The sequence below is a fragment of the Vidua macroura genome, chromosome 3, assembly GCF_024509145.1.
Source record: "Vidua macroura isolate BioBank_ID:100142 chromosome 3, ASM2450914v1, whole genome shotgun sequence".
In the NCBI taxonomy this organism is placed as follows: domain Eukaryota; kingdom Metazoa; phylum Chordata; class Aves; order Passeriformes; family Viduidae; genus Vidua; species Vidua macroura.
In genome coordinates this window covers 28,258,616-28,546,973 of record NC_071573.1, presented here as the reverse complement: position 1 = coordinate 28,546,973, position 288,358 = coordinate 28,258,616, and the positions used below count along the sequence as shown (strand labels likewise).

Genomic DNA, 288,358 nt, shown 5'->3' with positions numbered 1-288,358 from the left:
TTAAGGTTCTTTGCAACCCAAACCATCCTATGATTCTATGACTCCTGCACTCCAAGAGCTTGAGACACACAGGCTGCTTGTGAATAAAGTCTTTCTCAACTACACAAGTGTTTGAGTTGAATTGCTATAAACAATTGCTGATCTTGTCCCGGATCTTTAATTTGGGTTAAAAAGATAATATCTGTGTACCTCAATATTTAATTAATCTATAAAAGAACATCTGTTATAAAAATTATAAAGAAAAAAAAAAAAAAAACAAGAATAGAGCCCTAGAAAGAAGTATAATATTTGCCATAACATAATAAAGTGATGCTAAAGTTATTTCTAGAGTCTCATATTTGTCAGGTAATGTTGGACCTTAAATGTAAAGGAAATTAAAAGAATGGTGGGAGAAAGATGTGCCTACTTGCAGAAGGATTAAAGGCATTAAAAAAATATACCTTATATTGTCTTCACTTGCTCTCTATTATTTAAATATATTTTCTTCTTGTTCATTTTTCTAGAAGTAATTACCAGAACAATATTGAAAAGATTCGGGACAAGATCAGAATGGACATTCACAACTAGTCCTCAGTGACAGCAGCTCTTTACTTGATGAATTTTCTTAAAATGAAAGCTGAGGACAAAGAAAAGCCTCCCAACATTACACAAAATGCACAGTAATGTCTATCTTGTTGTAGAAAGGTGTATTTCAAAACATGTCCCTTTTGCCTGAAGCAAAAATATATTTTAGGGAAAGAAAAAGTAAACAAACAAATCCTAATTTTCTGCCTTATCCCAAAGAAACAATCAAAACGAGTAGCTCTCCTCCCTCCCTTCCGACAAAAAAAAAAAAAAAAAAAAAAAAAAAATCCAGCACACACCTTCACTTTTGAAAGAAAAAAAAAAAAAAAACAAGTCTAACCACCAAATTAGAGTTTAAACATTTTTAAAAATTTAAAAAAAATTAAAGCACCTTCCATGATGACACCAAATCAAGTTTTGGTTACTTTCCTTATAACAGCAACATGATGACTTTGGCAATATATGTTGATTCTAAACTAAGCATACATTGGAATTCTGCACCAAAACAAATCAGAAGCTTAATTTAAGAAAAAACTCAAGCTTAATTTAAGAAAATATCTTACAATACAGAAGAGAAGGAAGCTGTCTGTCTTCCATTTCAATACTATCCTGTCTGGTTTATAGTTTCTGGCTTTCTTTTTTTTTTTTTTTTTTTAATGTAATAATTTACTGAAAAGCAAAGTTATTGCAAAAAACTACGAATAAACCTCTGCATTCTTTTAAAACAGGTACATATGAAATTGTGATTTAACAAAATATTAGGTCATAAATCTCCTCTTAACCAAATAAAATCTATGGCATCTATTTAGTCTAATTTATTCTTCCACTTAAATGGGTGTTGGAAGAGAAACAGGTTCATCTTTTTATGTTATTATTCTGTTGACCTGAAAGTTGGAAGCTAATTGTGCAAAGTGTTGCAGTAATTACTTAGGATTAACAGAGGCTTCAATCCATCTGAGATTCATTATGAAATACTTGAATTGGCTTTAAAAATCAGAAATTTTATTGCCTTAACACTCCTAAGAAACCTTCAAACAGAAATGTAAATTTTAAAATGCTTTTTAAAAAGACAGTGTCACATCAAACAAAATTTAAGTAGACAGGCTTCAAAAGGACAAAGCTGCAGAGGAGCTCTGCCACATTAGACAACTTTAAACCCACAGCATGTATTTGCAATTCCTGCTTAATTTTTATATTTGAGGTTGTTTCTCAGAAAGGCAGCAGTACAGCAGCGGAGAAGCAGAAAACAAAAATCTGGCAGAACCTCCAGCATTGAATTGGCAACCAAAACAGGATGCAACAATGCAAGAGTAGCCCTGAAACCACAGCAGCTTCTGAAGCACCACCAGTTGCTTGGTTGGCTTGTGTCTCCTCAATGGAAAGATTCTCTCTTTTTTCTACCCTGTTTTCCTAGTATCTATAAAATTAATATGTTACCCACACAGCACAAGCCAGTGTACTAAACTGAGGGGTTCCAGATGACTTAAAGAAAAGATAATGGTTCATAAATGGTATGTCTTGGCAGGTCTGTTAGGCAATATCTTGGTTAAAGTTCACCACTTCAAGCACTTCATAGGAAGTAAAGACACTTGGCAGAAGTTTAATATAAATACTAACAGACTTGAAGAGACTTTTAAAACTCAATGAATTAAATATTGGTAGAACACTACCGGTGCTACAGTAGTTAAAAAAGTTTTAAAGTTAAAAAAAAAAGGAAATAAAAAAAACATAAACCACCACAAACAAAAAAACAAAACAAAAAAATCGTTTAAACAAACTTTTAGTAATTAAAAAAAAAAAATAGAATTAGAAAAGAGGAAATAATTCAACACTAAACCTCTCCCCTTACAGGAGAATGTGTTAGAGCATTTTACAGTCTCAAAATGAGCCTGAACACAAAAGCCAAATTTTGATTTCACACACCCTGTGCTGCAGGCAGAATTGATCCTGTTATCAAAGTAAATTTTAGAGTTTACATGATCCAATATAGCAGAAAAGTTTTTAATATGCATTAGAGAACAATCTCATCATCTAAACAAAAGGGATTTACATAACTGGACACTGAAGTTTACAGCCTGATTATCCATTTATTGACCTAAAATACACACACAGTTGCATTACAAATTTGCAATTATTTGGAAGTCCTTCTGGCATCTAAAAAGAAGTAACAAGGGGACATCCTCAGTCATTGCTGCTTACAGAGCAAATGTGCTTTTGGCACAGAAGTTACATGGCTGCAGGAGCAACTTCCACCTCACTGCTGGCATTCAGTTATCAAAACCTCCAGAAGGCATGGAGATAGAATGAAATCTCAGTTATCTCCCAGAGTTGTTTACAACCACTTGAAAATAAAAGGCTTTGCTGATGCAATCTATAGCACACAGCTGTGTCAGGACAGCTGAAGGGATAACAAGTCATCACATTGTGGGAAGAACTCCTCAATCAACCTATCCCAGACATAACATCCCTAGTCATGCTCAGTTGTGGGAAATTTTTATATTATCATTAATTATTTCAGAGATTAATTTTAAAGCATAACACTGAACCTCTTTTTTTTTTTAGTTTTACTCCTTATCTGAAGGCAATATCAAATTTGTTTGGCCCCTAGAAGAGCAATTTTTGCATTTCTGCAAAGCTTAAGATTTCATTAAATATACCAAGTTTTGCTAAGCTTGTCAGGCCAAAGATGATATGATACCTTTACTAAACTGCCTTACCAAAATTATGAGCAGGCCTATTTATTACCTCAGTACCTTTTTAATGCAGAAGTGGAATCCCAAGTGTCAAACACCACTTTCTACCTCAAAACTATGCAATTTATTAGGAAGCATAATACCACAGTAGGCTATGGCCAAACACAGCGTTTCCATTCTTTTTAGTCTGCTCCTTAATAAAAAGCAACAATTTTATCCTAAGCAAAAACAGAGATACCCATTAGAGTCTTGTTTGCCCTTCTCTGGACATGCTCCAGCATCTCAACATCTTTCCTAAGCAGAGAGGCTCAGAAGTGGACACAGCATTCAAAGCACGGCCTCCCCAGTGCCGAGAACAGAGGAAGAATGTCTTCCCTGGTTCTGCTGGTTACACTATTCCTGGTAAAGGCCAGGATGCCATCAGCCTTCTTGGCCACCTGGGCACAGACTGGCTCATGTTCAGCCATATGATCCATGTACAAAAATGCCAATAAGGTTATTGAGAAGCAAGAACCAAAGTATTCATGTGAAACCTGCAGCACTGGGCTGAAGGAGTCAGGTGCAATGTGGGACAATATTCAGGGGGACGTTATCCAGCATGCAGCTCTCTACTGCCATGGATGGTACAGTCCCATTCAATTCAGGTGTCTGTAAGTAGACTCCATCAGGAATAAAACAGCAGACCTCCTATTTTGATATGAATGAAAATATACAATAGGCAAATTACTGAAAAACCTCAAGACACTGGATATTGACACTATTTGAAGCACCCCAAGCTTTTATTGTTTAACAAAACCAAGTGGGGGAAAAGGACAAGGGGAGACAGCCATCCTGGCTCCAGCTGGAAGTGATGATAATTTCAAGGCTCCACATGTTCATGCAAATGATTTGCAACTCAGTCTGCCATTCCAAACTGTCATATCACAGATGATAATATGAGTAAGATGCCTTTCTCTTCTATATCTACAATTAACAGCAAAGCCAGCTGTGCCCTAGTGCCCTCAGTTGTTTGAAGAGGGCAGATTATAGGGTTATGTTACAATTAACACTGCTGAATCTGAGTAAGAGAAGGCAGTTGCAAATGTTTAAAAAAAATGTTACTTGGCTGTTCTTGCAGGAAACATACTGAGGAGATATGAGACTAAGTCATTCAAACTTTTGCACATTTAAAAGATCACCAGCTCTTTAGTACAACTTGGTTTTCTTTCACTGAGCATACAGACACATCTCTGCTGATTTCCAGATCTGATCTTTCACAGCCAGAGATGCAGTGCTGCTGCTGAGGCTCAACAGGCTATGTGAGTGTACTAGAGGCACAGTAGACAGTAATGCTAACAGCAGATCCAGAAATGGCCAACCTAGACAAAATTGGAGAAAAGCCTACCCAGCTCCTATGCTGGCAAACTGAAACCATCCAGTTTTTTGTTTGTCAGGGATGGGGAGTTCTGACTCGAGTGTCAGGCTCTTGCTCTAAGCTAGAAAGGGGCTGTTCAGTACTTGAATTTTGTGAGGTCACATATTATCAAAGCTAGTGTCTGCATCACACAGCTTTGGACCGTTTCTAAAGGCTTAAGCATTGACGTTCCATGCAGGTAACACCAATGGTTAGTCATATTTGGACACTCAGACATAAAGAACATCAGAACCTTTTACTTTCTTTGATGTGTCTCCCATTCTATGAGAACTACCAATCCAGTCTCTCAGTGCAGAAGCATCAAATATCAGAGCTGATGTAGATGCATGTTGTATAACCACATACATCCATCCACGTTCAAGAGGCAAAATGGGAGTGAAAAGAAGTTTCAGTTATTTCATTCCTCCCAACAGGTACTTCAGTAAGCAGAAAACTTTTTCCCTCCTCAGATATCTTCTAGGATCAAAGCAAGCTACTCAGGTCAAGAGGCTTAAATTTGGGAGGCATCTGTAATTTGAACCCCTGTCTTCATCTACCCATGAAATACTTAAGATGCTTGAAAGATGGTAAGAATGCTGAAGAGCTTGGTAAGAATATAATACAGGGTTGTGTTTTCTTGAAATAAATAATCCAGGAGCTGTGGGAAGGAAATGAAGGGGACCATAAGTGCAATAGGAAATAAGAAAAGTTACAATGCAGAAAGTGCAAGAGGTTTTTTTCAGTAACAAGCACCATTGCTAAAGCAAAACTTGGAGGAAGGTGAACTAAGGAACTGTGTGGAATGCTCAGCCTGAGGAGGAAAATTTACAATGGTTTTTCAAACTGAACTATGCATTTTTCTCTTCTCAAATTATACCACAAGCATCTTGTAAATAGTAAATTAATGTGAGAGTAATTATATTTGTCCTGGAAGGTTTCTTTTGCACTCTTAGCTCTGTAGTTAGGAGGCAATTTTATACTCACTGCATTTACACCACAACTTTGACTGGACATACGATACTGCCTCTGCTGCTGTTCTCAATTAAGTGAGTTATAAAGCATACTGTGCTCTATGGGTTAATGCCACTATCATAGAAATTGTCTAAGAGAATATTAGTTGAAGATATGAGTAACTCTAGCATGGTCTGAAATATCTCTGAGCAGCTACTGGCTGAATCACAACTCTATGCAGCAGTCCACACTCCCAGCATTTTGCAGTAAGCTTCTGAGGGCCCTATTTGATATATCAGATGTGAATAAGTTACACTGTGTGTAATTAGCTACATTCCCTTTAATGCAGCCAATCTATGAGAAATAAGTTACTCTTTACAAATCATAGTACAGTTTTATTCTCCGAGTCTGCCTATAAAAAAAAAATGTATAAATCTCTGGCCCAGATGAGCATACACCCTTAACTCATAATTTGAAGTACATTTTTTTATGCCTAGACTGCTATTCAGTTAAGAAGTTTAAATACATCTTCTTGCCTCCAGCTCCCAGCTAAACAAGTAGCCAAATCAATGCTACCAAGCAAGAGGCTGAAGAGCCAGAAGTACAGAAAAGGGCATTGCTCAGAGAGGAGCTCTCTTGACCTTGCAGAAGCAACTCCAGTGAGCCACTATGAAAATATTTGTAGAGAGAGATGGCTGTGTTTTCAAAACAAAACAATAGTGCAGTGCAAATATATATATAAGATATATATATATATATATATATATCTTGTATATATATATATATATCTTTTATATATATATATAAGATATATATATATATATATATGCTATAAAAGTAAGCAGTGAGAACACTTAAGATAGCATTTAACTAACACTGCTCCATCCGAACTTAACCCTTACAAAGAACATTCTCTTCCCCTTAGACACAGCCACAGTGAGCTTCCTCCATTATTTGAGTCTTTTACACCAGTTTCAATCATGGCAGGCACAATCAAGCCAAAATTAGGTAAGATTTAGAGCAGAATATAACAATCACTAAGTTTCTATTAAAGAAACAACTGCCACTTTTCGTCACATAGATAAAAACCAAGGTATAAAATTAATGTAAAGTCAGTGCTAGCATTATCCAGCAGTCCAGTTGTGAGGGGAATAAGCCAGCTGGAGAATGATAATTTCAAAGTTATTTACATCTGCTACCTTTTGAACAAATTTATTATTGAGATAAAAAGGTTATTTTTCTTTTCTTGTTGCAATTACATACAGCAAAATCACAATCCAAAACAATTACAATAACAAAATGAAATTGTCTGTTTGATTTGCAAATAACTACAGCCTTTGTGGAGTCAGCAAGTGTAACTTAAATGGATTGGTGTTTTAGATATTTCTTGATCTTTTTATTTTTAAATACAAACTAAAGCTTTTGAAATATGAGTAAAATCTCCCAGAAAGGCTATACAAAAGCTAAATACAATACTGGGCAGAGACACATCTAAACAGAGAAACCCTTCAAAAATATTTAGAAAAGGATGAAAGCAACATTGTAGTTCTACTTTATTTGGTGAAGTTACTGCTGAAGCAAATTTAGTTGAAGCCAACAATTATATTAACAAGTGGCATGGCTAAAGTTTTTAAGATATGACCTTAGTGCAGCATCGTTAGCTTGACCAGCTTGAGATCAGTTGTACTACATGGTTCTTTTAAGTATAATAATGGTGATTTTAATAGCAATGTACTATTAAACAAAAAAGTAGGGAAGAAGGATAATTTCTTCAACCATCCCTTTCTGAGAAGTCAAAATCAATTTGATTCATCCAGCTAACAGTTAACTAACCCAGTATTCATGGCACTGAGTACTTATCTAGTGTGGGCACCTGGAAGTCCCCCAGACATGGATTAAGCAGCTAACATTAGCAATATGGATTTAGAGACTGTTTTCTGCAAAACTGTTTAGCAACACAGTTCTCTAATTGAAATTTCAGTCCTTTATGCTAAAAGTGAATTCTGACAAAAAAAAAAAAAAAAAAAAAAAAAAAAAAAAAAATTGCTAGAAACATCGTTAGTTCTGTATAGGATAAGATATGGGTATATAGTTAAAATATTGGCCTTTTTTTCCCTCCTGCAGCATTCCTTCTTTCTGCACATCCACCCAGGAGTTTAGGGAAATCCCAAAAGAAGAATTCTAGATACTTTTGACTCCCAGGATAAGCAAGTCACAATGCCTTGTAGTTGTGAACACAGGGGCTCAAACAATAAAATGTGCCTCACATGGGTGTTGGCGATGGATGTTGTGCAGCTCTTCCCCAACAGAGGTACCATGGTGTATGCACAGCCATGTTTAAAAGCCTTTAATCATCACATCTGGCCTCCCCACAGCAGGTTACATTTTTAGTTTTCGTGAAAAACCAGGAATCCTGAAGGTGCAATTTTACTTCTATGTAGCACTCCTGTGTTCACATAGAAGCATGCAGACAATATGAACATACAGCTATCCATATATACACTCCCAAAGGTTAACTATTAGTCTGAGTCCAAATGCCTGATTCACTTGGCAGTACTCTGTCTTCTTGTTTGCCCACCATATTGAAAAGGTTTAAGAAAGGCACACCTCTATAATCACATTTTTTAGGTAAAGACTTAGACCACAACTGAAAAGGAAAAAAATCTTAGAAGAATGACCCCAGTCATATCTTTTTGTGAAAACAAGAACTTTTTGCGAAAATATTCAATACTTCCAAGATGTTCAATGCCTTAAGAACGGGGCTCTTTATTAGGATTGCTTTATATTAAAGGTGAAGAAGTGGATTAAATGTAAATATGGTATTAAATTATTTGCACCAAGGGCTAGTAAAGCCCTTAAATTCTGCTACAATACGGTACTATACAGAGAATTCAAGAGCACAACAGACATCAACCTCCTATAGACTTACAATCTTTTCTAAATAAACCTAGTGTCTTTGATATGGTTTAAGGAGCACATGGATAGAGATTTTTAAAAAAATGAACTTAAAACCTGTGACTTGGCATAAACTTAGACATGAGAAGTTTTTCTGCATCAAATCACACAATCATTAAACTGTAGACAGATTCACTGTGTACTTATAGTTCCTCACATTACTTTCCAGTCTATCTTTCTGTACTGGGGTATCTAATACTAGAATCTGTTTCGCTTATATCAGAATTTCCAATGCATTGGAAAATGCTTAGATTACTGTAGCAGTTTTCCTTTAGTTTCACTTCATAACCTGTCAGGTAAATCTTGTCAGGTAAGCATCTGGCCACCAGAGTACAAATCTCTTTGGGCAAGCATCCTCCAACCAGTTTTGACAGATTCTTGATAATTCAAAGTCATCACTGTGAGACAAAATATTACAGTTTTTCTATTGCTCAAGAGCATTTTTACAATAGCCACACAAACTGCTTATAGGAAATGTGAAATTAGGAAGATCCATTAAAACTTTTAATCAGTTTCATGAAATCTGCCTGCAGAAAACAATGGCAGAATCATCATTCTGCAGTCTCTCTGCTCTTTAAGCCAGCTGGATGACCTAATCCTTCCTAATAACCTAGTCTTAAGAATTTCTGATTTAGGACAAAGCCCAGTTAGCCACATAGGTATTATCACAGAAATATTACTATTTTCTCGCTTAAAATAACTTTTCCTTCGCTCTAACCCCACAAAGTAGCTCAATTTCTTCAAGATCTGCTGCCCTTGTTGCTATTAATCTCATTCCACTGTAAGCCAACAAGTTTATGAGGCAGCTGCCCAAGTTCTGCTCCAGAGACGGCAGCAGGCATTTTCCACTGCTCCTGGACCAGGGAGTGTAAAGGCAGAGTGATCAAAGGGCATCAGCACACTTCAAGGCTGCTCTCAAGGAGGAAGTGGAGGAGGAGAATAGGGGCAACAAAAAACAACACAAGTCTCCCCTTTTGGGGGCCTGTTTCATTAGCAAAGACAGAAAGGAAAGAGGCCAGCTCTGGGCCTGCTTTGGAATTCAAATGCACATGGTGACAACTCCATCTTGACCATCCCTCATCAGTTCCCTACCCTGTCAAAATGTCTCTGCATGCACAAAACACCTTAATGCTTAGGAAAATACCTCAATCGTAGCTAAAAATCAGTGTGAGTAAGGATTTGCAAAAGAGCAATCACAGATGTTACAGACATGAAAATAATTCAAAGGGCAGAAGGAAAACTCTATGAACCCTATAAATTGAAGGAAATCCTCTAGCTCAGTTGTAGCTATTGGAAAGTGAAGCTTAACTTTGCAGGTTCCCTCTCTTACAGTTTATGAAAGTGACTGCCTTCTGTGAGGACAAAAACAATTCCCAACATTTCTGTGAAAGCATTTCTGTTTTTAAGAAAAGCTTTTTATTTTAACAAGATTTGAAGCAGGTATTTCCAAAATTTTCAAAGCTGTTTATACATTAATACATACATATAAAAAATGAAGTATTCATGAACTAGAGCATGCCACATAGAAAGTTTAACTGTTTTTTCTAAGTACCAGCCTAGTAAATTACATGGAAACAAAATAATTGTGACTTCATTTAAACTACCAATTTTTCTAAAGAAATATACCAAAATTATTCCCCTAGGAAAAAATTATGATTCTTCAACAACTGTGTAGAGGGAACTCACACAACTGGCATTTCCTGCAACAATTTGCAAGAAAGCCACTACAGCATTTTTGCAAAATGCAAGCATTTCAGGTAGGTATGTTACCAGGTTCCCTGAAAACAAACTAAACTCCTTTGCCCAAATCAGCTGAGTCAGAATGACACAAAAAGATACCAGGTCATAAACTTCACAACAATTCAGTGCAAACTGATGTTTAGAGATTTAATTGTGAACCTGGGTTGAAAAGACACTAAGAATGGGTACACTGAGATATGGAATTTTTGTTAAAATTGAATCACTGTTTTAACACTACAACTGTAGTACCAGGGTTTTTAAAAAACGAACACAGTGATTTAAGTTCTGATTAGAACATATCTTTTTAGCTCTGAACTGAAAAAAAATCAATTTAAGCTAATTTTCTTTTTAAAAACCCTCCAGAATTACCCTCTCCTAGGTCCTTCAGCTAGAATTTACAGCTGAATTGATCCATTAGCCACTTTTGACTGCATAATTACGGCCAACCTTGCAATTTGATTATGAAGCCATCTAATTAATGAGTCTGCACAGCAAAAACAAATTAAGTTAAATGGAGAAATAACAATAGTGCAAGAAAGCGTACAGTGAAGTCATTTTAGAAACTTCAGTGAAAATCTACTTTGTGAATGCAATTCTCCCTATCCACAATTAGATCATTAACCTGGTGCCACTTTTTAGAGCTGAGATTCAATGACTGGTGAGTTGACAACACTGCATGATTTACCATCAACTGTCTGCCATCTGCCCAAAATTAATAATTTTAGTCTGCAAATGTGGAATAAGGCAATGCTGCAGCAAGCTGCAGATGACTTCCTTATATTTTTGCAATGGTACACAGCAAGGCACTCTTCTTTAGGAGAATGAGCCTGATATCTGCAAAGTCAAAGCCAAGGGCACAAGACTAAGTCCATCTGACTGAGTTTTAAAGTAAGTGCAGAATGGTTTGGGGCTTTTTTTTGGTCTTTCTAAACATTCTGCTTATTTGAACAGCTGAATAATCAGCCATAAACTCATCCACATGTACAGGTGTTAAACTGTAGGACAGCTCCAGCTATGAACAGCCATTGGATTTACAAACACGGGGAATAAGCAAGGGAGTTATTACACAGAAAGCTTTAAGAATACTACCTGCAAGTTCATTATAGAATGCATTTATGTTTCTAGAAACATGAGATAGTAAAAGAATTTCACATAAAAAGCTTTAAAGTTTAGCTCAGGCAGAGAGCTTGCAAAGACAAGAACAGATTTTCCAAACATTCATAAAATAGAAGATAAACAAAATCATATTTATAAAGATAATCCAGTTGTACTAGGAATTAGATAGTGATGTTTGAATTCTATGGTTACAATAGAAACCCTGGCAAATTCTGCAGGACTGGGAATAAATGGAAAAAAACAGTGCCTCTCCTACATTAGTCAAAGAAGTCACCAGAAAAATTAAAATGTGTCTTCATGCAACACCATGGCCCTGTTGGTAGTCCTCAATATGCCAACCTTAGATTATAAAATGCATAGAGGGTGTGGAGGCCCAGATACAGAACAGAGATATTCTGAGTGGGAAAAAGGATTTTTCCATAGCTGGATTGACACTGAAACAACGGTTATCAGCTGAATTGTCACTGAAACCAGGACAGACATCCCATGACCTGGATTTACACTGGAACCAGGACTGCTGATCTCTTTTTCTGTTTTTTTCTCCTTTCTCTCTCTTTCCCCAGTTTCTCTCTTCCCTGTCACCCTACCCCTTTATCCAAAAACTACTGCTGTGTGCTCATATAGTAGACTGGGGACTAATATACCAATTTCTATCCCAAGTGAGTAATTTGCTAATATATCTTTCTGACTGTTTGAAGATCCTCTGACTTTTGTCACTCCTTTCAACAAAAGCATTTACAAATCTTGGCTGCATCCTTCCCCTTAAGGGTAGGTCATCACATAGGGGAAAATAGGATGAAACAAATGATGCAGGGAGATTTGACACTTCAAATCAAAATCTATTTCACCTGCTGTACCACAGCTGACCTCTCTCAATATTGGATATACCAGCTCCTTGCTTCCTAAGGGTGTGAAGGCCTTTCTCAGATACAGTTGGGCCCAAGAGATTTCTGGGCAACTCTGGGAACTATGTGACAGGATCTACACTTCAACAACCCATCCTCTAGGGCCAATAGAAAACTAGTAGGACAAAGAGCAGTTTGATCTTCCTGAATTCAGCCAAGGCCTCAAGCAAGTCCAGCAATGAGGAGCTGACTTTTCCACGAGGCCATTTCTGGAGACTCATGCTTTGACTCAGCATACAATATAGGGCAGTGGTGGTACTTGTGACATTGAGATAGCTTGTACTCGGTAACACCTTGTAGGAAAGCACACAAGGCACAAACTGTCTTTCTAAAATCAGATGCTTCAACAAGCTGGGACACAGGCTTAGGAACAAGGCCCATCCAAGGCCAACCTTAAAATTACTGGTTTTCATTTCTGCAGTCCACAGAAATGCTGTTAGAGGACAAAAAGCTGGAGATTTAAACATGGCTGCCAGCCAGTATAAAGGGTTTTTGTTTTCTGGTAATCCAAGAATACAAGGCTTTTTTGCTAATATAGTTTAGAAATGTCAAAATTTTGTATTTCGGATACAATTGTGATAGTTGCACAATCAGATCACTTAAAATTAGATATTAAGTTTGCTTTTCTGAATCTTGCTCCATCTGAACTATTTTATGATCGTTTATTTTCCTGTTGACAGTTGAGGTCAGTGCAAGAGCAGTAAGTCATACCTCACACTTCAGGAGTTTATGCAATAGCTGGCAACCAGACAATCTATCTGACATCTGGGAACTAATTTGCAAGAAAAGCTGGTGAAATGAGGCCATCCTGAGTTATAAACACAAGTCTAATGATATCTTCCAGCTTTGCAGATCACTTTTTATAGAGTGGAAACTATGCAATTATGTGTATAGTTTCAATTGTCATGACAAAGTCTTTCCTACACAACTTTGTACTTAATCAATGAAACAAACCATCAGTTTACAAGATTCCCTAAAATACTTGAACAAGTTACAATACTGGATAAACACTTAAGGAAAATTAATAATGAAACCTTATCTCTCACACACACACAAAAAAAAAACAAACCACTGGGAGATTCAACTCTAAAGATCCAGCTCTGCAAATTTTGGAATTTACAGAAACCAGAAGCTGCTGTTGAATAATTTTTTTTGTTACAACAGCAGGTACTTACGTGCAAACATTTGGCAACTTTCAAGTTATCTGTTGTTTTGGGTGAAGGATCTTTTCAGACATTTGCCCAATCTTTTACTGGCTAGCCACCACACCTTGAAGTGTTATGAGCTACCTACACATCACAAGGTTATCTGCAGAAGTACAGTCTTGGCTAGGCCCTTAGGAGCCCAGTCGTCCCTCCATGTAAAATTGTGCCTAACATAAGCAGTTTGTTGGGACGTCAGGTAAAGATAAAAATCCTCACCCATCAGTTACAGTTTAGGCCCTTCCTTCAGGTTCCTGTATCTGTTTTGTCATTGATTATGAAATTAATCAAAAATCAGACATTGTTATTCTGAAAAAAACCCATAGCTTTACTTGCCAAAAAAATCTGTCGAACTCAACGAGACAGCTCAAGTGACAGAGAAACCCTCATTCACAGCCCAAGGGCAAGTTCAGCACATTCGTTTCCAGACAGAAAAAGCCTCTTCGTCCAGTACTACCCTGCAGCAGATCAGCAGCTTGGAGCAGCTGGTTTTGCAGGCTCTATTGTACCATACTCTCTTGGATTTCTGCTTTGGTATATGTTGATTCCTTGAGCCTAATGTCCTGACTACTTTTGCAGTTTGAAGCTGTCTGAAGGAAAGCTATCCAAAAAGCCTTTGCTGCCTGCTTTGCCGGAATGCTATCTTGGCAGCTGTCATGCGCAGAAATCCCAGCAGCACATAAGCGCTTTTCCATACAGAAGCAAACCATATTTCTGCTCCTGTTCACTCAGGAATGACACCATCTTGTGTGTCATCACATCACACAGTGACACCACACTCAATCTCACCCCAGTGCTGAGCTCAATTACCAGCCATGCAAAAGGAAAACACAAGGGAAAGCGTACCCATTATGTGCTTAGCTCACCACCTTCACTTTTTATTAGTGTAGGAGGCATTCTTGGGTGCCACTGTGGCCTTCTCAGGATCTGTTTGCAGGAACAGGAATCCCAGAACAGAGCTGAGCTTGTACTCTTCTCCAAACTTGTACATGCTACAGTGCCTTCAGCGAGGCCGTTCAATTCACGCTGAGGGCACAGCTTCTGAGTAATCCCCAGATTCTGGGCCTTCAAGGAGATACTGTTCATCAACTTGGACAGACACTGCTGCCCTTCTCACTCCCCAGGGGACCAACAGGGTTGGCAGCCTCCCAGTTCTGCTCCTACACTCCCCTATCCAGAGCAGCTCCAGCCTCTCTCATGGCACAAACCAATGAGCAGCAGTACCATTTCATCAGTGTCCTAGATGGATTTTCTGGGAAGTGCAGGTGCTGAAGAGCTGAATGGTCAATTAGAAATGGGAACAATTAATAATGGTCCCAAGATAGAAAGTTCAGAAAAGGACTTTGCAAGGGCAATAGGAGGAGAATGAAAAAAAAAAAAATTGAAACTATAGACTCTAAAAAACCACAGAGCTGCTGTTGGAAGACTAATATTTGATAGCAAGTAAAAAGCTGCCCAAGTCATATGGCTCCTTTAACAGTGTAAGGAGCCTTCTCGGATTGTCATGTCAAATCAGTAACTTGCATTGGTGAATGCTTTTAGGATAAAATGCAGGGCTTCACTTATTTGGATCCCATGCTTTGATCTGGACCCCTGTATGCACAATCTGTGCAGACAGAAAAGATCTTCTGTTTTCAACTCAGAGTATGTACTTTGAAACTGTACATCCTTGAAACACCCTGCAATCCAAGCTCTGTTCCTACCCTTTCTCCTGTACAAGAAACAAAGACATAAAAAGATAGATACAGAAAATATATTTAGAAGAGAATTTTTTTTTTTTTGCAACTATTACAGTTCTTTAAAATGTTTATTACAAGAGTAGCACAGATGACTAGGGGGTTGGTCTGCTCTATCTTCTCAGTAGATGAAGAACAATGAAGTATCTCCAGGATCCTTAACCCCTGCCAGAAAAGCACGGACCATTCTGTATGTTTGTTCATGCTTCAAGTGTCAGAGGGTTGAGAAAACTTGGTGATAAATTAGCATTTTCAACCTGCTGAACAGATCTCTCCTTTCCTCCAGTTACTCAAATTGATGGTAGCCCCCAAATAAGCCACAGATCAGAAAAACCTTAAGAAATTACTGTGTTCATGCCACACTCAGTAATACACCCCCTTTGTTTGTCTCACTCATGAATTCTGAATCAAGATGTTCTACAGCAGGTGGAGATATCCACAAGACTTGGTCTGAAATAATAGTTATGTTTGAACACAAGCAAATCTCCATGTTGCTCATATCAGAATAGGGTTCCCCCTTCCAAACGTTTTTTGGCAATCACATATGATAAAAATTAGGGAAGCTTATGATCTGGAAAATTTTGCTAGAACTCAAGTTATTCTTGATGTATTTAGAAATATGAAATTCTAAAAAAAAATATGAAGAATGTTCTACTTTCTCACTTTAGTACTATACTAGTTACAAGTTATGTTTGGAATGTTATCAAATTGTTCCTTAATAAATATAGAATTAAAAAAAAACATATTTAAAAGGCTTATATATGTTCCATTTTATGTCTTTATATTCTTGTGTAGGTGACTAAATTGACCACATAACTAGTAATTTCCAAATCTTAACAAAAAACTTATTCTTAACTTAATTTTCTTTTCCAGAAAATGAAACCAAAATTCATCTATCATCCCCAAAGTTATTGCTGTTTTAATCTTCTAGGGAATCACAGTCTGCATAAAAATAGGTAACAGCTTTTCCAGACCAACTTGATCAATCTTGCCTAGATCATTTTTTATTTAATTACTTTCAGCTGTGTTTGGAATACAGCTTTCATTGCACCAAGAGGCTTTTTTTGTTCCTGTTTTGCACAATTTCTGCAGGGGAGTTTCCCAGCAATCATTTAATTCTCTCATCTATTATAAAAGTTTGTCATGAGATATCTTTCTTACCACTAAGTCAGATCTCTGCTGATTACTGCATTTTCAAACCAGGACATAACTCCTTATTCTCCAGCTGTAAAACACCCTGCTTCTACACACAGGCAAGACCTATTAACACCTGTACAATAGATGGGAATGCTTTTTTCCAAGAATGCTATGGAATATTTACACCTTTGCATTATTAGCATACAGTATTAAGCTTTTCCAGGCTGTAAAGCCGAGAGACACCCTCCTCCTCTATAATCTTGTTAGTCTTCAGATTCCAAGCACAACTTTTAATTCATCCTTAGTAACCGTAAAAAATGACAGCCAGAGCCACTCTGTCCTTTCCAGCAAATTTCAGGAAATTTTTGACAGAGTCTGATTTCCTAGCAAGAACTTTAAATCAGGCAAAACAAAATCATTGGCCATTGGGAGAAAGCCAGAAATGGTTCTGCATATTCTGCAGATTAGAAAAGAGAGAAGGGTATGTGGTATCTGCTGGAGGGTACTCCCTGGAATCCTTTCTTATCTCAGTTTAGTTTGTTTTCCCTCAGTGGATGATTAACTGATTCAGGGCCACAGTGAAAGAGGAGACAAGGAGAGAGCCAAAGGGCCTTCCTCCAAATAAAACACCTGACCTGACAGAGGTCCCAAAAATGGTGCCAGCCAGGGAGCACCCACCATAAAGTCCTTCTGGCCAGTCTTCACACAGATGTCACTGTGCAAGCCAAGCCTTGGTGGCATGTGTGGTGCATTTGATGGGTCACAGTGTCTGTCTAGCAAAGGAACTCCCTGCTGAACAGTTCAGCACATGGCCAGGGCTCCTACCTCGGCCTTGTCTGCCTTTCCTCTAGTGTTTCTACCAATGCTATATATTGGGACTCTACTTAAGAAACAAAACTGAAAGCTTTAGATGTTCTGCTTCCATGTTGGAAAGGATGATGAACTTGGGAATGGAATTAGAACTCTGAAAAGCACATTCATCAAGGGGCAAACAATGAGATCTCATCATTGTTTACCAGTTGCTACACAATGAATTAGAAGGAATAATTTTTCAAAACTCTCTTTTTTCAAGAAAGGAACTTGTATCAATTCCCTATTCTACTACATCACTTCTGTACTATATCTCCCTTGTTACAAGAATTAAAGTGAGGAACAATAACCATGACTCATATCAGCCAAGTTTGGGGAGGGAGGGGGGGGGCAGGGGTTAAGACAGGAGGCATATCTCAGACATTTCCAACAGTAGAGGTATAAAGGTAGAGGGATTTGTTTCCATTTCATTTTCATTTTCATTTTTCTTATGTTTAAATCTGAAGCTTTGTGATATTAGGACCACAAAATCAAAACTGAAACACAACTATTAGAAGAACCCTTAAAGTAGTTCTGCTCTCAAGGAACTGATACAAGACGAACTGTTGCAAGTAATTCATTACCAAAAAGGTAAAATTTTGATATACTGATCTGCAATCAGTGGAAGGTTTATAACAGCTCCTGGTGCACAAGGATAGCATCACAAAGGTGTTGAAGTCTGATGAAGAAGGTGGTGGACGTTTTCAATTTTTTTCCTTTTAAAAAGTTCTCAGTGTGACCCAAATAATGTGGAAGTACTACATGACTCAGACTGCTATGATAAGTAGGCTTGTTTTTAAACTGTCATGAGTTTATAACATAAGAATGTGTTTTTGTAAATGTTTTCAGTAGAAGAGGTGTAAAGCCAGGTTTGTTCCCATTCTAACCATACCCAGGGATTTAGATCATACACAACACAGAACTCAAACCCTGAAATTTATTCTTCTCCATCACTTCAAAATTTATTATTCTCCATCACTTCAAAATACAGTGATTTGTCAGACATTTCACAAATGACTTCTTTCCATTTTTCTTCTAGCATGGTTATGGATGGCTTCAGGCATTAAAAGATTTCATGCTATTGAACATTAACTAAAGGAATTAACAACCTCATTCTAAGATGCTTATAAAACAAGTTTAAGGACCCTAAATATAAAGGCTCCTGATTTTCAAGTACCTTTACAAATCTTATCAAACCTTGGTTTAAATACACAGCAGTAAGTTAATTTTTTTTCTTTTTACATAAAAAGTACATCTAACGTACATTTATGTATTTGTACAGCTTCCACTAAATTCAGTCTTAAACCTACTTGTAATGATGGTGTGTCTACACACTTCACATCCACCTCTTTTTACTGTTAAGTGAAAGATGCAGATAACGTTGCAGGTCCCCCCTCTAAGTGCCAGTGTTTGACCATTTGTGTACTTGGTTCACTCTCTAGGAAAAAAATCAGGTGTGGCAAATATGTCCTTATGAACACAAAGTCCTCAAGTAAATACAGGTTTTTCTCTTGCTTAGGTCTAAGGGGCATGCCCAATACAATCCAGGTGCTGTTCATATCAAAAACCAAATTAACGCCCACTTAACCATACAGATAACAGAAAACAAAATAATTCCATCTTGCATTTTAAGAGTGTTATTTTATAATTTCCCCAAAACTATTCTTCAGAACTTCTCAGAAAGATAAAACAAGCTGAGAAAGAAATGTCCATTCTAGTTCCATGTAAAGATCTAAAAAAATCATAGAATCATCATGGTTGGAAGAGACCTACATGACTATACAGTCCTGCTGCCCACCTGTCAATACCACAGTAACCACTGAACCAAATCACCCAGATCCAGATGCCTCTTGAACACTCAAGGGCTGGTGACTCTACCACCTCCCTGGGCAACCTAATCCAATGCTTGACCACCCTAACAGTGAAATTTAATTTTTTTAGATCTAATCTGAATCTTCCATCTCAGCTTAAGGCCATTTCCTTTTTTCCTCCCACTCCAGGCAAGGCTGAAGAGATGGGCCCTCTCCTCACTACAGCCTCCTTTCAGATAGGGAGATGAAGTCACCCTTGAACCTACTCTTCTGTAGATAAAACAAACCCAGATCCCTCAGCTGCTCCTCATAAGACATAAGAATATTCCTTGTATTCTCATTTGAACATTTCTTTCTACAGAATTAAAAACAGCTTATAATTGGAAAAGGAGGTGGGGGAAGCTATTGTATGAGCACTGGACACCTTCAGGTTTCCTGACTTGTCAGATTTGTAGTTTGTGCTACTTCCTAGTTGAAGCTGCTGAAGAATGCATCTAGGGTTTCTTTATAGCACCAAATTTTTGTCTCCTGGTAGCAGAACATTTCTTCAGTATTTCTCTCACCAACATTCTCTAAATATAGTACTGCTTTCAGCACCAAACATTTAGTTTCATTGAAAGTCTCCTCTTGTAGAATGAATTTTTGGTCAAGTCCTAATCTCAACACACACACTGGCAAAAAATGAGACTGAAAAGCACACTTGGATCTAAGTCATTAAAGAAATTTTCAGATGCTCATTGTGTGCCTCACAGTCTGAACTGGGTTTTGTTTTCAGCAGGTAGAGTAAACAATGGGACTTATTAATAAGGTTATATGAAACAAAAAAAATGTATCCAACTAAATTCTAATTACTTCACCAGGAATAGCTGAATTTAAAGAGGTTGACGTGAAGTTAGTAAATTTACATTAATAAGAGATTGTTCTTCCCTTTATATTATATATTTAAATTTTAACTGATTTTAAAACTCAAAGCAGTTCCTGCAATCCCAGCATTGTTCACATAGACAAAACAGAAACCTCATAGCTACTTTGCATGCAAGTATGATCAAGCTCATGGAAAATATCTTTTTGAGTGAAAATAATGATTTTGAGCATGTCTCTGATCTTATTCCACATAGTTACATTAGTAGAAGCCCCATTAAATCCCACTCTAGATTACATGAGGCCTTGTGAGCAAGACCAGTAAAACTGCCAACTGCTGGTTTTCCTATTCACACTGCTTTCAATAGACACAGAATCTGTAAATATTTTTTGCAACCATGGTCTTACACTGAAAATACTGCAGCAAACATTTACCTTAATGGACCAAGTGAGTGCCAACAAGCAAACCTGCAGCAAATCTTGCACAACCCAAACTCAGTTTTCATCTGTAGACATAAATGAACATTATAATATCTGAGTAACTTGGAAGGTTCATTTTATCAACCTAATAATAAAATATAAAAATATTTTATCAATATTTATCAAATATCACAGTATTTGTTGCATCCTGATATAAGACCAGTCTAGACCCTGATATAGAATTAAAAACTGAAGCTAATAATTAGAGCATTAGACATGCTGTAAAACATTTAAAAAGTAGAATTTATGCTGATTTACAGGTATGAACCTTGTATATGTGCCAGGACTTTAAAATACATTGGCTACATTCTGAAGATGTTTCATCATTATTGGTGTTTCAATTTTTAAGCTATTCACATGCTTTGCAGAAGCTGCTTCACAGCTCTTACCCTTCATTTGGTTCTACTAACCCTCTTCTTCCCACTTTAATTGAATACACTGAAAATCCATGCATGTAAATTACTGAATTATATGTTAAAAATGATTACTACACATAGACTTAACTGCTCTATCCACCCTATTCACTAGCAGCCTCTTCCAAAATTTTGTGTCAAGCTTGGGCAATGTACCAAACACTCTCCTTTTAATTATGCTTGCTCTTGCAAAGTTGATGGGCAGATTTTCCACATGCTATCTCTTACAGCCCTCAGGCACATGTTAGATTAGTCATTGACTACTGTCTCGCTGATCTTCTCTAGAATTCATGTCCTAATACTTGTCTTCAAGGGTTTCCATTAATGCAGCACAGGAAGGAGGGGCCTGGCTTTCACAAACAGAACAGAAAGTCTCTTTTCGTAAGTACACATAGTTCTGGGGTTTTTATTCAGTGACAGCACTTGGTGAGTTCTTACAGACTTACCAGCACTGCTGGTCTGGACACAGAGCAAATTCACAGATGCTGCTGCTCTTCCTGAGATATGGAGCAGCTGAAAGCAGGGCATTTACATTAGGCAATTGCCAAATTAGACTAAACATATGTTTTATCACAAGCCCAAATTTTCCCAAATGCAAGTGCCTCTGCATCTGGACTGTTATGTATCACTACCATATTTCAGTAGGCCAGGCAGACATTCACCATGTCTGCCTGGACCTCACTCACAAGGCACAGGAGCATTGTGCCATTCTACGAGCTGGTAGCCATTCCCAAGAGGCTCACTTCCCTGGCAGCCCATAAGGCACACATAGTTCTAGGAGGAAAAATCTCCCTGAGGTTGTCTGCCACATCCCTTCATGCCAGAACAGAGGCACAAATTCCAACTCTATGTGAAAGCTGCGGACAGGCACCCTGTGGGACTGCTGTGAGACTGTGGCTGTCTCCATGCTACCCCTTCTTCCTCTTTCATTTGGGTAAGAAGCAAATTATGCAGGAGACTGAGTGGAATGCTGACATTAGAATGAATTTTGCTTGGAAATCTGTTAACATTTCTGGAGCTTTGAACTTCAGGAAAATCACCTTCAAAGCTATTTTGGCTGAAAACCTGCAGCACTGGCACCAGCTGACAGTGCGCAGTGACTACTGCTCAACTCCAATAACCAAGTGAGGAAACTGAAGGGATCTATTCTTCCATAGCTGTGCCATGGAATTACTGGTCCCCACATGACATCTGCTAACATTAACAGAAATTTAATGAAAAAATTTCACATATGCCAATGAGGGAATACATCCCTAAATTTCTAACAAAGTAAGCTGGAGAGGAAACATCCATTATTACTTATACAAAAAGACAGTTGACTGAAAATTGGTATGATGATCATGGTACTCTGTGATTCCTCTGAGATAATTTATGGTTCTTGACTATTTTCTAGCTTCTTCATTAATTCATTTGTGAGTCTTCACTGAAGAATTGAAATTAAGAACACAAAAAATACCATTAGATTACATACCTCACAAGCAAAACCTTCCATTCATGCACTGTGAACACAGAAGATTTAGATGTGTAATCAACAAGGTATGACTTCTACACAAAGAATACCCAAAAGCTGCTGATTGTATCTTCAAAGAAATCAATGCCTAAAGGAGAGTAAGCTAAACACACGTACAGCCTAAACCAAATTTATTCTGGATGAAAAGATGAGAAAGCAGGAACAGTACTTGTGACACAAATCACTTTGCTTGTCTCTGCAGACTTGAACAAACTTCTAAATGTGTTTGCCCAGGCAGAATGAAAAAATGCTTTAGACCCTACCTTCATGCAGTGTATATTTAAAGACTACCACAAAAAAAAAAAAAAAATAGGAAGGGGGAATTGAAGTCAGAGAATGGGAATGCAGATGTCTTGTTACTGCACATAATAGTAACATCCACAGAGGAGTTTTGTGCCAAGCTCTCAATGTATGCAACATGGAGTTTTTTTCCTTATGCAGAACATTTAGGCTAACAGGAGATTTCACAGAAGTATAATCTTGATGTATGTCAGAAAACTGGGCTGCTCCAAGTCCATAAGTTCCTGTGCTTTTCCAAGGTGACTGGCCTGTTATTCCAGGGGATACACTCTCAATCCTTACAACAGACTACTTTCTTGCTGCTACATGCTACTGGAGGGGTGGAGGGAGAAAAAAATATTTGTTCTGTTCTAGAGAAAAGTACAAATTCCTCAGAAAACCTTGTAACATCTACCACATCAGTGTTTGAAACACAAGAAAGGGTGATCTTCGTAACTGAAGAAATCAGGAAGCATGAGTTATTAAGAAATTAACAGCATTCTATACATTTGCTCATGCACTGGTCTGTGTTCAGCTAATCTAAAAGACACATTAAAACATGACATATAATTTTAAATGAATGCATGTAAGTAGATGTTGGTACAAAGGAGTGAGACAGCAGCATTATTTCTCAGAGTGAAATATGATAACCAAGGGTTTACTAGTCAAACCATAAAGACTTTTTAGTTTAAAACACTAATTTGAGAGCCTTATTATAGTAAAAATAAAGAATTCTGGAGAAGATGAGCAATACATGGAGACAAATGCATGTTCACCACATATTAAAAATCATTGTTCAAGCCTACTGATCATCAGATTTGACTTTATGCCTATAAACAAGAAATAACTTTGGCTGAAGAAGTAGCTATGGGTGGTGTCCACCCTCATTCCCTAGCCTGAAAGCTGAGGAATACATAAATTAACATGAAGCTTCCTTTCCCTGGAAGTTTTGTTTAGTTTTAGAAGTGTCAGGAAAATGTTAACATTACATTTTGTTGCATATTTTCCAGCAGCATGTGGCATATGCTGAGAAGGGAAATAACAGCATTTGTCATTATAACTTCACAGCCAAGGAGGAAGAAAAAAAAAAAAAAAAGGAACCTAATGAAACCTGTAATTCATAGATGTGCTAAATACTGTTCTCTGCCACCCAAATTAGATCTAATAGCTTAAGATGAATACAAGGGCCTTTCTCTGCTTCTCCAAACTGCTGATTTATTACAAACCAGGATAAAATAGTTTTCATCCAGAGAGTTTGCATGTGAAAATTTTCACTTATCAAATTGGAAAAAACTCCTGCAATTGATTTGTAATCTTCAAAAAAATCCTCATTTACACAACTTCTAAGTTTAAAAATCTAAGTGATAAAATCAGTAACTGAAACAAGACTTAGGAGTAAGAGAGGTAGACCAAAACATTTAAATGTTTACAGATTCAAAACTTCATGAAGTAGGAAAACTGTTTCCTATCCAGCTCAAGTGCCACTCATGACCCTCCTGCATAACAGAAATAAATTTAAGGAGACATTTGTATGTATATTGACTGTAAATGAAGAATCCAGTAACACTTTCTGGTTTTTCTCCCTTTGCCTAAGACATTAAGAAATACCCGTATTATTTAATTTCCCTTTGGTTTCATCAGAACAGACACTGGAGATAATCTGAGCATTCAGTTATGACAAGATGTTACTTTTTGCTTCTCCCCCCAGCTACCTTAAGCCAGTCTCCTCGTTGCAAAAATTCTATGTCTAAGTTGCTAAAATATTTGCTCCTTACTTTGCTTCCTCTTATGGTCTGCATCCATTATAGAGAAATATTACAGAAGAAACTAACATGGTGCTTGTAACATAAATTAATGCAAAGCTTTAGCTTCAACACTTTCTAGAGTACAACAGAGATAAAACAGTAAATTTGTCTCATAGCAAAGCTGGTCACTCCAATGAAGAGTTCTTTATGTTGAAATGGATAAAAAAAATAAGGCCAAAGAAAAAAACAGGCCAAGAAAGGGCTTATTATCTGTCCTTCTGTTTTCCATCAAGATTAGTAGTAAGTCTGACTGAGTTAAAGAGTCTGCATTGTCCATAATTTCTCCTGGATAACTGCATTACAGTCACTGGGGTTTTGCCAAAGAAAGAACACCAGTTTTCCACAAATATGGATGTTTCCACAAAAGCATGATGCCCCGAAAGAAGATAAGCAAAATTCAAATGTAAACCAGCTTGTTCTGCTTTGGTTAAACCAAGTTGTCTGTAAAGAGCATCACTTCCATTCCTCCCCAGCTCTGGAAAGGTACAGCACAGCAGTATTGGAAACTGAATCCAATACATAGCTGGCGTGGCAAGAAACACTCCAAGTCGGAAAGATCTTTCCTGCCCATATCATTACATGTTTTATTTTTCTAAAAACACACTTTGGTATTCAGTAAATACAGAGGTGTTACTACCTTAGTGTATCAAAACACAGTATCAGACCATTCTCTGCACAATGGTCTCACATTTTTTCTTCATTCTTGTTTCCTTTCTTAAGCCACCTGCCTATCCATATCCAGAACATTAGAACAGACAGGTATTGACAACTAGTACAGAAGTGCCAGAGACTCCAACTGGAACTAAAAATTTTCAGATGTAGATACTATTGACTGCTCAGAACACCCCCAACTTCTATAAATGTTGAGATTTCAGTGCTCTTGTATTTGAGAAGCACCTCCCCTTGCAAGAAGCTGCATGTGTGGATGTGACTTCACCAGGTGTCACTGCCCTTTGACTGGGGCACAGCCCCACACACCAAGGGGGAGCACAGCCCAAGGGAGCAGCACTTGCAGCCAGCTGGTGCTGAGAATGTCACCAGACACATTCAGCCCTGTTGCTGGGTCTCTCTAAAGGGGATCTGCCTGGAAGGTCTCTGACCCACCAGCACAGCATCAGTGTGTTGAACTTTGCTGTTGAAACAAGAAAATACAAGGAAAACAGATTTGTAGGAAGACTGGGGATTGAGGCACAAAGGCTCTATGTGGAAGTTCTTGCCAACCCTTAGGCCTTCAACACAGAACCATTAAATCGCAGCATTTATGAAGTCCAAATTAATAGCTATGGGAAATAAAGAAAACATTGTTATGAGCAAGGCCAACATCCTACTGCATTTATTTCTTCTCAGTTGCTTAGATGCTCTGCCGAGCTTTCCACAGAATACCTCCAATGGATGTAGAAACCAGAAACATGACCTTTCTCAGGCTTTCCAGCAGAATTTTCCATGAATTTGAGTTTAGACATCACTAGGCTCATTACTGAAAAGATACTAGCCAGAAAGACAGTACAGTATTGGTATTACCACGAAACACAAGTGCAAGAATAAGTTTTGCTTGGAGTCATATGAGGGAAGGGGAAGGAGGGGGGGGGGGAACCGAAAGACTGAAAACCAGGACATCCTGTAATTATAACTGGAGGACTGGGGAAAGAAAACAATTCGGAAAATAAATTCTAATTCCATCATGATCACTCTCTCATAGAAGCCAGAGAAGTTGCTTTTTGTAAAAATAAACAGAAATAGACACTTGAGTATTTACCATAAATGCCAGCATATTGAAGGAACAACTTTAATTTTGTAAAGACTGAAAGGATAAGTAATAAGTTGGCAGAGTTGCTTAGGCATTTGTGAACTCTCATAAATATTACCTACCACAAGTCTAAATCACTGCCAGCTCTGGCTTATGTTAGCCTATTTTAATACCTTACAAACTCCTCTGCCAAGGGATAACTGACCTTTGAACGATTATATTCTAGTGTGTACAAGATAGTGTCAAATAAATGGTTATCAGTTCTCAGAGAATGTATCTTGTAATCTTTTTGATGGACCATTACCTCAAAAAAAGATTTATTAGCTATTTAAGAGCTTTTTATGTTGATGAAATCACAACATAAAACTAAACATTGCAGAGCAGTACGTCTTGCAATTAAAACCACTGCCCAAAGAATAGATGAGCAACTATTAGATTTACCAAAGTTTTATTATGGATTACTGAGAACAATTAACCCTTGTAATGGCAGGCTCCACTTTCCAGTTGGATTCTGCTATTTACTAAGATGACTCATGCACACTCGAAAAATCTATATGGATTTAAATATACATTGCACCCCCACTGATTTAGACTAGATTTAAATAGTATGATAGAATTTGAGAATCTTTCTGAGTTTTCAAACTATGTATCAGTATACCTGAAGTGGATGACAAAGAAAACAAAACCCAAAACCAAAGCAAGCACACAAAGTGGATGGCTTAAGACCAGCATGCACCAGGTAGCAGAGCACGTGGTTTAACACATCCGGTGGCTGTACTGACAGTACAGAAAGGGCTCGCTGCTGTTTTATTTTCTCAACTAGAGAAAGGGAAAAACACCAGCTGTAAACAAGAGAATGACTGAATCTTGGGACATTGCTTTAATTCTGTTGAGGGGAGAAAAGAATAACAATAATACCAGTCAAATATGAAGATCACATTTTCTTCCTGAAGCTATATGGTGAAGTAAAAATTTAGGCTAAGCACCATATATGTTCCCCCTATCTGCAGCAGAGGCCTGTGGCAAATGCAGAAATTACACAGCAATTGTTGTGTCCGCTTTGATATCTAACTGCAAGGAGAGGAGTGAAATACAGAACAGAACAAATTCACAGCTTCTCTGAAGGTCAGCTGAAACTGCCAAGTCTAATAAACAGAAGACAGTCTCTCCTCTTATTTTTGAGAAACCCTTGGCTTTGTAGATGCGTGCAGCTACAAAATGTGTTGGGTCTTCGGATCTGCATATCTTTCCACAGTAGCATTTCTCCTCAGTCCCTTTCTGAATTACAGAGTTAAACACCAAGACAGGCATGGGGGTAGCATAATGCTCTTTTATTTGTCAGGGAAAATATTCCATCAGGTTTATGGAGAGGTTTTGTTGTTTCCAGTTGAAGGGAAGAGTAAAATTGGTCCCATTTCAGAATCAGATGGCCGTGGCTTAAAATTTCAATGCAAAAGGAATACTGGTTTGAATTGCAATGCATGAGGGTTGAAAGTAGTACAGTAATAGAAAGGTTCTATATACTGTTATTTACTCTGATGCAACTCCAGAATGGAGGGAAAGAAGAAATAAAAAAAGAAAAATCAGCCACACAGTATGACTTAACATTACAAAATCACTATCCCAATTTACAATTTCACTGTTAAGACAAGTTTTTGATTTTCCATATCCTGCAAGGATAACAGTGTATAAGCATCGCCTCATATTTCTACAGAGTCCTAATGAAATGAGTTTCAGATTGCCTGAATTTAGATATGAGACATGTAGCTTTATTAAGATTTTAAAACAAATAGTCTAAAAACATCAGTATAGGCCTAAACAAATTCCAGAGCAATTCACTTTAAATACACACTTCCTGCTTTCAAACTATGCAACTGAGATAACAGAGGGCTCCATTTTCTCATTTAGAAGCTGAGTCTTTGCCATAAAGATGCTTTCCTGTTGGTAACCAGGATCTTCCAGAAGATGCAAGCAGTTGTCCAAGAACAACCTTAAAAGCTATGTTTCTAGAATAATAAGTATTACTTTTGTTATTCTTATTCCCACTGCAACATTTACATACAATTGCAGGCTCCAGCATAACAAAACTGAAGGCTTTTTGAACTGTAATAAGAAAAAAAAAAATCATTAAAGCAAATACTGTTTTAGTCTTGTTCTGTTCTTACCAAGAGGAGTTTAGTATGCTAAATACCAGACTCCAAAGAAACAAAGATGCCTTTGCTTTTTGTACCCTCCCTATGAGCAATAAAGGAATATTATGCCTTTATTTTGAAGGGATGCTATAAGCTAAATCTGTGAAATACTTGTGGGGGGTTACAGCAGAGAGCTAGAACAGCCAACAAATAGAAAATACCTGCAGATAAGAAGGACCACAGAAAAAAGCTTGACCCACAGCTTTAGCTGAAAGTTAACACTTGAAGGTTGATTCTCTCCATGTGGTTATCATTTGTCCTATTTGAAAAATGCAACACTCCTATACTTCATCTCTCATTGAGGGTGAAACAGAAATCATTCCTGTACATAGAGCCAGAGTCCCAACCAGACCCTTCCATCACTGATTATTACAGTTTTCTTGCTGCTGAGAAAACAGAATAAGTAATTTCTTTGATTTCATCAAACCTGAGTGGAATATAGATGTTTTTAAAAACCTTTAGATTTCTTCATTCTGTAGTATATAAATAACACTGATTCACATAATATATTACATCACAACTTCATGCTGTTCCACTAAGCAGTAATCCTGGAAAGTGAAAGTCTCAGCTGGACTGGATACTACACCAGCCACTTGAAAAAGGTGCAGCAGCATCTCCCCAGTTTTCCAGCCTTTCCCTCCAGCCACAAACAGAAGCTGCACACCTTTCCATGTGTTGGAACACTTTCCCACTGCAGAAGAGCTCCCTCCTCAGCAGCACCTTTGTGTCTCAAGGGTCATTTCTGCTCCAGAGGCAGGAGAGAGCCCCCTTCACAGAGATGACCTTCCCCTTTAGCTCAGCAGCCCAACACTTCCCGCACACATCCAGGCACTCAGCACTGTGCACCTCAAAGCCTGGCTGCTCTTACCAGCTCTACCAACCCAAGTAGTGATGCATAACCTCTGTCCACAAACCTTGTCTTTCCTCCTCACAGCACTAAATGTTTTTTGCAAAAAACTGTTTTGTTTTTCCAAAACTTTCTTTTTTTTTTTTTTTTTTTTTTAATTCATTGAATTGGTATTTTTTTTCCAAAACATGGCATAGCCCTATATTGGCCACTGCGGAGAAAATTAACTCTACTCCAGCCAAAACCAGCAACCAAATGCACAACAACAACCAAAAAAAAAAAAAAAAATCCCAGAATGCCAAAATTTACTTTTTCTGGAAAGATAACACACATGTAGAGTTTTGTGAAGCTATTTGTCCAATTTCAACATATTAATCATATTTACAGTTACCAGCCCAGTTCTCTGTTTTAGCAGATATAAAGCTCTCTCTTTTTTCCAAACACTGCAGAGAGTTTTCCTAGCAGGCTATTAAAAGTCTTATTTTGAAGAAATTTTGGCTGTACAGGTCAGGAAATAATTTCTTTAGGCAAGTTCCAAAGCACAGCAGAACTGAGATGCTTTGCAAGCCTGTCTGCCAGTCGACTTTGTCCCACTTTGAAAACAAAAGCAATTCTTTAGAAAGCACGTTCTTAAAGATGTTAATCCTTTAAAAAGAAACAATTCCTAAATTATCTGTACTATAAAAGCAAGCAGAGCCTAAAGGAGTCTTATCTGAATGGTTTACATAGCTATTTAATTGGTTGCTTCTAAAATGTACACAACATGCAAATAACTGTCACAGAGCTGTAACACATGAAAAAACATCTTTTATTCTGTTTTCTTGAACATGTAAGTGAGCAACACTTTGTCTTTGGGAAACATAGACAAGAATTACATAATCAACTAAGAAATAAAGTATAGACAAGAATGACATAATCAACTAAGAAATAAAGTATAGACAAGAATGACATAATCAACTAAGAAATAAAGTATTTGACAAACAAAGATCAGATTCTTTACCTAAAAAACTGCAAGCTTATTTGCTATTAAAAGGCCCACCAAAACCACAAAGTAATTCATTAGGAGTATTAAGGAAGGAATTGATGGCATCTCCTGACATGCTAACAGTATATAACCCCTGAATGCTGAGTGTTCCACACAGAACTCATGTTCCACATTCAGTTACACACCCAGAACTTTCACCATGGTATGATAAGTAAGCTCTAAATCACCTGGAGCAGTCCCTGATTACATCAGCCATGTTAACTTCAACATATCCACACATTCTATCCATTTACAAAGTGCTGCTCAGCATCTCAGTGATAAACAAGATAATTTAACCTGTTTATAATATACTCTATAAGACCAGAGTCAGAAAACAGTATTCCCTTAAAATATGACAATATGATCATTCAGTGCTGAAAAAAACAGAGGTAAGAACATATTATAGATGAAGATGACTATTTTCATCTTTTAAGGGTTTATCTCAAATTCAGGCTATGCTCTATAGTGTTACTGAAGTGACACCAAAAATTGATGCACCATTAAAGCTACCCTTGTTGTGATGCAACTCTTCCTGATGTAAAAGGTATGAAAGACCAGAGCAGCACACAGTGAAAGATATTCTCACAGATAAAAGTGCAGGAGCAGAAGCCACCCAAAATAGCTGCCTTCCCCAGAATTGCTCAAAGGAAGACAGTATATGCAGCTGGAAGGACAAATCTGTCAAAGTGAGACCTCACTTCTGTAGCTAGATGGGTTTCCAATTTTGTTTGGTTTTTTTTGTTGCCTTTTGGGTTTTTTAAGAAACCTTGTGGCTCATTAAAAAAAAAAAAAAAAATTATGCAACAATCTGAAGTGACCTGTGAAGGCTATCTTAGAAAGAGTGACTTATCTCACAAACTTAATTAATACCCAAAGAGACAAGGGAGATGGATGGTCTGATTTCCTTCCAAGACCAAAAAATCTCCTGACATTTATTTGGCTTAGACCTTTGGAAGGGCTGTGGAGAGCTTCTATTCCCTCCTTCTTCTGGGGGAGGGGGGTGTTACTACACCAGAGATACAATCCTGACTGCTTTTTATGAAGCACATATTGCTCCCTTGCATGGGAACATAACAAATCTACATCTTTAACTGTAGTGATCAGAAAGTAATACATGACTCAAAGTATCACAAATCTTCACACCACAGCTTTAAAATGTGATCAAGATGAAAGACACCCAGTGATATCCTTTCACAGTATATGCACAGATGGCAGTGAGTCCCAGTCCCTCAATGTGCCTTTAAGGATAAAATATTACATTTACTAATATTTTCAAAGGACTTTGTTCTGCAATATTAATCAACTTTTTTGGTTTGCTTTTTGTTTTAAACAGGTTTATGCAAAGTCTGTTTAACCAATAATGAAGACAGGAAGCTAGTTCCAAGTCTTACTACTCTGCTCAAGCTGCAATGGGAATCCAGCTAGATAAGAACTAGCTAGATGAGAAAGTTCACTGCCACATATTCCTACTGCACAACACACAAGCTGTGCTCACTAATGCCTCCATGCTGTTTGAGGGGAAAAGCAAGTGTGCATTAGACTGACTCTGACCACCAGATCATCTTCTGAGGATGTGACTGGAATGAGGACCCCTCTAACTCCAAAACACCACTTCCCATGATGCTGATGTTGCTGAAATTCTCCCATAAAAGTGAAATTTGCACATACTTAATTTCTTCCAGAATACTAAGCTAGTCACATCCAGACAGCATCTAAGCAGAGAAACCATTCATCTTGGCAAACTACTCTGGTACTTGCAGTATTTCTACTTTGACTAAAAAAACCCGTAAGTGAAAATTCCCATTGTGGTTCACTCGTATGACAAAAGGCAGAACAGTATTGACGTGTTACCCAAACGAATCAGTCTGAATTTTTGCTTACCTATAGTATTATTTTGTTCTACAGGGAAAAAAGAAAGGAGAAAGTCTGAAGGTTCCTTCATTTACTCTGGAGCCAAACTCTGAAGTAGGTGCATAAAGCTTCCTAAAGAGATGCCTAACTTCATTCATATCAATATCCTTGTTTCCACTCAACAAACTGCAAGTTTGGATGGCAAGAGAAGAATTTTTTTTTATCACGTTCTGAAAGGCTGCAATGGCTGCCCTAGTTTCTATTTATTATAGCTTTGTGTTTGTGTGATGCTATTTACATCAGTATTAGCTGGTTGCAGTGCCAAACCTAAGAATAGCATTATATTCTCCCTAAGAGAATACACACAAACACACACACAAAATCTCTTACACATTTTAGGATTATGTATAGATTAGTACATCACAGAGAGATAACTATCTGGAAGTAGAAGAGTGTTTTCTGAAGAGGCCTCTGTACACAGCCCTTTTTTTTCACAGCAGGAACAATTTTCATTTCCTCCACAGTCTCCCTGGAACTCCAATGAATCAACAGTGAAGGTGGGAGAGGTGGGAAGAACCTCTCTAATCAACCAGACTGAATGTACAACCAAACATGTGCTTTGTCTAAAAAGCAATATTATTACCTGAGTAATTACAAACAGAAATTAACTATTGCAACTGAACCTTTGAACACAGAGTTGATAATTTCTAACGAGGGTATGTTCACTTGTATGTCCGCCTAGGTGTGGACTCTGGTATCAGTGGGAGCATGTTGTAGTTTTAAGGACTATATGCAGGAAGTCATTTACAAGCTCCCCACTTGTGGTTCCACTTTGAACTCTTAACATCTTTAAGGGATTTGCTAGTATTTTTAAAAAGAAGAACACTTTTATCAAACAGCCTTCCTCTGTCTCAAAGTAGTTATTTAGAGAGTTAACAGAAAAGATTTAGGTGTACTTGCACTGTTTTTTAGTGCAGTTTCTTATGCAGCACAGAAGTATTTTCCACACGAAACTCACGAGTCTGAAACAATAACCAATTATCATAATCTACTAAGACCTGTATTTCAAAACATTTTAGAAGTGGGTTTGGATTGCTACTTAGCCAGCAGTTTCCAACCAGCCCAAGTAGTCAGAAGTTGCAAAGCCACAGACAAAAAAATTAAGTTACAGAGTGCAACGCTGCCATCTGCTGGAAGCTTCCTGTCTTAATGGTCTAACTGTGTTGCAGGCTTTTGAGCACTCAGGGCAGTTACTCAGACATGTTTAATCTGAGAAATTTGAGGATGAGTAACAGATATTTTTGGATTTGTGCCTACAGATACAAGGTCAACTGTATTCAAGTACAGAATCTGTATTTCCCTCGAATGGGATGGCCACCCAACTCTTGGTAATACCACTGTTTCCATTTGTTGCCCGCAAAGCTGCACCACAGCCTTGCAGAAGGTTCTCCGTCAACAGCAGACCCCAAAAGTAATGTTTCATGTCTAGTGACAAATCTGGAACAGGACATCTAAGCTTGCAGCTTCCCTGGCTATGCACAAGGCAAAGTAGCACATCAGGCTGGACACCTTTCCTTCCAGCAAATTGGGCTAGCGATCCAGGACTGCACTCAGAGATGGCTGATTTTTTAGGAAACCCCAAGTCCATATGTTTTCCTTGTTTTTTTTTATTTCTCCATATCTATTTATGGAATAAATATTTGTCCTCTCCAAGTGATGGATACGGCCTTGCTGAAACTGCACAAATTCATCTAATTTGCCAGGAGACAAGACTTTTCAGCTGTGGGCCACACCGAAGTTTTTCATATTGTAAAAGTCACTAAAGCGAAAAAAAAAAATGGTCAGAAGAATTGGTGTGAAAGTACCACAATGCCATTTTCACTGTGACCTATATTAACCATGGTAACTAAATTTAGGTAGGTGTACAGAGCTCTCCAATGACCCAGGCTGTCATGCACAACCACCAACCATGAAGCAGTCTGACATTCATGCCCTGAGCTCTGCTGTTTGATTAGCACTTCTCAGATAAATGAGACAAAGTGTTGCACCAGGATAAACCCTTTTAAGCGCATGCCAAGATAGTTTTGTTTCCGTTTCACCAGTATAAATCTGAAATAACTCTGCTTAGCTGAGTGGACATGGACCTCAATTTCTCTCAGTGCAAACAAATCAAGTGTGTGAGCCACTGCACAGAGTTCAGTCACCCATGGTTTTACCAGATACAGATGCTTAACAGTACAAGACTGATTTGCCCATGCCTTGCACTGAAGCAAGAGCAGAATTATAACATATCACTACTCAATGACAATAGTAACTGATAATCACTTTGAACAGATTGTAAGCAAGCTAATGGGGAACACTGTAGAGAAGAAACAGATCTCTTCTGTGTACAGGAGGACAACCAAATTCATCAAATGATGAACGCTATACAGCCTTCCTCTGTTACCATCTCTCATTTCTTCAAAACATCCACTGGAAAAATTCAAGCCTCAATCATACCATCTAATTTGGTGCAGCTCCACAGTAATTATAATGGATTCATACTGCATCACTTACATTGATAAAAGGAAATTACCAGGAGATTCCAGAAGCATCGTGCTGGACTTAATTCCAAGCATAAACTTCTAAGTGCTCCACTCATGTCTGTCAGCTTGATTATGGTACAAATTACACTAAATAATATTTTCAACCACATATTTCAGGATGGTTTTAGTTCTAGCAATAGCACTAAGAAGATGCAAAAAAGCCTTTGCTCAGAGATGTAAATATTCATCCTTAGCTTCATTTTCTTACAAGATGAAGAAAGTGAAATTTTAAGGGAAAAATGTCAGTCAAAAAAATGAGATATAGTAAGCTGGCATTTTACACTTTAGTTGATAACTTGTGAATGCTTACATTGTTTAACACAGACACAAGATGAGAAGAGCTTATCAGTAAAACAAGACACAAACAGTAAGCGTGGGAAACAGTCACAGGGACAGTGAGCTACAGCAAAGACTCATTTAATCAGAGTAGCTCATAAATACCCACTCAGTAAAGAATGAGCAAGAGGAATTTTTGCCACATGGATGCTCATGTTTACAATTCCAAACCAAGAAACAGCAAAGTCAGTAGATTTGATTGCGCAAGAGGCAGAAACAGTGTTCCTTTTTTTTGTGTACAGCAAAATGGGCAACATGAGCTCAAAGCTGCAGCTACCAGTGTTCTGGCACAAAGGTTTGTAGGTCTGAAATCACCTCAAGGTTTCCTACAAACCACCAGCATAGTTAGACTGGTAACTTGAACTGACCAGCAGCTAGGACTTCAGAGACCATTGGTGTGATCCACGAACATCAAGAAAATATCTGCAGAATCAAATGATCACATGAGATCCAAGCACGGGATGAACAGCACACAATGAATGGACACATGAAAAGTCAGGGCCAAGTTCTCCTATGATTTCAATGGATGCAGTTCCACTAATAGTGGTATTTTATTTTTTAAACCTCCCACAGAAGCCAAGCCAGATGGCCAACTGCTGCTACTACTAATGCTGCTAATATCCCTGCAGGATTATTTATTGAGTGAGACAGCTAAGACAGCATTTTCATCATTAGTAATCACTACCAGTTTTTTCCCCACTTTGTCTGTATCAGTTATAATTTTCTTTCAGGATATGACTTGTTAGTCTCCAATGCCTGTTGTTAACATCTTCTCTGAGATTATTACTTAGCCAATGCAAGTACAATTGAATTTAGCTGTGTTATTATTTCAACTGTATCCAAACCACAATTGTTATTGGAAACTTCTGGTCTAAGTTACTTTCTGAACTGACCCTTAAACCCCAATTTCTGATATTCTCCAGCAGTCATTTAATGGAGTAAGTTACAGGAATTTTCACCCCATTATCCCATGGATGAGCTTCCTGAGAGAACAAACAACTTAATTAGTAGAAATATTCCATATAAAAATTAGATACAGTCCAACGAGTGTTTCAAACCAGCATTCACTGGAGATATCAAGGAACTGTAATTTTCCAATTATAACACTACACAAGGGAGCAATCTTGAAGCAACAAAAGCTCACCATAGCTCACATCTCACAAGTGCTGGTGACTGTTTTCTTTAGCTTCTGGCTCTACAAGTTACACCAGTAATATGCCATCCCAGTTCTGAAAAGCCTGGTATACAACAAGCCAAGGCAATCTATGCTCTAAGAACAATTAAAAGATGTCCAAGCAAGGAATTTACTGTGCTAATTGTAAATTATTTGCTTTCATTTTCATCTCACTTGTAACAGGGACCTGGTATTCCTCATTCCAAATGAAGCAAATGGAAGCCAAATCACTCTGCCACAGTGCCAGCCAAACACATCTGTTAAGACTACTTTGGCTACTCGTTTTGGTTTGTTTTTTTTTTTTTTTTTTCAGAAGGTAAAAATGTTATCAAATGGCACACAGGAATTTTGCTTGGGTGGCTCTCTGTGTTTAGAGTAGGAACCAAGCACTGCTTTATATCAGCAGCCAAAGCTACTTAAATAATAACTGAAAAGCAAAGGGAAACCTCAGAAAAACAATTTAACACAAAGTTCTCTTCTTCCAGTGCACGATGCCTCTACCAATGACAAAGAAAGAATAAAAGAAAAAAAAGGCACGAAAAAAGATTTTAAAAGTCAAGTCACAGACATGTATTAGATGAAGGACCGAAGGAGCATTGTGCCCATTACATCCTCCCACCCAGCAGCCACGGAACAGAAAGTCCTCTCCAAAACGAGGACTGCCAAATGCAGCAGCCTCACACGATTTACTGGTCAGTGTACACAAGTACATACAAAGGGGATCATTATGCCCCCTCTCAATTCAGGTGCCATCCAGGAAGATAATTTCCACAGTTTCAACAGTGACCATTCCAAACTGCTGGTGTTCTTCCCAGCAATTGTATTTTGCGGTTGTATTTCCATTTCCTTTACCATGTATGCATAAGCAGGCCTCTTTTTTGGTCTGAATTATTTACCCTATAATTTGTGCTTCTGTTTTCAACTGGTATTTACTGCTGAATCATGCCAAAAATCACACATACTGAATATTGCAGTGGGTCATACTTTAAAGCCCCATAAATTTCCTGGTTTCCTTGCAGCCAGACATAAGCTTCCCATTACTTTGGGCCAAACTTTATCCTCTTATGGAACATGAAGCAAATTCACAGAACTCGGTGAAAATGCACCCACTCGTACTAAACATTAATAGTACATTTTAAAAACAGTCACTTCAGTCTTGATTCATTGACAGGTTGGCTTCTACTTTTGGAAGTATTCACATGACAGAGGTTATTCCTGCAAGAACACTTCAAATACATTACATTTGCAATAAGAGGTCTGTTTGCTAGATATGCTTTACAACACCCAGATGCTTAGAATCGGGCAAACACCAACATCAGGCAGGCACCCCTAAACAGTTTAAAAAATTTCTCCAAGTGTTACAAGAATTCTGTCAAAGGGCTACAGTTATTAGGAACCTACACACAATTACTCTATTTATCTATTAAAGATATTTGCCCTCAAACACAAAGATACACAATAGCACTCCTAGTACACACAATGAAGCAAAAGTCTCCAATTCTGGGAAAAAAAAAAAAAAAGTATTTTCAAAGATACTATGTGTTAAGAAATTGAGAAATAGTAGCATAACCAAGCATTTCCTTTATCATAATAAAAAGCAGTATTTTTTGGGCTAGGTTACACTGAAAGTTCAGGACAGCTCAGTAAGAATGACAGACACAATCACATAAATCTATCTGTCACAAAAGTATTTGAAACGTATGGAGGCTACTTTAGGCCTTGCAAATAGTTCAATATTAGGAGTCAAACCTTTAAAGCTATTAGAGCATTAAATACACATGATACATATACAAGATCCTACAAATCTCAGCAGGTCTGAATGTAAGCATTTTTTACTGGCACTGATCTCAATAGGACACAGCCACCGAGCTCAATTGACTTTGCAAGTCTCAAGCGGGAACAAGCACTACTGAGGTGTCAGGGCAACAAAGGGCTTTGGCCACTGAGCCAGCCCAAACTGCAACCACCTACAGCCACCAGAGCTACCCCAGGAAGGGCAACAATTCCTGCTACTCACCAGGGATTTATAGGAGCACAGTCACAGCTGTACTGAGACAAAACAACAGGGCTGGACCTCCTGTTGCAGTGGAAACCCCTTAGAGCACTTGACCAAAGTGGGAGATGAGTTAAACCACTTAGGAGGTAGTTGGGAGTATGGGGAATGTACGTGGGGAGGGAAACATCTGAAAGGGTGTTTCTCACCTTCCCTAAATCAGTGCCAGCTTCAAGGCAACCCTTTAGCTTTTGAGGTTGAATTCCTCCTGTGACAAGGAAGGTGGGGCAAAAGTAAGATGAGGAGAGAGAGTGTGGCAGAGTGTCCCAGAGCACGAAAGAGATTAACTTGCCAAACCTGGATCCAGGCACTTAATACAGACACCCTCAAAAGCATCCCCAAATCCAGCACTGACAAAGCTACATAAACTTGCACCATTAACAGTTTTTCAATATCAAACGGCTTTTAAGTGTGCTGGCAGAAGTGTGATGTATCTTTCCTTAAAGACAGATGTATATCCTTCTTTACATAGCATAAAATGCTGTGCCTAAAATTAAGATGTATAGTTAATCAATTCTCATCCCCATTTCAGTGGGTAGGATAAATGAAAAATAAATGCAAGCAGTGAAGTCAACTGTCTCCGAGACCCCTTGGTTTTGAATGCTTGTGTTTATTGACTGTCAGCTTCTCTTCACAAAACTGGTAAACCATCTAAGTTATACCATGCAGCCCCATTACTTCCAGCACAATTGCCTCTTACGAATTTTCCACCATATTTTCAAAAGACAGGTTTTTAAATTATTGCTTTATCTTCTTCCACAATCTTCCTACATATATTTTATTATATATATAGTTAAATGTATATATATATATATATATAATATATATAGTTAAATTTCCAGAAGTATTTCTTCACACTGCCATAAATCTGCTAACCCATGTATAAAGATCTCTGAACTAAAGCAGTCCATACACGCTCAAATGCCTACTTCAAGGGAGCATCCCTTCCCCAAAATTCTTAATTACAGACTCTCTGACTACCCCCTTCCATTTCAGCCACTTCCCCAGCTTGTTCTTCCTCTGGGTTTGGTTTAGTTTGTTTTGCTGTATTTTGAGACTTCTCCAAGGTTTCAAATATTTAGGCTGCACCAAAACTATTTGAAGAAACCAAGAGTCTTTTTCCACCTTAAAAGCAAACTCAGCACAACTAAGAAAATTAAATGGGCACCAAATCCAGGACTGACTGTCCATTTCCTTCCTTTTCCAAACCAGAAAGCTGAGCTCTCTAACCCACCCAACACCAGCTTCAAACCCTAGAGAGACCAAGGGGTCTCTTATATTGCCACACTAAAGTAACCACTCAAAACACACAGAGAAGAAAAACCTGCCTCTTGAGCTCTCTGTTTGCTCAAGCAAAACGGACAGGCCTATTTGCTTTCTACAGCAACTCCATCGTAGCTTGGTTTAACCAGCTAACACAATTACTCATTTGTTTTTCACTGCCCTAGGCAGCACACTCATGTGGCTATAGCCAGACAGGAGGATTTTTAAAAAAATTCTTTTTAAGAACTTCCTTACCTATGTTCTTCTAGCTGACTCTCCCGTTTTCTCCTTCTTTGTGTCCCTATCCCTTTCTTGTTCCCTCCTTGTAGCATCCCCTTTTACCAGTTTCAGAGAGCAATGCATGAAGTCTTTCTCTTTGTGAGCTTGCTTTTCTACTCCTCTTACAAGTTCTTCTCACTTCTCCACCTTCTACCAGCCTGCTTCAGCCCCACTGTCCCCCGCATCTCTCAGCCCTTCCCTTCTCCAAGGAGGCTTCCACATGATTTTTTGTTTTCCTTTTCTCACCACCCTTACCCTATCTTTTCTCCACAAAGGCAGAGTATTTCTATTTGGTTTAAGAGTTCATTCACACAGTTTCCAAGCACCTACACTTCATTCCTCTCCTCCCACCTAGTGTTTCTAAGCCCAATACCTCCACAGTGGGAAGCAGCCACCTGGACTTCAGGCAGCCCTGCATGAAAACCTCTAATGCCAGCTATTCCACAAAAAAAAATTGTTTAAGAGAATCTAAGTCAGGCCTGCTACACTGAAACTTTGACACAGGACTGAATTCATAGAGACTTAAAAAAAAACATGATACACCCCATTCACCTCTGTTACTCCAAACACAACAGATCAATAGACTTTAATTTCAGAAAGCTCCTGAAGATGTTACATACAAAGGACAAAGGTGATGGTGGAACCCAAAACAAAACCAAAATGCATCTATACCTCCAGAGGACTTTGTTTCCTAAGCAATCTTTGAAATTTTGGTCTATTGTTCTGTACAGTGCACAACAGAGCATTCAGCAAGTGGTTTCTATTTTTAGGACGTCTGGGAATGTTTTGCGTTCGCTCTTTTCGCTCTGTGGCACCACAGTGCCATCTATTGGGAAAAGCCATAAAGAGCAGACATTGGCTGGCTATTATTTTCAAAGACTCCAAATATTTATTACTTTGATTTCATAACAATTAGGTAGGCCAAGTCCTTACCATAGGCTTTTATAGGTGTTTGTTAGGATATGCAAACCTCATTATTATGGAAGATTCCAGACTTTTATATTTAAAGTAACTTAAGCAAACACTTCAGAACCTCACAATCACAACTGTGCTAACATGCCAGAGACAAGAGTTGCCACTCTTAGAAATAAACATCAGGAAGGTCTACCCTGTATAAGTCTTTCTTTCTTAATCCTACATCTGCCATTGCAGTGGGGCTTTCTGTTTGAGCGAGATCCTTCAGGGATAAACACAAACCCTGCTCCCTAACCTGATCATTATTAATCCTCCAAGATCAGGCAAAAGATAAATGTTTGAAAATTCTCCTTCCATCAATAAGCAGCACACATCAAGTTTTCCTACATCTATAAGCAGGCTCTTTTCTTCTACAGTCAGTGGGAACTCAGAGTAGCCAGAATAAGCCTGTAGAACACTCACGGTCCAGACTCAACATTAATCAAAGAGCTAGACAAATTTTAAGAAGAATGACCTTTTTAAAAAGGATTCCAGAAGAATTCCAGAGGAGTTTGGGAGATCCACACCTGCAGGCATGCCATCCCCACCAGGCAATTAAACATAGAAACAGAGAGGCAGAGGCTAAAAATGGCAGGCCCCTAGATAAGCCAGGCAGCATGGAAGACTCACCATGGGGAAGTCTTTCTTCCTGAACGCACTTCCCAAAGCATCCAGGGCCCATGATAGTCCCTTGCTAGGTGACAGCAAGCTGAGACCAGGACTCCCCTGGCTACCTCCTCAAGGGCAGTGATGAACACTGGGCCGTGGCTCAAGAAAGGAGCATAAGCTCTGGCACCTGGCTTTCAAAAGGAAACTGAGCCATAGGTGAACCACATTACTGTTTGGGGAAGAGGCGGGATTTCCTCTCCCTAGTGCAGCTGGCACTTTGCATCCCTCACACACAGGTGTTTTCCAAATATATCACGTGGCTACACTGAAGATATAGAAAATACGCTACTGCCAACACACAGGCTTTGGGAACTCCCCCATAATGATGAGAAGGTGTCTTCATGCTTACAGGTACTGATATATGTGACTATATACACGTTTTTATACATAAGCTGCTGCCAAGTAGTGTTAGAGCATTACCCAACAAATCAGGACCAAAATGCTTAATAAAAGAATAACTTAATGTAATAAAAAACTACCTTGTTCTCACAAGCTTGTAAGACACCTAATTTTGAGGAAAAATTTGCTAATGCAAGCAACAGGCCGAGGCACTCCTCATTTCACCTCACGAGAGCTGCTGCAGCCGTGCTGAAACCCAGCTCAGCATCACACAGCAAGAAGCTCCTCACACGCCCTGGAGAAAACCTGCCCAGGTCCAACTCTCATCCCCTCCCAGGGGCACACAGCTCACTTTCTTCCATAGCAGCCCCTGGAGAAGGGACTGGGGTGGAATCACTGAGCTCACCCCAGCATGGCACCTTTCCTGGCTGGGCCAGCCCCACTACAGCACTGCCATAGGATGGGTGGGAAGAAACCTGCCACAGCACCAGGGCTCGCCACACCTCACAGCTCTGCCTCCATGGGAAGGCCTCGTGCTTTAGCAGCTGTTCACTTTATGTTGTAAACAGCCATCAGATAAACAACATTCTCATTTTCTCGGGATTTCCAGTCAATCCACATAAATTGCCCTGATCTAGCATGATTTTCAGTGTAAAATGCCCATCTTGGAACATGTTGCCCTTCAGGTGTCAGGCACAGGTGTCTACCCATCAGGAGGGGCAGCAAAGCAAGAGTCACCTCACAAAGTGATTGTTTCTTTCTACATTTTTTCCAGAATCAAGACAAAAATCAGTAAAAGCCGAGGTAAAAACTATGGTGATGAAGGAGATCTTGTGGAGAAGGTCACAGCACTTTATGGTCCCACTGCATGTCCTGGCTGCTCTCTGGCACCACCATGGAGGCACGTCGCAAAACAGCTGTGCAGGCAACGAACCTCATCTGCTTCATGCACCCTGAATGTGGCAAAAATTATATAATCACTCGCCCAGCAGGCCAGAGAAAGACCCCAAATGTCAAACTAGCAGTTCCTCCTTGGCAGGAGGGTGCAGGAGTGCTGCCTGTTCCTGGAGACCCACCATAGAAGAGGCAAAGGAAGGAGTGCTGCCCCACTCAGTTTCTTAAAAGGTCTCTGTCCAAGGAATGGAGTCCCTCTCCCTTTCTAATGATTTGTGGCTTGGGTTCTTTTTCCCCAGTTACACAAAAACAGCACTTTCATTTTTTAGTATTCCAAATACTTGTGCAAATACTCCTCTGTACAGTTCCCAGCACTAGGACGTGCATATCCTGGCATGAAGAAGAAAACATGAAACTCACTGCAAGCAAAAGATGAATTTTATTAATCCTTTGATACATTACAGACATCTCTTGTCCACTTACATTTCCTTATACCACTATGGCACCTGCTTCAGGGATTATCACTCCATCATTGAAAGCTGTGAAGGTAATGCAAAATTCAGAGGGGACAAACTGGTAACTAAAAGACAGAAAGGATAATTAAGAGCCTTAAAGTAGCACTTTTAGAAGTTAATGCCTGCAATACAGACAAAGGGCTGATATGGGCAATAGAGACACCTCTGGCTGCATGATCTCGAGGGATTCTTTGAACTTTTTGGTATAAATTGCACTGTGAAAGCAGCAGACTAGATGTTAACGTAGAGGGGAGTTCACAAGATCTGGGCCTAAACACCCAGGAAGTGTCCTGCAACCTTCTCCATTACACAGCTGCCCTTTTCCCACGGCCCTGCTCCTTTCTTGAGTGGTGAAATCAGAAATTATTTGAAGTACTTTCCTTCCTACAGTGTGCATTTGTTAAGCATAACCAGCCAATGAGCGGTTACAAAGATTGTCACCACCAAAGGAGGCAAAACAGAGAGATGTCATCACCATTGAGTTGCAGCGACACCAGTCGAGCATTTACTTGCACTCCATATGAAACAACACGGTATAAAATAACCTTGGTTTCCTACAATTTCTCACTCACAAGCAGCTCTGAGGAGGAACACATTTGTTTCTGCGCAGGGACAGGGTGCCGTGAATCCTGTCCGGTAGGCACACACACAGACACAGACAGAGACACAGACACGGCACGGAGGCGCTCCCGGTGCGCCCCGCAGAGCCACTTCCCCGGGCGCGGTGTGCCCCTCTCCAGCGGGCCCACGCTGCCGCCAAGGCTGCATAATTTTTCTCCGCACTTTTGTCCTTCTCCGTCCGGAGCGCCGCCGAGTCCCAAAAAAACCCGTTTTCTCTCCCAAAAAGCTGTGTGCTCCAGGTGAGGCTCGAACTCACAACCTCGGCATTGCTCGGCTTTGTACTGCTGTATAAGTACCGCGCGCTAACCGATTGCGCCACTGGAGCCCTGACACCAACTCGTCCCGAACGGTTTATCAAGGGCTCGCCCGGCCCCGGCGGGGGAAGGGCGGCAGACTCCCGGCTGCACCCCGCGCTGAGCAGCGGTCCGAGGCCGCCCCCGCTCCCTGCCCGGGCCGCGCCACCCCGTCAGCGGACCGGGGAAGGCATGACGGAGCTGGTGGACGCCGCACTGCTCGGGGAAGGCGGCGCCCGCGAGCAAGGGAAAGAAGCGAGCGGCGGCGGGGCCCGGACAAAGCCCTACCGCCCAGCCTCCCCGCTGGGTGGGCAGGCAGGAGGCCGTGGGGGTGCCGGGAGAGCCCGGCCCCCTCCGCCGCCGGGCGGGAGGGGCTGCGGGCAGGGCGGGGCGGCCGTGGCAGGTGACGGGCGGCAGCGGCGCGGCCTGAGCGTTCTCCGGCAGCCGCGGGCTGGAGCAGTCCCCGCGGTTCCGTTCGCCAGAGACAAGACAGACGGAGCCCGGCCGCGGCACCGAGCCTCCTGACGGCCTTCAGTAAATGCTTGGGCCGCAGGGTCAGCGAAGTTCAGCCTCACGCTCACGGGCAGCCGTGGGGTGATGATGCTTCCTCGGTCATGCTCAGGACCAGGCGGCAGGGAAAAGTGAGCAGTTCCTGACAGGGAACTAAATGTTGGTATCTCTAGCATCGCCGCTGTGTGCGATTCGAGGGTGCCTGGCACTCTCAAAACAAGTGTTTGTTCAACACTGCGTGGCATTGTTAAAGTATACCCCCAGCATGGATTTATTCTTTAGTCAGATCTGTCCTACCTTATGTGGTAAAAAGATGGTAAACATAATCATCATCAGCAGATATTTAAACCCGAGTGTGACTCCACTCCCTCACTTCCCCCACAATCCCCATGGTAAATGAGCTGACACTGAATGGAGAGGAGGTGCTTCTCACTTGCCAAGGAAGTTTTTCTCCTGTTTATATTTTTACTGTGGGCATTACCTAAAATATATTTCCATGATATACACCATTGACGGGTGAAGCAGCATGCAAATGCTGTATGTGATCCTTGATGAAGGTGTCTGGCTTGGAGAACTGGCAGCTCATTTCTTGAGAGAAATTTTCCATCATACAGGTATACTTATGGCATACCAGAAAACAGCAGCAGCCTTCATTACTCTTAGCATCATTATGGTAACAAAATAGTCTATACCACACAAAGACAGCTGTGGGGGGAAAAAAGGGTAGTATGGAGAATGTAGTTTAGAAAGTATATAGCCCAGTGTCAATATTTAACTTGTATTTTTTTGTTAACATATTTTTCTTGCTGGACGCAAGCTTGTAAACTTAAGTCTCTAATGGGTTTGGTGATTGAGGAAGGTAGAAAAAATGTTGTCCAAAATGCAGCTTTGTCCAGTAGCTCTTTTTTCCTGTACCCTCAATGCAATAAATGAATTATTTCAAGTAGCAGTTCTGTGCTTCAGTAGTCTTGCACTTCTCTGGCAGCAAAAGGCCCTTACCTTTGCATAAAAGGAAGGATCAGGGCCAGAAGAGAGAACACTGTGGGTTACCCCAGACGGCATCCCACAGGGTGACCCACTGCTGGCCAGTTGACGGTACCCAGATGGCGTAATAAAACTCCACCAGGGACGAGAGGACTCTGAGGCTCGGTGAATCCACCAAGGTTTATTGCAGGGAAGTCTGAGGGTCGAAGGAAGCAGGACAGGAACGGGAGCACAACCACAGCTGAAGGGTAGGGCACTGAGAGCAACTATCGAGGGAGGGACCAGGGTATATAACTGGGGGTTGGTAGGAGGGTTTGGGGTACAAACAGTCCAGTGAGGGAAGGGTTCAGGGGAGGAGTTGGGATGGGGTGACATGATCAGGACCAATGAGGGAGAAGGGAGGGAGTGGTTTTCCAAGGGAACCAATGGGGGAACCGGGAACAGAGAACTTTCCAGAATTGGGAGCCAGTACAACAAATGACAGGCATGCACTTATTTGCATGGGGGTGCAGGGAGCTCTAGGAAATTGCTTCACTTTCTTGCTCTATCTGTGACAAAGGTGTTCTCCCAAGGCATCCCAGAGCTGCTCTCTCCATGGGCCTCTCCCACAGAACAGAAACCCCAGGTGCTGGAACATGCTTTGATGGATGTGAAGAGTCATCGTGAAGCAGACTAGCAAGAAAAATCCAGGCCCCAGTCAGTTCTGGAGGTGTATGAGATGGACTTACTCGGGTGTCACAGCGACTGCAACACTAGCTCTTTTCTTTGCCTGTCCACTACCCTTAACAGAAATAGAGTTTCACAGCCTTTCACACCATGCGGTCATCTACATTTCTTAGGCTCACTATTATATGCATGAAGTGGCAATTAACTTCATTTTTCAAAACCTACTGATTTTCAGAAGGTTGCAGAAAATGCTACCCTGTGATATTAGCCTCAGCCTTATATTAATGGTGAATTTTGTAAGTGAACTTTGTTTCCTCCCTGAGTAGGTTTAACTGTCAGGTTTTCATACCTCATACCAGCCACAAAATGGATTTATGAACCTGCAACTGAGAAAGTTTCTCTGCGGGTAATAGTACCTTGTATTCTGCCTGGTGGGAAAAGTGGAGACTAGGGATTAGAGCAGTGGTTGTGGACAAGAGCCCTGCAGTTACAACTGGTACTTTAACACCGTGATGAACAAAGATTGGCTCAATCAGTTCCAGGATTTGTGTTTTTTCCTACTGTGACTCTAGAGATTCTCTTGGCTTTCCTGCCCAACAAATGGAGTTCTGCTCTGCAATACAAGTTACTAATGATGAGGCAGAGCTTTACAAAACCACGATCATTAACTAGTGTCTGCACTTCTCCAGTCCTATCAATCTGGGTTATAATCCCCTAAGTGAAAGTGCATTTCAAATAGAAGCTCTCTTTCCTTCACAGCTAAGAACAGAACTGCCAGCAGCCTACAGAACAAAAAGTACCAAAATGTACCTGTCTGTAAATTCAAAACCAAGCCCTATGTGTTTGCTGTGTGGTGGTGTCTCACCACAGACATTCTGTTGGTAGAAATTTCATGTGCTAAGTAAGTAATGAGGTGGTGGTGTTTTGCAATTGAATGAAACAATAACTACTTTGGGCTTATTTCAGAGAAAATTACAGCTAGTCCCATTGTGATTGTATTAATACAGTGGAACTGTAATCCACATGTAGATGTTTTTATCCTAAAATGAATGGATTTTTTTCCTGTTTTATAAATCACATAGTGAGTTTTAACTAAACTGCAAAGAAGTGATAGAGACAAAGGTAAAACAGAGTCACTCTTACAAATAATTGATAAAAGCACAATATTAGTTCAAAGTCACACTTCGTTGCTTTCTTCTGGTGGAAAATTATAACAGTACGAGTTAAAGAACTCCCAGTTTTGTACTGCTCATCATGCTGAATTTTCAGACCTGTAGCTGTACTGCTTATATGTGCAAGCCATGGAGAATGTACTGCTCACTTTTAACCAGATCATTTTATCACCTTATACACATTCACCCACTAAGCACAGTGTAGATAAAAGTAGAAGACTGTGATATGTTAAGAGCAAAGTGCTAAGATATGTCTTGGGATTTTTTTGTTTACCCACTCATCTCATGTGTTTGGAGTCTGTTTATAGATTTATTTATTTTAAAAAATTGGGGGTGGCAGGGAACAGAATGAGCAGTCCTATAGCAACTGTGTAGATCTTGAACAGCAACTTGTGAGGGAATAAAGACTAATAAAGATCTGGAAAGTCTGGTTCTTCTCAGTTTCTTATTTGCCTTACAATTTGATGGCAGTATGCTGCACTTTCCCAAAGGGCATCACAGAATCAGGGTCAGCTCTCCACAAGCCCTGCTATAGCATTGGCAGAGCAGATCAAATTAAGATGAGCATTTATGGACAGCTACTCTTGGTCTTACAAATGCAGGAGACATCTGTATTTTGGCTACTTGGCAAAAGAAGATTCCAGTATTTTCACACAAATACATATACCACAAACATTCAGCCTTAGAATTTTGAAAGGAGGTTTCTATATTGGACTTGAAATGAGTGAATGCCCAAGCCTCATTCATTTTTTCTGACTGGCCATTTTTGTAGAGGTAACATTCACACTCCAGTAGATGCAGTAAAGAGAGTTAAGAAACCCCCTGTGGGCAAAACCCAGTCTCCAGTAAAAATTGATATTTTTAAAACACTAGTCAATTATTAGCCAAGCTGCTGGAGCATTAGTGCTCCCTATGAAGTAACCTTTGGCTGATGAACCTGTCCCTTTTGACACTGAAGCCTGAAGACACCTCTCCTACCAGCCAATCCTCTGAGCACTGGGGTTAGAATCACAGGCAGTCTGCTCACAGAAAAAGCACTCTGCAAATTCTGATATCTCGGGCAAAAGTTTCATAGGTGGTGGACCATGGAGCTTCTTGTGAATGTAAGAAAATGGATAGAAGAAAACAAAACTGCTTTTTTGCCACCTGTTTGCAATAAGCTTATGTAAGTAAATGAAGATTTTTTTTTTTATCAAGTTATTATATATACAAACATTCCTAGCTATAAGAGGAAGCTGCAACAATGCATACATAGTAAAGATTAATAAAGAATCATAGTTCTTCTCAGGCTGCAGCCAGACTGCTGTTCCAAAAACAGAAAGCGAGTGAAATCTGATTTGCAAAAACTCAGCAGAATCTACAAAGATCAACTTGAATACAAGATACTTGTCTCAACTCAAAGTCACTTGTAGGCAGGGAGACTGAGTTAAGAGAATTTGTGTCAGGCTCTGTGACAACAAACTCCTAGAAATTGGAGGAGATGGCATCACATCCAAAACCAAATTACAACCTGAAGTAGCTAAAGCTGCTGATAATCATTCCAACATCACAGAGGAGCCAAAGCTGTGGGAGCAATCAAAATCAGAAGGATATATCACTGAAAAACAAGGACAAAGGAAGGGTAGCAGTACCAGAGGATCAGATTTCCAGAACATTTCCAGATCTGTCAAGGGAGGAGAATTGGGAGCCTGAAGGCTCCATGTACAGTATTCTGAATGAGACAGCCAGTATAAGGAAAAAAAAGTGTGGGCATTATGCAGCTGTATGTACACCATGCATATGCTCTGTGTCAAAGCTTGTGAACAAATTCCAATGTGTCTCAAAACATTAGCTAGGATTTCTTTGTCAGTGAAGCTGAGGAGAAAATATTTTGTCTAAAACTCTGTATGCAGAAAGCTTTCATTAGAAAGTATTCTAAGGAGTGACATAGACCCAGGTTTTATATAGAAATGAAAAAAACATTTTCTTGATTTTAATTTTAAAAAAATTATCTTTACAATTTTAATCATTAAAAAAATTAAAAAATATGCCTCTTGCTCTTCCTTTAAGTGCTATCCCTAATGAAAAGCTGAATGGGCAGTAATGTATCAGTGATATTAATTTCCATTCACAGGGGCAAGGGTTACTTTTCAAAGCAATGGTTACAAGACAAAGAAAAGGCAAAGAGTACATCCTTACTGCCATGTCTGTGTTGAAATTACAGCTGTGTGTAGAACTGAAAAATTCTGAAACTTGAATCACTACAAGTGTTCCCATTTCTTTCATTTTCAAAATGGATTTAGGAAGCATTTTATGAAGCATATTCATTTCTGAAGCTTACCAGTGATAATGGGAAAATTTTAGTATTTTATATATATGGAATATTCATGTGTTTCTTTCCCTATCAGTATGATGAACTTTCTTTGTGTTTACTGCATTGTTCTGTACTGCTTACTAGTAGTTCTGTGTAAACCTTGAGTAAATCTGGAATGTGGCATCTATCACGGACCTTTGCCCATAAGCATTTTAAGAAGTGACAGTGAAACGAGAAACATTTTTTGTGATAAAAGTTGCATAGTTTTAAAAAAAAATCTATTTTTACAACATGGCTTTAGCCTATGTAGGAGAGTAAAACCATCTACTGCACCTGGTGCTACCTAAATGCTTTCAGGATTTTCCAAAAGGTTTTAGGTGATTTTTCAAGAAGCAACTAATAGATTTTCAACATTTTTTCAAAGGCTTGATCCTTTATGTGCTGAGTAGAGATGTATAATGCAACCTTCTTACTATGTCCTACCGCCTCATTGGAAGGCAACCACCTCAAAATTTAAGTAACTTACTTTGGTTCAAGGGAGACTTAACAGTTAAAACTAGGTCTCACAGCAAATCAGTAGGGCTTTTGGTATCTAAAATTATTACAGCTTTCAGGCTTTTATGACATTTTGTTCCATATATTTGAGAGGATCACAATTTCTAAATACCTATTTGGGATTGCAACACAAAACCTCAATTCCTGAATTACTGCCTATTCAGAGTTTTACCAAAGTCAAGAAAACTATGCTTCTAATTAAATTGCAGCTCTGACATTGTATTTTAATGACACTATCTTGTAAGTTTAAATGCTTTTTAACTTCAACAATGAGCAATTAGTGCAAAATCAAACTCCTTGACACAGCTGATTTTTACAGGTACTTCTAAAGCTCTTCTTCTGAGTTCAAAATATATACCAAAGGGACTACTACTAAGTGTGGTCACGGACCCACTGATTCTTTGTAGATTTATAATGTTTTTAAAGGGTTACCTGCTGGTACCATTTTCTTTACGAGGATGAGATGAGAAGTGTAAGATTATGGAAAACTTAATAGTCCATTAATTAGGTCCTCATTCTAAAAATAGTACAGGCAAGAAATTTTCTCATCCCTGAAACCTTTGCAGTACTCTTAACTGCATTTTGGCAGTTTCTTAACTGAAACTTTTCTTTGTTATGATATTTCATAAAAATAAATAACTGTTAAATATAGCAATATTTAAAGCAAATATATTAACCAGATAACTTTATTTAGCAAGGTAGGCAAACTTATCTATTGGAGATCCTGCTCATATTTCATAGCTGGAATCTTTTGATGGTGTCAGTATACATATTTGTATATATATTTGTAAGGGTAAGGATTGAATGATTAACCCATAGCCTGTTTATTATATAAAGCCCAGGTAAATATATGGGGTAAATAAATGTCGATTTGCCAAATTAAGAAGTCAAGTAGTAATTGTTTTATAGCAATATTTTCACTTACTTAGGATGTCTATTAAAAAAAAAAAAAACTAACCCATCTTAACAGTACACTACAAGACAGATTGTCTTTCTCTTAAATTATTCTTCAGTGTTGATTTTCATTTATTTCATTAATTATTATCTGTATTGCTGCTGATTGGGTCATCCTGCCCTTCTTTAGTAGAAGTGTTCATTAATGCAGAAGCATTACAGCGTGCTGCTGAAAATGAATATTAAATCGGCGTGGTACAAACAATTTGGATTTCAGTTCCTTATTTTATGATACAGATATGAAGCCCAGTGCTATAAAACATACAGCTTCCTATGCAGAGAACAGTCAATTCTAATTCTTTGGTTTTATTTGACCAACTAATTTGTCACTATTACTTGTTATGTCTACATTACTAGTCCCCACTGTGTTGGTCATTGTCATTTTAATACTCTGCACAGAAAAAGCAGTAAGGGTAGCAGATTGAATATGTATGTGCCACCACTCAGACCAGCCTCTCTCAATTAAGGCTTACAAGGTGCTGACACAGGGACACGTTATTGTTGTTCCCTGTGTTTCAGGGGCTCATGACCCTGCTGGTTCCATGTTAGTGCCCAGAACCTCCTCATTGCAAAGCAGAGGTGAATATACCTCAGTTCACTTGTCAAACAGCAGGCAAACAAATTTTGGTTCACAGCTATCAGGCCTGATTTTGAGGGGTTTGTTTAGCAAAGGAAAAACTACTACCTTCCCTTTTTATTAGTGTGAATGGACTGATAGGTACTTGGGGTGATAGCCACTCCTTGTGATAGCTGAGAGGAGTGCTCATTGGGGCTCTTAAGAGGGGCAGTTAAGAAATAGCCACAACCACAGTGAAACCATTGTAATGGTATTCCAGCTTAGCAAAACCAGTATAAGCAGAACAGAAATTAGCTGGCAAATCTTACCATCAGTATCGCTGGTAATTCCACCAACGTGGGAGGGAAAAAAATGTTTTTACCTTTATTAACTTTATTAACTTTTAAGAGTTTTACCTTTACATAATCAGCTCAGGTTGAAAAGCCGCTTTTCTAGTTCCTGTCTCTTAGGTAACATTTTTATCTTTTCAGTTCAAAGCTCTTTTCACAGCTGGCAGCTACTGTTGTCCTCTTTTCATATTTGGAGGCATTGAAACACCAGGAGGGAGGTAGTTGGCCTCAGGTCGCCCAACAGGACAGTGCCAGAGCAGAGAAATGCATCCAAGATCTATGAGTTCTTGTACTGGCTGTTGCTTTCCACTCAACATCGTTGCAATGACTCACTGTCCTAAAAGAATTTTTAAAAATAAATGAAATAAAGAACATCATGAACAGAAGTAGCTTCAAAATGTCACTTTCTCTTCTAGGCACCGCTATCAATTAAATGTGATGTTTGTTGGAGGGCCAAATGAAAGGAAGGATTATCATATTGAAGAAGGAGAAGAGGTAACCTACAGGTTGTTTATATTACTCTGATTTATCTATAATGATTAAATGTAGCTACTTTTGAAGCTACAGATTAGCAATGCCAGGCTCAGTGCTGTTATATTTATTAGATATATTCATAGGCTAAACAGAATCATTTACCAGAACCATACATCATCTGCACATTTTGTTTGAAACAAGCACGTGAGATCAGATCTGTTTTGCTGCAATTAATTTCCAATAGGAAACTAGAGAAAGTGTTCTGACACATCCAAGTGTCTCATTTCAACATTTTGGAACAGAACTTTAATGATATTTGATCAGGATATTTTATATCCTGATATTTTTATTTAGGATATTTTATATCCTGATATATTTTATTATCTGATCTTTTATATAAGGTAATTATATTTTTAAAGCAATATTTTATTGCAGAAGATTGGTCTGTATTTCAAAAGTAACTTTGGCATTCAAAAATCAAAAATACTTTAATTCACTAGAAATTACATTTTTTGTGGTCTTTGTGAGAATCATCAGCTTTTCAGCTTTCATTTGAGTTTGGAAAGAATAGAGTCTTTAAATATTTTTCACATCATTCCCCTGTGCTCATAGCCATTCCACTGGTGGCTCAAAGTCATTCCAACTTTGAGTTGTGAGTAGCCATTGCACCAAATGCAGCATGGAGGAAGAAAGAGTAGAAACCTAACAAAATTGTAACAATTTACAACTTCTTTGTTTACTGCCTTTTTCTTGGAATTGCTTGCTCGGCCAGGGACTTCTCCACCACTGGCTCTGAAAAAATCCTAAGGGAAAGTGATTACTAGAGGCCTGGAACTAAGGGTATCAGGATGGAGACAATTTGCCTTGCTTCCCAGCAGAATAATTTAACTTCGTGCCATTCCAATGACATTTGACAACCTAATTTTAAGTATCTTTGGAAACTCGAGCCTAAGCATCTACATAGTTTAAGGCAGAAATGGGTCAATTTTCTATAAATCCTTTTGAAGAGAAAGAAAAATTCATTTACTTACCATAGAATCATTTCTTCCCAAACCCACTCCAGCATTTCACAAGAGCCTTCATTGATTTCATGTTCTGACTGTGCTGTGCAGGTGTGTGTAGTCCTTACAGACGCACAGCTCTGGAAGAGCAGATGCTGAGTTATCCCTGGGTGACTCCCACCTGTGTTGGATTGTCACTACCATCTCCCAGCCACAGGCACATCCATCACATGGCAGGTTACCAACACAGTCCACTGTGTCCTTTCTCATGGGCTGTGCAGGGAGAGCTCTGGCAGCACCTGGGACCAGGCCATCACACTGCTTGGGATTCCTTAAAGTGAAAGTTAGGCTGATTTAATTTAATGTTTTGTTTTTTTTTTCATGTTACAAGATGTTCCTGTATTTATAAATAACTTGGTCTACCCTTTTATAAACTCTTTATATGACTTCTCAACAATATAAAAAGTTAGCCATATCTATAAAGGCATAGTTTTTAATTTACTGTTGCATACTGATGTTATTGCTAACTGAAGTGGAAACAAGGCTTTTTGGGTATCAGTACATGCTCATTTACATAGTAAGCTTCCCACAATTACTCAGAAACCAAAAATGGAAACATAACAACCCTATCACATCAGAAAATTGGCAATACACACATCAGAAGCGTTATCAGTTATGTACCAGTTTAACATATGGGCTAATTTTCTTCAGTTTTATAAAAGTTATTCATTGCATTATAGTTATTCATTGCATTTTACTATAGCTTTTTATCAGACACATTTACACCTTCTTGTGATCTAACTCTTAACCATATTTTTCATTAGAGAAGAATTGTGAGGTAGAGAGTATCCTGGCAAAAGGGCATATTTCTAAATTAGATTTAGGATTAAAAAAAAAAAAAAAATTCAAAGCCATGTTCAGCTCATTATTTTGTCAGGAAACGGGTAATTTATAGTTCTGGGTGATAATTTGAAGGCAGACTATATAGACATACTGTCAGCAGGCCAAATCACGAATGCAAAAACCCACAAATCCTTCAGGCAAATTTAGCTGATGCTGTTCTACTGTTGGTATTCCCATAGCAAAGAGAAAGTTAAATTTAGGATTGTTTATATCTGTCCACTCACTATCTTGTGCCTGTTATCACACCGTTTATGGAGTGTCCTGTGGCAGAACTTGTGCTTGAAAGCCTGCAGTTCACAGCAGCAAAGGGTTGGTGCGCAGAGATAAGGGCTGAGGAGCATCCTCCTGCTCCCAAACTGCTCTCTGCTGGTGCCATTAACGTGCAGGTGTATCAGGAAGATTAGGTCTGACTGCCTAATTAGGAGGGAAAAAAAAAAAGAGAGGCTTGATTTGAAGTCTCTTCAAATCCTTTTAGAATTGTCTCCTGAACAGCCATTTAGGCTAAAATGACAGCTAGTCTAGCACAATTTTTTTCCTCCTCTCAACAAGGAGGCATTTCCTAAATAACACTTATTTTCTTAGTTTTCTCTGTAGCTCTTCACTGCCTTCTTAAACTTCTGTGCACTACTTCTTGGCCACCATTCTGCACAAAGAGTCTCATATCTGAGACTCCGTACACTGGGGAGGTTTTTTAAAGAGAAATATGAAGCTGCACCTTACAGGAGTTAAACCATTCACAGTCTTTGCCTGGAATTTACCAGGAAGTCCTATTCATTCTTATTTGCAAAGTTCCCTTTTGCTCCCTTCTCCATCAGAATAGAGGTAGTCAGCAAACATCTGCTCAGACATTCTCTGCCTCTAAATCAGACTCATTCAAAATTAAATGCTTTGGGAAATGAATCTTCTGATGGAACATGGCAAAAAAGTCCTGTGAGGATGGACCTATACATCTAATACTGACAGAACTTTCTAGGAAGTGTTTGTGCTACATAATGAGTTCTGAGGGTTTCAAATGAATCATTATTTTTATGTGCCTCATTTGTCAAGAGAGTTTTGGGTTCCATGGACTAGTGACTACAATTCTTGTGTAGTCAACTTGATGAGGCCACTGAAAGTTTCTGTGGCAGGCCTGACGTGATCACAGAGTCACAGAATCACTAAGGTTGGAAAACACTGCCAAGACCATTGAGTCCAACCTTTGACTGAAACCACCTTGTCATCTAGACCATGGCATTGAGTGTCATGTCCAGTTGTTTCTGAACACCTCCAAGAATGATGATTCCACCACCTCCCTGGGCAGCCATTTCAATGCCTGACAACCCTTTCCATGAAGAAATTCTTTCTGCTGTCCACCCCAAGCCTCCCCTGGCACAGCTTGAAGCTATGTCCTCTTGTACTCAACCCCTCACAGCTATGGGGTAGCAAGGTACCAGGGAACAGTCCTCAACATATCTTTTTCTTGGATTTTTCATCATACGATAGCATTTGTGACAAGAAGAATTTCAGGGGTAAGATAGCCTAAAGGCTTCATGGTGTATTTATTGCATTTTTACTTGTAAAGCCTGAGGGTAGAAAAAAACAACCTTCTTCCAAAGAAATAAGTGAAAACTCAGGGGGACCATATATTTTGGAGAAAGTTAATGACAGAGAAACCCCACAATCATAACAAAGCCTAGCTCTAGTACAAAAATTTCAGAATTTATTTACTGCATTGTGTGGGCTGCTTTGGAGAAAAGTGAGATATGCTAACAGCTAAATCTGTTAGCAGATTTAACTCACAAAAGTAAAAAGGCTGCTATCTCTTTACCCACCCCAGTCCACCACTTACACACAATGAATCTCAACTGACTTTGATTTTTTAACAATTTATATTCTGATGTTGAGTCTATGCAAAACAGCACAGTTCCATGCAGAGAAATTCAAATCAGCCATATATCCACCACCTGCAACACATTTGCATTGGCACAAACCCCACTTGGATTTAGAAGTACCACTTCTCACTGTGCTGTATTTTACCCTAAATTTCTGCTGCTCAGCATCTAGGTTGTTTTCTATGGATAGAGCCACCTAATTATTGTCACAGCCCCGCAGACCAAAGCCCTCATACTGCAGTCCTAAAGAGAACTCTCAGAGAAGGAGTCCCTCCTCCTTTGATCACCTTGGTTAATCTCTTCAGCTTCTTCTAGCACATTCACATGGTCGGGTGAGATACAACTTGATGCTTTGAAACATGATACAGGTTTGAGGTCACATATGCCACAACTCATCTGAGTTTTCTTGACCTGAGTTTTGATTTGTCTTTCTCTCCCACAGACACCATAAGTATGACTTGGCTCCAGTTTCTGACAGATTATCTGCCTAAATGCAGCCTGACCCCTTCTAATGTATGCTTCTCTCTCCAGTCAGCATGCTTTTGAGAAACTCTCTCCTATGAGATAAATTTGCCCTTTGCATTTTATAAGGAGAGTGGATGTCTGAAAACAAGGGGAAAGTGGGACTAGGTGAGCATTCCCATAGGTTGTTTTGTGGTGCTTATATCCCAAATAAATCTGAGAACCTGAATCACAACAAAGCAAAATAAATATTTTTGCTTCTTTACATTTAAAAAACCCCACATTTATCTGGTAAACACTCTTGGAATATTTTAATAAGAAACAAAGCTCTTATTAAAATGTACTAAGAATGATGATTTTTTGCATCAGAAGGAGATTATGTCTTCAGAAATAGTCTTGCTGCATAAGATTGTTGGTATGAGTTTTGGCTATTATTCAGGTCTCACAGATGATATGTAAATAAACAGAGGAAAATAAAAAAACAAACCACACAAAAAGCCCTCAACATACTTTTCTCTACCTTCCTCACCTATTTGTCTTGTAGACTTCTGATGGCTGAAAAAGCCTTGTGATGAGAAAGGGAGAAAATTGTTTTTCTCTACTCAAATAGATCAGTCACCACTGAAGTCTGGAGAACACCCAGGCTCTACTCCCACATCAGAATTTGATTTGCTCTGCAAATTAATTCAATGCTTAGCCATATGACAAGCATTACAAGCCAGGACAGACCAAGCCAGGGCCTAATCCCAGAAGTGGTTGAGCAATCCCAAATTCCATTTTTAGATGCAGTCAGAACTCAAAGTATCCTGCTAACTGCAGGTCTCTTTAGAGGTCTATAAGTAAGCTGTCAGCTATCAAAGCCCTCATGGAGCTCTGGGGTCCTATGTCTAGGCAGAGTTTGATATCAAAGGTGGATTCAAATTAAATTACATACACTGGTGTACATGAAAGAAAATAGACTTGTGGGTTTTTTTAGTTAGTCAATACAGACCAATTACAAATCCTGTATTCTTCCACTACTAGATGCTTCTTGAAGGGGTAATTCTCACCACACTAATATAGTGAAGATGTTAGTGCTTATTTTAAGGTAGTATCCACTTGTTCTACTACCCTGTTGAAATTTCTGTCAAGACAAGCAGCTTCAGCAATGCTTCCACTGATGCCAACAGTGAATTGCTACCTCTGTGCACTTCCTCTTCTTGCCTCCAGAAATGCCAGCATAATTTATTCTATGAGTATTCATAATTGAATGGAATATCCCTGTACAGACTTGAGAGTGATTCAGTACCTGCCATGCCACCTTCCCCTGCAGGCATAACAGTATCAGGTTTGAAGCATGATCAAAAAGGGTGAAGCAGACTAAGGACTACTAAGCAGACTCCTTTCTCCTACAGCAAAGAAAATTTAAGGAAAATTAAATTAATTTTATAAAACCCTCTCAGTCTTAAGGTGGTTTCATTTGAGTTTCATAGGTATAGCTTCAGTTTTTAATGATCATATTGAGCAATGTTATGAAATAATGTTATGCTTTGGGCAAAGAAGCACTCCTAGGTGCTTCATAACTTCTAGAGGTAAGGTGAGCATTAATAAAGGAGGTGCTTTTAGTATAATCATATTGAGACAATACTACATAGTAAGCAGAAAACTAAATGTTGAAGTCTGGAAAGGAAGAAGAAAAGAAAAAGATACAGTAATAAATAAATAAACACATTTAATAACAAAGGATAAAAAGAATGATGAACAACCTTTTTTTCTTCTTTGTGATGTGTTCTTCACCCAGAAAGACAAAATTCATGCCCAAATGTGAGCTATTGTGCAGTAGCAATATACAAATAGAGGCTTTTCTACAAGAAGAGATATATACATTTCACATAACAAGAGGCCTTGTCATTAATAAGATGTTAATAGAGCAGAAATATTGCATATTTCCTCAGTTCTTAGTACTGCTGGGGAGAATGGGCACTAGATTATTCCAGTAAGAACAGTACAGCTGGGAAAGCTTATATTTTCAAGTGGTATGAAATCTGTTGGCTTACTATCCTATAGGAGGATAGGCATATATATTTGTGTATATGCATACATATACACCTAAATATTCTAACTTTTTGATTTTTTTTTCCAAGAGAGACTTAGGAAGACTTTAGATTTGCCCAAAAGGCTAAAAAGTCAGTCAGTATTTAGAAAAAAGAAGTTTCCAACAAAAAGACAGTACTGCATTGCAATCTGGCCTCTGAAATGGGCATGGACTGTAACTCACTGAGATATTAAATAGCTGACAGTTTCCTTGATAAACAGTTCAGGTTATATTATAAGCAAAGCAGTAGATTCACTAATTGCTGCCACTTGTATTAATCACAGTTACATCAGATGATTTATGGATGACTGAAGCACTCAGGCAATTTACAAGAAAAAAAGGTTTGAACAATAATTTACAGTGAAAGGTACTATTTAAACTCAGTCAGAAAAACACTTTCATTGACAATGTGTAGCCCATGTCATTCTTCCTCTCCCACTGCAAAACAGTTCTTTTAATTCATAACTTACTGTTTATAATCCTTCCTTATGACTGTGATGCTTTGCCTCTGAACTGGATAGCTGACATCCACTCTCAAGTTTTTAATTTCCAATAAGGTTTCTCAGCTACATGATTCATGTCAGAAACAGGATAAACTCTACCTCTGTTGTCCTTTCCCTCATCTACATGCCCTGTGCATGTGTTCAGTAATAGATGCCCCAGTAGCTGCAGGGGAAATAACACTCCAAAGCTCAAGACTTCCAAAATGATACTTTAGGTTTCAGCATTATCAGTGCCATATGATCCACAGCTGGTGTGACAATCCATCTGGACCATACAGTCTTAGATGAATCTTCTATGAACTGAAGGAGAGGTCATTTCTCCACTCAGATCACCCTCTGTCATGCAGGGAACAGCTGGCCCTGCACAGTGGAAGGAGGGCTGCTGTAGCTTTGGGTTCTGCCCTCCAGCAATGCCAAAGAAAGCCAGAGCAAAAGAACACAGGGAAATGGATTGCAGTGAGGATCAGTAGCGTGGCCATGTGGCCTTCTAGACAAGAGTTATAATTGGTCTGTAGTGATGTCCCTGGCACAAGGTAAACTTTTCACTCATGTAAAAGCTCTCAGCATGAGCTTTTTCCCAGTGTATCTTCAGTTCTCCCTATTGTTTTGTTCCCTTGGCAGCATATTTATTCTTTCTCATGTTCACAGAGAGTGTATCTTCAATTCCAGGGACATGTATTAATATTTCAAAACTCTTTCAGAAATAATATTGATTAAAAAATTGATTAAGCTTTTCTAATGTTGGAAAGAGCTCAGTTCAAGGGGTTTTCATGCTTCAGTGGTTTCTTCTTTCCCCTATTTTTTTTCATTTTGATGAAATTGCAGGGACTTGCTATAAATAAGGGATTTTTTCAATTATAGTTCTAATTTTGAATCATGTTTCAGACTACTTCAGCTGCACTAGCACTCTGGTTTCTAGATGTGGTAAAGAGAACATGGAAAGCATGGCAGAAGTGACTTCTGGAAATATTATTGTTCTGCACTCTACAAAAATGAGGGAGAATGTGCCCATTATTTCAGGTCAAAGATACAGATTCACTTACAGATCGTAACCCAGTTCTGTCAGGACCTGAACACCTCAGAGGCCCCACAAACAGCAGAACTGGTTTTGGTCTGAAAACAGCCATGGAAAGGTCACCAAAGACAGAATTTTGAGTTCAGTGGTTCTGTCCTTATACACACTTTGAATGTAACCCTTTTACATATACACAGTGGGAAGAACAGCAGCTGTTGCTGGATTTGAGGTATCCACAAAAGTAAAGCAGAACAGCTTCCAAATGGGCAATTCTTCCCAAATGAGAAAGCACCATTAAAAAAATTGAAGAAGTAAACCAAAAAACCTGTATGTGCATATTTGGAGCTTATTTGGAGAATTTACATATAATTTGATTGATTAAAGGCCCTGCTACATCTAAAATTAAGCTTTCTATATTGTGTAATTAATGGATGCTTGAACTGTAATGTTGAGCCCTCCAAAAAATAATTCCAAGGGTAAAACCAGGACAGTGGAATTCCACCAGGTCCAGAGGATAGCTCTATATGCACTTACAGACTTCTTGGATAGATTGTTAATTCTTAGTAAGATAATAGAAATAATACATATTCTGTAACTTTTTTAAAATCAACATATTTTAGAAGCCAGTTTTTGTTAGAAAAAAATCTGCAAATACTTGCAACTGCAAGTTGAATGTATTTATACATGTTTTCTTTGTATAGAGACTATAAAGTACAGAATGTTTTGGAGTAGCTGCCATAATGCTGTATTCTTATTTCTTCAGCTTTTTTACCAAGTTAAAGGAGATATGTGCTTGAAGATAATTGAAAACGGGAAACACAAAGACGTTGTCATCCGAGAAGGGGAGGTAAAACAGGATTGGTTTTCTGTTATAGTTGCACATAAGTATGTCACATGAATGTTTAGTGTGTTATTTAGAAACAAATTTATCCCTGCTGTGCAAGAGATGGCATCAGGATTTATTAAAAAAAAATCAAAAGCTTGAATAGAGTATAGAAAATTTTAAGTAAATAATAGGAAACTACAATAAACTGTGTTCAACATTTGACTGTTCAACAGATAAAAATCCCTCTGAACATCTGGAGTATCTATTCAGATAGTCATGAACATACTGAGAGAAGTTCTTATTCCCCTGCATTGTATGGGATCTGCCATGTGAATTCAGTTGGATCAGTCTTTTATTTACACCTTGCCAGGTACACATTGCTCACCCACCCGCACACACCATTAAACAAACTGCCTAAACTGAGGAATTTAAGTGATTCATACATTTTGAGCCTTCTTTAGTCCTCACAGCTCGCCTTTCCAGCCATCACAGTAGGACAGCTTTGAAAGAGCCGTTTACAAATAAAATGTATCCAATTTTTCCTTATAGTAGTACACTTGCTAAAGCACAGATTGCAGCGCTTTTACTGAGAGCATGAATAGACACTGGCTGTTACTACAAGTTAGATGTACTACAACTGCCACTCATGGTTATTGACACAAGCTTGGACTGCACTCAGGTCTTTGAAAGGATTATTAGGTCTAGTGGATTCAGCCTTTGAAATGGAAGGCATGTTAAACCCAATAGCTTAATGCCATTAAAAGCATTACAACTTTTTCAGTGACGAGACAGAGCCATGTTTTCCAACTATGAGGTTCTGGTATTACACCCAGCTGAGATCTCAGCATGTAAGAGAAGCACTAATGAAAAGGAGCACACCATACTTGGTGGAAAGACTGACATTAGTACTGCTGAGGCGCCATCATTAGCTCTGTTTTGTAGACAGAGAAACTCTAATGACTGCCCAGCCTTAGCAAAAACATCTGTGCTGGTGAAGAATACAGGCTTACCAGCTAGCTGCTAGGAAAGGGTTTATTCTCAAGCTTCAAAAACAGACTTCTCTTAACCACATGTTGCCTATTCATTTTGTTACTTGCATGAGTAAATAGCCCCTCATATTTGTTATTTATTTCCAGAGAGAGTAGCACTCCTCATCATGCAATCAAAGGTGCTCACTGTGTTGGGAGGATACATGTGGCTGATTAGTTTAGATGTTTTATTGAGCAGATAAAAAAATCTGCTTTTTTATTTCCATTTCAATTACTCAGAAATTGCAGTAAGTTTAAAAATTTCAGATGAGTAATTGATTGGATTTTGATTTCAATTGTGTCTAGAAATGGTGATCAAACCAGGAGGAGAGAACTTGCCTGCCATCAAGGCAGTGCTGATTGCAGTCACTGTGTCATCATTCACAGAGAAAGCAAGAAACAGTGTTTGCAGGGCTGTGGGTACCACAGTGGGTGCAGCTGCAAAGGAGCAACACGGATCAACAAAAAGTAGGGGAGAAGTGGGGAAAGGAGCAGAAGACTTTGCAGGTTGAGGGGCAAGAAAAGGACAATGCAAAAAACAAAGACTTCCTGACACTGAGACCTTCTGATTTCATTTAACAGATGTTCCTTCTACCTGCCAGGATACCTCATTCTCCTCAGAGATACGAAAACACTGTGGGGCTTGTGATTGAGAGGGAAAGATTAAAAACAGAAATGGATGGGCTAAGGTGAAGTATAAACTATTGACTTATCTGTTAGAATTCATAATATAAACTAATTTCTCATATCAATACAATGCTGTGTTTTAATTTCCTGATATTTATCAGATTCATCCTGGCAATTTTGTACTAATTCTATCCACACATCTATTTATCTGTACATACATAAACAGAGATCTCATTTAGCATTTGCTTTAGTTAAACAAGAACCATATTGAAATTTCTGAAATACGTGTTGTGATTATAGCAGTCTACTTATGTACTATGTACTGCTATTGCCTTAGGTTTTAAAAAAGATCTCAGAGCTCTCTAACAACCCAAATAAAAAAGATTTTTTTTATCAGTTCTGGCAAGCAGAATATTTATTCCTTTTTAAGCACCGAAAGCAAAAAGGTGAAGAACAACATTCTTGTCAAGTGTGTGGGAAGCTAGAAACAAAAGTCATTTTTCTCACCGCTAGTCCCTCTACACACCTCTGCCTAGGTTTTATCTTCATGTAAGTGAGTGGTTTGCTTTGTATTCTAGAGGGAGCAGAACTAAGCTTTGTCTTGCATCCATACAGAATTCACAAGTTTAAGAGAGAAAGTCACAACAGCATAACATTAACCAATCCAGAAAACTGTCTTGGTATTAACCAAAGATGTCAGACCAAGCAGAATTTATAGCTGTCCATATAATCCATACAGATTTAAAACTTCCGTGATATCAGTAAAGTGCTGTTTCTATCCTTTCACCTACAATTTTGATTGTTGCATGGGTAGTGTCACACCAGGAAGATTGCAAGCATGCAGAGCTAGAAAGATACTTTTTCACTCAAAAAAAAAACAAGGCTACAGAAAGAAACTAAGAAAGGGACCATTCATATGATTAAATTCCAAGCTAAAAACAAGTCCAGTTCATTTAAAGTATTGTTTACCTATGCATGTGTCTCTTTTTTCCTTTCATTGCAGATCTGTAGATTGTGTAGACTTACGTTATTTAAAGGATACATTCAGCTAGTAAAAAAAAATGGCCCATTACTTAGATAAAAAAGTTTATTATTAAGATAAAAAGAACTAAATAGCAAAAAAACCACAACTTAAATAGTAAAGTAAAGTAAACTTTACTTAAAGTAAAACAACCTACCATGTGAAGTCTGCGAATGGTATGAGAGAGAGAAATGCTGAATGCCTTTTTAGGGATCCAGGCTGATCCAGAGATTTGCACTCCAATGTAGGCATGCTTATGTGGAGAAGCTAAACTAAAAGCTACCTTATGGTTCCTACCTTGGAGGTGGAAATTAACACATCCTCAATTCAAAATATCAGATGCCTGAAAATAAATCAGAGGTTTTTAGTGCCCTTGTTTTCACACTGATGTGGTGAATGAAGACACTTGATGTTTTGGAAGTGAACAATCTTGTCATGCTTTTGAACCTATATTCCCTCTGTGTGCTCCTGGGAGAGAGGGGAATTTACAACCAGAACCCCTAATGTTCTCATACTTTTTTCAATACCAGCCACCTGCAGCAAAGACTGCAGAAGAGGAAATCATAATGCACTTTGAAGTATGCTGACTCAAAGTCTAATACTGTGTTACTGTTCCATTATTTATCATGTCTACAAACCATAGTCATAAATCAGAGTCCCCAGCATGCTGATTACTGCACAAGTGAAGAATAAGTAGCCTGCCCCAGTGTTCCAGCCTAAGTAATGATTACCTGTCTTGTGCTATGAGAAAAATGATCTAGCTTAATTCTATGGCAAATAAGCACAAAACCAAATAAGTTTGATGTTAGTCATACTGTTGGATACTTTATTTGTACCAAATAACACATATTTAGCATCTCCCTTCTCTGTAGATTGTCTGTGTTCAGAATTTGTGCTGCCAGAACAGCTTTTTCTAAATTGGAGGTGTAGATACTGTTATTCTCTTCAGTGTATGCTCTTTTTGCAAAACTTGAGGAGCCAGGAAGCTCTTAGAAAATTTCTGGACAATATGTGTATAGATACATAAGACAGACATGCACAGGATAATTACATAAGTTTTGTTTTCTATTCAGACACACATTCCAGTAACTTTAACCTAAAAGACACATGGGACCTTTTTAAAAACATTGACAATATGAGTGACAGGACTGGAGCACCATTCCTTGCAGTCTTTTAAAAATCTGAGTGTAAATTCTGTATTTGCCATTCCATAGATTGATTCCATACAGCAACCTTGACTCGTTGACCTCACCAAAATTTATTTATTTGTTACGACAAGAAATTAAGGCAGGTGAAGCACTAAATTCCTCTTCAGAAGGGTGATTTGAACACATCCCAAATCTGTGTAGCTGAAAACCATCTATTTTTCACTAACCATAAGCCACCTTGTTTTCTTATCAGCCCATGCATGGGCATTAAGCAAGCTGACTTTATCAAATTTATGTCATAGCTGCATGGAAGCAATTGCTGGAAGGGGTATTTGGGTCCAGGGTTTTTTTTTGCAGTAACTACATCCAATGTGAAAGTTATCGGTCCCAAGAGATTATGGCAGCAATCATTTCCAGGATGAAATCGGGAAAGGTTGCTGAAGGAATTTGGTGACTTATGATTGATCAACAGAACTATAAGGCACTGCCCAGAAGTTTGAGCATCCCACCAAGTCACCTAACCAACGAACCAAACTTTCCTAAATAACCATTCCTCAGAATGAAGTACACCAGTCTTGACAATAAGTTGCTCTTACGCAACACAGGGTAGCTATTTTCTTCAAAAGACTGAAACTGCCCGATCAATTTGTTAATAAAAAGATTGACTAATGTGTTTACTTTATCAGATACTATGTTGGAGAGTCAACTAATGTCCTCTTTGAAAAATGGTTTCACTGTGAAGATCTCGGCACTCAACTTACACCAATAATTCAAGAGTAAGCTTCTTCCTTTATAAATTTTTTAAAAAATTAAATTATATTGTAGATTTTTGTCAGTCTGTGGCTTATGTCATTAATTTGCTATTTATGCTGCATTTTACATAGACTTGTTAAAAGTTAATTGCTGTTCTATACATTTTTAATTATGTCTTGTATGCCCCAAATTCATCAAATCAGATTTTTTTAAAAAAAGAGAAATCAAGTATTTCACACATCCTACTGGAACACACTTTGTTGAACCAGTAAACTTCATAGCACACTGCTTCTAAGTGCAAAAAGAATTGAGTGAAAAATTAACACTGATTAATGCTAGGTTATCGAGGTAAATCACTGAACTGCTTTAAGGCTTCTTTCACTCTTGCTTTAATCTAAATACTTTTAATTGATATTATTTATGCATGATCGGGACTGTGGCAAATTTGGTAGAGAGCTACTTTCTAGGAAACATGTGAATGTCATTAACTGATCAGTTTGTTAAATGGTTATTAAAGGTGAACAAAGGAAATGTTTAGTGACATTAATCTTGTAGGACTTTCAGACAAATCCTCTGTCAGTAAAATAGATATAATCTTGCATACATGTGATAGTAGCTGAGGATTTGGCATTTCCATTATCAGCACAAAACTTACTGGCCAGTATTACTGCCTAGTCTTTGTTAACCTACAGAACAACTTTTTTACTTCTGTTTAAATGTTCATTATTCCAGGTTTTTCAATTCAAGGCAATATAAAACTGGAAAACCAAACCCAGGTAATACAAATTAATTTCAGAATTAGAACAATTGCTGATAGAAGAGCAATGATTCTCACCACATAAAATAAGTATCTGTTTTTCTTTCTGGTTGTGTAAATTAAAGTTACTTTGGAAAGTAATTCCTTTCATTACCCCAACCACAAGGAAATTCCATATAAATGATTACCAACAGCATCTTGCTTGGTCATGTGATGCCATCATAACCACCTATCAGGTAACTATACTAATGTGAAATGCTACTATCTCTATCATTCCATGCCTGCCAAGTCTTATACTAACAAAATTTCACTTCTGACAGCCCATAAAGAGATTTTTACAAGTAGAATTAATACACTTTATACCTACTTGTACTCCTTTACCTATAACTGTGATCTACTCTTGGGAAACCTAGAGAAAACCGTATTATTTTAATTCCCATAGAGTCTGATCTGTTTAGCATTTTATTTCCATGCTGTCTTGCCATATTTTTTATTTTGTCTCTGTTGTGGATAGTGATCGCAAATTCCACACTGGAACAAATACTCCAGTTGTAATTCCATTTAAATCTGTTGGAAAGAGACATAGAACAGAGAAAGTGACTTCTAGAAAGCAAAGTTATTAGTTTTGGCTTTAGGAGTCAGATCTCTCAAACATGATGGTGCTTTGCTGCATAGCAACAAAAGCCTCAAATGTAAGGATAGTGCAACAGCACCTTCAGTGAGAAATTTGCTTTGCTGAAATCTTACAATCCTGCTGGCCCACAACTTCAAATGAGCACCCAGCATGTGCATGATCCATTGCTATTGATTAACATAAACTATGCCCAAAATACCACCCTTACGTCTTAATTATGTACAAAAGACCATACTATACAATCATCTCTGTACCTGCAGAAACAGGCTCTATAGATTATTTAGAAGTGCTTTAGCCTGGTGCAACCTGGTCAGTTCTGCCGCAAGAGCTGCCTGGAAAGTCTCTGTGACATTACCAAGTTCTTAATTGACACATGGAAAATCATCATAAGAACAGCAGAAGTTGCCAGTGTAATCTCCAGGAGAGCCTGACATTCCTTCCTGCACGGTTCCTACACCAGTTAGCCAAATGCTAACCAGCTCAGTCAATCCCACTGCTCAGCTAGGTTTGTTCTTTACAATCTCTCTGCTGTCTCATCTATGCTGGCAACTGAGGGACATCCTGCACCAACCAAGAAATGTATGTATGGCTCAGGTGCACTGCACCCAGCTATGCTACTCTTGACCTCATGACCAACTTGAATGTTATCTTCCAGTCACACTCAAAACTTGAATTCCATAGCTCTTGCAACATGAGAAATTTTAGTTTCCCCTCTCTAAAAGGTTTTTGGATCAGATGTCCTTAATCTCCACATCAATTCCTAAATATCTTAAGATGATTGTTATGAATTACTCTAAGAGAGACAAAAGCTTCAGTGAAACGTTATTTCTACATCTATCCTGTTTCTCAGATTGATAGTCAGTGTAAAAAAAGTCACTGTCTGCCATCTCAATCAATAACAGAACAAAGCTCTTACTGAAATTCTAAAATTGGGTTTAGCTGTTTTTTGCCTGAATATCAAAGTTCTTAAAAATAGCTTACTAAAACATTGTCGCCAACATGAAGTTAAGAGAAGAGTCTTCTGTATGGGATAGCAGCCTTAAAGCCCTTGCAGTCAGAAAATGGTAAAGCAGTCAGAAACCCTGCCTGAAAACTTTGCTGAACCAGCTTTAGGCATTGGTTCTTTGACTGGGAAATGTGATTCTCAGGGAAAGGCTCCATGATTCTTCTAAATAAAATGGGGTTGTCTCCAAGATCTTACTTTTATTTCTATGCACTGTCAAAATCTGTTTTAGTCTGAGAATGTCACCAACATTTAAGTGTTGGGGTTTGGCTTGTTTGGGGTTTTCTTTGCACGGAATGTGTGAGGGCTGGGTTGTACAGATACTGCCACAGTGTGTTCATACAGTGTTTAGTAGAGGAAATATAATTTCAGATGAAGCCTCTAGATGCTGCTCTAATAAAAAAAATACCATATCATGCATAGTATCCTTGTTCAATACAGTGATTTGCAATAAGCATCCCTCACCAGGCTGAGTTTAAATATCAGTAACAAATTAATAATATCAGGGCAGAAACAAAATAACATTAAAGATTTATATTGTTAATTTTTTTTTTTTGCAGAAAATTAGGGCTAAAGAACAAACCTGACAATCATTCAGAAGCTACAATATATCCTGAGACCTTTTTTTTAAACAAGTCATTCTGAGAAACTGTTATTGATAAATTTAGTACAGAAGTTCTTTCCTTGTAATTTACCTGGCAGGTTTTCAGCCTGGGGAACAGCTTTCTTTTTCCATTTTTCAGGTTTTGTGGACAAGAAGTAACCCAGCATCTCAGTGATATCTTATGCATGAGGAAAATACCCCACATTTTTATTTACAAAAGCTTTAGCTTATAGCTCCTGTAAGTCTCAGTGAGACTGACGATGTTTAAAAAAAAAAAAAGAAAATGGCTTGACTGAGAAGTAAGCTGGTAATATGTTCACTCTGAAGGCATACCCAGCTGATATAAAAATAATCCTTTGGATTTATTTCCTCAGCAGCTCTCTTTTCTTTTTTTTTTTTTCTTTTAAGAAGTAGAGTTCAGCAACCAGCATGACATTTGTAACATATAACAAGCTACCAGTTGCCATGATGTTTCACTCAATACATATGTCAACATCCTTTGAGCTGGCTCAAGCAGAGGATGGCGTTTCAGCCTTTTTTTTCAGTTCTGAAAATCCAGAATTACTTCAATTTAAAAGTGCCAGCTGAAGCACTCTCAGGTTCCTCTCCACATAAGTCTGAACTAGTGCCTCACCTTTTTAGAGAGAAATGGAATAAAATTGAGGAAAAACATCTTCAAAGAAATCCTAGATTGCATCTCACTCATAGAGGAAAGCTGTAAATGGAATCAGTCAAGCCCCAATGGCTTTTGAAAAAACAAAAAAAAAAAAAAACAAAAAAAAAAAAAAAAAAAAAAAAACCACCAAAAAAAAAAAACCCTAAGTCCAGACCTTTTCTTGATTTATTTATGGTTTCTGGCTTAGCCACTAGCAGGGAAAGTCCCTCTGAAAGCAGGGCAATCAAAATATATAAAGACAGAGAAGAAGAGGAACTCAAATGCCATTAGGAAAAATATAATCAGAAATATATATTGCATGCAATCCTTACTTGAGGCATCCTCCCTGAAACTGTTTTGTATTTTATCGCTACACTCTTTTGTTTCCTTGTGCAGAAATAAAGCCTGACAATACTCTCTCCTTTTTTTATCAAAAAGGGTGAATATTTTTAGGATATAGCTATACAGGGAACTCTCAAGATAGGCTGGTTTGGGTTACTTTTCATATTTTTTGACATGAGGAATTATAGTTATCGAAACAAGTCTCGCTACTTTCGGTTGAATCAGCCTGAGAGCAAGATTATCCCAATGTAACTATTTCATCCCACTTTTCTAGTCAAGAGGACAAAAGATGGTTCAGACAGAGAAACCTTGGTTCTAATAAAGAGTGATGGCTAAATATTCTTTGCAGAAGTATCCAGAAGCTCAAAAGCTTTACCTGCCATGCCTGAAATAATCCAGACTTCTTTTAGGAGTAATTTGATGGGGGAAAAAACTGCAATATTTTTTTTTTTTCTACAGTTAGGTGTGTTTGAAAATGAACCTCATGAATATTAATGGTATAGGTAGAATATAAGGAATTTGTTTATCCAGACTAATCTACTACATTATCAATGAAATTTTATTTCCCAAACAAGCTTCATTGTGAGTGAACATACAGATATATAATAGAAAAACCAGTCCCGTGGTGACGTCCCTAGAACAATGGTCATTGATTTTTGGTGTATCTAGGGTGATTTTCAGTCTAGACTAAGAATCTAGTTAGTACAGTTAGAACACAGGGCAGTTTTATGTTTGTGATTCAGAGTAAACAAAACCTAAGGCATTGAATTAACATGAAAAATTAGGTATTTTCTTCAGTCAGTGGAGCAGGGATTACCATAGAGCCTAGGGCATGATCTGTAAATGTTTTGTGGTCTCAGCAGTGCTATTAAAGAAGTTATAAGGGTAAGCTCAGCACTATAAAAATTGTCTTCTGTATGGTCATCCTCTGTAGCTAATCCAGTGAACCTCCACAGACAGTATTTGCTGCTCAGTCTTGTTGCATTGATACATAAAAACAAACAGATCTTTACTTTTCTATTTTTTTTCTTGTTTTCAGTTAACTGGTTAGTGGGCAATGTTAATTTGATCAAAACTACTTCAGAAAGCTAAAAACATGCAGGAAGAAATTCTATGTGCATTTGCAGTAAGGCAAATACAGGGCCATGCTTCTGAATTTCAAATAACTGTATAAATATTTGTGCCTTTCTGTTTTAAGTACATTGAAATAATTCTAAAGATGCTGTCTCTGTGGGTTTTTTTTTTTCAAATAAGAACACTAATTTTGAACATAAATATTATTTGCTATGTATCTGTTTAGAAAATTGACTATTTGATTCTCTTTACTCTCATCTTAAAGGACTTCCAACACACCTAAATGGATCACTCCTTCTCTTCTAATGGTACTTCTCTCTGCTCTGAGTACTTGTATTTAAAAAAAAAAACAGTATATGAGCATTTAGATATTAAGGACTATCCTATTAAGGACTAACCAATACAGAGACTTAATCATTTTAAACTGTCTAGACTCATCAAAATTGTACAGTTCCCCACAACACCATCTCTGTAACTTTTATCAACAATGTGAATCTTCCCCTTTTCTGTATCATCCCCATTGCTCTCTTCTGGCAAATGTGACCATATAAACACACTATTCCTCTTTAGCCTGTCATATATAGATCCTTTAAGTAACTTCCAAGTCATGTTTATATCTCTCCTGAAGCTGCACCTAAACTGCAAAGGATATGTTGGTGGAAGAAGGGGATAGAGCCATATAATAAAATCCTTCAATTCTTATAAGCATGTTACGCCTCACTGGTTTCATCTATTTCCTCTCCTCTCATATTTGTATGAGGACACCAGTCCCTAATGAGCACAGAGCTCATAATGAAAATGAGTTACTCAGACACACCAACCTAAGTCAGCACTATTTAATGCAGAAATAAAGTATGATTACCACATCTGGAGCAGGACTTCTATAATTTTCCATATGAAAACTTCTACTGAGGTTTTTTTTAGTTCCAAACTACAGTGTGTCATTCAAGACCCAGGACTGCAGGCTGCACATTCTCTGGAGCCAAAAGGTTCATTATGCTCACAGAGCCCAGAGTGGCTAAAGACAACACCAAAAAAAAAACCCCAAGAAATCTTCAGGAAGAAATCTGCTTCTCCCACAATATTCTCAAGTGAGCCTCCTCACAGAGGGGCAGAACATGAACTGTAGGCTCTGGGAGCTCTCCTAATGCTTCACCATGTGAACCAAGACACTATTGACTCATATATACCTATAGTGCATAATGTAGATAATAAACCTATCAGGGCAATAGGAAGAAATGCCCTATATAGTTGTGTTCCTTTCTGTTCAGACTTTTGTGAAACAAATAAGAAATATTTAAAAGCTATAAAGCTCAGCAGTTTCGCAGCAGGTATGTCCTCTCTAATAAAGTAGCTTCTTTCTTCCTTATGTTCTTAAATGCTCCCCAGACAGCAACATCTGAAACAGAGAACTCACTAATGGACTTCGTCTGGCATTTTCACTAGTGTTTCTAAGGCCATTTAGTGGTAATGGCTCACACATGCTGTAAAAATCCTTGTCTCACCAAGAGAGTGAGCTCTCAACTCTTGCTATAATGAAGTATCCTATTCCTATTCTATGCAAACTGAAGTTACATACAAAGAGGATTAATGAAATGCCCAGATTTATAAAATGCAGATTCAGAAAGAGAATTAAGATTCTTTATGTTAGGATTGGATAAGTGGACAGCATTTCTTAATATAATTTGTCATTCTTAATTACAATAACTAGCTAGATAATGAAAAACCTTTAAAAATAATTATGGCCTAAAGAGTGACTTTTTTTTTGTTTAATTTATTCCTTTCCTTCTGGCCAGTGATATCTCCTTTTGAAAAAGCTATATTTCTTTTTTACAGAAGTATTTTTCAAAGCTTTCCTCAAACTTGTTAGTTTCAATTAGGGAAAAAAAAAAAAAAAGAAGAAAGGAAAAGAAAAGGTTGTTCAGTTTCCAGCATAGATTTAATGACACAAAGAAAAATCTTTCTAGACATAATTACATGGACAAGTCATAAATTAGCAGTCATGACAATTCTCAGGGCAAGCTACAAAAAAATATACAGTTACACAGGGAAATGTATGGTTGCACCAACTGAGTGCTCTATTTTCAACTAAATGCTTCTACATCTATATTCCACAACAGGGAAATGAACCAACAACCCTCAAAGTAATCAGTCACTCAGAGTGCTTTCACTCTGGATTTTTATATGGACTGGGCTAAAACCCAGATGTCTGAAATTATGTCCCTCATTTCACTGGTTTTATTTGAAGAGGTATTAGAGTCCTATTAGTCTCATTGACATTTCTGTTAACTTGGAGAACAAAACAGTCTTTTTAATAGAAATTAGGTAGACACATATGGGAACTACATCCTAGGGAATGTATTATTACTGGCATTGGCAATTAAATGTGAAACTCGGCAAAATTCTATTATTGGAATTATTCATTATGATATAATATTGAAGACATGGAAATGATGATTAGAAAGTGTACAAAAATAAGTAAGTACATAATTTTAAAATAATTCTTTAGCTCTTTATCTGTAGTCTGGCCCATTTTACACTCAGTTAAAGGCTGAAAAAAGAGAGGATTCAATCACTCCACTTTGAATGTCTTCTGCTGCTATAGAAGGAGACACCATTTGTAATGGACTGTGTCGCATCCTTGCATGGAGATGGGGCACGGCATGTAGGGACAGACTGAGGCAGCACAGCGCCTCAGGATGGTGGGATAATTAGTAAGAATATATGGGGATTTAAAGATTTGAACCTTGTTCCATCTAGAACGCTCTGTCTACAAGTGAAGGGTGACACATCACTGAAAGATACAGTTTTTCATAAAGCCAACATGCAATCAATTGACCTTATTTTGATATATTTCAAGTGCTCTTTTCCTTTGAACAAATCTTGAAGAAACAAGAGCTATGGGAAGAGCTTGGGGATAGTAGGGCTCAAGAGAATGAGACTGTTTTGATTTCTTGACAAGAAAGCTTAGGGGCATCACCAGGGAAGGGAAGGGGAGCCTTCCATGTTACATGTGGGTTAAGCAAATCGGCCACATACACCTGGTAGGTCAGTGTCAATTTTCTTTACCTGTTCTCTTTATTGCATCAGAAACACAGTAGTCCCAGCAAGCTCAAACTCTTCTTTAGAGAGTCTCTGCTGAGGCTGAGCTACTTGTACATTCAACTTGCTCTTTTCTTGCAAGCTGTTCTCTCCTTCTTTGCCCAATTTAATAGTCTCAGTACAGTTCAGTATTGTTTAACTGAAGTCAAGTTCCTCTAAAACCTGTAATTTCCTTTTTTAAATGTTTACAAACTCATTCAGTAAATGCGACATTTTTCAGCTAAACATGGTATCATCACATTGTAATTAAACCTGAAAAAAGCTATATAATATAATCCCATAAAGAACACATTGCTGTGATATAAATTTTTAATAGTAATGATCTGCTGAAATGGACTTTAGTATTGAACCTTTAAATGGATGTCTGAAAATGTAAGAAAATATTAGATTTGATGTTCCACGTAGTGTTATATTACTTGGAAAAACCTACACAAGACTATTAGCTGTCTAGCTTAGAGGTGCCATTTTCTTGCATTTTATTGGCATATTTTTACCTTTAGCATCATTAAACATGTTGTCTCCTTGTCTCACAGTATTGCTAGAGCAGAACTCCAGAAACACAGGCTTGCACTTCCTCAGATACTGTTGAAAGCAAACATACAGCCTAAACAGAAATATATGCAATATCTAAATATAAGCCATTAGCCTGATTAAAAATATTCAGTCCCTTTAGAAGCACCAGGCTTCAACTCCAATATGTGTGGAACTGCAAGAGATTGGATCCTCTTCATTGTAGCTTGTTAGCTCAAGTTCACAAGCATCAGGACACCTACAGCTTTTGGCATCATGCAAGGGATCAGCATCAGGGTTAAATAAGGACTCAGTCAAGTAGTCTATTGATAATGTCACACATCTGTCACATACCTCATCACCACAGCACTCTCTCATTTGTTCTACAGTAACAGATAATCAAATCATCGTACCAGGTCACACTAAAAGGTTAATTCTGTGCAAGCACAGTTTTCAAAGGCCATTATGTTGTCACTGAGCAAGTGCCATTAACATCAAAGGTAGTATTAAGCCAAAATCCCATCACAGGCTAGGGCCTGCTGATAAGACAAGTGTCAAAAAAAAACTCTTAAACTGAGGAACTTGAAATCTAAATAAAGAAAAGTCCACCTTTACTTGAAACTAAATTAAACTGCTAGATGGTGGCTGTTTATCACAAGCAAGAAAGGACAGTGCTCCATAGCAAGTGCGGGATGTATTCCACTTTACATTGGCCCTGAGTAGGCACAGGCCACTCTGTGCTGTTGTCCCCTGTGTGTTGTCCCAGCTGATATGGGCAACTGGAGTCAGAGACCAGCAGAAAGAGAAAATTGCAAAATTATGTTTATGGAGAATATCAGACAGAACTTAGACTACAAACTTAGACTTGTTGTTGGATTTGTGTTGCTTCTTGGTCAAAATGTAAACAAGTACTTTGGCTTTCTTTTTTACCCCAAGTTCCTTGCAACTCATGGGGAACATTCACAGTTCTCCTTGCATAAAAAGTACCACAATGCCCCTCCATGAGACCTTCAGCTTTTTTTTATTCATTCTCCAGCATATAAAATCTAAACTTGTCAGCTTGATGCTGGAATTGTTAAACTGTGGAGAAGAAATATTCCCCAAGTTGAGCAGGATACTCACAGCATCTCAGTATTTTTTGGTATCTCAGTATTTGTCTCTTATCCTACCAACTTCCATATATTTTTTAAAGCAAACAAAAAACCCACCACCAAAAATCCTTATACCTCTCTCAACTAGGACATGCATTTTAGTAGGAAGTTCTACCAATGGGTAACTTTCTTGTATTCCTAAACTACAAGAAACATTTCTGAATTTAACTGGTGAGTTTTAATCTGAAAACAAAATTAAAAAAAAACAGCTGGTAAAGATTTCAGCTATTAATAGAACAAAATATTTTAATGTCTTTTGAAACACCAGTTGCACTGAGTACCTTCTCATAAAATTTCTGATGAATTTTCTTTTTCTCCTCTGCTGTGTGTGAACACATATCATAATATTTTAGACCTTTGTTTTACATCAGTCCCTAGTCAAAAAAAGCAATTTTCCACTGCAGCCTCATTTGCTCATATCTATAATTTAAGGACAAAGTGTGTATGTGTTCTTAATTACCTCCAAAGGATGTTTGGTGAACCTATGAAAATTAAGGGAAAAAACCCCAAGCAGCCATATTGCAGTGAGAAAAATGCAGCACCAAAACTAAATCACCAAATACCTTAATGTTGCATTTAAATGTTGTCAGACAACAAAATATTAAATGTTCAAGACTAGATCTTGCTAATGCTTATGAGTTCAGAAAAAAATACATATAATGTAAATACTTTGTTTTTTCCTTTGGTGCTGCTTAGTTTCTCTGCATGAGTTTGCTTTTCAGCAAAACTTGTTTTAAATATTTGAGTTAAATAATTTAAAAGTAGGAAGAAGAAAGATTTCAAACAAAAATGTTTTCTTTTGCTACAGATCTCTTCAGATTGCTTTCAGAATTTCCTGAAAGTGGCATTGTCAAGAGAAATTCTTTTTAAAAATATAATTATTTTAATATCACAAAAGCACAGCATGGGTGAGGTAAGGGACCACAGTGGGTTAAGCAGGTTGAACCTCCCAAAATAATGGAGAAGAAATTTGAAGAGCAAAATTTTGTTTCTACAACAGAAGGAGTAGGACCCCACCTTGATTATCTGGATATGGATGTACTCTGTGCTTACTGGGATCTCATGAACAGCAACAGCATCTTCAGTACACTGCTATCCCCTGCATGCACTGACCCTCTCACATATTGTTCAAAGACTGTGTACAAATAGTCTTTACTGAAAAACTGGAATGATACATTCAAAACACTGGAGAGCAGTCAAATTCAGCATTAGAACAGAACCAAAAGAATATTGCATAATGAATACACTAACACTTAAAAAAGAGCTGTTCTATTACTAGCACCAAGACTAGGATTTGGCTGCAGGTTTATTACCACAATACATTTGGGAGCGAACTGTCCAGGGAGTTTTTCCAGCATCTGGTTGGCATTACGGCTTGAAATTACCCAATGGGTGTTCCCCTATGGCATCTCAGAACAAACTACATAGAATCACCAAGGTAATTGCTCTGTCTCTGCACTTCACTGTGAGCTGGTAAATAACTACAGCTCATTTCCCATACCAGCAACATGCAGCATGAATTTTGCCAGCTATACTGCAATTAGTCCTCCAGCTATTTTAAATCAAATTATTTAGGAAGGAGAATTACTGGAAATTAAATCCAGCTACCAAAACAAAAAACCACTACGTGCTCTAAGAACACCACCAAAAAATACATTGTATTAAATTTTAGGTTGTGCTAATCCATTTGATTCACTGTGGCCAATGTATTTAAAAACAGGGGACACATGGGGGAGGAGAAACATAGAAGAGAAGAAACATAAAAGCCAGTACCAGCTATGTGAGAGATGTAGAATAAGCTTATTATAGGCCCAAATTCTCTTTTAGAGGCATATGATATGAGCAAAGGCTCAGAGATGATACATCATATTTTACCAGTGCAAAAGATGGTCTGAAAGAGAACGAGGACTGTGCCAGGAAGAACTAGGTAGTGTATTGCATAGTTTGAACGCACAGTTCTGACAACATCTTTGAAATCACTCCATAAAGACACACAAATAACATTTGCATCTTGCAATCTCAAAAAGTCCTGATAATGACCATATCACGGCTTACTGTTACAACTGACTTTTGACTAGATAGTGTCTGTAAATTGATCCCTCAATTAAAATGTTTGCAAAGACCAAGGGAAGCAAGTATAGCCCTCTGCCCACTGATAGCCCTCTGCCTTGCTTACAGATGAAGTCCTGAAAGAAGCACCTTTCCCACTGAATTCCACTTCTGTTGTGGAGCCATTTTCCTTCTCGAGCTGGTTAAATGATCATCGTGGTGAAATAAAACAGAAAAAATCCTTGAGTATGTTTGGAGATAACTTTGAAACAGAGGTAAGGGGGTATAATCTCTCTAAAAACAAGGAGATATTTTTAAAGGTGTGGATAATTGGTGCCTACTGTTCAGAATGAGTGAATCCAGGCCTGGGATCAATACATTGTCAGCAGACAAAGTTATGCACCCCGACAGAAGCACCTGTCTTTGGTCCATTGATTTAACTAGCTTAGGGCAGGGGCTTTCTAGCTCATTACTTCCATGTCCAGAATCAACCTGAACTTTATTTCTGTTCATTTCCTTTGGGATTAAAATAGCTTATTCATTCCCCTGTCCCTCTCCCCATATTTCCCAAATCAGAAGCACTGGTGTGATGCAAATACTACTCAAGCTTCTTTATGTGTTCGAGCAGCATTTGTGGTCCAAGTCTAATCTGGGTGCGTAAACACAATTTTTTTCCTCTCCCTCCATCTACATAAAGTGGAAACAAGGAAGACTGGGCAGCAACCAGAAAGTCTGGGGTGCCCTAAAACATTCCACTTCACAGTTTAGTCAAACACAGTCTAGTTTGGGTGTAAACGAAGCTGTCAACATTTGATATCTGTGTTGTATTCGTGATGTTTACAAAACATATTCTTCCCCAGAATTACTTGGAGTCACACTCCAAAGAATCCAATACAGTTGACAGCAAAGTGACAGAGTGTGGGAATATCAGGAAGAACACAGAGGGGGCAGAAAATGAGAAAGATGAAGCCCTGTCTGCAGCATTTTTAATGTTAATGGAAGAAACTTTTCTACTTCAACAGGCTCTTGACAGAGCCCAGAGTTCATGAGGAGGAAGTGCCTGTTCCAGGAACAGAAGCAGGAAGCATATAGATGCAAAACTGAGAGTGGGAGGAGGCAGAAGAACTAGATAAGCAAGGATGCAGAGGAGCATAAGGAGTGGCAGGTGTGACCAGTTCCCTTTTTATCAGTAGGAATCAATATGAGAAAACCAAACATAGTGTGAATTTTAATGTCTGTAAAAATAATGTCATTTTCTATGAATATTCTCCTGTAAAAATGGAATGTTTTAAATGTTGTTGGGAGATTAATATGGACACTGGTCACTTGGATGAAACCATTACTTTTTTTTTTTTTTAGGCTATAGCTTATGGACCAGGAACAACTGAGAAAAGTAAAAAGAATTCAGATATCTGGATATGGCAGCTGGTATGTGGCAATTCACACTTGGTAACTGATGAGTTCATGTTTAAGTTCAGACTGAACAGTAGTAAAGCCTTCTAACAACAGAAACTGGAATGATTCCCTTCCTTTTCACAGAAAAGATCACCAATAGGCATCACCTTTCAGCTTTAAACTGTAATGAAAAATAACTGTAAAGTGCTGCCACAATAAAAATAGCCTCTTTTTCCTCATCATGTATGATGATGATAGAGATACTGGCATCCATCCTTGTTGGGAATATTAATCCACCCTACCTAGGCTATATCCTGTAAATATATCAGATCAAGCAATAAAGAAACATCACCTCTTAGTTCTTCCTTGAAACATTTGCCCTCATCCTGAAGGCAAACTGGAATCAAGTAGAATAAGCTAATAAAAAAGCCTGAAAACTTGTTTATATTAACTCTGAATTGCAGGTGATCCAGATGTCCTTCATTCAGCTTACTTCTAGAATGCATTTGCAACCAAAAGAAAAAGAAAAGCTAATTTTTGCTTACACAAGTCAGCCTAGCTTGGGAGGCAGATATTTCTATTAGTTCCTCTTCTTTTGAAATTCACAGGCTCTATCAAATACTAATTAAAGAAGTCATAATCTTGAAAGACATTTGTTTACACTGCAGCTTACATCAGCCTGTGGAATCAAGACTTTGTGGCTGGCAAGAACCTGGCTCCCCTGCTTGACAAGATAATAACTAGTGCATTCCAATATGGAAGTATTCAGCAATTTCAGTTAGCCCCCTACTGACTTGTGAACTGCTTTTCAAGACTTAAAGAGCTAGGAGGAATCAGAAAAGTAGAAGAGGATCTTAAATTACTCCAGAAGATTCTCTTTGTAATTTCTGGAGCTGTACCAACTTGTAGGCTGCTAGGTTAGATTAGTGGCAGTGTACCCCAAGAATCAGGCAATGGGTTGCTGCTTTATGATAGGAAACAATGAAGCATATTTTTATTGATGCTAATAGTGTTAAATAGACAAGATCAATGGAATATTTAGCTAGACCTCATGAAACAGAACAGGCTTGAGGTGTTATTTCAATAGGAATGGTTCCTGTACATGCAGCATTTTCTTTTTGCTAGGACATAGAAAATTAAACAAACTTCTTTCCTTTCAGGAGGGCACATCGACTGTCATCATGGATGGTAAAAGCCTGACTCTCTCTGCTGGTGACAGCCTGCTTGTCCGTGCCCAGTCTGTGTGAGTAGAGATGAACAAGGGTTCAGTACGTGATTCCCCAGCTTCCAGCAACATAAATTCTGTGTATTCAATGCACACCATTTTGGGCATCACTGGTGCAGAAACACAGCATCTGTGAATGCAGGATTTGCAATAGCCTCTGTTATTTGTTGGGGCAAAAGTGTTTTCAGGAGGAAAAGCCAGACATTCATTTTAGTTCACATCTTATGATAAAGGCTGGAGAAAATAAAAATAATTAAGAATAAATAAATAAATGAGAAAGGAACGAAGGGAAAGAGAAAGGAACAAAGGGAAAGAGAAAGGAACGAAGGGAAAGAGAAAGGAACGAAGGGAAAGAGAAAGGAAAAAATAAAAAAAAAGAAAAACACCACCAGGAAAATACAGCATACAAAAGACCATATGTAAAGATATATGGCCTGAAACTATGCACTGGCACTCACAGCAGATGCTCGAAGCATCAGACCAGGCTTAATCAACATCAGTGCAGGAAGATTTGGGGTTCAGGCTAAGAACACAGCTCTCTTCCTGGAGTAGGATGCATACAGCTCTTTCATAACCTCGACACATGTGATACTCATAAAGGAAAATAGCTTCCAGAGAGAATGGAAAGGAGGAGATAGAGCTTGGCTAAAGCTGATAAAGTGCCCACTCCCCCTTTTTAATAACATCCATGTTTCATTTGTTGGTTTGAGTGTGTGATTTCCCTTTATGCACATTGCATCATCTCTCTTTCAATTCTTCCAGGTACTGCTGGAAAAGAGCAGAAGAATGTGTTGCTCTTTACATCGCTCAGGATCCAAAACGCAAGCAGCCTTATAAATAACTCCTCTGTCAGTTGGCTTTGAGGATAACCAAGTTTTAACCTACCTATCTTAATTATCTTTTACTCAGAATGCCTGGAAATTTGAATACTCTAACACAATGATTAAGTGGAGTCAAGTGCTGTGCCCAATTAAAACTTTTTCCCCAAGTGGTTAAAGTTTTAGCAAAATTTATAATCAGCATTTTTAAGATCTAGTGTTTTGTTTGATTTTATCTGAAAGGAAACAACATATCCAAGTGGCAGGATTACTTATCTAATAATACCTGATACTATCTAGATTAAACTAGAGTCTTTTGAAATGCAAGTCTCTGCCACAAGATGTAAAAAAGGAGATGGGACAGATTATGTTACACTACTAAGGTAGCAGGCTGGACATTGCATGCATGCTACGCTGAACACAATATGCAATGGGACTAAATAGGATCACCTGGGTCATGGGTGTGCTCCTGTGCAGAATTCTCAAGTCAAATTCGCCTTTAGAGATATGTTAGGGGATAAGAGAGCAGAAAAATTATTAAAATCAGTTTCTGTTAACTAACTGCTGCTTCTTTTTGAACAATGAAGTTTCTTGTAGAAATTATAAATGCCAAATTATATTTTGCTGCTTTGATTCCAAGAACTCTGCAGAAGAGTTTTTGTTTGGGTTTTGGTTTTATTTAATTGTTCTTCACATTGTCATCAGAAAACAGGTTGCTTAGATACCTGCAGGTATTATCAATTCAATATTTGAGAAAGCAAAAGTTAGTGATTCCTGATTTTTTTTTTAATTCTAATTAAGTTCAGAAAAATATTTGTTTCATCTATCACCTACAAAGCTCATTAAACTGAGATGTCATGTGTTTCACTGAAGTGTTCATTCTTCTCATGAGATAGACACAGATGCCTTGGCTTTAATCTGTAACTTATATTTAACATCAGCAGCTTCTCTAGCAAAGCATACAGCAAAACTCGGTTACATCCTCCTAATAACAAGGGGCCTAATTTGCAAAACTGAACCCAGTCCTTAAGGGTGTTATAAGTGTGAGCTGCCATACACAAAAAGGGAAGAAGTAATTTTTTTTCTGATTTCCATTGGTACTGGCGTGTTTATGTGCCTGCAGAATTGACTACTTGAGTGAACATCTATGATTGAGGGATCTAGGGTACCAAAGTGTTATATTTTTAGTCCAGCAGTTACAGGGTAATCACAGAAATATTTCCATATTTCACACTGAATGATAAGTGAGTAAAACACGGCAACATGTAGAACAGCATCCAGAATAACCAGCAGCTCTTCATCCACCCAGAGACACTGGAAACCATGGAACTTTCAAAATAAAAATTAAGGCATCTCCACATTAGATAACCATGATACCCACTCAAATTATACTTGTGATGCCTTTTACAACAACCTGTGCTTGAACACCTAAGTTCTATCCAAGTCACATACTAGGTGCCAGACCAGGAGTGCTAAACCAGAGTTCCATCATCCTCAGTTTTTCCACAGCCCACAGTCAGAAACCAGAATTTAGTAGGTCATCAACTAATTTCTATGGAGGGGCTTCTGTCTTCTAAGAACTAGATAAGAGGTGTTAAGACCCATACGTATGGAAAAGAATCAGGATCAAAACAGCAGGAGAGGATTTATGAAAACAGTGAAATACCAAGTACCAAAAGAATTTTGTTTTTTAGATATATTATCTTTTGAGGATTATTTCTGTTGTTTTGGTGTTCAATTTCCTTCCCCTACCACTCCCTCTCTTTCAATTCAATAGTTATTTATGACCAGAGCACAAATGAGAGCCTTCCAAGGTGCTTAACCACTGTGATTCAGAAGCCTGCAACTTCCCTTTTCCCAGGTTTTCAAATAGTTCCAGAGGGCTTCTGGGCAGGCAGTGAATCTTTTTCAAGTGCTTTACTCTTCCTCCATATTATATCTATTCTAAACTGCCCCAACAATGGTACATTTATAATTAGATGCACCCGTGCTACTCTGCTTACAAGGAAGTTGGCCACATGCAAATCTGGTGCCTGGAGAGCCCTCTTAGCTGTTCTTTCTGTGTATGTGCAGTCAGCTCAGCAGATACTCCAGCACCAAAGATGTTGGGATCATGGTTTGGAGACTTCAGTGCTAGTCTTGCCTCAAAGAAGGATTTCAGGCTAAGGTCAGTGGCAAAGGCTTAGTTAGGCATGCTGTTTGCAGAGTAACCTAATGCACCGCTCTTGACATTGTGCTCGTTCATGCGTGTCTGTGAAACACACCTGGCAAAAACCATGTCCTACAGAATCACTGAGGTTCAAGAAGGCCTCCAAGGTCATCAGATCCAACATTTGATGGAACACCATCTTGTCAACTGGCACTAAGTGCCACATCCAGTCATTTCTTGAACACCCCTAGGGGTGGTGACTCCACCACCTCACTTCACAGTCCATTCCAATGCTTAACAAGGCTTTCTGTGAAGAAATTCTTCCTTATGTCCAACCTGATTCTCCCCTAGAACACCTCGAGGCCATTTCCTCTCATACTGATTGCCTGGGAGAAGAGGCCAACCCCCACCTCACTAGACCCTCCTTTCAGGCAATAGTAGACCACAATAAGGTCTCCCTGAGACCTTCTTTTCTCCAGGCTAAACACCCCCATAAACTCCTCATGTGCCTTAGACACAACACACTTCATATGATTGACATACACATGACTGCCTTTCTTTACAGCTCTTTTTATACCTGGTACACCTGCACCCTGATTTGGATGCTCATTTTCTATCTGAGTCAGACAGATATTGGGACACCTGATACTTAGCAACCTTGGTACATTTTGACAGGATTGTACTAACCTTATTAGCACAGTATTGCACACACAGACCATCTGCTGTTTGATGCTTCTGCAAGACTCAAAAGTAAAACCTTTATACAAATAAATATTCTAAGCAGTATTACAATAAAACCTACACAGATACAAAGCTATACCTGCACCATTCTTGGTAAATTATTACTTTTAAACACACTCAGCATTGTCCAGAATCACAAGCTTGAGCTGATTTGAAAGCTTAGAAATACACACAAAGAAGTTTGAGTCCACCTACAAGCATCCAAGTTATTCCAAGGAAGAATCTCACCCATCCTAGAGCAGGAGTTTTCTCTTTCACTTCTTATGGGAAAAGGTGATGCAGCCTAATCCTGCCAGCTGTTGATTAAAGCAGCAAGGCTTTCCCTTGGCTTTTTCAGTGCCTTTAGAATGTTTAATCCCAATGAGATCACGGGTAAGCTTTGTAAAGAGAAAGCTAAACCACTTGTTTTTAGCTATAGATGTATTTTGATTTCTATTTATAGCATTTAAATCATATAAAGAGTGATATAAATGTTATTATATAGTACTTCATATTGAGCAAAGAACTTACAGTCAGTCTTCCATGTAAATTAGCAATATAGATCAAAATATTTGAAGTAATTAATGTTTCCTATTACTCCTAGGCTAGGCAGGCTTGACCACATGGGGTACTTACATTCTTATTTTGAGCTATGCTAACTTGTATGAATGATGGAAATAAATTGGTATGTCTCATTGCATTCCTCCTAACTATGAGCTCATATTCCAACACTTAAAAATAGTTGATTAGCAAGGTTACATGATCGATGATACACGATTACCATCATTACCCATTCAAAATAAATAGTATTGCTTGAAGTAACTTAAAAATTAAAAAATCCTGGTACAGCAAATAAATCTTCAGCCTTCACCAGCCCTTTCTATAATCTTGAAAACCTACAAAAAGCAAGTTCATAAAAAACATGTATGGTTATGAGAGAACTACAAGAGAAAAAAGTGACCTACACAGATCATGTAGTAAACATATGCGAGATCAACAGAAGAGCACAAGATTGTCCAATGAAAAAAAACACAAAACCAAAAAAACCCACAGAAGAGTTAAGATAATGCTAGCTACGTTTAAGCTTGCAATAAATAAACAGCTTATAAAAGTCAATACAGGAATCCTTCTTCCTCTGTGCTTGCTCTACTTTTAGATCTTGCTTGTTTATTTGAAGCAGCAAACACTATCAGAGGCATAAAACTGACTAGGTGGATCAGGAAAATCAGGAGTTTGTAGTAAAGTTTTTACTCACACTCACACAGTATTTACTTACACCTGTAAATCAATCTTATCTTACTACATGAAGATTACAAATGCTTTCATTCTGTTGGTAAAAACATTAGTTGTACTGATTTCAGCTCTCCAGTCACATCTAATAGAACAGATGTAGAGAAAGCAACACTCCCACCATCATTGCATATAAGTAAAGGAAAAAAAAATTACTTAAGCTATTTAACAAATTCCTACATAACCAGCTTGTGTTCATATTGGAGATATTTCAAGGCTTTGGAGTGGTTTTATTTAGTTAATTTTCAGTTAATAACCCAGATGCACCTGAATGAACACTTCAGGCTCATAAAGGTCATCACCTCCTGGTGTGTTTCTTTTTCAATACACAAGTATTGTAGAGCTACTCTTCAGTATCGAAGGATGCAGAATAACACCTGATAGGACCCAAAGTAAATCTGTTGATTTTTAAAGTAATAATGAAGAAGAAAAATTTAATATCCACTCCTCAGCTCAAAGTAATTACCTGATCTACAGGTCTTAGTACTGTCCGGTGCAGAAAGATCTTATGCTGGATCCAGTCAATATTTTCAGTCATTGTCCAAAAATTGTGGAAGTGAATAAAAACTCTTCCTTTCAATGTCACTGGAATTTTGATGGAAGCTTGACATCTAGGGTGATATTTGCACACACACACACACACAGAGTCAGACAGTTTGTATTCCAAAGATAAGCCCTTAAATTGTGATAGCATTATAGAAATCATCTCCTCTTTAAATGATAAAACAATTCTTTCTAAATTGTTGTTGCTCTAGCTTAAATATATCTCCAAGATCTTTGGCCTGGTAATTCAGTAGGAATTGCATGAGAACCACATACTGAAAGATTTGAACACTGCTTTGAATTTTTAGGGTTGCTAAATAGGCATATATACATGGCCATTACAGTGCTGAATAAAAAATTCTGTCCATGGTTTTGGAGATAAATTACACTGAAACTGAAGCAAAACTATTTGGGTTCTAAAAACACTTCATTATGCAATCTCATAAGCCCCAGAAAAAGATGTCATGACTGTGACAAAGTAAACTAAACATAAGCACATTTGAAGATTCAGTGAGGAAATCTGGATACATCTTTAGTACATCAGAGAAAAATAGGACTTCTGAAGTGCTGCACAACAAAAATATCATTTTAATATGTTTTAATGTTTCCCTCTTGAAGAAAAAAAAAAAAAAAAAAAAAAAAAAAAAAAAACACCTAGCTTGCTTAGAATGCAAAATCAAAGCAACACAGATGATGGAGTTTGTAAAGTTTCTACTTTACAAACTGCCAGCACAGACAAATTTTTCTAGACAATAAGTTGCCCATACGTTCCAACAGTACACTTTATAGTTTGAAAATAAATTTGACAATTCAATTGTGTAAAGCAACTAAACACATGCCAATTTGTACAACTGAAGCTTTAAAGTTTCAGTATGCAATTCTGAAATACCACAGGGGTTTGACATGGAAATGCAGCCGTTGCACCTTACCTAGCTTTTTGTTAGCTGTCTCTTCATCCAAGGAGACCCCAGGGCAGCATCTGGATTCCATGCAGAAAGGAAACTTGGGCTCCTTCAAATGGATCCATATTAACTGCTGGGCTGAGCAGAGAACTGCACTGACACTGCAGCTGTCCACAGCTGAACCACAAGGAAATTCCTGGGGGGTTATTTGTATGCCACTTTGACACATTCTGCTCGCAGGGTGCTCAAAAAGCCACCTTCACTGAGGAGCCACAGGGCTCTTTTTCCAAAAGCCAAGCAAAGCTCATCCTCTTCATAAAAATCACTGCTGGAGATCTGTAACCTTGTTGACCCAAAAGAACATTACTACAAGCAGCAGAAGCCCCAGGAAAAGCTCCCACCTCTGCACAGGAGGAGGAAGTCAAACACAAATCTTTGCAGTCCTGCAGGAACACCCCAGTAACAGGATCTACTGTTAGAGGCATTTCCATCCCCACTTGATACAGCTCAACTGAGCCATGCAGGAAGCACCACAGCATTGCTGGTAAGCCAGAAGATAATTCCTACTCCCCAAATGCAGTTACATATGATATTTCTCTATAAAACGTGAGTACTGACAGAAAGAACATATTATTACAAAGCATTGTTCCAGCAGCAGTTATTTGCCTGAACACATTTGTGACCTAGCTGTCTACAGCATCTTGGCACACATTACAAAAAAATGTGCACACCACGTTTTGCTTAGAGAAAAAAATCATCATCAAATTGTTGAAACACAAATAGATCAGCTTTATTTATGACAACCTGAAAAAAATGTTAACAGTTCCTAATTGTTTCCTGATACCGGTGACTAACAAGCCACATGATTCAGACCTCGTATGCTTTATTATTCCGTGGCAAATCAACATTTGATGGGCAGATCGACTTATCAGACAAAGGTTCATTATTCTCTCCAAGAGGAAAATGGCAAATACTGAATGAAACCAAGTAAACCTTCACAAAAAAGGATGAGACTTGGTTTAATTATTTATCTACCAAAGCATACTAGTTTAGCTTACTTTTAAACCAAGATAGAAAAATGTATTTGAGCACTGGAATGAGATTGGCATATGCCATCTGAATTTGAGTTTAAAATGAAAATGAACCAACTCTGGCTTCTGTTTCCAATATGGATGACAATGTTCAGCTGTCTAAAGCCATTTCTTCCATTTTTTGGATATAAAAGAGGCAATTTACACCCAGTTCTTCACTGAAAGCAATTTGTCACTACTTCCATCTTTGCCATTATAGATGCAGCTGCCCTGATTTATGCCAGTGTATTAACAGAATCAGGCAGCTACACTACAATAATGCAAATGTTGCCTTGCTGTGTACTGCATTGCCCTGAATGCCATTGCATAGCTTATATACTGCATATACACACACATTATACAAAAACACACACACATATATCTGTCTTCTGAGTATTTTTATGGCCTAATTAGTTGTAACTTGCCCATACTAGTGAAGTTTGTGCCAAGCATACCGTGTGTGCTTGGAGGTTTGTAACACGACTAGCCCATTACTGGCAGTCAGAGAGAGCGATACTAAAGGTCATTTTTGTTTATGTCAGACACAGGATGCTTCAGAAGCTTTTATGAAGCAGCTACATCTGTGCTCTCTGTGGGTTGGATCCACTCCATACATGCTTCTGGAGGACAGAAAAAGCAGATCAGACAAAAGGGAAGCGCTATCCTGGGCTTCACTGGAAGCCAATGTCACTAAATGCTCCACATAACTCAGGTTTTTCACAGCATCCCAGGCAGTGGGGCTGTGCAGCTCACAGACGTTCTTCATGGAGGGGCAAAGGCTGTTCTTTATTATCAGTTTTAATCTAATAGAAAGGGTTCATGGCATTTATTTCCTCTATAGCAAAATTAACTCTACTTGCAAAGCTTCCTCCCCCTCAGAGGGAAATAAGATGTAGGCTCAGAAGCCCAAATCCGCAATGATATTTAAGTGCCTGAGGAACTGTGCCAGAGTGTCTGGCAGGGGAAGCTAAACAGACTCAATTTTAAAAGGGAACATAGTGAATGGAGAGACAGACTGAAAGCTCAGGAGAATGAAGTACTCCTTTTATCTACTATGGGGGGAGCTGTGCTGTGGCAAAACAAACTTCTTTTCAGTTCTTGCTCAGCTGTGTGCTGTAACCCACCATGGGTACCATGTCCATCCATATTTGAGACAGGCTTTTGCTGCAACTGGCACCAAACTAGTCACAGATGCTACTTGCAGGGCATCAACATCAGTGTGATGGGAACTGGACAGATATAAATACAGCTTGTATTGAACACATGAGCAGCTGTCTACCAGTTCCTTGTCCTGCAGGACTAATAAAAATACTCTCTGTGAAAGATACTAATATTCACCTTGCTTAAAAACAAGGCAAAAAAGCAGTAGAAACAGTACAAAACATTTTTTTTAAACCCATGTTACTAATGATACTATACAGCCTGTGCATTTTGTCATTAAAATGTTATTTCCCATTTTTATATTTTAATATTTTACAGTGAACCCATTTTATTAATTTCTTTATATGTCTATACTGGGACAAATTTTATTCTCAGCAGTACTTGGGTAAATATGTAGCTGATGGAATTGCCCCAGTCTCACAGCACTGCAACAGAGGACACTTTGTGCACTCTGTGTGCACAGGAATTCAGGCTAAAGAGTGACACCATGGTGGGACTGCTTCAGCACATGAAGGTTGCTTAACACACAGTACACTCCAATATGGCACTGCTAACCTGCAGATCATAACTTTACTCTAATCGTGTGTCTTGTTCAAGAGAACAGAACAAAATTCTGGGGGCTTTAAACACCCTTATTACAGCCAAGTTAGTCTTTAGAGAAATGTTAAAGCCCCAGAAATTATTGGCCACATTCTAGTATAAAGGAACAGGTTTCCAATGTTAATGTTCAACATCTAGATACTCTAGATACATGGAGAAGACAGCAGTGGAAAACAATGAGAACATCCCCCACCCCACCCCCCCCCCAAAAAAAATAAAGGTCAGTGAACAAACTTCTTTTTCATTCCATTATTTTGAAATGCAACTAAAAATTAGCTTGCTAATCAACAAAAAGCCAAAAAACACAAACCTCAAAAGCTATTTGTTCATATTGTCTATTATTTCACCCTGTTCTCACGAAAGATCTCACCTGCTCAAAGACGACTACAGCAGAGAAAAGGAAAGCATTTGAATGCCAGGAATATCTCCCGTATTTGTATTCCTGAAAGCCTTATATACCTAAAAGTCTTTGTATTAAAAATAAAAAAAATCTGAAAATCTTTACAGGGACTAGGAGCTGAAAAGAGATTTCTTCAATTCACTGTATTGCTTTCTCAAATAACAGCAAGACACTATTAGAACCTGACATTGATTTATCTGATTTGAAGTGAGGTTAGGAAACATATGCTGGAACAAACAAGTAACAGTCCTTGTGCCTGTGCTTTGAAGACACACAAACCCCTGTCATTCCAGTTTCTGATGCGTTTATGGAAACAAAAGACATAATTTATCTGCCATAAGGTGTTCACTGAAGAGGTTCATGCTGTGAGGATTTCCATAGCAACTACTTACAGAGATATAAGTGCTCATTTTTGAAACTGAAAGCCCAGGGACATGATTAGCTACAGTAATAATACCACATAAACCACCTAAACAGAGATCTTTTGTTCAGTAACTTCTCTTTTCCTGTGTGAGAACCAGCTTTCCTAAATTAACAAAAAAAAAAAAAAAACCCCAAAAAAAAACCAAAAAAAAACAAAAACAACCCTAAGAAAATATTTAAGCTTTCTCTCAAATTTTTTACAAGAAGCAATAATACACATGCACACAAAGCTGAAATAATTACTTCCTTAAATTATGTAGTGTGCAATATATTAGGTAGTCCAGGAAAAGTGTATATGACGATTATACAGTGTCACCCCAAAGAGACACAAAATCAGATTTTGCAGAACTTTTCCAAATCTATTGAGATCCATTTGCAAAGAAATTCCAAAGAGATGACAAGCACTAGATGGTCACTAAAAGATTTAAAAGTACTCATCAGTATAATAAAGTTGTAACAACAAATTGAAGCTTTGGTGTGATATAGCAGAAAAAAGAACATAAATTAATAAGCATCTCTCCAAGCTGAAGAAGAAAAAAACAAGCAACACCTACCTTAGCAAACATAGAACTGGAGCAGCCTGTATACCTGTTTCCCTGCCCTCCAGATGCAGTCTTGATTTTACCAGTCATAAATTAGGAACAGGAATTAAGCACCTGCATCCAATCCCAACCTGCAGACCCATTAGAGATCACAACCAGAAAGCACAGATCCAAGGTTAATTTATAATGGGATGGGGCTAATAGGGAACAAGTCCTAAAACCACTTGGTCCCAACTAAGTCTTCTCAGCTGTGGCCTTTATGGTGATTGCTTGATCCAGCTGAATGTATACGTCTCAGAGAGGATGGTAGATACTTCTATTCATCACTTAAGGTCATAATTTAAAAGGTCTCCTTCTTCAGTACAGTGAAGCTGACATAAAGCACTAAAGACAGCTTGAAAACTACACTTCATGTGATCATCTGAAGGAGAGGATTTTATATCAACTCAAGTAAAACTCCACAGAACACCTAGTTTTTATATTTGCTTTAATTCTCATCTATTTCAGAGCTCCATTAAAACTGCATAACATTAATTTATCAGAAAGCTCCTGTTGGAAGTTTTGTCCATTAAGTTGATATTAATATCACTTTGTGCAAGGCCTGAACAGATGTCTTTTTCTTCCTATAAGGGCTATTATTCGAAGCCATGCTCACAGAGGCAATTTCTTACAATAAAAATGCCTGGAAATAAATGTTCCCTGAGATACAGCATCACATCTTTTTATCTCCCGACTGGTGAAACAATGACAAAACTGTATTGTTCATTTTAAAGGACATTTAAGGATTCATTCATGAAGGACATAATAGTGGTGGAGAGATGTATCAAGGAAGAGTCAGACTTGTATCAAGTGAGTCAGACTCTCAGCAGCTACATCAGCTGGAAGAAGCCACTTAGAATCAGGCTCCACAAGAACTCCCTCTACAATTCTACTCTGCCTATTTTTAGCTCTTAAAAATACTTTAATTCTCACTCTCTTGGGTGAAATGGGGACTTAAACTAAACTGTCTTGGGATTGGTAGTGCTAGTGGTGCCCTCCAAATGGGGGGAAGAAAAGGATGAGCTGAGCTAGAGAAGAACAAAAGCAGAATTAATACACAAATTCCTGTACCCGCTGATCAGCCAGTGTCCTGCAAGCAGGGACTGGGCATGAAAACAACTCCTCTGCCACAACTGAGTGGGGAATGGATATTTATTCTCAGTGTCCCCTTCATCTGTCACTGCCTCTCAGCCTGGGCAGTGGAGAATGGCACATTCTCTTTGTCTTTGTTCCAGCTGAGTTCAATGAGTGCTTTTCCTGAGCAGCGGTGAAAATACTGAGTTCCTTAAAATGCTCTGTGTAGGGTTTTTACTACATTCACTGACACATGGCACAGGGATAAGACATAGAGGGGTCCCTTGTGGCTTGGATGGACAGTGCTACTGCTGCATCCTCAGAGGAGTTTTTCTTAGGATCCCCTGTTCTCTGGCTAAAACCTAACCCTCTCTCTTCTTAGTCTTGTGCTGGAGACAAGGAGGGAAAAGCTGCACAGAGGGCAAATCCCACTATACTTGAGTCATCAGTAAAGCAAATACTCTGTAATGTAAGGCTCTCATGATCAGCAAGGCACTGTAAAAACTTGGATTGTGACAATCTGGTTCCCTGAGGCTTGTGGGCTAAACAACAAGCTAGAGAAAGGGATCTGCACAACAAGCAGGGAAAGGCATCTGACAAAATCCCCATTAGCCTTCCATTTCCTTCACCCACAGCATATGTTTGTTTTGCCTCCTAGCAGCACTTCTGCAGGTCTGTATGCTCAGTACTTATCCTAAGTATCCAGCAGTGAGAAACAAAGGCTGCATAGTCCTCTGAGTTATTGTGTTAAAACTTGGCTTTTCTAATCACTATGATGTGAAAATTCAGGTGCCTGACTGAGAAAAAGACATCTAGACTAGAACAGAGATGACTAAGAAAAAGAGTCCTGCCACTTAATTGCATTTGTACCAAAATATTACCTCTTGATGTGTAAACATCAAATTAGCAATATTCTCAGGGCAAGCAGTAATATAGCAATAAAGCAACTCCTTCCAGCTATATGGCAACAACTGTGTGCTTTCCACTACTACATTTTTTTCTACTACATTTTCCTCAATATTTGTCATACTGCACATTGAGTATACTTAAAACTACCCCTATTGCTGCAGACTCTATAAAATTCCAATTATTCTATCCCTTTGTACTAACATCAGAACTTTGAAGCTTATCAGAATTTCTGTTTCCATTTTGTAGAGAGAACCCTTTGCCAGGGCTGGCAGCAGCAACATGGGGAGTCAGCAAGACAAAATGATACTTCAAGGCCTGCATTTATACACTGATGACTCTCCCATATTCCACTGGAATCTGCAATTGAAATTCAGCATTATCCAAACCAAGTTCAAAATAATCCTGGTATTTCTTAGCATTTAAAAAAATACTTTTAGAGAAAACAATTTTGTTTTTGTACCTGTACTTCTACTTTAATCAGATCTGTTTCTGCAATATTACTGTCCTGTTGCTACTTGGCACATTATTCTTCATATTCTTCAGCAAGTTAGACATTGTCTAGGGATCTTAATCCCCACTGCTAAAAGGAAACTGCTCACACTTTAGAACTGTGAGCATGGCACAAGTTCATTCAATAAATTGTCTTGGATTACTCTACGATTCTGATGTGTCTCTGCTGCTGAACAGGCAAGTATTCAAAGTGACAATGAGAGCGGTTTCCAGTCTCATCCTGTAGCTCTCTCCTGAGGTGCTCCAGGTATTGCACTTCAAAATTAGGGTTAGGGAGTACTTTGAGGGAAGATCATTCCTAAGGACCAGTTCTTGCAGGATGAATGAAGTTTTTTCTCCCGGCAGCCTTTGCAATCCTCTGGCATTACCCACCATGGATTACATTCTCCACCACTCCTGGCATTCTCCTCACACCACATTTCAGACCATAAAACATGTGGTACAAGCTCCTCAAGTGCAGTGTCCTCTCAGGAAAACACCATCTTTTTGGAACTTCCCATTTAGACCATCTCGATTTCAATTCAAGACAAACTTGCAATATTATCCACAGCTCATTTCCTACTTCCCCCAGAACAACAGACCTATACATTTATCCACTTTCTATGGTGTATAAATTTACCTCACTGTGCAAATATGCATAGCAGTGTTTGAATGCATATTTACAAAGAAAATATTGCTTCAGGGAACACGAGGGATGTGTTATTCCCTGTTCTCTGAGTTCAGTCAGCGAAATCTCCTTGATGGATGTCAACAGTCAGTCACAATTTTCATCTGTAAAAATAAGAGCAGGATCTGACAGCCATACAAATTACATCTGTTCCACTGCAACCATCTGTAATTCAATCTGCAAAATATTAATCAAGTTTATTTGACATGATTTTTCCTCCATCATCAGCTCATGATGCTTATTGCTTCTTGGTCTGTTACAATTATACACAAGACTTTTACTGTCCTTAATATTTATTCCTTTATTTTTGGAGAGATTGAGTTAGATTTATTGGATAATGCTTTTAAAGATCAATACCACATTACCTTCTTTTAATCATTCTATACAGATCATCTGTTTGCTATATGGCTCTTCATGGTCTGGCCTTTCTTTGCCCTGCTAACCTAGCATGGTATCTTTAGGTTTCATAGTACATTTCAATGTTATAACTCCCTACACACTCAGAGATTAGCAGGTCAAGCACCATCTTGCATTTTATGAAAATGTCTTTGTTTCATTTTGCTATCCTGAGTTCTCAGGCCTTGCTCTGATGTCAGGATACATTTCATTTTTTCCAACAATGACAAGGGCAAGAGTACTTCTCTCCCCTCACCTCCCTCCTTTAAGAAGAGCTAAACACATCCAGCCACTACAGGTTTTTTTATTAAAATGTAACATCTGAATATTTTTTCACAAAGATGGAAGAGATTATGATTCAGAATCTGTGAGTCTTCATATAAAGCAAAGCACCTCTCAAAGATCCCCACTATGTTTTATGCTTCTTTGTTTAAACTTATAATTTCATTTTTAGATTTTATAAACTTGTCAGTCAGTTTTGGGAGAAAAAAATTAAATATGGGCTAAATGTTAAACATGAACATTGATCTTAAACATGGCTGTTAAAATCTGAACATTTGTGACAAATAAAGCAGTCTCTCTGTATCAGGTGCTTATTCTTTTTGTCATTCTCCAAATAAGATTTCAAATTAGAAAGGTTTGACCTACTCATCCCCTGATACAGTTACTGAGGAAGTCATAACAGACAAGAAGAGAGCTGTTTCTACCCAACATTTCCAAGCAAAAATCAAGAATCATAAATTAAAATTATCTCAAAGTATCCAAAGTACTATCAGTGTTAATGCTGAATTCTAATAAAATCTCTGTAAATGTTTTGTACCTCTGGTACTGCAGCTCAAGAGGACATAAATTACCATTTCATTCACAGAGGGACATTTAGCCTTCTTTTTAAATGAATTCTAAAACCTTGTAAAATCTACACAAGACTCTCCACATTTGGCCACTGCTCTGCAAATATTAAGAGTGCCTAAATTGTAAAATATTTTTAAGCATGTCAATTTAACATACAGCTAGATGTAATTTGTCTACTTTTGGCCTGACTATTTGGCCCAGCTTTTTGTTAATTAAATCTAAAGTAATGTCAGGTAAAGTTAGGGAAATTGAACTAATTTCAGTAGCAGGAAGTTGCATAAGAATACACTTACTAAACAAAGGACACATTTACAAGATTTTGTTTAATCTGATACAGTGGCTAAAATCTCAGATGGAACCCGTTGCCTTCTGCAAAAACTTGAATTTGAACCTTAACAGACAATATTGCTACTTTCAGATACAAAAAGTCCTAATGCCAAAACTGATTTTAAAATTCTATTTTGAAAAAATTAAAATTGAATTCCAATTTTACTCATCTATTCTAAAGTTTAGTCCATCCCATTTACAAAATTTACAGAGTTATCACAAGAGCTAGAGACATGTAGGAAGCAGGAAATATGCTGGAATTTATTCATCCCTTCCTCCCTGCCTAGCTGCCAAGGATTACATGACTGAAGAGAAGCTGGCAATCCTAACAATCTGAATTAAAATTACAAACTGGGTGTTCAAATCCATAATTCAGCTAAGCTGTTGCTCCTTCCCTTTCCCCATGTTCATAACAGCATTTATTCCCTCATATTGAGTAACAAGGATGAAGAAATGAGGTAATTTTCTTTTCTTCCACTCATCTGCACAACCTTTTGCTGAACTGCCTGCTGCTCAGTACACGAAGCATGTGAAGCCCATTTTGACACAACATGGGCTGCTACCTTGGCTTTTTGATGGAAAGAAGAGAAGACACTTTAAAATTGCACTGAGGAGGGATAATTAGAGAAGGCACTCCTTCTAGCTGCTGCCAGCTTTACAGGAATTGGCTTAGTAAAAGAAAGACAAGCGCCTGAAACATTTCATCATTTAGCCCTCCTGCCTTTTCCTTATCAGTAATTAGCATGAGTAGCAGAATGTGTGCACTTCCTCAGTGGAAGTAATTACTGTGTAGAACTCCAGAAGTTTTCAAACCAAAGCTTAAAAGACATTTAAATGACATACACCTTCTGCAGGATTTCTAGAGGGACATTTTTTCCTCTCTCTCCCTCAAAAAAAAAAAAGGAAAATTAACTATATTTTTCTTTCCACAGAGATAAAAGACAGCTTAATAGTGACTAGGCGTGCTTCAAGGCTGGATCAAAATTCTCCTGTACTGTCATGATGAACTATCAGAGAAACAACAGGTATCTAACACTGTTGCCCTGATCTTAAAGCAATTTTTCTGCCATTGATGAGTTAGGGTTTCCAAGCCAACTTTACTCCCATCTTTCACAAATTAGCTTTTGTTTTCAGGCCAGAAAACACTGCAGTCTCTGGAAGGAAGAAAATAGGAAATTTGTAATGAGGAAAGAAATTGAAAACACCTCTAAATTTAGGTAAAACTCTCCCATTTCTGTCGTCCACACCCTGCCTCTTCCCAATTAAATACAATAACTCTGTGTTCTCTCAGCAGACCTGCTTCTTCAAGACACACACACACACACTCTTCAGTCTCAGGCAGAAGAGATCACTGAAGTCATTGGGAGGCAAGGGTTGCCTTTCAGGGGACTGTAGAAGACAATGAAGTGCACCCAACAGTTCTGTTTGTCACTTATTTGTGAGAGGAGACCAGAAACATTTTCAGTGGAAACAGTTCATGATATTCAAGGTTGGGCAGAAGGAAAACAAAAGCACAGACTGAAAATAATGTGTGAAGGAGGGAATTGAGAAAAGTAAAAGTGATGAAGAAAGAGGGACAAAAAATGCACTGCAGACAATTACATCTACATAAAAAGAGGCTTTGCTATTGGTTCCTACAGGGCTGAAAGGCATAACATTGAAGAGAGCAATTATTACTGGTAATATGGGAGAATGTCATACTGCCATAACTATGAATAGATGTTCCCTCCTCAGGAACTGGAAAAGTGCAGCTAGATGTTAAAGAGAGATGCAAGTTTCCAAGCCCCAGACAGCAGCGTGGGAGGCCCCAGTGCCATCCCAGCAGGTAAGTGTCAGTGCTATTCTGGAAACCATCTTCAGCATGTACCCAAATTAACAGCACCATGGAGAACACATTTCCTGTACAGGCTTCTAGGGAAGTTTCAGAGACAGATGATAACATGATACCAAAATGAAGCCAAAAGTATCTTATTTTTAAAAAAGATAGACTGTCTTAAAATAGTTGAAGACTAAAGAGTCTCCTTAAAGCCATAGAAATAGTTGTTCAACAACATGTGCCAGAGAAACATGCTAATAAATTCAGAATTTCACCTGTGACTCAGGATCACAGATTTGGTTGTTGGAAAACTTTGTTTTTGATAATGTGTTTTGTGTTCAGCAAAGAATGGTAAAGCAAGAGAGTTGTGACTCAACCTTGAGGGCACTGGGATGTGTTTTGTCCCTAAAGTATGAGTGCTACATGGTGAAAGAGAGTCTCAAATACAAGGTCTATCAATATTGTCACTGGATACAACTCACTGATTTCATCTTGCTGGTAGTCTCTATCACAATAAACAAATTAAAAGCATTTTTGAAAAGGGCCAGAAAAAGCTAGGTACTTTATTCCCATTTAGGTCTTTGGGGAAAGTATCTAAGTATTACTGAAAAAGATCATATTAAAATGAATGAGAATTTTCCTATATTTGTAAGTGGGAGTAGTTTTTAGGGTAAAACATTATTGAACAGTCTGGCCAGTTTGTGGGTCTGGCTCTTCTGGCTTCAGAATGCAATTAATTTATAAATATAATTTGAGACATAGACCAGTTGCACAAATTACTCATCTGCCTCCTCATGGATGACCAGGCAAATTATGGTTTTATTTTACTCGCTGTAATTAAATTGGTTAACTGAAAACTGAGTGACTCATTCTTTCTACAGAAAATTTTATCATATTGTTTGCTGCTAACATTTTCCCCCCTGTTCACCTCCAAAGAGTTTGACATGGCTGAACTTGGTGGATCCTTTGCCTTTTAGTTCAGTTAATGGAAAAAGGTACCGGGATCAGATCTCCTGTTCAATCACCCAGCACATTCTATTGGTATTTCCCAGGTAACATCAACAGCTACATGAATTCTTAGCCTTTCTGTACCTCTGTGCAATGCCAAACTAAGAACAAACTGGAAATGGCTCCTTGCCTCCATTCATTCTCTGGAAGGGGCTCATTCCATTAATCACACAGACAGATGGGCTCACATTTTGTACTATTATCCTACCTGTCACTGCTTTCTTTGGCTTTCATAGCAAGACATTAATTATTGCGAATGTTCAGGGCATAGCAGGTATGCTGGACTTGTGTAGCATCCAAGTGTCTCCTTGAAAAATAGCATGGTCCTGAAAGAATCTCTATCTGCTCTACAAGTGCCTTCCCTGACATCCTTCCAGCCTTTTTCTTCCTGCTTATGTCTGGAAAGAAATTAAATTAAGGTTGTGAGTATCTTACCACATCATTTCTGAAAATGCTTCTGCCTGAAAGAGCTGTGTGTTTGCAGCACTTAATTAGCATGTACTGCATAAATGTGGGTATAGCCTCAACCCTGTGTCTCAATCAACTCAAGTCTTGCTGCCTCAGAAAGTGACATTTAACTTCCACTGGAGAGTCTGGGGACTCCAAGGTGTAATATGCAAGTACAATTTAGGGCAGGTCTGACAGAAGCTTAATTAACTATGAAGTCTGGGATAGCATATTTCTCTGCTCCCCAGCTCTCTCCCAAGCTTTTGTAGAGACTCAACCTATGTACTGTTGGTCACAAATGGTTGTTTTAAGGTTGTTTAAAGAACTCTCATATCATAATGTGGCCTGGTGAGGAGTGGGGAGAGGGATGAAAAAAAAAAAAAAAAAAAAGACATGAGAAAAAGCAATTACTTCAGTGTTGAACTTCAGTGTTAGGAAAGCCAGGTATCTACCCCTGGGAGGGATGAACTCTGTAATTCATTTGCTAACTGTCATGTTTCTGAGGACTCAAACAGTAAATAATATGAGCATATGGAGAGATGTCTCTTGGTGGAGCCTCTAGGAGTGGCACACCCAGTATGAGCTTAGCTCAGAAGCGAGGAGCTGCAAACCAACATACACTGTTAGCTTTTAATTGAAATGAATGTTTTTTTAAGTCAAAGTTGCTTCGTAGCCAGCCCTCTCAATTTTAAATATTAATACTTTTACCACCACACTCCTTCCACTCCCAGAATCATAGACTACAAATTGTCTTAGTTTGGGGGGCATATTTGTAGGTGGTGGAAGTTACTGTTCTGGATTCCAAACACACAGAAGCTGTTCCTTCAGCAAGACCTACTATCAAGGAGCTTTACCTTGCCATAAGACATGCTGCAGGGGATTGCCTATACTGCTTTTTAAAGACACATTGTCCTTCCTGAATGGGCAAAGAGTTCCCTCCTAAAAGAGCAAAAACAGCTGAGATGAAATAAGATTACTCTGAAAATAAGATTGCCAAACTTGCAAAAGACTGGCTGAGAGAAAAACAGAGAGATGTCAGAAAAACCCAGGGACTGACCTTGAGAATAGGATTTTTAAAATAAACCTTCAGACTCACCTATGATGCATGAGTTTTACAGTATCACATAAAAGATGTTCTGCCTTTCAAGGAGAAATTTATAGGAAGAGAGCATATCTTTTATTAGAGCAATACAGATAAACTCTGTGTACTCTTGAAAGTCTCTACTCAAGGTAGTGACTTCTGTCTTCAGACTAAATATAGGGTCCTTCTCTCAGTTCCTTCTGTCCCCATTCTCTTTGATTAGAGGTGCACACAAACTCCCAGGTGAGCCAGGCACAGCTCCTACCTGGTGTCCATGCTGTAAGCCTGTGACCCAGAATCATTCTGTGGGGAGCCACAGTGGGGGCCGTGGTGGCATTCCATTGCTCCTAATGGCACATCAGAGCAGAGCACACCATAACAGATCCCCTTGCAAGAGAACACAGAGGCAAGCTTTCCTGTCAGAGGAAACCCCAGCTAGCTGATCACAGGAGGGCAGCAGCCTGTGACATCCTTCACAACATTGATATCACACAAATGACAGAGAGAGGAGGATCCTCAGCGCCATCTGTTTTGACCAATTCTTCACTCTTGTGTGCTGAATTACAAAAGCAGACAGAGCCCAAGGGAACTAATTAGTTCCCTCCAGAAGAGAGCTGGGGAATGAATTAATGTATCCACAAGCATGTACAAGCAGAGAACCAGCAACCAGGTCAGGAAGCTGTGTTATATGACAGCAGAGTTAGACCCTTTGTCATCTCCTTTTGCATTGATATCCACCAGTCCTGTAAGGAAACAGAAACTTACACCTGTTAGTAATATCAAGGTGACACCATTTGCTTAAAAGAACAGATGCTATACTATAATCTCTTTTTCTTTCTTATCTACCCCTCCTACCTGAATAAAAGAGATATAAAAATTTAGTCAGATCTTTAATTGCTAAGAGTGGGATACAAAGGCACAAGCAATAAGCAATAGGACATGGGAATATGACCTCAAATTGTGCCAGGGAAGGTTTAGGTTGGTTATTATGAGAAATTTCTTCTCTGTAAGGATTGATAACACTAGAACTGGCAATCCAGGGAAGTCGTTGAGTCAGCATCTGTGGGGGTATTTAAAAGCTAGGTAGATGAGGAACTTAGAGACATCCTTTAGTGGTGAAGTTGGCAGCACTGGGTTAATTGCTGGACCCAATCTTTTCAAACCTAAATGATTCCATGATTCTAAGTGATAAGCAGTGAAGGACGAGCAAATCATTAAAGGTGTGGGATTTCTTAGGAAAAAAAGGTTACAAGTAGGAAGAACAGTTTTACTTAGCTCCTTCCATGAGAAGAGCATTTAAACTCTTCTGTTGACTGATTTTGTAAACTGGAAGCAAAATACCCAGTAAAAATTGTGAGCCCAAACATGGTGGGAGCTGAAGAACAAGGAACTATCAAGCAAGTTCCATGAGTTCTCATTGTGTTGCAACTGGAAATCTGGTGAGTGAGCCTGTGAAGAAAAAATAATTAATCCCATATTGAATTCAAATTATTTCATTTAATATGGTAAAATACCAGTGTATAATCGAAACAGCATTTTTGAGCATTTTTGTCCAAGAAGAGAGGTCAAAAAACACCTTCCCTACAAGCTTTTTCTGCTCTGGATCTTCAGAGAATCATATTTACAATGTTACATGCTTACAACTACTGTTTTAAGCAAAAAAAAGAGTTGTGTATTAACATTTTTACTACGCAAGAGTGCTGTATTGACCCAGATTAACTTTTTCTGCATTTTTGCTACTGATTAAAAGGTTTGAAAACTTTATACCCATGTTGCTGTTTTCAGTACTATACCAAAGTTTCATTTACAACACACAGAGAAAGCTAATTTATAGAGAGTTAGCACCACAAATTTGTTTCTTATATTTCCACCACTGAAAAACAAGAGCAATCCTTCTCTAGGAAAACACTGTATCTGTCTCCCCCAAGTCTTATTTTCATAAACATGAAAGACATTTATCACACCCTTACATTTTTTATATACTTAGCTTTTTAGAAAGAGAAGCCTGTAATCCACAAACTGTAAAAGCTTGTTATATACAGAACATAAAGACTTTTGGGAAATAAATTACAATAATGAATACCCCTCAGTATAAACACATACATTCCCCCCCCCCACCTCCTCAAATAATAACTGTAAATTATATTGAAGTATGAACTGAATTAGTCAAACATAATTATTACATATATGACAGGCAGAGACAGTCTTGTCACGCATTCTTAGAAAAGAGAGATAATTTCTACTCCTTAGGCCAAAGAGGGAACTGGCTTCTGAATATGATGTGTTTCCAAGTAAAAGGGATTTATTTTTTCCCCTACCAGGCACTGAAAGTCTTTTTTAGATGTAGCCCTACTTCTTGATGAAATCCAATCTCACAAACACAAAATAAGCCTTCTGAGAGGGAAGTTAACTGAACAACTAGATACCTGGAAGTCTCTGATAGATACCTCAAGTTATTTTATAATCCTGAATTATTTCATGAAATATGAGGAGAAGCAAAGGAGTCATTTTGTCGACACAGAATGGCAGCCATTCTTATGAACTATTTACACCAAATTTTGAGCAAAATTAGTGGGAGTTAAAGACTCCCTTCAGCTCCCAGAAAAGCTCAGGATCTTGCAGTAAACCATAAATGAGCAAGAGGATAAAATATCTTCCTTATACTGTATTTCAGTGCTTTTAGAACAGTTAAACATAGGCATATTGGCTAGATAGAATAAGAAATGCATGTTACCTCTGCCAGTGGAATGAAGACTGTCAGTTTGGCAGCTTCCAAGGGTATAATTTTGTACATGAACTTTTATCAAGAAAGTTTCCTATCCTAGATCAACAGTGGAAACAGTACACAGAAATACATGTAGTCTCCAGCATCTCTGTCTTTCTTATCTGTGTGACTCATCTCTTAAAATAGAAGATATTTTATGCCTCTGAGATCCTTGGGCTTTCTACTCTGAATTTTCAGCTTGGATGTCAAATACAATTAGTGTCAAACATATGATGACTGTTTCTGAGACCATGAAGGTCCAGTCAACTGATCACTAACTTTTAGCCAATTTTTTTCACTGGAATTGGTGGGCCTTTTACATCTTTCCTGAGCAGATAAAGCTATTGTCAGTTTGTGCAACACAGGGGTGGTCAGGACCCTCAATGAGGCAGCACAATTTATAGGGTACCTATGTAGAAATGTGAAGGCATGACTATAGCAACCAACAATTTCCAAATGTGGGGCCCTAATTCTCCTCTCTATCTTTGCACAAGTCATAGCTCCTCCCTCTGGAGCTGACAATTTATTTCTTCCTGTAAGGTACTACATGTAATACACATTAGTATATGAAAATGACAAATCATAGAGGGAAGAAATGCAAGAAAATGCATTGATTTTCTATCCATTTCCTTATTGTCATGGTTTAACACCAATCAGCAATTAAGCACCACTCAGTTGCTTGCTCACTGCCCCCTGGTGAAATGGGGAAGAGATTTGGAAAGGTGAGGAAATTACATGTTGAGACAAAGACAATTTAATAGGTAAAAGAAATAAAGACCTAGAGAAATAAAGACATAAAGAAATAGGTAAAGCAAAAGCCCCATATGCAAGCAAAGCAAAATGAGGAAAGAATTCACCACTTCCCCCTGGGCAGGCAGCTGTTCAGCCATCTCCAGGAAAGCAAGGCTCCATCAGTACAGTGGTTACTTGGGAAGACAAAATGCCACTACTCTGAACATCTCCCTTTCCTTCTTCTTCCCCCAGCTTTATATGCTGAGCATGATGTCTCATGGAATATCCCTTGGGTCAGTTGTGGTCATCTGTCCTGGCTGTGTCCCCTCCCAGCCCCTTGTGCCATCCCAACCTCTTTGTTGATGGGGTGAGGAGCAGAAAAGGCCTTGGTTCTCTGAGTAATGGAAACATCTCTGTGTTATCAACACTGTCTTTGGCACAAATCCAAAACACAGCTCCATACTGGCCACTGTGAGCAAAACTAATTCTATCCTCATCAAACCCAGCAGAAATACATCTAAATTATCATAAATATCCACCCATTATTAAGTGTCTTCAGCTCCTCAGACAAATCAGGGTGGGAAGGTTGGTTTTCAAGTGGTCAAATTATTCGGATTTTTTCACACAAAATTACTGTCAAACTAAAATTTCATTTAAAAACCCTACAAGTATTGAACTGTTTATTTTTCATTTCTGTTAATTAAAGTATGATCTCATTTTTTACTCTGCCTCTTTCATACTCTTAATAAACTCATGCCCTGTGGTGCCAGTGACTTTTACAAATCAGCTTCTCAACTATCCATCAATCTTTACACAGAGCATTAATGTTTTATTGTTCTTGTTCTGCTAGTAATGATTTTTCACTTCCTCTGCTGATTTTTTTTAATCTAAAGTAATTTACAGCACTCTTCATCAAGATGAGCCTTTGCCAATTCTACATACATCATATGTGTGTTCTCTGCCACTTGGCCAATTCAGAAATTTGACTTATATGCTTTGCTGGTTTTAAATCAAGCCATATTAGGTAATAAATTTAAAAGGTCCTGTAGGAATTTCCTTAAGCATTTATGTATAATGAAAAATATTATTTAGGTCCCTTAAAATTCTGGAGGGTTTTCTGTAAAATGTTTTTGTAGGCATTTTTTTTTTAGGTACAACTTCATTAAAGCATCTTTTAAAATATCTTATAATGCTATGATCTGAAGTATTTAAATTTAAAAAAACAAACAGGTTTCTTAGTGCATCCATATGATTTGTCACTATAAAACAGTCACTTTGGAAATTACTAAGCTCATTATGAATAACTAAAAAGCTGTTCAGAATCAATATGGATCAACACAAACACTTACCTGTCTTTTCATTTATTATCTATTCTACAAGGAGCGAGAAGAGGTCTCTGAGAACTCACTGAACAGGTGATCAGCTTTGCCAAACATTTACCAAATTGCTGGCATAGACATCACTTTCAATTCCTTGCTGTGCAATAGAGGTAAGACTGTTTCCTTCCTAACACATTAGTTTGTGTCTAATAAGATCCTTGGATAGCTTTTTACTATAGGTATTGTATTTTGTTGTTTGATTAGGAATGATAGTAAAATTAAAAGAATAATAAATATTAGATCTTTCCAGCAGTAATTTATGACTATTTGCTACATGCTCAGAGAATCATTTATGTCTTTTTTTTTGCGTTACAGCAACCAAAATGTCATCTAGTTACACCCATCTGTGAATCTGAATGTGCTTTATAATGTTTTTATTGCTTAAACATGCAATCAGTATTCGTTAACTTTTCTAAACTTAAAATTTAAATTTGAATATAGTTGAAATATTGTGTATCTTGGAAGTTTTTCAGAGCTGAAAGCTCTCGTCCCTTGGCAGAGACATTGTAAAAATGCCTTTTTCTGTCCATCTCCCTGCTGTTTGAGAAGTAGGCTGATGAGATCACAGTTAGTGCTTCTTCCTTCAGACCCTCTTGCCAAAAAGCTTCAGTCTACAGAAGAGAGTTTCTTCTGGCAGTGTGTAATCCTTGAATTTTGAACAAGCTTGACATTTATACTATATAATTAGGAGTAGCAGCTATGTTGCTATGCTGCTTTTCCCATATGCTTAAAAAATCCAGCATCAGAGACTGAAAGTTCATGACACCACGATATATTCAATAATCCACCTTCACTGAAATACAGTATTCCCTTCTCCTTTGTGCTAGATAGTTATCCATTTTTATTGCAGGGAACATTGCCAGATGGAGTGATGGAGAAGCTAGAGTGCAAAGGTGTGTGGGAGAGGAACTGGTGCAGGGGCGAGTTATCAGCTCCCAAGGTGCAGCATGAGGACACAGATTGGGCACACGACCAAAAACTGTGTTTGAAAAACAAAACCGAAGCCATTTAACAAAGAACAAACAAACAAACAAACAAAAGCTTGCCTACACTGTAGCTGTGCACTCTTTCTCTAAACCTTGGGCCTCTTAAAGTGTTTTATTTGACAGAAGAGGAAAGCAAAGCTGCAGCTTTAACCTACTGAGAGCAAAGACCTACAGATCTATATGCTGCCTCAAGCAGCAGCTGAAACCATACCAGCATCAATCAGAAATCAGAAGAAAAGGAAATAAAGCCCCCATATCATTAAAAATCACCCTAAAAAACATTTGAAAGAATCTGCATGAAACCACACAACATATCCACTAGCTTACTCTGATGTATATCAGAATGTATTTCTTTTATTTCAAAACTGCACAGATTTGCTACAAGGATGGTTATACATAATACAAATATTCAAATCTCCAGTATTGCATCCAAACATGCTAAAGCTTACACTGTGAAGACAATATGGGATATCTATTAAGCAAAAATTTCATGGGGTATAAATCCAGGGGGAAGAAATAGGAATACAAATTTTCTTGTTCAAAAAGAGTCTCAATTATTCTTTAAAAAAGAATAAATTAAGTCCATGGTCAGTTTTGTTAAAAAAAACTGCTGCTCTCAAAGTATTACACCAAGGTCACAATTCAGATAACCTCAGCTTTCTAATACTCCCTGAATGCAAAATACATCATTCAGGCATAACCTTGATGTGCAGAAAATACATTTCTCATGAGCCCTTCTGCCTGCATACAATCCACTAAGCAAAAACATGATCAAAAAAAAAACATTTTTCACCAGAAAATAGAGAGTTCAGGGTATATTTGTAAAATTCAGATTATTTTACTTTTACCACTTACAATAGTATCTTTATACAATTTTTATAAAGTGAGTAATCTCACTTTTTATTAAAAATGAGATTACTCACTTTTACCATTACAATGGTATTTTTTTATTTTATAGCACTGAAGAAGCTCAGCTCCTTTAGAGTGGCATTAACTGGAATTTGATTTGGAGGACCTAAAAGTTTTTCACATATTCAGGATTTGAAGTGAAAAATAAAAAAAAAGTAATTTAAAAGCTGAGATAGAGGGATTTTATTAACATCAGCAGCCCTTTTTCATGGCATACAAGGAAAGAGAATAGGGCTATGTTAAAGGCAAAATAATTAATCTAGCTTCCTTTAATATTCTCAAAGCACTAACAGGGTCTTCAATGATATTAAATGTTAGGGGAAATATATGTTTTAGAGCCTGCCTGTACAGAAAAATTGCTTTATTCACACCTCTGAGTATTGATGCAGTCACAGCTCTATTGTAGACTAATTACGAGATGAGAAGCAAATTGAATTATACCAGTGCAATTTCATTCAAATAATGTTTCACCAGGAATAACTGAGTTGGAGGAGAAGATTTAAAAATCATACCCAGGAAAACCTTTTGTGCCAGGAGAAAAACTGTGTGCAGACCTAACCTTTGGTACATGAGACTTACAAAGTCTCATTAGTGTTTATTTCACTTTTTTTTTTTCTTTTAGAAAAAATAATGGAAGTAAACACACATGAATGAAGATTTTGGTCCTGAAATTCACCCTCATCTTTGAGAAAGCCATCTTCAGGTCTCACTGCTGTATGAAGATACTATTAAAGGAGGATAATTATTTTCATTAAGTCATATTATTTCATATGCTGTCAGTATCAGGATTGTTACAGGACTGTGCCTGCCTACCATCTCTCAGTATTTGGCAGGTGAAGCACATCCTCTGAGTCTGCTGATATCCCCAGGGACGAGGTAGCACAGCTAAATACGTAAATAAATAATTAAGGACACTGAAATGGTGGCACTGAGCTTTCTGAGACTGATGTAGTGGTAACTAAAAAGTATCTGATAAGTGATAGGAATGCAGATTCGGGAACACCCTATAATTTGCTGCAATATATGGGGCCAGGAATCTCACACACAGATCCAGATCCTTCAGAGATCCTCAGGAAGCCTTTGTGCAGAGGAAGAAAGAAATGTAGGCCTCAGTAGGATGCAAAACCCTGTGGCCAAGTGCTGGCAAAGGTCTTAAGCCCTTTTCTGAGAATTTTCTGAGAATTTGTTTTCTGAGAATTCCAGATACCTACCCATGCCTCACTTTTGTTTCTCCCTCCCCCAAAAAGGGTGAAAAGGGAATATGACACTTTGTCTAGTGGCTATTGTGTGATACTCTGGTAGGAAGGAGCACTTAAAAAGAAAACATCTGTCAAATCTCTTACACTGATTAGTGCTCAAAGTCTCACAGAGCAGAAGAAAAAAAGGTTTGAGAAGTCTGCATCAGTCAACATCTAATTTTAAAGGGGAGCTGGAAAAAAATTGATGGAATTATGGGTGGAATGAATAGCAGGAAAGAGAACATAGACTACAACAAGCAATCAGTGAACCAGCAGTTAGAAAAGCACATTACACTACTCTCACCACAATGGTCTGAGGAGGGACTGACCACAGAAGTGCTGGAATGATCAGAAGGGGGTACAGTCCCTTCACCAACAAGGTAAATGAGAAAGAAAACACACAATTATTTCTCTCTGAGCACCTGTAGAAAACAAAGTAAAATAGAGCAGCAGGGAAAAAACAGAAAAGCTGTAGAATTGCCTGTGAAGGCTGTGATGATCTCAGACTGTGCCTAGCCTCAGAGAGCACCTGCTGTGTGAATTGCTTGGGCTTTTATTAAAACTTCAATTAATGTAAACAGTTGTAATAATGGAACAAAAACTGAAAAGTCATTCTATACAGCCAATGCACAGTCCAATAATCCTGTTTCCTTTCTCAAGCAAAAGCCTAATAAAAACAACAGTCTGCTTGGAAAGGAGGGGCTGAGGATGTAGCAAAGTGAAACAGGACGTGCAGGTGGTCAGTCTCTGCATTTGGAGCACAGGCTGTGAGAGGCTCCAGTGGGCTCCAAACCCATGTACAGTCTTAAATCATACATGTGGCCAAAAACCCACCTCTCACTCTGAGGCAATTTGCTGTTGAAATGCAGCTGAACACAGTTGTGTGTCCTATGCTCTTGTGATATCTCGCTGCCATGGCTATTTGGTGCATTTTGGCACCAGGTACAGATGTCCCAAAAGCAAAGGCCCAACCTCTTCTGGCAGGTCCTAAACAGAAGAGGCAGGCAATGCCTCTCCACATTCATTCACATTCCTGCATTTCTTTCCGTCTCTAGAGATATTCCGCTGAGAAAGTTCTTCCTGCAATAAGCTCTTCCTTTGTGGTCTCCTGCAAATAAAGCTCTGAAACAGGACGTCAGAGGAGGCATAAATGTCACAGAGGAAACTGTGTCACAGGCTAAACAACTTGGGATGAAAAACCCTCCAATCCCTAAAGCTCCAAGGAAAACATAAGCTCCTCTCTGCCATCTCCATAAAATGCATGCAAACACATTATTTGAGACCTAACCTAACTTTACTCATCAGCACAAAACCCAGGACAAAACCCAGCTAACCAGCTAGACATATCAGACATCTGCTATATTGTGTTGTCCAGCAGAAGAAGGTGATCAAAAGAAAAATGTGTGACAATTTCAAACAATCCATAACATGTTTGGGGGTTTTGTTAGCTTTTTTTTCCCCAAAAAATATAAATATTAGCTGTTGGTTGCAAAGCCTAGTTATCAAAAAAAACCTTTATCTTTCCAATTCATCAACTGAACAAATTAATTCAAGGCAAGGACGTAATTAAAATGCAAAATTAAAACAGAGACAATATTCTTTGTGTTCACACTCCCCAATGTGGTTTGGAGTTAAGTTCACATGGGCTTATGCTGGCATGATCAAAGGAAAAAAAAATGTAATTAAAAGTGTGTATCAAATAATAAAGCTCACACAACTGGGAACAGCACTACTCAATTTTTATGTTGCTCCAAATAAAATATTCAATAGAAAACATGATCAGAAATCAGCTATACCATGAAAGTGGAAGACATAAGTATTATTTTTACATCTCACTATGGCTTCTGCTCCAATTCATTAGGTCCTTTAATTAAGAACAAAACAAAACAAAAACAAACAAACAAAGCCAGTTTCAGTATCTTTCTTAAAAACATAAATGGAATTGGAGCTTAAATTCATTTTTTTTCATTTAGCAGACAAGCAGGCTCATGAAGCTGTCTCCCCAGTACCTCCACTGGCAACCCTGCAGGCAGTTTTTGGAGAAAATCAGGATGAATTTCATAATGCTTGGCAGTGGCAGCCTTTCCAGAGTCCAGGAAGGCAGGACAGCTTCCTTAGGGCCTTGCTGCAGACCAAGAGTGGTGCTTCTTGTTTCAGAGGGTTCTCAGAATAGGAAAGAAAAGATCGTCTCTCTGTCTTCCCCCACATCCAGGCATATACTGAGATGAAGAAAAGAAAGCCTAAGAAAGAGCCCAAACCCACTGGTTTATCATGTGCTTTCTATGATATTTATATTTTTCCTGTTTAATCCCTGTATGCGTTACAAGCTTGCAACATGTGTTAAAACTTAAGAGAAACCACTTGGGTCAGCGTCATCCCATCTCTCTCTCTCACAGCCAAAAACATTTCAATTAAGAAAACAATCTGACATTCAAGAACTTTCAGTGGGATTTACGTGCACAAAATTAATCTCCTTGATGATGTCACGTGGGCTATTTTGTAACTTCCTGTGTTGATTGGGGTCACTCTTCTACAAAATTAGCTGGTTTTTACACGGCTTAACACTTACTCTTCCCAACACTCCAGGGTAATATATTTCTTCACCACTCCTTCTAAGTCAGCAATATTGGAAGAAGAAAAAAAGAAAATTAAGAATATCTTAGGGCAACAACACTACTAAATACTCTGAGTGCCATCCCATAGATGTATTTCAATATTCCATAAACACACATATGCATGCTTCTGCAAAGACCGACCAAAACCATTAAGAATTTAATTTTGTATCCAAACTTTTCCCAAGATTAAGTCTAGGTGGTTAAGCAGTAAATATAAATATATACCAGTAAATATAAATATAAATAAATATCACCTGATCCCAATTCTGAAGTTTCTGTTGCATTTTTACATCCAGGATCTTCGCTTGCCAGTCACATCTTTCAGTTGGATTGTAAATGCGCTTACTCTAAGAGAGCTGTGAGTAAATTGGAAAAGGTTTTTTTTTTACATGTTTAAGAAATCTTATGTAAGCTGTAACTTTCCTGCATGCGTGGAATTTATAAAGTGCTATGGTAATTATTGCTGTACCTAAAATATAATGAGACAAAAACAGTTCAAAGAAAGTCAGAACTGGTGCAGGTGAAATCATCCTCTTAAACTTCATAAACCTTTACAGGATGACCCAAAGCTGGATGATTGGTAAACAACTTCTGCAACAGTTCTGAAATTTGCTGTGAAAGGCAAATGCTGCACTACATTTTGGACATGGATTATGTTAAGAAACCATCCAGTCTAATTCTGGATGTCTAATGTTGCTGTTATGTCAAATATACTGCTGTTAGCTCCAACTTACTGCAATTTCCTTTCGCTGAATCTCAAAAACGTCTCAAGAATTAAATCCACACAGGAACACTGAGCTCCAAGTAGCTTAAGGGCACAGCACGGGCCCTGCACACATAGCATTGCACAACAAAGATCACAGAGTACTCCCCATTGTGAAGAAGCCCAGGAACCTCTGACCCTTGCCTTTCACAGCTGTTAAAATACAAAGCTAACAGATTTGGAGGTTCCAAACCTAGAGAACCATAGAAAAGTTTTGTAAAGGTGAAATCATCGTTTTCTTACTCCCTTCTTCAAAACAAAGGTCTTAATTCACATTATACGACAAAAATTAACATGTCAAATTTTTTTTTTTTTTCTATTTCCAAGTCATCTGTTTCTATTCAAGAATTTCTTCTGGCTTTCCAATAGTTGTGATATATAATCATAAAAAACAGAGTTCTTCACATCACAGATGAAATTAAGAGAAATACTGTGATAAGTACTTTGAAAATTAATAATGTTTTTTCTTATTTTTTCTGCAACTGAAGAAAAAATGGATATTCCAGGAGACAACATACTTGAAATTAATGCACAAGAACACATTATTTTACAAGGGACAGACATGCCTGTAAGACTCATTTCTCCTAGACAGCTTCAGCTTCTAGACATAGCTAGACTTCCTCTAGAACTCAAGTTCATGTCCCTGTCCACAGTTACATTGAACCACTTGCAAATAAGAACATATCCATGCAAAAGGTGTCTGCTACTGTGAGAAACAAAGAATAAAGTGAGCAGTTCAGAAAGGTTCCCAGGGAAGCAAATATTTAAATGGGGAAACAAAATAAGTTTAATCAGCAAAAATTTTAAAAGATGTTGCAATACTAAACAAGGAATGGCCTGGTACACACTGTGAGGGAGTGCAAGGAGTCTTTCTCTCTTACCTGGCTTCTTAGCTACAGAGTTCCTCCCTCTGATGCAGCTGTTGGTACTGCTTGTAGAAAGAATGGAACAGAAACCTGCGGGGTTTAGTGTATTCCAAAGCAAGCCATATGCCTAAATGCTTTGCCAAATGGCTCTCCTGGACTCTTGAAGGACTACCCTCTACTCATTGACAACAAACACTGAGCTATAGATGTAGTACCTCAAATAAAGGGAACCACTTGATGTTGGGCCAGTTCTCACTGGATGAGGCTGAATGAAAATAAGAGCAAGATTCATTGTCTTATTGCACCTGTGGTATTGTTGGAGACCTAAAAACAGTACAGCCAGGTTTCACATTCAATGGCAATGCTTTATTGAACTAATTAATCATTAGTCACTTCTCTTAACAGTTTGAAGAGGTCTGTCATACTCACTGTGACTCATAATTTGCATGTAAATATATCACATCTTGAAACTTCACTGCACTTCCTCTACAGCTCACTTCACAGACTCTTCTTGGCTAGAAAACAGCTGAATTTACCAATTGATTGGGACTAACAGCAAAGACAATGATGATGAATCCAGGAAAATCTCCAGAATGGCAGCAACAATTGAATAAACAAGTGGACATTATGGAGTTTTGAAAATTCTTGACCTTGTGCTTGGCAGTGGGGTTGCTTTGCACATCTCTTGTGCTTTTATAGGAACAGCTAGAGATCAAGCACCATACACCTCTTCAGCAGAATTGCTGCTGATTTGTTACTGATCATTAGTCTGTCATTTCATGTGCAGTACAACCAGGAAAGAGAACTTTGGATTTCCAAAGAACTTCTTTGTAGTTTCAATCTGTTCCCATTGCCTCTGAACAGAACCAGGAGTTTCACTTTTCCTGCTGTCATCACATTACATTGGTTATTTATAATGGTTCATCTGCACCAGCAGTTGAATGAAGTATCAATACTCTGAACCTCCATGTCAGTGCCATGAAGGCTTTTCATTATGATAAATCTTGTCAAAACTACATACCTAGCCAGTAAGATGATATATGGCATAAAACCTTGTTCTGGGGTTCTTTTCTGCTTTTAAGACGTTTTCTTTGGTATTTTCTGCGTCACCTTCAAACTGAAGCTGCTTGCTGAAAGGAACAGAATCCAAAGAAATATAAAGTACTAATAGGCATTTTCTTTGTTCATTATTACACACAGTGCTGCTTCTTCTTCTTTTCTTTCTGTCTGGCACTGGAGGAAGCACTACAAACACTTGGTATTGTAGTCCTTTCTTCCATGCTTCAATTGCCTTTACATACCCACATAATGTGCCTGAACATTATGCATTACTTTTAAAGGGTTCATAAATGAACACAAAAAAAAAAAAAAAAAAAGGAAAATAAAGCTACACCTTTTTAGAGGGTCCCCTGTAAAAGATGAAAATGTGGGTTCAGCAAGAAATGTAGAACGAAGACTGCAGTCTCTCAAAGTATTAATATTATGGCAGTAGAACCATTTCGGAATTGTGCTTGCATCCTTGATGCAAAAATTATTCCTGAGTTTTAATTTACTAAAGTAAAAAGGTGCTTTGGGGTTTTGAATACAATATGGCATCATGGATACATGTGTCATTTGTGTACAATACGACATCATGGCCCAGCTATTCAGAAAAAAAGGAGGATGAGGGAATCCTTGCTTAGCATTTATAGTCCTTTCCCAGCAGATGAAACTTTGGGCAAGTCAAGTGCTGTCAGAATGTTGAATTGGCTCCACTTAATTTGATATGTGTTCACCTAATGCTTTGCTTGATTTTCTGTGACATTAATGTCTCAGATAAAACCTGAGTTGCCCAAACTTGGAGTCTAGTGAGCACAAACAATATTGTGGTCACTAAAGAGAGCCAGCAGTACATCCAGAGGGTGGTAGATACCACAGAGAAGTGGACCTGTCTCCTTCGACTGCTTCTCTCCACCTAATGATTGCACAGGACGTCTAGCATGACTCAATTCCTGACACAGAGACCTCAGCTAAATTGCTGATGGTAGGTAGGGTGAATAGGAGTGTAAATGTCATTGACTCTGAAGTCTCAGTCTCAGAGGGGGTCAGGTTTCATTTAACAGGAGTGGAAAAATCTTTTTAGAAGAGTGAAGCACTAGAAAAAAAATTAAATCTGGCCAGTGCACCACTGTAAGTACAGGAAGTCCATCCAATTGTCTCTGTCCCAAATACTATTCAATCTTTCTTTGACAAATCCAGATGCAGAAAACTAAATCTGTCTCTCAGAAAGCCAATAGAAGTGTTGCAATTATCATCAATTAATTCAGAATTTCATTTAGAAAACCAAAGTATGAGATGAAAACCAAGGCATAATAAATAGGTTTTGAGCAGCACTTTCAATAAAGAGGCAGTGTTGAACAGGGCTTTAAGCAACCTGGTCTAGTGGAAGGTGCCCCTGCCCATGGCAGAGGGTTGGAACTGGATGGTCTTTGAGATCCCTGCAAACCAAACCATTCTATGGTTCTGTGCTTGACAAACAAAATGAAAGGGAGGTCGAAGCAGAGAACATGTACTAAAAGAGGCACTGAGGTATGAAGCAGAAGACAGAATGATAAAGTGAGAGCATATGTGAACAGATGAGCACTGGCAGAAAAAAAGAGGAGGAGTGGTTTGAAGTCAAAGGATCACTCCAGACTGACACTCAAATACTAAGATCAGAAACTGCCTTCTTATTTTGCCTTGGTAACCAGAAAAAAAAAAAAAAAAAAAAAATCAGGTTTCCACAACTTGATTATCACAATCTAGAATCAAGTCAGACTTCTTAATCCAAATATGCCACACTTTATATCCAGTGTAGAATGAACAGTGCACAAACTGCTTGTTGAATAACAGATTGTAAGAAGTCAGATCTGATTCCATTGCTTCCATTACTACCTAATCTCTAGAAAACAGCTAAATAACAAGACCAGTTTCTCTAAGGAAGCATATATCACACTGTGTGTTCTCATCTTTAAATCATGCAGAAAAAATGTGGGAGTACATTTTTATTGGTATCACTAGCAGATCTAGCTCGGGTTTCACAGGATTTTCCTAGAGCAGCATTTCAATTACATTAGCATTGATTTACCTGGTATTAACTTGGTATTTACCTGTCATTAAAGGAAAATTCTCGTATGTTTCATTTAAAGATCACATCATCTAAATTTTTCGTATGTCTGAACTCTTCTTGCCTTCTTAAGAATTAGAAATCATGTGTCATCACTTGCTTTAGTGATAGTCAACATTGCAAATTCAACGAAGCAATGTCATATTATATCAGTTATGAATTTGGCCAAGGTTAAGATTAATTTAAAGTTTCTAAGCTGTCATAGAGCAGGCAATAATCGTGCAGCTGAAAGCTGCAAAACCCACCAGCAATAGGGAAAAAATAATTAACTTTACCTGCTTATTCTGGATCTAAATAAATGCACTTAATGGCTGGGAATGGTAAGAACTTCAAATTTCAATTTGAATGTGTTCTTCTTCAAACAGTCATGGAAAAATAATTTACCTCTGCTTTTTTATTTCTTTTTTTCTTTTTTAAACAAGAATTTCTGCCTGAAGGGTCTGCTGTAAAATAAGTACCTTGATAGGCTTCAAAAAGTAGCAGATCACCAGTAATTGTTATCAGAGAGCCTTATTGGGGATATATTCAGAATTATCATGCAGCTCCAATTTTAATTTAAGAATTCCAGAAGGAAAGGATATGTCATATTGCAACAAAAGGCTAATCTGGTCTTCTTTCCACTGAATAAAATCTGTGTTAGGCTGGTATCAGAGTCATGCCCAATGCTTTAAAGGGAGAAGCTTTTAAAATATCATGATTAAAGCACCTTAGGGTTTTATGGTGAATTTCATTCCCTGCACTTGTTCAGAGCCACACCTGAGCTCCTTAAGGCCTTCATTTTTATGTGGAATGGGCCCCTTCGTTTCTGTATAAAGCAGCAGCACTGTAATATGAAATTCCCTCTCATGGTATTTTTGGTAGCCAGACACTGCACAGAAAGAATCAAGCACTGTTTTTATTTGCTGTTATTTTTTATGCTACAGAGATGCATGAAGTTAACCAAAGTACAATTGATGACATGGAATCCTCTGATATTTCAGGTGTTTTAAACTGTTAAGAGGGACCAGTATTTGCAGCAAAGGCAAACCTCCAGAGAGAAACAGTCTCAGCAACTGAGATGATAGATTTAGAGCCAAATAGCACTTTCTAGCCTGAGCCTGACTGCATGTGAGCCAGTGACATCTGGACTCCTTGTCATCCTGAGATTCAGATGTATATTTGAATTGCAGGGAAAGGGAACACCAGGCAGTGCAACAGTGCTAAGCTCAACTTATTGAGGGAACCAAGCAAAGGATGAGCTTTGGCTGAAAAAGCCCTTCACTCATGCACACACAAACCAGTTAGACTCATCCCAGTTACCACCTAAGTAGGTTGGCTCAGTCTTGCCTGAAGGCAGCACAACACCCCAGTGCATCCAGAGTCAGGCTCTGTTTGGTGGCTCAGAACCAGCAGTTTCACTCTGTGTCCTCCTCCTTCTCATCCATTCCTCATCCAGTGCTGGATGTCTGCATAGCAATGCTTCCCTTCATATCACCTGAAGTTTTTATAGCCATTATTTGGCACAGGCTGCCAGTCAGTACCCAGCAATATCCCTGTCCATCTTCCCAGCAGTTTCAAATAATGCACTCATATAACATGTTGATCCATGACCTGTGCCAAGGCTCAATACGCTCTGTTCCTGTTTGCACTTTCTTGTCAGCTATTACTCGTTATACTCAGCTGTGAAACTAAGCACAGTCATGAAGGCACAGTGACAACCTGCTTTGCCCCTTTTTCCTCTTGATCTTCCCTTTAACAGTCCCTCTTCTGCACAGCAGAATCATTCATAGAAGCAAACCAGAAAATCGGAACAAAGATGTTCCTGCAACACTGTGGCAGGCACATTCTTCTCTCTTTCAGGATTTTTCATAGAGGAGCACAGAGGAAAGAAAGAGAAAACAATTTCTATTTCTGCTCCTTGTTTTCCCATGTGGAATGTGTTTGGAGAATCGTTTACCTGGGGTGATTGCTTGATTGGATTCTGGTGAGGATTGTTTGAGCCTGATGGCCAATCAGATCCACCCGTGTCTGGACTCTCACAAGAGGGTCATGAGTTGAGCGTTAGATATGGTAGTTAGAAAAAATAGGTATGTAGTTTTAGTATCTCCTTTAAATACCATATTAATGTATTATAGTATAGTTATAATAAAGAAATCATTCAGCCTTCTGAACTGGAGTCAGACATCATCATTTATTCCCACCAGGTTCACCTGCATTTACAATACAACACACTCCAGACACAAGTCAATTTGTCTTGTCCAGATACACCTTAAACATCCACACTGAGAATGCCTGTGCAAATAATCAAAAAGCAGGTGATCTACCTGTTCCTAAAGCAAGTTCCTGTGTGAACCCCACCAGGCAGCGTCCCAAGAAAGTTTACTAATTTGTCCCTGCTTTGAGTGGGGATTTCACCAGATGTCCTCCAGAGGTCCTTTCCATTTTATAAGGTCCTTTCCAAACTGTTTTGCTATGATCCTCTGACGTGATCTCTCTTCTACACAAGCTGTTTGCTGTTGACTTTGCTGATTATATTCTTTCAATAGTGAAACCCTGAGGCAGGCCCAAGGCAATTTGCATGTACCAAGACAGACAAATCCACAGCTGGAACAGTCATCAGGAGAGTTTTCAACATCTCTTCAAACTACAGGGTAGAAACAAGCTTTTGGAAAATATGTTTTCAGGGCACCTATTCATTGTAATAATTGAAGGTGTCACTGATAATGAATTACTGTTCTTGCTACTGGCCTAACAACCCTTTTTATCTTTGGGGTTGCATTTAGCAACTGTAACATGTTGATTCAATGCTGCAACAAACTGAAAATAAAAGCAGCGTTGACGCAATGCAAAAACAATCTATTCATCATCCTGACACCCAACAAATAACTTTTCCTCTTTAATCTGGAAATTGTGCTGTTCCATGTTTTGCTAAATCATGGTATTGCTCTTCTGCAGAGGGTCCTTATTGTTCGGCTTTAGGTTTTGGAGTTTGTTCTTTTCCACTGGTACATATTTCCAGCTTTTTCCTTCCATGTGCTATGGTAACATGTCCTTTATAGGGGAACATGAGCTACTTACAGCATGTAGCTCACACATTTGTTATTATCTACAGTTCTTATGAACTGTACCAGACAGAAAAAAAAAATTGTTCTCCTCAAGGACTAGCCAGGATAAAACCAGCATGACCTAAAGAGACCATCAAGTTAGAGCTGAAAATCCTGCTGGGATAAGAAATCAGTACCTAATGATTTCAACAGACTGCCTTTCACCTGACTGCTGGTACTCCTCATCAATACCAGTGAGATGTTACATTGATTGAAGCACTTCACAATTTTCCCTTCATGCAAATGATCTATGTGCAGATTCTCTATTAACTACTAACTTGCTGCTTTTTTGAGATATGAAAAAATTACTTCTAGGAACATAAATCAGACCAGAGATTCCCTGCTAAGTACTTGTCATATCATTTCACTAAGCATTCACTGTTTATGCTTATTGCAGCTGCGAAGCTTCCACAGGATCTAATTCACACACCTTACTCAGCAAACCCGAAACATTTTCCATAGGGCATTCAGCTTGATGAGCAAAACCACATCACCTTTCCATCTCTCATTACTAGGTTTCTTTCACCTATGGAAGAAAAGACCAAGGAAAATGTTCAGCATACTCATCTGAAGCTGACGTTTATGTTCACAACTCAAATTCAGAGTCATATCCTCTTTACCAGTATTAAATGCAATTTCCAAGTCCACTGGAACTGGAATGACCATAGGCTAGTTACCATTAGAAAAATAAATATTTGCCAAGAGTTGGCAATGCAACAGTGTGAGAGCATTAACATCACCAAAGATATTCAATTAGCTTCTAATTAGAAATATGATTTAATATTTTACCACCCTTTTTTGTTTCCTTTTTAAAACATCCATATGTTTGACATTTTGTTAATAAGAATATGAACAAATATGAACAGAAATTAATTCTGGGTCCATGGTTTAGATACATAAGGAGATACAATTTTTTTTTTTTTTTTTGTTTCAAGTGTAAGGCATTTTTAAAGCTTCATCTGTCAAGTAAAAACCAGTAATGTACATTCATAATATACCTACCACACAGCTTCATTTTTAGTAACTAATGCTAAATATCTGACTAAAGAAATTGGTAGAAAATACTTTTGCCAGAAAAACTATATAATTTTTTTTTTTTTTAAGTGAAAAATTACTTCAGAACAAAATATTTCACTTCAGAAACATTGCCAAATGGGAAACCAAGACGAAGTATCCTTCTAATATTTCTTATTACTAATATCCCTTGCAGACTTATCTTTTAGATTGCGCATTGTGTCACTGTTGCAACATAATCTTTTGCATCATGGAAAAGCCAGGTATATCATGGAATTCTCTGGTCAGAACACATCAAGAGCAATTCAGTGGAGCTTGAAATCTCAGTCTTATCATCAAAGAAAAGACAACCATGATTCCCATTGTACACTGTAGCAGAACTTTTTAATTAAATGTCTTATTATCAGTCAAACACTGGCCTATTCAACCATTTCTATTTTTGAAGGAAAATAATTTGTGAGATACTAACAAGTGAGATACTTATGAAAACAATTTTTGTCAAAACCCAATATTTTTTCTACAAAATACCAATATTGACTATAAAAAAAACCCCACACTCAGACTATTTGGAGCAAATGGAAGTAAATACAAATAGCTACATTAGTTAGGGAAGTTATTTACATATTTAACTTTTCTTTTGAGGTCCTCAACTATTCTATTTCTTTTGTCAAGGCTGGAATTCGTGGCAGCATATTGCCCCAGCAGCATATTGCCCCAGCACAGTGGCAGAGAAAAGATGGGCTACAGCTTCCTCTGACACTGTGCAGGTAGAGTGAGTGACACAAACAGTGAATTTTAAGGTAAAATATTGCTTAGAAGCCTTTGAAATATAGAACCAAGATAAAGCAGGGAACTTTATTAAATGGAAGTTACCTTCTTGAGAAATACCTTTTAGTCTCACACTTCCGCATGCAATTTCATTGATTTCTGTGGGATTAACTGCGTACATCTGGTTTGCAAGAACCTCTGGCAGACAACCTATGAGTTGAAAAAAAACAAAATAGCTGTCTGAACTGCAGTTTTGCATTTGAAGCAAGTTATGTCTCTGCTTGCCATCTGCCATAATTATTATTGTTTCTTCTGAGTGTTTATTTTATTTGAAATGTCTGAACAGTTTTTTCCTTACTAGTTATAAAATGATCCTTATAATGAGTTTACCAAATTATTGATTCAAAGCTTTTTCATAAGTCAGCCACAGAAAACAACATGTTCCATAAATAATGCATTTTGCAGAGTAGTAGGGAGAAAAATTAACTAGAAAAAATTAGTTTTCCTTGCTTCCTTTACATGACTTCCTCACCTCATTTCTCTTAACTGTATTGTCCATAGTTGATTCAAAACTATGGCATTCCTATACAAGAAGAAAATATCTGCTCAGTGTCAATTCTCATATCTTGAGTACTACAGTGAGTGGATGTTTGATGCCCAAGTTTCCAGAATCCTGAGATTATATTAAAAATTTAGCAAACTTTTTGAGATAAATGGAGAGAGTGGAGAGGCTTGAGAATAAGCCTTGCACATTTCCTCATGTTTCAGAGAGTTGAATGCTTTTTGAAAAAGAATTAATGATTTTTACTGACCCTGGAGGGCTTTTTAGAAGTATAAGTCCATTCTGACAGTTTTTTTATTACAGGAGTTTGATTAGCAGTTCTTTGCAAAAAAAGCAGTCAGCTATTTAGAGTGTGTCTCTAATGCAGTTCAGAGCCCAGCTCTCATGGCATTATGTCCTGGAAAGGCACTTTTTCCATTCCAGACAAAAAAATGAAATTCTCTGCATTACAGAACATTCTGCTGAAGCAACAGCCTCTCCTTGACTGCTTTGTAATGGACTTTGGAGGGTGATTCGTCGTGGGCCAGGATGCAGGGCAGGCATAAAGTGCTGCCCACTTCCATTAGCAGCCCACTGGGTCTGTGAGAGCTACCTTGGGCAGGAACAGCCAGGACAAAACTCTTCAAGTGATGGAAAGTGCATCAGCTTTTTAAAGGCTTTAGGAAGCAAGAGGCCAGGAGGGGCTACCTGGGTATTGAAAACCCCACTGTAAATCATGTCTACTGCAGTACACCCAGGAGTCATCCATCATTCACCAGCTCCAGGGCATTGCTGCAGCGCTGGTTCCCCTGCTTCTCCCTGGGCAGTGTTAGAGCCAGCAGCTGCAGGAGCCACAGCAGCCATCCTGAGTGACCCACCTGAGGCCTGCTCCTCCACAGCAGCTCCCCTGGAGGCTGCTCAGAGCTCCCTGCTCTCACAGCTACTCCCAGTTGGAAGCCAGGGCCTGACAGAGGGCTGAGAATCCACATTTCCTGTTGCCATCCCTTTCCATTTTGGTGAACTGGCACACCCAGCATGTTCCAGTGGACATGGCAGCCTGGACCCAGGTTATCAGCTCTGAGTGCTCCCAGGTTCCTCAGAACATGAAGAGTTCAGCAAGGCCCAGCTCTTACCAAACCTGCATTTCTTCCAGCAATAGATGCTTTCAATTTTTCTATGATCAATACCTTTAGATTGCTCACCTGAAGCTATGGTTGGTTATTTCAGGATACAGGAACTGATTTGCATAAATGTCTGCAGATCATAAAAACACTGAATGATTTGGGTTGGAAGGGTCCCTAAAGATCATCTAATTCCAGCCCTGCCTTCCCTGGGCAGGACACCTTTCACTGGACCAGGTTATTCAAGCCTCAAGGCTACATCCAGGAGCAAGGGCAGCATATACTTGTGAAAATCAACAGCATTTCACCAATAAAGCAGCTGTAAGTATATCTCACAATAAAGTAAACTTTGAGAGAAAGGGGACTTTATTCTACTTTTATATATATGACTTTGAATAATTTAAAATTTTAGAGATATCACAGGATAATTCAGGTTGAAAAGTGCTTCAGACAAAAATATAACAACCTGCTCAGGGATTTGAATTTTTGTTTGCAACTGCAGTGAATATCAGAAAAAGGCTTCATTTTTCCTAGTCTGTGTCTCTAAAATTTTTGTTTACTTGAAATAAGGTAGGAGACATGTATAGAAGCTTACAAAAAGTAATGCACCACATTGGGAGAGAAGCCTGTTGTGTGCAAGCCAGCACTTGGCTCGGACAAGCCATTCCTTGCTTGGCAAGTTAACTCTGTTGAAGAAAAGTTGTCTTTAAATAAGGCTCCTGGAATTTAGCAAAGAGATAATGCTATGCTATCCAATTACAAATGGTCTCCGTCCCATTGTCTACAGACATGGCAAACACAAGGCATTAATTTTCAAAGGGGGAAATAGTCCAACTGTGGCAGAACCATTCCCATGCCTTCACTGTCACTACATGAAATAATTGATTTGGACAGATACAAACACATGGTGTGGAAGGAGAAGATCTGCAGCACAGAAGAGAGTTGCCTCAGAGTAGCAGCAGTTACTCATGCATCTACCTTATTGGTGGAAGACTGTTTCCAGTGGTTAAAATGGATATATTTATTGGTACTTACGTTAATAATAAACATTATCAGCATGGCTTCAAATATTTTACCTTCAAGTTAATTAATGAATATTTGTTTTCAGGGATTTAAACTGTCTCTTAAAAGTGCTTAACATTTTACTGCAGCAAATAATAGAGGAAACAAGGAGTTTGTTACCCTAGTACAAAGATATCCACGTAATTGTTACTTAATAAAAATTCTGCAAGAAAATGTGTGGATTGTTGTTCTTATATGCATTTAATACTACCATGGGTCTTTAAAGAAGGCTTTAAAAAGCCATTTTTGGAAAAAAGCTTTGCCTCAAGGACCTTGTAGTCTTAATCAACCAACTGAATTATATTCTTTTTATATATAAAGATGGGGATTAGATATTCAAGTATAAGAATCTAAGCGTATGAAATTAGGTGCTTCCATCCACTTTGAGACATGTGGCATTTTCACTGACTAAGTTTATGACCAAATAAGATCATTGGATTAAAACTTAAGAAATGCAGAAAATTCTATAGAATTATTTAATTTAATATGTTTCACCCATTAATTTTTGTCTGCTTTCATGTTTTGAGGCAAAATAGCAATAAGAGATTATGAGATTCTGCATATTGTGACAAGTATATTTCTAAGGAACTTCTTGAGATCAAGCTTGTCATCTCCTGAAAAAAAAAAAGTGCCATAAAAATATCTAAAGTTATACTTTTACCAACAGAATCTTACTGTTTGCTGCAAGTTACTCACATTAAAAACATTTTCAGTTTAAATTTTGAAACAAGACTTTTGCCATTTCCCAAAGTTTCAGTCAATTCCTTTCTTTCCTCCCTGTGACTGGGTTTTGTTTTGGAAGCTGATTCTTTCATATTTGTGACACAGAAGTCTTCTGAAATCAAGAAATAATTGGGGTTGGTTGCACATAACAGGGAAAATGGCTGAATACCTTTAGCAAAGTTTAGCCTAATCCCTATTCTTTCCTTCCAATTTTCCCTTGCAAGGTGAAGGAAGTGGAGAAGGAGATACCAAGCAGCTTGACAGGCACCATGTATTGTACCCTTGAAGTTACACAAGGATAGTTTCTGGCTGAAGGTGATTTCCAGAGAGCCTACTAATTAATTAATTACTGTACTACCACAGGTGCTGACAAGGAAAGAGTTTTTAAAATATTTTTCTGATGTGGGTTGTACATAGCCTATTAACATCTTTGATTCTTTCTTCTCAGACTTTTGTTGTATTATTTTCTAAACAAAATAAATAAACTCCAAATTTAATTTTAAAATGGCAATCCAAATCACTTGCAGCAAATTCAATGGCAGTGACAAATGTAGCACACAGTCTTGAGCATAATTATCCAACTTTTTATACTCACCCTAATATTGCTTTTTGCTACTGAGATGTCATAGAAAAATGTCCATTTAAACATTATATTTAATGAGTTATATAATAAATATATATAAACCTAAGACACAAAGTTAAACAGCCTCATATCTGCTATGGTCTGGAAATGATGGATGAAAAAAAAAAAAACCAAAACCCAGAAAGGTGTCACCAACTTACAGGCAATAATTCTGAATGCAGGACATTTTATAATGGAGATTCCACTTTTTTTTTTTTTTTTATCATTTAAAATTATACTTTTTTTAAAATTCAATAAGCTACTTCAAAGTAACTTGCTAGAATAGGAATGTAATAAAATGCAGCTCTAATAAAGCAAATAACCCAGAGCAAAATTTAAACCCAGGAGAAAACTGCCATCACTATAATTAACTAGAAATACAGATCACAACCCAGATGGGAAAGTCTGTTAATGAATCCTTGGTCTGATCATCAGCTGATGAATAGGAAACAATATTGAAATAAAAAAAAAAAAAGATGTATTGATTCACAGCTGCTGAGAGTCAGTTGTGGATCTGACATGACAGACAAGTCTGATGGTGTAAAATTGAGTCAGAGTTCAGTGGTGACAAATCTACAGAGACAGGAGTAGTTTTAAGTAGAAAAACCCAGATTGATTGTACCTAGTCCATGACAAAAGACCTAAGGCTTGGATAATTTAAAACTGGACCAGGACATTATCTACTGAAACATGGTAGCCATTTAGTCCTGCCTCTTTTTATTTTTTTTTTTTAATTTTGTTTATAGAAGTATACTTTTAAGGAGTCATATTCTTAGTAGAATATCATGAGAATGGATACCTTACTGTGGATTCTAGAGAAGCCCCATTCCTAGGTAATAGCCCAGAGTGAGTCACAAAATCAGAGAATATATTGAGTTGGAAGGGCTCCATCAGGATCATCAAATCCAGCTCCTGGCCCAGCACAGCACCATCCCTAAGAGTCACATCAGGTGAGTCCTTTCAATCTACTTGTCATTGACAAGTGCCTTATGGATACAAGGAAACACATGTTCCTGTTCCCCACTGTAATCTCTGGGAGTTTTGCCTTGATGAAGGGTTACGAGCTGTGTAGGCTGGAGACAGTTTGGGGGAGACTTTTATACATTAATTAAATGACCCTTCAAACTCCAAAGACAAGCAGACCAAAGCAGGTGACTGTGTGGGAGTGTTCTTGCATGTCTTTCCCTGTCAGATGATTATCTCCAGCAACTCTTCTGTTTTATGCATCCAGACCAGAAACTACCCTTAATGTCTGAGGCACACTATTTTAAGGGTTCCATCGAATTAGTAGATAAAAGATCACATGAGGAAAACATGTCCTGGCATAAGGACAATTTCTAGTTCCCCTGCTGCCAACTGAAGTAATGCAAAGTTCAAGGAAAACAGTCACAGCATAACGATGGCTTCTGCTGCAGGAACAACTCAACTGTTGATGCAGCAGATACTGAATCACCACTTTCAGTCCAAAATATTTAGAAGAATGGGTACTACAGTCAAATTATTTTCATATGCTGGGTTTTAAATTGTGGTGGTTCAGCAGAAGTATTCAGACAGTAAACATGCTCTCTGAAACAAACTACTTAGGCCATCCCAGGCTACAGTTGTGTCTGATAAAGGAGAAGGATCTTAAAGCATACACTGAAGATCTCTAGATAAGGTTGTACTAGTCTGAAATGTCCTGATAAGCTTGCTGGCAGGGAAGTTGCTATAAGGCACAATTCCACTGAGTTACAGAATAGCTGATGGCAAAGCCTCTAAAGAGAAAAATGAGCAATACATATATTTAAAGATATTTGGTTGTCTATTTCTATTTTCTGTTATCTCACTGATACGTAAGGTCATTGCGCACAGGAATAACACATACAGACTAATAAAATGTATAGGTCACATTAATGTCCAGACCCAAAGAGGGATATGATTAACAAAGTCTAATCCAATTGCTCCTGAAAGCACAATATACAATAGATCTCTATGGAAAAAAAATAGCAGTTAAAATTTTCCATAAAGGATGCTCTTCAACATAAGCACAACCAAATATTAGTCTATTTCTCATTTGGTCCTAATTTTCCTGTTCAGAGTAATTTTATAAACTCTGTCTGTTAAACTAATCTATTCTCCTAAAACTGGCTGTTTCATTTTTATAAGATCAACAAGATTTTAAGTATTCCTAGGAGCTGTTTCCAGAAGTTAATTATAGGGTGAGAAAATGGGAACAGGGAAGTGTGTGGCCTTCACACTCGGACAAAAAGTATTCACTTATGAACAAAAAGAAACACTTGAAGATTTGAGATCCCTGGCTTTGTAAAAAAAAAATAATAAATAAAACAAAACACCACCCCAAAATGCAGATAATCCACTTTTCAGTCAGACATTCCATCTTCTTTCGCCAGATGTCAACAAATAATGAACATCTGGTAAGATGGGAATTCAGTGAGTTCATCCTACTCATTACCTTCACAAGTGGTGTTCCACTAGCACATAGATAGGTGACTGGGTCAGGCAATAGGACCAGCTGCTACTTTTTCCACAGAATGAAATGACAGGAAAATGGCAACATTTTGAGAGAATTATACTGTACCTCTCAGAATACCTCTTCCAAAGCTGTTTCAGTTCTCATAGGAACTTGGAGTGCTGGTGTTCAGACTTCACTGGCATCAGACCAGCAATTCTCCTCTTCATTCATGTCTTAAAATGTGAACAGTTAATTCTTCAACATCAAGACTGTGACAAACACAGCCCCTTTAAACTGTGAGCTCTCTGGTGTTAACTCTAGCTGGCCTCAGACTGCAATTCATGCTGCCTCGTCACATGCCCCTTTCTCATCCCATGTGATATGACTGCCCAAGCTGCTTAACCCATCCATTAGATTACATTTTTTAAAGCAACTCCTGGAGGGAATGGGGCTCAAAGCAGGTTTGTAGCAAACTTACCAGCCTTCAAGTATTACAAAACTACTGTTGAAGAAGAAAGGACTTAAGTCAAATTCAAAGTGGTTTAAAAACCTTGTTGTTTAAGAAAAAAAGAATAAGCATCTCTGCCTGCAAATACTCCATTGAACAATCCTATCCAAAATTACAATTTTGATGAAAAGGCAAAATGGCAAACTTCTTAAACTATGTTTAAATGATAAAGCCAAATCCTCTGTGAGATTGTGAAATCCTGCATGGACAGTAAAGCACTAAGCAGTTCTTTTCCATGCTAAAAGCTTTGACAGGTGGCTGTGCAAGGAGAATTAAAACACCTAAACTAAACTTTCCAGAAATTACACAAAGAAATGGAGAACCACTGAAGCAGAGCTTTCTAAGAGACAGCACCACCAAATTCTCTGTGTTGTATGGTTCAGGTGAGCAAACCCATTCCAGTAGTGCTAGAACCACATGCTTAATTCTTAGCTTGGTGTTATTTTCTATGCTGCATACCAAGAGCAAAAACTCCACCTGAACTTTGATAAGATTGGAATGGGAATCATGCCTTAGTGATAGAGGAGACTGCAAGTCTTTTGGTTTGTTGGGGGGCAGGAGTGGAGAGGAAGGCTGAAGACTTATACTTTCACAGTCCTTATAAATCACTTTACTACTGCTCTCTTCAACACTGTTCCACTTAAGGGAAAATAAGCCGTTCCTGTCGCTTTTCAAGAGCCTGACATAGTACACATTTGTGTGTGCTTTTGTAATCAATTTAAAAATTCAGATCAGCCACAACATCTGTTTTGTGGCAAGATTTCCCTTTCCAAAAGAAAAACTGAATTAGTCTATTATGAATCATTCAACAATATTGATATTACAATATCAAAATATGAGCAGAAATAAATGTCATAAAACTACCCAACAGCAAACATTAATAACAGTAGGGGATCTAACTTCAAAAATTTTTTATCATTATTTTCATGAATGTTTGGCATTCTCAATTTTCTGCCGTATCTCTTGAACATACACTGAGGCACTCCTTTCTTTCTAGCCTAGTCTATCTTCCATTTGGCATTTCACTCTTGGAATGCAACAAATGGCTAGAAAGAGAAAACTCCCTTTGCCTAAAGAGGTTGCCCCAAATTGCAGAGTCTTAGCATAATCCAAAGAAAAATTGTTCTGGGTGGAGAAGGTAATCCCACCAGAAGATCTCCCTAAACCCAGAGTTTACTAATGTGCTCCCTAGATCGTAGGGCTCACGAGTCTTTCACATACACAAGGTGATGAGCAGTTTTCAACCCCAGTGTGAAATGGGGTGTCTCACCACAATGCAGCTGCTATCACTTATTATATGAACAATTTATTCTGAGAATTCATTTGATGTGTGGCTTTCGTGAAAATTTGCAGTTTGTCCTGCACTAAAGACCCTGTGTTTAGGGTTGCAAGTCAGCAAATGATAGGTCAGATTCAAAAGCTTCATCCAGATATAGCTATTAAGCTTTAAAAATTACAGCTATTGATCAGAATTCTTTCAGTTTAGAGCCAGGTCTCATATAAATGTTATAGGAGCAAGGAGCTCTTAAGTTTGCCAGAGCACAACTGGCCAGGGATGTCTATTCCCAGAGACTTGTTTCAACTGAGAAAGAGAAATGCCTCAAATGAGGTTTTTTTCCTTGTCTTAGTCTTATCAAGAAAACTTGATTCCCTGGGTATATTTCTACCAGCTTTGGCTTTCATTTCTCGGATTAAAACAATACTAGTTTGTATGCCTAAGCAGCCTTTTTTTTTTCTTTTTTTTTTCACAAAATAATGGCAGCAAAAAAATCAGTAGATGCTCAAGCTGAAAGTTTTAAAAATCTTGGTAACGTCCCTTTCCTTTGCCTCCCACTTCCCAAAAAAGTCTCTCACTTGATGCATAAATCATAAGCTTTTTAAAGAAAAATCTAATGGTAAGTTTTGATCTCCTCTGATTTTAAAACTACTCAGAAGCCAGAAGCACTCATGGGAGCCAGAGATCTTTTCCTTATCACAGGAACCACTGTAGCAAGGGACAGAGCTGGTGACTGATGGATGAGTAATGCTCCTCCAGCAGCAGATCTTAATCTTATTATACGGGGGAATGTGAGGTGATTAGAAAAAGAGCAGAAGTTACTGTCAGAGGGACTTCCCACTATAGGTGCAAACCAAATGTATTGCAAAGAGCAGTATGAACCCCCTTAGCAAAGGCAGGGACAGCTGGGCTGCTCCCAGAACACGCCATGGGCACGGGCCGCACCAAGCAATGCTAGCAGGAAAAATGAAAGCACACTGAACTTTTCATAAATGCACTCACTCTGATCCAGGCATGCGGGAAAGACTCATCTCTGACTGCATTCAAAGCCTGATAGATCTAGAGAATATCTGCCAAGATCTATTTAGCTGAAAGCCAGGGGTTTGGTGGAGCAGAAAGTATCAGCTTTCAGCAGCGTGCAGGACCCTGCATTTATATTTGCATGACTATACAAATATGTGTTTGTATTTAGAAAAAAAAAAAAAACAGTTGTCTGGGTTTTTTTATTTTTAACCTGCTTGCCAATAAATAAACTTATTTTTGTGCATTTCATTTCTTGCATTTATTTTAAGTGCAAGCAAGTGCTTAAGTGAAGCACAAATTAAATGGAGGAGTGGGCTCCCAAGAATGTCACTTGAAGCTTGATTTACTGAAAGTTAGCAGGATGTGCTCTGATGTGCTTTTTTTTCCTTTTGACATTGAAAATATGCCACCACTTCCACTCCTAAGTGCCATAATGATCTGGCCTTAAATTTATTTTTTAAATTATTTTTATAATGCACACTAGATGGTGCTCAAGTTAAAAAATGAATGGCAACTTCAATCGATTTTTCATGAGATTAGCAAAATACGTTATATCCAGAAATCAGGGAAAACTGACTACTCACCTGAGCCTCTTCCTGACTGCTGATCATTTTACTAAAACTTTCTTTTTGCTAACTCTGTTCACAATCACTCCTGATTTTTAGTTGCATATTTATGAAACTTTTGCTGTGACTTATAACATCCTGCTTTAGTGAGAGTGGAATGAATTACCTGAATATGTGTACACAGCTCCAAACTCCGTGGAAATGCACTTCACCAGCCATCAGAAATTCAGTATCTGTGTTCATGACAATACTGAGTTTGTGGAAACATTTGAAAACAGAATTATTTCTTTCTCAGTGATCATATTGGATTAACCTATTAGTTTATGGAAAAGTTATATTTCTTGACATTTCAAGTAAACTGTACCAAGTATACCAAGTGTACCAAGTCACTGACCTTTATCCTAACTACAATCTGAGTTTTGAGAAAATCAGGCTCTTTTCAAGTAGTGATGAGAGAAAGGACTCAGTAATTCAGAGTCTGACACTGTTCAATAGGTGTCCAGCCTCCTGAACTGGCAATGATGGAACAAAAGTGATCACAGACACATGTGAGGACACAAAACTGGTGAGGAGCAGACTCTGACAGCAATGCTGAACTTGTGCCAGGCATGCAGAAAATGAATTAATCAGAAATACACAGATGCTTGAATCTGGCTGATGACATTGCATTGATTAATTTGAGATATTTTCTACTTTTTCAATACCTTAATAGCTCTTCATGGAATGTTGTTTATTTCTGCAGGGTTGATAATTCCTTGGGCAAACACAGAGGCTGACTTGGGCTGCAGACAGATGGCCACTTGCAGATCTGGCTGTGCAGCTGCAGATGCTTCTGACCTAAGCTATTTTTCTTCCATGGCCATCAGAGGTTCTTCCCTACTCCCCTCTCTCATTGGTAGTGGATTTACTTGAATCCTCCTTCTCTCATTTCAGAACCACAGAGTTAAGCCTAATTTTCAATCTAACTTTGAAGCAAACAGCAGTCCATCTAATCTCTCTGCTGAGAGAGGGCAGAAACTTTCAGCAGTGAATTAGTAGCAAGCAGCTATTTCAGGATGACATCTTCAGCCAGAATGGCAGTTTGCAAAGTGAACACTAAGCCCAACAACACCAATTGGGCTAAAAGGCTTAGCCCAGACCAGATGCCAGCTCTACTTCTGGAAAAATAATGAAAAATTATTCCAGAATTGCAAATCAGTGGTCCAGGAGAAAAGGAAATAGGAAGCAAAACTAATTGAATTTTACAGTACTTCTCAAATCCCCCTAAATATTTGATCACAAAACCCAAAAGTGATCTTGACTCCTTTTATCCAACACCTGCTGCGCTGTCACAGATCAACATTAAAAAACAAATGACTCCAATCTGCTGGAAATAACAAAAGGTAAGAGAGTGTCAAGTGCTGTTTGCACAAAGAGGACTGTGCAATAAAGAAGTTCATAAAATCATGAGCAAAGTTCACCTTTATCTTCTACAAATAACATTTCAACTTCCCTGTGTGTATATAATGAAAAAAGCAATGTTTCATCACATACAACCACCCTGTATTTACAGTGTATTATCCCATCTTTTTTTGCCATGAAATGAAAAGCATTTAATAAATTGTGAACAGAAATCACCATGGATTTAAATGTGGGGAGACCATTTGGAACTAGAAAGTCTCACCCAGCCCTTTATTCAGAGAAAAAGAATACATCTTTTTCTTCTTCACATCAGATAACAACACACATCCTCTGTAGAAACCAGTGACATCCATCTAAATACAGACCCTGTATACATTACCAGCTCCTGAATAGTCTTTTTTTTCACCTCAGACATTGCCATGAGGTTATAAATCTGAAAAGCATTTTTAAATAATTACAGGAGGATATTAGCCTTAACCTAAAGAGCTTACAGCTTAGCCTACAATCCTTCTTCAGGATTCTTTATTACTGTCAAGGGGATTTGCACAGATGCAGTTGACCAGAAGGCCATTTCTAGAAGTCCACATGACTTCACAGAGATTAATTCTACAGTTCCTATGGTGAACGTGGGGCTGCACCAGAGCATCCCCAGGCAGAATAAACTCATCTGCTCAGGAAACCATTTCTGTGACTATGCAACTCCACAGTCTGAGGTACTATCACCACATCTGAACACGCAGAGAACTGAATGGATAAGGAGGAGGATTTTTTTCTATAATCACTCTGATTCTCTTTCAGGCACAACAGAGAATTACATGCAAAGTAAAGCCCCTTCTCTCATTGAGGATTTTAGCAATAAGAAAACAGAGGGTTGGAGTACACTGTTGCAGACAGTGCTTTCCTGGATTGTTAGGCCAAGTGTCTGACTTTGGTCATGTGCACCAGTGAGTTTAGGCACTGGATTTTGAACAGTACATGTAGGTTGGCCCACACTGGCAGAAGGCTGAAATCAAATCAGCAAAATGAAAAGAGCTAATGAATCAGATTTTCTCAAATTAACTGCTATTTAAAAATAATAAGCAACTGCAATTGATTCTCGTTAGTGCATCAAGGGAAGATGGAGAAAATCCAGAGCTAGGCAGTCACTTCATTTATATTCTTCTATTGAAATCTTGCACATTTAATCCATATGAGCAGTAAACAGAAGAAAGCTACTCAGCATTTAAGCAGTCAGTCTAATTACAGGCTGCCAAGGAATGTGCAATAGGTGCAGTTGAGCCAATCCCTACAGCAGAACTCCTCTTAAAAAAAAAACAAAAAAAAAAAACAGACATCTTGAGATTGCAAGTCTGAAGCAAGCCCCCATTTTTGGAAGGAGAAGATACAAAACCACTAGATCCAACTAGCCAAGAAACTGAGCAGGTTTAAAATATTTTTCTGTATTTGAGTTCAGACGATTTGGCCAGTACACCGTCTGGGCTTATTGAGCTATAAACCCACATCAGATGTTTGCTGCCCTCACCCCAATAGGTAAAAATATTTTATTTTGAAGACTATGTAATTTCAAATAAAGTCGGATGATTCTTTATCAGTAAATGAAAGACCAACAGAAAGACAGGTGGAAAGGAAAGCATAATGGAAAAAAAATGGCCTTAAATTGAAAAATGAAGGGGTGAGGGAGCAAAAATTTCTCGATGTTTATAGCATCTTGATTATAATCTTCCTTTATATCATCTGAAATGTGAGTTAAAATCCACAGAGATTAGAGTTCAACAAAGCAAAGAAAACATAATATGGCAGGCTTAGGTTGCCTGAGCATCGATGAAGCAACTTCATGGGGAGTGGATCCAAATATACCATTAAATAAGAGGGCTGGCAGTGTATTCCAGTTATGCAGCAGTGGAATGGGAGTGTCTCCAGAGGGCTCAGCCACTCTGAACCATTCGTTATATGCTCCAAAGAGCAGCAGTGCCATGGAGCTTTCTTTAGCCACAGAGTAAGACACTCTCCTCCTATGTGTGACAGCAGCACCAGCCTGCCAGGCTGTTCCCACACTTAGAACTCCAGAGGAAGAAGAATCAGAGTGGTCTGTAATGCTCAGGACAGTCTATGCAAAGAGACACCCAGCAGAGATCCAACCTTTCCTTCTCCCAGGCACTCAGCAGCAACTGAGCCAAACCCACACACCCTGGGAAGGGGAGCATCAACAAGCTTTCCTTTCTTCTGAACATGTACAAGAAACAGGAAAGCAAGCAGAGACCATAAAAAAAGGAGAAAATATTTAACCATGCCTGAACTGTGCATGTACAAATGGCAGGATGGAGCCTGGTCTGCTTGGAAAAGCCAGTCAATGCTGGACTTACTGTCACTGATACAGAAAATAAACAATGCAGCAGGATAATACAACAGCTGGGATTGAGTCAGGCACCTGCAAGTAGACTGTGCAACATAACTATCTTACTATAGAATACATGCATATCCTAAGGATCACAGGCATTCACTGTAACTTTTCTTAAATTCACTGCCTGATAAAAAGATTAAAATTCCAATGGAAATCAAGACTGAAGGAAAGTAAACAAATATAGAGCAATTCATCAATACTTTAGTCTTTAAATTTTCATTGCATCTGCCCCAGTAACTTATGTTATTGAAAAGTTAAAGTATGAGAAGTTAATTTTGCCAGAGTGATGACTGGGCAGAGCAGACAGCACAATGGAGTTTGATGAATACAGGAAAAGCAAGTGCAGTGTCCACAGAACAGTAACAGAAAGGACACTTTGAAAGGACAATCCTTCAGTCATGAACAGTTGTACCCATGTAACAAAAGAAAATCACATGCAGTGTCCTAGTTTGCTATATCCTGCTAGTTCAACGTTGTATAAACTTTACCTACTTCTTAGCTTCCCACAAATGCCTGTGAATTTTTTTTTCTGCTATTATTATACAAAATGGATTTTTATGTGCCTAAGCAAAATAAACTAGGGAAACAGCCACTTTTAACCCAAAGGTGATATGAACTACCTCCTCTGCATTAATAAAACTATTGATCCAGATTACTAAGGAGAAAAACTCCTAAGTAATAATATAGCTAGCCAGCAGGGGAAAAAATCCCTACAAATAAATTAGAGAGTTGCCATGTTCCTCCAGACTCACTGGGACTTAGTTTTGGTGAGGAAATTCTGCAGTCATGAACTGACAACTTGGTAAGGAAGAGAATCAGCATCAAAACCTGGCTCTAAACCTTTTCTTCCCATTATATTACCCAAAGCAGTACAGATCAAGATTTATTTAATGAAGGTGATTCTCTTCTTTAAAAAACTCCATTAAGCCGTTTAAAAACAAGTGTTCTTTGAACATCAGTGCCAAATTTAATGCTTAAGGAGCATCCCAGCTATACAAAGTGGACTTTGATTTGAGTGTTTATCTTAAATATTATTCACCACAGACAGTTCTTTGGCCTAGCATCTAGGTTTCATCATCATTTAAATAAGTAATAATGAGTTTTAATTTCCATAAAAATCCCTCTGCTTAGCTTATAAGGAGCACACTTTAGTGTGTACACAAATAATGTATATTTGAAGAACCTTTGGTCTTGCCACAGTGGTAACGAGTGGCTTAATATAACAGGGCCCTAAAGCTCACATAGGATTTTTATGCTACTTAGGTAACACTCATGCATCAACTACTTACCTGTTTTATAAAGCAACCATCATGCATCTGACTTCATGGCAAAGTGTCACGATGGCAGACCAGCCTCACAGAAAAGCTTTCTGTATTTACAGCGGTTTATGAAAGTTCTGCATATACCACAGACCAAAACAAAACTCAGCAAAATGTCCTCTCCAATAATTTCTGCTTTCAAGTAGACAGCAGAGCCATGGAATTTTTGGTTGGTTGGCTATTGGTTTTTTGGATTTGGTTTGGTTGGTTGTTTTTTATTGTAGGGGTATTTTTAAGATATATATTTTTTTCTTTTTTTCTGACTGCTAGTGCAAAGGAAAGAAAAAATGTTTTATGTCCTTTCATTGCTGAAGCCTTGTATGTGTGATCTATACCTTTACAGTGAACCAAAGAATTGAGAGACTAAAGTTATCCCTTAGGTACCTATTTCAACTAGACATGGGAAAGGCTTTACAGTCATACTTTGAAAGCAATGAGTCCCTTGGACCTTCTCCTTTTTTACTGAGATTCCTTGTAAGCCTGTCCAAGCCTGGTTGAAGAGATTCCCAGTTCCTCAGTTCTGCCAGCAAAGGACTGCTTCCAGAGATTATCCCCTCCATGATATCAATGCTTCACACACAAAAGGACCAGTAAATACAACTCATCTTGCCAATTAAATCCAAACACCACAGAAGAACTCAAGCTCTTCTACTTGGATCTACATGCTACAGGCATCTTTGGGGGAGGAGGTGGAGGGAAGAGAAGGAGAAAAAGATAATCCATTCTAAAACAAACATTTGAAACAATATTTAGCCTGTGGACCAAGCATCCTGCGTTCCCCAAGACAGACTGGGGAATTAGGGGATGGAAACAGTTGCCTTGAACAAACCTGTGAAGCAGCAGTCATTACTTCTGTTCAGAAGACCTTTATATGATTCTCCTCTGAAAAAAAATCCAATTAATTTGCAGAAATTAGCTTAGATGTCATTTAAGAAGAGTATTCAGATAATGTTCCATACTTACGTAGAAGCCACCAGTTCCAGGTGCTACCAAATGAAGAAACAAAGTTTTTGATACTAATACCAACCTGAGAAGTCTAGATGGGCCAGTTCACTGGAGATTGCAATACACTGTAGTTTCTAGTATTGCTTTTGTAGACTATGAGTCCTCTTGCCTAGATTTCAGTTCAATCCTAAGCAATTCTGGTGTTGCAGTGTAAGGACCAATACTTTATGTCTCATTTTCCCCAACTTCTGAGTCTTCCCTCCTCATCCCCTTGTTATCTACTTGTATTTTAAACTCTCTTGCAGTTCACCAATCTTCAGTCTTTTGACTATTCAATAGCCTACTGTAAAACAGGATGACAGTACCAATGTAGAGATTCAGTTTCCTGCAAAAAGGGCCAAGAGTCACAGAGTTTGTACACAAAGACACTTTAATGCAAATCAAATACTACTGTTTCATTCTAAGGTGCTCCACATTCTCAAACACCCAACACTGAGCTTCCCAGTTTTACCATTCCATTGAGAAATTCACTGTTAGTCTAAACAGCATAAATTTTAAAAGACAACTCTTTAATTTTTCCTTTTTTTTTATTTAATCAATACAGTATTTCAATACCAACTGTTAAATCTTTATGAGCAACAGGAGCATATTCTGCAAATTTGTTGATCACTATATAGTACAACCTCAAAACTCTTATCCAAAACCCATGTATTCCAAAATTAGGTTTCCTCCCTCAACATGCAACATTTGAATAAAAAAGTCCTGAACTTATTCCAAAAAAATCCACTATGCAGTTATATAAACTCAGATCTTTTGACAACCCCTCTGGCTTATGAAGACACAGGATTATATAAAGAAGCTTCAAAAGAAAATGAAAAATCAATATTATTTTGCTGCAATTTCCAAAGGATTCTAACAATTCCATTACTGTAGCAGTACATATACATAAAGACACTGTGTCCAGTAATATAGTATTTCTAAAGGACTATAATTGTTCTCTGCAAAAGGCTGTGGCATGTTATACTGTGACTATATCAGAAACTACTGTGCAGCCATTCCATTTTATTTAATCCTTCTTAATTAGGAAAGTATCTCTGTTGAAATTATATTTATTAACAAAAATAAATCTTACTTTAGATTACTAAAAAAGTGCACATTCTGTAAGTGCAGGCTCCATTTCACCATTTCTACTCCTTGTTGGTTCTATATTTCAGTTCCAATTCCCAGTTTTTCATAATATGCTGCAAGATTTGGACTGCAGAAACAAAGACTATATTTGCCTTTAATCAAAACACTGGTTTTAAAGATGTTTTCATATGACCAACACATTTCAGGCAATCTCAAGTATTTCAAAACATTCTTTACCATCCTACAGAATCAAAACCTCCGCCACTAAGTTGGGGCCTTTAAAAAATAATCTGAAAACAGTATATGCTATATTTCAATACAGCAGAACAGCTATATAGTTGAAAATGGCAACACAGACATTTTAAACATTAAAACAATCTTTCTACTTTCTGCATGAGGCCTCTGGATACAAAGAGATTGTGCATTTGGCATGTTTTTAAGCCCCATATTTGTAAGTGGAGAGGCAAGTTTTCAGAAGGATTTCTTATTTAGCTAACAAAAAATAAATCACATTGTAAATTCAGTGCTGTTGCTGCCTTGATTCTCTCATATCATGGTAAGTACCAAACTTCCTGTCCTTGCTTACAAGGTTCATGTTTATACTCAGTGTCACTGTTGATGACTGATATATGTTGGCTGGTTTTAAAGTAAGTAACTTGGGAAGATTGATAAAAAAGTACAGAGCTCTGATTTATTGTGGATATACTGTTTCAGTTTACAGAGGAATGTGTCATCTTTGCTCACAGCCAGTGAAAAATACTTTAACTCAACAGAAAGTGTGGAATTGCATGATATTATGATGAGGAGTTTCACAATTCCTACAAAAATTTAAATCGTTCTGCCCAAACCCAGCAGGAGGAACACAACTTGAGCAAATCTTCCATCCACGCTCTCAGTCGAAATTTACGGGTAAATCCTGCATCCATGTCTGGAGAACATCTTGAGGAACAAATGAAGATGAAGAGAGAGCAGGTAAAAACTAAGGTGCAACGCATGGTGTGCAGTTTCTCTGTGCACTGTGTGCAATGTAGGAGAGAGGATGTCTCCCTGCAGCTGCATGCAGGACAGTTGAAGGACAGAGCTGAAATTGTTCCAGCAATCAGTCTCCTCCATGCCTTACCCACCCCAAGGCCGGGCTGTTGCAACCTGGGGAATGGCTCTGCTGGGCAGAGGTGGAACCTTATTTCCAGTGTATCCAGAGGAAGCACCTCAGCTTGGAGCTGGAAGGGATTCTTCCTTACCTTGGTTATTTGATGCAAAAGATAACAGTATCAGGCAGCTGGCTGCTGACAGGGAGCTGTGTTACCAGTCTCTCTCTCCTCAGAGGGAAAGAAGAAAAAATGACTTCACATCGGACTATTACAGGTACTAATACTTTTGCCAAAAGCAGGAACACACAGAGATTTTACAAAATACTGTCTAGACACTGGAACACACTGACTAAAAGAAATCATTTGAGTACAAGCTTAATAAGGCAGGGTAAAAAATCTACCACCTTACAGCTAACAACACTTTGAAAATGAGTCTGCTGTGTGTGATTTTACTGATGTCTGAGGGAGACAAAGCTCATTATGGTCATGTTTTTCATACTTTCAGTCAAACAGATTGCTGAATAATCTTTTTTTTTTATTCTAATGGGTGAGAAAGCTATTATACAGAAGGTGTTTCCATATGTTGCAGTTAATAAAGGCAATTTTACTAATAAGAGTAGGTTGTCTCCACTCAGCTATCTGATAAAAAGCCCTCCTGTTTAGAGGAAAATGCAGATCCAGTGCCCAGAAGACTCCTAGAGCTGCACATTTCAGTGGCTACTGGAAAGTACTGTAGGTAGATGAATTCCAGGTCTTCTCCAACTCAGTGTGAATCAATGACATTCACTAAAATGTTCACGGCACTAGGAGCAAGCACTTAATGTCATCAACCTCTCTTCGTATCCACCCTTTTCTTGCTGGTGAAGGACACTGGACAAGACCTGGATCCATCATTATGGAAAATTATCAGCAAGTCCCTTCAAGAGGTCAGAGTGCTTTCTTCTTTGAAGAAGCATCTAGGTCACTGTCTTAGGAGCTCAAAATTCTATGTGGAGAATATGGCTAGTTTTAGGCTGAGATCACAGATGCGCTTTCAGACTGAAACAATAAAACGCACAGGGGGAAATCATTTCGGGGGGATCACCTGGAAGTATGTCACTTACATCCTTGTCTTTCTAAGCACAACGGAATGAAAACCTCACATCTGTACCATGCTGTTAGAGCTACCTAGTAAAGGGAGAGAAAAAAAGGTCTTGAAGCTCATCTCAGTTTGCTATGACGCATTCAGTGTCTGACCACATCTTTAAAAGCCATATGGAATCCAAACCTATTGAAGGACAACTTGCCTCAGATGATTGATATATCCCAACTAGATTCACACAGCAGTGCTCCACACTGGATTTCTCTGGATTTCAAGGTAGGGCAGAGATTGTTCACCTGTAAGTACCTGAGTAGAAAAAAAGACCTGCCTCTGTTGCCATTCCCACCTTCAGGGAGACTGACAGTTTCCTACAAGTAGTTTCAAAAGGCACATCATCTCTCCATGGTAAGTATCCACCTGTAGACTTACATTTACGAATTCAAAGCATTCTGCAAGACCTCTTTATCCAGACATATAAAAATGTAGAAATTATTTTGTGGAGAGACATTACTAATAGGAAATAATCTGTTTCTTCATGTCTTCTGGGAATGGTGTTCTGCTGGTTTTCACCTATTCAGAATAGGCTTCAAGAAATGCAAAAAATATCCAAAGAAATAGGCAGATGCTTTCAAATACAGAGACAATGGGACCAGTTCCTACACATGCAACTAGTCCAGCTGGATATTTACTGTCACACATAATACTTTCAAGGATTTTAAACAAAATTAATATGGCAAACATTTTCAAAATTGGACACTAATTATGGGCATTTCCTAACTCAGTCTAAGTCTCAGAACTGCTGAACAATACCTTGTCCTTGTGGACATTCAGTATAGAAAATCAAATCCAAGGTGACTCAAGCCAATACTGAACAATATGAACACTCCAAGTTTGCAGGTCTGTTTGAAAATGCAACACCCCAAGGCTAAATCCCATTTCAAAAGACACTGCAATAGTTTTGAAAGCTGCATATTTTTGTTGAGCCACTAGAAGGCATAGACAAATGTGATGTGTGAACTCTGCATCAATTCAGTGGGACCAGTGCAAACAGCCCCTCCCTGACCAGCCAACACTGTTGTCTGGGAATGGAGGGAATCCGGGATAGCCCTGTGCAGTGAACCAGAAGTAGCCCTTGCTGAGATGAGGGAAAACAAGGGCTGCTGTTGGATCCTGCCCAGAACACAGAACCCGGCCACAATATGTCCACACAATGTTTCTGTCTCAGAGATGTGGGAAGTCCTGTTATGTCTGCATTCACAATTAAACATGATTTTGACATTATTATGCTGCTGATGCTGTTATATCTTCAGTGTATGATGGATCCTGGCTCTGTTCGGGCCTGCCTATTGTTCATGAGAGACTTTGTCTTTGCAATGATCGGAGAACAAGGTGTTCTGGAAGCTCTTTTCAGCTGTGACCTGGTGAACTTCTTACGGATTTTTCTGTAAGGAGGGAAGGAGGAAAGGAGGGAAGGAAGAGAGAGACAACAGAAGAGATAAATCTCAGTCTTTAACAGAAGACTGCACAAGAGCCAATAACAAACATAACAAATACTCTTACCAGAGCAGGAAGGCTAGTTCATGGAAAAGAGACTTGCAGTCAACAAGAGTCAGCCCTGTCCATCAACTGATGATTCAGAGTTGTCTGATAATGGTTCATCGAAAAGGGAATTGGTGTTAGATAAGACTTAAATAATAATATTTAATTACATGAAATCTTGGGCCAGAAGGCCCAGGTAGTGAATCCTCACATGTGATATCAATACTGGAAGGAAGGATCACAGAAGAAAGGACTGTGTTAGCACCCAACGAACATGCTACCTCTGTAAAAGTGGAAGCAATTGTTGTTATTTACACTGTACCACTTCCGCAGATAACACATGACCTAGGGCTCCAGGCATTTTTACTACGGCCATTCAGGTGCAGTAAATTCACTTCATTTTTGACTTTCAGCTGATAAATGAAACAATAATATTAACTCCAGGTGGAGTTGTTTGTACTGTAATCCTGAATAGCCAAGGATAGTTAGTTTTGCAGCATAAATACTTGCTATGTTTCAACTGTTCTGTCTCTTTACTATTATAAATCAATAACCACAATGCTGAGGGTATCCAGGGTATGGTATCAGAAAACACAGAAAAAGGTACACACAGAGTATGTCAAGAACCATCTTCATTGGCAGAGACCTGAACATTAGATGCTACTAGAAAATGACCTATTTTCTGAATTTACTCAAGAATTCCAGCCTTCATTTAGGTAGTTTTATAAATTATAGGGATTTTGAGCTTATGGAAATGAATTAAAGCAAACTGGGGTCTCTAATACTTAATGAGACCAGGCTTTCTAATTCAGACATTTTGACTTGAAAATGTGACCTACAAACTGCAGGGTGATGAGGTGCCTACCTGCATCAAGGTTCTGAGATGGTAACTCAAGGAGTGGTTTTTCCCTTTCATCTAAGTGGGCTGTTACCTCTGAAACTGAAAAATGGTGGCACATGACATTGAAAATAAATGATCAGCTGTAAATAAATTCTATTGAATTCTAAAACAGCAACTTGTATATTAAATTTCAAACACTAGTTTGTTACTAGTTAGTTACAGATTGAGTGCTCCCCAGGGATGTAAGCTTCCACATTAACTAACTGGGCCACAGAAGAGTACATAAGGGGAAAAAAAAAACAAACATGCAAAAAGCAGAAGACTATACTCTGCTATTAGAGGTTAAAGGGAGCCTGAAAAATACATCTGTTTTGGTTAATATATTTTAAAAGTTAAGAGATATATTCCCTTTTGAAAGAAGGATGTCTTCATGTCCTGGAATACCAAATTTGGTTTTAGCACCATTCAGCAATAAGCACAACTGAAGAAAAGAAAAGGAATTACCAGAAAGTTTGGTTTCAGCTTTTCACACAATCCCACTGAGGAAAAAAAAAACTTATTGCTTGAGTATTCACTTTATATGGCCATCTTAAATTAGGCCAAAAAAGATATTAAATTGATTCAAAGATATTGCATACCTTCCAGAATGGTAAAACCATAGAAATGTAATCTCAGACTGGCAGAAATATGTTTATCTAAAATAATGGGACAGCCAGGCTTTATAAATTCATGTGAATAGACAATAGGTTTTGCCCACACCAATGACCAACGGGGATCATGTCCACAAAACCTTACAGAACTGGTTCCTTTTTGATGTATTTGTTTGCAAAACTTTCAATTTATTTACAGAAGGAATGTGGTCATTAATCATTTGAGAAGCCGAAGGTTCAAGTAATATCAGATCATTGTTTACCCTTCTGAATTTTTAATAAGGCAACTTTATAAATGCCTAGAGGTTCCTGCTTATGAAAGCAATTTGCAGCTGACACTACATGTAAAGACAGTAAAGGATTTGAGATTATAATTTGTCATTATTTTGTATGGACAGTAAAGTAAAAGATACAGGCATTCCCATTAAACATTGGTTCAAAACCAACACAAAGAAAGGCAGAACAAAAAGCTCATCACATTATTATATCAAGCAAGCCACAGAGTCAACTCCTCACTGAGTATAAATGAAACTAGCTCTATATACTCAGTCAGAAAAAAACTAATCTGGTAGGCACTTTTAAAAGGTAATCCAGCACTTCTGCTTAAAGAGGATTGTGAAAATGCCTCCAGAAATTAGCTTTCTGGGATACAGCCTTTCAGAAATAAAACTGGAAGAATGGAAATTTCCACTGACTATATTACATGTTATATTTAAACAATCATTTCTCTAAAAGCCAAAACTGTTCTTTATACTGCAGAAATTATAGAAAGTGGAGGGACTGGCTTCTTTACACTGAAGGCTTTAGCATCTAAATACAGTCTAGCTTTTTGAGAGGCATTCAATGGGTTTCATAATTCTTCAGAGCCTTTTTAACACTTAAACATGCAGGTTGCAATAAGAGCTGACAAAAGACAGGATATTCAAAGATAAAATTGTTGTCACCCTTTCACTCATAGCACTTTGCCCTCCCCCAGAGATACACTGAACTAAGGGCAGAGTCAATTTTAATGCTCAATTTCCTGTCCCTCTTTCAGTTAATACCAGCCATATGTTTTAATTACATAAAGCTTTTATCTGGCAATGGCAATAAATGGCTTTAATATCTGTATCGTTGGTAACATCTTTTGCAGTTGTTAGGACAGATTAATTGCCATTTTCCCTGGTTTTTTTTTTTTTCTTTGACTTTTCTACTAGTTCTTGAAGCATGATGCATTACAGTCTTGAAAAGAAAATTCAAAAGTATTTTAAAGCCTCTGCTTTGAATTTCCAGCCTTCTTGAGACCAAAGATATGAGAATGAACTAAATATTTAATAGGGCATCAGTATATAAAGCCCACTGTGCTCATTTTTAAGTTAAATGTGATGCACTGGTGTCATGTAGGAATAATGCACATTCTTTATGTCTGCATGACACTTCAATTAGTAACTGCAGATAAAGGTACACAAGACCCTTGGCACATAGTCAGGGAAATATGGAAACGTACATAAGTCTTAGCAGTGGTCTAGATGAAGACCTAATGTTTCTGTTCAAGTTTCATAAACAGACTGGAACCTCATGGGTAGAAATAATAGGCTGTACAGGGCATTTATGCCATGCTTAAATTTAATCGGGCGAGTCATTATAATTAACCAACCCTTTCTCAGGATCCAAGTGTGCTCCATGTAACTCACCATCTGCTGAAGTGAAGCACAATCCTATATAATCTATTCTGTACAGATTTCTCAGGAATAGGATAACTGGGAGCGAAATTTCACATTTGCAAAAGCTGACTCAAAGTTCCCTTCTCTAATTCTGCCACACAGTAAAACAGCATCAATTTTTAAACTTGAATAGAATAAAGAGAGGCCTCCAACTGGTGTTGGTCAAGAATGTGTTGTCAAGCCTTTTCTAGTAGGACTAGAAGGCATTGTCTGCTTTAGGTTGTTGATATAGAGTGTTACTGTGCTATATATAAACTGCTGTGCATCCATGTTGCCTCCTCTGCATTGGACTCAGAGTTGTGATGACTACGCTGACTTTGGTCTTATCAGCTGTACCAACAGTACTTAAGAAGGTATATTAAAGAAATACAAGTTATGCAAAAAGATTCTACAGTGAAAGAAATTAATTGCATGCAAAAGCCTGCTGATATTTCAGCAGATGACAAACCTTGTTTTGAAAGAAACCTTTTCCTAGGAAGAGGAATTGCCTTCAACATACATGCACTTGCGAGATGTCCATAACTCTTCCTAAATACCAAGGTCCAGAATTGCTCTTGGTGCTCTGTTTCCACTAAAAATATGCTAATGACCTAATACAAACCTGGCTGCAGAGTTTGAAGCTCAAGGACATAGTTTTGTTTTCTTCACTCTCCCTAAATTATAGTTTGATATTTTTGCCCAAGTCTTTCTTAGACTGATGCCATTTGAACAATATCCTCATATGTAAGAACTGGTGCTGTGGAAATGTATTGTCATCCAATTGCTGGTAGCACAAGGAACACCCCCAGGTCAGCAGCAGGCATAAGAAAGCTGATTTCCTGCACAATCATTGAAATTCCATATAATCTCTCCATTGGGGTGAAGTATTCTGCTATGACTTTCCAAGTGTAAACAGCAACATAAATGTGCTAGATGCATAAATACTGCCAACACTGGCAGAATTTTGTGTTCTGGCACATATTATGTGTGAAACTTGCAATCAGTCTAACCACAGAGCCATTCAGAAAGAAAACAAGGCTAAAAAAATAAGAAAAAGTATTCTAGAGAAACGTTTGTGAAGTTGTTGCTGCTCCAGGGCAATAAATTTTGTGCAATGTAAATTTTCAGTGCAAATTCAAGGCCACTTAGAAAAAACATCTATTTAAAGAATAACCATAATTCCTTGGTGGTTATTAGATTAAATAATCACTTATTTCTCTGAGGGCTTCTTTTATCCAGAGGTATATTTTAACTATTCAGTGGATTAAATTACAGGAGGGGGTACTATCTTAGAAAGCTGGTAGGCTTTTTATTAATTTCAACAGGTTTTAAACACAGTGAAAAGGCCAAAATGTGTGCAGTGCTGCTTGCTGAAAGAGAATTTAAATAGGATGAAGCTGTAGGCACAGATCCTTAGAAACCTGATATGTTACTGACTGAAGGACTCACAGTACTTCCTACATCTCTACCTGTGTGCAAATGAGAAGTATTTTATTTAACTCTTTGGCTTGCTGCTTTAGACTTTTTTTCCTCCCTCAGCACTTTCAGGATTAAGCTTTCCCATATTGCATTAAAATTTTAATCTAACCTCAACATGACAGAAACTAGTTAAAAATAGTTTTGGAAGGCAGAAGTGGGCTGACACTGATGCACCTTTTAAAAATAAGGGCCTTAGGAAATGTTAATTTATAAAAACAAAATGGAAGACTTTAATAAGCATGGGACTATTGGAAAGCTGTTGCCATGAGCCACATAGCTGCATTATAAAACCCATACAGATGGCAGATAGAGTGATATAACCTTTATGAGATTAAAGAGGTGCTGCTGTAGGCACACCAACATTATTTAAATGTTTTAAGAGCTTATCTTATTTTTCTCCTCCTAGCAAGGAAATGTTTTCCTTTGCTAGTGTTTATCTTCCAATATTTTATCAATATTTATGGAGCAAGACTGTTCTCTATGAACAATAACTTTTAGACACATCGGTTACCAATTACAGCATCAGATCTTCCTAAGCAGCTTAAGACAACATATTTTTTCAAGTACTGCATCACCTTGAGGGCTTCTCTGATGTTTTGTATTTCAAAGCAACAGGTTGTAGCTAGTCTGCATATATACAAGGACATTAATAATAGGGTTAAAGCATTTTCTTTATTGGAGAGAAAAATCCCAGGTCAAGGGTTTAAAGCACAGGTTTCTATGACTGTGTCATGCCTGACCTATTGTATGGCTAAAGCCAACTCTGTCTCTTTCTACCTGCTGCTGGTTTAAACCAAAATCACCTTGGAGCAGAAACAATCTCTTTATGTGCATTTCTAGAGTGCCTAGAACAACAGGTTGATCTATTATTGAAATAATTTCTATACAGTTTAATTGCAAACAACTGTCATGCCTTTTGGAATAATCAACTAGTTCAATAGATTTTTCCATATTTTCATTTCCCCTGAAAATATTTCATTAATATTCTACAGTGGCTTAGTAGAGAAGGAATTAAAGAAACATAAAGTCCTACTCTCAGCACCACTGCTCATTTTTCAGTTGAATGCTGGAACTGAAAAAAACTTCTAAATCCCAGGAAACATCATAAAGAGATGCTGTCATACACTGGTTATCACATGATGAATAAATCTAGATCCCAACAATCAGCAGTGAGATTGTCCTCACAGTTCCTCTGTGAGCTTGGTATTTAACACCAAGAGGCTAAGGTTACCTACTGCTGAGACAACAAAGGTGACACATTAGTTTGGGTGTGAGGCTGACTTCTCACAAAAGCCAGAAGCACAGAGGCCCTACTAGGGGTAGAAAAAGAAAACTCCTTGATCTAGTTGGTAGGAATGATGGATTTGCCCTGTGTTTTGGGTGGAGCTTTGTGAGCTCAGCAGGGACAGCACCTCACACACAGCAGTGATGATGGCAAAGCCATGCACAGAGCTGTGTTTCTCAAACAGTCCTTCACTCAAGGAAGGGAGAAAAGCCTATCTGAATTAATGGAATTTCACCACTATCCAACTTTGTAGAGGGGAATAGAACTACTAAGTCCTAAGAAAGGAAGCTTGATGGAATGGGTAAAAAAGTAAATTATTCATACTCCTTCCAACAAAACAATGGCTCAGGCTTCAATAGACTTGTAACCTGAACTACAGGACAGCTGCTCTGCACTTTATCTGAAATTCATTAGCCTCTCCTTAGTTACTTTACCCTGCAGAGGCTGCAAGGCAGGAAGTCTGCTTTATCCAATAAAGGGTTGCTTAACCTCTCCTCCCTGGGAAGGGACACACAGAATCACTGCAGATGTATCAATACACCAGCACTCTGGTGTATTGACACCAGGGAGCCAGAAATCCTTCCACAGCTCACAGGCACAAACATCACCAGATTTCAAAGCAACTCCTTTATTCTTCCTAACTATATCAGCAGGGTGAAGATGAATTCCTACTCTGCCAAGAGGAATTTCCAAAACCATCTATTTATTCTGCAGCAGGATGGTCATTCTGTATATTGATTAAACATCACCTGCTATGAGATAAAAAAATTACCCACATGGAAGCATATAATTTTTCTTGAGACAAGCAAGAAACTAAAGAAGGTGCATCAGAGCAAGCTGGAACACAATATTGTTTTCAACTACTCCCCAAACACCTTGCATATTAATTCACAATTCCAGCATTATCCCAGACTCTAAGGTGACAAACAACTTCTGTTTCTGGCCTTGAGCTACAAGCATTTCTCCAGCAACATTAAATACTGCATTGAAAACTTTCAAAAATATTGTGTCAACTAAATATGCTTATTTAAGTCCAAGATAACAGAAAACTCCCTATTATATTTTTCATAGGGAAAAAAAAGAGATACAATACTTCAACAATATTATTAGTATTTTTCTGTCTTTCTTTTCTTCCCTTGTTTATTACATTAAGTTTTTGGCCTGAACACTGTGCTTTACAATATTACAGCTTATAATATTACCTGAGGCTCAAAAAGAATGACAATATGCTTCCATTTTATCAATTATGCATATACTTTTCCTGGAATAACATATGTATCAATAGGGTATATTTGGAGGAGGTTCTTGGCATCCTGGATACTTGCTATTAAGCAAGGGCTGAAAAATAAAAATTAGTCAGTCTTACCAGAAACAGTTGGAGAGGCAAAGCTCCCTCACAAGCCCATTCCCCTGGGGCATTGCTTCACACCATCAACCTCTTGCATAATCAGCATTTCTCTACATACAGAAGCTCCAGTGCAGAATATGGATTAGAGACCTGTAGTGTGGCATCGACAGAGGAAAGCTTTGCCACAGAATGATTTGATGCTAATTTCTAAGGTCATTTTCATGTCAAAGGTTGATGATTTTTTTTAATTTTTTAAAAATATTATGTGACCAAAGGTTTATTCAAGTTCATTTTCTGCCACTCATCCTGCTCTCCACATTTCTGGCCAGCACTTTTCACATCAGTATCTCATAGTTCTTGTTGGATGGGCTAATGAAAACTGCACAGCATTCTAAAGAGTAGGTGTACACCAATATCACTCAAGCTTACAGACAAAATGGTGGAGCTGGAGAAAGGCTGAATTAAATTACTTGTCTGGTGTCTCACATCAAATAAGAGGCAACCTCGGAATTTTAAAGTTTGGATCTGTATTTTCTTCACAAGAAAAACACTTGAATAGTATTTTGTCAAGTAAATGTTTTAGCCTCTACTCATAGCACAAGTTGCAAAAACAGCCAGTCAAGTCTCCTTAGATGTTTGACAAGAGCTGTTAGTTATCTCTGTGATTGACTTTCACAGTCACAGTCAATATGTTCTCCGTGGTATTTTATATTTAAAATGCCTATGTAGTTACTTATGCAAGCTTTTTTCACAAAAAGAGACCAACTAACACTTGTTTTTCCACAGCCTTACCTACATTTATGCCAGAGGGTCATGAGTTTAAAAAAAAACCAAATTATCAGGGAAAGTGTGGAGAATGAATGATTAAATACATACAATGAAATATGGAGTGATTCATAATTAAATCCTCTATCTGTAATTTGAAAAGAAGACGCTGATAGAGGACAACTTAGAAATTAAATTTAGTGGGCAGTTCTGTGTAAATTTTAAGACTGTGAGGATCACTGACACCATATTTTTGAACATATTTACCACAGTACAATTTTTTTTTTTTTTTTCTGTTTAGCAACAATGTTTAATGTTTTCACCACAGGACTTACATAGTTTCCCTGCCCACATGTACATTATTGCTGTGTATTTCTCTGCCTTCAGATGAAATAATTCTTAACTCTGTGTCCAGCTTCTATGAGTTATTACGCACATAGCACAGAAATAATAAAAAGAGAAAAATATCTCTGAACAGTGATATTGAACAGTATTTGAGGATTACAATCATCAATATCTAAGATCTAATGTGAGAAACTACTATGGTTTATGCATAAGAATGGTGAGAGTGGATTAATTTTAGCCCTAAGCTGATGTTACCCTAACCTCACTATAGGTAACAGTTGTATAATTAATGTTGTCTCTATCTTTTCTTTGATATTAAATATGTTGGTCTGACAAGTTTGCATTTTTATTTTGCTTTGATTGTTTCCCAGGGTTTTGACAGAGAAATTGGCTTCCCATACAAAGATGCTTATTTATAGAAAATTTCTTCTTGTTCAAAACCAAATTGGTTTTAACTCCCACAATAGAAGATGGCCAAATATTACAAGATGACACACTCCCACTGCGTATGTGGATTTAAGAAAAAGCTAAGCAGCAAGCTAACAAAAAGCCGAGCCCTAAGACTTTCAGTTGAAATACTTGATAAAGAGGATTGGGTTCAGCTACATCAAATCCTGTGTACAAACACACAAAATAGCTTCTGAAAAAAAAAAAAAAAACCTTTTGAAATGGCCAACAATACTGCAGAAAACTCTAAATTTGTCAAGAACCATAAGAAAACAAAAGTAGTTAAAAGAACTACATGGCATCACAATCTAACCTCAGACATATATGGTGTATTGGGGACTATGTGATGTACTCTAGCTGATGGATTGAGCTCAGGAATGGATTTAAGGGCTTTGCTGAATTGGGTCTGGAAGGTCCAGCAAAGAAAACAAGGGTTTTGGAAAAGTCAAGAGCTCATATAGGAGCTTCTCCACCAACATCTATGTTTAAGTCAATGCATTTATCATCCCTGTATTTCATATAAGTTGTTGAGGTTTTCTTTCCCTCCAAAGTTTCCCAAGACAGCAACATTTTACAAAAAGGCTCATTTTGGAAATCGTATTTCCCTTCCCAAATATAAAATTTTCTGGCTATTTCTGCACCTGCTGTCTGAATGTGAGAGAACATTTGTCAACGGCAGTGGAGAAGATTGCAAGTGGCTGAGTGACCCTTGTAAACCTGCCTTTGTTTTTTAGCTGAGCCATGTGAATTAACCACATTCAAGCTCTGACCTAAGATGCAATTACAAAGCAAACTTTGGTATCTAAGTCCCCCTGGAGAGGCAGCATATTTGAATTTCTGCTCACAACAGGGCAGGATCATTTCACAAGAGCCAAAGGTGTGACTTTTCAGGCAGCAGTAACTAGGTCATTTACAGCCATCTGTTCCTAGTCTCAGCCTCCCTGCAGTCATCACCAAAGCTGTGTGCTAATTAATTTTCACCTGCGAATCAGTGGAGACAGCTCCGAAACTAACAAATCATCCAGTTTCAGTCAACAGCTTCTGGACTCCTGTAGGTAGCATTTCCATGAGATTTCATTACCAATAAAGGTAAAGAGTTTTCTATGAAAAATCCCCTCTAAGGTTTCTGACCTGCTCCTTGTGCAGCAGCGCTCTGGAAGAACGAGAAGGCTTCATCTGATTCTTCAGGCCTCCAAATCTTCAAGCAAGCACTTAGGCACCCTCTTAGTTTTGTGTCTGAGGAGTTAGGTATATAAATGCTTGGAGATATAAAGTTAAAAGACCTGCTTGACATGTCATGAGAGGTCTGGGAGGAAGTAGGGAACTGGATCGTAGTTTTCCCAGTCCTAGGCAAGTGCTCCAAACACTGCAACATCCTTCCACTGCCATGTGGCATTAAACAGGGCAAGTAGCTAACTGCTACTAAATGAAACTCCATTTTAAACTGTTAGAAGATTAATCCATAGTTCCAAACCAGCATGACTGTATTCTATTTGCTCTGAAGACTGATAAAGCAAACCCCATAACAGTATGTGTTTTTCAAACCTCCCAGCTCTGTCCAATGGCATAGTTTACACTGAGCTCTGAAGGGTTTTTGTGAACATGTTTTCCTTGTATATAGCCATGATTCCCTAAGTTAAAAAAATATTCACATTCTTCAAATGAGTTGTTTTAGTTCCATGGAATGAGACTGCTTTTAAAAACAAACATTTGCATTATCACAATAGTGCTACTTTGATTTAGTAGGTACTATAAAGGGTCCAACAGGAAAAAATCATGTAGGTAAATACTGAAAGAAGAAAATATCTTTAGACCCATGAAAGCTGCTCAATGAGAAATGAATGGTAAGAGATTATGATCTAGTTTCTATACTGTTGCCTGTGATTCTGTATCACAGGGCCTCAGCTAGGGCTCAGAAAAGTATGGTTTATAAGATGTGCACAGCATTCATGAATAGACCACATGAAATAAGGTCAAAATGACATCTCACAGAAAATACTATGCTCTCTCATGAGCATATAATAGCTTTGAATGGAAGTTAACCAAGTAGGATGGCTCCTAAACTGTAGCACAGACAATTCCTCCCTGTATTCTTCACACACAGTATTGTCATGGTGACTGGAGAGAGCTGTCAGTTCACCTGGACTCAGACGTCACCAATCAATAAGATATTTGCAATCCTATCAGCAGGGATTAAACAGAATTCTAAGGGATATATTCTGTAATCCCTGCTTTTCAAGATGTATGACAACTATATAATACAACAGAAGTAAAGGAGCTGGAAAATTACATCCTTAGAGGCTGATGTGTTTTTTTGTTAGAGAGCTGGTGTATCACAAGTCAGACTTGCAGATGATGCTCCAAGAGTGCAGCCAGGCATCTTCTTGAAGCTGGTTACAGGACTGGGATCTAAAGGCCATGGTGCCATGCAAGTAAGAAATGAAAATACACTATTCCCAGGATCCAAGTGTTGTGTATTTCAAAACCAGGATCCCAATTCAAATCAAAGCGCTTCATCTTTACAAAAAGCAGAGGCCAAAAATACCCTTTTGTGTTTTGGCACACAATTTTTTTTGCACAGTTGGGGCCAACTGGAAAAGAAAGAGTAAACATACCCACGGACATTTGCATTATAGGAATTGCACGTGTGAAGAGGAAGAAGGAGCAGAGCAGTTAGCACTGGAACTCTGTCTCGGATGTAGACCTGCAGCTCTGCACTGTGTATCAGACCCCAGGCACCAAAGCCTTACTCCTCCAGTTTTCCCTTTTCTCCTGGCAACGTGCTGCAACTCAGGTACTGCACATGACCTTGCCTAAGCCTAGATTAAAACACACGTGGGAGATAGAGGGGGCAGGGGCAGGTCACCCACGTCTCTTAACTCGGGCTTTGGTTCCCGCAGGTTTTCACTTTCTGTTTTGAGGTACAGGTTGGGCTTTCCACCGAAAAAGCTGCACTGCAGAGAGGACCAGCAGCACGTGCAGGAGCACGAAGGGTGATGAGCACTAGCATGGCTCTCCCCCACCTCTGCATGAGAAGCAGACCACTGACAGCACAGCAAGACTCAACATTCTGCAGAAGCTGGTTGTCAGCCTCACATTCTCTTCTTTCTCAACATGCAACTTTGGATTTTAAGCTTTTTTGGTGTGTGCTATGAGACATGCATAAATAAAAATGAGTGGTACCAAGTAATTATCACAGCAATTGTGATATCTTTATGTAGCACCTCAACAAATCAAGGGAAGATTTTGCCTTTTGGAGACAGAACATGAAGTGAGGGATAAGAAAATTGCCTATATAATGCTGCCACAGGGATGCCTCTCAAATCATTTTATCAGCAAAAAAGGAAGCCATGTCTGCTGGTAACAGCTAAAGATCACGTTCTAATTTTAGCAGTTGCAGTTAACTCATTCCCAATGGAGTTGCACTTACCGTGAGAAGGTTTCTAACTGCTTCAGCACTGAAAGGAAACAAGCATTGAGTCATTCAACTGCAGATCTATATGCAAATATGCTTTTTGGCCCATGAAGGGAAAGCACTTAGAATCCACTGCTATAGCGCAGTTAGCCAAACATTTCCACACATTTCTTATATTGCAAATGCTGAAAAAAAAATTTCATTTACCAACCAGTGTTTTAGCTGTCCCTACACAAGTCTGATCATTGGCATGCACATGCACTCTGTTAGGGACAGAGCGTGTGTATAGGAAATATAGGAAACTGAATACCTAAAATTGGTGAGAAAAGTTTTTATCAACAGATCTATTCCCCTTGACATCAAATGGTTCAACAATAATATTATTAATTTTACCCAAAGGTTATGTTTATATCTTATATAATTCAAGATCTATTAAGTCAATATCTTACATTTTACTAAGGTTCTGAAGACCATAATGAACTGTTCAATTTTTTCAATTATTAACTCCCAGAATAGCAATTCTGTATAAAGAATTTAGTTCCTCATATGGTAATTTTCTCTGTTGACCTCTGTTGGGCCTACAATAGAATCCACATGACCCAAAAACTTTCTTATAGCAAAGCTGATTTAGTACAAAGAAATTAATAAAATGCTTTTATAATTAGGAGACTTCTGGCTTATCCTAAAGCATGCATGTAGTTCTAGGAAAATTCCAGCAACTAATATCTAAGGGTATTAAAAAAAGGTAAGGACACTCTTCTACTGAACAGTGATAAATGTGAGGCTCTTTAAAGAGTGATTTTTTTCAATGAATTATGTAAGCAGATTTGCACTTCAGAATAAAATCTTGAGCAAGTTATTTCACAGTAGGGAAAGAGAATTTCTTTTTCATTTGAAGAGGATACAAATAAAGAAAAATACAAAAATATTAAATCCAGTAAAGGTCAATAAAATTACGATGTAATGTCAAAAGGTAAGTGTTCTTGAACTGCCATGTGGTTTTCTGCCTAGATTAATCCCTGCTGTGAGCAGAGGCAGGGAAATCCCATGAGAGCTGCTCTCACACATGCATCAGGGAGGGTTTGGAATAAAGAGTGCAGGTTGTCACTAGAGATGAAACAGCAGAACTGGGGACCTCTGTATTCATTGGCAAAATTCACTGAGCATGCTGACAGTATTCAGAAGGACATCCACGTCTACACACGGCAAAATTCCTGAGGGTGATCCCTTCAAGGCACTAACAGGCAGACAGATGGAAAAACCCTGTCTCTTCCCCAAGAAGAGGCCATGGGCTGTAATGACTGGGGCTCAGCACTGTGTTAACGTGCAGCCAGCTCTGCAGAGGCAATCGGGCTGGAAAAGAGGGCAACACAAATGGGAGTTCCACTGCCATTTTTCCCCAGATGTGCAGATACTGATAAACAACGGGGGAGGAAATGGTTTTCAAATAGCTACAGCTCAAAACAAAAACAAACCCGAAATGTATGAGGATGTGCATTACAACTGATATAAAATACATTCCTGTTCTACTTAGAAGGGCAGATGAGCACCTAAAAATGTGTTCAACTTCAGATGTAAACTCCAGTCCTTGTGTTTCCATGATACACAAGCTCACACTAATTTTTAAGAATATCTGCAAACATTGTTGAACTGTGGCCTGAGAGTAGAGAAAAAGGCACTGCCCTAAAATTCTAGGGTAACTCCAAGGGTTACTATGGAAAGCTCAGATGATATATAAGTCCCATAGTTATTTTCACTGCTCTTAATATTTCGCATCCATTGCTACAAATATCTCAAATATGTGAGCAATTAGATACAGAAGAGTTAACTTTACAGAAAAAATACTGCTGCTTAAATTCAGAGAGGAAAGGGTGATTATTAAAAATTAGTATTACTAAAATTTATTCTAAAATTGAGTAGTAAATACATATATTCACCTTATATATAATAACATTGAGAATGCTCATTTGCATCTTGGGTTTGATTAGCCTAACATATACTGGTACCTCTTTTAGTCTGGGAGCAATATTATTACTCTTTTTTTTTCTCCACAAATATCAACTATCTATTACAGTATAGACTTTTTAAGCTAAATTTCTGTGAAAATTTATCCTCTAGACTCCTTACTTGATATTTTATAGAAATATGCATCTTAATTCACTAGACAAAAAAACATATTTTAGGACAGTGAAATGAAAATTGTTGTGGGCTGTTGCAAATGATACTGAAAAATATTTCCTTTTTTGCAAGCTTCAATTACACTGAAAAATATTTTTCCTTTTGCTATAATTAGCATGTGTCTCTCTCATATGTATTTTTAATGGACAAATTCACATGATAAAACAGATTGGATCCTGATGGAGCACAAAAAAGTTGCATAAAGAACCAGTTGGGACCTTAGATGGGGTGATTATTTCTGAACTGAGTGTTCAGAACATGTTCAGAACCTAATGGCTGCTCCCCAGCATCTCATTCTTATTTTTTGCTTTTTTTTTTTTTTTTTATTTGGTGTCAGGACTGGGTAAATTGCGTGCTGAGTTTTCAAACATCACCTCCTAGTCATCTCTTCCCATTGCAATTATATTGCATTCAACTTTGCTTTTCAACTTTGTGCTGGCAGTGCTGAGCTGCGTGATCTCCTATCACAGGACAGGCTGCCTGTCAGGGACTGCTGTCTGTCTCCAGCTGCTCTCAAAGAACAGAGCATTTAATTGTTTTCTTGGACATTAGGGCATCCCTAGCAGCACAACCAGGCAGTGCTTTCCACTTGGAGCTCCAAAGGCTGGAGACTTTCAGAACCCAGAGGAGAACAAGCTACCCCAGCTCTAAATAATCTCAGAGTAAAGGTGAAAAGAATCAAAGGAAAAAATTAGAAAGGAGATGGCACATGTCAGGGAAGGAGACAATGGTATGAAGACAGGAAAGTACCAAAAAAAAAAAAAAAAAAAAAAGAAAAAGAAAAAATGGAAAACCTCTGTGAAAGACAAAGAACAGATCTCATGTGAAATAGAGTTTCAAAGGATAAAAAAAATTCCCTGCTGTGCTGCTCCAGCACCTGCCAGAGTGATGCTGCTCCAGCACCTGCCAGAGTGATGCAACAGCACATGTTCAGGCACCTCCTTGTTTGAGGAGTGTCAGTGAGGTCCAACTTCCCTGTGTTCCCCATACCAGGAGGTTTCTAATGTTACTTTAAACTGTTCATTATTTGGAGAAGAGGAGCAGACACAGACCCCTGAGCACTAAGACCCTTGTTTGTGCCCCACCCTGGCTGCAGAGCCAGAAACAGCTCTGCTTTCTCCCTGGTCTGCAGCCCTGGGAGTGGGGAGGGGGATTTCCTAGGATGAGAACAAGCAGAGCTATCATACATGAGTGATTTGCAAAGCCAGGACTCATCCCACTACACTTCAACCACCTGCAATTTAAACATCTAGTCCAGGTAAGTCGTCTGGGCTGCCTCCCAGATCAGTGGAGAGATCACTGCCTGTGTAAGACTCTTCTCATCCTTTGACAGGCACTTCCTCTATAACATTGGGAAAACATGAAATTGAAAATTCTAAAACTTCAAAAGGTAATCAGTCTCACTTTCAGGATCCAATTGCTAGGGATTAGTCTGATATTACTAAAGTCTTTGCATCAAACAACTCTCAAAATGCCATCAATCTGGGCTGGAATCAGAAGCCTAAGAGCTCATCAGCTCAGCAGCCTCTTACCACTCTCTCTGAATTGTTGCATTCCTCATTAAAAGAAAAAACAAGAAGTGCCATAATGAATTATGTCAAAATAACCACCAGATTATCATGTGCTAGTATGTTAACTTTCCTAGCTGAATCTGCCATTAATGGGATTAAATGTGCACATTTTCCATGCTTATCTCTATATTTGCATACATTCTTTCTCTTCCCTCTTTTTCTTATTTACCTTTTTCTTCAACTACCAGATTTTCTAGGCTTGTGAAATAATCACAGAAGTGAGGAACAATCTGATGTTACTTGTTGTAATTAAGCAAGATATTAAAGATTTTTTAAAAACAGGCTCTTTAAAAAAAAAACCACACCAGACTGTAGCTTCTTGTCTTAGTCTGAATTAAATCAAGGAAGGGCCAGACAGGGGAAGACAAGAACAGAATAGAGGAACCTCTGGAAAAATAGTTACTCTTCCATGATATCAAGCACTTCTGGGGAAAGCAAAAGCTCATTAAATTTTACCAATTAATCTGTAAATGAAAGGCTGAAGGAGATTATCATCTCAGTTGCTTTTAAAGGAAATCAACTTCTAGCCTGGAAAAGATGCCATCAGCTCTATATTTCTCTGCTGTACACTACTTTTCAAGTTCTGAAAATTTTAGAGGATAACCTACACTGTAGATGCATTTATATTTTGCTGGATGATCAGAGGTGCCCTAAACCTCATTGTATACAAACTAAAATAAGTGAAATTTGAAAGTTCTAATCTTTGCCAATAGAAGTAGTACTAAGTCTTATTAATGAAATGCTGATAATATTAGTAGATAGAACATGCAAAGTTTGGCATGTGCCAAACATGGCTCTTTGCTGTAATGCAACCTCAGATAATAATGTCAAAAACTGTTATTGAAATAATGGATCAGTAACACGTATGCAGTAAGCCTCATTCTCTGCTAAGATTTCATTTTTTCTTACCTGGTCTCTTCTGTAGCTATAAAGAAACCATCATCTGAAGCATCAAGCCAATTTTGCCTCTGTCTCTTGATCACTGGAATGGTGCTTGTCTTAATGGCACTTGCACTGGCCTGCAAGGCCTTACCATTAGTCATATGGATGTGGGGAGCAGCATGCTGAAATCATAGTAAAAGGGAAAGGTGTTTGTCTGAGAATAAGCATAATTCCATTAACGAATTCTGCTGTAAAGGGCAGCCTACAGACATCTCAAAACTCGGCTCATCTGCCTCAATCAGTACCTGGGGGTAAGATAACAACCAAGCTGTGCCCATTGACATGTTTTATGCATAGGTTTTAAAGCTCTTTAAAAACTAAATTAACTATTGCTAATGCCTTTTTATACAAAAAGGTATTGAGGCATGAGTCAATGCTATGAACTAAGCAATCCAGAAACAGAAACCCATTGATTTTAGGAGAGAATTAACATTTTCTGAGCAAAAAAAACTAACATCCCAAGCACTGAGACACAAGACCTATATTTTTCATCCAAGTATGGCACTAAACTAATTTCAAAAAATGCATACTTCTCATTTTGCAGGTCCTTACTCTGCCTGTCTTTGTTTTTAAATAGAAGTCACTGAATAAAACAAGCAGTTTGGTCCTGCTGCTAACCTGTACAGAAGCAGGAAAACAAAGGTTTATATCATGTTGTTGTCATGTTCATGTTATCATGTTCATGTTGTCATGCTTTAACCACACTGGTGCCATGATTCTTATGTTTACTCACTGGTCTTTATCTAGTTAGAGCTACCTGCAATACATCTGCATTCATTTCATAGCTGATAACATCAAACTGAAAATGATGTGTTGATTTTCCACTAAATCTTTACCTGGAGTAATTGTGCAATGAGAGTAACTACTCAGATTTAACAAGAAAAGCTGCCTTCTTACACATGAAGAGAGAGTGAGAATGTTTTCTGTATCATCTGTAGGTAATGTTTTGGAAGAATACACCATGACAAAAATATTAATCTTGGAAATCTTAATCTTGTTTCTCCACATAATCAATTAGCAGCAGGACTAACAACAATTGGGCAAAACCAGTTACGATAGAAGACATTATACAAATACTAAAATTTGCTTACTTTATCTCACATGGATTCAATATTATGTTTTCCTAGGGAGAAGTACTATTTTCTTGGTAAAATAATATCAGTATTCCACATTACTGATAGCATTTTTGCAACATTCCTAAAATACATCCAGTGCTGCACATTCATGGGAGTAGCCCCTAATTAGGAACCAACATCACAGTCACCGAGTAAGGAAGGGGATGGTAGCACCCAAAAAAACAGCAGAACAGAGCACAGAACTGATCTCTTAAATTTTGTCATAAAAACATAAAAGCCAGAAAAGATAAACAAGGGCATATTTTTTTCTGAACAATTCTTACACTCATATTCAAAGCATTATATTAAAGTCATGACAAAACTTTCACCACACCCCAAGCCACACCATTTAGTCTCTCCAGTAGGACAAATTTTATGCATTGGACAGAATATTTCCATCTGTTCATTATGCTACTGTGAGTAACCGAGCCATCTCTTGTGTGATTCCTTAGATCTCATGTAACAAAACCAAACAAGAAGAGGAGAAACAAGACATCATATTTGAGTGAGTCACACATAAATCTTTCTTAGAGCTAAACTATTTTCCTTTGTCTTAAAAACAAAGAAGATTTAGGGTGAATTTAATCATTGTTGCATATAGGGTCATTAATCTATCTTTGTAGCCCTTTGAAATATTGACTTAATTTTTTCCATTTTTTTCAGTCAGTGTCTAGACTGCAGTTTGGCTTTCACATATTTTTTCATATTGGCTTTGGTGGGGAAAAAGACCTAAAAGACATGCTACTAGAAGTAATTCAGCTGTTATTTAGAATAAAATCAGGATAATGTACATAGGTGCTGTGAAATTAGAAATTCATTAAGGTTTTTAACTGCTGATCTCTTCTTGTACACAGTGGGTGGTGCTCAAAAAGAGAGTAAGGAGTCATGCATGGAAAACATTGCCACACATCAGATTTCCCATTCAATATTTGTATCTGGCAATTTCCTGTATCATACACTACAGAGGAACATTCAAGGGCTCCAATGGTATATTTTTGTTGTGTTTCCCTACTCAGTAATGGGTTTAAGGTATCTCATGTAATGATTCAGATCTTTTCCAGACTCCTTTCTAATACACCATTGAATGTTTCCTTTAGCCAAGATAAGAAGTGCAGGCAAAAAATGTTCAGAAAATGTACAAGGTACAAAAAGTGTCTTTCCTGTGGCATAAACTCTGAAAAACAGTGAAGCCTGATGGAAAAAGTACTTGTCTTTTCATGACAATTTTTCCCCTGGCAGAGCCAGATACTGCAACTAATTCTGAACTTCTGTTTTTTTCTACTTTTATTAGCCCCTAATCCTTATTCCAGGTAAGAGATAACATTATAGAAAATGACACAAGGCTTACAATATAATCTCATTTTTTTTGCATCAAATTGGTTAGAATTTTCTCTTTTATTTCCCTTCTACCCCAGCCCTTTCAAGCTATTTGAAGAAATTAATTACATTTCACAGAAGGACAAGAGAAAATAAGACCATTGTTCTCCAGTCTGTGCTAGGGACCACATTAATTTCAAGTTAATAGAAACAACTGAAGCTCTTGACCAGGAAATCAGTTCATTAGTTCCTCTCAAAAAATATATTCACCAATACATATGAAAATGAGCATTCAATGACACTGTCACACTAATATCAACACCAAGAGCAAAATGAACTTTCATACAAAGTACTCGTTAAATGCTTTTATTTTATGATGATGATGAACTCAAATTTTCCCTCCTAGTTATGCCAGAAAGGTTATGAAAGCCTCAAGAATACTCTCCCTGTGCTACCACTGAAGTCCTTCTCATTTAAAACTCTGCTTGCAAAAAGCTTCAGCAATTTCCTCACAACACCACCGTGTGCAATCACCTGCTGCTGCTTTGATTTGGACTGTGTATATCACTAATGAGCTGTGCTCTGAGTTTGCAACAGAGCCACTGGTGTTAAGGGTCTGCATGCCAGGGGGCACATCAGAGCAGCACCTGAGCATCAGGAGTTTGCTTTTTTGGCTAAATCTTCCTCTGTGATGAGTGACTCCTTTCTCCCAAGTTCTTCATCTCAGTCTGAGCACATTCATTGAGATCTCTTGTTCCTCTGGGACAGAACTGTTCCATGCTCAAAAGACATCAGGAGAAGAAACTTTGAGTACACTTGAAAGAAAAACTTCTCAAGACAAAGAGAGTTCTGATTCAGGCAAATTTACATCCCTTAAAGAACACAAATATTTAAGTCATCATGGGGTTATCTCTGGGAAGAGTCTCACCTGTCAAACAGGTGGTGTCCAAACTGCAGAGTGAATGCACCCTCAGAGACCAAAGGCAATCTTTTCAAGGCCTTCAGCAAGGAGGACTTTACATAAAGACTGGTTGTTGTGCAGCTTCACCTGCCCCCTGCTGATCCATTTCTCTGCTGCTTGCAAGTGCTGCTCATCAAAACTCATCTGCATTTTTTCACAGTGGGCAACTGAGACACCTCCAACTTCCAAGGAACACAGGTGATCCCTTCACAAGGAAGCTACATCTCTTTGTCCCTGTCAAATCTTCTGGGAACAGCAGCACTGACTTACAACTGAAAATCAGGTCTTACAACACAAGATGCACCTGGCTTTGCTGTGGCAAGGAAACCAAGGAAATGACTGTATAAGATCACTATACACATGATATTTGCTCTGGTGGCAGCTATGAGTCCAATGAAGTTTGGATACCATCCCAAAAACACCTTAAATTAAAGTGGCAACTTAATATAGCATTTTTATTACTGAGAGTACATCTCCTGTTCTCACTGGCTCCCAGAGAAGCACAAGGACACTGAGATGCATGATAGTAGGACAAGAGAGGAATCCTGTACAAATTCAGAAATGGGACCCAGATCCTAAATTCCAGCCAAGGTTCCTGCCTACAAGTTGCCCAGTTTGTAGTGCTATATAAGTGGTTGAACATTTATTCATTGGGAGCCACTAAAATTTCTGAAAAGACACTCAGGTCTGAAGACATTCAGCTTTGAAATAAAATACATAACACTTACAGTAATTCAAAGTGTAAAAATTAACAGTGAACATTTGTACTATGGCTGAAGGAATGTTTAACTGAACTACCATAAATTCCTAAGCAGATTTCAATTTATGATTTATGTTTTCCCCCATTGTTTCTAAAAGGAAAACATTCCCATTGCCTTAAATTAACATTTTTCATTTTTTGTTGCATCTTTAAACAAAAAAAAACAAAAAAAAAAAACAAAAAAAAATCAATTGAAAGCAAGCAGAGCAAAAGAAGCCCTCTACAAGAAGAAAAAAATCACTAGAAGAAATCAGCTATGCTCAGATGACTGGCAATAACCCATATTAATTGATTCCATATATTTTGCATTGACCTAATTATGCAATACATAATTTAAAATGAGTTTAGAATTACCTTAAGTTTGAATCAAGTATTGATTCTCTTTTGCCACACCTGAAGTATTCCTAATTCCAAAGGGATTAGTATTATACCTTTAATAAGCATCAAGGCTTGGGGCTGGTTTACTTATTCATAGAAATGTGAGATGAATGCAAAAATTAATACCCAAAATCTCTACACAGAATGAAGTTGCAAATGTTGATAATTGTATGCAGGCACACAACCACTTTGGGTATAGAATTTCATTTAAAAACCCAAAGGCTATTAAAAATTAATTATTTTCAAACAACAGGTCATATATAAGAAAATAACCAAGTACTCAACACAAATGTAACTTTAGAACCACTGGATTTGCTACCAAACCTTTCACAAACACCTATAATAGTTGTAATGCTGAAAATCTAACTCAATCACTTTTATGTGCAAGCGAAACAAACCCACCAAAAAAACCCAAAAGAAACTACCCTCCTAAAAGATTACAGCTGACTTGCCAAAGCATCTGGGCTAAAATACTGTAATGTTTATAGTCCCTGTTTGTCATATATGGCAAACAAGCCATATAACCTCTAAATAAATCATGTCTTACAAGGTATCATTTTGAAGTAAATAATTATTTATGGAAATCAGTAAATTAGTAATGAAAGATTAGGCTAGGCAACTATGCACAGAATAAAAAGAAATTTATTTTATAGTCAAAACAGAGCAGCGTCTCCCTCTCCCCCCATCACACAGATGCTTAAAATATTTCCTGGGTTTTTATTTTTATGAACAAGTATCTAAACCAAAAAATAGGCAGCTATCATGACATTTAAATACAGAATAAAAATTATTGTAATGTCCTCAGAAAAACTGGACTTTGATTTTTTAGCAGAACACTCAATACCTTGCTGGCTTTGACTCCAGCATAAATCTGAATCTTTGGAGACAAGGCCAGATTTAATGCCTTACATTATTTCAACACCTATAAATGCAACTTTAAAGAAGTTCAAAAACTTCACCTTGGTAAGGCAAAAGTTTTTTTACATCAAAGTGGCCAAGGCAGTAATACAAAATTGCTGTGGTACCTCTCACATTCTGATGACTACAGGTCATGCTTTAACTTTTTATGTTACAATATAACCGTAATCAGTCAGAAAAGGGGGACTTAATTTCAAAGTATTTATTGCAGTAGCATTTTACATTGGCTCTCAGCAGCATTGCTTTACTACATCTGTATTGAATGTATCATCTCATACTGTTTCTAATGCAAGGAATACCATATTTCCTGGTTTTACTGACAGTTTCTACTTACTCATTGGGGAGTAAGAAATTTTCCTTTACACATTCAGTTTTGCTTTAGTTGCAGAGTAGAACAGACATTGCTATAACAATTTCTCACTAAGCAGAATACTTACATTTATTTCTACCTTTATTTATATAAGCTCAATGAACAATTACTGCACACACTGCAAAATATTCATTTGAGGTCTGAGCCACCTGAGCTGTCAGCAGAGAGGTCTGGAGAGGTTCAAAACACAGGGACCTCAAGAACTCAAGCTATTTAAAAACCTTTTCCTTCTCTCTTTAAAAGTTAGGATATGTTTTGGTGTGAGAAAAAATATATGGGAAAAATCCTCACTCTTTTGGCTCAGTTTTTAGAACTGTTCTGATACATTAATGGAAAAGAGAGACTGAGTATCTTCAGAGTAGAGTTAATAGGACAAAAAAGAGTAAAGGTGAAGCACAGTGAAGGGTTCACCACTTCAACATGATTGCCCTGCTCTTTTCCCAAAACTAATGCAACATGGAAAAAACACTGAAAAGTTTTTCAATCCCTTCCAAAATTTTATAACAGAGGAATACACTTGAATAACTAAGCATCTTCTTTTGAAACGGGTGTATTTGAAACAAATTCATGACCAAGAAGGAATACATCACATCCAGTAGGAAACAGAAACATCACTTTTCCAGACATCTCTACTATTTTGAAATGTTGTGATTCCTTACCTATTTATAATTCATTTGCACTGGATTATTAATGGCTATTAATGATAAAGGCAACAAACTATATAAACCCTTTATCCCCTGCAGAATGAAGAAATCCATGGGGGAATTTACATGTCCCATAAACGCCATACATAAAGAAGAGGTAAATAAACTTGGAGGGACACCCTAAAAACTATAGGAATGGAAATAAACAAGCTCATGTCATGATTTGCTGGGGCTTACTCTAAAATTTCGACACTCGCCTCAAAAACTGGTATTTTCCAAAAGCAGAAAGCCCTCTCCTCAAACACCCACAGGAGAGGCATCAATCATTTCCTGCCAGAGAAAGGTTTTCTCTATGTGAATTGCTGTTCAGCCCTTACCTAACTTTATTATGAGTTTGAAAAAGAAAGAGACCAACATTTCTCACCCTATAAAAATGCAAGATAGACACTAAGTGCGCGACATTTTTTTACATAAAGCTTTCTAATTTCATTTTTGAAGGTGTATCTATCCACTTAAACATTTCCCTATTTCTGGAACCCAAATTATCAAATTCAAGGTAAAGACAGAAACTGGCCTCTGAGGAATGTTATGCAAAAAAATACTCAGCTATTGTTCTGAAATTTAAATGTGCTCTGCCCCATGTGATATAGATAGAATGCAAAAAATTTTATCAGCATTAATTTGACATAATCAAAAATCACTTAAACAGTGAACATAGAATTGTAGTTTAATTTTTCAGCTATTCAAACTGAGAGCACTGTTACCTCTTAGGCTCTTTAATCTCTGATATTTTTCCCCAAGATTTCTCATTAAATAAAGACAGACTCATTTTATGTCTAGAATGATACTGGACTTTGTAAAAAAAGAAAAGCCAATGGCTTAGGATACTACTATATCTACTTCATTTTAAAGGAAACAATCATAGCTATAGGCAGATCAATACCTATAATCTCCTCTATACTTACCATGATTGTTCTTGTTGTATGGCTGGGTGATTCTGGAAAATAAAAGAACCACAGCATATTAGAATGTTTTCTTTATCCACAAAAGCCCTAAGTTCTGAAGCTCACCCTGAAGGCTAAGATGCTTCTGGCTCAGCTACAACAATGAACACATCAAAAACGCAGAGACTGGAAAGATTCCTCATGAAACAAGCATGAGATGATCATTGGTCCTGAATATATATGGCATGCTATAATATGTTGTTAACTGCCCTCGTTCTCTTTGCTTAATTATCCTCTTCTGCAAGAAAATATAAAAATGGAACTAATTTATAATTCATGTTTGAAGAAGTGAGGGTTTTTTCATTTTGCTTTCAACATATGGCATCATGAAGGGTTAGCTCTGCAGACAAAAATACAGATAGTATCAACATAATTCCATTACTCTTCCCATTTCAAAAAAAAAGTGTTATAAAACTAGACAACCCTTTTTCTGAGAATTCTGAGGTGGATGCTCAGTTTGAAATTGACAAAGCTTATTGAGAAATGCAACATGCACAAAAGTTAACTATTGTCTCCCATATGATAAATCAGGAGTCAATCAACTGAGCTCATGGTTATATTTATATAAATTGCAGAGCAATCACTACTAGGCCAATAATTAACATAGATTTCACCTTGCTGTTTAACTCAGATTACTTTTGCTTTTTACTTTCCCCAAGAACAGAAATCACACTCTTTTTGGCTTTAAAATGTTACAGTTCACATATTAGAGACCTTGTTCTTTTTCAAAGCAGTGCAACATCAGTAACAAAACATAAAGAGTTAAAAAACCTGATAGAAACTCACTGCTGGTCTACAAGATGCAAGATGACACTCAGCAGTCTCACAGACTTGCTCAAAAATTTGGACAGGACACCTTGTTGGCTACAGAGAGTTCTTAAGGAAGGGACATTTATCAAAACTATATGTTTTTATAAAATGTACACAATTATGAATGAATTTAATCAGCAGAGTCTCAGTTTTGCAAGCGAGATAAATGCTAAGTAATTACTTTTTTTTTTTAAATTCTTGTCTTGGTTCCAAACTGCAACTTACAGGGTTTCCAACTAGTATCACGTACACAAAGAATTCTTGAGAGATTTTATTATTGTTAAAAATTGTATTAAAGAGACTAAAGGGTCATGAGAACAGCTGCATATCTCTCTCAAAAAAAAAAAAAAAAGTAAATACACTCTTAAAGTGGCATTTCCCTTTCATTTTGAGGAGACGCCTTAACCAGTCCAAAGGTATAGTTCAATCACTGATAGAAAAAAGGTAAGCCATTTTAAACATCTCAAACTATTTTTAAACTCCAACATTCAACAGAAATTCCAGTATCTAGTTTACATTTACATTTGTATAAGTCTTCATACTTAATCAGTTTTAAATAAGAAACATTTATATCACTAAGGTCACATTTACAGAGGTACTGTAATGTGAATATCTACCTAAAGCCAGCAATATCTTAGTTGTGAGCTCCTCTTCCAGCCCTCTTGCCTCTCTTTTTTCATGTAAAAGTTATCATATATAAATATACATTTAGGTCACCAGTCAGGCAATTTTTAAACTCTTAGTATAAGAACTAAATATTATGACAGTCTACTGCTTCCTGATACTTGAACATATTTGACACTCTTATAGAGTAAGAGAAGATCACAGTAGAGTGAAGAACTCTGTAATCTGTTAAATTTTTATCTTCACAGTAATTTTTGTTATTAAAACTTTTTTTTTTGACGCCCCAATAAAATAACATTTCAGGAACTGAATATTCCTGGGAAAACACAGAGACTGCACTAATGAAATAATAATTGAGACAAAGATTCATTCCTTTTATAAGCATAAATATCCAGAAAAAAAAAACCCCAACCACCTTAGCTCCAAGAGCACAATATATCCTGAAGAACTCTGAATGTAGGCAGAATTATCCACAAAGTTCAACACAAAGAATGGGGCTTCTTGTCTCTTGAAATACAGAAGAGATGGATTACAGAGTGCTTTCAGTCACTCCCAAAATGATCAAAGCCTACAAACAAAAATCCACATTTTTTATACTGAGATATTTGAAACTTTCCCTCTTACTCAGAGGTGCTGTGCTTTTGGCATAGCTCTATATGCCAAATCTATAAAAAACGTGCTTAGCCATGGTTGTCCCAAAATACACAGACACACTCTCACTCAGTTGTCTGTGAAACTGAGAAGATCTCCCGAAAATGAGCTGAGGAACAACTGAATTTTCCTGGAAATTGTTAAACTGTGTATTTTTGAAAAGAACCTGACAGACACTGTTAATGCAGTGCCAGCAGCTGTTAACTCCAGGATATTACCATATTGATAATCTAATAATAAAACCCAGACAAGAAGTGAAAAAAGATGTTATATTTGTAAATATCCTTGTTATATCATGCAAGAGAATAATTCTCTTTTTTTGCATGTATTTTTCTTGCTGTAGATACTGAAATATCATCTAAGTTGCCAAACATCAGAGACCTGAGTATATCCATAAATACAAAGGTAGGAAAAGAACTGTTTAATACGTAGATATAGTCAAAAAATTCTAAGATCTAGCAAAGACTACTAATTAAGGTGCCATTGTTACACAATTTAAACTCTTACATTCTCTAATACACAAATATTCAGACTTTAAAAATGAGACACCGATTTCTTCCAGAAAATAATTACACCCTGACTTGGCAGGTTCTGAGAAATACTTATGCACGGACACACCAGCCAATTTTGTGGAAAACCTTTAACTAAGGCAACTAAGGAAGAAAGCCCTTGCTTAAAAAGGCAGTCACACAGTATCAGAAACCTTTACAAAGGGTCTGCACACCAATGAAAATGCCAGTGCAACTTAAGGTCATCAGATATTATTTAAAAACCACAAAATTCTTGGTGTTGAACAGAGCAGAAAGCAGAACTTTGGATTTTCATTTTTATCTGCCAAGTTCTACAATGCCTTAGGGAATTGATATAATCTGGCTCAAATTTTAGTGAAACAGGCACCAGTGGACACTTGGTTTATAAGTGAGTTCTTACAAAGGTTTTTGTGCGAGACAGTGATCTGTACTTGCACCCCTTCAGTAGGAAGGGAACTCCAGGATGGAGACTGATTCTCCCCTTAAGGCCAGTGAAGTGCCAGGGAAGTAGATTGCTGCATTTTAAGCAGAAGTGACCAGGCATCATCACCACTAATAAGGGTTTGTAGTGCTGTGAGTAGGTGGGGAGTTTCAGTAAATGCAGCTTCAGTGCTGACAATATGTTTATAAGTTTATTATTATGGAGAAATTGATGCACCAACAACAGAAACTGCCTAAGATGCTCCTGTGCCTTTTCTGCAACATATTTATTTGACCTAAAATAGATATTAGTAAGCTGTAGAAGACATTTCCTCACATTCGAATGTCCTTTACCAACCACATTGATCAAACAAGCATTTCTCCCTGTTTCCAGGCAGTAGGACACCATAAAATTTCCCACTGTAAAACCATTTAAGGCTAAATCAGAAAAAGTGCACTGTTTAGGGATGGTGTCAGCCACACAATTATTTCAAGTTTACATACTATTTCCTAGCAACATGTTATTTTTTATTACACATCAGAACCTTTTTCCAGTTGTTCATGTGTTATTTGTATATGTGATATTCTTTATTTCTGCTGATAGAAAACCGAGTTACCTGGTATCTCTCTTTTTAATGTAATGGGATCATTGACAATACTAATGGGTGAAACATGTCCTACTTCTAAAACTTCCAGAATAAATATGGTTGAAGAAATGTGATTTTGATAGGTAGAAAATAAAGGCACACTGGTAATAGCAGAGCTATTTAATTTTAACATCTCAGCTTATGATGGTGCATAAGACTTTAAAGGTTAATTCCACTCAGGATGGACCACCTTATGAAAAAATCTGAGAAAGGAAGACTGCTTTGTTATTTCTCCTCCATTTGAATTATGAATGTTTTAAGTAACCAAACATAATTGTTTTTTTCCTCCCAGTCTGCAGCAACTGAACAAGTGACATTTTTAATTCAAAAGTATTACTAAAACTATATAAATACATATGTATGTCTGATAGTAAGAATGATTTTTGAGGAAGACCATTATTCTCCCAAAACAGAATTTTTAAACACTGGAGAAAGAATACATAGATGGAAAAAAAAAAAAAAAAAAAAGAAAAAAAGAAAAAAAGAAAGAAAAAGAAAAACAAAACAAAACAAAACCCCAAAACAAAGCAAAAAAAAAAAAAAACTCAAAAAACCAAAAATAACCCACCAAAAACCATAAAAAACCACACAAAATTATCACAGACCAGACACAGGAGCTTTCCAGTTCCACTGCCTAAGCACCTTATAAAGGTATCTTCCCTATTGGATTATATACTAAAATTGTTAGGAACTATTGGTCTGCAATCACAGCTTACAAAAAATAATCAGCCTACTTGATAGTAATCAGAAGTACTTTGAGTATGAACTTCAGATCTTGAATCCAGAAGATGTAATTCAAGAGATAATATGCTGCTAATCCTGTTATCAAACAAACAGGATTCTCTTTCTGCAACTCTAATTCTATGAAGTAATACTAGGGGAAAGTAGTGATTCTAGGAATTTAGCTCTGGCTATCTGCATTGTGGTTTAAATGTTAACTTAATTACAGTGTTGTTTCCTGTTTGAAGAGCTGATTCATTCTGCCAATTAGAAAAGCCAAGGTTACTGTAGTTTCACGTCTACACATTACCTATATAATAAAACAAGAAACACTGATTCAACAGCAGAAATAGGGCACTTTTCCATGAAGTGCCAGTCCCTCCACCTTGGATCCCACTCGCCTTGTTCTTTCTGATCCCTGCTGTCACCAGTGGTACCAGAAACATGTGCTGCACTGGTGAGTTCAGGAATGCAACACTCCAATTTTTCATAAGCATTCATTTCCTTGGCACAACAAAAGCCAAGTGATCTATGGCACACTCAAAGTAGTGCTTTAAGCATGAACGTGACTCTAGATTTTTGCTTTTCTTGTGAATCAATTGTAGGCAAAGAAGCCTTACAAAACCAAATATAGATTTTTGAAAGAAACAAATAAACGCCAAAGGAATCAATAATAGACCCTTATTCAATTTCTAATGTACTTTCACCCTGGGAAATAATTCACATTTCTCAAGATACAGTAAACCTGAGCATTTCAGTTGAATGGAAATTGTATTTTGACTTTGGCATAACAAAAGTAATTGCTGTCTGTATTTAAAAAAATACACAACATGCTTAGGAACAGTTCCTTCTCAGAGGAAATCCAAGGAAACCTGGGTTTGTAGAAATGCTTTTCCTCCTCCCAAGCACTCCTGTGGCCAAATTACACTGCTTACCTTTTCTCACTGAAAAATACCCTGCAGTTTAAGCAGTCATCAGACAGAGAATGGAAGACTGTCCTTTTATTTGTAATCAAAGGAGCTCAAATACTTGGAAGATAACTGTAATGTAAATTCAATGTACACGTTTATCATTGTGAGATAATAAATAATTTTCTCCATTTTAAGAAATTCTAAGGGGAAAAGATATTTCTCTTCTATTTTTTAGGACAAAAATATTTTCCTCCTACTTGGTTATTTTTCATGTTAAGTCACAATATCATTTCCATCACTGGGTTTGGAGAAATGAAGACTGAAGAGGGAAGCGGGGAATCATCAACTCACTGTTTTATAACACAAAAATTGAAGTAAGGGAAAAAAAATTACTTGATACTTGCAAACATGAGATGCAGAAGCTTAGTTCTACAAATGATTGACAATGTCAGCAGTAACATCCTGGGGTAATTAAGGCCTGTGTCACTTTCCAGGCACATTATTTGGGCTCTGGAAGTTGTCAGTAGTTCATCATCTTCAATATCATCATTTGTACTTCTGCAAAAACAAGTGAATTTACTAACCACAGAAATGTAAGCTTTAGAGCATTTTAGTTTCCTAATAAATATTTAAAATGATTGCTTCCAATGATTGCACAGTGAAAATAGAGAGAAATTGGCTACTCTTGTGCAAGTTGTAAAATTTAAATGTAAAAAGGTTGTTAGGTCAATCTCTTGAGGGTCAGAGATGGTTTTAATGACTCTGTATAGAAAGGCAGGACTAAGCTCTTAAGTGTTTCCTATAATGATATAAGCATAAAAGCAATATATTTCAGGAAGTAACTAAGAGCCATAAACACCTTTTCATATTCCTTTGCTTTCCTCAGTAAATGACAGTAACACAGCATCATTTTTTCCTGAGAGATCTATTTTCCATGTTCACATTTCCATCAATATCAGTGCACACATTTGACTGAGAAATCTGTAGCTGAATATTTTAGTGTTTTCTAGCTATACCAAAGACCAAAGCTGGAACACACATGTCCCAAGCAAACTTCAGAGGGAAAACTGACTGTGGAGCAATATATACCTTTTGTCTCTCACTTTTGGGAAGAGTGAGTATACACAATCCAGCATTAATCATACCTTGTGCTTTAGCATGGAAGAAATGGCAACTTTTCACATAGCAGCTTGTTTGCCATAACTCATTTCTTCTCTGTCAGTGGGAAATCACTGGTGTGTTAAATGAGGTTTATAACAATTTTGGTAGGTTTACAGTTTATTAATGTGATAAAGAGAAAATTTAGTGTTTTCTTTTTTAAAGTAACAGAGCACCAAATGTTTTATGATATGCAATCCATGCTGCTCCTCTGCCACCATGGCAGAGCATCTCAGCCTCTACTAAAACATAGTATTGTGATAACAATCAGACACCTTTGAGAAAAAACAATTCACTCACTGCTGAAAAATTCCATCCTGCCCTTTAAAGTACTTTCATATAATGTTATGTGAACTTAATTATAATGAAGCATGTATTAAAAGTATTTCCTCTGTTTCAAGAAAATTTGGGACAGAAAATGTTTTAGTCTCCCTGTCAGGCTGCTTATGTTTTCATCTGTTTGTCATAAATTTCCCATGGAAAACTAGGAGTGAAAATTAAGCCTTTCTACCTTGCTCATCTCCTGAATAGCCAATAGTATCAGTCATAAGCATAAAGAGAAGGATTGACCAAAACAGTATCTAAGAAAGAAGGTACATCTTTTTAAGGTTTTTCTCTATTTGCCAATTTCTCATGTCACCTTCTCATCCTGCCAGGCCAGAGATGTGTGGGTTTGTAGGAAAACAGACCCCAAAATTGTTGCCTTATTCCTAGATACCTCATGTACCTACTGCACACTTCAGTATATTCCAGAACAGAAATTTGACTGTTGAAAGAATCTTCTTGAAGACAGCAGGACATCTCAGACTGAAATACAGCACTAAAGGTATGGCAGGGAAGAAAGGAGGATCAGAGCTGTTGATTCAAGTCTCTTCATCTATGAAAAGCTGGTTCTTTTATTTTTGTCCACAATATGAAAATGGTATCAACAGGCACTGACAGATTTCTGTACCTCATCACTGACGCTGATGCCTTGGACATCCTGTGGGTATTCTGGTTCTCATGCATGAAAGGTAAGGAAATGCGTGCCAGATGACAGAGATTATTCTTGTGTAAAATACCTCTGCCTGATGTTTCCAAATACTATAAGCAAAATTATCATTACTCACCCTGCCAAAACAATAGGCTGACGTAAAATTTGACTACTTGGATGCTCTGTTGCTCACAGTTAAGCAGCTTGTGGGAGAAAGTAATTGCTTGGAATAATTTCAGACACTGTAATTTAAAGATCAGATTCATAATATCTAAAGCACTTTACAGTCACACCTAAATCTTCCCATCATCAACTCCAGTAACAAAATTGGATACATCTTGTAACCTTCTGCAACATCGTGATTTTCTGAAGATGGAATTTTCCCACTTGAAAGAGGCTATCTTCATGGCAGAGAACCACTTAAATATCTTATGCTGACTTTGATTTCAGCAGCAATTTAAATGCTGCATCTCAGAGCAGTTAAAAGCTCCAGCATTTATATTACACAAAAACTTCTCAAAGTACTGTGAGTTCTCCAGAACAGCAAAATGTCAGTTCACTGGTATTTTTTATTACATCTTACAGAATGGTATTTTTTATTACATCTTACAGAATGCAAGATTTGCTGTTGTTTGAAAATAAAATAAAAACCACTTTTCTAAGACCATCCAGCAAAACTCTTCCTCCTAATACAGGACACAAAACCCAACAAAATCTTCTCTCTAGCTACAATACACAGTGCTTAAGCAAAGCAATTTCACTCATGTCCATGACTGACAATAACAAGATATAAGGGCACAACATCCCCATTAAGAAAAGATAAATGAGGGAGCTCATTTATCAATTGCACCCAAACTTTTCTGGAGGTGCATCCATGGAAAACTGAAAGGGAATCTTGTGCTGCATTGGCTAAAAGTAGAATTCAAGACAATGTAAGACTTGCATAAGAAATGCTAATCATATTCTTGTCTATTACTCTTAAAAGCATTTAACTAAATATTAATGACGTTTCTCATAATCTTCCCCCACTTCCCCAAAGAGGCATAAACATGTAGCATTTCCATAATGTACTGCTATATTCAAAGCAAGTAATTATTAATTTGCTTAAAAAGAAATTCTGCCAAAATAAGGCACTCATCTAGGCAGTAAGATTGACTTAAATTATGCTAATCTAAATATATATTTGCACAAGCCTAAGCAACATTTATTTGAATGCTGTGAAATATTGTATATATTAAATAAGTTTATTTATGTGGCTTTCTCATAACAAATATCTAATACTACTGGAAAAAAGTAAACTTGAAAATGCAGACATTTACATATCAATAATATTAACATTATGAAAATGGCAAATGAGATTTAATATAAATTCCCCGTGCTCCTTTTTGTTTGCTCATTTCACCAAAGCATGCACTGAAAGGCAGAATCTGTCATCATCTCCATAACAGGCCTTCTGGATACTGTTAATTGATACAACACAATCAAACCTGCAGCAATCGATAGTATTTTGGAATCAAAAAAGCTTTTTAGTGTATTTATAGTAACACAAAAACTCTGGGGGCTGGCAAAACCTTTCACTGCACAAATAGTACACTGTGGTCAAGGAAATGACACAGAAACCACCACTGCCCAAGCTGATCTGGTATTGAAGAGAAACTGGATAAAACACAAGCAAAAAAAAAATTACATTTACCAATAACTTGAGGAGAAGGTAAATGGTGAGCATTGAGGGTAATCAGTTTTAAGTCAGAAGAAATGTAATCTATGCTGTTGACTATCATTACTACTGGTTTGCTATTTTTTTGATTGCTTTTTATTTACACTTCCTCACATTTTAATTAAAGAGAGTGGCAAGAATAATAACCAAAATAACTGGTTTTAATACTAAGATAGTAATTTTTGCACTAAAAAGTACAGATTTCACTTATTTAGGATATTTGCTTTCCAGTATGCTGTTTTCACAGGAAACAGATAAGCAGAAATACCTCCTAAAGCAATGACTTGCAGTTCTCAATATAACTTTTTCAAATTAGATGTTATTTTATGCAAATTGCCTTAACACAGCTGAGTGTTTGATACACACTAACTGGTGTAGCTAATGACTGGTTTTACACACTCTTTACTTTGAGGAGAACATCCATACTAAGTAGAAGGAAAATTTTACAGGTTTCCAAGCATGCCTCCTTACAGAGACATAAGGAGGGGCTTAATCATAATAATTACCTTGAAGCTACTGCTACAGCCTTCTCTGCTGGAGAAATGTGCAGGTTACAGCAAGATGGGGGTCAGTCTCTTCTCACAGATGAGAAGTGATAGGACAAGAGGAAACAGCTTCAAGTAATGCCAGGGAAGGTTTGGGTTGGATATTAGGGAAAACTACTTCACTGAAAGCATTGTCAAGCAGTGGAACAGGCTGCTCAGGAAAATGGTTGAGTCACCACCATCCCTGGAGGCATTTAACACTTGCGGCATGTTGGGTTTAGGACTTAGCAGTGCTGAGGGCACTGTGACTGGGCTGGACTTCATCTCTGAGGTCTTTTCCAACTGAAAGCCTTCAGTGATCATCTTTACATCCAAGGGAAACTAATTCATCACTCAGAGCTTACATGAAGAGTCCAGTCTAAGGGCCAGCATTGGTGGAGGGGAAGGCCTTTGTTCACATTCTCATGCAGCAACGACTAAACCATCCATGCAGAACTCCACCTTCAAAGGTTGCAGTGGAAAGTCAGCATTTATGGCTCTGCCTACTAATGCAGATATCATATTGTCTTCCAGCTGCAATATTTTCTCCCATGGTGTCACCTTGGTCCCCTGAAGAGCCTGTGCTGCCATGAATGCTGTTTGTCTGTGGTGTAATAGCTGCACGCTGAGCAGAAGAGCAAGCAATCCTCTCTTCTGTGTATTCTCAGTAACCACTTCTTGTCAAAGGATGTCATGATTCCTATCTAGGTGTTATTAAATGTACAGTAGGCGTTTTCACTGCAGTATACAAATAGTGTTTGCAGTGACAGAAAAACATGATTATGGAGAAGATGATGGGTAATGAATCAAGTTCTTCTCCCTTTATTTGGAATACTATTTCTATGAGCTTGTCTGAAAGACAATTCTTCTCTTTCTGCTTCAACCTATTATGTGAAGCATGAAAGCAGTCAGTCACCTCTTTTGTGAACATCATCTCCTGAACAGTCTATTTAAGAGCCCAGCGTCTGACAGATTTGTACCCCCAATAACCTTATTCAATTACAGAACAAATAAGCTAATGGTTTACAGAAGTTATATCTCACAAAGAGATATCAGGAATGCATGCATGCATTTTCTTTTAGTGTAAACATTATATTCTGCTGGATTCTCCTCTTATTTGGATAAGGTAAAACTGTGGTTAGAGTTGAAAAAATCTTTGTGTTTGCTAAAGATAAAAAAAATCATCAATAATGTACAGTCACATTTCAGGATGAAGAATAAAGATTATTTGAGAAAAGTTAGTCTTACCCACAAATTTCCATCCTATTTTTTGTTTGGGTTTTTTGGGTTTTTTTTTTCATGCAGATTCATGCCTACTCTCAGTTTGCACCAAGGTGTAATGAAGTGGCTGGATACACCAGGCCTAAAATTCACCTCTGGCACTGCACAGTGTACAGAAAAAGACTCTTCTGCACCTCTGTGACACACCTTTTGCTTCCTCCTCTGCAAGGACAGTGGCTTTCTAAGGTGCAATGCGAAAAGCCAAAATAAAACATGCAGCATCTCAGCCTTCACCAAATTTGTTTTATTCTTTTCTCATCCTTTTTTGGTAAATTAAGATCAGTAGGAAAAGTGGTAAATGGAGTTTTTGTAAGAGATGGTATTAATATATCTTTATCCAATGAATAAGCACCACTATTCATTGCACTGATGCTATAAGCATGCCATCCATATCTTACATTTTTCTAAGTCTGTGCCCTCTCATTTAAAGTTACCTCAGGTTCACAGAAAGTTTTTCAATTCAGAGAGTTAAAGAATATGTAATTTATATTCCTTCACATACCATCAAGCCCGTTATGATGGCTGTAGTTTCTTTTCCCCAAAATACTTAATGAAGAGTGGTTGGAGGGTGCAAGCAGTCGTTTTGCACTTGGACTTTGAAGGCTTGGTGTTGACCTGATTACACTGGGTTTCACAGCAGGATGTATCTCTGTTTGAGACAAAAGAGAGAGAGAAATGATATCTATTTGATTTTAAGATAAATAAAACAACCTGTTCCACATATGAAATTTACTTTTGATTGTCAGTGAAAAGAAAGTTCCTTCTACACTTGTGTGTTTACAAGACCTTGAACAACACAAGTCCTCCTACCCACAGGTCCTCCAAGTAAGAAAGATCTATTTCACTTTATGTTACCTAAGTTCAATTTCACAGTGCAGATATGTAAGGATTTGAGCGTGAAGAGCTAATAAATACGAAACAGTCTGAAATGGGTGTGTTTATATTTTCACACCCTCTTGAGATTTGTATTGAAGCAACACAACCACAGATATGCACATAAAAGCATCTTACTGTAGTGAAACCACCTCAATACCTCAAGCTATTCAGTATTTTCTATCACAATAACAAGCTTTAGGGGATCTTCCCACACACAGGTCACAAGGTGCAGGAGTCAGGGGGACAGATGCTGTAGGGCTCTGCAGCTAAAACTACCCCAAAACTGCAGTGGGAACACTTCCATAGTTCCCCTTATTGGGGAGCTTCAAACATCCCAGACTATCTGTTTCATGGAGCAAGATTATTTTGGAGAAAGAGGAATAAAGGGGGTAAGAGGCAGCGCAGCACATCTGGCTGGCACATTTCAGCATGGCATCTGCTGTGTTTACCAGAAGCTGACACAGCTGCATGGAAATTTCTCAGTTATCTGCCAGATAAAAGTGGCAAAAGGAAGCCTTGGCTGAGTCTGCTGGTCCCTCACCAGGAATTTGCTGAAGCAATTAACTAATTCCCATCACACATTTGGGTTCAAAATGCCACCGCCGTGGCCAGCTTTGGATGAACCCAGACTTGTGTGGGAAGTCAGCTGCCCGAGGGCAGGTCCTGTCCCTCTGACACAGCTGCAGGGCACCAGCTGCCAGCATTGTGCAGGTTATGAGGCATCTGCAGCCCAATTGCAGCAGCCCTCTGATGACCCCAGGCAGCAGAAGAGGCTGAGAAGGTGAGGGCAGAAGGGCTGGGAGTCAGATCAGCAGAGTCAGCTGCCCAAGGCAAGTGAGATCAGAATGCAAAAATTAAGTACTTGCAGCCCAAGTTTACACCTCCTGAAAGGTGCTTCTTTCTGCTTTTCTGTTTATAAAATGGAGCACAGAAGTTGGGAAGGTGCAATATCTACAGTGAGGCCAGGTATCCAAGGAGGAGCCTCTCCAGCCTCTGTCATCCATGGCTATCATTCAGGAGAAAGAGCAACCACTGCATAAAGTCAAAGCCCACTGCAATAGCATGTTTTTCCTCCTTCAGGAATGCCCAAAGTCTGAGACCCAAGTGCTTGCCTGCCCTGCCTGGAGCTCTCAGCCTCATGGCCTTGGCCAGGCCATACTGGAACAACCTGCCAGGAGGAGACAATGCCAACAATTTTCACACTGGAAAAGACTTTGCTTAATTGTTCATCACTGCTTTGGTTGGGGCTTGCAATCACAGTCTCCAAGCATGAACACACTCCCATGAGAAGCTTCAAGAGGGCCAGGTAAGAAACAGTAGGGCAGAGAAATACACAGGCAAGTATTAGAACAGCTGAGAGGGAAGGTACAGGTAACCAGCCACTTCAGGGCAGAGCTGTAGATTTGACATCACCAAATTTCCCACCACTTAATTAGGTAAGAACTTTTTACAGCTGTTCACTGCAGAATTCATCTGCTTTTCATACACAAAAGATTTCATGGCATGTCCCATTTTTCTTGCTGTGGGGACAAGCATCTCATATTTTGCTTTTTTACTAAAATGGGAACAGAGGCATGCTTAATGTTATGAACACCACTTACTGCTAAGGCAAAACTCCAAACTGAAATAGATACACTTGCACCTTTTGCTGAAGGTAATTGGAATTTGCATTCTAAAATGTTCATTTAGCAATCTTTTGCAGTTTTCTGAAGGAAATTGTAGATTCCAAGGGTTAACAACACTAAAATATTATTTTATTTGCCAAAGAGCTCCAGTGGCAGCCACAATAATCCCAGTAGGTGCGCCAACATATGAAAACTCCATCTCCTTTCATCAGCAACCTATAGAAGTAATTTTATATTTTGAGCAAACAATTGAGGAAGGAAGCTTTTCCTTCCTTTGACTTGTATTCAGTTCAGAAGTCATTAATCCTCCATTAGTTTACCACAAAGGCTGTCTTTTCTCTTTCTGCAGTAGAGGAAGGTAGCAAGACCAAGCTCTACATTTAAGTTCTAGAAAGGAACTCAGTTAAACAGTCAGGACCACTTCCCAACGGACTGAGTCTTTCCTGTGCAGACCTTTACATCTTACTTCACTCCTCCTCTACATACAGACTTGCTTCAAATATTTTCATGCTTTAGATCAGCACTTTATAACCAGCTGCCTCACCCCACCCAAGCAGAGTAATGAGGCATTTCAGGGGTTTTGCCTATTATCCATTCATATAATCGTATTATGGAATAATAGTGATCAAAATCTTTTAATTCCTGCTGCTCTTATCCTCGTTCTATTGCCTAGCACTTCACTGAAAATCTTCTAGCCAGCTGCACCTTGTTCTAACTCAGAGAACTGACTATAGCATTGAAATTATCTCATGACCAGTAGCAAATAACCAGTCAGCCACATTCTGAAATAAAAATAAATAGGTGTAAGAGATAATGTTTCAAAAACATATTAGGAACCCATTTTATAGGACCAGATTTCAGCCTCAAGCAAGTAAATAACAATAACAACATTAAAAACTTCTCCCTTTTCCACTATGTCAGTAGGGTAAAAAAAAAAAAAAACCCAAGGTAAAGAGAAGCTAAAGTCTTCTACCAAATCACCTCAATAAACATCCTGGATTCCAGAGGGGCTTAGGCAGCCACATCTTTCTGTCACCTCATCTCCTCAACATGTATCCCAGCTGAGGCATTAGCCTGGTTTCCTCATAACTAGGAGGTAATATAGGACATTTAATTAGCCTGGGGTTCACCATAGCAGTTTTGTTTTAGGGAGCACAATGATGATGACTGATGAGATTGCCAGGGATTAGCCCCAGCTCTTGAAAGGACAAAGCCTAATTTTAATGCTTGTCCTACCTCACCTGTGGAACCTGCAGTCAAGATGCAGAACAAAGATAAAGGGAAGTGATGACCCAGGATGTGCAGTAAAATCCTCCCTGCCTTACCAAAAAGGTTGAAAACAGTAGTGCCCTGACACACTGTTAATCGTATGCCAATAAATTTCTGTGAGAATGGCACAGCATGAATCTTAAAAAGAAAACAAGTGCCTCCTATATAAGTTATGACATGATATATAATAATAATGTTTATGAGAAAAATAATGTAATATTTACTTACTTTACTGAAACTGCAAAAATCCCAAATAAACTAAAAATATCACAAACTAAACTAAAAAAAAAATCACTAAGCTATATGGCAAACAAAAAGCCATTTTCTAGCCATCCCTATAAAGCAAAATCAGGTGAATGTAATCAACTGCACTGGGTTCACTTCATATCCCCGTAACACACGTTGTTTTCCTCAGCTGTAGTGAGACACCATTACTTCCCATACAGTCAAATTCTAAGCAGACACTACAGATACGTGGCATATTTTAGCACTGTTAATCTTCTACCAGACCTTCATGTAAGTTCACAAAATGCTGCCTGACACTATTCATCCATTTACTCACATGAAACCTACGGACTTAGACTCCCAGAGGGGTCAAGACAACTCCTCAAAGGCTATATAACATGGCACTAAAAACATATTGTGTCTTCTAAGTTTCCACATTACCCTTTCCTCTTTAGATGCAGACAGGTCAGCTGGATGCACCATCCCCTGTCCAGCTTCCCCTCTCACAACCACAACTCCACCAAGTCAACCAAAGCAGTCCTTTCAACAAACATAACAAACACAGCTGGGATGTCTGCACAGAATGATCCCTGGCTTTTTTCTTAAACTCCAGGGCAGGAGGAATCAAAATTCAGTGAAAATAGCATTAATTCCTCATTACTCACATTCTTGAAGTTAGTATTTTGACAAAACTGATGTCCTGGAAGAACAGTTGTAACTACATTTATAGCTGGTTTCTATTTCAGTAAGGCAAGAGACTTACTGTTTACTTTGATCTGGTACAAAAAAAAAAAAAACAAACCTCCTGGGGACTGAAATTATGAGCAAAACATCTAGACTAAGCTCTACACTCAGCTGTAGAGTTCACTTCTGTAGAAGAGGATTAATACACAGCAGAATTATTCACTGCTTCTCTGATCAACGGATGGATTTCTGTATTCATTTGAGGATTAACAGCCTCTGGATTACCACAATTCTTATATGACTGTGCAAATATTTAACAGTCACTGATGGCCCATTGCAAAGAATCACTATTACTAGAATTTTTCCTCTCCCCATTTACTTATAGGTTCATTGTCCTCTTGGTTGCAAAGTCAGTGCACATTTCATTGCCCCTTTCAAACTTAGGTCATCAAATTACAAGGTATGTGTCTTAGTGTGGCTGAGGTCCCCTGCTTTTGAGTACAAGTAGTACTGAAAATGGATACAAAGGACACAGTAGAGCAGCCCTGAGCATACTGAGAATCTCCCCTTTGAGCAGTTATTATTTTTATTTAGAGAGCCAGACTATTTTTCACATTCTAAATTACATCAGGTTTCACTCTGACACTTTAAACCAGTATCAGGAGGACTTCTGCCTATATCCTGCAAGTTCAACCATGCAGTTTTGAAACTCATAGTGGACCACCATTATTATTAATTTATTAACTTCAGATTTTTTTCATGTTACTAAGAGCATAAATCTCTCTGTGCATACCAGATTATGAAGGTTCAGTACATACTGAATGTTCATGTGGTTTGTTATTCTCTGGAGGCAGATACGCACCTAAATACCCAATGATACATGACAGTGGTTTTCTGGTGCTTTTTATCTTCAGAGGATTCCCAGCAAGTTCACAATGTCGATCTGCATCTGAGAATTTTAAAGAATAAAGCTCAGTTTAAATATTTTACTATTACAAACAGATTTAGGATACACCAACCAGTTTCTGACTTGCATTTTTAACACAACTTTCTTTTTTTCTTTTAGCCCACCTTTTAGATTCTCCTTTTTATCATCAATACTTCTAATAATGAATATTTAAAGGCAGGACATGTTCTCTTTCATGCAAGTGATGTTATGATTTTTTTTTAAGTTAATATAAGTTTTAACACCAGTTAGATTGTAGTCCTTGCTTACAAAGTCTTTCTGGAGATAGCCAGGCAAATGGAACACAGATGAAAATATGAATACTAAAAAATGCAGTTTTGGCTATTAAAAACTATTTGCATTGAATTTTTTTTTGTTTGTTTTGTTTTTTGGTTTTTGTTTTTTGTTTTCTTCTTTGTCTCTAAATGGGGCAATACAGAGTTAAGGATTTAAGGCTGGGACTACTGACTTTTGTCATACAACTCTTCACTGTAAACTTTTCAACAAAATGGTCAGTTTTAACCAAGTATGACAGAGCTCAAAGATCTGAAAGATTGTAACTTTCTGCTAAGTACATGAAAACCAGCAGCCCAGCAACTGCCTTAGATTTCCTGCTGCTACTGTGAACACACAAGCAGAGATTCCATCCACATGTCCCAAACACAAAGTTTTAACATAAAGAGGTTCATGTTTAGACAATGAAGTCAACTTAAGGCAAAAATTCACAAGGCACCAGGTTTCAGTAAATAATTTCAAGACGACTGGCAATAGACCGTGTCTTTTTTTCTTTTTAATTATTCAGAATGATTGGCTTATCTGTCTTCCAAGAGCACATTAAAACCCCTATAGAGAGCTTCCAGTATCCCTAGAATACAGGTATTCTGTTCTGGACAAAATTGCATTCATACAGGGATTATATAGATCTGGTGCTCTCTCAAATGGAATAACTTCCCACAAATACCTACCTACAAGTTTTACAGAAGGGACACATTATAAATAGGTTATAATTGCAACTCCTCCCTGTGTTTCACCAAACTCTTTCTGTTTGCTTCATTCCAGCACATGAGACAGAGTAAACAGTAACAGGAAGAGGATAAGACACCATGCAGAGGAATTTACAATCCTTTTACTGATTCTAATCTAGATTGTGTAAAAATCATGAAGATCACGAATGCACAGCAATGACTGGAAGAAGTATTTCAGATGTTCAAGAAGATGTTTTCAGTGCCGTAGACAAAGCACAACTTACTTTAACAGATTAAGGAACCTACCTAAAATTCTGAAAATACCAATGGCTTTCAGAGGTTCGAGAGCCCTAATGCTGTGTACATGAAGTATTTTGTTATTTTTTCTTAATCACAAAACATACTGTGCTCAGGAAAAAAAAACAAAAAGCACAACACTGATGCCTGGAATATTTTTAACGTTGCAAAACACCTGAAATATTTTAAGTGGTGGAGCAGAATGATGTGTCTCCACTGACTCCTTCAGTAAAATAAGCAGAGGCTATACAGTATTTTATAGCTATTTTGAGAACAGCAAAGCATCACCTAAGAAGTAATTAGCAAGAAAATTTTCCATCTTCACTGTAAAAAAAGATATTGAATCATGTCGTGGTATTTATACGCTGACTGGGAACACATACTGCAAGGAGAGCACAATTTTCATGCTTGAGATAAAGCATATTCATCAAAGGCGAGTATCCCAAAGCACATCTATCTATTGAAACAGTAAAGTTATGTTTAACAGCAGCAAATTTTGATCCACAATAAGGTGCTCCCATAAAAAGTATAATAAAGTTTATGATTTTTACGCAGACCACAGAGAAAAACACAAAAGTTGTATTGTGCATCATTCTCAAGTGTAAAACCAGAGAATAAAATTTGGGTAGGAAGTTATCAAAATTCCCAAAATTTAAAGCAAGTCCTAAACCAAATATGAGCTTTAATATGAGCAATAAAAATCTTAGTAAGATCAGTGAAATAGTGGAAACTATGAAAAAAATACATCTATAACCAGAAGGAATCTGATATTTTTTAGTATATTTTTCAAACATAGCAAAAGCAGAAAGCGTGCTGGTGCCTGTAGCAATAGATTATCAAGGTGTGAGGAAAATATACAAGAAAGATAAAGGCACAGCAGAAAAGCTAAATGCATTCCTTGTATCACTGCTCATTGCAAAAGCACTTAAAGAAGCTCATTTCCAAAATACTTTTACAAGGAAAGTATGAGAACTGTGTCACACTGAAGCATCCATAGGAAATATTTCAAAACAAACTGGTTAACCAGTAGAAGCAAGTTACCAGGACCAAGTGGAATTCATCCAAACTGTTAAGCAGACATGCTGCTGGTGTTTAATGAATGCTTAAATGTTCTCGGTTCAAGAGAACAAAACCAGGGCAAATGTGGTAACATTCTCCAGTAGGTCTGCAGAGTGGCAGAAGGTTGCATTATTAATAGAGGCACATGGTTAAATTTGGAAATGTCAAGGGAGCCAACAAAGACCTTGGAAGGGAAAACAAGTTTAGTGTGTTCTCATGACTTGGTGGTGTGTCCTTGCAGCAGGAAGGACGATGGCGTGCTGGGCCTCGTGAGCACAGGCACGCCCAGCAGGGCCAGGGAGGGAGGTCACCTCTCCCCTCGGTCCACAGCAAACAAAGGCCAGAGCCCACGTCCAGCTCTGGGGTCCCCACCACAGAAGAGATACAGGCACACAGGAGCAGGGCCAGCTGATGGATTGGGTGTCTGAGCACAGGACACACAGGGCCTGGGGAATCTGGGTCTGGGCAGCCTTGAGACGGGAAGGACAAGGGGACATCTTGTTGGCACCTGTAGCCTCCCAGCAGCAGAGCACAGAGACACTGAGCCCAGAGGAACACAGGGACAGGACAACACACTGTTCCTGTCTGTGGCAGCAGCCAGGCTGGGAGACAGGAGATTGTTAGATACAAAGATAAGATTGTTTACTCTGAGGTTGATCAAACAGTGAAGCAGGTGCCCAGAGAAGTCGTGCAGTCTCCATACATGGAGATACGAAAAGCTCATCTGGCCTAAAGGCCCATGAGCACATGAACCTTATGCAAGAGGTGGGATTAGAGACCTCCAGGGTCCCTTCCTACTTACGTGTCCTATAAACCAGAAAGTGCCAGTCTCACAGGCCTGCAAGGATCCTCTGAGGGGACCATGACCTGCTCACATGCAGCTGATCTGGCATCCAATTTGGCATTTCAGAGAGCTTTTACCAAACTGTGTCACCAAAGACCTCTGCTGTCCAGCTGTTACAGGGTAAAAGAGGCTTTTTCAGGAATTAAAACCTCATTAAAATTAATTGCCTATGTAATCCCCAAATTATCTGTGCAGTTCAACATATAAAAGGGCAGCAAAAGAGGTGATTAGAAAGTTAAAACTTCCTGATAAGAAATTTCTGAGCATAATCAAAGCTAAAACTGATAGCAAGGCCAGGAGCAGTATCAAGCAATGCATGTAAATGAATTCTGAAGAGGTAAAATCACTGTAATATATAGATATAATGATAGCTCCTACACTATCACAAAGCAGAAGAGTATTCATGAAGACAGCGTCGACAGCTTTCTAAAAATATCTAGACAATACTAAAAAGAAATCAAAATCAGAATGTTAGAAATCATGATGATAGGAAAATAGAAAACATAGCTTTTTAAAATTATGGGAAATCTGTATCGTGAAGTGCACATAATTTGGGGCACCATAACCCTAAAGAGGACACAGCACAACTAGAAAAAATCTGGGAAATAACATTACGAACCAGAGTGTGAAACACATTTTTTATGAGGTTTTAAAGCTGCCAAGCATGCTGTGGGCATTACAGAGGTGAATAAAATCAGTAATGCCAAGAAGATGATAACTAATGAGGCTGTGCTTTTAGAAATGAAAGTATTTTCTAATTATTTACTTTTTTTAAAAAAACTAGATTTGTAGGTATCTTAAGCTTAGAGAGAGTCTCATTAGCAAATTATTTCTCTTTGATATTCCATCATATATCTCTGTGAAAAAGCAGATCGGCTAATGAATGTACTGTATTCCCTGAATTGTATTCTTAGAAACTTTGGAAAAAAATAATATGCTCTGTCAATTTTTTTGCTGGCTATTAAAATCTGGCACAAATTGCCTTCAAAGATAACAACAGTGAAAATATTTTCATCTTAGATACAGCTAAAAGCTCTTCCATAGCTATCAAAATCAAGGATGCAAAACATAGTTTGTGAACCAATACCCATAAACGTTACTCAATTCAGATGAATAGGTAGCTTTATGTCAGCAAAATACAAACTTTATGCTTAAAAAGACAAATCAGTAATATTTTGCATATTCTACTGTTTTCACTTGTCTTTGTTTCATCAAACTAGATCACTAGCAAGTACTATGTAGCATATTTGTTAATAAATCTGAAGATTTAAATGTATAACAAATTTTCATCATGATCAGTACACCCATTTCCAGATAACTATACATATATTATACAGATAATATATTACCATGCACTGAAAACATTTTGACAATCATGTCTACACAGACAGCATGTGGTTATCCAGATCTAAATTACTATAATTAATATATATAGTTATAGTGATAAAGCTATATCCAAGCAATGAAAAAAAAAAAAAAATCCCTCAAAAGTCTCCCTGTACTGAAGCAATAATGTTTACAGACGCATGGCTCACTGCCAGGCATTTATCGACCTGCCTGTGAGCTGCAAACAGATTCAGTCTTGTCAGTGACTGCTGAGAAGAATGCTCACTTTGCCTTTCTCTAATTAAGAGACCTTCCCCAGACAGGATGGTCTTGCTTAACTTTCTAAAAACACCATGCAATATATTCAAACTAAAAAGGAGGAAGTGCATGAGATTTAGACCACAACAATTTCATCTTACCAAAGCAGTTCACCAATTCTAATTATTCCTGAAGAACCATCAGACAAGTTTATTGTCACCAACCACAGTGAGTCTATTAAGTTCACACAGAACAAAGTTTGAGCTTTCCATGATGCTCTGTGCTCCTAGCAGGAGGTGCTGTGCCTTCTCAAGCTCCTGGTGGCCACCCTGAGATTGAACTGGGATGTAAATGCATCCTCTCCACTACCTCCTGCTGGCGTCTGAGCAGGGGTCATGCTACAGGCTTCATTAATGAGGAAAGTCTAATTCTCTGCACTGTCTGAAGGAATAAAGAACACAGAATAGGACCTTGTTTTCTGCCAGTGGATATAATGGGCTGAGGGAGCAGATGTGGGTGGACATTCAGTAAGAAAAAATATTCTGTCAAAAACTGGTTTTCATCTAAAAGAGGCTTGGGCCTTAGGTTATCATTCCCAGAAGCTTCCATCCTCCTCCAAGACATGAGAAGTACCTGCAGATGCATTCAGGTACACAGGTGGAATGCAAAAACCAATTTATTTTATGACTGAGCTGTGACACACTTGTTCAGACAGTCTTTCTCAAATCTGAGAATCAGTTTCATTTACAACCTGGCACTTCAACAAATTGCACAAGATTAAGCGGGCATAAAACCTGGTATGCAGCTGGGATAAGTGCCCTAGCAATCTTTACCAGATTTTATGGTTTCCGAGTGTTGTTATGGTGCCTAATGCAATATAGCTGGGAAATGCAGTCACATTTTCAAGAACTGGTTTGGCACATATAGAGTCAGGTGAGTCTGACAAAGCATTTAAGCAGCCATTAGATTCAAGTTTCAGCAAACCAACACGGAAAACAAATTCCAAATAAGTTCTTGGGCCTTGTAACCATCTCATATCATATCACATCATGAGTGACCTGGTACTCTGGCCAGGTTATTAGCTAAGAATGAGTGCAACATTTCTAACACCAACACAGATATTCATTCAATAATGTAATTACTCAGTGGATCCAGCATAGGAAATCATGACTGCTAATTAAAGATCTTGTTTAAAAATCCAAAAATCCAAAAATCCAAGATAAACTTAGAAAAGGATTCAGGACATTCGCAGGAAAAGAGAGACTATTTAGTTATAACATTAAAATCTACAGAGTGCACTGAGAACAGGTCACCAGATGATAGTACAGGAATAAAACTAGAATTTTTTTTTCTTTACTTTTTTTGCCTTTACTAGAGCAAGAACATGACAATGACAATGCAGGTAAGAGCAGTGTAATGATTCCACAGAAAGAGAGATTGCCAGAAACAGAACATGGATTGTGGATATGTGTGCGTATATGAAGAAATGTGACTTAAATTAGTTGGGGTATAATTAGGTTTCCACTGTTAGAACATTATTTTAATGCTGTTCAAAAACCATTAACAATTATGACTTTTTTTTCTTTAACCTATGTTAGGTCTAATCAGGAAGCATCAGAATTCAAAGACAAAATCACAAGGTCCAAAATTTGCTTAAGCAAAAAGAATCATGAAAGATAGACACTACAGGGGAAAAAAAATCTTTCTACTCTTGCTGTTAATCTGATGTAGAATTCTTTCACTCAAAGAAGCAAAGAGAAAACACTCACAGCACTGCCAGTTGAAGCAAGAATGACTATTTCCTGCTGAAAAGCTCAGCATTTCATGCCTCTCTTTAAAGGCTGAACACGTCCTACTATAACAATTAACAGTTGGATGAGATTTTTTCTTCTGTTTTTTCTTTTCCTTAAACAAAAGTTTCATCTTTTGATTTTTTTTTTTACTGCAGTGAGTGAGAAAAAACATGAATAGGGATAAAAAGATATAAGGTTCAAGTGAACTTCTGAATTTTCCTCCATGATTCAGCAGAAACATAAATTTAAAGGTACAATACCTTTCTCTCAGAAAGTAACCTTTATTTTGGATTGAAGATTAAAATATAATCTTAATCCATCTTTAGATATACTTCTTCCATGAAGAACAACTCATTTTATTCACACAGTTGACACATGGTTTCCTGAAACCTGAAAGTTGTTCCTGACTTGCATAGATTTAAAAGAAGAAAGAACAACTAAAAAATTAAACAAGGACAATGAACAGAAATATTCAGCCAGTTCTGGAGTACTGCAGAAGTAGGTGAAGAGTTTGCATATGCGCAATGGCTGGTATTGAAATACATAAAGGGAAAATAATTACTCAAAATCAGATTTTAAGCCTCCATGGAGTAAATTTCTTATAAACAGTGCAGACATCATCTGCATCCCAGATAAGTATGCTGGGAAAACATTTAGTCTTAATCTAATGAACATGCTTATAAACCCTACATCTAATGATCTTTAAAGTTCTCTTCAATTCTAATACAATTGACAGTACAATGAGCCAGCATGCCTCATCCTGGAATACCAAGCATCTGCTCCAAGAACTGTATCTATGGAAGACTGGGAATCATAGCCAGACAATGTGAACAGTAAAACAATGTGCCCAGTGCAGATACAAAAACTGTTGAAATATTCAGTGACTTTGCAGCAGAATTTACACACATATGCAGGTAAAGAGACTTACTGTCGCTATCTACAAAAACTCATAGCCTTTTGTCATACTACTAGAAATTCATCAGGGCTTTCTATTTTGGCTATAAAAAAAACAAGCATAATGCAGAATTTTATTTGGAATTAAAATTTAAAACTGGAACAGAAAAAAACAAAATGATGCAACTATGATGAATAAACGTGGCTATCACCACCATCTGATCATCACAGTAACAAAGGACTGTATTGCACACCACATTTAAATTATTATGAAACCCCAGCTCCTGATTCTTTGACCAATCTCAATGAAAAAAAGTACAACATGTACAGATCTATAGGTTCTGCTCAGCAAAGAAAAAACAACAGAAAAGCACACTTATTTCATTCTGCCTAGTAGGAAGAATGTATGTTGTGGCACTGATTTTCTCTTTCCGCTCCCCATTTTTGCTAATGTCAATTTTTGAAAGTGAATGAGGTAATAGTTATCCCCTTTTTAATTAATTTGAAATGTTCCCACAGCCTAAGATCTGTTCAAGGCAACCAGTGTTTATCCAATGTGTCGATAATATGCTGGACAAATGAAAAAAAAATGAAAAGCAAAAGCGTATAGACAAGAAATGTTTATTGAAAAAGAAAATAAAATTAAAAGACAAAAATGGGTGGGAAGCACAGCACACAGAACTAAGAATTAAAAAAACATCTTACATTCTGCCTTAATGGCAGCACAGTTAATAGGGACAAAGGGACGTCGTGCTGCCTGCCGCAGCCGGAGGGTATTTTTGCAGACCTGACGGGCCAGTTTTGTCCAACAGGTGGTGTGCAGAAAGAAAGCCTGCCGTGTTTTCACCGCTGACTTGGGACTGCCCGTGTTACGGACCGGGGTGCCCTGCGTGGCCTGCCGGGACAGGTGAGTTCGGACATGCGACTCCTGCGGGAGGGAACACAGAGAGCGTAACACACACATCTGAGCCAAGGGACCCAAACATCCCAGAGAGCGTAACACACACATCTGAGCCAAAGCAGAAAAACATCCCAAAGAGTGTAACACACATCTGAGCCACAGCACCCAAACGTCCCAGAGAGCATAACACACACATCTGAGCCACAGCACCCAAACGTCCCTGAGAGCGTAACACACACATCTGAGCCAAAGCAGAAAAACATCCCAAAGAGTGTAACACACATCTGAGCCACAGCACCCAAACGTCCCAGAGAGCATAACACACACATCTGAGCCACAGCACCCAAACGTCCCTGAGAGCGTAACACACACATCTGAGCCACAGCACCCAAACGTCCCTGAGAGCGTAACCCACACATCTGAGCCACAGCACCCAAACACACACACAGGAACACATTAATAACATGGCTAAGCACCTTATAAAAAAAACAGGCCTATGCAGGAAGCCGTAAGCCACAGAGCAGACAACTCTATTGAGAATGGATATATAATGCCATCCTAAATGAGATATTGTATAGTAGATTTAATATTTCCAAGATAACCCACTATTTGACAGACAAAATTACATTTGTACACAAAAAATGCAGGAAGCACATGCTTGTTTATACAAAAAGTAGTCAAATAAAGATATGCCAAGGCCTGAGCACTGTACAGTTCTACTTAACATAGAAAAAGGATTAATAAACTGAGTTTTGTAATACCAAAGTTGAATATATACATAAAAAACATTCCATTAAATAATCAAATCATAGCAGTCTTTTGAAAGCACCATGTTTTGTTTTAGAAAAGTTTGTCTACACAATCCTACCTCTGTAGGTTGGCTGGAAGACAGCTTATCTTCATCTGTCTGTGTGGGCATTTTCAGGCCACCATATTTCTTCCAATAAATCCAGCAAGATGCACACAACCTACATTGCATATTAGGAGGGCCCCAAGAATACCATTGGTGAGACTGCGGAGCTAAGGAGGAGAAAGCAGCACAGGTGAACTGGTGCATGCTATATTCACTACAATCAATTCAAATGCTGTAATAGATGACTATATAATGGACATAACACATGGTAATAGCAGAGCATTGTATGGATAAATATTTAATATATTTTACATGGAAAGGAAGAACATTAATTGTTTGTTGCTTTTTATTTTTACAAAAGCACCAGAGAGGTGAACTCCAAATGGAAATTTTGGAAATGCTTTTATAATGAATTTCAAACCAGGGACTTTGTATTGCTGAGATATTCTCCCAGAGGACTACCAGAAAAAAAAAAAAAAAAAAAAAAAAACAACAATCCAAATATTTCTAATCTCACCCTGGAAGACAGCTTAATTAAGTTGGATTTTATATCTGCTCTCATATAACCTCTGTTGAGGGCTGCTATTTCAAGAAGTCCAACAAAAATTATCAGAAACACATAAAATACTAGAAAGAAACAATAGTCCTCTCCATTTTCCCCAACAACAGCAGAGGGGGAAAAGACACCCCAAAACCATGCAAACAAAAAAAAAACAGCTCAAAACCCCTGCAGCCTTAAAGAAAAAACAAAAATAAATTTGAATCCAGCTTTTTGAAGGTAAAGGAATAATAGATCAATGCCATCATATTATACTACTTAAACTTTCTGTGCTTTATGAATTGTTAAAAAATAAAACATAAAGACATTTAAATATTTTAATTAATATACTGAAGGCAGCTCTAACTTTAAAGATATTTCTGCTGTAAGAGCAATTGCAATTATCCTCTGTCACATGCTAACAGAAGTACATACCTTTTTTTCTAACAGCACATATTAAGATTCACCCAAACTCTTGAGTCATTAGAAAATATATTTACTTACTATAGCAGCTTTCACAAGCCCGACCTATTACTGTGGCTTGTGCCTGGTAAGAGGCTCCCATTGCTCCGTTGACTGCAGCAGGTTTCCCATTGTTGCTGGATATTTGATTGGGATTTGGTTTATTGCTTTAAATAATTTTTTTTTAAAGTTGAAAAAAAAAAAAAAAGGTGGTCTTATTAACTGGTTAGTCAACATGAAAACAAACAATCTAATTCTGGAATTCTGATGTGTGCTGACAACATCTATAAAATCTTCTCTAAACAGCAAGAGTAACTTTTGTACTCCTGTATTATTTTCAGCATTGTCAGACACTTGCTAAGTTAAGAGTTGTTCCGATGCTCCAATTTGCAGCTTTTAGTGTGCTCACATGGCCTAAGCTACTTGGCAAGCTCATAAAAGACCAATTCTCAGGGTCAAAGCATTAACAACAGTCTGACACAGCATGGATTTTTAGAAGGCGGTTCTAGTCAACAGATAAGGTTTACAAGTCGAGGATGGACTTTGGGTGAAGTATAACAAGAGAAGCAACTGCCTGTAATACTACCAGGTTGTTGATCCCAGGAAAAGGTCAAACAGCCTCCTGTCTGAAAAAGAAGTGCCTACATAATGCAAATGTCTTATATCTATGGCAAAACTCACCCATATATCAGGTTGTTCTGTCTCAGTTCTCTTCTAAACTACTTCCTCTCTGAGAAGGTTAACTGTTTTTTGGATATTTATGTTTGGCTTTTTAATATTATTATACTATATCATTCTCGTAATTATTTTAACTTCTAATACTTCAGCGAAGTAGGACTTTACAGGTCAATTAATTCAGAGAGCATTAATATAATTCCTCACTAGATTAAGTGCAATATTTCCAGAGTTTCAACTTTATGAGTCAATTACTCACAATGCAAGGCTGGATACATTGATTCCTAAGATAATTATTTATCATTTTAGGTAGCATAAAATATATTCAAGAAAAGTTAAAATGACAATTGAAGAAACCTTTGCTGTATCAAGTCTCTATTTCAAATGCCAACAAGTCTGTCTCCTGCCTTCTCCTTTTTCACTGTATCAGCAAGAGAATTTTAAAATTTCCACATATTCTTTATCCTGGGCTCAAGGTACAAGAGAAGAGCTTGAAAGACAATTAAGTCTTCTACATTATGATCTGTTGCTTAGTTACCTTTCAGAAATGCCATGAATTGAAAGGGACTCTCTGGAATTAAGGACAGAACCTTGCAATTACAGGAAACACCTAATGATCAAGTTCAAAAAGTTACTCAGCTCTGAGAGTCAATTCTACTCAGATTTCAAATGCAATAAATGAGTCTTGAAGCAGAGCATTTAGCAATCCCATGACCACCACAGATATCAAATCCTTGTTAAGTCCTACCATCCTCCTACTGTTGACTAGGGATTTTGTCTTGAAATGGAGGCAAAAGACAGGCAGTTAGATAAAAGTGCAAAAATCCCACATTTTGAAACACATTTTGCCATCCAATACAGCTGGTCCCTACTGTGAACATATTGAAAATCCATAACTGTCCACATGGACCAAGGAAATTAAATTGAAAAAGCATAATGTAAAGACTAAGCACCTTATGGTTTTCCTAAAGCATTACCACTCATCTGAAAAGGTTAGGGAGCACTCATACTAGAGTTTTTAGCTTTTTTTTTAACAGTGTGACTTATTAGAGATGTGAGCTTCAAAACTCACAAAATTTGTTCTGAGATAAGATTAAAATAATTTAACAGTCTGCTGCTTTCATTGTTACACCTGTTTAAGAGAGAAAAGGCAGTATGAAATATGGAAATGAAACTCTATTGTATGTAATTTATACAAGCCATCAAAAATATTTGCAAAGTACTTCCTTTGTTATTACATTCTTCTGTTATACAAACACTCACAACAATGGGAAGTTTATATATAAGTAAACTGAATATACCCACAGAAAGCTTAGAAAAAAGTGATTTGGAAACCTTTCTCTTGTCATAATATTGAGGAAATTATGAATATGAAGGAGGGATTTTATCTTTTTTTCTGCAAACCACATGTTAACAGAAGCAGATATAGCATCCAGTTTAAATATAAAAGAAATACAGATCAACAACCCCCCAAGAAGAAAACAAGATTGCATTAATAGCACGTGGTCAAAGATAGAAGATCTGGGGCTGTGTGCTACCTTTAATTTAGAACAACAACATAAAACTGTAATAGGAAATTCTCTGATTTTTTTTTTTTTAATGTAACTAAATTAACAACTGTTTCTACTTTGAAATTTTGCATTTATGCAAATATGAAGTGTTGTGCTACAGAGATTTGGAAGGTATTATTACGAAAAAAACCTGCTTTTTAAATTAATAGGCTCTTCTTGCATATGAACAGTCCACAGGTAGTACTTGATCAGCCTTTGTAAAGCTTCTTATTCCACACAAAAAGATTGCAGGTCAAAAACAAAGATTGGTAAAGTAAGAAGGTTTCACTTAAGAGTTTCTGGCATTTTCCGATTCTATCTGTGCATATAACAAATCCTGTGAAAGCAACCATTAGAGAGATGACTAGGAAAATACCATGCATGCAACTGCATGTTACTGTTTCAATTTTACCTGTATATCGCTCTAAAAAATGACTTTGTTGTTATACTCACTAGGTGGGGATGTATACTTGTTTCAATTTACTTTCTGCTTCAGCTGCTTTCAGACGTTTCTAGTTGAAAAATTAAAACATTAAAATATTTTATTACATTAAGGTATGACATTTCATAAAACTGTACACAATACATCTTTAAATTATTTCTATTTTGTGATTTCAGAAGAGCTTCCAAAACAAGCATAGATATCTACACAATAAAAACCATGAAAAACAAGCTCTCGGTTTTTAGTATTAGTTTGAAATCCTAATATGCTGTTCTTCCCAGTAAAACTCACAGGCCTCACATATGACAACAAAACTGTAAGAAGGACAATGACAGTTTACATAAACCACATCTATATAAACATGTATGACACTGTGGCTACTCCTCATTGGAGAATTAAGTAGAAGCTAAATGAATGAAATTGTGTTCCTCATCAGTCATGTAACAAAACTTCTTGCCTGCTCTGTCCAGACTGGGGCTGAGGACAGTACTAGGAACAATAAAGTCCACTGGGTCTTAGAAATAGCTAAACACTTACTAGCATTAAATGCCATCAAAACTGTGGCTCGGGAACATCACAGTAACAGGACAGCTAGACTACTGTCAAGATAGTCTGTGAATTTATTAAATCATTACTTTCTTCATACTTGCAACAAACTCAAACCATTTTGCATTTCTATAACACTGAGAGGTTTTAGTTATTGCCATATATTATACAAGTAACTAAGACAACAGTTTTTTCAGCAGTGGCACAAGAAATAACAAGTCCAGGTGTCTACAGGTTTTCCAAAACATTTGTATGTAAAAGATGAAGAAAAACATTATTTCCCTGTACTTTCTGTACCCAAGACATTACTTCTGTTCACTTGAGAGAAAAAAGAAAAAGCAAGAGAGAAAAGGATTTGAATCATGGTCAATTTCACTACAGAGGATAAAAAAAGAGGAGGGGACACATTTATAGCCAGCAATAATAAATCAGTACTACCTTTCTTTATCAAGTGATTAAAATTCAGTCTTTCATGTCACCTGCAATAGCCACTTCTCCTCTCTGCTGTACTCCTATTTTTTGATATCCAACTTTTGCATGGTTTATAATCCAGGAAAATATTTCCTGCCTTGAGAAAACTATTATTAGATGACACTGCTCTGAGAGCCCCTTGCCTGAGCCATGAGGTTAGTTACAGGGTTATTCAGCTTTACTGGCCCAGCAGTCTGACTAAACCTCCTGGTGTAAACTGCTGTTCTTCTCCATTTCATTAAGTTGCCTCTGTGTTGTCCATTTATAAAAATGCATCTTTAAGGAGTAATGTGTAACAAATAGACTTCTAATTAGTCCATTCCATCATTAATTAATTCCTGTGCAATGAGAGCTCTTTTCCATTTATTTCCAAAACAGTGGGGTTTTTTTTCCCCCCTTTACAGCTCTTTGCTGTTCACAGATGCTCAGTTGTTTGGAGCTACAGAAGTGAATCCCATTGACACTGCTGATACAGTTGCAATCTTTCCTCAGTGCCAGGCTTGACAACACTGCTCTACCCTCAGCAGGCCCATAGAAAAATGAAAACACGGTCTGCTCTGCCTGCTTGGGTCACTTTTTACAAGAGCAAGGAGAAAGAACAGCAGCAGCACCATGTTCCAAGTCTCATAAACTGGTAGTTTTTAATCTGAGAACATTTCATAGCCCCAGCAGAGGAGCCCGCAATGGTGAACTTCCTCTGCTTAACAGCAGGACACAGGTTTTCCACAACTGTCTCTCGTTCATTCTCATATTTCCAACAATACGAACTTGTTCGCAGCCTGAAAGAAGCATGTGAAACTGCCAGGCAACGGGTTGCCACACATTCCTCAGAGCTTCCTAACAAACTAGTCCATTCTACAAAAATGAATAAATCTCACTGCACACCTATCACGAGCAAAAGAGAAAATACAATAAAGGATGAAAGTAACCCTGAAGCAGAATGCAAAGGCATGTGTAGGAAGCTGTATTAAGCCCTGATGGCAGTGTCAATGAGAAGTGACTATATACACACAGATTAAATTTTAGCATACTTTTATTACTGGCATGGGGGTTGTAAGGAATGCAATTTAACAATTGCTTTTCTCTTTTATTTATTAAAGGGAATTATATACTGCCTTCTAAAAAATACTGAAATGCCATTGCATGATTTTAAGCTCTATTTTTATACATTAAAACTATGCATAACATAGGTCTCTAAAAGCAACAGAAAATGTCACACTGACTTCTAAGTACCAAGAGAGAGGAAAGGATGCAGAACAAAAACTACCAATAGTTGCAGAGGTTTCTGAGATGAAACCTCTGTCTGTTGAAATCTAGAGACAGAACTGGTAAAAGCTGGAGGTTGAAACTGCAAATATTTAGATAAGAAACAAAGCACCAGTTTGTAACAAATCCCTGGAGCAATGTAATAAATTACTGGAGCAATGTAACAAAGAGAGCTGATGCTTTAGCTGGAAAAAAAATGTACATCTTAAACAGTATTTCAAACAGGTCTTACAGACTGCATTGCAGGGGAGGTCAGGCTATACTAACCCAGTTTTTCACCTGGGGTCTACTGCTTTTAATGAATTAGCATTGAAAATAAATGTTTGTGGGTTTTAAGAAATTTTTTTAAGAATACCAGCTTACAAATATCCCAGGAAATGACCACTGCCCTAAATTAGTACTGTTTTCAACAGTGGAAATAAATAAATGAGAGACAAATGTAATATACTGTTGCAGTAGAGCAATTTAGCTACCATTTAATGTGTTCACTCTTTTCCTCTTACAGAGTCTCAAAGTCTTTTCCCATTGAATCAGACTTTCAAGGAGAACACCACAAATAAATTTTCATTCAGTAGAATCAATCAGTCAATCAAACCTGGCCTTCCTCAAACACTATATATAATTCAGTGGTCATGAGAAGTGCCCTATCACCAGGAATGATTACCCAAGGCTGAATTAGTTTTGCTAGACAAGTTCAGAGAACTTTAACATATCTTCCCTTCACTTTGACTTGAAGGGAAGATGTTGTCAAAGCAAGGTGGTAGCAGCATGTCCACTGCCATTAAATCACCACATTTATAACTTAGCAAGAATAACATTAGGTAACAATTATGATAAAGAAACTTTTCTTATGCCTGACACAACATATCCAATTCACACAAAGAAATAAAGATGATTAAAAGTAATTTCTCATATTAAAACCAATCTAGAACTCAGAGATTGTATTTTAAGATTCAAATATGTGCACTGACCTTTTTCATCTTCCCATTCCCATCAGTCCCCCTGCCCCTCAACATGAGATTTAGAGAAGAATGACTCTGAAATTTCCACTTTATTACTGAATACATTTTCTCCCTGAACTACAATCAATTATCACTGCTTGTTCTTTTTGGGGAAAAAAAAACCCTACAGATATTGTTTTGACTGAACTGTATCAATTTTTACCATTCCAAAAAATCTCAACAAGGGCATGATGAAGTCCTAATCCCTTCTTAGGAAGGATTATAGAAATGTTAACCAGGATAAAAATTAGGCATTTGGCCTACACTGGTTTTATTACTGACAATCACATACATGACCCTGAAAGAACATGTCTAAAGAACTCCATCCTGAGTGTATTGCCATGGTCTGAGTAGGATGTTGGAAGTTTATTTAGTTACAAGTAAAACACAGGCATTTACCAGAGCATTCAAGTTGCAGATAGCCATAAAGCCTATGTAACTTTCCTGTAACAACCCTAATCCTGTGAAAGGATATTCAATCTTAACACACACACCTTGATCGTTGTAGCAATAGAATGATAACAGAGCTCTAGAGAAATACAAAAGGAATCTTTCACCAACTACTCCAGAGCAATTATTTTGGGAAAAAGTCACATTTTTATCTGATTCTTAAAGATAATCTGCTGCCCAGCCATTAAGAGCTGACAAGATGCACAGCAAATCTGTTGACAGCCCCTTTCTAGGATAAAAAATTAACTGTGGAAAAAGGGGTTAAAAGTGAAATGAATGGTGACAAACCTAGAAAAACATGTCTTTATATGGAGCATATTATATACTATTTATATTATCCATAGAACTAAAATGTCCTAGTGATACTCCATGACTCTACCATGCAGTTAAAGACCTTTCCCCTACTTTCCATGCTCTAACAAGATGATGTAGAAATAATTTCAAATAAACCTGAAACAGAACAACCTGAAGTAACCATCCCTCTGATACATTTAATTTGAAACAAGTCCAAAGATCCATCTAACAGTACAGCTGTAGTTATTACAGCATAAAAAATTATTTTCAATACACTGTCCATAACATCACCATCAATTATGCAGCAAATAAAGGAACTACTAGCTTAAACATTAAATCAGAAATTAAAATTAAGCCTTTTAAAGTATTTTATGGTCCAAACCAAGGAGTAAATATATAAAGAGTACAGTATATAAAAAGCATCAACACTGACATTTTGCCTAAACCTGCTAAAAATATCCCAGTATTGGTACCCAACATAATCTTTACATGTTTTTGCTCCAGAGCAACACAAACAGTTGATCATTCGATCAGAAGGATGAACAAACCCGCTGTGGGCAGAATGGTCTCAATTTTGAAATGCTGGTAATGTCAAAGTAACGCTTTATCCAGAAGTACCAATAAAAGGTTCATCACACCAGTAGCCACCGTAACACAATGTACTTTTATGCTTCATTCAGTCCCATGGCAGAGCTTCACAGCCTAAAGCATTTGCTCTGCAGGCCATTTCCATCTGATCCCCTATTGAAGGAGGAACCAGGAATCCCCTTGCTTCAAACCAGCATAGAATACAAATAGGTTAAAAAGCTCTTCACAGCTATGGGATGTACAGCAGGCACCAGAGGATTTGACAATGCAGCCTGTAACAGCACTGGTCTATACCCGAAAATATTACCTTAGGCCTCCCGTCATATATCTTTTCAAGAACACAAACAGATTTTTATGGTTTAACAACATCACTTTTTTTAAAGAATGTCTCAGATTGGTTCATTCTGAAATAGTTATTGAATTACCTGCTGCACATATCTGTCAGTGGTTTTCCACATGTAGTAATACTCAATGATGCTAGTCAGCGACTTCCAAGGGAGCTGAAAAACATTTTTTACAAATTAAAGTGGTTCCAAGAAATTGCAATGTCCACTTCTTATTAAACACATGTTAAACATCAAGTATAGTTGAGTCAAATACTAAAACCTGAATGTGTTAAATAACTGCATTACAATCCATATGCAAACAAACACATATTGCAATTATTAATACACAACCTTTCCTTACATTCAACAAGTATGCAGAATTATGGTATCAACACATCCAAATCTAAATATATTTTATTCTCTTTAGGCCATATAGTTAAACAAAATGATCAAAACAGAATGCAGATTTCCATTAGGAAACACAGAAGGTAATATCTGTTTTATAAAGTGTGTCCGTTGGAGAAAAATGTTAGGACTAAAAGAAATGATCTTGACAAGACTGTGCTCGAGTCTCATGATAATTTTAGTCTTAAAAAATACAAAGGATACCATACATAGTTCAGATTTTTCATGTCCCATAACAACTCAGCTGCTCGTACATTACCACTAGTTTTGCATAAACGCCCACATGCTCTCAACTATTATCAAGAAACAAAAGGATGTGAGGGACAAATGTTACCCTGAGCAACACAAGTGATACTGACAATAAATATTTCACAAAAAACTCTGTACAAACAAGGTACCTTTGTTAATGACAATTATTTTGGGTGCTCACATTCATCAGTAAAATAAAAATGTGTTAACCTAAGTGTAGGGGAGAAAATGACGCAATCGTTTTTAATTATCACCAAATCTATTTAACTCAAGGTTTTTCTATAATTTAAATTAGGATGCCTTATCCAAAATTTATGCAATTTTTCTTCATAAGTTGGAAGCATTACTAATTTGTGTGTTATATTTTCTAGAGGCATGCATTAATGCAAATATTATCTGCTTTCTAGAAACGAGGATGGTGTTTAGGAGGTTCCAGAAAATACAGGTGTGGAAAATTATCTTTCCAGCCTTACTGACCCAGCAAGGTAGTTTTCTGCATGTTTTAAGCAAAAAAAAAGAGTTTCCTGCACTTTTAGTTAAATTCCTAAAACACCAGAGGAACACCTTCTCAAACTGCCTCTCCCTGCATGCAGGAGCTCCCTAGTTTTTCAAGCTGCTTGATTCAGGTTCAGAGTCAGAAACATTCAGAAGTGTGTGAATCCCTGAACATTTACATTTGATCCAAAAGTAGCAGTGTATGAAATGCTTATGCTGATGTCTCAATAAGTAGTAACACAATTCAGGTTCCTAAAATCCTTTTGCTTTCTCAGGTAAATTATGCCTTGAGAGAAATCTTCCCTCAAAAAGGCCAGTGACAAGAAGATGTGTTTGGTGTGAGGTGACAGATAAAATGATTCACAGTCTTCAGGTCCACATTCCCCCTGGCATCCAGGTGAAATGCTGTCACCCCAACCACCTGCCATTGTCAATTAGTATCCATATTTATTTTCCTTCCTGAATATTTATTAGCACGTTCACACCACAAATATTTGCCATTTCTCCAGAAAATACTTTGATCTGTTTTAACTATGGCTGTGACACCAGTATGTTCATTTACTCACTAGGTATCTACAATTAAAGGAAGGTAATTAAGATGCTTGGACCAAATAACTGTAATCCTTTTATACTTTGATTCAAAACTTGGAAAAGCTGTTTGACAGACTGAGTATGAATAACCTGTATTCCATTTACCTATGCACTTAAAGCTCTGAACTGCCAGTGAAGCTGTGAACAGCCATAGATTAATACATTACCAAATTCTGTTCTTGAAAGAAGTAAATATGCTCATCTGCACAACATTTTTGAGGGAGAAAATCAGCAAAAGCTATCAGTGCTACAAAAATAGAGAGACAAGAGTTTTAAGTTTCTTTAGTTTCTCCAGGTTAAAAATCAAATCAGATCGGCAAGAAAAATTTAGGCTTATAAAGCATCCTAAAATGAACATGGTAATTTTAAGCCATGCTTTCACAGTTCTCTAAAACTGGAAAGCAGTTGCTCCTGCTTTCTATAAACAGTCCCTACTCTTGATTACCAAGGCCTTTCCTGCCATATCTGAGATGTAATAGTTATAAATTTGTGAAAACTGTTGATAATGAAAAACTCAGAATTAACAAGTATAACATCTTTGTCTTACTGTTTGGAAAATAGTTACATTTGAAGAACATAAAATATCCATTCTTTTCCCATTCTACTGTTCTGGGATGTGAAATAATTCAAGTACATCAAGTAAATTGAATTAGCTTATAAGGTTTAGCTTGATTAGGATTCATACAGAGTCTTAAAGATAGAAGAACCTCTCCTACCAGAGTCAGTGAGTCAACAACTGATGAAAATTATTATTCAAAAGCTAGATTGGTAACAATTACAAATGAGCATCTCCTATCTATGAGAAAAAGGTAGAGACCTTTACACCATTTAATTTATAACAATCTTGTTTACTAACATTTAGTGTTTGTAGCTTAATACTTGAGCTGCACATTGAACATCAAACAGCAGCAGTTCCCAGTAACTGCTGGAAAAGTAAATGAATCTGCATTTTACAGAACTGCTGCAATTGCAGCTGCTGTGCCTTGCAAATCTGGGCCGACACAGAAAAGGCAAATCCTCTGGGATATAATGACTCAGGCAGGTACTATATCACCCTTCTGCTTCAGCAGACTGATACCAACCCCTTTCTGCCATGCAATATGACTTTCTTGCCTGTCCTGTGGCACCACTGCTTGACTGCTGAGGTTGGAGTTTAATCTCAGTAGGGTTTTATCATTAGATCCTATGTGGAGACCCAAACAAGTTCACAGGTACACTATCAGTTCATGATCTTCTTTGCCCTTGCTCTTACAACACATCTAAAGTCCTTAGATACTTATCAGCAGTAAACTTATCAATGTCTGCCACTGAAGAGAGGGATGATAATAGATGAAAATATCATAATGGAAAATCACTGCTTACGTGCTACATATTTATACCTACCTCACCTTGCAGAAACTTTTCACATATTCCTGATCTAAATCTCGATGGACTATTTTCGATGATTACTTAAAAAGCAAATGTGTGTTTTCAAATCCCTGCACTTTTAGAATGCTACACAGGAAGTGAGAACACATAAATTTTACACTAGGGAAATTAAGATATCCCAAGACTACACAATGACTAACATAATTGAAATATTTCAAATTACATAGAATTAAATAAAGACTGTGCACTGTTCTTAGTACCATATAAAATAGATGTTCTTCTAAGGATGTTTTTAAAATGACACTTTTCCAAAGATTAAAAAAAAAAAGTGACTAAGAATAGATAATATCCCTGTTCTAACTAAAATAAGCTATAATTAATTAGTGGCCCACATCCATTTGTGCTGCACTCTGACTCATGGTTAAGGTGCTCCCAGTAGGCTGCGCAATGCTATCACCAGATATGTGTGAGTCTCCTGCTTTGGGAGGAGACCAGGGAAAAATAGCTGCATTTTGGGAAGGAAGATTTCGTGAAAGAGGGAGGGTATCAGGACAAAATTTTATGAATATCCAAGACAAAATTTTAACATTGTAAACAGCTTCTAGTAAAGTCATTCAAATATCTAGCATTTGAATATTACAAATGCAGAAGCAATTCTTGTGACACATTACTACACTGCATCACTTTAATGCAGTAGTAGGTAACACAGAAATTATACAGAAAATAAAAATACCACATAAATACCAGAGAAAAGCCTTCTGCATGCTTGCTCACAAATTGTGTTAGGACACAACTTGTAAACAGCCAATAAAGCATGTTATATGCTTAAGGGATTTTCAAAAGCCAAATATTTATATATTAGGAACCATTTAATTGGAAGATATGGCTCCTGAACTATTGTACACCTACAAATGAGAACCACTTGTCTGTATAAGAAATAATAAGGAATGTAGTTTACCTTAAGATTTCTGTTCTAAAAAATCGATAAATATCGTTTTTCAATAATATTTTCTTGAACTTCAAAGAGCTGTTTCAGCCATGATGCAACTTTCAACTTTATGTCATCAATGTAATGAACATTTTCTCACTTAGGAATCTCAAAATTAAGCATGCAGATATAATACACCTATTAAAATGTCATTTCCTTATAAAAAACAATAGCCTTTGCTTCCCACCTTCATTCAATTACCTGTTCCATTTCAAATCTGTGAAAATGAAGGAAAGACAGCTCATTGCCAAGCCTCCTCCCACTGTCCTACAGTCTATCTTGTAAGGACTTCTACATTTACCATACAGTACCTTTTTTCCCCCTCACAAAGACTATTAATAAAGTTCTTAAAGAAAATTTAAAAATCTGAGTTCTCAGAGTCATGCAGAATGAGATGAAAGTGAAAATGTTTCAATCAACTTCAGTCTTAAATAATGGGATTCCTTTGGTTCAAATCTTAACTTTTTCACAAAGCCAGACTTGAACATGGTACAACAGAGGAAATATTTTTCCTTGAAAGAAAAAGGCTCTCCACAAAATGTGAAAAAAATTGCAAATTACTAGCAATTCTAGCAATCAGTGTTTGAATCCATTTAATTTCATTACTTTGCATTAGAATTAGCAAATTAAAGGTTTACTGCCCTATAGTCTGATACTTCAGTACAAAAATTATTGTAGTTAGAATATACTGGGAAACATTTCTTTTACTTTTCAGAACTGCCAAAATATCTACTATGTCAAAAAAACTCCCTGTAGTACATTTTAAAACCTCTCTGAATACAAATTTCTCTCTGCTAACCATAGTAGGAAACCCCAGCTTTCCAAAAACACCCAGGGGAGTCAGCCATGTAGCTGGTAATGAATTTCACTGGAAATTGCGGAAATACTCTGCAAAGTTCCTGGACCTTTTTCAGATGCTTGTAAGATCCTTGTAAAAATCCTTATTGGAGTGTCAGCATGAGACATCCTCCCTGATATTAAACCACTAAACAGATTATCTTCTGTCACCAGCTTTCCAAACAATAGCATTGAACAAGAAAGGTTATTGACTTTCAGCCAGATAAAATGTGGCTGAATATGTTAATCATACGGAGCAGCTACACAGATTTCTCCCCTAGCTAAACCTTCCAAACCTACAGAAAGCAGCCATGTTCAATGACAGCAAAACATAGCTACAGGAAAGGGCGCTACTTTCATACTTACAAAGTCTTGTCGAATGTCATTGAAGTCCTTGCCATACTTCTCCAAAGCCTCTTCAAATAAACTAGCTTCTGATGCTGACCACTCCTCCATTTCATCTCTACACAAGACAGGCCCTCCCAGTGGCACCAGAACCCCGATGGCACTGCTCAGATCATAGTTGTGTTTATGCAGTGTGTCCATTGCGTGAAACTGGCAGGGACAAGGAGAGAATAAAGACATGTTTAAATAGACAGTAGTCTATCTCAGTTATATGCAAAGTCAATATATTATTCTCTATAAATCAAACAAGGAGCTTGATTAATGCTAAGTTTAGAATCTATCTTGATATCGTAATTTTCTACTGTGGAATATGAGGAAAATAAATGGTTTATTACTTAATCTGGGAAAGGAAATACCTTGATAAAATGTTTACCAAAAATGACATTAGTTTATTAGTTCCTGAAAATTACTAGCAAACATTTCTAAAGAATCTACTCAATTTCTTGGTAGAAATTGGTTCCAAGAAATCCAATAAAGACTGTGGCATATATTGACTGTGGGGCCATTTTCAATTAACAGAAGCTCTAAATAATAACTAAACAGTTGCTCAGACCTCTATGAGCTCAATATTCTCATTGCTGGAGAAGGAAGACATTTATTGTTTTAATTATCATCATACTGAAAGAGAAGCAAGATTTTTGTCCCTTGCTAAGCACTGTTATCACAGACCAGTAAATAAGGTTCCTTTCGTTGATTCCCTTTCTGTTATAAAAAATAGAAAACAAACAAATTAGAACAATCTTCACACTGTAGGTAACACTAAATGCTCCCATTACTCCCATTCCCCAAGGATGGGGAAAATAAAAAGTAAAAAAATCTGCCTGTCAGGAAAATGAGCAGAACACAAGAAGCATTTCTGACTCAGTGTCCCAAAAGACCCCATCAACACAATCCAACTGGCTGTGCTGAAGGAGATATCAGAGTTATAAGTGTGATAATATCTGTAACTCTGTATCAGTCTCCTTCCAGTGTGTCCCACCACAGTGCTGAGCTCCAAGTGTAGCATGCAAACTCTCACAAGGCACAAACCCAGTTATGGGAAAACCTTGCAAGGAAGGAGCACTCCTGCACTATGCGTCAGTACAGCAATTCCAGCTGAGCTTCTGCATACAAATCCACTGTAAATAATGGATTTTTCTTTTTTTTTTTTTTTTTTTTTTTTTTTTTTTTTTTTTTGCCATCTTCTATCAATGACTATTGTCTTTCTCCAGAGTTTATTGTCAGTCTTTCAGTGCTATCAAGCACAAGATTTTGGAAGTGTTTTGTCTGCAAGAAGTAATGTCACTATTATCCTGCAATACATCCTTTTACTTATGGTTCCATCAAATTCACCAGCCTGGAGAAAAGCCATTGTTAAAATCAAGTATTCTAATAGGAAAGTATGAAACATATTGCCTAAAATCCATCAGCTTCCTATTAGAGAATGTACATTGAAATCACTATTTTATTGTTTACCATTCAGGCAATGAGTAAACCAGGTCTAAAGACTGAACAGTAGATGTGCTGCTGAGGTTTAAATCTTGGTTTAAATTGCAACCCTCATAAAAAAGCAGTACACACAGGGTGTCTTCCAAGCAACTGCTAAATCCAGATCTATTCAGTGATACCAACTTTCATAAAAATGATAACAGAAGTGAATACATCGGAATCTTGCTCTTGCTTTATGTTCACTTTTCATCTGTAATAAACACCTGACTCCACAATGCTTTTTCTTGATATTACTAAAGAAAAGATTTATACTGAACTCTGTGGATAAGTGCTGCCTTTGCTGAGCTGTCCTGCGATGGAAGACCACTGACAACTCTGCCTTCTACAGGTTTGTCAGCCCTGACCTGCATCAAATTTCCAGACTGCAATGCCAATTGTGGTAGCAAAAGCATGAGAAGCCTGAAGGCTGAGAGAAAAAGTCCTGGAATATCTTCTTTTTATCTGCTTTACCTGAAGAAGCAGGAGGCTGGGAGACCTGGCATTGCCTCTCCCAAACAGGAGCCTGAAGGACAGAGAAAGAACCACCCTTCCCAAAGAACTCTTGCCCAGAGCATGCTTCCAGCACAGACGCAGGGGCACATCAGAGGAAAAGTGCTAGCCATGCAGCTAAAGGCAACTTCAAGTCCAAATATAAGCAGACAGAGGAAGAAACTTTCCACCAAAAGCTAAGGAAGGGCTGCATTGAGCTGCAAGAAAGGGCATGAGAGGGCATCCTGCAACCAGCCACATAACACAGCTCCCATTTCAGACTGAGCTGCCTCCAACAAAGAACTCAAACTGGAAGCTGAGCAATTCAATCATACTTTAAATGTGTTTACCTTAGGAGCCACATATAAGGAAGTCTAATAAAAATCATTAAAAAGACACCATCCAAAATGAAAAGACTGTTCATACTTTTCATTTTGAAGAGACATCCAATATCAGATTTAGGTCCCTACAGTAAGGTCACATAAGCTCTTCTGAACAAACCCACCACAAGGAGCAAGTGATGCCATCAGCCTGCTTTGCTTTAAATGGCTCTCATGATCAATATAGGCACTATGAAGTATTTAGGAATCTGAAACAGAAGGTCTTACAAGTCTCTTTCTCTTCTTAGAGATCAATTTTCATTATAAAATAAAACACTGCCTTTGAGAAGGCCAGAAATGCAAGTTTTAGTTGGTTGTCTCACAATTCTTTACCACTGTAATAGAAGCACATGACCATCTAAGAAGGTAAACACACATTGTTTCACATCTTCTGTAGAATTTTCTAAAAGCAGGGAGTTTCCTATCTTGTCTCATTACCTTCCCTATGTTTTCAAAATAAAGGAGCCTGAAAGCAGCCTCTCAGTTGATATTCATCTGCAAGAAATGTGTACATCAACCCTGAATTTATCTATGTTCATCATCTAGGCTTTTTTTTTTTTTTTTTTTAAATATCAGTCTGTTTACAGTTATCTCTGATTAAAACTAAATAGGATTAAAACTTAATTAGGAATACTGGAAAGCCACAGGTGTGGCATACAGAACTCTCATTAATATCACCTCAGATGCAAGGGTTATCTGCCTTGCATTAAGAAGATAAATGGTATAATTTTCTTAGTGTTATGCACCTATATGCAAAGTATAAATGAAATACACCACAAGTTCTGCAAATGTCTCTACTAACTTTAACTGCTGCTGAAAATATGCTCCCAATTAACATGGAAATGCCTGAAAAAGTAACTATTATAATGACAAATATGTCTTTTCTTAATTTAGAAGGAAGTACATTGCCAAAAAACTAAAAAAGTAGGGTTTTAAAAAGCTGAGGGGGTAGGAAAATGAGAAGAGACAGACACAATAATTAAGCCTAGAGTGGCTCCTTTGATGCCTCATTATAAGATATGCCTTTCATTACGTGTAATGGAACTTAATGGATCATTTGCAATGGAGAAACATTAACATGGCACTCAAAGTATCCCTTTATTAGCAGCATTGCACATGTACTTTCAAATGAGAAATTGATATAAGGATAAATCCACTCTATTAAATACTGAATGCAGGATGCAAACAAAGAAGGGATATGCAATATGTGAAATTTATTAGAAATTCTTAATCCAACGAAATATTAATAAAATGAAAACTGTTAAAGAACTATTTTGATGAACAAAATAAAGTATTTAATGTGAACAGAATTGTGCTAGTAAAAGTCATATTAGCAACTGTGAAACAGAAAATTCATTTTGAGTACTACTGAAAACATTACATTTTGCCCCTGCCTTTATGATGCTATCGTAGTCCAGACTAAATCAGTTTCCTGTTCAAGAGTCTACACTGCAAAAGTGTACTTAAAAAATAAATTAAATGTTTTTCTCACCATAATAAAAATTTATTTTATCTGAAATATAAGAATTGTCCCGCTGAATCAGACCAACCACCCATTTAACTAAGCATTGTGTCTCTTACAGTTGCACCAAGAAATATCAGCTAAAGCATTCAGGTAAGTCTAATCACAGTCTGAGGTCAATTCCCATTTCATTGACCACCATCTACAAAGCTTCAGAATGAGGACATTTAGAACGTATACCTTTCCCTATTCTCCTCAGTACTAATTTCTAATTTATGACCTATATGGCTACATAATTTTTCTAACCTTTTTTTAATCTGCTGGTACTGCCTATTCCCACAAAATTTTGTGCAACTGAATTCTAGGGGCTCTCTATTCCCTTTATAAGCAGTACCTTAGCTATTTTGAACTAATCTGTTAGCTTTATTGAGTTTCCTCTAATTCTAATACTCCAGTAACTGGTAAATAGCAGGTCCTCTTTAGCCTAGACTATGTGATGGTGTTTAGGTACAAAAATACCTAAAATAATAAAACAACAGTTGATTTCTTTGGAAATCTAAGTCAAACTTGATTCTCTGAAACAGTACTATTTTTGGTCTCACATAGCGTTCCTGGCATACTTTATTTACTGCAACACACCTTCTCATCTCAGCTAGTATGATTACACAGAAACAAACCTGCAATCAATGTATTTTTCACTTTCTCTAAAAGATGCAGGTGCTTACATTAACAGTGAGTAGTACACTAAGGAAACATTGTAGGAATATGCTAATTGAAATGTTGTTAAAAAATATGTTTACAAAGTCAGATTGCTTATCCTTTAGAAAATATGATGACATATACATCCAGTAAGTATATTACAAAGTATTATCCACACAATTTTCAGTCAGCTTTATTACCACATACTTTAAATGACACTGCCCTGGATGAATCCCTATATGATGTGTATTATCCATTCTGCTGTGGGTGATCCACAACTAAAGCCAAGTGTTGCACTATGTGATTACAAGGGCAGCACTGAGAAGCTTAAAGAAAACAATCAGGATTTTCTAACGCACACACACCTTGCTTACAGGCATCTAAAGACAACAGGTGGAAAATGGGGACTTTGGAGTACCAGAAAGTGTTGAATTCATAGATATAAAAGTTGTGGGATGTTTAAGACACCACCTACCAGTGTGATGTCTCGGGAAGCAGCAGCTGCACTCATGTGTAAACTGGGTTGCCTGACAGAACTACTGCAATCCAAAGCTCGGGCAAACGTGCCAACCGCACTGCAACACAGGAACAAGAGCAACAGTAAATACACAGAAAGATGAAATCTCAAATATCAGACTGTGGTATATCTATAAAAGTATCCTTTTACACATGGGAGTCACATACTCTTACTGTTAAGTTTTCAGATTTTTGCTAACAAAGAACAACTTGATAAAGACAAATCACTAAACACTGCAGCAAAATCTCTGACCTTCTGCCCCCCAAAAGTAACAATGTACATATAACAACAGCATCTCAGAAAAAAAAGATACTCAGAGAATTCTCATGTACCAACCTCTTAATGTACAGAATTTTCAATTAATTATGAAGTCAAAGGCTCTCCACAGTTTGAGGTTTACAATCAGGACTATTATTTCTAAAATTATAATGCTATAATAGTGCTTAAAAATTATAATTCAAATTAAAATGGGGGTTTCCCCATGAGGAAATTAAAAATATTTCATTCACTTCAGTAGCACATGTCTACTACTTCCATTAGTGAGCCAAAAAAGGCATATTAGCTAAGGTACCCCCAAAATTCCTGATGTTGTCACAGGTTTCAAGCAATAATGAAATAAATGGATCTCTCAACCTACTTAATTAAAGCATTATTAATTAATCTGTTATTGAAATGGACATATTTTTCCAAAGCTTTACTTTCTTTTCCACTTTTGTTGATGAATTGTACATGGTATCTATTATACTTAGACTGTTCTAAACTGTAAACATTTCTTGGAAAGTGATAAAACATTTCTTGGAAGTACATCTATGTATCACACACAGTGAAAGAAAAGAGAATTTAACTAGGCCCAGCATATCATATACAAAATTAGCAAAGATGCAGTGACACAAAATATTATCAATAAACAGATCAGAAGTTTCTCCAGTACCTGGATTTGTATAATGACTCTTAAGGTGCATTCATAAAAAACCCTGTTTATTGCAGTTGTGACATAACCCCTTCTAAACGCAAGGACCCATTTACAGATGTAATGCAGTGCAATCCTCTGGTGTAGGGACTCAAGCAAATACATCCCACACAACTTACAAGTACAGAATTATGCCAATGGTGAATGTCACTGACAAATAAACACACTTTTCCTATACATCTGATATTCAACAGTAAAACAATGTGCACCAAGACTTTAACTCACTGAAGATAAAAATGATCATGGAGAAACTGATAACAAAGTATGCTACTGCAATTTTATCTTGAATCTCAAAAAATTTATTACTGAATGCATGTTTCAGTACTTGCTGCCACAGTCTTACAAGTTAAGATTTAACAGCAGTGATTCAGACCCCTGGTATTAACTGCTTTTCTAAAGGCTGTGGAATAAATAAATCATATTCTAATGTTTTTTTCACAACCTTTTCTCTCTCTTTGTGGAGATGGCAAATACAAGACAAGAAAACACACACACATTCTTTTTTTTTTTCCCCAAAGCTTGGCAGTGCATAAAACAATATTTGTCCACAAATTGCTCCCAAGAATAAGGCTCTATTATGAACACATTTCCTGATAGTCTGTCAACCCCTTTCAACATGTTGGCATTGATAAGGGCTCTAGCTAAGCAGTCTTTCCTGTGATCCTTCTGTCCCTACTGCTCAAACCAGTGAATGTGGCATGACTGCATTTCCCTTCTGCTGCTACCTGCTAGCTTATCTTCCTTTTGCATAATTAAAATTATTTTGTTTTCACCACATTTCTAAAATAAAATCTGAGTATGCTATGAACACTACAAAGAACATTCTTACAGTCACTCTCTGGCAGATCAAACTTTTGAGGCTGACTTCAGAGCCCAAGAATATTTCATTGCTCAGAATGTAAAAATTAAGCGACAATAACATAATAATAATTATATTATTATTATTAATAATAAATAATAATTTTGAATAAGTGATAGAGAGGTAAGAGCTGATGAACCTGTGGACATTGCTTCCAGTGCTGCACTGAGTAGGAGAAGATAGCAACCGTCAGAAGAATGCTGTGTGGGATTTTGGAGTACGTGAGTACAAAACAAATCAATAATAAATAAAACACACAAAGGCCAAATAAAATAATGAAAACAATAGTATAAAAGATAATAATAAAGATGGCATCAAACATAATGGAACAAATATAATAACAATAAGAACAAAAATAAATAATACATTGCAGGCAGGGTACCATTTGGGGTGTCAGTGGTGACAAGACAGGGGGTGGGGATGGTGCAAGACACAAACTGGGGGGTCTGGAAGTGTGAGGTGTGTTCATGTCTGTGACTCCCTTGAAATCAAACTAACTTCTAGTTCTCCTTTCCATAGAAACTTGTGAAAAACAGTGAATTTCCAAGTGAGTGTAAAAATTCTAGAGCATTTGGCTGTTAAACAGTAACTGGGTTCAAAATTAAATAGTGATATACAGTGTTTTATACAATCCAGCTAGGCAATTCACATCCAAATTCAATATTAATTTTAGAAATCACTAAAATATCTTATCTTTTATGTTTTTCTATTAGTACAGTACTAATTTCAAAGGTACAGATATAAGGTATATATTGATGCAAAGGTCAAAATCTACCTTTGCCATTTTTCCTTGCATTATTTTTTTCTAATTCCACTATTCAGTTGTTTTAGAAAAGGAACAAAATAAATAACTAACCAAACCCATTTCCAGAAGACACAGTATTGTCTTCATCTACCTAAAATAAAACTTAGTATTAAACCAACACAAACTAAAGAGTCACACCATAACCACTCAGTTTTCTTAACAAACTTTCAATATCAATGTCTTGGTAAGCTTGTAGAATTCAAAGAATAATTGTAAATAGTTAACTGAAATTATATTTAATTCAGTAATAACTGTAATAAACTGACAACCCAAAAAGATGTGCTCAGCAAGCTACTTATGCATGTTTCAATGTGTAATTAAAATACTTGGACTTCAAACAGAAACCAACACTCCCCACATTTTCCAAAATAAGCTAAAGCCAAAAGTCACACAGACGGTGAATTACACAGGTGGCAGAGAGATGGACAAGACAAACAATTGCTATTACCAGCAAGGAGATCACTCTTTGCACAGCCTGCATTAGCAAGCAGCTATAACAGCTTTAAGGGTTAGACCAAACGATCCAGTGTTACTTTAATTTGGTTTTCCTTGGTTTAATTATCTTAAAGAACAGAACCAAGAAGCTTTATAACAGATTGCAGATGACAACCATACAAACAAAACAAATGCATATAGTCCAGTACCAGGATCTAAGATTATGGAATAAATCCACAAATTCAGCAAAACTCAACAATGTCTATGTCCAAAAAACTTGAGAGATCACTGCACTTGCTATGTCTGTGTGCCCTACATTTAGGCAAAATTTCAGATTAGATTTTGAACACAGAAAATGCATTGCTCCAAATTACTCATAGCTCAAGTCTAAGACATTAAAGGAAATAATTATTCAAATTTTTGCATAAGATTAAACAGTAGTAGTCAAAGAAATTAAGAAGCAGCAAACACAAGAGACTGTTGTCCTAACAAGCTTCAAAAGGTTTGGTGGCTCATCAGTAACTAGTTCTGAAAAGGGCTATTTTTTGCCAAAGAAAATCTGGAACCACTGCAATTACACGTCAGAATAAAAATAGCCTCTGCTTCTCCCAGTAGCAACAGCAGTCCACCATCAAATCAGATCCAGAAAGTTCTGGATGCAGGCAAGTAACTCTCAATTTCCTTCTACCTTGTATTGAAAATCCAGCTGAGACATATATCCTTCTATATCTGAGGATGTTTATTTCAAAACTATTCACTTTTTTTTTTATAGTGCTTGTCTGCTTCACAAGTAGTGGGTATACTCTGGACAAAGCTGTTGGAAGTGAGCCTCATCTGTGCATACATGAATCTGCAAAACCCCAATTCTCCACAGATACTTGCAAACTAATGAATGCCTATGCCTCACCTATGAGCTAATATTTTTGAGGAAAACAATTAAGTGATCTTTGGTGGTTTTCTACATATTAAGAAAGGAAACCTTTTGTATTCCTTGTCTTTACTCCAATGTTCCTCTTCACACTAAATTGGAAACGGTCCTAAAAAAAATGACCTCTTACACTGGCCTCAATTTAAAAACCAGCAAATTAATATCTGACTGTTCTTTAAGAGAATATTGTAATACTTAAAATATTAGAAAGAAGGAAAAAAAAAACCAGAACTGAGTAGTAAAAATCTCATGTGTATTTTCTGTTTTCATTTACTGTTTTGTTGCTTGCTTGTGTCTTCACTGAAGATGGTTTTTTTTTTGGTTCTGAGTAGTAAAAGTCTGACTTGCAGAATATAGTCAAAGTAAAATGATGCTGCTAAAAAAGATGTTTTCTTTGCATTTCTAAGCAACTGCCTGTACAGTGTCATGCTTCATTTTATCACTTGAGGTATTTACAGCACAAAGGGAGATGGCATGAGAAACATGAAAAGTCACCTGCCACTATTCTTTTGCTTAAAGACTCTCAAAGTTAAAGTGTGGCATGATATATAAATGTATAATACAATCAACCTTCACTTTCATTGCTCTGTGAATAGAAATGAAACATATGTGAAATCTTTCTTATTCAACAGAAATAGAATCCGATAGATAAAAGTAGTTTAATTCACAGGATGTTATTTCAGGCATCATCTCTATGCCATCCTGCAATTTCACAGTCACAGAGGAAGAGATGTACAGCCCCCTAAAAGCAGGTCCATGAAAACTCTGCTATGGAAATTTATTCTTTATACTGAAATAGACCAAGGGTCATTACAAAAAATACAAAGAGAAATTCAGCTCCAAGTCTGAATTAGTTTTCCTTAAATGAATTTGGGTCAAGAAGTACAGTAATACAAAATGCACAAAGGATTAAACATATACTAGCCAGGCATGACAGGCAGAAACACAGGATTTTTGATATGACTGGTATACTTGATGTGAACATATTTTTCCTTTTTACTTCCAAACCATCTGCCTACCATAAGATGCTGTAATTCACCTTGCTAGGAAACATCCAGTTTTGTGAGCGCAGCATTGGCATTGAGATTTTTCACCATTTTTGCTGCATAATTTTATGTTGCAATTATGCCATTAAATTTAATTACCTCTTTAATGAACTTCAATTCCTTTTACTTCTCAGCACCTCCAAAGAATCCAGAAGCATTGTAAAACTGAAGACTACAAACCAATGTCTTTTATGTATTTATTTTCATTTATGAGCTTTGGGAATTTTGGTCTACTGCCACTGACTACAATGAATTATTTCACAAGAACAGAGCACTACTTTTTGATCACACCTGTAAATGTTTTTACTCATGGTTCTCAGTTAATGAATGCATTCTTTTCCTCTGTATAACGAAAGACACCTTGCCAGTTGAAGCTGCATTGTGTTCCCTTCCCCACTGTAAGATAAATTAATATAACAATCATAGAACATGTCCAAATACACCAACATACTGTGAGCACTTATAACATAGAAGCCAACAGAAAATTAATATAATCAATGTCCTGAAGCAAGTGGAAAAGTGGGAACAACACAGGAAGGATCAAGCTCTAATTTAACATGACTAACAAGTAATTTTCCATTCTTCTATGGTTTTACATCAAAAAATAAGCAGGCATTCAAATGAAGATAAATATGTCAGATAGAGGTACATAATGCCATTATAATGTCATAGAAATCAAAGTAAAAAAATTTAAGGTAGAGATGCAATGTTTCAAGGCTATTTTAATTAGATTTCAAAACTCTGGTTTAGTTGGGAATAAGCTGGGACCACAAATGTCTGTAAAATAGCTTCATTTAGAAATATATTCCTTCCAGAAGACTATGTTGATAATGTAGTTAGATGTTACATTCTTAATGGTTTCACTGAATCATAAAGCATATAAATGGAACTGGAATGTACCAAAAATGTATCATGCAATGAATTGTAGACCAAATTAGCAGATTGAAAGAAAATTTTAAAAAACAAACAAAAAAAAAGGGGTCATTTCTTCAGCTCTCAGCATCTGTCCCACACCTCCTATTGCATTTGAGACTGGGAAGGATATTTTTTTACTCTGAAATACCAAAAAAAGACAGGACTATTATGTTACACAGAAAATAGGAATGCTTCTATTTCCTAACAAAGTGCAACTTGTGACAAAAGTAGAAAAAAAACATAAGATCTGGCAATGAAATGAAGTACTCCTTGTATATTAGAAATTATAAGAGACTGATGACTGGAGAAAACAGAGTGTATTTTAATCGGTTCAAATTAGTAATGCTGTCCACAGCATTTTAATCTACTTCATTTTAACCAACAACAAAAAAAAAAGTATCTCATAGCATACAAACTGGGTTCCTGTTAGAAGTAGTTCCACACACTCATAGATATTTAGTCCACAGGACTTGATTAGAATTATGACTAAAAAAAAAATCTGCTCAAAATGTGCACTGTGGACACTAGGCCCTCAGCACCAAATATTTCAATCCTACAAATCCATTTCTACTATACTGAACTATTTACTAATGTGGGCAGATCTAAATGGCTGTTGCATCTTCTCAAACTCCTGTCCTTTGAAACTGGCAGACACAGAACATGGCCAATTTATAGGACAGAAGGAAAACTGGCTGGTGCAGTTGTATCTTATTTGAATGTGGTAGAAAATGCTGTTAGACTTTTCATTATCACAGCACAAACATTACCCAAAAGACAACTAAAACCCAGAATACATTAGTCTGAGGCCTCAAGCTTCTCCTAACAGATGCTTTTGCTAGTTCAAACAAGAGTCTTTACCCAAATTATGCTTCAGTAGCAGAAATAAGGTACTTTCAAGATTTGTGTATCAGGCAAGACTACTTGGGGAGGCCAAGTTTATGGATCCTTTTTTCCAAATTTCCACCATTTTTTTTTGGCACTGTTACCTCTAATTTCTGCACAGGATAGGCATATTCTTCTTCCTTTCTACCCAGGAAATTATTGAATAGTAGGGCTCAGTGAGAGGCCCAGACTGACCAGGCATATAAACCTAGAGAAAAAGGCCTCTCATTCCTGAGACAGTAAATAAACCCTGTAAGAAAGGGAAAGCTACATGTACAAGGTAAAAATATAAATATACTTGTAAATGGTCAACACAAATAAAAAGAGTATTCAAACAACTTCTCAAAAAACAACAAAGCTGTTTGTGAGATTAAAAAAGCTAAAGCATTTAAGGACAAAAGCAACTCTTATTTCAACCAGATCAGACTGGAAAAAAAAAGATAATAAATACTCAATTCCTTCAACACAGCATCTGAAAAGGATCATTTGAAAATTCTTTTAAAATATGAAACACAATAGCATACACATACTCAATGAAAATCACACCTGGGAAAGTATTTAAGAATAAAATATTCTTGTCATATTTTCAAATTTGCAGAACTAAACATAACCAGAGAAAGATCATTCTTTTCAAATCCAGCGGGCACAGTCAACGTCTAGTGAACCACAGTTAGGCTGCAGCAGAGCTCTCTGTAAGCACTGTTCACCACATCATAATACCAGCTCTCCACTGTTTCTCAAGAAGCTTTTAATGGTCCTGTATAATGGCCCAGTATAAATCCTGTAACCACACAACACGCTGAATTGGAAGCTGCCACCAAATCATCACAGAACTGTTTCTCCAGAAATTCATTAAAATCTGCCTCAGAAGCCACTTAGAGCATCCTGTGAAAACAAGTATATAGGAGCTTGGAAACCATTTCTGTCAGCTGAAAAGCAGCTTCTAAAGATGAATGGAGCTCTGTGCAAGAACATCCATAAAGCTGCACCTGAGTAATACCTGATTACAGATGGCCATCCAAGTACCACAAGACCTTGGATAGTAACAACTAATCAGCCATGATCCACTGTAACAGAAACCATCTTTACAGAAACGTATTGACTTTAAAATAAATGCAGTCTTGGTCAGGGCATAGCATTGCAAAAGATGTCTTAAATAACAGGAGGAGAGAAGGATATTCTTCTTTATGTATTTAATTATTCTCTGTTACTTCCCAGCAGGCTGCTTATTGCTACATTCCTCTGGAACATTTTTGGCTCCACAGAATACTACTTCAGCTCCCCAGAGTGGCTGAGAAATAGCGAGTACAAGAATTTAAAAGCAACGAATGAACTCTTCCAAAATTCAGAGTCTTCATGCAGATGTTTCTTTAGGGCACACCATAATAATCTGGCCATACATCTCCAGGTATTATATTGCTGGTGAAAAAGCAGTTCAGATTCCTAGTTTCTATGGAACATCTACCAGACCCTGTGACTTTCTGAACACCTGTTAAAACCTAAACATCTCTGTCTTGCTTGAAAATTCATCAAGAGCAGGTAAAAAAAAAAAAAAAAACAACAAAACCTTTTAGTACTTTATAGAAAGGATACAACATTCCAAGTGGGAGAATAAGGAAAAAAAGCAAGTGGATCAGCATATGAACTGTAAATGAGTAAATCAGCATCCCATACCACTATACACATAAGCTGGAAAATATAGAACAACTTTTTTTCTTTTTTCCTTCCAGAAATGTTTTTTTCAAAAGGGAGAAAGAAAAAAATCCCGAAAACTAGAACCACGTAAAAGGATTATTTGGCTAAGAAGATTTGAGATTACACTCTGCAAGCAGGTTACAGAAAATACAGGAGATGGATTTTTTTCAGGATAAAATCCATATGTGAACTGTGTTCTCGGCTATCATTAGAACGGTACCTTTGTAACTATGAATTAGAGGAAAGACAAAACCTGCTGTGTCCTATGAATGTAGAATTGGCCTTTAGTAAGAAACCTACAAAATTTTGAAGTTTTTTTTTTTTTTAAGTAGAGAAATAATTTCTATAAGTATTTATTAATTCAAAGCACTTTGATGTTGTTTTCATAAATCTGCATAATCATGTTAATTTATAAAATTGAGCTGACTTGATTTTTTTCACTAATGAAATACATGACTTCAAAACTTTATTTCAATATTCAGCCAAAATAATTATTCAGCTTATGTGTGTATGTGGCAAGTTCTGCGCCCATTTAATTTGTTAACATTTTCTTTATTTCTACTCTTAACCTCTATTTTACACCATGAAATTCCAAGTACTGTAAAACACAAGATTGTATTATTATTATTATTAGCACTGAAATAATTTACTTTGAGGGGAAAGCAAACTGATAGCTACATTCAAAGTATCAAATTCTACTATAATCTGAAATAAAGGGAGTGTATCATTATTCCAAAGCTTACTTTCTTTTTCTGTCTCCTCTATTGGTAAATACAATAAGCTTCAATAAATATACAAAGGGTCATGGTCTGATTTTCTCTTTTAGCTAACTGTGGGAAAGAGAAGGGCTCACAAAATGGCAAACAAGATGAGTAAGACGATATAGGGGCATAAATAGTCAGTAGAAAAAGGAAAAGTACTTTTTATGAGAGGATTTTAATCTTACCGTGCTACAACTAAAAACTGGTCAATCTGACGGTCAGTAAGGGGGCTATCTGGATCCCATACTTTTACTTCCAGCTTTGCCTGTTCTCTGTCATCTAATTCTCCTGTCAAAAGGTAGAGAGGACAAAACACTTATTACTCACAATGTTCTCCTTTGTGTAGTTCTTGCACGATGTTTAAAAGAGACATTGTACATTTTTAAATATATACACATACACGGAGTACTTAACAATCATCAGCAGTTATCCAGTTAAATTCCATAATGCAGCATCACCAAAATAAATACCTTCCCTTAACATCAGCATTTCAATTTAAGGAGACATTCTTAGGAGGTGCAATACAAATGAACCTTAATAAAATGTTATTATAAAGTTGAAACCAAAACCTAAATAACCAGTGGTTTCTTTAAATTGCTTGTCTAGTATATCAAAGTTACTGTTGCACTTAAGCCATACTAAAATTAGTTTTACACTTAATCAACTTTAGCCATTAAACTCTATCCAATTTGTATTCTATGCCCCAAAAAATAAATCATAATGCAAAAATGCTGTCTACTGTATTTAAGCATTTTCATCCTCGTCAGCCACTACATTATCTGTAATGTTAAAAACAAGAAAGTTACTATATACTGCATCATCATTTCCCAACTTCATTTATGTGAACAGAACAATTTGTCTACATGCACATGGCTGAAACAGTGGAGGTGGTTTCCAAAATTTATTTTGCCCTATATTCATTGTTACCAGAGTATGACATTTGTACTGCATGGAAGAACAGTGAAGTTTGAATTTGGTACAAGGATTCACATTCATAAGACAGACTTGATCTTGTCTTGCCTACTACACCAATAACTTTATCTGTAAAATAAGAAACGTTTCAGAGGCTGATGGAGGAAGCACCACTTTTGCTACCAGTACAAGAAAATTTTCCTGTGGGATGCAGCCAACACATTTGTGGCCACAAGAGATGACAACAGTCAAGTCAGAATCACTGTCTTTCCCTGCTGTTTTAGAATAGGAGTGTGTTCTTCCCTCAGCCAACATGTAAAAACCACTAATGTTTAGCTGGTTGCCAGTACTTGTCTGACTTCTACAATTTACTACAAGAATGAAAACCTGTTGTCAGATCCAGCCATTCTACTCCCTATGAAATCTAGGCTGTGTAGATACCTCTCTGATCACACAGAAGATCATTTTCGTCTGTGCTGTTTCTTATGACTTAATGAAAACAGCCAGTCTAAGCATGCACAGTATCATCAAGACATGAAATAACCTGTACACTTAAGAGACTGGAAGCAGACTGCAAACCAAGCACTAGCTCTTCTGAAATCACATCATATACGATGACTTCTAGCAGATTGATTCTGGAAAGAAATTAAAATGTGGTATATATTTATCCCTAGCAAACACACAAGTTAGAACTGCACCATGCTGTCTGACTAATGTTTCAGGAACAAATTTCACAGTCACATTCTCAGAAAAACAGAGTAAATTACTTTCTTCCAATATACCAGCAATAAAGCATTGGCTGCCTAATGGGACTTCAGCTTCTGTTCAAGCTAATTCACATCCAATACTGAAGACAAACTGTTAAATTCTGGCATCTTGGAAAGAATTTTAGATCTATAAACTTATTCTATCGATTGCACACCTGTCAATACATTCATTTCTTCCATCTGTGACAGACACATTGTGGGTGATGTTCTACATCTTATAAATATTCTCTGAGCACTTCATTTCAATCTGTTAATATTTAGTTTTTAAATACCTTTAGTGTTAGTTAACCATTTCAGGACATCATAGTCTGGGGATCAAACATTACTCAGGTAGATTATACTTCTCACAAAGAAGTACAAACATTATACCAACATAGCACCAGTATTCAAACAAAACATGTCACTCTTCTGAATCAAGTTTGCAAAATGAATTAAAAAAAATTGCAATACTACAGATCTTACTTCAACTAGAGGACATTAAACAATTGCTACTATAAAGTGTTGTAACTCTTGATAAAGGTGAATCTGAAATATTGCTAAGCAGCATTTTGTAATGGCAGTAGATATAATAAGGACACAAGCAATGGAATGTCTATATTATCACAATAATCACAATAATCTAAACCCATCTAATAATTGCAATATTAAATATTACTACAACAATAGTAGACAGAGGTTTCCAGAAAATGGGTGGAGTCTGCCAAGCTGCACTTTAAAGAGTTACTTAATTCCTGATTTTCCGCTTACATGGCAGGATATAATCACTTAAACAGGGAAAGTAACTTAAGCAGACCAAACCATGGAGGCAGTCAAGCAGTACTGTAGAAACCTTAGAAAAGTTCATTTCAGGAATAAGTATTTTGTTAAATTCCTTTGCCTGTGCTGAAAGCATCAGTATAGGAAGATCACATAAGATAAACAGGTCTTTCAAAATAATGATTATCAATACCCTTTATGTTCTATTTGAGCTGTCAATCCTTAGCTGATCATGCCTGTACCACATCCTACAGGATTTTTAACTTAGCAAACCACTTTAAGATACAATTTCTCTCTTAGCACATCAACATTTATCTTCTACATTGTTGAATTTGACACCAAAGTCTAAGACATTCAAACTGAACAGATGATAAAGTTGTCGTAGTATTAATTTGTTATGTTGTAAAACCCAACTCACAAAGGAATGGGGGAGTTTTACTTTCACCATTTTCAGTGCATCTGAGTTCAGTTTTAAGTGTCACCTCCCCTTACCACCAGCAGCATACCAATTACAGCTTCTGAGAAGTACCAGGCAATTTTTTTTTGAATAACTGATATACCATACCAGTATATCCAACTTATTCTAGTCACTGCTTATAATTTTATTACAGCCTGTCTAACCCTGATGACTAATTTTATTGGAAAACATCAGTAGATGGTCAGAAATACATCTAGTTTACTCTTCATCAATCATTGAACTCCTTATTTCTCATGGATGTCTTCTAGTAAAAAGTAAGATTTTTCTCTAAAAAGAAATTTGTATTTCAGTCAGTCATTTTAGACAAATGAAAGCATGATGTGTCCCTCTAAAAAAAAAGGAAGAAAAAATGTACAAAACAAATGTATTTAAAATGAGCTACAAGAAATTAAAAATCTACTTAGTCTTTTAGATTTCACTTCCTGCAGATGAATACCCCAAAGATAACTAGTACATCATGCTGAATCACATTCAGCATGATTCTATGTTCTTTTTGTATCCAACTAAAAGAAAACAACTTTCAATATAAACTCTGAACAGCTTCTTAGAGTGAAATTCTTTTAATTTAAACATAACAATACTGCAATATAATATATTATTAAGAAACTGAAATATGAATCTATAAGTTAGGTTTTATTTTTTAAATGGTTGAAAATGAAACAATAGAAATTTAATTTTTAATGAAAAACCATTGATGAGGTATCTGATTTTAAAGACACCTCTGATGTATAAAGTTTTATTTTTGTATTTTGCAAATTTGCACTATTTTTTAAAAAACCTTTTTATTCTCCTTCTCAAAAAGTAATTCAGCTGTGAATTCAATTCCAACATGCAAACTAAACACCTGGAGTGCTCAGCTTTATGAATGAATCCAGCTTTCAGGATATGCAAAACAGCAGTGCCAGCTGCTGGATCCTTAATTCCATGGGACAGAAAATCTGTAGCTGTGGGGTTTGGTCTTAGTAAGGCAGTAGATCTATCCATGGACAGAACTGGACACCATACCAAGAGTTTCAACCACAGAGTTCCTCCAAGTAAGCAAATTCATTAATTCATACAACCTCATGAAATGAGCCAGTTTTGATGTGTGTGTCAATTCCTCAGACTCACCAGACACCTAAGCAGATAAATGTGAAGGCATTTGTAAAGGCTCATATTCTTAATGCTTAGCACATATATAAGAAGTCAGTCCAGTGCCTTCATCTCTGTGTTTTAGTTTTGTACTTGTGGAACAGGAATATTTCTCAGTTAACATTGCAAGGATGAGGAAGACAGGTATTTATTGGTTCTTATCCTCCCCTAGATGAGTTCAGCATGCAACACAATGAAATTTCTTTCACTGAAATATGGATTTAGCAGATAAAGCATTTAGCAGGTTGTTGCCAGAACTCTTTGGGAGTATATTACCTGCAGGTAATCCTAAATGGTTTTTTAAACATAGTTTCACATGCTCTTTGTGCACCATTGTTGTAAAAATAGGCAACTAATCACTGAAAATGAAGTTTCAGTTCATTAATCACATTCTCATGCTGCTCTTTAGACAGACTGCAAACATTTTCTCTAACTTCCACAGGAGAAAAATAGAATCACATTGAATTTTCTTGTACTGCATATGAACAAAGTTCCAGACATTAAACCTGTCTCTCTAATGTAAAATCTGAGCTTTCTCCTTGGATGAAAAGTACATTAGTTCCTGACTGAAACAGTCAGCATATTCATCCCGCATAAAATTCTTATTACTCATTTTTATTTAATTTTTTTTTTATGATTTGCAGTTCTCACCAGTACAGATAAAGAAATTCAGAAGGAAAGTTCAAAAACTTACACTAAGCTCTTCAAAAAATATGATGGAGTTACGTGCAGATAACTTCTCTGATCAAAATAACTTGAGAAAGCTTAAATGAAAAGCGTAGGCAAAAGAAAAATTATTTGTTTACCTTTCAATTCCAAAACAATCTCCCCTGTGCCTTAGTTTGCCTGACAAAGGTATATTCAGATTAGGAGTTATATGTTTACACAAACCTCATGGTAAAAAATCATGAATGTATAACATGAATGTAAGACATGTATAGGGACTAGAAATGAAAGCCAGGCTATGTATAGAGACTATAAATGAAATATATCATATGATAAAGGCCTGTTACTTGTCTACAAGCATTTAAACTGCTATTGGGCATTTTTAAAGCCAATAAAACATGCATAGTCCCATTTCCACTTATCCTCTAGAGCTTGAATTTATAAAAAGATTTAATCATTCTGCACTTGAAAAATCCCTTTCAAAATAGAACTGCCTCCTATGACCTTAAAGTTCTCTCAGTGTTCAGCTTTACAGTACTTATAATTTAATCACTGACAATCAAAAGACAAGCACTCACAAAATACTCAGAGCTTTAATTCATCATGTTCTAAATTCCCAGAAATTAACAGAAAGAATTACACTTGAGCTCAGAATAAACTGAACTGCAACCACACATTAATGACCAACTTCTACATAAAGCAGCATCAAGGATGGCTGGTTTATGGACATGCCCAGTGCCGGAAGGAAGGAACAAATGAGGCTGCCTCTTTCTCAAAACCCTGCAAAACTGTTTTCAGTTTTGCTGAAGTTCCTGAAATAACACATGATGTAACAGACTTTTCAGGAAAAGGAAAGCATGGTGAAAATGATTCTGAGTGTAAATAAAAGAACAGTAGAATACTACATATGAATATTAATAGTATTTAAAATAAGTGCTGGTGAAAAAGGGATACTAAAATGCTGAGACATTGCATCCTCAAAAAGAACCCAAAACCAAAACAAAACCCAAAACAAACCAAACAAAAAAAAAAGACACCAAAACCAAACCCTGACTGAATTAAAATTAAATCTGTGGTTCTGCAATTTTGGGTTGTGCTGGTTGTTTTTAAAAAAACCCCTAATCTTAAATATGCAAATTCCCTCTTACTTAAGCATTCTATAGAAAAAAAAAACCTTTTTGTGTGAATAAATATAAACAAAACAATTTAGAGAAGAACTTTTTGTTTAAGATGAAATGTATTTTGACTTATTAAAATGTAAAAAAACCCACATTTTATCTGCATCTGCTATTTCCTTTTTCATCTTCTACAGAATAAACTTAGAAGAAAAATCAGACTTGCAATAAAACAGCAGAGAAACAACCATCTGAACTTACAATGAGTCCTTTTAGGTGAAGTTACTGAGGTAGAAAATACCAGCAAAGTATTTGTACTCAATTAAACACTAAGACGTTGCTGCTTGAAAAGTGATTGGGGTGCTCATGGGGATAATAAGCACATACACAGCACACGATAAATAACTCTACCCTTCATAAGGCCGACTACCTGACAGAACTCATTTAGTATTTGAACAATTTTAGCCAAGGTTCTACAGCTATTATTAGCAACAATATCTTTCTGACAGCAATCCTGCACAACCTGCCATGCCAACACACAGCATACACCATTCATGCTGCACTGCAACCAGAGGGCCACTTTAACCATTCCCTTCAACTTGTAGAGAAATAGGAGTTCATAACAAACAGAACACTAATAACGGAAGCCTGACTCCTCAAGGAGTTAAAGACAGCAGGGTATCATGGCTCTTTTTTCACAAAGACCGAAATTTCAACTGACCTCAAGCATAAATCAAACTTAAAAAGGCAGATCTACTTTTATGATTCAGGGCAACCAATGAACATGAAAACAAACAATAACAGAAAAAACCCACTCCAACTATCCCCAAGCAGGACAACCCACATTACTCACCTCAACTTTTGAGCATCTTCTGTAAAATCTAATTGATAAACAGCACTACTTCCAACTCTTCTATCTTATCCTCGACTGCTAACTTGGAAGTTGTGAGTGATCAGAGAACTGAAGCTCTGAAACCTCCATGACCACATTTGGTCTGTTTGATCAAAATTATACATGCACTTAATACCGCAACAAATTGGACTAGAAGGCAACAAGTATTTTCAAATAACATCACTGTAAACACTTCATAAAACACTATGGTTTATGCAAAGCTTCAAATACCTAATTGAGCTTCTGTAGTACATGTGGCCACAGCCCTAAACGATAGATTTTCCTTGCAAATGCATGATTAGGTCGAAGCAAATTCTTTCCTGAAAACAGGCATCAAGAGGCCATTTACATGTGTTTTGTTTAATTTCTAATAAAACTGATAAAATTCTATCAACGTGCTTTTAATTGTCTAGCACAAAAATCAATAACTCAGCTCCCTAGAAGTGAGATTGGCAAAAGTGATGTAAAGGATATTATAATCCTATTAAAATTTGACATGAACAATTTGTAAAGTGTATTTTACTGTTTGTGATAATCAAGCATTTGACAGTTAAATATGCAAAATTTACTGTATGAGCTTAATAACAAAAAAATCTTCAAATCTGACAAGGGATTACCATATTTAAATTGGCTAACCCTCAAGAAACAGCTCCTACTTTTAGAAGGCATTATAGAAAAAAAAAATCACGTTAAAGTCAAAAGTGCAACCAACAGAAAGCCCATTTGAGAACAAAATATATTTGAGCATATATAACAAGGAATTTTATTATTTGTTGAGATTCATCTCATCTGAAAATCTGACCTATTTTTAATATCCATTTTCAGCTGAAATGAATCAAATCTCAGCAACATTTTTTTTTTCTAATCTGACGATAAAGGTGAGTCTTACTGGGTTAGCACCATCATACCTGTTATGTTTGGTGTTCTATTGCAGCTTCCACAAATAGAACTCCTAAATTTACTTGTTATATCTTTTGTTCCATGCATTCCTTCTGAAAAATGCACTGAAATAGCCATCATCTTATAGTTGAACCAAGATCCTAGCCAATATTTTGAAGTTATCATTTATTTTGCTGCTGATTTACTAGATTTTCAAATATAAAAATTCAATGCATTTCACACTGAACTTGGTGAAATCAATTTCTACAAGGTTCCTAGGCATCTAGAAGTAAACCTGAGTTAGGCATAACCATCTCCTTTTGTATTTGCCCCTAAAGGTATTTTTTTATTTCAGACTTTGAGCTTTACTTTCTGCTCTGTGGATCCCATAAAGTCATCTTGAATTGACAAGAAACCTGGTTTTAGACACTGACTGAGAACTCCCAATTTGCTGTATGTAGAACAAGGGAGGTATGCAAGCAAGTAGACGCACTAGTTCCTCAAGCCCATCCAAAAATAAGTTTATGGTTGACAGCTTTTTCCACAAAAACCTTTCCCTCACATACTGCTTATGGAAGAGCCTAAAGGTGCTGCTGTTGTCACCTTCTGTGTGTGCACAAGAAAAGCAACTCTTCCTTTTATCATACCTAAGCAACTGGGTTTACTCTGATTCCACTTATTTATTCTTGTAACGGCACTTTGTTTCACTCACAAAAGAAACACTAACATGGCCTCAAAATTATGAGGCCTCATGATTTTTTAAAGCCAGTTAAATACAAAAGGTTAGACAGATAATATTTGTGAAACACTGAACTCAGGAAAAAAGGCAATATTTTCTGAATTATATTTTTAAGAACTACTTACTGTATTAATGCGTCCCCTTAATAGCCAGCAACTGTCAAAAAAGTGACTACTTAGCACAAATTACAGACCATATTTTCTGGAAATCAATAGGACATAAAGACACAATATTTGTTTCTCCTGCCAGATATTTCTCACAGACACACATTATCTGTCTCCAGAGTATCTGACTGTCCAATTTTTAATTGAAATATTTGAATACAGAAGCTTCTAAAAGTATTTCATATCAACGGTTTTTAAAAAGGACTGATTATTATCTTCTCATGACAGAATTAAATCATTGCAACTACATCAATACTAAGAGAAATAAGCCAGCACACAGATTTTGACAAGAGAATCAGATGCACCATTCAAATGACTGCTGCAGGTCTCTGTCTGTATGAGTGACTTTTAAACTCAGCAGTGGGTCAAATAATAAATGGGAGAATTATGTACCACAACAATTATGTACCACAAAGTAAAAAAAGCAGATCCCTCCTCATGAGATTACAGTTGAGTTTCACTATTCTAAGGTATATTTTTCATCAATTAAATAAATAAAAAAAGATTTAATTACACAGAAAGCATTTATAGAACCAGACAACACAATACACCAAGTCTAAACAATCCTGAGCTTTCATAATATTAAAAATCCAAAAGGATTGTAAATGAGTTTCTCATCTGCCTCTTTTAATCATGTTTAAACTTAAAATCCTGAAATTGCAATATTCCCAAACATTAAAAGGCTTGAACTCTGAGTTTAATAGTTTACATTTGCTATGTCTATTAAAACAACATACTCCTACAATGGAGTTGCAGTAAAAAGCACAAAAACAACGAAGACTTTAGAAACCATCCTTAAAGGAATTAATATATTCTTCTTCTAAACAGAAAAATTTTAGAAACTTTGAATAGTTTCTCTGTTTGTCATCCAAAATTTGCAGCTTAAATTTGTCCAACTGCTCCCCTTCTTCCTATTAAGCACTCAATTAATTGAACTGCATTAATTCTAAAATGCCTTGCCTTCAAAGATGAAATCAGTTGCACAGCAAGTGCTATTTTTAGGCACTCATTGGGTATTTTCAGCTGTGCAAGAGGGACTCCAGCATTTAGTTTACAAATTTATTTACTAGAAGAAAAAAAAAGCTTTGAACAGAACATCTTTCCTACAGGTTGCTTCTTCCATTTCAGAGACTCTAATTCCTCTTCTGTATGTCTTAGTAGGGGGTACTCCTCTTCCTTGCCCAGTCCACACTCTTTGTATTGCTTTAAATGGCCAGAGAGAACCCAATTGTGTCAGATCCCCGCTCCATAAATTCCCTAAGATCTCCTTTCAAGCCCAGATGCAAGAGATAAGCAGCTCGGGGCTGGGAAGAGGGCTGCAGCTGGGAGGGGACCATTAGCAAGATCACCCCTCCAGGCTATTAAAACAGGAACTTGCAAACAGCCCGGCACTTGGTATTCAATTAAGACTAGCTGCCAGTTCTCCGGATAAACCTTTAAACCGCATCATTCCACATCATACTAGTCAGTGTCTTGCCGCTTGTCTCCTCCCACATACCTCTGCAGGGAAACTGAAAACTCATTTCCCAAATCAACGCTAACCCTTCCTGCATCCATTATCCCGTGTCCCTCTCTGCCATGGCTCCACTCTGCCCTGGGAGGCCTGGCTCTACCTGACTTGCTGCGCACTCAGAGTCCTCAGAGCAGGCACCACGAGCCCAGAGGAGCTGCTGCGCCCAGGCAGTTAACGCAGGAAACATCCCTAGCAGACACTTCCCTGCTGGAGCCCTAGCTGCTGAGAACTTTAAACTTTCTGTATTAACAGACACTGACCCCCAAGAAAACACCACATTTAACCTGAAGCAGTAGAGACAGTTTCCAAAATTGAATGATAAAACTGAGATTATGAGTGCGTAGTTTGAATGGAATTGTGTAATATCACATAGAGAGTTTAAACTTTTAAGATATAGTAATATATATAAAAGATAGAAGTTTTAAAGCAGACGCTAATCTTTCTTCTTTACCTTCTTCTTCACCCTCTTCTTCACGAGTTTAAGTAGTATTGTATAATTAAAAATCCATATTACAAGTCACAAATAGGTAGTTATCAAGTTAAAAATAATAATTTATCATTTCTTAATTAAACAATTTATCTTTAAAAAACCTTATAAAAAGAAAAATACAACTCCATTTTATAAATTATTAATAAAACAGTACAGAACTCACAACTTCTAAGACTACAATATAAATAAAAACTAATAAACTTCCAAGCCCAAATAAAAAATACCAACTCACACATTTAATCTCAACCTTGACAAAAAAAAAAAAAAAAAAAAAAAAAATCCACATTTAGTGGTGAGTTGACATACGACAATTGCAAAAAATATTACCAAACTCAAAAAAAAAATTATAGTTAGATAATCTGTTTAGTTAACTAAACCTTACACCATTATATAAAAAAAAAAACTTTTAAAAATAAACACTTCCCCTGCTCAGATAACCGTGCGCACACGGCTGCTGGGAATGCTGCCCAGGGGAACACAAGACCCCACTGCTGGCTGACATCCCCTCACTGCCTGCCAGCACCACAGGGCTCTCCCACAGAGCTGCTCCTCTCAGCCCCTTCATTCCCAAATAAATTTCATATATTTATGAAAAATATGAGCAAGGGTCATTTCATACACTGTAATTTTCCCTCCAGCTAGAAAAAAAATTAGAGACATCTCACATTAGAGAGGGAGAAAGCGGTCCTTGTCATTGAGGCACATTACTAGATATGGGGTTAATTCTTTTCTTGTCACTTTTCTTTTATCCTCTTATTTGCTGCAACATTGTCCGAATTTAATGTCCTAAATCTAATTTAGGACATTAAAATGACTAAAGTCTTCTCAGACTTTCAATAGAGTCAAAAGGTCTATAAACTACCACAGAGTCCAAGACACTGACAATGTGAGCTATTTAAAAAGGAAGCAAATAAAATAAATGCAAATTAATTGTTGGAAGAGGAATCAAATTAATTTTCTGCATTTGTGATGACTGGACAGAAGTGGAAAGGTTCATGTGCATCATGAGAGATACAAAAATTCACCTTAAAATGATGCATCTATAGGAGAGGTTAGAGAACAATTATACACTATGAACACTAATGAGCTACTTGAGTTGGACAGGAATTCTCTCCAGATTTCTACAGGGTCTCAGGAATACAACAGCTACTAATCGAGATACATGAGCTCAAACCAAGTTCTGTTATACCTAGGGTGTGAAGGAGGGAATGTGAGCTACTAAGGATAGTCAAGGCTGACAGCTATGCTAGCCAAATTAATCAAAATTGCAACCAAGACACAGTGGTCAACAGGCTTTTTATAAAGAAAAATCCTGAAGTACTGAAAAAGGATCATAGAGGTCCATGAGGAAGCTAAAAGTGACAACCTATTGGATTTCTAATAGGCTTCAAACAAATTTTAAGAAAATTAAGAAATCCCAAATGACAAGATCTCCTGCAGGGATAAACTGATGGTCTGATTCAGCAAGGTCCTTCCTACACTGGCTGGCTGCTTTTTTGAAAACCCTGATTTCAACACTTAAATATCTTAGAGTGACTAGCATCACACTGTTCTACCAAATCCTGGTACACAAAATCAAATGAAACATCAGAGAATTTATTTTGACAAATTACTTTTAAAAACAAATCATAGAAAGCCGTTATTTTAAATTGTAATAATTTTCTCAAAAATACAATTGTTTGGTTGGGATATTTTTTGCCAGAGAATTACTGCAGACAGTTTCATTAGACTTACATATCATGCCCAGCGTGCAGCCATGATAATTTTTTTTGTAAAATTTGTTTAGAAAATATCCTTTGCTTCAGAAGTTTTAATAGAGATTTGACAGACAGAAGACCTTTTTTTGACTTGGTTGCAGCCTTGCCACTTGATTCATAACACCATGAATGAATGAAAGTAAGCATTACTTAAGAAATTACTGATTTGGCCAATGAGATTACTGTAAACAATTGGCTTCCCTGTTTGCAACATGACTTCAATTGTATTTGTTTAGCTAAGCTGTCATGCATTTAAATTTAGTGCAAATGAATTTAAATTGTGTGACAGCTGCAGTTAGGCCTATGATGGTATGCATGGGACAGAGAGAGCAGCATAGGCACGTGACAGGAAAAACAATGCATTAGATGAACTCCTACAGAGCAAAGAAGTTTCCCCGTTTCTCCCATTCTTAAGCATTATCCTACTTCACAAACTATATCCCGAATGCCACGCTAGCACTTTTTCTCTCTCATTCCCTGGTTTTTAGCCAACCATGTAAAACAACCTGTCACTGCATCAATTATTCCACTGCAGGAGACACTGGCTGAAACGCCAGAATTTTAAAAACATTTGGATTTTAAAGCTGTGAGACAAGTAAGAATCAATGTTATATAAAAGTCTACCAAGAATCTAAACTAGCTTGCCTGGGTGCAATCTCCCTGTACACAAAACATGACTAAATAAAATCTGCTAGTTAAAGGTGACAACAATTTGATCATATTCAGAACAACTTCTAAAAGTATGCCTCGTAACCAAGTAACAATAATAATAACGACTTGCCTGAACAAACACTGTGTAGGGTTTTGTTCTTGATTGTTTAGGGCTTTTAGCTTTGTTTATTGAAGTTACTAGTCACAGATTTTATACGTTGTTGATCAAATACTGTAGGTGAGTGTACCACACAGCAGCCTCTGGCCATCACATGCAGAGAACCAGATACCTTGCTCCTGTACTGAGGAGTAGGGATGCTCCACAGAAACGAGATACTTCTTGCCCAAATTCATGCTCTTGATTCTCAGAGATAAACCTTTTTATTCTTGCTTTGCACAGAGGAGAAGAATGTTATCCCACACTGGAAACAGATGTGAAAACAAGCTGCTACATCCACAGAATAAGCCACTGGAGAATGTGTTGTTAAAACAAAGAAAGGACATTCTTCAGCATCCTGCTAGCCAGAATTTGAGTCAATGTTGTAGAACAGTCTCCTCTTTTCCAGTATATTTAAAGCAACTAAAAAACCTCAAAAAATCATCAAACTAGAGTATAGACAGACTGTAACACTTGGCACTGGGGGGTGAAAAACTTCACACAACCATAAGATCATTCAAACCTGACAACTTTTACTCCCAAGTTTTACTCCCAAGAATGGTAACAACAAAAGCCGGAAGAGACTGTGGAAAGAAATCTGCTCTGGTCTTTCTCCAAAGTTACAGTCTTCACTAAATATGTGATCTAAGCGATTTAGCTACACCATTACAAACAAAAGTGGCATGGATTTACAAAGCTTACGCATTTTCAACCAAATTTAAACTTTGTTTACATTTGCTTACTGCAATTTTGTAAAGGATTTATGCTTCAACGTATCCTAAAGTGGAAAAACAGAAAACAGTTGAATCTGGAAGACTTTATCATGCATCTTGATTTTAATAAACCTTTTAAGCTTAAATCCTTTGAAAGTAGATCTTCTTTTTGTTTCAAAAATTAAAGAGCAACATAAATTTATCCAATACACCCCTGGGACAGGGAGAAGCAGGTATGCTGCATTATCCAAAGTTTGACCTAACCACCTGGGTTTGCAGTACATTCTACTCAAGGATGCAAAAATGGCAATATCAATGCAAGGAAAAAAAATCTATTCCTAAAAAAACCACACATAGTTGTCCAATACACACACACACAAAAAAAAAAAAAAAAAAAAAAACACCAGTCTATTCAGATAAAACATAAGTTATCACAATATGGAGAAAGTGCAAGAAATTTGAATTTTTAATCTACTAGAATTCATCACTGTATTTAAAACAAATTGATTTCATGTTTGTGGAACTTCTTTTTCTTTTCAGCCATGTTGTGGCTGGTCTTCTGGAAGCTAATCTAAACTGTCTTTAGTCATTTGAATTGGATTTATATGCCAGTAACCTTGAAAATAAAACAACTGATGGTGTATGAATATTTGATTTGTTTATAGTTTTCTTTGTTTGCTTTGGGGATTTTCTGTAAATATAAACTTTGCCTACCATACACCTTCAAAAAGGTATTCTTCCTTTAGATTACAGAACAAGTTTTATGTGTGAAATTCAGGAATGCTTTTTATTTGATATCATCTAATAATACCATTATTAGATGATATAAAATCTGATTTTTCCAAACTGACAAGATGTTGCCTAAATTCTCTCTTTTAATTTCAGGTGATGGCGCTACACTTTTAAAGAGTTACACATTAGAGCATAACAATTTGGAGACACAGATCACTAGCCACTTTTATCATTACAGGCTGAAAAATGTACATAAAGACAACAAATCTTCACAGAATCCCATAGTGTCCAAATATAACTTTTCTAATCTATTAATTTTAAACATTGTTTGGATTTGTTTTTATGAAAGAAAAGGCTTGACAGTGAATGGATTAACTTCCATGCTGTCAGCTTACATAAAAACACAGCAACAGCTGAATCATCTTTTGTTTTTCCTGGGGGGTCAGAGGGCTATGGAAACATTCAGGAAAAAAAAAATCAGTCCAAACTACTATAATTCAGATATTTTTATCCTCCCAAAACCAAACTCTTTTTTCCACCAGCGACTTGAAATAAGTGCAGATTAATCCAACTGAACCTCTCAAGTGCTCTACAAGTGCTCTAGATCCTTGGTTTGTGGGCAGCTTCATGCTTCTCAGCTCTGATGGATTATTATTTCCTACTAAAGGCAGCAAGAAGACTGCACCACTTATTGCATTTTTTGGAGGTTAGTGGGGCATGAGGAAAAGAAGACAGTAACACACAGTGAATTCCTATCTTAATTATGTATGAGACAGATTATCTACTCATTTTAACTAAACCAAGGACTAAACTCAAAACGTTAAGCTCCAGAAGAACTTGGTAACTTCAGTTTAAATTAATATGGATTTTAACTTTAGAAAAAATCAAATAAGTAAAATTTGAACAGGAAAAATTTTCCTTTATATGTAGTATTCACTATTTCATAATTAGCCTCTGTCTTTAGTAATTTAAGTAAGAAGAATTCCTGCCTGGCAGACAACCCTAGCTTATCCTAAAAACCCTACAGTTCAACCAGATACTTGGGAATCAGATCAGTACTTCGCAGTTGCCTCTCACACACACTGAGACAGCTTGCCAGAGGGCTAATGTGAAAATGGCTATCTTCCTGAGCATATGAACATCTATAGGGTGTTTTTTTTTCCATATGGCAGATAACATTTCACAGCAAGAACAGCAGTGGATCATAATCTACTCATAAACCTGTGCTGAAACAAGCCTGTACATTTTATAAACAAACCTGAAGTGACTTCCTATAGTCTATTTCTGGTTATTAAAAGAAAAGTCAGAATAATAATGCAGGTGATCTATTAAATAGCAGTCATTGTAAAATAATCTGCCACTTGCCAGAAATCAAATTATTCTTGCTTTATACATTTATTAAATAAGGTCTGTAGAAATTAGAAATAAGGGGGGTTTGTTCAAGTAAAAGTATAGCAGCAAAAAAAACCCGTAGATCATGATGAATAGAAAATACAAATATATAAGGTTACAAATATATATATTTGAGGCAATCAGTACTTCTTGGACTTACTGCAAGCGATGTTCTTCTCACATAATCCTTTCTTTTTAAAGAATAAATACCATGACTCTTGAAAACAGTATCTAAATCTAGATATTTACAAAGAAACTTTTTTTTTTAATTTAATTAGCAAATACAGTTGTAAACATAGCAAGACACAGTTACTCATGCTTCTTAAATATGATCCAAACATTAAATAATTATTTTACTTGAAATTTTGCTTAAAATAATAGTTCTATGTAGCAAAAGACTGAGGTGTAGGTATTTGTGCTAGGTTATAAATAAATACAATAAAATTTTAAAAATATCAGTGATTTTAAAGTTATGCCAAGGCTACAAAGTACAAAACAGACAATATGCTTTAAAAAAAGACAATATTTTGAAATAAGAAGACACAAAGACCTGAATTCTCTATGCATTGTTTGCTTTAAATGGGAAAGAAGAAATATCTTTTTCACTTGTTTTACTACAATGCCAATATTTTACAAATGGGTTGGTCTTTAACATCTGCTCTCAATGCAGCCTATCTTAAATAACTAATCAGACCATATAACTAAACAAATATCAAATGCCTATGCACAGACTGGAAACAGACATATTTTCAACAGCTATTCAAGTATTCTTTCTTTTTCCATAATTTCTACTGGTGTTCATAAATTTTCTCAGACCTACCATCTTACTTAGTCTGCCTCTATGTATTAGCTTAGTTCAGGAAGTCAGAATGAGCAATAATGCAATACGAGGACTTTTTTTTCACTAATCAAAGATCAAGTATTTACCTTCCACAAGCATGTCTGGCACATCTGCTTGATATCTAGGCCCCACTCTGATTTCTCCCTTGTCTGCTAAAAGTGTTTTCAATGATGGATCATACACCAATGAATAAAAAAAAGTATCCTAAAAAAAAGAGACATATTTGCAACAGCATAATAATTTTTAAAATTGGGTTTGCAAACTTGTAACACCTTCCATTTGGAAATTTGCATCCTTTACAGAACACAGATTTGGTACATAAATCTTTATTTTACATAATACGGATGTTTCATGAGTGCCTTTAAAGAGTTAATTACGACCTCTCTCATTGTTAGAACTTACTTCAGAACAAAGCAATAATTAAAAGATTTGTACAAATCAGTGGATTTGAAGAGAATTAATGTTAACTGCTTTCTGAATTTAACAAGTTTGCACTCATAAATATCTCAACCATACTGACTTTCCATTATAAATTAATCTCAAAAAAAAAAACTTACCACTGCCTGTGTAAACCCTTCTCGTGCACTAAAACAGTATTGGCAAATGTGGTATATTCACAGAAGTATAGGCCATGTCCTGCTTTCAAAAATCTTTTTACTGATTATCAGTGGTTTGGTGTAGAAATTTAAAAATAAAGACATGCTAATTTCAGTTAGAAAACACTGCCTTCCTGATGTTATATTAAGACATTCCAAAGAAAAACATGTTTATTTTAAAGGCATTTTGCAATTTTTCAAATTCTTGGGGAACTTTTTTCCTCTCTGGTAAAGTTAAGCATCCTAAGTATCTTCCAGAAGATGAGGAGATACTTTCTACATAATAAAAGAAGAAAAAGGAAAAAATAAGGAGGAAAAAAAAAGTACCATGTGAATTCCCCCTTCAGCATCTGCTACAGGAAAACATCTCTATATTTTCATCTGTAAGATGCCATATTAATTACTTTAAATTAATTCTTTTCTAAATACAAACAGATTCATAATAAACCTATCATTTAAGTGTGTCAATTAAATTTTTATCCAATAATATTGTTCAAATCAGTGTTGTGAACAACATGAGTTTTCTAACCTATCATCCAAGATATGATTTTCAAAGCATTGTTTGCCCATTTGTTAAAAATACAGAAAGAAAAATAAACTTATCCCAATATTTTCTTGAATAGCAATCACAATTACCTCTTTCTCCAGGTATGACAGCACAGATTCTGTCTCATTCAGAAGTGCAACGCTGCATTTTCCCCTACACAAACATAAGCAAGAATAGTTACTTTGTAAATGTTCAAACTTCAAGTACAGAGTTACTTACAAGAGAGCAATCTAAATATACTTTAAACTTCTGCACTAAAAGTATAAACCCATTAAAATATATAAAAATCAACATTGTCATACTTTAATAATACCAAAATTAACATAAAAGCAACAAAACAAATGGCTGTACAGATTCAAGCATTCAAGTACATTGGAGTTCCATCAAACTGGGAAATAATTTCAGCAATGGAAAGGCAAAAAAAGAGAAGAGGTACAATGGCAAACAATAAATACATACACAATTAATAAAAAGGCCTGGATTAAAGAAACATCACCTCCAAGTGACTTATCTCCAGTAATTTCAGTGAACAATTTGAAAACAGATAACCTAAACTAGAAAGAATATAAGGCTTCACTTTTAAGGCTGTAAAAACAAAGCACTTTTGAATGGAAGTATTTTTAATAATGAATCATAGTTCTATTAGTTTCTTCCATGCCCACATTAAAAGGCTAATGACCACATTTCCGTGGAGGCTCTTGTTGCCCAGTAGTGGTACAGACCTGCCCATGTGTAACATAAGTAGTCAATGAATGCTTTGGGACTTCAATCCCACCACCCTCCTTCCCTTCTCATCCCATCTCCCCCAGCATTGCCTTGCCTCAAATTTCTCTGTCTCCAGCTTCTCTGCAAATAGCCTGCAGAATTATTTTTAAAAAATGGTATTTTAAAGAAACACTCATGGATGTGGACGAAAAATGTTAAGTGTGCTGAATCACCTTGCTAGCAACTCACATTTTTATGTTATAGTTTACAACTTAACTACCATTTTATTTATTTATGTTTGTATATGTATATATATATATATATGAAGATATATTTATTACTCCTTACAAACAGCACCTTGTATTTCATGCACCAAAGTTTTACTCAGTTTAGTTGGTATTTGCCAGGAGGTTCCTGTGGCCTTTTACATCCAGCTACAGGAAATATGCCCAGAACACCCATCCCCCATCTTCCCTCATGGAACAGACCAGAACACAAATAGAGAAAGAATACTTGTTTGCAGAGACCTTCTTGATTTTAAGATAACATACCCATTTTGTCAGCGAGTGCTGACTCTAAGCTCAACCAGAGGCATTAGAAGCCAGTTGCTAATGGCTGATCATTAAGTGAACATACCCAGCTAATGTGTTATTCATTGCCACTGCGCATCCTGGGAAAGGGGGGTAAGCCACTCATTACTGTCCTGTTTCTCTTCATTGTCACACCTGTCAGGAGAACCACACTACCAAAGAAAAACAGGAAGAGAGGGGAGGAAACTCTGACCGCAATCCACAACAGCGGAGGAAAATCCTCCTGCAGCAGAGAAGTAGGAAACCTTCTAGATACCCCATCACGTCTTTCTTTGAAGGCTTTCTTTAAGCTTTTAGCCTTGATAATTCCAGAGCATTCACTTCTAAAAATTAATTGTGTTGTAGCATGAAGTCAGTTTTCTAACTTTATTTTAATGTTTTATTGGGGTTTTTTTTTAGTTTAAAAGGCTAACCAGGAGTTTACCTTTCCAGTCTGGTTCTATTCCATACAGCTCGAGTGTGCCCACTCTCTCCACTACGGCCTGCCCTTTTTTAACTTCAATTACCACAGAGGCATTGATTGCTCCACTGCCATCGTGACTGCAAAAGTATTTTATAGATCAACCTCATCTTTTATTGCTGGTCCGCTAAAAAATTCATTTTATTTCATTAAGATACAAGATTAGCCCCTGCAGCACGTCTTCTAAGTGAGTGAGTTTCTATTTGATGCTAGATTTCTTTGTACAGAACTTTAACCATCTAATGGCTGCAGTCACACAGAGGTAACATTTTGTATGCATATATGATCTCTTGTCATTGTGTCTTAATGGAGATAGTACTAGACCTAGAGTAGACACTAAAATAAAAACAAAAAAAAAAAACAACAACAAAACTCACGTTTGAAAACAGATTACAGAAGTCTTTCTACTTTTAATTCTCTATATTACAGTTACCCATTTCTGTAATCTAGAAACCTACAATACTTAATAAAAGTGATTTAGAATGTTTAACTCCTCCTCGCTCTTTCCCATCAGAGGAAAAGCTTCTCTGTATAGTTGCAAATGCTCTGCTGGACTGAACCAAGCATCTAGTTCATTGTAGCATGAACACTGAGCACCCCTCAATCATGGATACTAAGGTAATAACTTGAGTGAATATTGATTTGCAGTAATATGCCCCTTAATATTCTCCAACAACCACTGTACTTTTCATCTGTTCTTTAATACTCAATACAATAATCAAAAGCCCTGGAGAAAAAGCTAATGTCATTTAAATCACATTACAATATAACTTGGGAGTTTGTTTTTTAAGGGATGTATCTGAGAACCCATAGCTTCTCTGGATTCAAAAATAATATTTTCCTCCTTACAATGTTCTGGAGCTTTATTCCTTAATGCTTTTAAATTATTTAAGATAACTGGGAAAGATAGAGCTATATCAAATAAATAATCATTATAACAGCATAAAGTCTGACTGCTCCAAACTAGACAGAAAAAAGAAAGGGGGAGCTAGCTACCTACAAAAATAAATGAGAGTGTATGCTGCATTTAGCAGATTACAAAATCAGTTACACATCAAAATAAAATTATACTCTCTTCTTTCAGAAATCCTACTGTCTTTACATTTTGAGTATTATTCAGATTAGTGTCATACAATTGTCATACAATACAGGTTCATTGTTCTGTTGGAGTCTCCTGCCTGAAATGCATCATTAAATTGAACTCAGGTAAAAATTGCAAAGAATTGCCCAGTTTCAAAAAATTACATAAATAAATAAATAGTTGTCTACTATTTTTCCACATATGAAACCTTCTTTCTCTTATGTAACTCCGATTCTCTGATTTAAGCTGTATTCCTCCAACAAGCAGCATTCTTGACTTAACTGGCATCATCAGGGTGAATTATTAGTTAAAAGCATCAGAAGGTCTAAATGTTAAGATGACATGTCTGATTTTTACCTTTTTCTCAAATTAAAACTATTCAGAAATTTTGGTTTTTTGCTTCCTACAGAATCAGGCAAAATTTATCTTGTAGTAATGTTGAGGGAAAGTTTAAGCAACCTCAGCAATGCAGAAATAACAGTAACCAAAAAAGTAAGTCAGCTTTTATGTCTTCATTACAACCTAATTTTGATGAGATTAAGTTGTGCTTTCAGAATCCTTTCTGCTCTTAGATGTACTTCATATTTAAACTGGTCACAAATAAAGAGTTGTTCCATTGAGCTGACAACAATGCCAACAAAACTTATTATATAATTAAATCAGCCAGCAACAGAAAGTAATTTAGAGGTCTTGCAGTAAAAGGAGACAATAAAACTCGCCTATAAATATTGGCTCATGGTATTGCCAGCTTCTATCATATAAACCTCTTAGGATTCAATTTCTTCTCCTGTCCTAGTAACCAGAGCCACAACTCATAACTTTTTTCCTTAAAGCATTAATCACGTGAAAGCTCTTTTCACATGCTACACCTTCCTTCACTCTCATTTGTTAGAAGCTTTTGTCTGCTTGCATATTTCTTTTGTATGTTCCAGGTGACTTCACCACTGAGTTGACAATTCCTGATCATTTACACCCATCAGCTAAGGGATGCCTGACAAGCTATTTTTCCACGACTACAGCCTACCTCCATACTTCAGGGAAGCCCTTCTGTTACAATACAGAAATGAGACTCTCTCTCTCCAGAAAAAAAAACCCAAAACTTTAGTTCTAAAGTGCCTTAATGATTTTGTAGGAAAGGGTTTTATCCACAGCCCTAGCAGAAACCCAGGACCATGAAGTCCCAAAAACAAAACTCTAACCATCTACAGCCAAAACCTCAAAGCACAGAGACAATAATGAGGATTAAAAGGAAATGGTAAGAAACACTAGTTATCAAGGTAGATAGAAGTCTCATTGTAGGGCACATAAGGATTTGTTCCCCCTTCCCACCACCCTTGTTTTACAGAACTGTTTTTCTTGGGATGGGTGGGAGGCTGTTTACCATGGAGTAAAGAAAAGGATAATTAAATTCTAAAAAATAAGTGACAGCTTTCTGAGACTCATAGGTCAGACTGTTTTGGACAATTCAATATGGAGTTCATGAAAATCAACACTCTACATGAGATGTCAGTTACCATCCAGTCCTGAAGGACAGATTTCACAGCGAGCAAGCTGAGCTAAGACCTAAGAGATCTTGAAAACTAAGATAAAAACGTGCCATGTTTCAGTAGACCCAACAGAGGAATGTCTTACTTCAGACAACAATGTGACAACAATCAGTATCTAGATGAGAGAAGGACAAGACTGCCCTTACTAATCTGTTACAATGAAGGCAAAAGATGATGATAACCAGCTCAAGAGTTTAAGTAGCATGAAAAAAAGTTGTACCAAGGTTATTACACCAGAAAATGTTATCAAAATATCTGGTTAAAAAACCTAGACCAAAACAAATTGCCCAGAAGATTGAATGAAATGCCTCCTTGTTTGCACTGTCTAGGCAATTGTTCTTTAACGAGCTTTTCCTTAAAGTAATCAAAAATATAGACTAAAATCTTTATGAAAATTTTAAAAAGCTGATGCAAACACTTTTATTTTAAAACTATCAAAATTAATCAAAATCAACAGCAACTGCCTCATCTTTTACAGTGCCTGTTCATTTCAGCCCTAACTTTTACACCAGTGGAAGCCTCCATGATTCCTGTTCTGCTATTCTTGCAGGCTATTTCTTCACATTCTCACCAGATGAGTAAGACAGCCCATGAGATACAATTTTTTTAAAATAAGAAGAATTTCTTGGAAGAGGAGGTATGCAAAAAAAAAAAAAAAAAAGAAATTACAAGAAACAAAATACCTGCTGCCCTTTAACTAGCATGATTTATAAGACTGTGAAAGGCATCTTCATGGGTTGAGTACCACACCTGTTGTAGATGTCGGTGAACCCAATGGGAAGAATGATGAAGTCTAACTCCATTTCAGAAGGCTGAATGATTTCTTTATTATAATTATGTTATAATACATTAATATGCTATATAAAAGAGGATACAAAATACTACAGGCTACTTTCTCTATCATATCTCACTAACTCACAACTCATGACCCTGTTCTCCAGAGTCCAGACACAGGTGGATCCGATTGGCCATCAGGGCCAAACAATCCACCATGATCCAACCAAGCGATCACTCTGGGTAAACAATTCTCCAAACACATTCCACAAGAGAAAAACAAGGAGCAGAAATAGAAATTGTTTTCTCTTTCATTTCTCTCTGTGCACCTCAATAAAAAATCCTGAGAGAGAGACAAATGTGCTTGCCACACCACACCAACAAAATCTCCTATTGGAAAGCAGATGTAGCCTGGGTGATAATGATGCAGTGCAAAAACTCTCAGAACTCATTGCTCTGGATTCCCACCAAGTCAATGAAACTTTATATGCATTGCTAATTCAGATACAAGCTGAAGAAAGAAAAACACATGTGCAGGCACAACCCCAGAGACTTGGAAATAACAATTATCAATTGCCCTCCTGAAAACAACAGAATTACATTGGATAATTTTGTACAGATATATACCAATTGTAGCTTGATGATCTGCATCAAGAAATGTTAGTGTCTCAGCAGACATTTGGAACATAGAAGCATGAGTCACTAGCTAGACAGTCTAAAATAACAAGAAAGAATATTGGGAAATATTATGCTTGTGAGAAAAATCTGATTTGATTTTAACATATGCTGTAACTTCAATGACAATCAGAGATTAAACTCAAATGAAGGTACATAATGAAGAAGGATAAAAAGGAGCAGGTACAGGAGTAGAACTCCAGAGCAATCTTTCACACATCCAGCATAAAGGGAGAAAAGTAAGGGGAAAATATACAGATACTGAGTAAAAGGAGGAGAGAGCTACCTGAAATAACACCACCTTTTTCCCTGAACTGTCTTAAATGAGAAAGTGTTTTGAAGATTTCCAATCAAACACCCACTTTGAGCCAAGTCTTGATCCCTTACAAGCAGCCTGCACTGTAATGATGATCACCAAACCACAGAGTGGGAACTGCAAAGTCGAAAGAGCTTCTACTAATTGTATGAAATGGATTCCCCAGTCACAGCAAGCCAGTACTAAAAGTACTTGTGTATTTTACTTTCAAGCACAATCTAAGGGGCACAGAATGATGCTGACAGACACATACCAATGTCTTTATAGCAAATATCAAGTTCTCAAGACTGCAAAGAGATTAACTGGGGAGCTGTTGCATAACACTAAAAAAAAAAAAACCAACCCAAAAAAAACCACAAAAAAACCCCAAAAACATCATAGTGATTTAAACCTATAATAGATCCCCCTAACTACAATCTGACTTTTAAAATATTCAATCAATATCTAGAATTGACCAAAAATAATCTGCATTGTATTGATTCATAATTAATTGGCTCAAGTTTGTCTCTGTTCATTTACAGAGCCATCTGAAACATGAGGAAGAAAACCCAAACAACAAACAAAAAATATTTGATAGGTTACTACTACTAGGATCTGTGCCTCTGACAAAATAATACCAACCTTCTAAAGAGTACAAGATTGTGTATCTGTGGCCAAAAGAGAAATCAATATACTTGGTATTATCTGATAGCACACACTTGATCAAATAAAATCAAACACAGAATGCACAGCAAACTAATTTATGCACATCTAAATGAACTCATAAATGCCTGGCATCTAAGTATGTGCATAGATCATATGATGACATCATATATGATGGCTATATTCTGGGATGGCCCAGAATTTTGATACTGCTCTTAGTCAAAAACTTCAGAGTTTTAATTTTAGAGCTGGAGTGCTAATTTTTTCCATTCCAAATTGGTAAGATTTACAGTCTCCTGAAGCAATTGTGCCCAACTGACATGGATTTAAAAGTAATTAAAAGGTAAATATTTTCTCAATGTGGCCACAGTAAAACTACATATTTTGATCTCTCAAAACAAGCATAACTGTAGATGTACTTTCTGTAAACTGGAAACTGCATTGTTGAAATCTCAAGTCATTGATATTTTTTCTCCAAGGATTAATTCATGCTAAAAAGTAAATGAATTGTTGCCTTTTAGCACAGCAGCACTGATGCACATGAACTGAACAAAACCACAGGAAGCTGGTTATGAATGATTTTCCATGCATTCATTAAACCATTTAGGTTGGAAAACACCTTTAAGATGGTCAAGTCCATTACAAGCTGCCCAGCTCAGAAGCAATACACACCACTCCAAGCAACTGAAAGTAAAAGTTTTGCACCCTGTGAAAGGCTCCTACTTTGTAATTATGTGACTACAGTGAAATGTGTACTGATTATCAGATATTTAAGTGACAGTTTTCCACTGATAAATACACTTTTTCTTACACTGTTACAAGTACTGGCTATTGACCACATACGAAAGCAAGATTCTGTCCTGAATTGAATTTTTATTTTAATTCAAGTAAGATTAATTAGAATTCATTGGAAAAGAAAAAAAAAAAAAAGAAAAAAAAAAAAAAAAAGAAGAAAATAGTCAGACATGCTTCAAAAATCCCTTTGCTCCAAATAAACTCAGCCCAGAAGGGAGTAATACCTTGTTTAACAATCCAGATGATTAGGTAAGCACATGCCTATGCTTGTGTCTTATCCAGTCTGATTTATGCCAGAAAATAATCAAGCTTATAAGGATCATAGTAAGCTTTTAAAAAATAGCTAAAATTTGTACATATACTCACACACCCTGTATGCAGAAACTTCTAGTTTGCCAGGAATGCCAAAACTGGAAATCCTGAGGTAATACCACTAAATTCTAAAGGTCCCTGTCTTGAGAAGTAACACTATAAAATGACCCACCGTGTCTGTCTTGAGCTTCAGACCATTCATTGCGTTTTGAGCGAAGGAATCCCACATTCAGAAAAAAAGTATTTCTCTACACCTTAGTTTTATCACACAACTTTCCTTTTTGCTGTTCTTTCTTCTTCATGATCTCATCAGGACTCACTAATATTGATACTTCAAACAACTGAGTCATTTATAACACATCTAAAGAGCACCACATGGTTGCTTACAGTTTGTAAGCATGGCATGCTCCTATAAATTGCACGTGCTTAAGCTACTTTTTTTTCTGTCAACAAAGTGGTACCAATCACAGTTTTCTTAGTCTACCTAAGAGCAAGGGTATCATTTAAAAACCAAAAACACAACCACCAAAATAACAAAAAAACACCATCACCAAAGACAACTAAAACAAACAAAACACCAAACAAAAAAAAATTAATTCTGTGTTCTGAATTCCATTAATGATCAGAATAATGATCCTTATAGACTGGTACTTTGGAAGTCTAAGTACACATTTTCATACTTTTACATGTAAAAATATGCAGAGAGTACAAATTGCTTAATAAAAATTGAAGAACTCTTCTCATGATCTGACTATTTGGATGCTGTTTAACGTCACATATGCACAGGCATTCTGCAAAAATACTCAATTCTCCCCAGTCATATTAATCAGCTTTTAATAAAACTATCTTATGCAATCACAATTCTTAAAAGGCTTGTCAAGTCCTTTCTGTGCTGGAACAGAAGTAATAAAGCAAGCCATGACCATCTTAAGATAGTTTTGAGCGTTCTTTTCTTGGTTTTGCCCTTGTTTGTCAGATTTTAAAATAAAGGGTATGTGTAAAAATATTTCAGAATCAATGCTCAAAGTTTTTCTTCCATAGGTGCATAGAAAACTTGAATTTGCTGTTTATGCCAAGCAACAAATAGAATCCTCTAAAAACAAACACTTAGTTTATCCAATTGCAGATTGAATAAACACTCTCCACTAAAGATTAGGGTGAAAATTTACTACAGTTATTTGAACAAACTCCATCATGACAAACATCTATATAATGTACAGACATCCTACATATGTAAAATGAAATGCAAGAAAAGGAATATTATTTTCTTTTTTTTTTTTTTTCCCTGAAGGGGGTGGAAGTTTTTGTTGATGTATAAAGCAGCCCAAAAGAGTCACACCTGCTTTTATTATGACATCTGCAAATGCTCAGCTTGTGTATACTTTCCAAACATTTAAAATATAATCATCATCATCATCTTACATAACCCCCTCCTCAATCTCAAGACTGAAACACCAAATGAGCAAACAAGAAATAAGCAAAGATATTGAAATGGTAAGATGTACCTTGATATATAAATAAATTCTTCTACACAATTCATAAGAAATTTTTAACTTTAGAGCAATTACAAATGAATTTAGACACTAATACATCTTTTACAACAATCTAAATATGTTTAATACCTTTTAACACTTGAGAACTTAAGAATGAAAAATAAATTTAAAGCCCAAATCAGAAGTCAGATAACCCAATGCATCTCCAACAAGATAACCATTTGCAGATTTTTATACAAGAACCCACTTTTACCACATGCTAGGTTTTATGGTGAATTTTGCAACACTGGCAGATAATTTCAACTTCCTGACACCTTTCACCATTTTCCCCCCCGTAACTTTTCATGCCTTTCCAAAATGGTGTATTTGGTAATTCTCAAACCTCTGAGAGCCCAAGTACCCAGCACTGGCTCAACTCAGCCCCTCTCTGGGGTGACACCACTCACAGAAGCCACCTGTACCAATCCTGGGTGCGCTCCCTGTGTGACATTAATGAAGGAGAGTGGCTCAGGGAGTCCAGTGGGCAGGACAGCTGTGACAAGGACATTTGGGATTACAGAGCCTGGCAAAACTGCATCTGCATCATGCTGGGATTAGGAAAAAAGGAGATAATCCACTGGAGGGGTTTTACTGACTGCACACATTTGAGCAGACAGGGGAGGCAATAATTTCACTTGTAACTTGACAAGTAGGCAGGAAGGTAACAAGCCTTGTCTTTGATCCCCAGACTGATACATGAGCTTGTTCCATGCCACACACCATGACTCGAGAACAAGCTAGGTAATTCCACCTTCTGAAACACATTCCACTGCAAGAACTCTGTCCACAAGGCACCATTGCCACATTTAATTACTACACTACCCACTGCTAATTATTTTCTAAATCTGGCTCTCCGGATTTTTATGATTTTTATGCCAAAACTTTTGCTGCTCCCTAAAACTACTGAAATGGCATAGTGACATCTAATTTAAAGGGGAGACAAGATGAAGTCTAAAAAATCCCAGCATTTCTAACAAAACAAATTACATATCAAAACAGTTACATATAATGTATACATAACAAAATAAAAATATCAGAATGAGGGATGAAACTGTATTTCACTAAGACCAAACAGATTACATCAGAATTCTTCAAGACCCAGAGCTGCAGACCAAAAAGTTCCAGAATTAGATATGCACATCAAAGAAATCTAACCCACTAAAATTACTGCGTGGTAGTTACTCTGGAGCTTCAACTACAAAGTAACAGCAACAGGTGTATAAATGAGACATCATTGTATTTAGAACAAAAATAACCTTAGGGGGTTTTTGGAGGGAAAGAGGTGTAATTTCCTTTACCATTCAGTTTGAAAAACTTTAAAAGGGTAAAATTAAGAAAAGAAGAAAGATAAAACAAAAGCAGTAAAACCTTATAAGTAAAACCTAATAAAAACATACTAGGTAAAATTCTTTTACTCCTTCAATTTCAATAAAAAAGGCAGTTAGATACTTTTCTTGGCTGAGGATGTCGGGAAAAGGTCAAGATCTGTAGCTGTCAAAAACCTCCTCTATCCTCTTAAAATCAACTTGAACTTTCTCCTCTTCCTCCCAGAGGGGTTGAGTTTTTGTGTTCTTACTTTGGAGAAAGCTGATTTCCAACCTCCAATCTCCACTCTATGCCATTGTACCATTTACTCCTGTAACTCCAGTCTTTCCTAAGGGCCAAAACTGCAGGTGCTTAGAGCAAAGGCCCACATCATGGAGCTACCCTGGCTTTTATTGCACAAATATCCCCTAGCTTTCTATATGGAGGCAACTGATTTGGTAGACCAGTGACAGCAGAGAATGTCATTGAACCTGACTTCAGCAAGGCCCAAAGTGTTCCAGTGTCCTCAAGCAGATTGGAAACATACAGACTAAACAAGTAGACAATAAGCTTGGAAAAGCCACCAGACTGGAGAGGCTGTGGTGAGTGATACAAAGTCCAGCAGGCAGCTGGTTACTGGGGGTATCCCCCAGTTACTGACCCAGGGAAAAAATACACTTTCAACATGTCTGCAGATGATATTAAACTGTATTTGTTCACTCTTAAGGTATGCCAACTAAAGGGAGAAATTCTACTGCTTTGTTCAATTAGCTAATGAAAAGATAGATAACTAAGATGGTGCCAGGCTTCTTTCAGAGAAGCAGTGATAGAGTACAAGGTAGTAGACAAAGTTTCAATAAGTAAAATCCCAAATAGATGACAGGGAAAAAAAAATCACCACAACAGAAATCAAATACCAAAACAGACACCCAGAGAAGCTGTGATATCTGCATCCTTGAGTATTCTGGAGTACTGATGGAAGAAAGCTAGAGGAGTGCCACCTTCTCAAAATTTCTCTCCTCTTTAGAGGACAAGCTAATTAATAAAACTTAAGAAAACTGCTGAAAATCACAGATGTGAACACTAGTAAGTTAAAGACCTAAGTAAGGAATACCTTATAGTCTATTTGCCTTCTTGTTTGTTTTTAAAACAGAGTTTTAAAATGTTGAAACATCAAGCTTGTTCCAGAATGTGTCTGCTAAAGGTCTTAGTAACACGTGACAGCACAGTCCTACAACATTCATCTGTTCTGAAAAGTAGCTGCAAGTCATCACTCTGCTTTTGCCTGCTGTGCTGTGTGGCATGTACTATGAATTCATGTGTTTTTCTGCCCTCTTTGTGAACTATGTACTGGAGAACCTCTGTTGTATTTGCTGAGGTGAGAATTGTGAGGTGAGAAGACATTTACAATACTTCTTCTATGTAATCTTCCCTCTGCAAGGAGAATACCTTATTTCAATATCAAAATGTCAAAGTAAGTAAAAGAAACTGCACAGGATTATTATCTCCATGCTATAGTTGGAGCAGCAGAAAATTGACAGTTAAATTACTTTCTCAAAGTCAGAACAAGTAGCTGAATAAAGCACAAGAAATTAATACAAAATTTCCAACTTCCAGTTTTTGTGTTGTCAGCAAGAGAGATAAGCAACCTCTCATCTCTGTAGTGCCCAGTGACAGAACCCAAAGGAATGTCCTGAAATGTGTCAAGAGAGGTTTAGGTTGGATATTAGAAAAAGTTTTTTTACCCAGAAGGTGGCTGGGCCTGAGACAGGCTCCCCAGAGAAGTGCTGACAGCACCAAGCCTGACAGAGTTCAAGAAGTGTTTGGAAAATGCTCCCAGGCACATGGTGTGATTCTTGGGGATGGTGCTGTGCAGGGCCAGGAGCTGGACTCAAGTGATGTTTGTGGGTCCCTTCCACACAGAATAATTCATGGGCATGTGATTTGCCAATAAGAGAGAAAATAGATATACACATACAATGTGCTTCTCCTGTTGGACAATATGTACCTTTTTTTTTTTTTTTTGACAGCGTCTAGACACACAGTCTGAAATAGCTGGGGACAGCTAGATGCAATAAGAAAATGAAAACTCCTTAAGAATGCAATGTAAGAATGCATTGTTTCACACTAAATTAGACTCCCCCCATCACTGTGCTATTTCTTTTCCATTTCTAGATTCATCATCCCCTCATTCCAACACAAAAAAAAAAGGTTTCCTGACTGCTAAATAGAGGATGACATGAGCACCTACATCACTTACAGAAAGAAGTCGACAAACATTTTTTGAGCTTTAGCAAAAAATTCCTACATTTGCATTAAAGACAATTTAAAACAATACTTGAAATACTTGAAATGCTTCTGCAACATTTAGCCAAACTCAGTCATGACTTCTTCACATTTAATGAAGTTGGAGGAATTTTAATTTTACATGCATTGAGCCCTAAACTGCAGATCTGACCAATGAGTCACTGCCTCCTTTCCAAATCCATCTGCTGTTTTCCAGGCCAGACAAAATGGTCAAGCTTCCTTTGGCCAGCAGAATAACTAAAAAAAATGAGCTCTTCCAAAGCTGTAACAGACTGACTTTCCACCAAATTATCAACTGATAATCAATTGGCTATCAATTGGCAAGCAAGAGCTTTGAGAATCTTGTGCCTTCTAAGACTCAAACATCAAGTAACAGAAGGAAAAAACCAAAGGTGCTTCCAAAGCAGTTCATGGGACATCCTGGCCCAACTCAGCTAAGATCAATGACACCCTTTTACAAGGCTGAAGCAGTCCAATAGATGGGCTACTGGCAGGCAACGCACCCAGCGGAACATACAGATAAATTGTATTTACTACTTCTTACCTGATATGCGTTGCTGGTAGGGACTCATACTGGCGAGAAAGGAAAAGCTCTCTGTGCTTCAACTGATGTTTCTGTTTATCAGTCAAATCAACCTCAATTGTAGTTTCAGACTCTTCTTCAACTTCTTCTGCAGAGAAGCAGAGCGTAGGTCGAAATTAACTGTGTTGCATAACATCATTGCAGCCATTTCATTTGACATCCCCCCACCCCTTAGCAACCTCCTTTAGTATTTCAAAGAAAAGATGAGTTTAACAAGACTACAGTTTATGTAACTTGACAGAATGTTAAGTATTTTGAATTATACACTTCTACTTCAACCCTTTAAAAAATTATGCTCCTCTTCTCTGTACTACGCATTGATGTCTTTCACACAATTTAAGAACAATCCTGTCAACATTACTCATTCTTTTTTCATCTTCTTTCCTCTGCTTTTTACTCTTGCTTGCTGACCAGTTTTGAGTTTGACTTTCTCTTGCCAACATTACTACTACTAAAACTTTTACAGAAGTCCTGGAGAAAAGCACACTTTCTATGAACTGAAATTTACTAAGCATAATTGAAGTCCAAGACTGCAAAAACAGTCTAAGAAAACTGAAAAAGTCTAGTGTCTTCCACCTTCTTTGATACTGACAACAAATGCAGTAAATTTGCATATTTAAATAAGACTTAAAGTTGTTTCTATTTTAAGCAAGCCAGGAAGAAATAAAAGCAGACACTAGAAAGAGTCTCATATAGAATTGAAGGGCAATGTTCCCAGTGCTTGCTAACATGTCACACAATGGCAGGCTCTCCAAAAAAGCTATCCTGGGATCTTGAGGGCTGAATTTCTAGTTCTTCTTCCAGGATTTTTAGGACATGTGGAACTTGAATCTGTGCCTCCTCTAGCTTCCCAAAAAAGGCAAAAAGTCTCTCTGAATAATGGATACAAAAATATAGACCCTTTAAAAACTTTAAGATTTGGCAACTTTCTACCTGGTAAATTATCCATCATCTGCAGAACCAAGTGTAGTTCACAAAATGTTTCTCAGAAACTCAACAACAGAAACTCAGCATGAGATAGTATTTCATGTAACTACCTACAACACAGGACCTCACCCACTCTACTAATAATAACCATTTTTACAACCAACCTACAAAGACTATTTCAAATTGAAGCCTGCCTGCATCCTCATAGCAACCACAGTTCTCTCCAAATGCAACACTACTACTTTTTTAAATAATGCCAGTGTGTAGTTCATTCCACTTCTAATAGCTCTTTTCACAAAAGTGATATAACAGCATACCCAACTTCTAAAACCCAATTCTACTTTAGGTCTTGCTGTAGACACCCCCATCCCCTTCCCTGTTTTGGCATGTTTTGTGGAGAAAGAGAGTAAGAAAACAAAAATGAAAACAAGAATTTAACGCATCTCACCTGACAACCCACAGCCTCACTGGGCATGTGTACAGGTTCAAGTCAGACTATAACTCAATTCAGAATTATTTTAGCATCTATAATACTGACGATAAATAAATCTTAGAAGAAATCTATGCCAAGGTGAAGCATTTTTAATTAGGCAAATAGTTAATTTAAAAATAGAAATTCATGTTAAAAGGTTTATGTTTGTGCTGGTTTTGGATAGGATAGGACTGTGTTTTGGATTTGTGCTGGGAACAGCATTGATAACACAGGGATGTTTTTGTTATTTTGTTATTGGGTAAGCAGAGCTTACCCAAAGCTGAGGCCATTGCTGCTCCTCATAACACCCCATCAATGAGGAGGCTGGGGAGGCACAAGGAGCTGGGAGGGGACACAACCAGGACAGCTGACCCCAAGGGATACCACATGGCATCATGATCAGCATATAAAGCTGGAGGACAGAAGAGGGAAATGGGGGCATTTGCAGTGATGATGTTTTGCCTTCCCAAGTCACTGTTGTGTGTAACAGACCCTGGCTGTCCTGGGGATGGGTGAACACCTGCCTGCCCATGGGAAGCAGTGAATTAATTCCTTGGTTTGCTTTGTTTGTTAATTCCAATTCTCTCCCCCATCCCACCTGGGGTAGTGAGCCAACAGCTGTGTGGTGTTTTGTTGCTAGTTGGGGTTATACCATACCAATGTTTCCAGCAATTAATTTCTACAACTGTTTATTACAGTAAATGACCACTACAAGCTACATTTTGATTGTCAGGTTCAAACGCCAATATTTCTTCTAGTTACCTTGTGTCTGGGGCTTTTTTCCTAAGTAATTTAGGCATCCAAACACAAACTTGATCAACATATCAAAAACATCCGACTGCAGATAAGGCACAAAACACAGGACAATATTGGTCATTTTAAAGTTGTTGCAGGAAGCCAGAGATAATCTTCCAGAGTTTAAAATGGCTTTAGACATCTATGCTCATCTCAGTATCTTCCTCAATTAAGAAGTTTAAAAAATTAAGAAGAAAACCCACCACCTTTAAGCAACTTTTTTTCACTCATCTTACATAAGATATGAAAATGTTGATTCAAGAACCTGAAGCTGAAACCAAATGTCTCTTAGACCCATCTCTTAAAACATGCTAAACATGAAACAAAGTAAATTTTTCTGGTGTATTTTTAGAAATAAAACAGGTGTTTTACACAGGATTATCTGACAAGTTGGGTAATAAGTAGAACAAACCATTGCCAGACACAGAACAGTTCCATCCACTCAACACAATTTACCATCAGGAAAATGTTACCATTTCCTGCTTCAGCACTAAAATATAAAACCAATGTTAACAGTAGGATTTAGTAAAACAAGTAATAATTTGTCCCAGCAATCATACAAACCAGTACCAGGAAAGGAAACAGGACAGCATATAGAAGGGAGTAAGCGAAACTCGTTTGATGGCAACACAAGGAATTCTGCATCTGAAGAAACCTCCAGAGAGCTGCTGCTTTTGAAGCAGGTTTTTGCAATTATCAAGCCTTAATACCCATTAGAAGGAAAATGGTAACAACCTTGCAGAAGTTTTAGAGATCTCTTCACATCTTTGACTTGATTTAGAGCACATGTGAATTTCATTTGCCATTCAAGGAGAGATTATTTCTACCAAAAGGAGTGAAACAGAAGGTACCTACAGGAAATCATAAAGTAGCACAAAGCTAAGCACATTTCAGCACTCAGGAAGGGAAGAAAAGCAATAGCTCAGAGTGAGCAAATATTCTTATGCAGCAATATGGTGATGACATACACAGACCTCATTGTTTCACGATTAGAGAGACCAAAAAAATCAATTTAAAATTAATAGGTATGACTCCAAAGATGAGTACTTCATACATACATACAATCACGTTTTGAAACTTACACACTCTCCTTTAGGCCTTGGGCAAAATTTAAGATAATGCTGTTTTGTAGCACTTCTCCCACTTTACAAGAAATATTTCATTATTTAAAAGAAAAATCCAAGTGAGAAAAAGCATACGTCTCCAGTATCTCCAGCTTTTAAAACTTGTGGTCTATTTATTGTATGTAGGCTTTTTAATCATCAGTGGTAAATAATTACTGTGATCCTGAAAATCAGAGAGATATGGTGATACTTTCAGGGACAGCACCACAACATTCCCTTTCCCATCTGATATAAATGAGACTTAACTGATTCAGTTAAGCAATGGATACTGGAAAGAAACTGTAACCCTCACTCATTTTACATATGCATTACCACTTTTAAACATGATGCACATTCTTTTTTACCTCTTCCATTTAATTTGTGGGATTTGCTGTTAGAAAATGGTGGTGTTAGAGAGCCTGAGAAGAAGAGAAAACTGTCTGTGCCAACTAGCTTAGTATACAGTATCTCTGTTTATAGTTATGTGATGAGTCAAGCTTGCTACGAGGAAGAATTGCTTGTTTCTGCAACTAAAATGAAAATAAACTGAGGACAAGTCTCTAGAAATACGATACTCCTATTTAATAAAAAATTCTTTTAAAATAATTTTTAAAACCCCTGAAAGACATTTAAAGGTTTAAATGCAGCTCCAACAACTGTATAGTTAATCATCAGTTAGGAAAACGAGGTCAATTCCTTGGACATACTACTCTCCCTTAATTAATCAAAATAACCCCCCATGTGCTCCCCTTGTGTACTGCGACAGAGTAAGAGAAATTAGTTTAAACACTGAAGACTATCTTCCGAGAGAAGAAGTAAATCTTCAGTACTAAAAGAAAGAAGAAAATTCTCCCTCTATTGCCACCAAAATGCTGACAAGTATTCTCCCTCTATTGCCACCAAAATGCTGACAGTATTCTTTCCAGCCAGAGTTGGAATCTGGAAATTCAACCAAAAATCATGGAAACAGAGTAATTCAGGCTGGAAAAGGCCTCAGGAGGTCCCTTGCAAAACCTATACTTCAAAATAGGCTCAGCTGTGAGGTCATTCCCTGGTACTCAGTAATTGAAAATCTCTGAAGACAAAAGAACACATAACCTCTCCATCCCCCACTAAGGGAGAAAATCTTCTACATGTATCTAATCTGAATCACTCCCATTTCAATTTAGTCACTGCCGAGAGTTCAACTCCATCTTCTGGTCTATAACCCCCATAGGCACTGGGAGTACACCTGTTCTCCAAATTGAGAAAGGCCAATTCCAGTTGACTCTCCTAGAAGGGCAATGCTGAATGCATTCCAATTTATCAGCAACTTTCCTTTTATCAGGAACCTAAAAACTGGATGCAATATAATTCGATGTAATGCAATGGGTGCTAAATAATCAGGGAGAATAATCTCTTGCCTTGATCTACTGGCTACGTGCCTGGCGGTGCAGCCCAGGATGCTCTTGACCAACTCCCTTCCTTGTCAGGGAGCTGCTGTCTGTGAGCAGCCTCAGGGCTCTTCCTGAAGAGCTGCCCCCTCAAGCCTCCCTGTTCTCAGCTTATGCTCCTGCCAGGAGCTCTTCCCTCCCAGGTGCAAGACTTGGCATTTGAATCTTCATGTTCTTGACATAGCACTCCTCCTGCTTTCTAGGAATCCCTGAATACCAGCCCCTCCTTCAAGCCATCACCTGGTCGCCCCCTTCATTCTTGTGTCACCTGCAAACATGATAAGAGTGCACCACATTGCCTACTCCAGTCACTGCAAAAGACAGGTCCCCATGGAGACTCCCACAAGACTCCACACACAGTGTGGATGCTTAGCCACAACCCTCTGACTCAGATCATACAATTAGTTTTTTATTCACCTAGTTGTCCCTTAATCTAGGTCAATTCCAATTGCTTGGCCTGCTAAAAAAAAAAAAAAAAAAAAAAAAAAAAAAAAAAAAAAAGAAAAAAAAAAAAGAGAAAGAGAAAAAAGCAGAAATAGGAGACTGGGAAGACATAATGGGAAAACACAAGACTCCTTTCAACAGCTGCACAGACCAATGATGTACGAAAACAGCAGAGTGCCCAAAGATACAGTGCATTAACTTCCTACCTTATTTGCTTGAAACCATTCCTCGGAGCTTAGCTGCATCTGGCTTATGCAAGCATTCAAACCACCACCAACATTTGTGGAGTTACAGTCATTTCACTGTTTGTTAAAATACTTTTAAAGTTGTATTAGATCAGTATGAGATCAAAATTTCATGTTCAAAGAAAATCTCACTTTCAGAAAACTTTCCAAACTTTCTTCCTTTCCTGTATACCTTTTTCTTCAACACTCAGCTTAAAAAATACGTACATTGCAGGTATCAACAACATATTTTCAAACCTACAGATAAAAAGCTGGGATTGCTGAAGAGCAGTAAGTTTACCACACACATCAAAGGAAAGGTGGCTGTGCATAAGTCTCTTTAAGCTTAGATGGTTGTGGCAAAAACTTTAGATGCACATTTGGTAGTTAGATGCTACAGCAGTAACAATTATAAATATAGATTTTGGGGGAGAGAGAGTAAATCTAATTACTGCCAAATTTCATACAAAAGAAAAACAGTAAGTCTAACCATCTGAACAGCTTTATTCAGACTGTGAATGAAGAACTCTCTTAGGTTAGCAGTTGGCCAATTTGCTCATCTGCATGAGGATTCTTGCCACGTTTCATTGTACTAACTTAGTTGTGATATTTAATCCCCTAAAGCTGTAGTAAGGCAGTTTAATCAACTTTGTGAGCTAGACTATGCATGGTTACACTTTCAATTTGAGTGAGGAAGCATTTCCCAAAGCTGAATTAATTAGCTTTACTTATACCACGACTGTTGCAATGTTCAGATGACTTAGAATGTCTAACATCAATTTGATATTTGCTGTTACTTTCAGATAGGCTAAGAAATCCAGAGAACAGTTTGTATGCATTACAAGTCATGTAAATAGCATACTGCTATCTAAAGCTTGAATCTGAGCAATTTTGCAGGTAGGAAAAAAAGAAGTGATCACTTGTGTTTACAGGGAACAAGTCTACTTTTAATTCCTGCTGGACTGCATGGATATACATGTGGCCTCTAAGGGATTATCCAGTTTTCCTACACAATTATCCAGGTGATCCTCCCACACTACCTCATCATTATTTTTCTAAAGAAGGTCACAAAACAAAGAAATAAATACTGCGTAGCCATTAAGAACTAATATGCCACACCTACTGTCCAAAACCAAAAATTATTTCCAAAAGAACGCAAAATGGTTTTTTGGGTACTTCCAAGTAGCATGTTATGATAATAACAATTTCCAGGACAATAGTCAGCCATAAGCAATTGGACAACCATATCACATTTATCACAGGCCTGTAGTGAAAATATTTTATGGAAACAATCACACCTTTCATTAGCAGAAAAGTTCACCTTCCTAAACTTGATGGGTGGGGGTTATTTGATAGCTGGTTCTGGAGAATTTTGAGAGCTAGAAGCTTGTGGGTGGAAAGCAAGGAAGGATTACCTCCATAAGTACTATGAATCATGATGTGCTACATTAATAAATAGATCCTAATAAATCAAATACAACATGAATAAATGCAAAAGCAAGCACAATAGTTCTTTAACCATTTTTCAGCACTGCAAGCTAGTTTATAACAACACTACAGAACAGAAGGGTCCCACAGAAGCATGAGAACAATAACATGCAGGCAGTAGTGAAAAAAATGGTTTATGTATCATAAACCTCAACTAGATTTTCCCCTTTTACCTAATTTCTGTATCACCTATTCAAATGCAAATTCTCCCAAATAAGAAAAATAGCCTGTTACAGGGCTCAGGTTGTATTTGGTCATGTGTACATCTGTACATGTGCAAGCTGCTGCAGGATGTGAGAAGCAACAGGCCTGGGAGGTGTTTCTTCGAGCAGCTCATTAGGAGCAGCAAGAAGCAGACTCAAAACTGTGCCATGGACACTGCTATTTACAACATGATGAACATCCAATTACTGGTTACATCCAGCTCATCAGCTGAATCAAAAGTCAATTAGTGGTTTTCCCAAAGTGTACATATGTTTAGAGTTGTGTGGGAAAGAAAGAAAATTTTACTTCTGCCCTCAAATCCAGGCTGGCAGACCACCATGAGCAAAAGTGCACATGGTTAATCTGACAGTGCCCAAGAAATACTGGTTAGATCCATCATCTGGCTCAAGAAACACAAAAGCCACATGCAGCACTGCCATGTAACCTGCATGAATAGTTACTACACCTGACTTTAAGAAAAGGGAGATTTGTATATTCCATTTTCCTGAGGCAGCTGCTATTAATAATTTTTCCCATCATTAAGATTTTCACCATTTTTCTGTGAAACTCCTGTTCATATCTTGTTTTAACAAGACTGTCTTTCCTTTAGCATAGGCAAAGGTTTGTTTGAGCCAGTTGGTTAACAAGCTGCATGGTTGTCTCTCCTTAAGAAAATGCAGTGTTAATATATAAAAAATAATAAATGTAGGACAAGAAGAACTAAGCGCACAAAAAATGTGCTTTTATGTTTTCTGTAAGAATCCAAAGTTCATGTTCAAGACCTACACTGGCATTTTCTTGCACTGTATGACAATAACCACAGTTTCAGAGATCTAAACTGCTTTTCTAACATTCAGTTCACATCCTCAAAAGCCGATAAACAACTTTTCAAAATTTGTTGGCAGAGATGAAAAGGCACAGATTGTACAAGAACTCTCCTACCCCTACTCAGAATGGCATATGATTCTGCTTATAAAACACAAATTATTTATCTTCTACAGTAACTCCTCACAGAAGGGCTGAATTTTGTGGGATTTTCTGCAGGAATGAAAGAAGAAGTAGGGAGAAAATAAAAAGAAAGAAAAGGGAAAAAAAGAGAAAGAAAATAAAAGGATTTTTATATCCTGTTCTTGGGTAAACTCAGTCGAGACACATTAAGGCTCTAGGTGTGGGATTAGGAAATAAGAATATTATCCAAGAGAACGCCTGCTTGATGCCAACATGGTAAGAAAGCTTTTCTGTCTATAGACCTGAGAAGACAACCCGGAAGAGGAGCTCATTCACTCTGATGGTCTGTGTAAGACCTAAAGGATGATTTTTTTTTCATCTTTTTTCCATCAACTATGTTAGAGATTTATCTTTCAGGATACATTATTTCCTTAATGTCCATACAGAAATAATGAGATCATAATTTACAGGAACTATACATATGAACTGAGAAAAGTGTAAAGAGATATGAATACATGTATTATTTTAAATTATTAAAGCCTTTTAATTTATTCATTCTGAAGCCAGGGGGAAAAACAAAAAAAAAAAAAAACAAAAAAAAACCAAAAAAAAAAAAAAAAAAAAAACCAAAAAGAAACAGTGTAGAAATAACATCACCTTGCATTAGCTATTCAAATTTTAATACATATGCCATTCCCAAGTAAACCAACCTAGTTTTTCTTCTACTCTCAGTACTTTGCTTTGTAGACAATATGTACCATTTTTGTTGCAGCAAGTAAAATATCAAAAATCTCCACTTATTCGTCACATACATGGTAAATCTTCAGTATTCTGATTCTGGCTTTTTTTCCTCTTATTAAAAACAAAAATTAAAAATTAAAAGAAAGGGGAGATCATTATGAAGGTAGCTTAAGCTAGCCCCCATTTGAAGGCAAATGAAAATATAAAAGCAGTCCATATATCAAAATCTTTTTTCTTGTATAATACTTGACAAAGGAGTCCTTGGCCTCTTGAGGGCCTACTGAGAATAACTGCATCAGGATTTCACTCCTGAGAGCAGCATCAGTCAAAGGATCTGCCTAAAGGAATTGCCACACAGCAATGGGCCACAGCACCCTGTAGGGTCTAGGTTACGGGTCACTGACTCTGCCAACACTATTTCTACTCTGGTTTAAGCCAAAACAAGGCTGCACTTTTAATACAGGAAACTGAAACATGACTCCCTTCATCATTGCATATCACTGTCACAATCCTACACAAAAACAAGAACAAATTAAAAATTAATTCTATAATTCAGCATATCAAAAACAGGAAGATAGCTAATTTAGTTGTGCTGGTTCTGGATAGATGTTTAACCTGTTGTACAAGTAGAAAGGCACATGCACTCACATAACCCCTGGATATATGCATAGTGCTCTATACATAGCCCAGCAACTCTGCAACCTGCACAGAGACATTCTATGTACTGTGATAAATCTTCAAACAGGTTCTGGATTCAGGCAGTAGGTGACAGTCAAAATGAACTACCTAGCTCCCTGAAGTCTTTTAGGAATTTGATAATGTAGAACAGGCTTTAACTGAAAAAAATTGCGCTTTTTGCTACTCAAACATTTTTTGCTCATGGGAGTGACGTATTCTACATCAGTACAAAACAATCTCTTTGCAAGGATCACAGAATCATTTGTTGCATATCAAAACCAGAAGCAAAGCAGATTTACACTACAAATCTTCACTTGATCAGAGAGGGTTACAAAGAGTAGCTGAGGTAAAAACCAAAATATTGATCAAACAGACAAACTGCACTGTGAAATAGCACAGCCATTCTGGCCATCCACTCCATGTGGTGTGGGGCATGACAAACTCAACATATTTGCTAATTTTGAGTCCTGTTACTTTTGAAGACTACCTTTAACAGAAAGAGAATTTACAGACAAATCACACAGCTACTTTACACATTCATCTTCTCTGTTACTTCTAACTAGTCCATAATACCTCACACCATATACATATATATACACACATAGCACTGCATGAATCAGCTTGGGTAGGAAGCACTAGACTCATTCTCACACAGAGCCTTGCCCAAGCTGAAAAGCTCCACCAGCATGTGTGCAGTTACAGGCATGCATGAGTATTACCAAGGGCAACTATTGCACACTTCATTCCATTGCAGAATACAGACATTCAAGAATTACTGCTGGTAAGCATTTAAATCATCAGACCTGATTCCCACATCACACATTTAATTGCCACTGCATGATGGGAAAGTCTTTCTATATTAATAGTGAGTTTACATCATTTAAATTTATAAATTATATAAACTGTTGACTCAATTAGACTATCAGAAAACTCTTTGAAGATGTGAAATGCATCTCTAATTGGAGCTTTACAGATAGAGATAACCTAGCAATATTTTTGTAGTCTAAAATTTATGCCTCAGGTGCTTTGCTACAGTGTGGGTGCACTGGGAAGAAAGTGGGAAAAGTCACTTAAAATTAGGAGCCAGGGGAAAACAAAAAGAAGTAGAACCATTTGAGATTATGGAAGTCTACTTATTTTCATGAGACAAAAAGTTATTATAAATAATATCAATTTAAATACTACAAGTATTTTAAAGGTACCAAGAAAACAGCGTAGAATCACTTGCATGCACAATTAAGAAACATGAAAGAGGCAGGAAAGCTGCTGAGAGAAAATAGTTACATGTTTTCCACAAATCAAAAGAAACCCTGAACAAATACAGTAACAATGGCATGTGTATTTAAATTTGACCATGGAGAAATGAATCCTAAGGAACACAGGGAAATAGGGGAATGCACAACGCTTTGGCAATTTTCTGTAAATACTCTCTCCTTTTAAAGACTCAAATGTGAAAAATTTATTTTGGGAGTAGAGCTCAAAAAAGTGACACCTTTTGTACCCTACTGAGTTCTTTACCAAGGAAACTTACTAAATAAATACTTCTGGTATTTAAGTAATAAAAATAAAAACTGAGCTTCATATATCTTATAAACAGTTTTAAGCACAAACATAAACCAATATTTTACAGCTTTCCACTCTTCACAGCAAATTCACAGAATTAATCCAGATTTTAGGTTTAGTTTGTTTTTACATTCAGAGAAATTGGCAGCAATGTATTCAAGCCTCTTAAATTTTGTGTTCAGAAAATAAGATTGTTGAGTTTGAAAGAAAATTAACCTACACACACTTGCCCAAAATTATAAGTTTATACTTTGGAGGTCTAAAGATGAAGCTAGCAGTTACTAGCTAGCAAAAATTCAGTCTATGCAAAAATTCAGATGTAGTTATACAAATTGTACAGAGCAGACAATTTTTTATATGTGAAGAAGCCATGCGTGATCCAAATGCAGATCACGCATACACAGGTGAAAAAAAACGTGTTTATGCAAGTTTTCCATAAGAGCTAAGAACTCCTAAAATTATTAACTTAGTTGTAAATCCATTCATCCATTAGGAAAAGATCATTAACATTCACAATCTAACAAGCCATTCTGCACCAAAGAAGGTGCCTGAACAGACACAGAAGTTAATAATTCTACAAAATACTTGGGGCTGACAGTAAACTTGTTAATGAGACAATATAACTACTAATTCCAAATGTCAGTCACAAAAAGAATACTCAGATATTGTCAGAAGCAAGACGCTCCTCATTACTGCTTCTTTATTGCTTTCCCTGTTGAGTAGAGAAAACATTCACAAGTCTTGAACAAAAATCAAATGAAGAAAACACATAACTTATGATACTACCCAAAGCACCCTTGAAAAGAATAATTGGGAGCCTTGAGACAAGTTTTTCCTTGGTTACAAGGAAGTCGTTTTCAACAAGGTTTGCTGCATTTCAGCAAGTTTTGAATCTTCTCCCCCCTCTTCAAATAAATTACAACTGATGGTATTCTCTTGGGTAAATGAAGGAAAACTGGATGTTCCCTTGTCTCAGGAGATCAAAGAGATCATGTCTTCCTCACAAAAACCCCAAGCTCATTTTCAGTGAAAATGATAGACTAATATAAGTGCCTTAGCATAAAAACTACTCTGCCACTGATTAAAGAATTTGTTATCTGTATCATCCTTAAATGGTCCTCCTAGGGTGTGTCCCTCCCACATCACAGCCTTCAGGATTTCCAGAAGCAACCCAACATAACTGAATTTGCTACTGCTTCGTTTACATGTCTCTGTCAGATGACTGTAAATAGTATTAGCATGTAAAATTCCAATGAAAGCAATATTGGAACCTATAGACCTAAATTTCCTGGCTTACTATATTTGGTTTTGTCTCTGTTCACCACTCCATCTTCAAAACAAACTCAAGAGCCTTCTGATGAGTTGCTCACAGACAGGGACTTCTGAAACATGCCTTGTCCTCAAAGACAAGAGGGCAACTATGTGAGATCAAAACTAATTTTCTCCTAATTCTTTGTGTGTGGACAGAGATGACAGAGCCAGGGACACTGAGCTGCAAACAAAACACTAGTTTATATTTACAGCAGCCTTGAGATGAACAAGGCAGTATCTCACTGAACCAGTTACACGAGTCTGCTCACTCACTCCTCAGGCAGATCTAGCAGCCAAGCCTTCTTCCTTATATACAATTCAAGAGACTCTCCTACCTTTCATTCCCAGCTCTGTCTTTCCAGGCCTTAGCTCCTTTTTCTCCTATCCAACTGAAAAAATAGTGTCTTTCATCACAGGGTGATATCAACAGATCTCTTTTCTTAACAGCAAGCAAGAGAGGTCTTCTCACCAAGTGCAATTGGAAAAATCAATTGTAACCTAACAGAAAACTTTCTAAAAGCCACAAAATTCCATGGAAGTGTTACTTACACTACTGTAAGAGACACAAATCAATTGAGCTCTTAAGCTCTAAAGACTTATTTTGTTTTGGTTTTTTTCACCAACATGACCATAAGCAAGACCAAAAAATTATTCACCATGGGGTTGATTTTTGTTGTTTGGAGCTTTTTTTATTTTTAAAAACTATGAATTATTTCAACCTTTAAAATTATCAAGACAGAGAAAATGGATTGTTGTATGCAGTAGAAGAATTAATATTTGTCTCTTGGATTCATTTCACCAAAGGTACTTCTAACTGAACATAGGCTGCAAAGACAATGGGTACCAAGGGAAGTAGTGAAACCAAAAAAAAAAAAAAAAGACAATTTAAGATTTCAAATAAAATCTCCAGTCAAAACATACTTTTTATTCTAAGACATTATGTGACTTGAATTAGGTAACAGGAAAAGTCATCTTAAAGTGATTTTTCAGAAAAGGGATTGTGATTAAAGAAACTTTGTATCCTTTAAGAATAACTGTTTAGTTTGATGTACAAGAATTACTATGATAAAAAGAACCAGACCAAAGAAAAAAAATCCACCAATTTTCTGATTGTGTTACAATCTGATTGGACAAAAATAGTGCAGCTATAGTATTTTATAAATTTTTTGAATTATACTGAGTCAAATATGTGACTAAGATAACAGAACACTGATGAACACAAGGTGTTTTATACATTTTACTCTGGAGTCCTCTTCTCAACCCCAAGGGGTCTCCACACCCATAACTTTTTTCATACAACGTTCTAATTTTTTTTTTTTTTAATTATTTTTGTAGAGGGCAGGAAAAAGTCTTGTGTTTCTCCAAGAGTTGAGTATTAAGAACACCACTATGCAACAGCAACCATGTGTTGAAAAATCTGATGACACACAGAAAGAAATTCGCATTTCAGTTCTGTGTATCTTTGGGAACATCAATGAGTAATCTGCTAAAGACACTGCTCAAGTTCAGCTCATTTTATTAACATCTTCAATGATACCTGCTAGCCTGCTACTCTACTGAAATAAAATGCTTCTCAAAAATCAGATGGAATATTAACAGCTTCATTCTCTCAGATGCATCTGGAATGTTGGCCGTTAATATAGACAATATGCAAAATATTCCTCCCCTCAAATACAAAGTACCTTTAAGAAGGCTCAGCAGCAGCTAAATTGCTCTTCAAGATCAAGCCATTTCCAGGAATGCTGGAACATTCTTGATATTATATAGAATATAAATTATGAGTGTTTGTAGAGTGCTTTGAGATCTTTTAACGGCAACTATAAAAACATATTGGCATATTAAATATTTTTGCCAACTTTAATAAGAACTTCTAATAGAAGCACTGCTTTACAGGCAAAAAACTGAAGTACAGAGAGAACACTGGATTTGTTTCTGATTGCAACACATGAAAGTCATACAAAGGTAAGAACTCAGTACAGACTCCAACATTTGATGATAAACTTCAGTGGGCATGGCAGTGTTCAGTCAAAGACTGGATCTTGGAGGTCTTTCCCAACCCTAACAATTGTCTAACCAGGAATCACTAGCAAGACTCCTCCTCCTAGATATCTATCATATACAAAAATTCTGTAGCAGAAACACCATTTTACAAAGCAATGTGACATGAAACACGACTGATCAAGAGCAAAAGAATAAAAGTTTAAAAAATGTGCAACAAGAAGTAAAGCCAGTAAGTGATCTCTAAAAAGAACTACTGAGATTGAATATGATTTTTTGTCAGCTTCTGTAATCTAGAAAAATTTCCTTTTACCTTTCATCTCAGTCAATGAAACAAATATCTCTGAGTTTTTTTAATTGAGTACTGTCTCATTCACAAAGAATATCAATTCTGTAAATGAGAAAAAAATACATTCTGCGTGGGCTTTATCATAGGCCCAGAAATATTCTTGGCATTTAGTCAGCATCTCAGCACACCTTAATGAAACAAACCCTCTTTAATAAATCAGAAGATGAAGGACTCCAACAACAGTAATTTTTTTTATATCCTCACCAGATGGTTGACTAGGCAAAAGCTGGCTGAGGAGTTGCAATAGGAGAATGACTTCAGACATAGTATTACATGATAACACATGATCAGATAAACAACTTAAAGTGCAAAGAACTGCAAAAAATGGCATCATGCACTCACGTCACCCCACTCAGCTTCAAGAAAGTAGTAGTGAATAAACCTCAAATATTGTATGGTTCTTGGAATGGCCCCTCTTCAGGGCCAGGAGTTGGATCCAATTATCTTCATGTGTCCCTTGTGATACAGGATATTCTACGATTCCTTGCAATCTATTGCAAAAGAAGGACATAAGAACTTGAGCCCTTCGCTGTAACCCAAAACCAGTGCCGGTACAAAGCTGACACAGTCTCCTCTCCATAGCTATTAAAACCTTGCCCTAAAATACTTACATTAATTCTGCTGAAGATAAAGAATCATTCACATTTAATAGATGCAGCTACAGCTGGCAATTTCTCAACCATTTAGTTAGGAAACATCTCTATGCCACCCCTTTATGTTTGCTTCACCCACTTTAATGAGCTGAGTGTTTCTGTGCCACCTCTCCAAGTTCACTCGCTTACGCACTCGGGTATCTGTTGCAAAATCTGTCTCTTGTACTGCCTGCCATCCAGTACTCATCTCTCTTCCTTCTATTCTCTTCACAATAAGCCTTACTCTGCTGATGGTCAATTCTTTCATGCCAAGAAAGGAAAATTCCCCTCACAGTGACCCTGTGGTGATGACTACAACCTACAACTACAAGTGAGTTAACACCCCAACAGCAACAACCTGGTGAGTGTTAACACCGCAAAAGAACTCTCCTACTAAGCTCAGGAGGCTGCACAGGATCAAGAAGCTGATCCTGGACAGTATTTTGGTTTGTATTTCAAGCTGACCTTACCATAAACTCCATTTTATAGTAACATAAATCAACAGTGAAAAAACATAAAGTCCTCAAGTGCCCATAAAACATTCCAAATCCCCGGATTTAAGTAGCTACAGTTAGCTTCTAGAACTATTCCCAGACCTAAGCTGATGTCATACATGATGCTGGTAGACAAATAAAAATTTCCTTAATTAAATTCCATCTGAAACACCAGGGAAAGAAAGAAGGCAATACAATTTCCACACAGATTAGTGACATTCTTTGAAAACAAGGGAACTAACTACTCTGTACCTGAGTATTTTAGAATGGCCTAAGGAAAATTTGATTTCCCTCCCTCAATTTATTACAATATCTTGAAACATTCTGGAAGACAACTTAAAAGCAAATACACAAAAAATTCCCAATCAAATTTAAAAACCCAAACAAACAACAAAAACAAACAAACAAAACCCAAATAAAACCACCACAACAACAACAACAAAACACCCTAGGAAAACAATATATCAACTCCTTACCAGTGATAAAGTCACAGATCAACTTTATTTCATGTTTCCCAAATGCTCTTTAGAACAATTCTGAAACATTTTCAAGTTACTGCAAATTTCCTTTTAAAGTTCCAAAATATTTTCTTACAAAGCTATTTTTTTCTTTTAGTAAATGGGACCATATCTACATCTCAAAATATAACCTTCAGAAATTCATGTGCTAGTCAGAAAAACCCAAACCCCTATATGCCAAAATCTTGAGAAATGCATAACTCAGACCAGATTTCTCAGCCATAAAGAAAAAACCAAAATGCTAGCAATACAAAATATCATTAGAAAAGATAAAGCAGGTCTTATACTTAAAAGACTTCTCCAAACAGGCACACAGAAGAAATCAGTGGCTGAACTGCTGTTTCCGTTCCTTAAGAAACTTGTATCTGTTAACATTTACTTTATACCAAACCAGGTAAAAGTGTTGATTTGTCAACATGTTTAGCTATATAAAACATTTCCAAAACATTCAATTCATAAATATACAAATATTTTGTTTACACACACCATATTTTTAAACAGAACACTGTGTTATTCCAGAATTAAAGCCTTTAAATTGATTTGACATTTAACTACATCTGCTCTATGAGCTATAGGAAGCTCTAGGAGAGCAATCCTTCACTATGTGCTGTCCCCTGTAACTGTAACAAACATCTCCTAAGAGAGCTTGGTACTACAGATTCCACAGATTGGTCAGAACAGAGACATTGTGTCCAGAGAAAATGTTCATAGAGAAACCTAATTCATAAGAGCATCGGGTTAGAAGGCTCGTAACCTGTGAGACACAGGCATTCTAAAGATGTTCATTGAACCAGCTGGAAATCACATTTCGGTTTTCTCACTACAAAACCACAAGAGAATCCCAATAGAGAAAACATGACTGAAGACTCCACAGCACTCCTAGTGACACCAACAAACCCCTAGTATGCTAGAGGAGAAGAGCAACAGACCATCAAGTCCTTTTCATCAAAGTGCTGACAAAATGGCAATCTAAAACTCACAAAGGAAATAGAAAAATCTTACTTTTCCAGATTGAATGATATCCACAGAACTAACACACCCTTTTCTAAAAATAAGCCAACTAAAAAAAGAATTTAAAAGCTTCGTGTTTTAAAAATCAAATTAAAAAAAAAAAAAGTATTTCTAGTAAAGTTGTTATCATTTTCATACTTTCTTGCCCCCTCCATTAGAAAAGAAAAAAAAAAAAAAAAAAAAGTAGTGCTAGAAAGTTTAGTGAAGCTCACCTAAAGTTCTATGTTTCTATAAATTTCATCTGGAAGGACTCAAAAGATTGTGGGGGCTGATGATCATGATCATAAATAGGTCACAAATAACTATAGAGTGTACCCAACTATGTAAGAAAATATTAAATCGTTTTCTTAGTACATAAGCAAGATGTAATGTCTTCCCATAAAAACCAAGCTAGTACTTCATACTGTATACTCAAATCACCCCCACTTCTCTAAGACCAATAAAAGAATAAAACAAAAGCCAAAGGTTGGCTGTTTCTCTTCACTCACCATACCTGGATGAGCAAAATTACCAGAGTTGGACATTGCAGGGTATTTTTAAAGTACCTAATTACACCATCATATATCTGCATAAAAAAGTTGGCATTATCTAATATCTTTCAAGAGATTCATCCCAATAAATTAGAGATTTATAACCCCTACATAACATAGTCACAGATTCATTTTGAAAACTCAAGCATCATATACAATCCAAATGGTATTTAATAGCATGTGGCAAGAAATTTACAGGATGCTGACACACTTCACATTTCAGTTATTTACAAATATGACTGGAGTATTTTGCAAATTACTGTTTTCATCTCAGATTTTTAGGTTCTAAATTATATTTTCAGAATTGCATTTTTTCTCTTCAGAATTTTATTTTTCATAAAATAAAATTTATTTTATTTCAGTTATGATATTTCACTTGTATACCAAATGGCAGATACCAAAAAAAGTTTAGGTTCATGTTGAAAAATGGGGCTTTTTTCACCTATTACCACTTGTTGTTTTTCAGAGAAAAAAAAGAAAAAACCCCAACCCCCTATTTTTTGACTAATATCTACATTTAGCATAAATGCACGTAACAGCTCTTTTACAATCTCCAGTGATTTTCAGTCCCCAATGATGCATTTCATTCTTTACATTAAGCAATACATGTTTATGTCTAACTCAAAAAAGTCACATCAAATAATCACAAGTGCTGTTAAGCCTAAATTGACTTACAACCAAGAATTACTTTTGACATGAAAAAAAGAAATGCAGCTGTATCTTCCAGATGAAAAGATACATTCTTTTCTTTTTTTTTTCCAGATGCACAGTCTCAATCATATGGATACAGCTTAAGTCCCAGAAGCAACTAATAGGAGCAGGAGAGTATCAGATAATACTAAGTAGATATTAATAAATGCCGAACATCAATATATATCTCACATGCCAGAAAACCCCGCAATTTTAAGCAGTTGCAGAAATTGAGCGGGCTCTGTTAGTAAGGAAAAATGCCCTACACCATCTACTTACTAGCATGCTTATCTGCAAGCATTATAAGGCTGTTAGAAATATCTCTTCGCCTGTAAAAACACACCACTTTCGCTTCCACGTTCCCATTGGCAGTCTACAAAAGAAAGAGAAAATCAAGTCGGGATGTATCCCTCCTCAGCTGAGTAACACAAATTAAACACTCTCCGCTTGGAGTGTTCCCTAATATCAGTAGCTCTCACATGATCAGTCAAGCTGAAATCAACAGAATTACTCCAATATATAAAAACTTCTTGAGAGAGGCCAGTACCAATTTCAGACCAGACAAGAGGATTAACTACAATTATTGAGTCCTCAGAATTTATATTTTGTTCAGGTGGTCAGAGGTGCAATGCTAGTATCATGCTACAGTAAGAATCCTTCAGAAATGTTAGAATCTTGTGAACATTTCTTTACAATCCTGCTTTGGACAGAAATGTGTATTTCAAAGTACTCATTTAATATAACATTTATTGAAAAAGTCTTTTTGAAAAGTTTATTTGAGAAAGTCACAACAGCTTCTAAAATAAAAGAGGTATTTAGTTCACTGTTTTCATGACTCATTATGGGGACCATGATCTTCTATAAAGAATTTACTAATATTTGAAGAACTGTATCCTCCTCCTTTAAGGGTACAAAAGTACTTTTTTACCTTGAGTTACTTACTTAATACTAAAAAGTATAATGTTTTGATCAAGCTTCTTACAAAAAAAAAAAAATTGTCCCTGGTAGAACAATAATCAAAGCATTTCATTACATATTTATATAACATCTCCACATTTGCTCGATACCTTTAACACATGAAACCAAACCATTCACATTCAAGATGTACAAGCAAGATTAAATTATAGCAGTGCAGTTTAAAGATAATAAACATTACATTCAATTCATGATTGGAATCACATCAATTACTGTGAATAAAAAATTTTCTTCTCCAATAAAAGTCAAAAACTATTTGCCATGCACAAGTTCAGTGGATGTTGTGTTGGACAGCACTAACAGTTAATGTTGTTGATGTCTGCTATGGCATAGTGTTGTGTTTCATTAATAAGAAAACCACTTGCAAGTCACCGATTTTTTAATTTACTTTCTAACCACTGGGGAAAAATATCTTAATCATTACTTATATCATGATGGGCATTTTAACAATTAACTTTTGATGCAGTGCATCAGTAAGTTTTAATACTGCTTGAGGGAAAAGTAAAAAAATAATACAAAAATATTAAAAATAATAAAATAAAAAACCACAGAAACCCCACACTATTCTTAGTAGTGTCAGAGTGAAGAAAAATAATCATGCTTTCCCCAAAATGACAGTCAATAGAGCCTCCATTTTTTAGAAAAATACACTCAGGATAAAGACAGAGAACACAGTCTGTACTTTATTTACAAGCCCATTCTTCATTCACAGCTGCCAATAGGCAGAGCAATAAACAACCACAAAAGTCCCATATTGTGTTATTCGATCACTGCAAAGTCTCGCTGGTACCTTCCAGCTCTTCAGATGTCTATCTAAAAGCAGACACATTACATGATGGCTGTCATTCCAGATGGATTCACAGTGTCATTGTCAGCCAGAGAATTAATTTCATTCATTTCTCCAAGAATTCATAGAAATCGTTAGAAAATTTTTGCAGCAGAGTAATCCTGTTCACCAGGAATGAGCAACTGGGTGTTTCCTTAGGTAACAGGGCAGAATTACAGGATATCATATAGCAAGTTTTCAGTAACCCTCAGAAATCCCTCCTATAGTAGAAATCTTAAGGTATAGAAATAATTCTCAGGTTTTAACAAGAACACTGACTGTTGCCAAAGGTTAAGAAAGAATCTTAGATATTTGTACCTTGTTAAGTTCTTCAATTCTCCTAATGAGATATGGATTGCTGGAAGAATTTTCAAAATAAACATAATCTGCAAGGAAAAAAGGGAAAGTCACTGAAATAACAAAAATTATGTAAAGACATATCATTATTAGTGGAAAAAATTTCTTCTAAACCTAGAAGTTTTCAAAGGGCTGAGATTTCTTCATAAATGTTGGGACCATGATGTATTTCTACACTGAAATTTAATATACTTTGTTCCTCAATTCTGGTTTTAACTGCACTACACCTGCTTTAACAACCATGCTGGAAAAAAGTCAAATGCTTTGTGTTGAAGCTTACACTGTAATCTAGTAATCCATAAACTTCATAAATCTTGATAGGGAAGGAGCAACTTCTCACAATCAATTAGGGAAGATTTAAGAACTGAGCACTTTAGTGACTTTCTGTATTATGGAGATTAACCTTTCTGTAAGAGATGATATGTCATATTTATTATCAGGTGCTGTGGCAGTACAGTTGTCCCAATGAGTAATGTATGTTTTATGATACTTGCTCTTGTTATCTCTGTCCAGTAAGATGCAAACTATATTAAGCAGGAATTGTCATGAAATTAGCAAGGATCTTGTAGGACAAAGTCTCTTTCAGCATCATTAATATAAAAATAACTTCATAAAGTGAATGGAAATTTACTCATATCCTGAAGGCTGCTCCCATGTAACATACAAAGAATTGACAAGCAGTGCGTTTCCTTCAACAGTTTTCTGAAAACTTGTTTTTGTCCAATGAAAAACTACCTATCAAATGTCAACCACACTTTAAATTTGATGTTAGACTTCTGTACCATGTCCCTTGCAAACTTTATTATTAAAAATCAGACGAGAAACTATAACAATGTATAAAAGTCTTCTGCAACACTGACACTACAATACAATAAAAAGGAACTTCAGGTAGTTCAAATGAAAGAATATGATCTCTGGATAGTGTTCGCGATTACTCATTGAGATTACAACAAAAAAAAAGAGAATTGGTGACGTAAGAAAAGAGAATTGGTGACCTAGAAGGTAAAGCCTACTCGCTACCTGCTCAGAGAAGGATTACTTTCATGAGTAAAGGCTGATGGGACTACAGTCTAAGTGCTCTAAAGAGGGAGCATGCGGATGGAAGATTTGTGGCTCTATCAGCATATCTCAAAACATCAGCAGAAAGGGATTCAAACTATTATCACCTCTCATTTCCACGCATCTTCCCTCTCATTTCTAGATGTTGAGAGAGGGGGAGGATGGAGTGACTTTTGAGCACCCAGTACTGCACACCTAACTTGAGCGGTGCACCTGAGCCACAGCACTGGGCACACTGCCACGTTCGTTCCCTCCGTGAGCGAGCGAAAGTTATTCGTGTCACTTTCGACAGGCTCGGGCTGGGAAGACAAACGTTTGCCGTGTTTTTCACCGCCTAAATGACCTCTCCCCCCCGCCCTTCGCCAAGCAGTCACGTATCAGGGCGCTGCTCAGGGGTCACGGCGGCAAGCAAGGGAAGCTGACAGAAATCCCCCGGTTACACAGCCAGATTAATTATTTATCCCCACCAGACCAAGGAAGGCGCGGAGATACTCCGCCGTGAGAGCGAGGGAGGGCGCGGGGGCAGGGGAGCGGCACGGAGGGAAGCGCCCCCGGGGTGGGCTCGGGCTGCCCGTGCGCACCGCCCCGCACCGCACCGCGCCGGCAAGGCCCGCCAGGCCGCGGCGGGGCCGGCCCAGCCCAGCCCGGGTCGCACGGCCGGGCAGGCGGCCCCTCGCTCGCCCCGCGGGGCCCGGCGGACGGCCCCTCCGCCTCTCTCCGGGGAAGGAGGCGAGGCGCAATGGGCGGCCGTGCCCGGCCCGCAGCGCGGTGCGGGGGCTGGAAGCCGGCGGCACCGCTCCCCCCTTTCCCGCGGAGGGCGGCGCTGCCCTTCTCCTCCTCGGCGGCGGGGGCCGGGCTCCCACCCGGCGCACGGGGCTGGCGGGGGAGGAACCTGCGTCCTCCGCCCCGTGGAGGGCCCGGCGACCCTTTGCCGGACCGGCTGCCTCCTCTCGCCGCCCGCCCGGGCCCGGCCGCCCCGCTCGGGACCGCTCCCGCCCGAGGGGCCGGGGCGCCGCTCTCCGCGCCGGCGCGGCGCGCACGGCCCGCGGCCCGGCGGGGCCCCCCGGCCGTGCGCGGGGGGCTCCGGGTGGGCGCTGCCGCGTCCCCACATACCTCCCACTCGGTACATGTTGGCCGCCATGTCTGCGCTCTGCGCCGCCCTCCTCCTCCTCCTCCTGCCGCCTCTGCCGGGCCGGGCTGGGCAAGGAGGGAGCGGCTCCCGCCGCCGCCCCCCCGCGCCGCGCTCGCCCCCACCCCGCGCCGCCACCCCTCCCCGCCCGGGCGCAGGACACAGCGCCCCACGGGGCCGCCGCCGCCGCTTCCAGAGCCGCCGGCGGGGAAGGGGTTAAACGGGCGCCCCCGCCGCTCCCCCCGCGCACCGGCCCCGGGGCGGGTCGCGGGCAGGGCCCGGCCGCAGGTGGGGTGGGGCGGCCCAGCCGGGCGGTGCCGGGGGAGGTGCGGTGCGCGGCCACGCTCCCCGCCGTGCCCGAAGCATGCCACGTTTTGCGGGCTCCCGCCGCTTTGTCCCTCTCCGGACCTGGGTGTTTTTTGGTGTTTGCCTCTTCCCCGGAGCGGCTGAGGGATCCCCTTTGGCAACTCTGAGTAGTATCCCAGAAAAAGTTTGTTTCTTGCGCAGCACCTGTTGGTGATGGGTTTGGCGGCCCCTTTGTTCGCCTCCATAGCGCGGTCCCGCGGGCGGCTCCGGCGCCCCCGGTCCGCCCCGGGCACGGTGCCTCTCGGAGCTCTCCGCTGTCCGCAGGATGCAGCTTGCTCGCAACAGGCAACAGAAAACATCTACGACAGAATAAAGATAAATCTAGCAGCTCGTCTCGGAGGCAGGAAGCGTCGAAAGAGATGCTTTCAAATCATCCGATGAGAGAGATGCTTCAAAAACATCAATACTGATGTAACATGAAGCCATTTCCCCCGGTTTATACGAAGTTCACACCATAAGCAACAATCCATACACTTTACAAACAAATTGATCCTGCTGTGGCATGCTTCCTTGGAAAAGAAATGCTTGTTATCATCTTCCTGCAACAAAGGGGATGATTTATTATTTGTTTTATGCCCTGGATATTTATGAGTGCGGCTTGAGTATTACCAAGTTAAAATTTCACTTCATCCTGAGCTGCAGGAAAATGTGTTGATTAGAAGGAGGATGATCTTCCCCGGTGTTTCAAACGATTATATCCTGTCTTTCCTTTCTCCTCTAAGCAAATCTGGGACTATTAAGTTTTTGTCTACTTCTAGGACACATTGAATTTCTCAAGTGACTACAACTTTGCGTCAAAACGGCAACTGAGAAGCAAATTTCTGAAACACATGTAACAGACATATGATACAGTAATTTATTTTTCTTTTAAAAACAGCAGCACATTCAAGCATTGAAAGGAAAAATGGAGAATTTTCCACTGTTGAACATCTGTGGGAGCTGAAAACAAGTCAGCAGAAACTCCTTGGGAAGTACCAATTCTGTCCAGCTGGGTATTTCCAAAGGCACAATAACATGACCTTAGCAGAGACCTGAGGTGTTACTTTTACTCTCCTGTTTTACTGCTTGGATAAATGAAACAGGTTAAACTTTCGAGGCAAGAGAACAGTTAATTCAAACAGTTGGTTTATCACAGCCATTATTACCATTTAAACAAAATGCCTCCAAGCTCTTTTCCTCATTTTAAGTCTGCACTTGGACATTAGGGGGAGTGCCCTCACTAGGAAGTTTACAATGTCCCCTCATCCAGCAAGGAGTGGATTTGGTCAGAGACAGACCATTGCTTCCATCGGCTGAAGGCATGGCCTGTGGAAGAGGAAGGCAACTCCTGAAGATACAGAAGGTAAGAGAGCAGCCCAGGGAAGCCCATCGTTCCAGCCTGTCCTTTCAGGTGGACAGCCTGAAAATAGTTAGAAAACCACCCTTACTTACAGCTGCCAGACTGAGGCTGCATCACAGACCAGATAAATAGAGAAATAATGACATTTATATACTTCAGTACCGAATCACTGGGCCTTCTTTTTCACAGTAACACGGGTTACACAGCCAGCACCAGCACAGCCGGAGGTGGTCAGTACGTCCATAGCTCAAGGTCACTGCTTTGGGAGTGGACACAGCCAGATAGTGGATACAGAGTTGCAGGTCTGGCAGTACATTTTACTTTGGTGTAACATACACAAAAGCCTGGATACAGTTTATATTCAGTGCTCTCTCAGTGTACAGAATGGGAAAAATTAAAGTTGTGCAAACACCTTCATTTTTCTAGATTAAATAGAATGGAAAACTCTCATTTCAACTATAAGACTGTTGAGGAAAAAAAAAAAAAAAAAAAAAAAAAAAAAAAAAAAAAAAAAAAAAAAACCAGATAAGAGCCTTGTCTTAAACTGGTATATGAACTGTGTTTAGCTATAGACTGAGATCACTTGTGCTGTTCAAAAGAAACCACATTTCTGTGTCAGCTTAATTCAAGATGCAAAACAGATTATTCCTGTTAGAGACACAGATTACCTGAGAGCTTCATTTTCAATTTTCTTTGTTGTGCCACCCTGAACAGTCCATCATTCCTCCTCATGGTCCTCCAAAGAAAAGCCAAGAAAGAAAGAATGGAGTGTTAAAAGGATCATTTTAAAACACAGACTAGTTCCATGGTCCAGGCTGGCCAGCTGCCTCCATGGTGAGCAAGATCATCAGTGCTGAAAGAGATGGACATCAGGCACTGGGAGAAGAGATGACCAAGGACCTTTCACAGTATTTCCAACACAGTGTCTATTGACTTATGCAGGCTGCACCCTCTTTTTTTGGCTTTTTCTCTTTAGTCTCATCAGATGCACCTAAATCATGTATATTACACACCTATAAGGTCAACTGGAGCTATACAATTTTCTTAATGTATTTAAAAGAACACTACTGTGAAATATTTTTTTTTCCATTAGAGATAATACAAAAAGTTTCACCTTTTCTTCATAGGCAATTTCAGGCTTCCTTTTTACATGTGCGATTATGTAGACAAAGGTAATGGGAATCTGCTATCAGAGAATTTTATTCCTGAATTTTCATATTTCAAATTTAATTTTCTTATTTTCCACTATTGCAGAGCCAAGATGAAAGTTTTAAAAAATTCTGACAGTTTTATCATTTCATGAAGTCATAGAATAAGAGAACTTCCATTGCAGCTGTTATACAGCATCCTATTTTGTGTCCATAGAATTTAATTCCAATTTCAGAAGTTCCTTAATTACAAAAAAAGCCTGAATCTAAACAACACCAACCTCACCATCAAAACATGTCCAACCTATAAGCTTCCTCACAAAAGACACCAGAACTGAAGACAAATCTTCGTCAATTACTTGATTGTTAATGATTATACTGACAGTCAAGAGGAATAAAGTAAAATATATTGATAGAGATGTGTATTTCAGATTGAAATACTTCAGGATCTTACAGGTAGGAACATAGAGAAATTGACAAAAACACTGAAGAAGGAGTTGCTTGAACCTTCGTAAGAAAAATGTTCATCTTCCTGTAGAGTTTTCAGACACTCACCCTTGTGTTCATGCAATAGAAAGGAAAAGGCCTTTCCCATCCTCGGCCCATACCCATAGGACCCTAAAGGGTTTGTTGTTTTGTTTTATTTGCACACGTAATTTTGAAGCACAGGAAACATTCAACTGTTCCAGTATATGAGTTTACACCAAGGAAATCCAGCTCCCTTGCTAGTAAAACTTTACAACAAATAAACTGGCTGCATGCACATAATCCATGCAAAGAGTTAAACAAATTACAAAGGACTTCACAAATAATCATTTCTTATCAGCTTAAACTGCTCCATTGAGAGTAAATCACCACCACTGAGGACTTGGGTAGTTTATGGACTTGTCCTGTAGCTCAAAAATAAAATGTGGTCTGTACAAAGTCACTTTGCTCTCGTGTGAACAAACATGCCAGCTAACACAGTCACACATTGATCAGACTGACTTACAGGCAACTAACAGTACAGGCACTTTTTTTTTTTTACCAACACAAATACACACCATAGCTTGCAAAACCTCATTAATGAATTTGTAGCAGAGACAGAATTCATATTGGTGCCACTTAATTAGTCACAAAAAATTATTTTTCCACATCAATACTCATGATTATATTTATAAAAAAACCTTATATAACTACCATTTTGCAACAATGATTAAATAAGGTAGGGGTTTTTGTTTTTTTTTTTTTTTTTTTTTTTGTTTACAGAAATACAAAATTCAGTGTTTGTTATCACAAACAATAGAAATTTTTAGCTGGCTCTACAAGACAGAAACTAGGTGCAATCTGTAAGATTTATCTATATAAATCAGAAAAAAAAATCCCAAATCTCTCACAAGAGAAAATCATCTGCTCTTGGCATCAGAAATAACATTGGCTTTTTTATTGACTCTGAGTCAGATCTCTCAAGAGACTCTTAGTTAAATTTGTCACTATTTTCATTAAATATGATTTAAACAATAGCTTAAAGGTAATTGCTGAATTACTAGTAGTCTGCACATTTATATGTTCGTAAGAATTCTGCTAAATCAATCTGCAGATAAAAATGGTGCTTATGGTTAGCAACAAGTTATTAATTGAGAGGGTAGTTAAAAACAGATCTCAGGTAATGGTTTTTCAATAAGTATCATAGCGTTATATAGATTGCTGCTATAGCCTACCAAATGGCACTTCTTTGACACCACTCATCATTTCATTTCCCATAAATCACACAATTGAATCAAGGTTTTCTCTTTTTTTTTTTTTTTTTTTTTTTTTTTTTTTGGGCGGGGGCAGACATTGGGTTGTTTTTTTTTTTTGTTTTTTTGGTTTTTTTTTGGTGCAAAATAAGTCAGATCCAGACCTATATGTACCTGTCTTCTTGTTTTGACTGAATTTGCTTAATGAAAACCAGTCCATTGCAACGGAAAAACTGCTTTAGCTTTGAGGGAGGGATGGTAAAGTAGGGTTTATTATTAATCTGCTAAAGGCTAGATGTATTTCTTCCACTCCAGAGGCATAACTCTCTGTTTTTTGATAATAAAATCGATAACAAAATAAATATCTTCTATTTCTAATCAGATTAAAAAAAGAAAAAATAAGATTTACAAATCTAGAGCTTTTGTTAGAGCTAGCAATTTACTTTCCAGTCCCCATCTTAATGGAGAAAACGCCTGCAGCTCTAGGATTCAGTTTCGTACCCCATTCTGTTTGCCAGTTTTAGACAACCCTTAGGTTTATGTCTAGTTTCTGTTCAAGTCCATGAAAATTTTGTGGTTGATTCCAGTGGAGCTAAAGCAATACCATTATATAGATTTTTTTTATCTTTGACACAAGCAAGGTTGCAAATGAGAGCAGTTGGAAGCACACTGCACACATCTGCAGCACTCTAACGTGAAGCCATTTTGGGCTTCAACGCAATACTGCATAGATATTAAACACTCCACAGCAAATTTACTCTTTATCTCTCCCTTTCTTCCAACTGATCTGTTTTTTTGTGCTTAACACCTGCTAAAAAGCTGTGAAAGGTGCTTAATGACACCTATTTAAGTAGAGTACAGTACATTCATCTGAGCAGAATCAATTTAAGTCGAGGACTCTGCATCTGTTCAGTTCAGTTTTTCTGGAGCTTGAATGATCTCAGGCAAGCAACACCGAAGTGCGACTTACTGAAATGTACCCTTAGTGCGTTCCTGTGTCTCTAAAGACTGCCTGGTGTTTCCATTACAGATGCATTTGACCTGAAATTTTCAGGTACCTCTTCAGTTCTACCTCTAGTTTTGAAAACCAGAACAATTTCCTTACACAGGTCTCCAGCTCAGTGCAGTGAGAAGACGATCACTCGTTGTTCTGTCGGTAGGACAGAACTTCACTTCTGAATTCAGGCTGGATGATTCTCGAGGACACATTTATCAGTGCTGTAACACACACACACCTTCTTCTTAAATCAAGGGCATCATGCCTGCTTAGACACAGTGAATTTAACTTTGTGCTCATGTGACCTTTATTTCTTACAACAGGTGGTGTGACAGAGGAGGTCACATGCCTGCATGATGAACAGGTGTCTGACTAGATGACTTACTTCCAAAAACCACTCTGGGGAATGGTGACAAAGAGCAGCAGCAGTCAGCAACATGGCAATGCTGTTGGTATTTCACAAAGTATTGGCATTGTATGTAAGTCTTTTACCTAAAAGACTGATTGTCTCTCTTTAAGAGAAACAATCAATTGTTTCAAATACCTGTCTCAAGCCAGTGAAGTTCATGAAGTATTTTCTCAGGATGAGTGGAAAGAACAAGGAACATACCTCTAGATGGGTAGATTAGAGTTAGTATACCAGGCAATAGGTGCTAACACAAGAAATACTGCAAGAACTAGAGGATCCCTAGTTGCAAAGCTGGCATGGTTTTTATTGTTGTTTGGAATTATTTTGTTTGTTTTAAATCAGCTATGTTTTGCTTGGCAAGAAGAAACAAACAGCTTGAAAACCCCCTTCCCCACAGTACACAATTGGCTGAGTGCACACTTGTGCACTCAGAATACTCTGACTATTCCCCCAATACAAAAAAAGAACAGGAGATTTTACATACTTCCAATAGCAACAAGCCTAACTGATATGTACTGCAAGTAAGTTCTTTAATAATGGCTATTGGAGCCAAATTTGACTGTTTGTACCAAACAGGCACAAACAAAAAAATCTTGAACATATTATATGCCTCTGAAATATCCATATTCAGTAAAAATCCCCCCACTATTGCAATTAAGTCTCTTTTGTCAGAAAGGCAAATGCAAACTCTACTATCTGAAGCTCTGTCATTTCCATGCTCAGTCTGACAAGTTTTACCTTCTCTCTGGCTGACTGAAGATTTTTGACTACAGTCCTTACACCCATTTATCAGATAAGCCTTTCACTGTTTTTTAACCTCTGGCACTAAGCCTTTTTGCAGTTACAACTAGGAATGGAAACCTGTAAATTCTGGATACCCAAGATAAATAGTCTGAAAGTACCTGAGTTTTAATAGTCTACAATATTTTCTAGAACACAAAAGAATATTTTACACCCCTTCAAGCAAGTTGGTTTTATCGTTCATATTTCAATATGAATAAAAAACAGGGTGCATCAGCTCTCTTCTCCTTATGAAGCTCCTTTGGGATGCAAGGGTACAACACACAGCTGAAACTAAGAAACACAGAGCCAAAAGTTAATGTTTTCATTCCTCTGTCTTCTTCAAAGCTACCCAAGCAACCACTCTGATATAAGGAATGAGTAATGGGGAGAACTACTAGAGGAAAACACAAATTCCTGCTCTTCAAGATGAATATGACTAAAGAAGCATCTTTTAGAGTATGTCCTTTAAAAAAAATTGGATTCCTTCATCCAGTGGTTCTGCCATACAACTCTGAAAATATTTCAGGGTCCATCCTGCAAGTTCTGCTTGGGGACAAAACTCAAAAATTCCTGAAAAGAGACATGTGATAGCAGGAAGAAATCACGGATTCCCATGCATACAGTATGCTTGGTTTCCTTTTCTTCTAAACAAAATAATTGTCTATACTGGAATAACCCCTTTTTATACTCTTACAGCTACTTCCCCTTTAGGGATCTGTAAAAGTTCTTAAACTAATCCACATGTGCAGCAACAACAAAAACCAAACCACAGAACCCCCAAAAAACCAACCAACCAACCTACCCCATCCAAAAAACCACAACCAAAAAAACCCACCCCAAAATTACTCAAGATATCCAGGACTATTTTCACTGAAACCAGTTCCTGAATTTCACCAGAATAACCCCCAGCAGCCAAATAGAAGTACAAACATATGGGTATGTGAAGTCCCAGAAGACATCACAGAGAAAATAAACACAGCTCATGCTGCTAAATCACAAATACACTGGGACAGAAGCAGCCTGTTCACCCGTATTTCTCAGATCTGCTTTCAGGAGTTCTGGACTTCTTTCCAAATGGATACTCACATCCCTTTGAGGCCTGGCTGGATCAATAAATAAACCATGGTCAACACCCAAGCCCATGACTGGAGAGCACAGTTCTAATATATACTGAATGGCATTTGCTTTCATGGACATCAATCAAATGATACAGAACACACAATACAGGTAGAAGCCCCTCTAACTTTTCCATGCTGGAAAGTAGTCACACGGGAAGTACTCACACTGTGTAAGCTCTCCTAATACTTATCCATAACATCAGTTCCATAGGGACTGCTCCCTTAAACCAGTTGAAAATAGTACACCACAACAGGGATGACAGGGAGGGGAAAGTTGCAATGCAAATATCCCAGCCATAGTGACTGTCAAGCCTTTCGGATATAACAATTTTAATGAATATTTTAAGATTTCATTGGAGTCCTCTTCAGCAGCTGCCCAACATTTTGGGATGAGAAAGGTTATTTATGATTGTTTGAGGACTATCTTCTTCTGAACATGAGTCACTGCATGTTTTGCTGTGATTGCTTTCTGTTTAGAAAAGAAAATAATAAATGACTGAATATAGTGCAATGATCTGTTGTGTTGGGGGAAACAGGAGGAGAAAGTGTTTGGGTGGGGGCATAGTGTTGCCTTGTGTAGGATGGAATCCATGGGCTTTGCACTACTTAATGTGATGTTTTACCTGAGCTCTTACCTTACTTGAGTTTTACCTTGCTCTTTAGCAAGCCTGATGTAATCTATAAAGCACTGGATATATTAAAATCCTGTTAGTTCTATCTTTAAAATTTTAGGAGGCACACCACAAGAGGATTACCATAGTAATCATGACTTAAAAGGGACCAGTCTTCTTGGAAGTCCTCTTACACATTTCCTCATTCATCAAAATGTAAAAATCAAAGTATCAACTTGTAGTTTAAGTCCCTCTTTTTCTTTATAGAACAAACTCTGCTGCTGAGTATCATTCTTATTCACCTACAGATTTCTCTGATGAAAGCATCACAAGGACTGAAAGCAATATTTGCTGTATTAGTCCTTAACAAATTCAAAGACTTTTCTGAATGGAATGCACAGTTCAAGAACTTTGTTGTTCAGGGATGAGCCATTTCCTACAAACATTTGGAAACGCTGCTACTCTTGCACCAAAATTATTTCCCCAAAGAGGACAAAAGTAACTATAGTTCTTCATGATCTTTCTGGAATTGTGTATTCACTTTCTGTTGGAGTCTGCTGTTCTAAATAGCAAAAGGCAATGCTGCTTTTTCAGACACACCAATCTTGCAATCCACCACAAGGGCAAAATTTCAAGGCACAGAGAATCCATCATATCACCATTCACAACTCTAAAATATTCTCCATCACTATTTCCATTACCAGCCCCTGTTCCAAGGCCTACAACTCAGCAGTAAAAGTTCATGCTAGGCTGAAATTTATCCTGTGAGGTTTAAGGAACCCAAGAGCTATTTTATTTTTTACTACAGAAGCACTTCTCTATTGTAGGAGACAGAGAGGATTGCTTTTACATCAGGAAAATACTCAGAGAATCTAATGCCTGCATTTGTATCAAGCAATCTGTCCATGAGAAATAATTATTCTGTTACTCACAATATTTGTCTCTTGAGCCAGTTGACCTAAATGGTCACAATTTCTGTAACACAGATTTCTTTCAATGGAATTTATCTCCTAGATTCATTAAATACACCAAATACTGGCATACTAGACAGACCATCATTATTAGTAATGCAACTGTATTACTTTATTTGCCTACAGAGACTTAGAAATACTGATCCATTATTAACTCTGTCACACCTCTGTAAATTCAGAATAACTCTATTGGTATGGTTGAGTTCATCCACTGGAATCACACTCTTGGGGAAGGCAAAAGCACTTGGTTACATAATTACAAAATTCAGCAAAAGGTTGAATCTTTTAAGACCCAACCCCATGAAAGGAAGACTGTGCATCTCTGTTCCATCCTAGTATTGGTAACCGGTCTGCCAGGCCTCTCTGGCACACTGGGAGGAGGAATACAGGGATACTTCAATGTGCTCCCTCCCACAAAACCATGAGAAATGCAGGGGTAGAAATCACAGCTCCACAGGCTTGTCCTCCTCTCGGCTGTCAAGGATTGCTCCTCAGGAAATAACAGAAGTGTAAGAAACCGCAAAAATCAGCTGTGTGAGCAGACAATCCAATTACACATTTGTCTGTGTATTTTCCATGTTCTGTAAAGCCACTGAAATGCCAGATTTGAGAGATGAGGAGGTTTTAAGGAATATTTTCCACATAATCTCTGCAGATAATGAGAGCACCAGGCTCTAACACATCCTTAATTTTTGATGGGACCCAGGCCACAGCAACTGCATACATCTTAGAATGGGCGACCACAGCCCATGCTGAGTGAGGAGCTCCTCACCATCCTCTTTTTAGAAAAAGATGCTTGGTGCTAAGAAGAGAGAAGGAGAGAGGATGAATGTATGACTTAATGAGAAAGACTCTCACAAAGAGTTCCTAGTACAGCTTCTAGAAGAAAGAAGCACAGGATGTCAGTCCAGTGTTTTTATCAGTGTTTGGGGGTAAAAGCTTATTTTCTTTATTCTTCTCTTTTGAAGGAAAAAATAGTTTTTAAATATATGAATTACAAAATGAATTAGGAAGAAGACAGAGAAAATCAGTAATATAAATTGGTGAACTAAAGACAGATCTCCAAATTAAAGATATAACTATAGGAGGAAAGCAATTAGACAAACTGCAGTGCAAACATGAGACATCAGTTCCCAGTTTGAAGTCTGCTTTACAGCACAGATATTTAATAGATGAAATTTCTAAAAAAGAGAGAAGAGAAAGAGTCACATTTAGATGTGCTGAAGGAAAGATGTGTTAATGATTTGATAACAATACTCTTCAGAAAAATAAGAAAACATGATCTTAAGGCCATGTTTTGAAGTATTCAGCATAATACCACAATACAACATAATAAATAAATAAATAAATAAATAAATAAATAAATAAATAAATAAGAAGTCAAAACCTCTAAACAGAAAGAAATTCCTACAGCTGAATGCTGCAGTCTAAGGGCAGAGACTTGCTGATAAGAGGTTGGAGTCTTCTGAAACAAGCTTCTGTACTATTTACTATAATTTCCCACTTTTGAGAGTCAGGCCAATATCATATTCACTGAAGTGCAACACAGAACAGTGCATCTCATTAAATCATGCTAAGCTTTTCTAAAGAGACATCTACAAATTTTTCCTTGCTATGATTATAAGATTACTGATGTCTCTTGTCTTGTCTGTTTAATAGTTAAATAAAAAAATAAAATAAGAAAAAACACAAAACAAACTCACATGGAACAAAGGAAACCACAATTAAGAATCTGCAATGAGCCATATATTTTATTCTGGCTCCTGGAAAGGCACATCTATAAACCTGCCTGGGTAGCATAACATGAAAAAAACAAATTTACTAAAAATTTTTATCAGAATAAGTTTGCATGGCTCTGCAGACAATATTACCTATTTGTTTCCTAGCCATCATTTTCAGAAAAGTTCTGTTTTGTCATCACTGTTGTGATGTTTATAGTTGTTTCCCCTCTCTCAAGGCTAGAGTCAGCCCTAAGTAGATGGTAAAGACGTGCCAAAGTCCCTCCAGTCTCAGCAGCTCAGTTTCACAGTTTATCGCCATGGGAAGCAGGGAAATTAGGGGCTGACTAAATTGCTAATGCCGGTTGATTAGCTTTACATCCTGCAGGTACATCGGCAGCTCAGTCAGAGCTAGTGGCCATTACAGGAATGCAGGTGGCCCACTTGCCGTTCAGTTTCAGCCTGACTCAACTGGTTTTGAGCACTGCAGAGTCCACCAGCAGCACTTCCCAACACACCATGTGATAGTTCTTTTTCAGCTGCAGTTTCATTATAAATTTGGCACATATTATAGAGGGATACCACAGGCAAACTGCTCCTTCTCCAAATCCCACTCCTCTCTCCCCAAAGAGAGGGTGTGGAATTTACCTTCCCCTCCTGTAATTAGCAGGAAAAGAACAATTGGGCAACATATTGCAGCTTTCCATAAAATGTGTGTGACTTTAGTGATACTTGACTTAAAATGCGGAGGCAGGTCTGCATTGTAGGTAAGATCTGCATTTTCCAGCAGAGAAATGAAAGTATGCTGAGATAGGCAAAAATACATGTTAAAAAAAAATCATGACATCAGTACTTGACCAAAACAAAGCTGCAGTAACTTATACCAGAGAACAATATAGCATAAAAACTGTACACAAATGAATATTTTCACAGTGTGAAATAAATAAAAATATGTTCTCATGAAGTTGTTTTCATCTTGAGACTCAGATTCTCATATATTTCATTATCTCTTCTTTCTAAAGGGTGCTCAATCTACCAGATCATTCTGGTGGATTTTGTCGCAAGGATTTGTACCTGATCCAGACCATCAGTGGTTATATCTTCAAGTCATAACTGACAAACACCCTTATGTGGGACACTATTTCTTCTTAAAATAAAGGCAGAGAAAAACAGACTCATTCTGGCTATGAGACATTTCTAGCTGTGTACTGAAGATAATGGTGTGCTCACTTTAACTTCCAACTCTGGGACATAATCCAGTCTCTTGCATCATTTAGGAAAGAGTCACTTGATGCAAATGCTGAGAAGTTACTGCTCCTGAAAGCAGATACTAACTTGCATCAGTGAACTTGGGGAGCATCTATGTAATTTGTTCAGATGTTGATGGTGATTATGTCGGCACACTGAGAGACCTGTCTATAATTGCCTACCTGCAACCCAGTTTTGTAACCTATTTGCTGCAAGTCAGAGTCCTCTCCAATATTTTGCAGAGAAGTCACAGAAAGTAGTGAGGGATCTTTAGCTTATTTCTGCCCAGCCACGAGGAGCAAGCTGCCATTTAATGTCCTGTGCTGTGAGCTCAGGACAGAGCGGCTTTATTGGCTCTCCTGGAACAGTAATTGAGCCATGCTCCACTTGTTCCTGAAGCTCTGATAACAGGAAGGTTTTGACACCTCGTTGCACTGCAGAACCAGGTCTGTCTGTGTCCTGAAAAAGGGTAACAGCCTCCTGCACTCCCTCTAATGCTCCAAGAGGCTCAGGAAAAGAAACATATTTTGTAAAGACATCTGATCTCATGTTCTCTAAGAATCAAGAGATTTACACTAAGTTTATTAATTTTAAGTGGATGAGTATTTGACTGCAGATTTAGTATTTTAAGAACCTGAGCATCCTCTTTGAATTCTAAATAGCAATCCAAATATTTATCTACGTTATCAAACTTGATCATTTTCATAAACTATTACAATCAACAGGAAGAGTTTCTGTGACCTCTGAAAGAACACGTATGATAAAAAAAAAGCTGAAAAATTCTTTTTAGAAATAAATGTCTCCATGTAAGGGTTAAAATCTTTGTTAAATAATACAAGAGACTGGATTATGTCCCAGAGTTGTAGTTATAGTGATCACACTGTTATCTCCATTGCAAAGCTAGAAATACTGAATTTTGGTATGCCTGAGTAGTAGGTAAGACCTAATTCTGCATCACTTATTGTAGTTTGGTACAATCAAGTGGACAGTAGTTAACAATGCTGCATGTGTGAAGAGCAGGAGAAGGAAATGTTTCCCCTATTAATAATGAAAAAAAACCCAAACAACTGTTTTCAAAAATGCTTTATTTAACTTTATTTCCTCTGAAGTGTGAAGTTTAGAGCAGCATAATAGCAAGACAGAGTTTCTAACTCTCCTCTCCTTCCCCTACAACTTTCGATACCTAAAATGAAGAATTATAGCATTTCTCACAAAGGAATAAAAGAAATTAACCAGCATTTCCAGAAACTTCACTTTAGAATATTTTTTCCACAGATCCAGTAAAACCCTACTTGTGAGACACTAACTCACTGTGATTACCTCTCACCTAATTAGACCTCCAGGCTAATCACATCCTTTAAACAAGCAGTCAGAGCAATGTGTGCTGTTTTCAGTGGCTCTGCACAAATCTTCAGCAATGGGATTTTGGTGTCCCAGCTGCCTGAATTCCCTTCCCAAAGGCCATGAGTGACTCACCAGGGCACTTGACCTGAGACCCAACCAACACAACTTCCAAGCTTCTAATCCTGTGCTTCAAAGAGGCCTAACAGATGCTGAGGGCTCCATTCAGTTCCCTATCAGCAGCATGAAGCGTTCCCTGTATGGCATGCTGGACATCCACAGGGGCTGCTGGACAGGACAAAAAAGGCTCATGCACTACTGGAGCAGCAGGTGAAGAATAGGGTAAACCACAGAATCATGGAATCACTTGGGTTTGAAAAGACCTCCTAGGTGATTGAGCGCAACCATTACCCCAGCACTGCCAAGTCCACCACTAAACCATGTCCCTAAGTGCCACATCCACTCATCTTTTCAATACCTCCATGGATGGTGATTCAACCACTTCCCTCAGCAGTCCTTCCAATACTTAGCATCACTTCTGGTGAATAAATGTATCCCAATATCCAACCTAAACCTTCCCTGGTTTTAGGGACAATGCTGGGGACATTGTCTCTTGCCCTATAGCTAGTTACTAGGGAG

At 37.5% G+C, this 288,358-nt stretch overlaps 2 protein-coding genes, 1 long non-coding RNA gene and 1 other non-coding gene across 6 annotated transcripts; 1 reads left to right on the top strand and 3 right to left on the bottom strand.

Moving 5' to 3' along the window:
• Positions 1-43,974: 43,974 nt before the first annotated feature.
• Positions 43,975-44,068, bottom strand: TRNAI-UAU (transfer RNA isoleucine (anticodon UAU)). The gene is made up of 2 exons: positions 44,031-44,068; positions 43,975-44,010 (listed from the first exon to the last, which is right to left on the bottom strand). It is a non-coding gene; the product is annotated as a tRNA-Ile (tRNA).
• A 4,259-nt stretch (positions 44,069-48,327) lies between these two features.
• On the top strand, positions 48,328-81,968 carry HAAO (3-hydroxyanthranilate 3,4-dioxygenase). The gene is made up of 10 exons (XM_053973437.1): positions 48,328-48,533; positions 52,493-52,571; positions 61,143-61,226; positions 62,816-62,922; positions 65,716-65,805; positions 66,515-66,558; positions 77,793-77,938; positions 79,023-79,091; positions 80,219-80,301; positions 81,046-81,968. Exons 1-10 carry the CDS (start codon positions 48,454-48,456, stop codon positions 81,122-81,124), a joined length of 861 nt encoding a protein of 286 aa, XP_053829412.1. The 5' UTR covers positions 48,328-48,453; the 3' UTR covers positions 81,125-81,968.
• Positions 81,969-118,521: 36,553 nt separating this feature from the next.
• Positions 118,522-130,427, bottom strand: LOC128805427 (uncharacterized). Its single transcript, XR_008436430.1, has 3 exons — positions 130,350-130,427; positions 120,395-120,499; positions 118,522-119,033 (listed from the first exon to the last, which is right to left on the bottom strand). It is a non-coding gene; the product is annotated as an uncharacterized LOC128805427 (long non-coding RNA).
• A 10,400-nt stretch (positions 130,428-140,827) lies between these two features.
• On the bottom strand, positions 140,828-274,006 carry MTA3 (metastasis associated 1 family member 3). Of its 3 annotated transcripts, XM_053974512.1 has the most exons (20): positions 273,937-274,006; positions 271,726-271,793; positions 269,886-269,979; positions 251,015-251,141; positions 237,519-237,582; positions 236,373-236,490; positions 219,727-219,829; positions 210,204-210,303; positions 205,193-205,381; positions 199,993-200,067; positions 194,963-195,021; positions 192,327-192,451; positions 191,300-191,451; positions 190,236-190,458; positions 182,011-182,097; positions 176,972-177,118; positions 165,465-165,496; positions 158,004-158,158; positions 153,361-153,388; positions 140,829-140,991 (listed from the first exon to the last, which is right to left on the bottom strand). In XM_053974512.1, the coding sequence occupies exons 1-20, from the start codon at positions 273,962-273,964 to the stop codon at positions 140,980-140,982; spliced, it is 1,986 nt and encodes a 661-aa protein (XP_053830487.1). In that variant the 5' UTR covers positions 273,965-274,006; the 3' UTR covers positions 140,829-140,979. The 3 variants fall into 3 exon arrangements, with proteins under 3 accessions (XP_053830486.1, XP_053830487.1, XP_053830485.1); XM_053974511.1 differs by lacking the exon at positions 153,361-153,388 and having other exon boundaries at positions 140,828-140,991; XM_053974510.1 differs by lacking the exons at positions 140,829-140,991; positions 153,361-153,388; positions 158,004-158,158; ... (2 more) ...; positions 182,011-182,097; positions 273,937-274,006 and adding an exon at positions 272,396-272,415 and having other exon boundaries at positions 190,136-190,458.
• Positions 274,007-288,358: the final 14,352 nt, after the last annotated feature.

Coding starts and splice junctions, on each gene's coding strand:
- HAAO (XM_053973437.1), top strand. CDS start 48,454: ATGGAGCTTCTTGTGAATGTAAGAAAATGGATAGAAGAAAACAAAACT. Junction 77,939..79,022: donor GAGATAACTTTGAAACAGAG/GTAAGGGGGTAT, acceptor TTTTTTTTTTAG/GCTATAGCTTATGGACCAGG. Junction 80,302..81,045: donor CTTGTCCGTGCCCAGTCTGT/GTGAGTAGAGAT, acceptor CAATTCTTCCAG/GTACTGCTGGAAAAGAGCAG.
- MTA3 (XM_053974511.1), bottom strand. CDS start 273,964: ATGGCGGCCAACATGTACCGAGTGGGAG. Junction 251,142..269,885: donor GCTTGCAGATAAGCATGCTA/GTAAGTAGATGG, acceptor GCTTCTCTGCAG/AAGAAGTTGAAGAAGAGTCT. Junction 195,022..199,992: donor CTGACAGATATGTGCAGCAG/GTAATTCAATAA, acceptor TTTTTCAACTAG/AAACGTCTGAAAGCAGCTGA.